Here is a 252,445-nt window from a genome sequence, read left to right as displayed (position 1 = left end):
GCCGAAGGTGAAACTATTCGCCTTTGCAAAGTCCTGCCTACCCAGAAAGCTCTTCCCCGATGCTTCTCACCTCCTCAACCACTGCGGCACATCAATGCCGTAGCCAACTCACTGACGGCAGATGTGACTTGCCAGTGTCAGGGAGAAAGGAGATGACCCAAACGAGCCCACTGGAAGCGTAACAGCATCAGAGCTAAGTGGCTCTGCTGAAAAGAAGCTTTTTACCTGCATTTCGGGTTCATGCTTTCTCCAGTTCATGGAGGAGCAGTAAACTATCACGCGTAATGAGCATCGGGATATTATCTAGAACAGTAAGTGTAGTAATTCCGGAAACTGTAGTGCATGGTGTGAAGTTCAGGATATGAGGATCGCTATCTGGAATTACACTATCTGTTTACACACAGCTTTCTTCCCCGCCTTCCTTCCCTAGCACATTACCAATGCCAGAGAGAGCAGGAATCTTCCTGTGTCATATGTCCCTAGGATCTGCAATAAAGTTTAGAGCCTAGTTAAAAAAAAAAGTCTCAATACATGTTTAAAAAATATATACTAGTAACTTCCCACGCATCAAAAAATAAATGAGATTGGAAGACCTGGCTTTTTGAGTTTTTTCCCTGCGTGGACAGGATTTGATTAATGAAATAATAGGAAATCATCTTCATAGTAACGTATGACATGGGTTCACCGACAAAGGAGAGGGATGTCCTAAGTGCTCGTACCTGGCTTTCCGGGCAGAGGGAAGAGAGCACCGTGGGAGGTGAGGGCCAGCGCACCCGTTACACAGCAGCCCTGCCCCTGGGGGCGGGGAGAGGCAGCGGGCTCCATCCAGGGCAGCGCCCCCCCCGCCCCCCCCCCCCCCCCCCCGCTCCTGGGCTCCTCACACCCTGCTCTCCTTTCCTGAAAGCACCCCCCACCCCCGGCTCACCTCTGGGACCACCTGCTCACGTGGTCTGTGTTGGGGGTCTATTTCCTTTTCCGTTTCCATCTCCCAAAGCAGGTCTGTCTGCCTCCCTGCCGTGGGATCCCCAGACCAGGAAGATGCGGTCATGCGTCCCGTGGCTCCTCTCTAAATTAGAGCATGCTGGCTTCCGCCGTCTGTGCTAGAATCGGTTGTGTGCTCGATGTCTCTGCCCAGCTGGACCCCCGGTCTGACCTGTCTGCCCGACTCCCGGACGCACATCGGGTGACCGAGCAGCTGCCTACACTGTAACTCTTAGTAAAGAACGAGAGAATGCTTACAGATGAAAAAGGGTACGTGTAAAGAACATGAGCTTCCTCCTGTACCCAGCTCGCTCGCTCTCTTCCCCACCAAAGACTCCAGGAGGCCACCATCCAGCCGGGGCCACAGCAGCAGAGGTGAGCAAGCTCCCCATCTGGGTGCTGCCTCACACCCTGCGGGTCCTCGGGAGATACTGCGTGTTTGCCTCTGCCTGTTCCTACCAGGCCGGTCTGGTCCTGCCCGCTGCTCATCCTGTGTGCTGGCTGCACCCCGGCTTTGAGTCGCTTAGAGGCTATTGGCCCCAAGCCAGGTCTTGTTCATCTGCCCCTCCCCAGCCCACACAATAGAGACTGTGACCCACCACCGTGCACCATGCAGGGAATCCTAACGCATGGAATGCAGGAATGGGTCTCACCAGCTCAGCACTCGGAGAGTTTGTGCGTCCTGCTCTGTACTGTCTGGCAGAGTAAGGAGTCAGCCCAACCCTGCATGGTTCGGATGTTGGGTTACCACAAAGCAGCCTTGTGATGTGAAAAGAGGCATGGGATCTCTTAGGGCCTGTGTTTCCCCGTTCCTACCACAGAGATGATACGGTAAAATCCCTCCATAAGGTGACGGGTAGGTTGAAAAGAGGTCAATCTTGTAAAATGCAAGCACACCACTTTGAGAAATGAACGAAATGACTTAGATTCCCAGTGTTCTGGCGATGTGAGCTAAGCCCTTCCCAGTTTCAGCTGTGGTGTGGTGCCACCTGAGTACTGTTTACCCTGGTTTAAGTATTGATGGGGACAAAGATGAGTCCTGAGACTGGCTGGAGTCCCCAGGACAGGAGCAATAATTCCAGGACTCTCCTCATCACCGTGGCACCCCTGGTGTCTTTTGAACCAGGGAAATCTAGCTGGAAGAACGCCGAGGGCACGGGGCTCACTCTCTGCCCGCCCATTTCCCAGAAGGAGCTGCGGCTCTCCCCAGTCTGGTCCGGAAGAACGTGAGCTCATCCAGTTGAGAGCGGAGCCCGGGGGAAGGACAGGAACGGGGAGGCAAGTAACAATTACACAATATCTGATTTTGCTTTATTGAAGAGTTTTACTTTAATGCCTATCCTATTAGTGTCATCGTGATGATTACAGTTAATATAGGAACAGGGATGGCATAGGGCTTGTCACGTAGTATTTGCTCAATAAATCCTGCCTTCATCCCACAACTGTTTATTAAACATCTAGCACGTCTCCAGCCCTATACTGGATCCCACGACTATGGCAGTAACTAAGAAAGATGCATGTCGTTCCCGCCCTTGGGAGCTTATAATTTAGCAGAAATAACAGCTTGGAGACATGCCTTGCAAGCTATGAAGGTACTTTTTTTTTTTCAAGATTTTATTTACTTATTTGACTGAGAGATCACAAGTAGGCAGAGAGGCAGGCAGACGGTGGGGCGGCGGGGAAGGGGGGAGGGTTGGGAAGCAGGTTCCCCGCTGAGCAGAGAGCCTGATGTGGGGCTCCATCCCAGGAGCCTGGGATCATGACCTGAGCCAAAGGTAGACACTTAACCGACTGAGCCATCCAGGTGCCCCCAAAAAACTTGATATCTTATATGTATATTTTGGAACAGAACATTCCATCTTCTCTAAAGAAGTAGTTCTCAACAGGGGTCAGTTTTGCTGCCCAGGGGACATTTGGCAAAGTCTGTAGGCATTTTTTGACATTTCTGTCATAACCTGGTGGGAGGGGGGTGCTCCTGGCCCGTAATGGGTGGAGGTCAGGGAGGCGGCTGCACACACAGCAAGGCACAGGACAGCCGTCTGGCACAGACTCACCTGGCCCCACATGAGGCTGAGAAACCACAGTCTAGAGGGGACCTGCTTATTCCACAATTGGTTACTTTGGATCACAAAGGGAGAGAAACACATTCCACCCATATGAGTCTTAGAAAAACGAGCCCTTCAGTTCTAGGCTCTATGACACTTACCATGTTACAGGAGGCTCTTACGGTTTCTTGAACCAGAAGCTTATTCCTCTCGGGGGCAGAGAGAATGGACCTGGAAGTCTGTCTTCAGCGTACTCAGCACTAGAACTGCATTTGACTGACTCTCTTTTTACAAAAAGTTCCGAGGGCACCTGGGTGACTCCGTTGGTTAACTGTCTGACTCTTGATCTCAGTTCAGGTCTCAATCTCAGGGTCATGAGTTCAAGCCCCACATTGGGCACCATGCCGCGTGTGTAGCCTACTTATAAAAAGAAAAAAAAAAGTTCCTGGAAAAGGCCTTATCTCTTCTACCCTTTGAAAACCCTACCAAGATATGCAAATGAACCAAATTATCTCAAGGCCACTGAACCCAAGTTTTCAGTCCATTTGGTTTTCTTTCTTTTTAAAGTGTTTGAAAAGCTTGTCTGGGCGTAATTAATCCAATTCGGTCTTTAGGGCAGCCCAGACTTCCAGAGTGGCTGGCTTTTGATCTACTGGTTTTCTCGCATCTGTGCAGCAAAGCAATACAAATTTTGGACAATGCAGAGAATGAGGACTAATGAGGCAAAATAACATGAAGCCAGAAGGAAAGGGAGGGGGGAAGGAGGGAGAGAGAGCCCGAGCTCAGGACAGTTAGAGTGAGACAGAAAGAGAGAGAGAGAGACGGAGAAGAGAACCAAAGGACTTGGGGTGGGTGGGGGAGGGGGGTGGAGCTACCAAGCCCCGAAAGAATGGAAACGGCCAGTCTTAACCTTCTTAGCAATAAGAGTCCTGGATCCTCACCTCAGCTTCCTCCTTTGCCTTCTGTAGTGTTTTCTGGAAGCTTTGCATAGGGCTCTAGCTTCCTTCCCTCTCCTCCAGCTTCTGGGGAGCTCCTGTCTCAGAGCGGGGTTCTGCAGCAGAATCCTGTGCTGAAGCCGCATACAGACCGGAAGGGAAGCTAGGTTGTGCACTTGAAATGCAAGACTACTTACCATTTCCGCTCACCTTATCGTAGCGGATTATCGGTACCTTATTGATGAAGCCTGAGTAGCGGCGCGGGAGTGCCCGACACAGGATATGTGAGTCATGTCCCACTCATCTGGGTTAGATGATGATTCAGACCAGGCTGTGAACCCTTTGAACTTTGTATTTCATGTCCCACAGGCTGAACAAGCCATGTTCCTTTTCTAAAAAACGAGATTTGGTTTTAAAATATGCAAACGTGGGATCTGAAACATGCCCTCCGTTTTTTCCAATGCGGTATTTTACTCGAAACCTGTCACAGATGTGTTTACAGATTCTTTGACGAAACAGTTGATCGGAGCCCACCTGCAGACGTTAGGCCTCTAACATAAAGTCAGCCATGACGGCCAGTAACAAGTTGATGAGAACTATTTATAATGCTTGTGCTGAACAGAATTTTGTGTTCTATTAAGCATCGTGCTTCACTTTAAAAATTTTGTTACTGGGGCACCTGGGTGGCTCAGTCGGATAAGCATCTACCTTCCAATTAGATCATTATCCCAGGGACCTGTATCGAGTCCCGCGTAGGGAGCCTGCTTCTCCCCCTCTCCCTCCCTCTGCTCTCTCTCTTGCTCTCTCAATTAGATTAATAAAGTCTTTTTTAAAAAAAGATTTTATTTATTTATTCGACTGAGAGAGACACAGCAAGAGCGGGAACACAAGCGGGGGGAGTGGGAGAGGGAGAAGCAGACTCCCCACCGAGCAGGGAGCCTGATGCGGGGCTCAATCCCAGGACCCAGGGATCACAACCTGAGCCAAAGGTAGACACTTAACCGATTGAGCCATCCAGGCGTCCCTAAATAGAAGCTTTTAAAAAAACAAACAAACAAACAAAAATTTTGTTACTGTCCGATGCCAGGTATTCTATGGCTCTCCCTTAATTTAAACGAGAGCTTAGTAAAGGCTTCCTTGAGACCCCATTTCCTTGCTTAAACTTGCCCCTGACATATGAGCCTTCAGTAAGGAAACTCAGTCCCCAAACTTACTGGTACAAGCGCATGTCTTGACCCAGGTTATTTTTCTCCTCTTGAATTTTTCTAACTTTGGTTTTGCATTCGACGCTTAGGGATCCGGGGCGGGTTTCTTCTGCTCTCCTTCCGGCGCCTTCGTTCATAAACTCCCCACGGGGCTCGCACCTGTGCTCAGGGAGCGTTTGCCGGAGGGAAGAACAAGGAGGACTTTGTGACGCGGGCTGTCGCCGTATCGCGCAACTGCCCGGCCGGCTGCTCTGTCCACGGTCTCTGGTCCGGAAGTCTCCCGGGCGGAGGGCTCTCTCCCCGGGCCAGCTTTCTTGCAGTTCTAAATGCAGTCATTGTGCGGGTGTGGGAAGCTCGGACCTTCCTCAGTGCCCTCCCCAACCCCCACATGTCTTTTCTGTTAACATTTGTCTCCGGGCGGATCCCATGGAAGCTCTAGCTAGGGAGAGGAATGGAAATGATGAGGCCTGAAAATTCCTCACTCTTTGTTCTTCTGATGGGTGACGGGATAATTAGTCCAAACAAGATGCAGCCTCACGCAGACTGTATTTAGTCTAATTGCAGAGCCTCTTCCCCTGGAGGAGCTGGGACTCCTCCCCAGCGGGTAGTAATGCCAGAGAAGGAACAAAATCCAGCAGGCCCGCTGCAGCCACAGCAGGGCAAGTGCTCCCCTTCTCCGAAGGGAGGCAGACGCGCGCTTGGGTCCCGGACTCCGGACATGGGGTTCCACTCCCAATTCTGCTACTGACTCGCTGTGTACTGGCGACCCTTTATCCCCTGGAAGCCTCAGATGTTTACACGTTAAATAAGCATAATAATCTCTACCTAGCAGGAGAGTAACAAGGATGCAATGTGATACCTTTTGGAAAGCAGTCTGTAAACTGTAGGTGTGCGATTGAAATGTAGGCGAGTTGCCGTAAATAACAGAAGTGCCCAGATGTCCCCCTCCACCAAAGGCCAGTGGCCACTGAACATTCCTGTGTGAGGCTTTGGCCTCCTTGTGAAGTATGTCACCATCTTCTGGCCCTTCCTCCCCTCTGGGACCACAGTGTCACCATCCTCGCACTCACGGTGAGTGCTCAATGACTATTTGATGGCTAATATTACTATTTGTAATTAAAGTATTAAACTAGAGGGCGCCTGGGTAGCTCAGTGGGTTAAGCCACTGCCTTAGGCTCAGGTCATGATCTCAGGATCCTGGGATCGAGTCCCGCATCGGGCTCTCTGCTCAGCAGGGAGCCTGCTTCCCTTCCTCTCTGTCTGCCTGCCTCTCTGCCTACTTGTGATCTCTCTCTGTCAAATAAGTAAATAAAATCTTAAAAAAAAATAAAGTATTAAACTAGAGATTTATTGACTCCGCAAACAGAAGAGATAACTGTATGTTTGTCTAAATATACATTTTGCAAATAAATTGAGAGGTGAGCATTTTTTTTTTTTTATTCCCAGGTACACTTCAAGCAGTACATAACATTGATATGTCTTTGCTTATCCCGTCAGTTGTACATTGTGGAATTTTATAATTTTAGTAGAATTTGACATCAAGTTAAATATAATTTGTAATTAGAGAGTTGAATGAACTCTTCCCTCTTTCTGATGGTGCTTCAAAAAACAAAACAAAACAAAAAACCCAAAACTTCCTTCTCCTTGCTTTCTTTTTGTCTTAAAGTTGCAAATGAAGAGTTCTACTTGATTCAGTATACATTCACATATGCAGAACTGAGAAAGATGTCTGAAATCTATGGGCTTTTTTCTCCAACTCACCCAGTCGTAAACCTCCTGTTCCCATCTCCACGTGGGCTTGCTACTCAATACCTTGGATTTCAGTGTTTCAAGCTTTCTCTTCAACCTAATTGGCACCTGCAATCCATAATTATTGGGTAATAATGTACTTTCCCTTCCTGGGAGCTCAACCTCCCTGTGCCCAGGCTCCCCGCCACCCTTTCCCACCCACTGGAGTTTATCGCCTGAAGGAAGAGAAAGGTGAAATGCTGGGGGTGGGGGGGACGGCTAAAACAAAGCAGTTGTGGCTCAACTCTGGGCTACGAATGAGAGTTTTTAAAAAGGTCACCATGAGACAATAGTCTTGAGAGCCAGGGATTTTTGAGAGATAAAAAGGCATTTGTCAGAAATGCTAAAGTTGATTTTCTACACTGCCTTTCAGGGGACTGACCACAGGGGAAGCCATACATTCCTGTCAGAGGTGGAGGAGAAAGCCCTTCCAGCAGGGTGGGAATGAGCTCAGAACGAGGAGAAGGGCAGGTTTATGCTTTATTATTTTTGAAAAACTATTTATTTATTTGAGAGAGAGAGAGAGAGAGCACATGAGCTGGAGGGGCAGAGGGCCAGGGAGAGAGAATCTCAAGCAGACTCTGCGCTGAGCACACAGTCCAACCAGGGGCTCGATCCCACAACCTTAAGATCCTGACCTCAGCTAGAGGCCCCACTGACCACGCCCCACTGACCACGCCTCCCAGAAAGGCGGGGTCTAAATGTAGGTCTCTTGCCTCACCTGAGTGTCAACACTGTGCAGCAGCTAGATGCTAGGTAAGCATGGGTAACATGAAGAATACCGAGACCGGTGTTCTGGTTCCCCCCTGAGCCTGAGGAAACTCTAGGCTTCTCTCAGACTTTGGCTTTGTACTGGAAGAGGTGCCTAAGGTACATGGGCCTGGCGTCCATCTCCTAAGATACCAACCATACCATACCAACTTCAAGGGTCAAGTTGACCCTTGAAGGGGGGAGTGGGAGTGTTAGGAGCGTTGACAGCCCCCGCCAGCCAAACGTATAGGGGTGTTCGGGTGGCTCAGCTGTTAAGCCTCTGCCTTCTGCTGAGGTCATGATCCTGGGCTTCTGGTAATGAGTCCTGCTCCCCCTGCTTGTGTCCCCTCTCTCACTGTCTCTGTCTCTGTCAAATAAATAAATAAGTAAAATCTTTAAAGACAACAACAAGACACTACACACTTACTAGAATGGCTAAAATCCAAAAATACTACCAACATTAAATGCTGGCAAAGATGCAAAGAGACAGGAACTCTCATTCTTTGCTGACGGGAATGCAAAATCGTACAGCCACTTTGGAAGAAAGTTTGACAGTTTCTACAAAACTAAATATACTGTTATCATATAATCCAGCAGTCATGCTTCTTGCTGCTTACCCAAATGAGCTGCAATCTCAGGTCCACACAAAAACCTGCACACTGAAGTTTATAGCAGCTTTATTCATAATTGCCAAAACTTAGGAGCAACCAAGATGTCCTTCAGTAGCTGAATGGACCAAGTAAACTGTGGTTTATCCAGACAGTGGGATATTACCCAGAGCTGTAAAGAAAGGAGCTGTGAAGCCATGAAAATACACGAGGAAACTTAAATGCATTTAACAAAAAGAAGCCAATCGGAAAAGTTTACATACTGTTTGATTCCAACTACAGGATATTCTGGAAAAGGCAAAACAATGGAGACAGTAAACAGATCAGTGGTTAAGGGGAGCGAGGGATGACCAGGTGGAGGCCAGAGGATTTTTACAGCACTGAAGCTGTTCTCTCTGATACTATAATGGTACATGTACGTCCTTACACATTTGTCAAAACCCATAGCAGTTACAACACTAATGTAAACTCTGGACTTTGGGTGATAATAATGGGTCAATGCGGAGTCACGGATTTAAAAAAATACATCACGCTGGTATAGGATGTTAATAACAGGGGATGCATGCGGGCAGAGGGTGTATGTTAACTCTGTCCTTTCCCTTCAGTTTTGCTTTGAACCTAAACCTGCTCTTTAAAAAGTCTATTAAAAAATATATGAAACAAAAACTAATAGAACCTCAAAGAGAGAAATCTACATTGTAATTAAAGATTTCAATATTCGGGGCGCCTGGGTGGCTCAGTGGGTTAGGCCGCTGCCTTCGGCTCAGGTCATGATCTCAGGGTCCTGGGATCGAGTCCCGCGTCGGGCTCTCTGCTCAGCAGGGAGCCTGCTTCCTCCTCTCTCTCTGCCTGCCTCTCTGCCTACTTGTGATCTCTGTCAAATAAATAAATAAAATCTTAAAAAAAAAAAGATTTCAATATTCCACTCTCAATAGATTGATCGAGTATGCAGAAGTTAGCAAAAATATGGACGACACAAACAGTTCTATCAACCAATTTGACCTAATTGACATTTTTGTTACAGCAGCAGAATACACATCTTTCTTCTCAAAAGCATAGAGAATGCGAGCTATAATCATGGGCTGTAAAACAAGCTTCAGGGGGTGTCTGGGTGGTTCATTCGGTTAAGCGTCTGACTCATGGCTTCCACTCAGGTCAGGATTTCAGGGTGATGGGATTAAGCCCCCCATGGGGTTCTGTGCTCAGTGAACAGTCTGCTTGGGATTCTCTTTCTCCCTTTCTGCCTCTCCCCCTGCTTCTGGACTGGCATGTACTAGCTTTCTCTCTCCTTCCCCCTAAATAAATAAATAAAATTTAAAAAAAAAAAAAAAAGGGCAGGGGAGGAGTGCCTGGGTGGCTCAGTCGGTTAAGCATACAGCTCTTGGTTTTGGCTCAGGTCATGACCTGCAAATGGGGAGACGGAGCCTCGTGTTGGGCTCCCTGCTCAGCGGGAAGCCTGCTTCTCCCTCTCCCACTTCCCCTGCTTGTGTTCCTTCTCTTGCTGTGTCTGTCAAATAAATAAACAAAATTTAAAAAGCAGAAAAACCCCACAAGTTTTTAGTTTTTAATGAAACCCTATTTCTGTTTTTTCTTTTGTTGCCTATATTTTTGGCAAATGCCAGGAATCACTGTCAGATCAAATTATGAAGCTTTCCTAATTTTCTTCTAAGGATTTTTATATTTTTAGCTTTCAATGTTTAGGTCTTAGATCAATTTTGAGTTAATTATTGTATGTGGTATAGGGTAAGGGTCCGATTTCATTCTCTTGCATGTGAATATTAAATTTTGCCAACTACATTTTATTGAAAAGACTGCCCTTTTCTCATTGACTGGTCTTGGCACCCTTGTCAGGAATCACTTGATCATACAGGTGAAGGCTTATTTCTGGACTCTCTATTCTACTACTTTGGTCTATATGTCTGTCTTCATGCCATTACCACCCTGCTGGGATTACCATGACTTTGTAGTATAGGTCTCCTTGTTGTGCAGTTTTGCACAACACTTTCTTTTTGGCTCTTTGAGTATTGCTTAGAGACTGGCACTTTCTGTAGGACCCAAATGGAGCCAGGACCCAGGGATAATTGTGCGATCAGGTGCAAGCAAAGGAGCAACAGACAGGTCATTCAACATGGTATCTGGTTTCTTTGGAAAAGAGAAGGCACGGTCGCTAGAGTAAAACTGTATGCCTTTATTCAACTTAAATGAGTCATTAAGAGAAAATACAATTTGCCCATGTGCAGAAACATTATACATTCAATTCTGAGGAAGGTAGTTTTATACAACCAAGACAAGGAACAGTCTAGAAGTGAGAGGAATAAAGACAATAGTGAGAGGGAGCTAAAAGGCAGAGTTTTGTCTGTCAAAGTGCTAAGGCCTGTGTGCACAGATTTTAAAGTGAGCAAGACCAGCCTAAGGTCATGTCTTCCATTCTGACTTCTCTTGGTGCTGGTGAAAGTTTTGGGGTGTGATGCAGTGAGTCACAGGATTACGATGGTTAAAAAAAAAAAAAACAAAAGCAAAAACAAAAACAAAAAAAAGGTCATAGCACTTAGGACTAAGAGAAAGGTTTTAATGTCTAAAGTTTCATTAATCATGTACTCGAGATCTTTCATGGATTCTATGAATTTTGTGAATTTAATAAGAACTTGTCCTTCAATCAGTAGTTTATTATCAAAGAACAAATTATCAGCTTCTTCCCAGCCCAGAGTCTATCTCCTTACAAAACAAGGGGAAACCAAATATGAGACTCTGCGGGAGTTTCATTAATTTTAAGTTGGTGTTAAGTGATTAATGCAGGTTCAGCTGGGGTCCCTACCCGTGTCTTCAAATTGCTATTGCTAGAAAACCTAAAAGGAGAATTGATGACTTAGGGCCAGCCCAACTCTATCATTCCCAAGCTTTAGCTATCTGAAAACATCAGACGCTGGCTTTTGGAAAGCAAGCAAAAAAGTAAAACTTTTTTGTACCACACTTTCCATAGAAAGGAAATAGGCCGTGTAAAATAATAGTTCTAAAGTATCTTCAAATATTTTGATAAAATTTAATGCATTTCTTTCTTATTGGATTAAATTTTAAATATTTAAGAAGAGGATCCATGATTGAAGTTATTAAAATTAAGTGTTGACTCAAGTTGGCTTAATAGTGTTTATGAGCAATGTGGGCATTATTTAACAGAAACCCGTGCCCAACCCTAAATCCTGATCAGCAGCAAAAGCTGCCGCTGGATAATTCAATAGAAAACCATCACTTAACCCATAAAACATCTCAAATCAATGTTCTAATCATGGCAATTTAACATTATGTGAACCTAAAACCTTACAAAATTGTCATAAAAGAGTAAGTTAAGAATAATTGAAAGTTTATTTAAACCTATTTTAAATCCAATCTTGGGTTTACCTTTCTTCTCCCTTAGGCATTTTCTGGGTTTTGTAGTCAAGATGGGAATCAGCAGGTTTTTAATTTCCCTTTAGCCTCTTTTGAGTTAGAAGAACCGGAACATTGAGGTGGGAGTTATTCTTCAGGAGAACTAGCTGTCTGTTCATAGCCCATCTCCACAGCCTGGTCATCTCTGGCTCCCCCCTCCAGACCCAGTCCCTCCTTCCTGTTACAAGGAAGTCTTTCTAGGGATGCCCTTCAACAGGTAAGACTGAAAGCTCCAAGGAGGTATAGAGATTCCTTAAACAGCCTTGATAGAAAAAAAAACAATCTTCTGTGTAAGGTCAACAAGTATTAGGAAAATACAGGATACCCACCGTCCTACTTCCTGGACAAAGCTGAGGCATTTCACGGTGGACTTCGCCAAATACCTCTTTGACTGAAAGGTGAATATGGCTATTTTGGCGTGCAGAATTTGACTTACAAATCCAACAACCTAAGTCAACAATAAATGGTAAGGAAAATTCAAGAATAAGGACTAACAAAATACAACGATTTATCCTTTAAAAACTTTTTTTTTTTTTTTTAACTAGAAAGGGTGGGGGAGCCAATTCTACAGTATTAGAATAAAACTCTGTACACTAATTTTATCCATTATGGAGAAAAAAACAAGGATGCAACATCTCTTGTTTAACAATATAAAATAAAGGGATACACTTCTCACCAGAGTACAAGATAAAAATCAAGGTTAAGTTTCAATTCCCTTTAGTTTCCTTTCAGTTTGAACATCAGTGACAAGCATGCTGCATTATTTACCTAATGGTTATTAGAAAGGGTTAGTTACTATCATCTTTAGTATCTTCCCGGATGCACTGACCAGAATTAATTGAAAGGGATTCTCTTCAACTGAGACGTTACTAAGAAATTTTTCAAGTTTCTATTAAGAATTCTACATCTTCCAGGGGTGTCTGGGTGGCTCAATGGGTTAAAGCCTCTGCCTTGGGCTCGGGTCATGATCTCAGGGTCCTGGGATCGAGCCCAGCATCGGGCTCTTGGCTCTGTGGGAAGCCTGCTTCCTCCTCTCTCTCTCTGCCTGCCTCTCTGCCTACTTGTGATCTCTGTCAAATAAATTAAAAAAAAAAAAAAAAGAAAAAAAAGAATTCTACATCTTCCAGTGATTGTTTTCAGAAAAGGTAAATTTTACTAACACGGATCTTCAGTCCACATTGTTATTTCACTAGGGGCAATGCCTTTCCTTAACTTATTTCATGTTTTGTCAGTGTTTCACCCACTGCCTCAAACGCTTCCCTTCCATAACTCATTTACACTTCAATTTCCTTCAATTTGCTTGGGAAACAGGCAGCACACAGTACCCCTTGAGCCCCAAACTAGACACATGCTGTATGGCCTCTACCTTGTTAGGAATACCTTTTACAATTCACATGGTTGCTTGTTTACCCCTGCAGAACCCGAACCTTAGTACAGTGCTTACCACATAGTAGGTGCTCCCAGAATTATGTGAGCTAGTGAATAACATGATTTGTACACAAGACCAGCTAAAAAACATTATGTAAAAATCCTATTTCTTAAAATACTTGTGGTCAAGTAGTGTCAAATCATCGAACACAGCTCTCTGGACTGTGATGTAAATAACGGATGACTGAGGAGTCCAGTTGAAGTTGTGTTCTAGTAGATCATTCTTTCATTCAACTGCAGATCAACTAACTATACATTTAGGCCCCTAGGTCATTAACCTGAATATGAATTTCACTTCTGATGAGGTAGGAGGCCCATTTAAATAATTACAAATATCTACAAGAAACGTCAAACTGGGGGTGGGGGAGTACATGTCTGGAAACGGCCATAATGGGCTGGTTCACACACATTTAAATATTTCACTTTCACTCCTATTATATATGGGAATTACATGGATGCAGATGTTCCCTGAGACATAAGAATTCTCCTTTAGAAAAAGCATATTTTCAGCAAAGATTTAGAATGCTGTTCTCTTGGACTGGTAAACGATCTTCAATGTCTTTGGACAACAATGTTTGAAATTTCAATTTTTGAAAAATAACAAGGCGATCTTTTGAACAGCATTCTTGTATCCTTATTAATTTCCAAAATATGCTCTTTTTATCAGTGAAAATAATCATAGCTGAGCGATTATGGGGAGAACTAGGGAACTAGAACAAAAAGTCAGTTTCATGGGTCACTAAGATACATTCATGAAATTCTGACATTTTTTATTTCATCCAGTCTATATTCATTTTTAAAGAATGGGCTAGATACCTTTATGACCAAAGACTATCTAGGTACCATTCTGCTCCTTCAATCATATCCTAAAACCAAGTTTTTGCAACCACAAAATTCTCTTGAACAGCAGGATCCAGGCTATCTGTAGGTATGAGGACTAAGGGGAATTAAGCCTTCTTAGTACCTGGCTCAGTCCTTGTTTGCATAAATTCCCTTTATGACACTAGTGAGATCAAAATCCAAGTTCTCCTAGCTCTTCTAGCTTTCCGGATCAATCAGGAAAAGCCCTAAAATTGTTAAGAAACTCCCTCTCTGGACCAATCAGGAAGGATATAGAACTGGTTAAGAAACTCACTTCTAAGAGAAGAACTGGGAAACAGAAAACAAGTTTTCGACTGTCTTCATGACATTGTTTCTTCACATACTCCTACACCTGGAAGCTGGTGGCAGTGAATGTTTGCTAATGAATTATTAACCACTGTTGAGAAAGAAAAACCCATCTTTATCCCTGAGATATTTTCTTAACCATTCTTTGTTTTAGAAGCAAATACTGGGCACATTAAAAAAAAAAAAAAATGCATGCACCATGTTTTTTTTGTATTTGTTTTTGAAGTTCCCAAGAACATCCCATGGTTAAGAGACGGAACAGTTGAAGGGTGAAAACAGAGACAGACAGATTAGGCAGATTTAATATTTTTACTAGAGTTCTGAAAGAAATGTGCTACCCTGAACTGTTTATCACCAAATCTCTCATTTTACTCTTCGGGACAATCTGCAGTAATCTTCCAACGGAAACATAAGGCAACGGCTGAGAGCCCTTCCCGCCCCGCTCTCAGATGGATGTCAGACCTCAAGATTCACCAAAAACTCCAAGGTTTTTATTTTCACTTTAATTATCTTTTACTTAATAATAAAATGAAAAATAAGAATATATGAATACATACAATCTATATACATATATTTATTGCAAATACTTAAAATTCTTATGTAAAATGATTTTTCTATATCTGTGAAAAAATATGACTTTTTAAATGGTGTTGACACCAACTTCTCTGTACATACCCTCAATTCCAATGTTAACAATTCCTTTAAAAAGGCAAAAGACACAAAAGTTTAGCATTTACCAAACCAGTCTGTACAAACCTTATAAGCCAGAAGGAAAAAAAATAGCTTGTGGTAAATAAGTCGATTTTCTTTTAAAATAAAAAATAAACTCCAAAACTATTCCCCTTATTGCATTTTTTTTGGAAATAATCTGAGTGTCTTTAGAGTAACTTCCTTTGTAATAATTTGTGCCTTAACAGTGAGGTCCTACATAAACATACCATATATGAGAAATCGAAGTCTTCCACTGTCACTTTTTACATAGATATTAAAATATATATTACTTAAAATATATTACTGGAAAGCTATTTTTAAAATTGATCTTTAATAGTTGTATCAAATGTAAAGCATTAAAAAAAATAAAGTAACCAAGAATCTATGAAGCTCTTACTTCAACTTTAGGAAATGTTTTACCTATTGTTCCCTTTCAATAGGTACGTAGGTATTGAAACATGGTAGGAAAAGATCCCTGCCCATCATCATGTTTCTCAGTCTCTTTGGACTATTCTATAAATTGAGCTGAAAACTACCGATGGCCAAGTATTTACTTAGCCCGTTGCTGCAATGCAACGGGGACTTCTCCCTCCTTGCTATGAAAAGCAACCTCTAGGTCCCAGAGAAACCCTGGCACTGCTCACTGATAAAGAGTTCTAGAAATAGTGGCGTAATGACCAGAGAAGACCCCCCTCATTATAACAAATCATTTCACCCAAGAGTTTTTTAAGGGCTCTAAGGCGGAGAAAGGCAAGAATAAACGATTAGGATGGTAACTGTCCAGTTATCAATATGTATGAATTTATACACCCTCCCCGGGAAGGCAATGAGGTCTTCCTTTGGCTATTTGAATGAGATAATTCCTAAAACCCCTACAGCTGGGTGCCTTGCCAGCCCATGCAAATATACTTCCCCTTCTCCAAGAAAAATGTCCCATTTGCCAGATCTTATTCTTAGAAATGTTACAGGGGATACCAAGGATAGTCTCGGTGTCTTGAACACGGGGGTTAAGGAATAGTAGGGCAAACCACCCCAGGTTGTTTAACAGGATGGAGAATTTTTATCAAATTTTTCTTTTTTTCAGATTCAGGGAGCCTTCTCTACTAGTAGACAACTCAGAACAGTCATTAAGACTGAGATGACATAGTTATTGTTAATGCTATCTCCCCAGGGTGACCTACAATGGAAGGTAGCGGAAGGCTCAGGCTCGAAAAGCATACCCTGGAGGCATAAGCATCAGGCATAATGCCTGACTAGTCACTGGAAATAGTGCAACTAAATGCCATTAAAAAAAAAAAAAAAAAAAAAGCTCAGCATTTATTAGCAACCTTTCGGATTGAGCTGAAAGGTAAAGCAACTCCGAAAACCTAAGACAAAAAAACTGCTTTAAAGATACCGGTGTACCATGCTCTCAATAATATGAAGATTTTTCTTGTTTCTACTGCTTCATTTTCAAAAGGGCCAGACTGTTAACGTGTTTGGATTGCTGCTGTTGTTTTTCTGCTCAGCTCTGAGAATGAATGACTTTCTACCTGAAACCACTGTTGTGAAACAAACAGGTTGTATTCAATTTACTACCAACCCTAGAGAACCCAGTCTCTCATTCGGTCAAGATTGAGGCAGTGTACCTAGCTGACAAATCCTGTTTTAGGGACATTCACAAATGCAAGTATTTTATTAGCTGAGTATTAGTTGTTAAAAGAATCTGGGGAATAATAATGCTTAGGACCGATCTGCAAGAGCCTGGTCAAGAAGAAGAGGCACGATACGGTTTGCTCTCCCAATGGACGTGAAAATCCCTGATCCCTCTCTTCCTCTCCTGGTTAGTCTGTCCAACCGCAGATTAGGGGAACCGCGGAGAGGCTTCCTATGACAGGAAAGGTGTAAAGAAGAAAGTTCACTTTGATCAATCCAAATTAGTAATTCACATTTAGCACAGCGTCAGTTCTGAAATACTCAGGCACTTCCAGCACAAAGACTAGCCCTCAGGCCTGGCACTGGCGTGGGGAGTGAAGAAGCTGAGCGTGGAGAGTTTTAACCAGCAATAATAGGTCCTTTTCGCCCCTGCCCCTGGATCTACCCCGAGTACTGAAAGTTTGGGGAACCGAACCATGTTTCTTTCTTACTGGATCGTGGCTAAAGAACTTACTCCTTATCCCAGGATCCTTGTAGCCTTCGTATTTTTTAGCTATGTGTGTGCTAGAAGAAAAAGGGAAGTTAGGAGGACATCCTATTGTCTTGGCTAAAACTAGAACAAATAATCTTGTATTTGCCTTGAGCCACAAAAAATAACAGAAGCAAAAACTGAAAACAGTTAAATAGTAGGTTTCTTATGGGGTTCAAAAGTATTAAAAGCATACAGGGGAAGAATGGGGAACAGAACGGGGACGAGCAAAGAGTATTACTGTCTACTTTCTCCTAATCTGGAATGTGATTTAGTAAATTTACACTGTTCTGCACTTGGCAAGTATCACATCCTGAACACTAAGCACAGCCGTAAGTGTACTAGGCTGCAGTAATATTCTTACTTTACACACTTGAAATCAGGAAACTTGAAATCAATATGCAAATGATGCACAATGACAATACCCAATTCTTCAATACCGAATTGTGGTAAACTGTAGATTCATTTTAATGTTCTTTAACCAGGACCTAAATGTATGTTCTCAAAAACTCTTCAGTCACTGGCGACAAGATTTAAAAAACAACAAAGGAAAACCAAAAAGAACCAACAAAAACAAGCAACAAACTTTGGAGTTAATTTCTCTTCCTTTCTAGATGTTCCCTTAACCATTTACTGAAGCCCTTTACATTAGAGATTCCTAGTGCATAGACAGCAGTAATCTAAAACAGAGGATATGTTTTTTAGAACAGGAGAAGTGTCTAACTTTTACTCTGTGTGTGTGTACATACGTGCACACATTGTGTTCAAAGTAGTATCTAGTAAGATCACTCCATACTCCTCAGATGCCTGGGAGGTCAAAACAGGCTTAACAGAACAGGCAAATGTGGCAACAAGGAGCTTTCCCTCCTGCACAACAGTGGACTACAGACCGTGAGGGAACAGGGTTGGGCAAGAAGAGGAAAAAAGAGGCTACCTTGCTTCTAGTGTTAAAATCGTTTTCCGAAATTCTTTATGTTCAGTTTCTGCACTTTTTGAGGCCCTGCCCAACCAAACGCACAGTTCAAATCACCCTGTCACTAACACTCTTTGCTCCTGCTCTCCTAGCATGCCCCCCACCACCCCCGCGTTTGTAAGCGCCCGTGACTGAGTTCCTGGATGTTACTGCTAGAACTGCTGCCCTGCACAGGCCCCGCTAACAGCAGGGGCCAGGGTGTGGGGGCACATACCCATCCTGGGCCACATTCACGTTCTCAGGGCAGGGCAGGGGGCCTTGAGGGCGGGGCGCCCTCAATTCTTGTGGGGGACATGAATTGCAAGCAGAGAGCTTGGCGACAGTACTCGTTTGTGGAAGCCAAGAACCAGGTCAAGAGCTTTCAGAGTCTGAATTACTAACCTGTAAAATTAAAACAGTATCAAAAATTTGAACTTAAGAGGTTCTGTTTAAGGTAAAGGGATGGAGTAAACCCTGAATCCAAATCCCACCAAGGCTGAATAATCTTATGTAAAGCCTGCAGTCAGCCCGACATGACATAATCAGCTTGAATGGTCATTTCTCCAGACCATTCCTTCATTCCTTCCTTTCCCTGGCCTCTTAGGAAAGGGAGAGAAGAGAGACCGCTTCCTTTAACCATGCATGGCATTAAACTTTTCTCAGAGTCACGTGAAGCAGAACATAAATCTGAATTCAAATACATCATTACCTAAATACTTGGGAAAACAATGTTAAAACAAAATGTGACATATTTACATGATTTCGTAAGTGCAAACTTGTCACAAATTCACGAAGTCTTGCTTGACCTAGACTTACTATACAAGGTGCTCTTCCTCTACAATGTAAGATCTGTACTCTGTATTCCTGATTAAGTAACATTTGTCTCTTAAGACAACTGAAACCTACTTATTTATTTCTGTGATTCCGAAAGGACGCAAAAGACCCCACATCTCATCAATCCTTCCCTCCCTGCCTCCTCCCCAAGTATCCTCTTTCTAGTCTTGTTACCGAACGACAAGGCAAGAGACACAAAGTTTCGAGGGGCCAATGCAATCGTCGTGGCAGAACGCTCCACACCCCTTGCACATGATCATGGCTTTCAATCGGCAGTAACATTTCGAAGGTGTGTCCTCTATGCTGTTCTCTTCTGAAAAGGCCTGAACCGGAATGGTCTGGCCGTGGCTGCTGGGATTCATCGCTTGGCTAGCAGGGATGGTAGTGACAGTCACCGAAAAGGACATGACATCGCCTACGTTGCTGGCCACCTGGCTACAGTCCGGCATCCCCGGGACAGCAGAGTTATGGTCCATGTCGGACGAGGTGGAGACATTGATCATGCCTCTGTAGCTTGGCCCGATCTGGCTGGGGCTTCCGTACAGCTTCGGGGTCTGCAGCGGTGGGAGGAGGAGAGGCTGATGGGTAGGACTGTCTGCGGTCGGAGGAAGGGCAGTCGAACTAAAAAGCTCAGGGCTGCTACGCATCGTCTTGCCTCTCACCGCATGGGCCATCTGTTTCTGGGCGGCCTGAATAAAATCTCTGGCTAGCGTCTTTTCATCAAATGTCTGGCCCCTCGTGAACAGGTAACTCTCCTTGCGTAACGTGGTCTGCTCGTGCACAGGTGTCTCCGCCTTCACGTTCTTTTTTGCCAAACAATCACTGGCGGACAGGGCTTCTCTGCTGTGGGTTCCCGAACTTGCTTCACACTTGCCAGGACCCTGGGCAGCCTGGGACTCCTCCTTCACCATGATGGCTTCTTGCTCGTCACCAGAACTTTCCTCGTCGGTATCTTCTTTGCCGCTGCTGCTATCTCCGGTGGCATTTTTACAGTCTGTGTATCCCATTTTCAAGGCCTCTGTGGGGCTACTTAGACACAAACGGTCTTCGGGGTTTACAGAATGGGTCCTCCTCAAGCTCTCTGAACCCCGGCCATAGGTGGAAATGTTAAGTAAGTAGTGACCTGCCATTGCAGGCTTCGATGTCCTTCTGCCAGCAAAACCCAGCATGAACCTCTGGCTTGTGGAGATGTCTTCTAACGGGAAACCTGAGTGAGTGAAGTTGAACTGGGAGGGCTGCACAAATGGGAGAACGTTCTGCCTCCGAACCCTCTGGATGAGAGTCTGAAGGATCTGATCTTGGGTGGCTTTGCTGAGTCCTTCCTGGTACTGGTGTGCGTCGATGCTAGAGTCCCTCAGGTCCTTACCTGAAAAGAGCTGAAGGGGTCTTGGAACCTGGGGGAGCTGCGTACTTGGCAAGGCTTTACCCAGCTGCTGCAGAGCCGGGAGGCACTGCCTCTCGCTACCTTCCTCTCTGCTGCTGTTTTCGGCGGCGCCGCTGCCTGTGAACACTGCTGCCCCCGGCTCCTCTTTCGTGGCCAGTGGAACAGTTTTCATTTCAACTTTGGTGAGAGGTTTAGGCAGAATTTGCTCCATGGGAACATCCTTGCCCTGAAGCAGCTGAGTGACCAAAGGGTTATTCGCGGGGATACTAGAGCTTGGCCTTGACAGGGGTCCATTCAAATTTGAAGACGTTCCTGGAGTTTTAAGGCTAGAAGCTACTGGCAAAGTGCTCGAGGATGGAGCCGATCCCGTCGGTGCTACACTTACACTGACCTGGGGTACAGGAAGCTTTTCTAAAGTGGCTGCGGTCAATAAAGATGTTAAAGGAGAGGGAGGCACAGCTGTTGAAGCGCCAGCAGATGTCTCTGCTGAGGCCGAAGGGTCTGGCACATTCCTACCAGAACCTGCACTGGGCTCGACGGTGCCATCGGCAGCAAAACGAACAGGCGAGGCACCTGAGCGGACAGCAGGCTCTGTGGGCGCAGAGGGCGCGGTCTCCTGCCGGCAGGTCCCGGGAGCTTGCAGGTGGGTGAGAGAGGCCACCACGGCCGCTGCCCCCGGGGGATTCAGCCTTTCGTTCGTCAGCTGCCCTACAGCTGCTGAGGGGGCGTCAGTGCGGGCTGGAGAGGGGACGCTTGCGCGCGCTCCCCCACCGGCAGCTGCTGGAGGCCCTGAGGGGGCTTGCTGTAGTTGTGCTCCAGAGACACGAGGAGGCTGTGCCTGGTCTGGGCTCTTGGTCTCAGACTGGGGCTGAGTCTCTGGACCACAGGGTAAAAGCTCTCTCGTACCTCCCCTGCTTCCAGTTCCTGCCAATTCCAGTGTGGGGCCCTTTCCAGGTTCGCGGCCTCTGTCTGAGTCTGGACTCCCTCCTCCAGCAGTTTTCCTGTCACCTCCCTCTCCTGGACCTTGTCCGCCCCCGGGGCCAGGTCCCGGAATGGTCCCTCCAACGGCGGCGGCAGCAGCGGCAGCGGCAGCGGCGGCGGCGGCGGCAGCCCTCTGTGCTTTGACCAGCTGGGCTTTTGCTTTGATGTCTGCGAGAGTTCTGGCTCCTGTTCTGTTAGGACTAGTGATGGAGACTGGAAAACGAGCCCTGGGAGAGACCTGCGATGTAGGAAAAGGCATGGGGGAGATTCTGGAGACCGGGATCTGAAAGGAGGAGGGAGAGAAAAACCCGGAGCTTAGTTTTCATCGACAAGAAAAACACAACTTCCAGAACACTTAAATTGTGCCAGGAACCACTGCACACCAGTGACACAAATGGGAGGTCCATGGCCGAGAGACCTAAGAGTGGAGACAGCAACGCGACTGTGCCCCTAGGGTCCTTCCACCTCCTCTCCTGGGGCCAAAGCCTCTCGTCCCTTGACACCCTCCCCACCCCGAATCCCTATGCCTCTTTTCTCAACACAACTCCCTTCTCCTGGCATTGCTACTCAACGACAGCTTATTACTTAAGGTTCAGACCTCCCAGGGTATTTGCACTTTCGCATGCGTGCGTGAGAGAAGCAGCATACAGCACTGCACCACTGTCTTTTTCTTCTTAGCTCTCCTGCTAAGCTGCGAGGAAAATTCTTGCTCTCTTCTGCTCTATGCACATCCACACATGCACACTTAACCAGAGAAGCTGAGTTAGCTCAATGACAGAGGTGTCTAGATAGCACTGGAAGGTAGACATGTGGGATCCACAGATGTACCCCACTCCGTCCATCCACACGAAGGGAGTATAGACAGAACGTATATAATGTTCGCCACAGTCATTTTCACCCGTGGCTGCCGTTATACTTACTTGGGGAGCTGTTTAAAAATAAATGTGCTCTGGGTCCTCTCCCAAAACTGACAAATTAGAACTCTAGAGAAAATATACACTTCTGAAACACTTCCTGGAAACTCTGCTACATCACCGAGTTTGAAACCACTGATTTTCACAGCATAAAATACTGTAGCTGAAAGGACTCTGACTCCTGTCTGAAACAATACTTTGGAAGCTATCAGACTTAAATGAGAATGCATCAAAGCCTGGACTCTTCTAGTAAGTTGTCAGAATTTAAAGGAGCAAATAACTGTGACAGATGTTACAGGGCATTTAATTAAAAAACAAAAAGAAATTAAGCCAAAGGGCTCTAAGAAAATGCATGTTATCCTTCCGGAAGTCCTTAAATTAAGAATAATAAAGTCACTAAAAATTTTTCATTATTTGCAATATCCATTTCTCAAAAGGTCAGTAGTCCTGAGAAACAGATTCTCTGTCACGCAGAAGTCAGAGCTATGGGATCATGTCACAGCTGGCACAGTCCACACATCTCACATCAGGACATGTACCTAATCTCTTAGCACTGAATCGCTTTTACATCTAACTGCACAGTATTTCAGAAGCTACCAACAGAGGGAAAGAAGCAAATGTTGCCCCTTGGTAATGTCTCCTGTAGATAGCTCTACAACCTGTTTATGTTGTCTGGGCACTGGTAACAAATAAACAAGAAGCCCTACCCTGGTAAAGCAAGGTCGATTTTCTTCATGTATCCTGAAAAGATGGGGCGCCTGAGTGGCTCAGTTGGTTAAGTCCCTGCCTTCAGCACGGGTCATGATCTCAGAGTCATGGGATGGATCCCCACGTTGGGTTCCCTGCTCCCTGGAGAACCTGCTTCTCCCTCTCCCCCACCACCCCCCACCCGGCTCCCATTCCCACTTGTTAGCTCTCCCTCGCTCTTTCTCTCAAATAAATAAACAAAATCTTAATAAAATAGAACAGATGCATACCAAATAGGAAACACCGTTTTCCATCTCTCTATACGTACTATGGTATAGACATCCATGTTATAACATGTAAGTGCATACATATGCATGTATATAACATATATACACACATATAACATTTATAATAAGATTTTATTTTTCTACTTAAGTTTTGGTTAGAAGATTTTGCTCTGTTATAAATTACATTAAGTTTTGTCTAAGAACATAGTAGGATTTGATGGGGTGCCTGGGTGGCTCAGATGACTAAGCATCTGCCTTTGCCTCAGGTCACCATCCCAGGGTCCTGGGATTGAGCCCTACATTGAGATCCCTGCTCTGCAGGAAGCCTGCTTCTCCCTCTCCCAATCCCCCTGCTTGTGTTCCCTCTCTCGCTGTGTCTCTGTCTAATAAATAAAATCTTTAAAAAGAAAAAAAAAAAGAAACAAAGAAAGTGGAATTTGAGATACAGGTCTAAGGGAAGAGTTATTAAAGCAACTTCTGGTAAAAAGTATTCTGCAGGGGGGAGGAGGGTGTAAGGAAGAAGAAGAAAACAAAAGAAAGGGAAAAAACAGTAACAATAACACGTCATGGTGGACTTTAATTTTCAGTGTGGGGCCTCTCTGGATTAGGGAAGCAGACCAAGCAGGATGTAAGTCAGTCTCTATAAAGATGAGGAAATAGAAATGACACATCTCACAGTATCATCTATATTAAGTAAAACCTAAAATGTAATTCAACTCTCAGGTCTGCACAGAAGTTCTGACTGACACTCATTACAGAAAGGTTTCTAATATTTTTGTAACAGTAAGAGTGGGGGATAAAAGAATTGTAAAGTGATTTTCATTAAAAATCACAATGTCTTCACAGACCTGTACCCCTGGGGATAAAAATATATGTTTATAAAAAATAAAAAATTAAAGAAAAAAAAATCACAATCTCTGGCAAAGCATGCAAAGTATGTTAATGGTGGAAAAGTGGCAAACATTTTTTTTTTTAAAAAGGGAGATTCCTAAGTGCATAAATCTTAAAATTAAAAAGTAATGAGAATGTCATACAGTTAGCAATTAAGAAGCAACACGAGAGAAAAAAAGATAGTAAATTAAATGGGTCAAGTACTAGCAACTGAATGTCTCTAAGGAATATTATCTGATGGAACTAGCTTTGGTTCATCTAAGTTAAATAAAAAAGAGGGAAAAAGTATTTCTATGTGGCTTTTTTTTCTATTTATATTTCTAACGTGAGTGAATACTACCCAATGTCTGGGCTGACAGTAGACACAACAGTATTAATAAACACCACTAATAAAAACTTATTAATATATACTATTTACTAAGTGAAAAAATGAACTGCAAACTGATCTTAAGCACAAGCCCAAGTATTAGTAAACCTTTAGGTCAGAAGTAAAAATGTGTTTGGGCTTTAAAGGGCTCACTACTGGTTAGATGCACTCTTGTATACTTAGATAAGGACACCGCTTTATGAATGTGAAATATTTGCTAAGTAGCAACAGAATGCTAACATGAAAGTCAGGGACAAAGCCTTAGCGGCAGAGCTTAGCAAGGCTAGTCTACCTTACTGATGTCCCTCAAGTAACCAGCAGTGACTCACAGCAGCCACACAGGTTTTCTTTAAGAGGGGGGAACTAAAGGTAGTTCTAGAGCCAAAGAACATCCAATCTGTTATGGCAATAAGAAAAGGACCAAGGTACACTTAAAATGTCATGGCTCTTGCTACAAAGATCTCTTGATCACACCAAGGGCTTCCTTCTGTTTATTATTATATTTCTTGTTTTGTCACATGAGACAGAATAATGTCCACAACTATCTTAAGAGTGGCCAGCCAGGAGGATGGGTGGAGGTGGTCCACGTTAGTTAGATATCCAGGAACTTTCCTTACTACCAAAACACTAATAAAGATCTGTAGGAATGCAGTTCTAAATGCCTGTATAGTCATAATTTTTGTTCATGTAAGAACGCAGTTACGTGCTTATCAAATATATACAACTGCTTCTGTGTTAAAAATACCACGAATGACTTGGTATTAAGTAAGACCAGAAACTTAGTGTTCAGACACTTTCTCTTTTTCAATCCTTCCCTCTCTCTTACCTTGAGAGGTGGTACTCTTCGCACCTGGATCCTGTCCCCTCTACTGAGAAAGGGCTGTGGCGAGACTTGAAATGGCTGCTGGTGCTGGCGATTCTCCGTGACACGTGGCCTCTTCTCCCAGCTCACGGGGCCCTCTTCTTGGATGCAAGACTTCCTCTTGAGGCTTTCTGGGCTGTGATCAACTGGGGCCGATGGAGGGTCTTTTGCTGCGATCTCCTGTGAACCAGTTTCTGCCATGGGCTTCATTACCGGTTTTTCCACCCCGGGACTCTTGGGTTTGTTTGGGGACGTAACTAAAGCTTCTTGGCCTTCATCTTTGTTGTAACTAGGAGCTGTTGTGGTGAGATGATTCTCTTTCTCAGACTCCTGTTCAGCAGAGGCAACTGGCTTCTGCTCCAAGAAACTGTCATCCTTTGGGCACTGGATGGGGAGAATGCTGCTAAGCTCTTGCGTATTGCTTGCTGAGGGAAGCAGGGGCTCTGTGGATTTGGGGTTTGGTTGCACCGTATCTTGGCTTTCATGCTCTTCTTTTCTTACTGGGGATGGCATTTGCACCATTTCTTCTTTTGACCCTAACTGGGGAATTCCTGGGACAACACTGACAGGCGAGGCCTCTGATGGAAGCATGGATTTTGGTTGCTCAGCTGGGGTTTTCTTTACTTTGAGATCGCTGGGTGAGGCTGTCAATTTCTTTGAATCCTCAAGGCTCAAACCAGAACTAAAAGGTGGAAGAAAAAAATATCCTAGTTGAGAAATGGCCCATGTTTAGTATTAGGAGATAATAGTATATGGCAATGCCTGGAAGAAACCCTGACACAGAGTAGCTTTTCCTCCTATATCATCACCATTATTATGATTAGTGAAGCTCTGGATCTCAAGTGTTTGGAGGCAAAACCTGGCTCTGATACACACATGTGACATTAAGTCAGTCACTAGTCTGTTGTATCTCAGTTTCCTCATCATATACGGAGGTTCATTACTTTGTATTATTGGTGTGATTAACTTAATGCATATAAAGTACTTAGAACAGTACCTAGCACATATTAAAGCTTGATACTATTAATTGTCATTATTATTTATCCTTATAAAAGGGGCTAGCACGTCTAGAGGCAAGCATCACAGACTACCCACGAAGGAAGTGAAAGAAGGCCGAGACCCACGCACCCTCATCAACTCTGCTCTGTAGCACCTGCAGAAAGGACGGCCCAAGAAGTCTACGGGCCCCTGAGGAGACAGGAGGAGGTGGCTGTCAATGTTTTCCAGAGGTTGAAAATTAGAACTCTGGAATTTCTGGACGCCCATTTACACTTCACTTAGTATAGTTCCATAATGCTGAGACCAATGACTCTGAGCTGTCCTAGGAGTGATGGTAAAATGGGACTTCCACAGTGTGGCCCCATTAGAATTAGGCTACTCAGCAGAGGTCATCAGAGACCCCTTGTAGTCTTTCAGCACATTGTATAAACAGGCAAAGGCAGGAGACCCTCTTTGGTGACTTCAAATGATCAGTACTGCACCTCTGAGATAGAGTGGCTAACAACAAAAATAGACAAAAACAAACAAACAAACAAAAAAACACAAAAAACAGTCCTCCCGTAAATACTGGCCAAAAAAAGGTACAGATGAAAACAGAAAGACCCCAAAACTGCTACAATGCTCTATCTGCCTACAGAGGGAATGTACAATATCTACGGAGTGACATCTGTGACAAGAGTCTAATGGAAATACCATCATTTCTGTAGAAAGGCTCAAAACTCATACCAAGAGTGTAGAAATATCAATATATGAGACTCTTTTTTAAGACCAACATGGGGTTCAAACACACAATCCAAATATTAAGAGTTGCACACTCAGGGGCGTCCGAGTGGCTCAGTCGTTAAGCGTCTGCCTTTGGGTAAGGTCATGATCCCAGAATCCTGGGATCAAGCCCCGCGTCAGGCTCCCTGCTCAGCAGGAGGCCTGCTTTCTCCCTCTCCCACTCGCCCTGTTTGTGTTGCCCCTCTTACTAAGCCTCCCTCTGTCAAATAAATAAATAAAATCTTAAAAAAAAAAAAAAAAAAAAAGAGTTGCACACTCTACCAACTTAGCCAGCCAGGCGAGCCCATACGAGAGACTCTTAACCACAAAAGGAACCACTTCCTACGTAACCATAAAGAGGATCGATGAACTACTGGGAGATAAGAAAAAGAGTCAGTAGTTGTCAAACTGTGGTTACAGAGTGTCCTTAAAGTCTGCCATTAGGTATGCAGAAGACAAGGGAGACAAACCAGTAACTCTCTGGATGTTCAATTCTACCTCAAACAACGGAGCTCCACTGTCATCTATTTAAATGCCCCCATTAACATTTTAGTTAGATTTTTCTTTAAAGATTTTATTTATTTATTTGACAGACAGAGATCACAAGTAGGCAGAGAAGCAGGCAGAAAAACAGGGGGACGCAGGCTCCCTGCTGAGCAGAGAGCCCGCTGTGGGGCTCGATCCCAGCACCCTGGGATCATGACCTGAGCCAAAGGCAGCAGCTTAACTGACTGAGCAGCCCAGGTGCCCCTACTTAGATTTTTTATTAGGAAAATAAATCCCCTTGAGATTTTATTAGGAAAATCATCTTCTTGAGAACAGAGTTTGTATCTTCATGCAGCTATGAAGACCTGCCAGAGTGCTTTCTAAAGAGAAGAGGCTGTTTATTGATGCCCTGGGTGTAATGATTCATATTACGGGATTCCTAGAACTCCTTGGTGATTCTAGATGAACTACCATCTCGTGGGATAATTAACTATTAGAAAAAACTTCAGTGTTCTTTTAACTTATAAACTTACTGGAAGAACCATTCAGACTATTCAAAGAAAGGGACTCCAATTCGAGATAATAATGTTTAAATGAAACATCCCACCCACAACGGTAACGTGTCAAGAATCAAGTAACCCAATTTTGTACATCCGTGATTCATAAAAAGAAAAAAATATCTTGGTTAAGAAGAATTGGTTAAGAAGAAAAATGCGCAGGTTAAGCATCTGCCTTTGGCTCAGGTCACGATCCCAGGGGATCCCTGGTCCTGGGATCAAGCCCCGTGGCAGGCTCCCTGCTCAGTGTGGAGTCTGCTTCTCCCTCTCCCTCTGCCTCCTCCTCCCTCCTCATGCTCTGTCTCTGTCTCTCATTCTCTCTGTAAGATAAATAAATAAAATCTTTTTTTAAAAAAAGAAAAAGGGGCACCTGGGTGGCTCAGTGGGTTAAGCCTCTGCCTTCGGCTCAGGTCATGATCCCAGGGGCCTGGGATCGAGTCCCGAGTTGGGCTCTCTGCTCAGCAGGGAGCCTGCTTCTCCTCATCTCTCTCTCTGTCTGTCTCTCTGCCTATTTGTGATCTCTCTCTCTGTCAAATAAATAAATAAAATCTTAAAAAAAAAAAGAAAGAAAGAAAGAAAGAAAAAATCTGGTATAATAATAGAAGGAAATTGAGGACTAGAATTTCTGCAAAGGTACTTAAAATGAAACACTGTGTGACACATATGTAGGAATTCACATTTGGTTTATAGAACCTGTCTTGGTATTACCTCTGACCATAGTAGCTTTCAAAGAATTGTTCTTTCCATGGCTCTACTTTTTTCTCCTTCTCAATCTCTTGGCGAATTCTCACCTGCATCTCAGGTGTAAACTCACCTGTAATGTAAAAAAGGGAAAAAAAGGATATTCAACAAAAATATGCTTTTTTAAACTTTTAAATATTTGTAAAAAACTGGTGCAGGAGTCAGAATACTATCATGTGTAAGTTAGAGAAATTTCCCCCAATTCCTCACTGGAAAGAAGCCCCTAGAAGCCACTGGGGGACATCCAGTGCTTACACACCACCGTGAGCAGTTGCCAGTGCTCAGCTGAGGCCACCTGTGCCTTTCCTCTGGGCTCTCTTACAGCACCTCCCTCCTGCTCCAAACATCATACTCCCTACAGATTTATCACTAACCTTGAATTTGTCATTTCTTAAAGAGTCACATGGTTTCAGTAAATAATACCATTGGGCATTCTGTAATTTTAAAGTTCTGCTTCCCTTAGGCAAGTTGTATTTTGTGCCTTTTGTCTCGTACTGCATAATGAACAGCTGTGACCCGGGACCCAGCTTCCAGGCAGCCGAGGTTCCACTAAAACGGCAGGGAGTTATCTGGGAGTGGTCAGTTTTCTAACTGCTCCAGAAACTATACCGTTCTAGCGCCCTGGCATAAGGCACTGAACATGCCAATGACCGCCCCGCTCTGAATATGACATTTATTTGCATACACCACCAACTACCTCCATCCCTGCCACTCCGACAGCAGAGGACACCTGAATCTCTTGGGTAGGCCCTCTTCAAACTGTGGCTCAGAAAGCCTGCTCTTTTTTATACTCTAATACCCAGGACATCAAGGAAAAATAGATAGAAATGGCAGTGTTCAAGTTTAGGTTTCTTCAGGGTAAAAGAATAGAGAGGAAAAGTGTTGAAGGACATAGTCCTGGGCACGGGAGTAGAAAAGAGGACTTTGCCTGTCAGAATCTAACCCAGAACTACTTTTTCAGGGAGTCTACTGTATACGAGAGAATGAGGAATAAAACATACTGACTTCTGTTCACATGTGTACAGTGTTCAAAGTTTTTGCTGCTCATAAAATACGATCATATGACTAGGCACAACAGTGACTGCTCATATGCAAAAAGAGAAAAGAAAAAGAAAAAGAGAAAAAAAAAGAAACACTGATAACAATCAAAGTACCACTGATGACATTACCGACTTTAAAAAACTGGGTAGTGGGGGAGCCGGGGGCGCGAGCGCCTGGGTGAGTCCTGATTTTGGCTAAGGTCATGATCTCAGCGTCCAGAGATCAAGCCCTGCTTCCAGCTCTGCACTGAGCCTAGAGCCTGCTTAAGATTCTTTCTGTCCCTCTGTCTCCCTCCCTCTTACTACTGTTTGGTCTCTCTTTCTCTCAAAAACAAAACAAACGAAACAAACAAACAAACAAACAAAAAATGGGGAGTTAGGCAGGGCAAAAATCCTTCATCAAATTATTCTTAAAGAAAGGTAATAGTAATGCGTATGTTTTAAAGTGTTTATGTGACTGCAGTTCAGGAAAAAAAAAAGGGGTCTTTGCTCAAGGAAATCTTTAAGAGACAGGACCAGAGTAATCAGTGAGAAAGCATCTCTACACAGAATTGCTTCCCCCCACCCTGCCCAAAAACCACAGGAAGGCAAACGTCAACATTGCAGTCAACAACACAGAGGTTAATTAGTTGGTCAAGTAACTCTAAATGCTACTGATCTGACAAAATGTCAGCAAGGAGTAGCATTCCTAATGCTCTCCTTACAAGTGTATTCATTTTAAAGCTTCTCACAGTTGTTTTAGGCTATGTCTTGGTACACCTTCATGTGACCTTCCAAGTGTTAGTTTGTATTCCACGTGTACTGAAAAACAAACATAAGAGAACACTGTAACTCTAATTCTGTACTCTGCTTATTAAAATTTCAATTCCTAGGCATTCACCTAGAATTACTGAATCAAAATCTTTAGGAAGAGGGACTAAAAATCTATTTTTTTAGTTTCCCTAAATTCAAAGGTGACTTTGAATTCTTGAAGAAACATTGCTAGACTCCACTTGGAGCCAGGCCTGGTTACATAGGATCCAGACAAAAGTCAGTATAGGGTTCCACACAAGATAGCTAGTTCTATGCTACGGAAACATCCTATCCTTAGCCTACTAAAATTGCTCAAAAACTCGCCGAGGCACAGAGGTGCCAACATGCCCTCATAGTAGCTCCAAGTACATACACACTCTAGGAGGCACAAAGTTTGAACATTTACCTTCTGAGAGTCTTTCCTTCCAGCCTTGGGCTGCTGAAGTGAAGAACTCATTGTTAAGGGCTGAGCCATTTAACTTCATCAGACCATCTGGACCAACCTGGGACAAAGAACAAGCCAAGAGAAGCTTACAAAGAAAGCCAAATACATCATGTGGAATTGTACTTTCTTTCATTTTAGAGAAGAAAATGTATATACATTTAATTTTATAGAAACCTGACTATATCATCCTGGATACTTAATGTGTCACATTTTCTAATAAATTTCTTTCCTGTTTACCTCTCCTCCCTTCTTTCAATTCCATTCCCCATTAAGTATACTCAAAGAATTGGGGTGCCTGGGTGGCTCAGTTGGTTAAGCAACTGCCTTTGGCTCAGGTCATGATCCTGGAGTCCCGGAATCTAGTCCCGCATCGGTCTGCCTGCTCGGCAGGGAGTCTGCTTCTCCCTCTGACCCTTCCCATTCTCATGCTCTCTCTCTCTCTCTCAAATAAATAAAATCTTAAAAAAAAAAAAAAAAAGTATACTCAAAGAATCATCTGCAAACAAATAAATCTACATGTAAGAAGGTTTCTCCCTGGGAGGTTTATTATTTCTCTTATAAAACTGTGACCAAGCTTTGAATCTTCTTTTTCTCACGTAACACACTGGGGAAGTCTCTCCAAGTCGACCGGCAGAGTGTTCGCTCCTTCGTAGCAGCCGCACATGTTTCACGGCAGGCACGCACCTCAATTCATCCCCCAGTTCCGTAATCATAAACACACACCTTGTTTCCAGTACTTTCCCATAATCAACCAAGCTGCAGTAAGCATTCTGGCAAAGATAAATACACTAGAGCTTTTACTTCTGTGGAATAAACTCTAAAAGCAACGAAATATCTGTGTCTATAACTAGGTATTATTAGATTATTTTCCAAAAAGGCTACAACAATTCATATTTCTATCTGAAATATAAGAGTGTACTCTTTGTCCTGTGAACAATATACATTAACGAGACTATTTAATTTCTGCCATTCTAATGGGTTTAAAAAATGGTAAAAATTTCCTTTATCTTGACTACTGGAGTTTTGTTCACCTTTTTGCATATTTATTAAATATTTAGATTTGCCATCTTGTGAAATGCTTATCATTATGTATATTTTTCCAAAAGGCTACTTATTTTTTTTTTAAGGCTACTTATTTTTATTATCAATTTGTGAGGATCCCTTACATACTATTCATAGTAAAACTGTCACATCTGCAAAAAATACTTTCTCTCATTTATCTGCCTAGGGACTTGATTTGTGGTATCTTGCCAAAAGGTTTTAAGACTCTTTCTATTAAAGATTTTAGATTTCCTATCATGGTTTAGAACCATAAATCTTACTTAAGGACATAAAACACAGATCTAAAAAAGATTTAGACAGAAAAGTTGAGTAAAATTGCCATTCTCCCCACAGGTAATATCGACATTCCAATCAGAACCCCTACGCAGAGCTGTCATTAACAAAATGATTTTCAAGTTCATAAGGAAAAAACAAGAAAAACCACCTTTCCAATTATTAAACATACCACATACGAAGCCACTGCAGTTGAAAGTCTTATTACTAACACTTGAAGGAACAAAGAAACAAGTGGAAGATGAGAGAGTATGATAAACACACACCGCTTATAACTGAACAGAATACATAATGAAGATGGGATTTCGAACTGTGAGAAAAAGATGGCTGTATCAAATACGTAGTGGTGAAACAAGAGGCTATTAATAAGCAGAAAATACAGTTGAACCCCGATTTCAGAGCAATACAAAAAAGAAATCCTAGGTAGATTAAAAATTTAAATGTAACCCGTAAGTCAAAAACAATTTTTTCAGAGAACATTTAAGTAACTACTGGGACATCCTAGCAACTGAGGAACTCTTCCCCACCAGCCTCACTTTCTATACCTATCAGGGCCCACATTATCTGCCCCCACCCCTACTCCCGCCCAGCTCTAGAGCAGAAACTGGTGAACTTTTCCTGTCAAAGGAGCAACTGCAAGTATTTGAGGCTCTGAAAGGCCATAGGCCCTCTGCTGCCACTACTTCACATATGCCACTGCTGTACGAACACAGCTCTATGCCACATGTAAACTAATGCCAGTGACCATATGTCGATAAAACTTTATTCACAAAAACAGGCAGTGGGCTAAAACTGGCCCAAGTTTGCTGACTGTTGACTTGTTCTCTAGAAAGTGGGCAGAGGGGTGACAGTTTCCCCTGTAAAACAGGGGACCTCTGCTTGAATGGTCCAGAAACGAGCAAGTTACTCCATCATAAGTCAGTCCATTTCAACAGCTACAGCTGTTTAAAAAAATGTTATTTTAACTTCACATCTGCTTTCTGGAGAAACAAGTTTAGCTGTTTCCTATGACAGATCTTTAAATATATCTAGATAGGTGCTTTAATCCATTCCCCTCCGTATTCTTTTCTCTGGTCTAAATTATGTCTTTTTACTTCATGGCTGGGCACTCAGACAATGAAAGATGTTTAAGTAAATTTTAAGTAAAGATGTTTAAGTTTTCGATGTTCCATCCTAGTAATAACCAGGATTCTACAAGCATCCTAAATTGCATTGGACAGTGAAGTTGACTGGAGCTCCATACTTCTAGACATAAGGACGTTGTTTCTCAAATTACCATGTGTTCTCACCATACTCAAAAAAGGCCAAGTAATGTCCTATTAAGAACTTGCCACCAGCCTGAACTCCATGGGAAATTGAATAGATAAATTATAAAGTCCCTTTTCATTCTAGAATTTTATGTGGCAATCCTTCCTCTGAGAGAGGATAAGGGCCATTAGTCAAAAGACCATTCTAAGAAACCTACAATAGAGTTCATAGGCCTTTAGTTAGGTCCGAGCATATTCCTAACCTAATAACCTGAGCCTTTAAAAAAAGATGAGAGCAAACCCCAATGAGAAGTTCTTTAAAAACTTTGCAGAAATCTCAGCCTCCTAACTTGTTCAAACCAAAAGGTGGGCATCCCCAAAGCTGTAATTTCCCCCAGGAAGTTTTAAGGAGGGAGAAGCAGTAGCCGGGAAGGAGCAGCTCTACTTTCTTCTTTACCCCACTGCTGGTAGTGTAGCTGACTTACTTGGTCTCCGGGGAAATGGAATCTAACCTGCTTTCCTATGTGCTGACTCACATCATTACGCTACTGAAACTAACATCAGTACAGTTTAATAGAAAGATGATATTCTGAGTTAGAAATATTTTATTTTTGACACAGACAATTAGCTAAGATGAGTTGTATACCTTACTCTTCTTTAATCTCTTACCACAAACCAGGGTATAAATTTCGTTTTCATACTGTTAGCTTGGGAAAATGCCTCTCTTTCATCTTGTTTTTAAAATTAGGAAATGAGGGGAGAGCCCATCAGGTTACTTCGAACAGAGTATGTGTTTGGAAATAATAAAAAAAACCTTTAGAATTAAATAAACCTCAGAAAATCATAATAATTCTATCTTCCTTTTGTAGAGGAGGAAACAGATGATCAGAAGGGGGAGTGACTTGCTAGTCACTCTTTCCTTGATAAAAGCTAAAATCTCAGATCTTGACCTTATTACTAACCACTCTTAATCTCTCTGGTCCCTACCCAGAGATACCAAATACCTTTGGTATTTCTTCTAGCTATCTTTTTTTAAAGAGTATGAACTATATTCAGTTTTGAAAGTTCTCAATTATGAAGGCAATAAATGTTTTTGTTTTTTAAAAAATCTAACAAAAGAATGAAATAATTAACATTCTTACTCTCTTAAAAAAAATCCATTCAAAAAATCCTTGTTCAAGGTCTTAGGCAAGACAACTCTTCCTCTTCGACTGTATTCACTGAATACCTCACTTTCTAATATGATAACTACATGAAGTTTATTCCATGATCTTGACATTCTGATAAGAGTTTTTTTTCTTTCTAAGACTTACAGGGCAAAACTATTACAAATACTTACATAAAAATGTTCTTATTTCTTGTTTTAGCACCTTTGATGCCACTTCTTTATAAGTATATATAAAAAGCTATTTTAAAAGTTTTAAGGAGTGCTAAAGGGGATGTGAAGAAAGCTTCAGAAGGGTTTCTGAGAACTGCTTATGCGTGAAAATAACACACCTGTCGATCCACCTCTGGAAGCAGTAGAAGAAGGCGCTGCTGGCAGTCTCCAGGAAGGACGGAAAAGGTGTGCTTGTTGATCAGCGCCCGAAGGTTTGTATTCACCAGAATGGAGTCTGGGGTCTCAACATCAATTTCAGCACATTTAGTCCTTTTCATTTGCCCTACAAAACAGGGGGAAAGAATCATTTGGGCCTCCTTTACATTCCTTTCTATTTTAAGTATAGCTTACACTGCAGTGCAAAAAAATCACAATTGTAACTACTTTAAATATCACACTGTGAAGAAGGAACACTTAAAAGGGTTTTAGAAATTTCTTCTTCTTTTTTTTTTTTTTAAGATTTTATTTATTTATTTGACAGAGAGAGAGATTACAAGTAGGCAGAGAGGCAGGCAGAGAGAGAGAGGAGGAAGCAGGCTCCCTGCCGAGCAGAGAGCCCGATGCGGGACTCGATCCCAGGACCCTGAGATCATGACCTGAGCCGAAGGCAGCGGCTTAACCCACTGAGCCACCCAGGCGCCCTAGAAATTTCTTCTAAGACGAACAAAAGCAAGGCATGACACATACACAAAATTATCAAAAAAAATCCAGAGGCGCCTGGGTAGCTCAGCGAGTTAGGACCTCTGCCTCCGGCTCAGGTCATGATCTCAGGGTCCTGGGATCCAGTCCAACATCAGGCTCTCTGCTCAGCGGGGAGCCTGCTTCCTCCTCTCTCTCTGCCTGCCTCTCTGCCTACTGGTGATCTCTGTCTGTCAAATAAGTAAATAAAAATATTTAAAAAAAGAAATACAGAAAAATTCAAATCTATATATATCATCCTGAGATCTGTTTTCCTTTGACATCGGAATTTTTTCATCAATTTTAATTCTGATTACCTAAAAATGTTATAACTGTAGAGCTTAGTGGTTTCAAGAAACCTGGTCACTATCAAAAGGTTACAGTCATGACAAAAAATATTATAAACAAAAGACTAACTTGCCAAAAACATTTGCAAATCCTGACAAAACTTTACAATTCTTCATATTAAAAGTGCAACTAAGGGGGCGCCTGGGTGGCTCAGTGGGTTAAGCCACTGCTTTCGGCTCGGGTCGTGATCTCAGGGTCCTGGGATCGAGTCCCGCATTGGGCTCTCTGCTCAGCAGGGAGCTTGCTTCCTTCTCTCTCTCTCTCTGCCTGCCTCTCAGTGTACTTGTGATTTCTCTCTGTCAAATAAATAAATAAAATCTTAAAAAAAAAAAAAAGTGCATCTAGGGGTGCCTGGGTGGTTCAGTGGGTTAAAGCCTCTGCCTTCGGCTCAAGTCATGATCTCAGGGTCCTGGGATCTAGCCCTGCACAGGGCTCTCTGCTCAGCAGGGAGCCTGCTTCCTCCCCTCTCTCTCTCAGCCTGCCTCTCTGCCTACTTGTTATCTGCCAAATAAATAAATAAATAAATAAATAAATCAATGAATAAATGCATGCATGCATGCATCTAGGGGCACCTGGGTGGTTCAGTAGGTTAAGTGTCTGTCTTCAGCTCAGGTGATGATCTCAAAGTCCTGGGACAGAGCCCCACATGCACTCCCTGCTCAGTGGGAGGTCTGCTTCTCCCTCTCCCTCTGTGCTTCCCCCACCCCACCGTGGCTTGTACACTCTCTCTTTCTGCCTCTCTCTCAAATAAATAAATAAAATTTTTAAAAATAAATTAATAAATGTGCATCCACATGGGGTGCCTGGCTGACTCAGTTGGTAGAACATGAGACTCTTCATCTCTGGGTTGTTGAGTTCAAGCCCCACACTAAGCATAAAGCTTACTTTAAATTAATAAACAGACTGGTAGATATTTTTTAAAAAGTTAAAGGGCATCTATAAATCAACATGGAAAAGAAATATTACCATGAGAAAAATGAGCACAGGTAATTAATAGTTGGCTAACCATAAACAAATCCTACAGCATTAGTATTTTTTTTTTTGAGGATTTTATTTATTTATTCAACAGACAGAGATCACAAGTACACAGAAAGGCGGGCGGAGGGGGTAGGGGGAGAAGCAGGCTCCCCACTGTGCAGAGAGCCCGATGCAGGGCTCGATCCCAGGCCCCTAAGATCATGACGTGAGTCGAAGGCAGAGGCTTTAACTCACTGAGCCACCCAAGCCCCCAAAATTTTTTTAAATGCCCATTAAACCAATGAACACTTTTGTCTATCAAAATGGCAGATACTGCAATATAATGATGAAGCTACACACAGAAAAAGCAAAGACAATTATCAAATACTGCTGATGTGTCCCAAATTAATATAATCTTACTGGAAGAAAATTTATAACAGATGGCAAAATTTAATTGCAAGGAATCTAAGATCCAGAAATTTCATGTTTAGAAATACATGCACAAAGCTACACAATCCTGGATGTGGATAACCTCTGCTCCTGGTTGAAGGTGAAACAAAAGTAATCTCTCCTAAGAGGAAAGAATTTCCCTTAAGTTAGGCCCATAGGATCTTACAATTAAAATCCAGCACTATCTCACACAGAGACTGCCCTGACAAACCACCAGACATTCTACCATGGCAGAGTCAATAGAAACCAAAAATAAAAGGTTTAGTCCTAAAAGTACTGCTACCACTGAAACTGTCAAACATAAAATACTGAACAGTGCAGAATGAAATGATTAAAGAAATAAAGCATGTGACTGTAAAAATGGGGATAAAATAATCAGGAATGAAAACAATCAGGTCTCAGTAAATTCCACATAATGATCAGTAACAGCAGCACTAACCACTTCTAGAAGCTTCACTAGTGCCGGGCATTATTCTAAACACTGATAGGTGTTCACTCACTTATTTTTCACATAACCCTAGGAAGTGAGACGCTACTACTGTACATTTCACAGATCAAGAAAATGAGGCTCAGACCTGGTAACTTGCCCAAAATTGTACTGCTAAGTTAGAGTGCAGGAATTCGAACCCAGCACTGGGGCTTCGGACTGTTTTTATCACTGTATAGAGGAAGAGCCATCATAAACAGCATGAACTCTGACTACTAAGTATTTAAGTTAAGGGTTCATAACACAAACATAAAATACATACATATTTTCTAAAGACCTTATTTTTCTTTTAAGATTTTATTTATTTACTTGACAGAGATCACAAGTACGCAGAGAGGCAGGCAGAGAGAGAGGAAGAAGCAGGCTCCCTGCAGAGCAGAGAGGCCAATGCGGGGCTCGATCCCAGGACCCTGGGACCATGACCTGAGCCGAAGGCAGAGGCTTAAACCACTGAGCCACCCAGGTACCCCTAAAGATCTCATTATTAAGTAATCTCTACACCCACTGTGAGGCTTAAACCCACAACCCTGAGACCAAGAATCACATACTCCATACACCGAACCAGTCAGGTGCTCCCAAATCCCAATATGTATCTTTAAATTTTTTATTTAAATTCAATTTAATTAACATACTGGATTATCAGTTTCAGAGGTAGAATTTAGTGATTCATCAATTGCATACAACACCCAGTGCTCATAACATCAAGTGCCCTCTTTAATAGGCAGAGAGAGAGAAGGGGAAGCAGGCTCCCTGCTGAGCAGAGAGCCCGATGCTGGGCTCGATCCCAGTATCCCGTGATCATGACCTGAACCAACGGCAGAGGCTCTAACCCAATGAGCCACCCAGGTGCCCTATCTCTTTCTTTTTAAAAAGCTGCACTATACATGCAGCATGATTCATTTAATTACACACCCACCCATAGGTGGTTATCATTTTTTATTTGCATGAACAATTCTACAAAGGTTCCAGGGAATGAGAATAGCACCCTAGTTCTGCTCTCCCATATGACTGATGAAATGATAGTGTCAGCAATCCTTGAACAGTTTTCACTATTTGTGCATTCATTCTGTATATCCACATCGGAATCAAACTTTAATTAAAAAAAAAGATGAGGGCGCCTGGATGGCTCAGTGGGTTAAGCTGCTGCCTTCAGCTCAGGTCATGATCTCAGGATCCTGGGATCGAGCCCCTGCATCCAGCTCTTTGCTCAGCAGGGAGCCTGCTTCTCTGTCTCTGCCTGACTCTCTGCCTACTTGTGATCTCTTCTCTGTCAACCCCTGAGTTGGTCTGTGAGCTCAGTGGGGAGTCTGCTTGAGATTCTCTTCCTCTTCCTCTGCCCTGCCTTCTTGTGCAGGTTCTTGCTCACTCACTTGCCCCCTCCCACCCTCGCTCCCTCTTCCCCCACCTCTCTCTGAAATAAATAAATAAATACTTAAAAAAAAAAAAAAATAAGGGGACCTGGGTGGCTCAGGGGATTGGGCCTCTGCCTTCGGCTCAGGCCATGATCTCAGGGTCCTGGGATAGAGCCCCGCATCGGACTCCCTGCCTCTCTGCATACTTGTGATCTCTGTCTGCCAAATAAATAAATAAAATATTAAAATAATAAGCAAAATAAAAAATAAGAAAGAATTCTTGAAATCTGGAAGTACATGGCTGGCTCAGTCAGTGGAGCGTGTGACTCTAAATCTCAAGGTTGTGAGTTCAAGACCAAGTTGGGTACAGAAATTGGTTAAAAATAATAAAATCTTAAAAAAAAAACAAAAAGGAGAAATATTTTTTTAATTAATTTATTTATTTCACAGAGAGAGACAGCGAGAGAGGGAACACAGCGGGGCAGTGGGAGAGGGAGAAGCAGACTTCCCGAGGAGCGCGGAGCCCAACACAGGGCTCGATCCTAGGACTCTGGGACCATGACCTGAGCTAAAGGCACATGCCTAACGACCGGGTCACCTAGGCATCCCAAAGAATTCTTGAAATCCAAACTTGCCTTTCTGGGACTGATTTAAATTTTAATTATAGTGCTTTTGGAAAATTATGCTATATTTGTGGATGTAGAGGCATTTCTGGTCCCGCAGGAGCTGTGTGGCTCAGGTACCCTGGCGCCTGCAGAGAGCAGGACCTATTGAATTTGTTCCTGCTCCCCAAGAACATGCTTAAGTGACAGGTAAGGCAGGAAAGGAAATAATTGAAAGATTACCAGGCACAATTAAAGAACCTAGTCTACAACCTGCTGGAGGTACCAGCTTCTTTGCCTTACTGCCCCCTTCCAGCAGCCAGACAACTTCCTTGTAAAAGTTGGTTTGCTTCTGGGTGGATTATAAAATGGTGCATTTTTGTTAGAGGCAGTATCTGCCATAAACTAAGCATACCCTTTGATCATCAATTCCACTACCAAAGATTAAAAATATTAATAAATTACATACTTACAGAATGTATACTAATATGTCAAACCCAGAGTTTGATCTCATGGCCCTGAGACTATGACCTGAACTGAAATCAAGAGTAAGATGCTTAACTTCATTGAGCCACCAGGCGGCTTTTTTTGTTTGTTTGTTTTTTAAGATTTTATTTATTTATTTGACATACAGATCGTAAGTAGGCAGAGACAAGTGGAGAGAGAGGAGGAAGCAGGCTCCCTGCTAAGCAGAGAGCCCGATGCAGGGCTCGATCCCAGGACCCTGAGACCATGACCTGAGCCGAAGGCGGAGGCTTAACCCACTGAGCCACCCCAGGTACCCTCTTATTTTTTAATAAATAATTTCATAAAAACAAACAAAAAAAAGCACAGTCTGAAAATATTATTAATTCTGTTGTCACACTTAACAGCTTGGAAGGGGCTGGAACCTATAAATGGGTCTGGTATAAACTAATCCTATGAATTTTGTCAGCATTGCTGCACATTTTGAGCCTCTATTCTGCTACCGAGATGTTGATCATCCCAATTCTTGCATCTCTGTATATGAAATATTTTCTTTTTCTTTAGTTGCTTTTTTGGAATCTTCTCATTATCCTGGGTGTTTTAAAATTTGAAAGAATTCCCTTGGAACAGGTTTCCTTTTATTCATGTTTCTTTCTTTCTTTCTTTAAGATTTTCTTTATTTGACAGAGAGAAAGAGATCACAGGTAGGCAGAGATAGGCAAAGAGAGAGGGGGTAAACAGGCTCCCCCGCTGAGCAGAGAGCCTGATGCAGGGCTTGATCCCAGGACTCTGAGATCATGATCTGAGCGTAAGGCAGAGGCTTAACCCACTAAGCCACCCAGGCGCCCTTTATTCATGTTTCTTGACACCAATTACGAACTTTCATCTTGGGAATCTGTGGCTTTCAATTCTCTGGAATTTTATTATTTCTCTTATTATCTCAACCCCTCTTTCAATTTCTGTTCTTTCTGATGGTCCTACCATTTTTTTAAATTTTATTTATTTGTCAGAGAGAGAGAGCACAAGGAGGGGGAAAAGCAGACAGAGGGAGAGGGAGAAGCAGGCTCCCCGTGGGCTTGATCCCAGGACCCTGGGATCATGACCTGAGCTGAGCCACCCAGGTGCTCCATCTATTATTACATTTTATTTCGGTTACTTTCTTATTAATACCCTGGAACTCTTTGCTTATTTTTCAGTTTTTAAAACTGCAGTCTGTTCTTTCATGGATGCAGTATCATCTTTTATATCTTTCTGTGGGTATTACAGTTTTTGAAGTTATTTGTTTTAAATCTTCTGGAATTGCCTGTTTCTTCTGAATCTGGACTTCAGATTCTGTGTCTCATGATGGAGGTCTTCTTCAAAGGTAATCATAAATAATCACAATGGAAAGGCATTAAAAGGGCTGACTCAAAATTGTGGGTAGATAGGTGAGTCTTACAGAATTGTGTGCTTCCCAGAAGTGTGACCAAGATGATTTCTATTTAGCTGGGAATCTATAAATTTGCCTTCAGATGTTTTTCTGTAGGCTATTCTTTTTTTTTTTTTTTTTTTTAAAGATCGTATTTATTTATTTGGCAGAGAGAGAGAGCACAAGTAAGGGGAGAAGCAGGGAGACGGAGAAGCAGGCTCCTCGCTGAACGTGGAGTCCAATGCGGGGGCTCAATTCCAGGACCCTGGGATCAAGACCTGAGCCACCCAGATGCCCTAAGGCTATTCAATTTCTTTCTTTTTTTTTTTTTTTTTTTAAGATTTTATTTATTTATTTGACAGAGAGAAATCACAAGTAGATGGAGAGGCAGGCAGAGAGAGAGAGGGAAGCAGGCTCCCCGCTGAGCAGAGAGCCCGATGCGGGACTCGATCCCAGGACCCTGAGATCATGACCTGAGCCGAAGGCAGCGGCCCAACCCACTGAGCCACCCAGGCGCCCAAGGCTATTCAATTTCTTAAGCCACCAATCCACCCGTCTGCTGCTGGAACACAGCTGGGGCTGTAAGGAAGCTGTAGTGAGAGAAATATGCCTTACTACTAGCATTCTGGAAGCCAAGCAGAAAGATCACTATTGGTATTTATATTTTTCTTGATTTCCCTGATTTCAGTACACTGTCTCATTATCTGCCATTAGCCATGAGTGGTATCTCTGAGTTTGAAGTCTGTACGGTTGAATGTCACCTCAAAAATAAACCACTTGGGGCACCTGGGTGGCTCGGTGGGTTAAAGCCTCTGCCTTCGGCTCAGGTCATGATCCCAGGGTCCTGGGATCAAGCCCCACATCGGGCTCTCTGCGCAGCAGGGAGCCTGCTTCCTTCTCTCTCTGCCTGCTTCTCGGCCTACTTGTGATCTCTGTTTGTCAAATAAATAAATAAAGTCTTTAAAAAAATAAAATAAAATAAACCACTTATCTCCTGCCAGGGTGAGGCATCAAACTGCTTCCTATTAACCTTCAAAAAAGGTTCCACTTTTCAAACCTGGACTTCACCCTTCCCCACTACGATATACGAGGTCTCCTATTCTTGACTCTTTCTGGTGTTCTGCAGCCTTAGTTAGCTTGCTTGTTATTGACATCAGCTGCTCGGCATCCAGTTCCCATCAGAGTTTCTTGACACTGCTTGTGCTTCCTGATCTGTTGTCTCCTTGTTTTCTTCACTCTTATGAATCTGATCTTTTGTATTTCCATATTCCCATCTCAGTGGGATTTCAAAGGGAGCAGGAAAAAAGGGTCAGTTTACCATGTTTCATTATGAGTCCTTCTCCTTTTCTGTGCACAGAAGTAAGGCATAAATAATGCCAGACAAAACAACCTACTGCCAGAAAAAGAACCAAACCCCACAAAAGAGCTGATGAATTTCAAACACGGAGTTGACAAATTAAGATGCAGAACCAAAAGTTTGTAAATTAACTTACTTGTGTGGAGCCTGTCAGACCTCTGGAATGACTTCTTCCCCAAGCCTAGCAAGGGATTTTCCACTTGAACGGAACACGAATAGCTGGAGTTGGAGTTCTGAGGGCTGCTTGACTGCCCATCAGACGGCTTTCCTTCCCAGACTGCTAAGAGAAAAGATACATCAGAGACTGGTGACACTGAGGTTATAGATAAAAACCAATCGAACAAATCATTCAACACAAACTGAAAGGAGTTATGTGTGATGCAATGTGACCCTGCAAATGTGTTTTGAGTCTGCAAATTCAGAGTTAAAAAGTAAAATAAAATCACTTCCTTCTCCCAACACATTATTTGCTTCTGGTGTTAAACTTCCCTCCTAACAAAAATGCAAAGTTCTGCAAGATGCCGTTTAAATTTGGCAGGCCCATCTAACCAGCTAGGATAAAAATGCATGGATAATATAATACAAAATCTGGGGGTTAGATGAAAAACAAAACAAAACAACAACAAAAATCCAAAGGCCTGTGTTTCTAGCTAATGGAAACGCAAATGTAGCCTATGTTCTTAGGAAAGCTTTTTATCTTTTTTTTTTTTTTCCCCCAAGAGCTTTATCATTTTCTTTTTAGAGATTACTTGCGTCTTTCCCCCCCGCCCCAAGATTTTATTTATTTATTTATTTATTTGACAGAGAGAGAGAGAGAGAGAGAGAGAGAGAGAGATCACAAGTAGGCAGGGAGGCAGGCAGAGAGAGAAGAAGAAGTAGGCTCCCCGCTGAGCAGAGAGCCCGATGTGAGGCTCGATCCCATGACCCTGGGATCATGAGCTGCGCCGAAGGCAGAGGCTTTAACCCACTGAGCCACCCAGGGGCCCTGAAAGTTTTTTATCTTTAAAGCAGAGAGCTGGTGAAGAGTTTAGTCTGGTTTAGTCTTGGCAACATCACTTTGTAAGGTCACTGTTTAGAGGCATCCAATATCAGTGGGTTACGCATCTTGGAAGTCAGTCATTGATTTCATTTTAATGTGCCTATTTTGCCAATTTATTTTTTCATAACTGCATGATGATTCTGCATAAAATTTTCCCATGTATCCTGAAAGGATTTATATTGATGATCTGGCAATAATAGACTACGTAAAGAAACCCAGTAACTTGAAAACAAATGGTAAGGTATACAAATTAGAAAATTAGCTTAGAAACACTGGAAAAAGACAGACACCCATGTCTGCCTACCAGGTTTGGTGGGTGCAGAGTCATTGGATGCTTTGACAGTCTTCAGAGAGAGAGGCTGGCTGGAGGAGATGGACATGCTCGGCCTGCATTGCTGTTGCTGCTGCTTCTTTTGCTGTTGCTGTTTCAGAGCCTGTAAGAGAAAACTAATTAGAAGCAATAAAATACAATCATTTTTTAGTAATAACAGAAATTGAACGATTGCTGTTTAAGTGATGAGCAACATGATGATCATCCAATTTCTCTGAAATCTTGATATCAAAGTAAACAAGAACCTAAATGAGACCAATTAAATACAAGTCCAAAATGATATTTAAGAGTCGGAATATTTTTTGGCAGTATTACTCTTGTGTATAAATATGAGAATTACTCACAACCATTTTTAGAACTTAAAATCACCAGTAAGGCATGGACTTTCCATACTTGTAGCAGTAAAAAATTAGAGGTTTCCAATCTTTTCTGGAAATAAAATTCTAAGCCCTTCACCAAAAAGAGTACCACTTCCATTAGCTCTATGTAAAAATATAAATATTTAGCTTACATCTATTTCAGAGATGATACACTTGAACAATAGGTGTTAAATAATTACTTGATTCTGATCTCCTGTAAGAGCGGTAAGATTTGGCACAATGACCAAATCCTCAGCAATTTATCGCAACACAGTAAAGAGACGGGAAGGGAAGTCAGAAAATACTAGTTCCAGGAATAGTATAGTTTCTTCTGGCTATTTCAGCATAGTTTCATTTCTATAATGTTTCTAGTTTATGTTTCTAGTTTATATCAAACACAACACTAAACTATTCAGAATGAATAAGAAGACAGTTAGCTTCTTAGAGTTTAGTCATGAAAATATGCAAAGACAACTTTTTAACACAAGGTTTAAAAAAAAAAAAGACACAGAATCTAAGAAAGTAAAGCTACATTTCAGAAAAAGATTGGAAATCTATGACCTTGCTAAATTGCCAGTTTAAGCTTTAACCTTCAAGACAATCATGCAAAAAAGGAAGGAAAAAAAAAGTGTGGAGTAACTGGCTACTCGGTTCTCACTGCCTCTTCAAACTCATTTCCCGCTATGTTCTTTTCTTTTCTTTTTTTTTTTAAAGATTTTATTTATTTATTTGACAGAGATCACAAGTAGGCAGAGAGGCAGGCAGAGGGAAGGGGGAAGCAGGCTCCCCACCAATCAGAAAGCCCGATGTGAGGCTCGATCCCAGGACCCTGGGATCATGACCTGAGCCGAAGGCAGAGGCTTTAACTGAGCCACCCAGGTGCCCCTATGCAAGTATTTTTTAAAGTTAGATGAAATAGACTATTTTTCTAAGAGATATATACAAAATTAAGAAAAAATTTTTTCCAAAATTAGTTTAAAAAGCAGGAATCAAATGAGTAACAGATGAAACTGAAATGTTAAGAAAGCACTTCTTAATTGTTTTCCAAAATCTAGAAAAATAAGCAAGCTACCCAACTTATTTTATTAATAACCACCCTGATTCCAAAATTGTACAAGTATTATACAAGAAAACAGCAAATCCAAGCAAAAATCTTAAATAAGAAAAATTCATAACATATTAAAAAATATGTAAGAAACATGTAATTTATTCCTGAAACCTAAGTATATGTTAACATTAGAAAATTCTAGTCACGAAAGTCTATATATTAGCAAATTTAAAGAGAAAAGCTACCTGATCATCCCAATTAATGCTGAAGAAACAAACCTGAAAAGTTCAACACCTATTCATAATTTAAAAACCACAAACATGCACACAAACCTCTTAGCAAATTAGGAACAAATAAAGAGCTTTTAAAACGCCATAAAAAGACTAGCTACCACAAACCTAAAACACACAAGTACATAAATTATTAAATCCAAATTGGGAAACTGCATGATTTCTCCTTAAAAGGACCTAATGCCCTTTCAAGAAATTTTCAGTGACTTCTAGAATCATGAATTTATAATGTAGGAGATAAGACTCGATATACACAGATTAGCATGATTACCTGCTTCAGTGCCTTCTTGCTGTGCTTCTGTGACGGAGAAATGACTTTACCTGCTGGAATGGTAGGTGATGGGCAGCCTGACTGGGGAGAGGATGGCTGCGACAGTCTAGACGATACTAATGGAGAGAAAAATGACAATAAATAATGTGGTTATCACAGTTGGTATCAAGCACCATTCCTTCCCCAATCATATGCTGCTACCTGTATTAAGAACTGTGACCAAACACTTTTGGGAAGGATCTTCTTTTTGGAGTTCTACTGCAAACAGCCTCCCTTTTCAGATTATTTCCTCAGAAAGCTCTAGTGAAGGATGATAGGATGGGGAAGGGATGGGTGTTAGTATTCATTACTTTTCATTCTTTGATTTTTTCAATAGATTGACTGAAACAGGAAGCAGAATATAAACCATGAGTCATCAAGTTAGATAAAACCTGAGAAGATTCTAGAGCCTGCTGGATAGTATGTAGGTTCTTAACGTAAATCTAAAGACAACATGATATAGTGAAAGAGCCCTGGGCTGACAGAATGGGTCCCGGTCTTCCTTATCTTTAAAATGAAGGCAGTAAAGCCATTCTACCTCAAAAACTCTACTACAACTTTAATTCTTAATATTCCTTCATCTCTTAAACCAACAGTTTCCGGCCCACCAGTGGGAGAGGGTGCTTCGGGACTTCTCTCATGGAAGCAATGCACATCTGCACTGGTGTAATTCCTCTCTCCTTCATCACTACTTGTCTCAGACCTCATCAGAGCTTGCCCAAACCTCAGCCTTATGTGAGTTAGTTTTCCCTTCAGGAGCCTATACCCTACTATACTAAAATAGCAATCAGATTTTTATGTTCTGTAAAGTTCAGCAATGCATTACTCATGGTAAGAGGTGACAAATAAAATGCTGATTCAGACCCCTTAAAAACAGAAATAATAAAACAGTAATCCCTACTGCCAGTGATGACTCTGGAAGACTAGATGCTTCCTAACACCTTCTCCATTCCACAGTAACTGGACTGAAAGGCCCGGATAGGAAAATGGCATCTCATGGCGGAACTACAGAGCTTAACCACACCACATAAAGTGTGTTGGTGGGTAGCTACCTGACGTAACAATGCAGAAGCATGGTTCACTGGACTATACAAGTTTGGGAAAACAGCTTTACAACAGATTCTTTTAAGTCCTAAGAAAGGAATACATAGCAGATAACCTTGAAAGAGGATGCAACAGCAGACGATACTAAGAAGGTGACTTCTCACACCTGGCATACCTGCCTTTGCACTCCCTCCCTTACGATCAGGTTTATATATGGGAAAGAACTGACATAAAGTACAACATCAAGAAAAAATTCAGTGTGATATATTGTACAAAATACAAAAATAAAGATGGATAATTCCTGAGATAACTGAGCAGCAAAAAGAAACCACATCCTTTGTCTACTTATGTTGACCAATTTTAAAAAAACAACGGCTTACTCATAGAAGATTTATGTAAGATACAACTCACCTAAAGTGTAAAATTTCAATGGCTTTGGTTAAAAGTTGTGCAACCATCACCAGAATCAATATCCACGACCCACAAACATCCTGTACTGGTTGGCTATCACCCCCCCTTTCCCTAACTATGCCCCTAGTGCTATGCAATCACTAATCTACTTTATGTCCCTATAAATTTGCCTATTTTAGACCTTTCATATAAATGGAATCAGACAATACAAGCTCTTCTGTGACTGGCTTTTTTTCACTGAGCAGGTTTTAAAGTTTGATCTATACTGAAGCTTCCTTTTTATCATCGAACAATAGACCACTGTATGCGAATGCTGCATTTTGTTCATTCACTAGGTGATGGGACAACTTGGGTTATTTCCCCTTTTGGCCATTCTGAAATATGATATGAAGAAAACTAATTAGCATGATTTTGTGTTGGACATATATTTTCAATTCTTCTGGGTTCAGATCTTAAAGTAGAACTGCTGGGTGGGGCGCCTGGGTGGCTAAGTGGGTTAAGCCGCTGCCTTCGGCTCAGGTCATGATCTCAGGGTCCTGGGATCGAGTCCCGCATAAGGCTCTCTGCTCAGCAGGGAGCCTGCTTCCCTATCTCTCTCTCTCTCTCTGGCTGCCTCTCCGTCTACTTGTGATTTCTCTCTGTCAAATTAATAAATAAAAAAAAAAAATCTTAAAAAAAAAAAAAAAAGTAGAACTGCTGGGTGTCTTACATCAACTTTATGTTTAACTTTTTGAGGCACCGTCAAAATGTTCTCCAAAATGGCTATACCATTTTTGCAATTCCACAGGAATGTAGGAGGGTTCTAATCCTTCTCAACACTTGTTACTTCCTGTCTTTGATTTGACCAATGTTCTTAAAGGGACATAATAAAAATAAAGACTATTAATATTTGACTATGTTCCTTCTTTTTAATGGTTTGCAGAAATCTGAAAATATACATTTCCTAACCCACCTCAAATACTACCCGAGAATAAGCAGAAAACAAACAAAATAATTCTCTTAAAGTATATAAGAATTGCACTTTGCAGCCTGAAAAGTAGACAATAAAGCTATCTCTAAGTACCTGGGCAAACTATTTGGACCGTTCCCCCTTAAGGCAAAAGCCCTTTCTAACAAAAGAACCATAAACATATCTCAAGCCAGCTGAACTAAATGAAAATTTCAGGACCCACCAGTAAGGAACATTTCCCAGAACTAATTCAATGCCAAGTACAGGTCTCGTAACATCTATGAAACTTAAACTCTGTCCTAACTTTTAAATATTAAACGCTTAAAAACATGGTGAGAAACTTCTGTCTCATAATTACTTCCAGTGGCTACACTGTCTTCAAACACAATTTTATTAGGAAGAACAACCAAAAGTAACTATCTCGTATGCCTCTAACAGCATGCTAGGTTCATCTGAACAGGATTTCACTGAACTACCCTCTAAGACGGTACAAGTGGGGGACCTGGGTAGCTCAGTCATCAAGCGTCTGCCTTCAGCTAAGGCCATGACCCCAAGGTCCTGAGATCCTGTCCCATATAGGGCTCCCTGCTCCCTGCTCAGGGCTATCCCTCTCCCATTCATGCTGCTTGTGTTCCCTCTCTCACGGTGCCTCTCTCTGTCAAGTAAGGGCGATCTTTTTTTTTTTAAAGATTTTATTTATTCACTTGACAGAGATCAAAAGTAGGCAGAGAGGTAGGCAGAGAGAGAGGAAGGGAAGCAGGCTCCCTGCTGATCAGAGAGCCCGATGCGGGACTCAATCTCAGGACCCTGGAATCATGACCTAAGTCGAAGGCAGAGGCTTTAACCCACTGAGCCACCCAGGCGCCCCAAGTAAGGGCGCTCTTCCAAAAAAAAAAAAAAAAAAGTAAGATGGGTAAAAGTCCTTTCTATTCCCATCCAAACTCTTCCAATTCTACCCGCAGAAATAACTAAATGATATATTTGGCTTAGCATCCTTACTGACATTTTTCTACACAAATAAAAATATGAAAAGATTTTTAAAGACATATATTAATTTTTTAAAACGTTTTAATTATTGATTTGAGACAGAAAGAAAAAGAAGCACAAGCAGGGGGTACCAGAGGAGAGGGAGAAGCGGACTCTCCACTGAGCAGGGAGCATGACACAGGCTCAAACCAAGGACATATATTCATTCATAAATTTCAAATATATACATTCTTTGTATATTGTAATATCATCTAAATTTTACATATCAGGAAATTTAATTAGTTTACCAGAGGACTCAGACAGGGGCACAGCCAAGATTCAAACTTAGTATATTTTCTTTTTCTTTTTCTTTTTTTTAAGATTTTATTTATTTGTCGGAGAGAAGGAGAGGGAGAGAGTACACCAGTAGGCACAGAGGCAAGCAGAGGCAGAGAGAAAAGCAGGCTCCCTGCCAGGCAAGGAGCCCAAGGCAGAACTTGATCCCAGGACCCTGAGCTCATAACCTGGGCCGAAGGCAGCGGCTTAACCCACTGAGCCACCCAGGCATCCCAAACTCAGTATATTTTCAAAATGAATGGGTAGTTGTTATGGGATGAATAGTGACCACCAAAAAATTATGTCCTAATCCCCAGAATCTGTGCATGTTACACTATTTTGAAAAAGAGTCTTGGCAGGTGTAATTAAGTTAAGGATCTTGAGCTCATCCTGGATTATCTCAGTATCCTAAATCCAATGACACAGAGGGCAGACAGAAAAGAAGGTGAAGACAGGCAGAGATTGCAGTGATGCGGCCACAAGGCAAGCAAGTCAGCAACCACCAGAAACTGAAGGATACGAGAAACCGAGTTCTCCCGTAGAGCCGCCATAGGGAGTGTGGCTGACACCCTGATTTCAAATTTCTGGCCTCCAGAAAGGGAGAAAATAAACTTCTGTTGTTTTAAGGCACCTGGCTTGTGATAATTTGTTTCAGCAGTCTCAGTAAAGTAATGGTATGTAAAACTGATTTGAAGTGTCATCACCAACCCACTGACGTTTATGTATTTGGAATGTTTAAATCAAAAACAATCATTATGAATTTGGCACTCAAACTGTAACCTTTTGGTTTTATGGAAGACCCTTCAAGTTGTGAACCACCTCTGCAACACAGCTTCAGCAGTATCCAGCTTCCTTACTATATGCCACAAGAAATGTCTCAGGCAACCTTGCATATTTTTTTGCCCAACTTGGATCAGCCCCTTCTACAAAGACCCTGGTGTCTTTTAATTGGAAATGTTGTTAAAAAGACCACATGGTGCATGATAGGGAGTGCTCACTGCTACGTGGTTACTGCTGGTTCTAGGACTTTTCAATGGCTGGAACAAGAAAGGCCTTTCTTTTAGAAAGAGAAAAATAAATTCATGGATGGATACCAACCTAAATTAAAGATCACAGGACTGGCACCTAACTTTTCTGATTCTATTATTCTATCACTTCTCTTCTTTCTTGATAATCCTGGTTCCTGATAACATTACTGTAATTATCAATTTGATTTCTACTATAGATCTAATTTCAAAGAAACCATACCTATTACTGAAAATAAGACAACTGAATGAAGTCTAAGATTTATTGGTGTTTGGTCTCCTATAACTAAGATATATTCCAAACAACATACTTATATCATTATGCCACAAATTTGACATATTCTTGAGCTTGTTGTGTTTCATATTTCTAGAAAGTACATTTTAAAAACTTACTTTAATGATGTAAAGTGATAAACAACTTACTTCCATATAAGTCTAGCTCCCTCCCCTGTATATACCTCTTTATTCTCCCATTTAGGAGGTCATTTATATTAATTTATACCCTTCCACTGCTTTCTTAAAAATATTTTTAAAAGATTTTATTTATTTATTAATTTGAGAGAGAGAGAGAGAGAGAGAGAGAGAGAAAGAGAGATCACAAGTAGGTGTTCAGCGGGGAGCCTGATGTGGGGGCTTCCCAGGACCCTGAGATCATGACCCGAGCTGAAGGCAGAGGCTTTAACCCACTGAGCCACCCAGGCGCCCCCCCTTCCATTGTTTTTTAACTAGTGTTTTTGTTTTGGTGAAAACAGTATAGATATTTTAATACTTTAGCTCATTTAAGCAAAGAATCAAATACCATAAGCTGTCCAGAATACTGATTTTTTAAAAACTTAATATATTCAATATATCCTTGGGAACATTCTGGAACAGAATATAGAGATCTTCGACATTCCTTTTCATAGATACACAGAACTCCACTGTGCAGATGTACTATAATTTCTTCAACCAGAATGATGAGTATATTGGTTCTTTCTGGACTTTTGCTCTTATTACTACAATCTTAACCAGTGGCTCTTAAGGTATTACACTAGGAAAAACACAATCAGTATTAAAAAATCTGTTGGAGGCGCCTGGGTGGCTCAGTGGGTTGATGCTTCTGCCTTCAGCTCAGGTCATGATCCCAGGGTCCTTGGGATGGAGCCCCTCATCGGGCTCTCCGCTCCACGGGGAGCCTGCTTCCCTCTCTCTCTGCCTGCCTCTCTGACTACTTGTGATCTCTCAAATAAATAAATAAAATCTTAAAAAAAAAAAAAATCTGTTGGAGGGGCACCTGGGTGGCTCAGTTAAGCATATGCCCATGATCCCAGGGATCTGGGATAGAGCCTCACGTTGGACTCCTTGCTCAGCAGGGAGCCTGCTCCTCCCTCTCCCGCTCTCCCAGGACCCACTTCTCCCTCTCAAATAAATAAAATCTTGGGGTGCCTGAGTGGCTCAGTAAAGTTTCTGCCTTCAGCTCAGGTCATGATCTCAGGGTCCTGGGATCGAGCCCCACATTGGGCTCTCTGCTCAGCAGGGAGCCTGCTTCCCACTCTCTCTGCCTACCTCTCTGCCTACTTGTGATTTCTCTCTCTCTCTCTGTCAAATAAATAAAATCTTTAAAAAAATAATAAATAAATAAATCTTTAAAAATTAAAAATCTGTTGGAAATGGAATTACTAGATCCCAGCCCAGGTCCACCGAATCAGAAACTCTGAAGGTAGGGCCCAGGAATCTGTGTCAAAATAAGCTCCATGGAGGCACCTGGGTGGTTCAGTCCTTAAGTGTCTGCCTTTGGTTCATCAGGCTCCCCGCTCAGCAAAAAGCCTCCTCCCTTTCCCACTTCCCCTGCTTGTGTTCCCTCTTTTACTGTCTCTCTCTGTCAAATATATAAATAAAATCTTAAAAAAAAAAAAAAAAAGCTCCATGTAATTTTCATGCATGCTCAAGTTTGAGAAGCATTAGTTTAAGCTATGTTATTTTGTATTGCTGATGGTGTGTCTGTGGATTGATTCTGAGAAGTGGGTTTGCTGAGTCAGGGCATAAAATCACACACTTCCAGAAACAGTTTAAAGTTTCATTATTCTCAGGTTTTAAAAGGAATTCACACATGCTTTCCCTAAGTACTTCGTTTCATGTTTTACATTATATCCCTCATTTTTTGGGAATTTATTCTAGAGTATGGTATGAAAAATAGACCCATTTCACATATGGTTGAATTTCCCTGAAAAACCATTTAAGTATGGTGTTCATTTGAAGGAGAGCTCTTCTATATCACTATTTGTATGAAAACTTATTCTTTAGATCTTCTATCTCTATTGGGTTCAATTTTTATGCATTCTATTTTCCTACAAAATCATCCCATTTCATCTAAGTTGTTAAAGTACTGTGAAAAAGGTTTTCTTGTTTTGGGCTTACTTCAACCTGAGTTTGTGTATGTAGGTCTTTTTCCTTTTTTAAAAAAGGCAAATCAGTGCTTTCATCACTGCATACCACAAATTTTGATACATTGTTTTCATTTTCATTCAGTTCAAAATATTTTAAAATTTCAAGACTTCTTCTTTGACCCTTGTTGTTTTTTTTTTTTTTAAAGATTTTTTATTTGTTTGTTAGAGAGAGAGAGAGAGAGCGCAAGCACACACAGACAGAGTGGCAGGCTAGAGGCAGAGGGAGAAGCAGGCTCCCTGCCGAGCAAGGAGCCCGTTGTGGGACTCGATCCCAGGACGCTGGGATCATGACCTGAGCCGAAGGCAGCCGCTTAACCAACTGAGCCACCCAGGCGTCCCTTGACCCTTGTTTTTATTCAGAGTGCGTTGTTTAATCTCCATGTATTTTGCTATTTTCCAGTTATCTTTCTTTTTTTAAAGGTTTTATTTATTTATTAAGGAGGAGAGTATGCACACACATAAACCAGGGACTGGGCAGCAGACGCCACGCTGAGCAGGGAGCCTGACGTGGGGCTCCATCCCAGAACCCCAGAAGCACTACCCAAGCCGAAGGCAGACACAACCAACTAAGATACCCAGGAGCCCTCCAGTTATCTTTCTATTACTGATTTCCAGTTTAACTGTGATCTGAGAGCAGACATTAGATAATTTCCATTCCTTTAAATTTGTTAAGGCATGTTTTATGGCCCAGAATAAACTATTTTCATGTCAGTGGGAGAGGAAATTTTCTTAAGGATGTACTGGATTATATTAAAAATTGGGAAATTGTATTCCTCAAAAGATACTTTTTACAGAGTAAAAAAGACGGGCCATAAAGAGGGAGTAGTTACTTATAAGATATATATTCAATAAGGCAATATATGAAGAACTACAATCATTAAGGAAAAGATGACCCACGAAAAACAGAAAAGACTGGAAAAGGCACCCATAAAGAGATATTCAAATGATTCATAATGAAAAGGACTCCAATTCTGTTGGCATTATGAAAATACAACTTAATATGGAACACTATTACTTATTAACCAAAGTCAGAAAGAGCACACAAAAGAAAGAGATACAAAAGCATTCACAATAGAATAGGCAAATACTAAAAATAACCTGATGTTTACCAGTGGTAGAATTGATAAGTAGAGCTCTTGGGGGAAATAGCTAATAAAACAGAATACTACACAGTTTTAAGAATCTGTTGAATATATACAAAAACATGGATGAAAACTTACAAACATTACTGTGCCCCCCCCCCACCACCACCACCAAAGGCATGATTTAAGTTCAAGAACAGCTTCTGGTTCTGTCCCAGACATGTCTTATCTACACTAACAGAAATTATTACAGTGGTTACTTGGGGCAACGGTTATTACCAGAAGGGAGCAGAGAGGACTACCGGAGCACTGACAATGTTTTGTTCTTAGATCTGAACGCTGGTTCTCAGTGCTGTCCCATCTGTGAAAATCCAGCAATCTTTATAAAGTGCGTTTTTCTGAATATTATTTACTTATTTAAAGATTTTATTTATTTATTTGACAGAGAGAGAAATCACAAGTAGGCAGAGACGCAGGCAGAGAGAGGGGGAAGCAGGCCCCCTGCTGAGCAGAGAGCCCAAGGCGAGGCTCAATCTCAGGACCCCGAGATCATGACCTGAGCCGAAGGCCAAGGCTTAACCCACTGAGCTACCCAGGCGCCCCTCTGAATATAATTTAACAAAAATTTTAAATAGGCAAACTAATCTATACTGACAGAGGCCACAACAGTAGCTACTTCTAAGGAAGGATGAGCAATGACTGAGAGCTGGCCTAATGCCTCTGCAGTGCTAGTAAACAATCATTATAGTTCATTATTTGCTCAGGAAGGTGGAGTTATTTTCCACTCTCAATTCAAAGAAGGGGGGGCAAGATCATTTTATGTTTTTCTTCCTTTAAAGGAGAAATACAAGATTTTCCCTCCTTCCTTCTTAAAGAAAAACAGCATTCCCAATAGTTTATAAGACTAACAAATCATTTAAAACCACTGCTGTTTAAATGTGGTCCAGCTAGACTATTACTATTCAAATGTAGTCCAAAGACCGGTCTGTTACACAATAAATACAAAAAGTGAGAACATTTAGGTACTTTCAAAGAAATTTGACACCCCTGGGCCATTTTTACTATATTTTACTTAAGTTTCAGTCCATAACAGACAGAGGAGGGAAGAGAAGAATACTTTGTGATGAAAAGTCTGGAATAAACCAGCTGGCCGGGGAGGGGAGGATGCAGGGTAGGAGGTGTATGGGAAAGGCATGGAGAGTTACAGAGAGTTAGAGTTACATAGAGTTACAAAATAAGGAACTAAGATTTCCTAGAGCTACATTTTAAAAAGGATAAAGATATTAAGAATAGAACATTGTTTGAAAAATGAACATTAATGCTGCATTTTAACTTGATCAAGCACCTATTTATAATCTTTTTAAAAAACAAATGACATTTATTTCTTGACAGTATGTGTGTTGCAGGTTAATTTCAGTGTAAATTCAATTTCAGTGCAAGACACATTATATTTCTTTAGCTCTCAAATCAACACAAAGCAGTGGGAAATCATGATTTTTGCTTTCCCTCCATTCCAATGTTTCCTGGGTTTCACAGATCACTGGTTAGTGCTAGGATACCAGTGTGTTGGCCCACAAAGTCCCACAAGGACTGAAACACTGTTCATAATCCTATCTTACACAGTGGCACTTGGAGAAAAATCATCCCTCACACTTCTATACTATCAGTTTGTTTTTATTCCAAATAAGACCAATTAATGTTACCAATTAATCTCATCCTGTATCAAGGAAATCCACAGAACAAATTATTTTTTCAAGAGTGAAATGGAAATGAACTCTTTTAGCCCAAATACCAGTGATTAGAAATAAACTGAACTAACATAAATGTAGAGGTTGCTTTTAGGCAACAGGCTTGAGCAATGGAATGTAGAACCAGGCAAAAGGGCCCCCTCCTCCCAGCCCCCTGGCATAATACAGAAGGGTCCCCAGTGGACCCTAATCTGACCAATATCCACAAGCCCTAACTGACCAATGGGCGACTTATAATCAGACACAATTACCAAAAAAGGGGAAGATGCCATATATCCCCGTATGTCTTAGCTCTTCCCCTTTAAAAACAGCCCTCACCTATCACTTTGTGCAGACAGTCTCTGTTTTGCTGTCTTGCCTGCTGCTCCTTGTGGTGTGTATTCAATAAACTTCTAGCTCCTTCGTTCTGCCTCAGGTGAATTGACTGCCAGTGCCACCAGCGCCACCAGCTAACACGTGATTGTTGCCCCACATTTGGGGGCCCCCATCCAACTGGGAGAGACACCACAATCAACAATAATCAGTAGAAAAACAAGTCAAAGCTAGTGGATTTAATGAACTGGAATTTAAATGAAAACTTGAAAGAAAAAAATAATAATAAAAATAAATTGAAATTAAAATTTCGAAAAGCTAGTGTAGTAACTCAGATCTTAAGTGGACAAGAGGATGAAACCAACAGAAAAAGGTCTATAAACAAAAATTTTGTTCCTGGGGCACCTGGGTGGCTCAGCTGGTTAAGCGTCTGCCTTAGGCAAAGGGCACGATCCCAGGGTTCTGGGATCGAGTTCTGTGTCAGGCTCCCTACCTGTTTCCCTGCCTGCTGATCCCTCTGCTTGTGCATTCTCTCTCTCTGTCAAATAAAATCTTAAAAATTTTTTTTTGTTCCTCTTGGTATGTGGCTATGAAAACTTGAAGTCAGTGGTGTTGCTATTCTCTGACCCATACATACTACATTTATTAATTCTCCTAAGAAATCACTTTATGCACAGCAATACCCTATAACTAACAGAGACTTAGCACTAAGGATGAACAGACTGATCCCTACACTTCTTTCCACGAATTTCCCCCTCCACCCAAACTTATCTTCATATGGCTTCCTTTCTACCTTCTTGTCTTTATGTATGTTTTCTTTCCATGATACATCCGGTCTTCCTTAGAGGTTATACTCCCAATGGAAGAAAGTATATTAGAATATCCTATAATTCACACAATACTTACTAACCCAGGTAAAGTTAACAACTTCCGACTCTAGTGTTGCCATAACATGATACATAAACACTTGTTACTTATTAAAGCCATTTGCTAACTGTCTGCTTCTTTTTCTGTACCACTAGATATGGACATACCTTATTTATATTTCCCAAGTACTTGACAAACAGTACATACGTACCAGAGAAGGAATGAGTGCGGTGAGCAGTCTAAACAGAGATATTTCTTTGATTTTTTAAGTAATCTAATGAATGGCCTAAATAATACGTCTCAAGATTATATCCTGATCTACTGGTGCTCCAATGTGGACTGCTCAATGCTTAAAAGCTCTCTTACTAGACAACTATCACATGACTTCACCGATATGAGGAATTTGAGAAAGACAAAGGAGCATAGGGGAAGGGAGGGGAAAATGAAACTAGATGAAACCAGCGAAGGAGACAAGGCATGAGACACTCTCAATCTCAGGGAACTGAGGGTTGCTGGAGGGGAGGCGGGTGGGAGGGATGGGGTGTCTGGGTGATGGACACGGGGCGGGGGGGGGGGGGCGGGGAGAATGTGCTATGGAGAGCGCTGTGAATTGTGGCAGGGTGATGATTCACAGACCTGTATCCCTAAAGCAAGAAATCCATTATATGTTAATTTTAAAAAAAAAAAAAAAACCTTATTTAGGAACATATTTAGTATCTAATTAGAAACAAAAATGCTTGCTTTCATATAAATATATAGACATAAAATATTAGCCACTTCTAAAAATATTAACAAACTCTGATCAAAGGACTCACAGTTACTATTTGACTTAAAAATCAACTCCCACCTCCCAGCAACCTAGCACAAAAGTAGTTTTTAAGCTTATTTTCAGAAAATTATTATTATTTAAATATTATTATTATTTAAATTATTTAAAACAAATTTTAGAACTTGAGGCTTGAAATCATGACTCTAAGATCAAGACCTGAGCCAAAATCAAGAGCTGGACGCTTAACCAGCTGAGGCACCCAGACGCCCCTAGAACTTGAGGCACTTAAAGCCAGTTTTACATAGTTGACTGAAGCAGTTTCAGGTTGCTGGACTACTACCCACTGAAAATATATACATTCAGAAGATATTACTTTTCAGATATATTACAGCACTGAGAATTTTCTATTTCAATGTTAATATACTGAACAAGGTCAAAAGGATATAGACTATCCATATTAGATGCCTTTGAATTAAAGACTTTAGTGAATAATCACTATTGTATTTCTTCCTGAAGACATCTAAGGGGCCCCTTCTCAAGTATTAGAAATACTATCAGACATAATGAAGCAGTAACAACAAAACTGAAGCTCATTTTTCTATAGTTGAAGGATTAATAGCTGAAACACTGATTAACAACTAAAGTATCCAAAACTGTTATAATCTTCCTAAACCATAATCCTTCTCCTAAGGGAGAGTTTTTACTTTCACCATAGTCTGTCTTTTGAGGAATTTCATTTCCAGAAGTTAACAGACTGTTTCGGTTTTAAGTATCTTCTTCCCACACCAAGTAGAGAGAGTCTACCTCAAACTCGGCAGGCTGCAGCTACTGATTAACATTCAAACAATCCCCTGATCAAAGATGAAGAGGCCATACCTGGGTACCTTTCCTTGCTTCTGGGTATCCTACCTATCCAAGTCCTAATAGAGCCATGTTTAACACATGACAGAGCTCAAATCTCTTACTCAGCCACCAACCACAAGACATAAAAAAAAAAAATCTCTCTCAAAGATCGCTCTCCACATAAGTTAACTTTGCCCAAAGGAGTTTTTCTCCCAAGTAAAGGAGACATTTCTATGCATAATCATCCCCATTCAGTAAACTTACATATAGAAATGATTATTACAGGGCAGGCAGGTCTTTGGTATGGGAAATTAACTCCAAACACAGTATTTATCAAATTCCTAATTTAAAGTAGCTTTGAACAAGCAATTAAATTAACGTTAGATTATGCCCCTGGAAAGAATTAGTAATTCCTTATAAGTAAAAAGGTGTATTTTATATAATTAACTTGTTTCTTAAGACTCTTTAAAAGCAGGCCAAAATTGAATAAACTTTCTCTACCAGAAGATAAAAATAATACTTCTATCATTGCTTCATGCATCAATACTTATATTTTATTTTGGGGAAGAGACTCTGCTTAGCTATGATTCTACCAAAAAAGCAACAGAAAAAGTTGATTTTAATCTTTTTTTTCCTGGATTTAGTCCACCTTACCTTGGCTTGGAATTCCATAAAGCTCTTCTCTGAACATTGTTTCCTGTCTGACAATTAGGAACCAAAACTATGAACTTATAAGTTCTTCCACTTTACATGGAAATCAATAAACTACTTTTAATATTGGACTGAATTTCAAAGTTCTGTTCTCCGTTCCTATTTGGCTGAAAGGTATACCTATTATCAAGCCAGTTTCTATCGATTTTCAACTAGAAGTATCAGTTTTGCTGTCAGAGCTCTTTATTTTTGTACATAAAAGGAAGTGGGTTTTGATACTATCTCAATGTTCTTCCTGTCTTACAATGCATTTGAAATAAAGTGATGTCAGATTGAGAGTTAAAGCCCTAAATAAGACAAAGGAATAAGCACAATTACTTTTCTCTACCTTTATTAATAAATGCAACTGATTTAGAAATGCTCTGTCGCACACTGCTGCTAACACCACTAAGTACAAGCTTTGCATGTTAATTTGCACCGGAGGCCATGAACATTCACAGATTATATAATATGTACCTAAAAATTCACACATCCATGCCATATGCCGTGGTATGACCCGTGAACAAGAGAAGCACATCCTATGAGAAACAGAATCATTCTTCACTGTTGGTCGCTCAGCAAAGAGTAAACATGAATTCCATATGACATCATGCACACCTCTTACCTTCATCTTCCAAACACCATCTATAGCCCATTCTACTCTCAGTTTAATAGACTACCTATAATCAGAAAAGAGCTTTACAGAACATCTCATCTTAATGTAAACTGAAGATAAATACTCAATAATATGATCATTTCTAGAAGAAGAATGAATAACAACACAGTTCAGTAACATTTTATCTGGACTACAATTCTGAATTTGCTATCATATTGCTATTAAATATCTTCTGTTACAATGCCAAATATAGTACAAGGTTAGGCTATTTAAATCTATTAAACTACTGACAATGGGACTCTGTTGTTATTTCTTAGATCTTCTTATATCACAATACATACAACCTTAATTTCTTAGACATCCCCTGTAACAAATATGTTACAGCCACTACTCAGAACAGCTACTGCAACATATGTGGCTATTGAAAGTGGAAAGGACGGGGCACCTGAGTGGCTCAGTGGGTTAAAGCTTCTGCCTTCAGCTCAGGTCATGATCCCGCATCGGGCTCTGTTCAGTGGGAAGCCTACTTCCCCCTCTCTCGTTGCCTGCCTCTGTGCCTACTTGTGACTTCTGTCTGTCAAATAAATAAATAAAATGTTTCAAAAAACAAAAAAGTAAAAAGGAATGACCTTTGAGACCATGATTCTGTTCCCCAAATCTCTAGTCTGGCCCACTTAGTTATTGATTTTCCTGTCTTTGGACACATCCAGAAATTATGAATCTTACTGTTTCTTTTCTTGATGATTTGGCTTGGTTCCTAATCTTAGATCACCAACTTCAAAAATTTAAACTAGGTGGGGCACCTGGGTGCTGTAGTTGGTTGTGTCTGACTCTTAGTTTGGCTCAGGTTGTGATCTCAAGGTTATGAGACCAAGTCCTGCGAGACTGCCTCCACACCAAGCATGAAGTCTGCTTGGGAATCCCTCTGGCCCTCATGCTTGTACTCTCTCTAAAACAAATAAAAAGAAATCTTAAAAAAAAAAAGTTTAAACTCAGTACAAGCAGGAATGACAGAGCCCTTAACACTTTCGGTTCCACTCTCCCAAAGATCCTTAGTGGACTCTGAGGAATGTAAGGCCATGGACCATACCTCCTTTCACCACTAATCTAAAACATATCTCTATCTCAAGAATACTGGTCATATGAGCTAGCTTTATCTGGACTTTATCCTATTTGTTCCTAACATCTGAGATCTGGGTTACTCTCCAAGTGAATGTGATCTTACAGCTAAAATCCTCTTATTATAAAACGTGCCCGAATTTGTATGTGTGGTAGCTTTACCAGAGAACACAAATGATGCCACCAATTATCTCAGTTCTCTCCAGGAGTATCACACATGTGAATGCAGGGATGGTAAGGAATCAGAGTTTTTTTCTGATACAGCACCAAATCAATAGTTCCAAAGCACTTAAAATTAATGAATCAAGTATTCCCACAAATAAAACTCCAGGTTCTAGATCCAAAGACTGCTCACCTATAACACAAACCAAAGGGGATATCCAAGCTAGGGAAATTCTTGGATGTCATTTTGTTCTAGAATATCACTATATCAGTCCTTGCCAAGGAACCATCATGAGCTGGCTTAAATCTGCCCTGCCGTGTACGGCTAAGTTTATAAATATTGAGGTAAAAACAATGTGCCCTCTTCAAGAAGACTCTGCTAAGAAGCTACAGATAATTACCAAGAATAGATAATAAAGTGTATCCCTAAGTGGAAATTCCATCCCAGGGAAGCTGCAGCAACAGACATTACTCCCTAAAAAATGTTTTTTTGGGTAAGCTATGAAGCAGACACCAAGCAAGGGAGAGCAAAGAACAGACTAAATTTAGTCCTTGCTAGTAGAAATGAAAAGCGTTCGTTCCCTGGTAAGTAGAGGGCTGTTAGAGCAGTAAGTGTTCAGATTTTAGAAGAGAGTTTTAAAGAGGCAAATAAGAGCATCCTTCAAAAAGGCTATGGATGACCAAGAGCTGAATATTCATCCAGGTAAAACCTAGAGAACCGTGCTGTCCAACTGATAGCCACTAGCCACGCGTGACTATTCAAATGAAAATTTAAAAAGAAGAACAAATTCAGGCTCTCAGTCAAACTGCCATATTTCAAGTGCTCACAGACATAACGAGCCACTGGCTGTGTTGGGTTGGACATCACAGACACAGGATATTTCCTCATCGCAAGAAATTCTACTGGACGGTACCAATCTCAAGGGAAAGGAAAGAGACGGACTGTCCCGGGGTCTGAATACAGAGGAGCTACTAACAAGGGCATGTGTCCTATAGCATTCAAGACTTTATCGAGAGATCAGGTGGATTTACCTTTCCTTTTCCACCTGCTCTTTTTTCCCTCCTTGTTGCTGCCACCATCACTGCTGCTGCTGCTGTTCTCAGAACTCTGGGAATCTGACTGACCATCACTGCTTTCTTCTGAACCTTCTGATAGCTCTTTCACCCCATCGGGCACGTCTTTCTGAAAATGCAGGCATCCAATTAGGATTAATCATTACCGTTTCAGCAAACAGGAATTAGATTTCTGATATGCATTGTTGTAACTTAACTGTGCTGATTAATTTTGAGTATTATAGGGTTCAGTAGCAGAACCAGCAATATTTTCTGAATTTCTGTCATCTCCCTTCTGTGGGTCAAATTAGCTCATGTTTCCATCTACATCCAAAGATAAAAATTATACATGACAATCACATGAAAGCACAACACAGAGGCTTAAATTAAAACAAACTGGGTCTATGGAAGTCCAAGTAAATGAGATGTTCAGAATTTAAAAACTACAATAATAATTTTGTGAAAGATAGATATACTCATTATCCAAGGATATGTGCTTGTTTGTGTATGTATTTGTACGTGTTTGTTAAGTAGTGTGAGTTCAGCTGACTCTGGATAGGAAGAAACAGTACATTATCTGAATCTCCTTGATTTCTAAATACTGATTAGTAAGCAGCAAGAGTCAAATACAAAAGGAATAATTCCAATCCTTTTTTTTCTATTTTTAAATAAACTCTTCATGTGGGCCTCACACTTACAAGCCCAGGATTAAGAGTTGCAGGCTCTACTGAATGAGCCAGCCGGGCACCGCAAAAGGAAAAAGTTTTTTAAAAACTCACAGGACTCTTTGTTGTCTACACTGAATAGTGACAATGCTAAACAGAAAAGATGCCTGTGTCAGCAGAGTATATAAGAGATATACAGTAGGATAGGTGCAAGATCAAGAACTAGAAAATTAAGATTTTCTGGAGTTGAATTCTGGCTTTATCGTCTGCTAATTATGCAATCCGGTCAAAATCTTAACCTCTTATGCCTCAGTTTCCTGGTCTAAAACATGGAAATAATAATACCTACCTTATGAGATCATTCTGAAATTAAACGAGTTAAATGTAAAACGCTTAGGATAGTGCCTGGCACAAAATAAATACGAACTACTATGTACACATGTAGTATATAAAAATATACACAGGTAAACATATTAGTGAATTTCTAAGTTAAGAAACTATGGCTAGTTCTTTTTTCCTCTCAATATATTTTTTTATTTTCCCACATTTTATAATCAGATAAAAAATAATTCTGACCGTGTGACCCTCCTTCCTAGAACTGACTCACAACATTATAGCCAAGATAATAACCTCTGATCCAGAAAGGAACTGCTTCTTCCCAATTATATTTATATCCTTTTGCCATTTCTAAGACATTTCTTATATACTTTTTTAAAATACACACCCCATATTTTGCTATCCTTTCCTTCAAAACATGGAAGAGCTCTTACAGAGTTAGTTGCCAGTCAGACCTCCTGACCTGTAGGCGCCATTAAGTATTTTAAGTACAAATGTAACTTCTTAAGCTTAGACTAGTAACCTATCCAGGATCAGCTGGTCAACCGCGTGTGCCGCATATCTCTGAAACATTTCACCCCTCCTTTTCCCCACTCCACAGTATCCAATTTATTTCTCTAATGTCCCTTGCCTCTCTTTTACTGATCTCATAGTTCAGGCCAATTATCTCTTGCAAACAATCCATTTTTACCCTTAAATCTATCTGATTTGAATTATCTTCCTAACACAGATTTGATCATACTATTCTGAAAAACCTCTGCCATCTCTTCAGCTCTCTTTCTCTCTCTCACTCTCAAACTGCAAGTCAGGTTTTCAAAAAGCCTCCAAAATTTGATTTTCACTTAATGTTTACCCCGCCCCCAAACCCTTACCACACTGGCCCACACACAGAGGATGGTAACCACTTCTCTATCTACGCTGGTTTCAAATCCATTCTGAACCCTTCTGTGTGTGCCTCTGCTTCCGCTAGTTCCTTATCCTGGAAGGTCCTCCCCACCAATTACTTATCAGCCAACATTCAATGCAAATCTTAAAAGTTAAAACAAAAACAAAAGCTTTCTATAGCCTCTTATTCAAAATGCATCTTTGTTTCTCTACATTATGATGATGCCTTATAATACAGTACTTTGTATCACAACAGTCTGGCGGTGTGCAATTACTTCAGTAATCATATGCGCCTCAAGAGATAAGGAACCACAGTTTATTCTTCTTTACAGTCTCTACAGTGTTCAGCACAGAACAGACATTTAATTAATGTTATTAACAATATGGAAGGTCTAGAACAGCTAAACCTTAAAAGCAACACAAAAAGCTCCCTGCAGGAGTAGAGCCTTGTATCACAGGAAGTTTAATAAAGTGTATAAGAAGGAGGTACTATAGGCAAATTAGAACTTTCTAATGTTAGTGGGCCATTCACAACCACTGAGCATAGTGATGACTACAGCTCAAAGCTAAAGAGGGGACAGAGCCCACGTACACATGGATAATAGTCGGTGCATGCCAAGTATTAATTCTCCTCCTGCTGATAATTCTTTTGGCAAACAATCCCTTTCCTGAATTCATCTGGCAGAGGGCTTCCCCTCCACCTGATAGCAAGAGTGATCATGAACCTACAAATCGCCAATCAGAAGACTCAGTGCATTTGGCAACAGTAATTATTCAGGCAGAGACACGTGGGCCAAGCCAAACCAATTAAGCCAAATCAGAACTAACTCAAGAGGTCCCACTTCAGCTCCTGAAGCTCTTTTCTCTTCAGACTTACAGCCTACAGAGTGGGGGTTAACAATCAAGTCATGTATGATAGGAGAGAACCTGCCAAGAATAAAGCCAAAAGAAAGCAGAGAGATCAATCCCCAATGACATCATTTGAGCTCCTGGATCCGGGCTGAGTGTTCTTAGAATCTATAGTTACATGAACTAATAAACTCTCTGTTTTAATCAAGCTCATTTGAGTTGGTTTTCCTGTTTGTGACTCAAGGGACACTGATAAGTCAAGGTGTCTTCTCAGCGCCAGAATTAGAAATCAGCAAGACTGTTATAGTAAAAAGAACAGGAGCTCAGAAATTTAGTCAAATCTGGGTCCACATTCCAGTTCTTACACTATCCGTCAAACAAAGTAAGAAAATCTGATCTTCTGAACTCGGGCGTTCTCCATTACAAAAAAAGAAGAACTGCAGCTCTGATTTGTAATGGAGAATTAAATAACAAAGTAATAGAAAGCATCAAGGCTCTATTTGCTGCAAGGTAACACTCGCTACTCAAACGCTATGAGGTCTTTTAAAAAGGCACTGGAAGAAGTCATTTTCACTTCATCCTTTCAAGATAGCATTATCATACAGAACGAAAAATATAGTTAGTTCTCTGGTCTACCTATAGATGCCCACAGATTAGTATAAAAGTACACAGGATACAGAGTTACACATATTACCTCTTCCTGAAAATAAGCTCTTCAAGAACAGAGTTCTGTATTTATGATGCAAGTATCATTTAGATGTAGTCACTTCCTGTTTTTACCTTATAAATGATGCCCTAACAGAAATATTTACCTTTAAAGTATATACTCCCATTCTACCTGGAACTTTATAGAAGATGCCTTCTTCACCTCGGGAGTTTGTATGCAGCATTGCATTCAGGCAAGCAAGAGGGGAAGTCCCGCTGCAAAAAAAAAGAAAAGAAAGAACAAGAGGAATACAATGGTTAGTTTCTGTCTCGGAGTAACGTACGTTACACTGACTAAGATAAAATTAACTGATCAACATCATTTGACAGAAACACATTTTATAGGGTGCCTGGGTGGTTCAGTGGGTTAAGCCACTGCCTTCGGCTCAGGTCATGATCCCAGGGTCCTGGGATCGAGCCCTGCATCAGGCTCTCTGCTCAGCAGAAAGCCTGCTTCCTCCTCTCTCTCTCTGCCTGCCTCTCTGCCTACTGCCTACTTGTGATCTCTCTCTCTGTCAAATAAATAAATAAAATCTTTAAAAAAAAAAAAAGAAAGAAACACATTTTATAAACTATAAAAAGTCTATCCATCTATAGAGAGGCTGCCATGGAGAAAACTGATGTAAAATTCATCCCCATGTATCTAAAGGAAAAAAAAAATTTTTTTTTAAATATTTATTTATTTGACAGACAGAGATCACAAGTAGGCAGAGAGGCAGGCAGAAAGAGAGAGGAGGAAGCAGGCTCCCTGCTGAGCAGAGACCCCCAATGTGGGGCTCGATCCACGAACCCTGGGATCATGACCTGAGCTGAAGGCAGAAGCTTTAACCCACTGAGACACCCAGGCGCCCCCCAAAATTCTTTTTCTTAATCCTGATCCAGTATTTAACATGTAAGAAAACATGGACCTCAGAGAAATCTTACAAATATATTTTGTAAATATTGTATTTCACTTATGATTTTGTCAATTATACCTCAGTTAAGGTGAAATTAAAGAAACAAAACAAATAATCCCCTTCATTTAACACAAACTTTACAGGTCCAGAAGTAAAACACAGAGAGGAAAGAACACATCTACAGATTCCAATAAACAATACTGCTCTCCCCTAAAAAGGTAAAAAAATTAAAATATATATACATACACACACATCCATTCTCTTGCACACTGCGGCAACAGACTGAATCTGAGGTGTGAAATGAACACACTTCTATTGCCTCTTATATTTTAAGTTTTTTATTGATATAACTGACATATATTAGTTTCAACTGTACAACATAGTAATGCCATGCATACACACATGTACACACACACATATAATGCAATGGTCTCTTGTACTTAAACCTACCACGATTTCACTTAAAGAGGTAAGAGGTAAGTTCTGGAATATTTATCATCCATGTAGCACCATGGTTAAATGTTTACTAATTCCAATACACATTTACCATATTTCTAGAATTTTGGGCCTATAATAAATCATCTGTAAAAAAAAAACATATTATTTTCCTTTCTGTTATCACATTATATTTCCTATCTTTTTGTACTTCTCTAACATGACAAATAGCAAAATAACAGAAGATGTGTGGCATCCTATATTTTTAAAAAAAAATCCGTCCTAACACCTGAGGGATAAGGCAGCTTATGTGCACATTTCGAGCTCTTCTCCCTCTCAGTTCTCTGCGGGTACCACTTAATCTATCTCAAATAAGCCTACGGGAAGATGCTGCTAGGTATCTTGGGTATACTTAAACATAGGAGTTCTCTGTGGGGGAGAGCAGGACCATGAGTCCATTGTCCCCTGGTACTTGCGAGAGTGTTGAGGGTCAAAAACTGTAAAGAAGACAGAGGGCAACCAAGAAGATTTTTCAAAGAATTTTTTGTCAAGGAAATACTGAGAGTCTCCAGATTGATTCTCACAGTTATTTTTATATAATTTGGAATTTCCATCTTAAAAATACACATAATGCCATTCTAGTCAGAAACCCAAAGTTTGTATCAAATAAATATGTAAGAAATTTCTGGGGAAAAAATGATGGGAGCCTTAAGAAGATATTAAAATGTACTCTAAGCTACTACTATTGAAGCAATAGGTTTCTAGGACAGGATAAATAGGCAAATGAACACTAGGCTGTTGCCAGAACAAATCAAAATACAGAAACAGATCATAATAAATGTAAAAGGTGCAATCTCTGTACCTTTGTACAATTCTGCACCTTTCTGTAAGAGCTATGATCTGGTCACCTGTGGTCTGATTCCCTAGCATCTACGCAAACACTCTTCAATACCTAAAATTTCCCATAAAATATTATCCCTTTCCTGGGCACCTGGGTGTCTCAGTGGGTTAAGCCGCTGCCTTCGGCTCGGGTCATGATCTCGGGGTCCTGGGATCGAGTCCCACATCGGGCTCTCTGCTCAGCAGGAGGCCTGCTTCCCTTCCTCTCTACCTGCCTGCCTCTGTCTACTTGTGTTCTCTGTCTGTCAAATAAATAAATAAAAAATCTTTAAAAAAAAATATTACCCATTTCCCACCTTCATACAGGGGGTTGAGACTGAATTAATACCCTGCACATCACAGGTATAAGTCCAAACTGTTACAGCACATTTCCTGGTTGAATAAGCCAGTCAGCATCCCTGTATGCACTCTATTCTTCCCCACTCCCACAGTGACAGATTCAGGACCAGACACATTACTCAATCTGGGGCAATAATCTAAGGAGCTATTTTCTTGGGCATTTAAGAAAAGAAACTTTTTCTGCTGAGAAGCCCCAGAAAGAGACTCTTTCTCCTCCCCTGAGCAGTAAGAGGAAGTAATGCCTAAAACTTTCAATATGTGACCATGAGGAAAATATCTGGGATTGGGGTAAACAACAAACAGGACAGACAAGGAAAGGGTTGGGTAAGGATCACAGAGAAAAACACAACACCCAAAAAGGCACTGAACTGCAAAAAAACAAGGAAAACAGCAATAATTTTAGCAATATTACTTTTGTCACTCTATCAAGCCTTGCCTTGAGTCATTCCTACCTTTGGTATTGCTGAGGTTTTACATCATTCACAACCAAAAGAGTCGTAAATAAAATAGTTTATGTTAGGTAGTGCTGGAATAGCATGTTATACATCTGTGGAAAATAATTCTCACAGAATACCTAAAACACATCTTAAATGTATTAAAAAAAAAAAAAAAAGTAAAGAAGGAGAAAGTATAAAGTAGAAGGCATTAAAAGGAAAACAGGGAGTGCTTCCGTGGCTCAGTTGGTTAAGTGTCTGCCTTCTGCTCAGGTCGTGATCTCAGAGTTCTGGGATGGAGCCCGACCTGCTCTGTAGGGAGTCTGTTGCTCCCCTCCCTCTGCTTCTGCTCTCTCTCTTCAATAAATAAAATCTTTAAAAAAAAAAATAAAAAAAGGAAAATAGTATATAACCTGTCAGATGGATAAACCTTACTAAGTAAGAGAGAAAACCTAAGAATCACAAAAGAGAAACCAACTGACTAAATAAAAATAAAAAGCTCTATGTAGGAGGAAAAAAACAACAACAAGATCAACCAAACTACAGAGTGTAAGAACCTGAAATAAATAACTGCAGAACAAATGGCAGACAAAACGATCAATAGTCCTGGGGTGCCCGGGTGGCTCAGTTGTTGGGCCTCTGCCTACGGATCGGGTCATGATCCCAGGCTCCTGGGACTGAGCCCCATATCAGGCTCCCTGCTCTGTGGGAGGCCTGCTTCTCCCTCTCCCACTTCCCCTGCTTGGGTTCCCTCTCTCTCAAATAAATAAATAAATCTGTTAAATAAATCTTTAAAAAGAAAAAACAATGGACAGTCCTAAGAGAGCTGCTTTTAGGAAAACACAAATTTAAAAAAAGGATAAAAGGATATGAATAAATGATCATAAAACATGTAACATAAATGGTCACTGGAACACATGAAGAGAAGCCCAAACTTACTAGTGATCAAAGGAAAAAAAAAAATCAAGATACCACTGATCAGACTGGAAGAAATCAAATGAACCCAAGTTTAGTTATTAACAGGACTGTGCTAACATCAATTGCCTGACTCTGTTATTGTACAACAGTTTTATGATGTTACCACTGGAGCAAGCTGGGTAACATTTGCACGGGACTATCATTCCAATTTTCTGTAAGTCTGTAATTACTTTAAAATAAAAAAAAACAGAGGCTCCTGGGTGGTGCAGTCAGTTAAACATCCAATTTGAGCTCAGGTCACGATTTCAGGGTCTTAGGATGGAGCCCCACATCATGCTCCCCGCTCAGCAGGAAGTCTGCTTGTCCTTCTCCTTCTGCCCCTCCCTGACACTGCTCATGTGTGAGTGTGCACCAATGCTCTCTATATAAAATAAATAATCTTTAAATATAAACAAGTAAACAAAAACCAATAAAAACCATGAACTGATAAAATCCATTGCTAGGATAGTTATGACCAAATGAACACTCTTAACATAAGACTGGCAGAACTAAAAACTGCTACCTTCCCCACCCCATCTCAATTCTGCCTTAGGGAATAACATGGAAATATCCACTGAAATGAAAAATATTACAGCCCAGTGATCCAACAATCCCACTTCTATCTATCCTACAAAAATAAGGCCACAAGGACTTACAGTCATATATGAAAGGATCACATCCAGCATTGTTAAAAATGTCAAAGCACTGAAAATGACTTCAAAGTCCATTAATAAGGGAATGGTTGACCATATGTTAGCAAAGTGAACAACAGGATATGCATGAATCAGTAACAACTACATTAACAACTGAATTCTAGGAAGCATTCTGTTTAGCCCTCACAACAATCCTTAGAGGCAGGCAAAATTGTTGTGCCATTTTTATAAATGAAAAAACTAACAGAGAAGGGTGTTAAGTAGCAAGACCATATGATTAGTAAACAGTGAAGCCAAGATTCTAGTAAGGAGAAAGAAACAGAAGCAGAACAGGAAAAAGACTGCTTAAATAGAAAATTAAGACCAATGAAAAAACATGTTATCTGTAGTTCAATAATCCACCTGGTGAAAGTTTGCCGCATCTAATGGTATTCAATTCCAGTATTAAGTAGCCACTCTGTTTAGCCCTATAAACTAGGGTCTCTGGGTAGGTCCAAAGAGGAAATCATTCTTAGCTCAGAAAAGGGAAGACAGAACCAGAGCACACCATAATCAGTGCTATCAAAAGAGACACAGGTCCACAATCCCTGACCCAAAACACTTAAGGCCAAATGTTTTAGATATAAAAATCTTTTGAATTTTAGAAAAGTAACATGATATGCCATCTATTAGGTAACACCATCAAGACGATTAGAGACAGCATCCCATAACCAAACATACTGAAACATAAATGTTTACACTATATAGGATAAACTAATAATATATATAGTTTTATGTCAGTTTAAGGGAAATGCTATTGTCAAACAAGTTTTGGTATGTATGAAAAAGTTGAAGCATGTGGGGCGCCTGGGTGGCTCAGTGGATTAAAGCCTCTGCCTTGGGCTCAGGTCATGATCCCAGGGTCCTGGGATTGAGCCCGACATCGGGTTCTCTGCTCAGCAGGGAGCCTGCTTCCTTTCCTCTCTCTGCCTGCCTCTCTGCCTACTTGTGATCTCTGTCTGTCAAATAAATAAATAAAATCTTAAAAAAAAAAAAAAGTTAAAGCATGTTGGATTTTAGAATTATGGAATAGAGCCTGCAGATCTGTATATTTAAAGTACTTTGGGGTACCTGCCTGACTCAGGCAGTAGAGCCTATGACTCTTGATCTCTGGGTTGTGGGTTCGAGTCCCATCTTGGATGTAGAGATACTTTAAAAAAAGAAAATCTCAGGCGCCTGGGTGGCTCAGTGGGTTAAGCCGCTGCCTTCGGCTCGGGTCATGATCTCAGGGTTCTGGGATCGAGTCCCGTATCGGGCTCTCTGCTCAGCAGGGAGCCTGCTTCCCTCTCTCTCTCTCTCTCTGCCTGCCTCTCCATCTACTTGTGATTTCTCTCTGTCAAGTAAATAAATAAAATCTTTAAAAAAAAAAAAAAAAAAAGAAAATCTCAGGTTGCCTGGGTGGCTCAGTTGGTTAAGTGGCTGCCTTCGGCTTGGGTCATGATCCCCAGGTCCTGGGATCGAGCCGCACATCGGACTCCCTACTTGACGAGGAGTCTGCTTCTCCCTCTCCCTCTGCCTCTGCCTGCTGCTCTGCCTACTTGTACTCTCTATCTCTCTGTCAAATAAATAAATAAAATCTTTAAAAAATATAAAATAAAAAAATGTATAAATAAATAAAAAAGGAGTTGCCTGAGTGGCTCAGTAGGTTAAGTTTCTGCCTTTGGCTCATGTCATGATCCCAGGGTCCTGGGACTGAGTCCCACAACAGGCTCCCTGCACAGAGGGGAGCCTGCATCTCCCTCTCCTGCTTCTCCCCAACCTGTGCTCACTTTCTGTCTCTCTCTCTGTAAAATAAAATTTAAAAAAAAGAAAGAAAGAAAGAAAGAAAAAATCTTTAAAATTTTTAAAAAAATAATAAAGTACTTTAACTCAAAAAGATACAAATATCACAATCTAGGATCTAATAACTAGAACCCCAAAAAAACAAAAACAAAGAAAATCAAAACAACCTAACCCAAAGCAAAAAACTCTTTAAAGTAAAACCCAAGAAATGAAAGTAAATGACATGCACATCTGGTGAAAAGATGTGGTAAGGTCACGAAAACACCATCATAATACTTTCCATGCAAATCTGGGTATAATTTTCCTTTAAAGGAAATAAGGAAGTTTGGAATAACCCACAAGATATACAGAACACATACTGTTTCCTTTTTTTTTTTTTTTTTTTAAGATTTATTTTTTTATTTGAGAGAGAGAGAGAGAGAGAGAGAGCTTGTAAGCAGGGAAGGGGCAGAGGGAGAGAAAATCTCAAGCAGAACTCAAGGCCTGGATCTTACAACCTGAGGTCATGACCTGAGCCTAAAATGCCTAAAAGAGTCAGATGCTCAACCAACTAAGCCACGCAGGCACCCCCAGAACACTACACCATTCAAAACAAAGTTTTAGATTTGGTTTCAGGAAAATACAAAAAGTCTAAATCCTGACAGAGTTTCTTCTTATGAATAATGAAGCAACGGCAGAGAAGTACGATAAGCTACGGTTCCTGTGATGGCAGGAATAGATCTTCAAGGAAAATAATACCGGAATTATATAATGAAATAAAAATGACTGGATTAACTCCAAGAAATAGGTACCATCTGAACAGGCAGTAACACCCTGGTACTGAGGAGATGAGCGCCAAGGCAAGGTCAAGTACAGTACAGTATGAGGGAAGTCCAGACACCCGAAGCAGCTAAAGCTAGAATGTCTCAAAAGATTACATGATTATCATGAGACAACACAGCTTCTGATTTTTCTTACCCGTGCTCAAGACAGCAGAGCTGGGAAGGAGGGTCAGGAAAGGAACAAGTGCAGAGCTAAAATCTTACGCTGAATCCACCTCACTTACGGAAGTACACCAAGGTGTTTCATACACAAAGCCCCAAAAAAGAAGTTCCTTCAGTTATACTGCCAACAGACCTTACTTAGTTCTCTCTGCAGGGAAAGTGGTTACTTAGCAGTGGCAAGTAGGGCTGAAAGACCTGAGGTTTGCAATTACACTGCTCAGAAGAAGCATTACATACAGTAACTAATGAAAGGAGACATCACCTTGTAGCAAAAAGAGCCCAACTCAGATATTCATGAACACATTCCAATTCAAATCTGACAGTGGCCATGGGCAAGTCACTTTAAGCTTCATTTTCTCCTCCGTAAAATGGATGCAATCCCACCTACTTTGTAATTTGATTGTCCAGATGACAGATAATACACAGAAAGTGTATTGTGAGAGGAGAGATCTGGTGACTGTGGTCACTACCCTAAAAACCTGCTCCTCCAGTCCAGCCTCATAGTGTTCCAGCACTCCAGGTCTCAAGTGAGAGTCGATTCACCTTCACCCCCAACAGCTCTCCACTCCAAAGCCAGGGGAAACTTTTAAAAACAAATATGATCATGCCACCTTGCCAAACTTAAAATTTACCCAAGATATATCATTATGTTCTTAGAATCAAGTCCAAAATAATTACTATGACCTGACCATGATCATCTTCCTACACCCTCTGCTCCAGCCTACTCTAGCACAACCTAAATCTATTAGTGAGAAAATAGCAGACACATCCAATTTGAGGGACAGAAGAGCTGGCCATCTTTAAAAATGCCAAGTCAGGGCTCCTGAGTGGCTCAGTCAGTATAGCATCTGCCTTCGGCTCAGGTTGTGATCTCGGGAACCCGGGATCAAGCCCTGTGTTGGGCTCCCCGCTCAGCTTCTCCCTCCCCCAATCCCCTTCCTTCTGTTCCCTCTCTCGCTGTGTCTCTGTCAAATAAATAAATAAAATCTTCAAGAAAAAATAAAATAAAAATGCCAAAGTCATGAAAGACTAAAGAACAGCTCTGCAATTAAGGAGGCTATGAAGACACATGGAAACTAAATGCAAAGGCAATGTGTGAGCCTGAATTAGGACATCAGAGGAAGAATTAACTAATCTGAATAATGTCTGTTGATTAAATAGTAGTAGTATTATGTCAATGTTAGTATCCTGATTTTGAGACTTACATTGTGGTTATGTGAAAGAATTTACTTTCCTCTAGAAAACACAGTGTGAAGTGTTTAAAGGTGAATGGGGCATCAAGTCTATAACTTATTCAGACATTTAAGAAATACAAAATAGATACAATGATAAAAAAAAGTATAAAACATTGACATTTGGGGAATTGGGGTAAGAGTTACATAAAAATTCTTTGTACCACTCTTGTAACTTTTCTTAGCCTGAAATTAGTAGGCCAAGCAAATAAATAAAAAGCTAAAAGCATGCATTATATGAGAAAAGTCTTCAAAAACAGTATGCGCCAATGAAAAAGTACGAAGTACTGCAAAATGCTACAATATGGATTAACCTCAAAAACCACATATGAGGGGGTGCCTGGGTGGCTCAGTGGGTTAAAGCCTCTGCCTTCAGCTCAGGTCATGATCCCAGGGTCCTGGGATCAAGCCCCACATCCGGCTCTCTGCTCAGCAGGGAGCCTGCTTCCTCCTCTCTCTCTGCCTGCCTCTCTGCTTACTTGTGATCTGTCTGTCAAATAAATAAAATCATTAAAAAAAAAAAACACACACATATGATTCCATTTATATGAAATATCCAGAAATGCTCATTCTATAGACAAAGAAGACTAGGGCCTGGCTGCAGGAACTTCTATTAACTGTATACATGTATTAGGGATCTTACTGGGAGATGGAAATATTCTAAAACTGGATTATGGTGATGGTTTCACAATCCAAGAAACTTAATAAAAATTATTGACTTGTACACTTAAAATGGGTGAAGTTTATAGTATGTATACCATACCTCAATAAGGCTGCTTCGGTTTTTTTTTTGTTGTTGTTGTTGTTGTTGTTTTAAGATTTTATTTATTTATTTTGACAGACAGAGATCACAAGTAGGCAGAGAGGCAGGAAGGGGGGGGGGGGGGAAGCAGGCTCCCCACTGAGCAGAGAGCCCGATGTGGGGCTCTTTCCCAGGACCTTGAGATCATGACCTGAGCAGAAGGCAGAGGCTTAACCCACTGAGCCACCCAGGTGCCCCTGCTTCTGTTTTATATTATTTATTTCAGAGAGAAAGAGAGAGAAAGCATGAGAGAAAGTATGGGCAGAGGGAGATAGAGAATCTCAAGCAGACTCCATGATGAGCACAGAGCCTGATGGAGGGCCTGATCTCATAACCCTGAGATCACAACCTGAGCTGAATCAAGAGTTGGTCATTTTATCAACTGAGCCACCAAGGTGCACCAATAAAGTTGCTTTTCAAAAAGAAACAATGTGGAAAAGAAGTTAATCTAGTTTCTCATTCACTGAAACATTTACAGAGGAGCAATCACATAAGCACAGGGTAGTAAGTGTTGGTGATATAAAAAAGGAAGCAAAGGTTTCCGTAACTACACATTCTTACATTTTAATGTAAAAATAAGAAGCACCTGGGTGGCTCAGTGCAGTAAGCACCTAACTCTTGATCTGGACTCAGGTCATGATCTCTGATTCTGGACCATGCCCAGATTCTCTCTCTCCCTCTCTCTCTATGCCACTCCCCATGCTGCTATGCACTCACACACTCACTCTGTAAACAAATAGTAAGTAATAAAAGTAATGGAACTTGCACTGAGCAGAGCCAGATAGGTTTTTATTTCCTAGTGCGTGCACACACACTATGCACCGTCATTAAGCTGATGATTAACTGGTATTTCCCTCCTACCAGAGAGATGAGGCACGTTGGTGCTGATTTTAAATGTGCAGTAACCAAAAAAACTTGGCCGTATTTGTAACTTTGCTATAAATTTAAGAACTGAACATAATCAGAGGTAATTATATACATAACCATAAACCTAAAATGGACCATCTCAACCTAAGTGTACACTTGACTCACACTTAAGTACCTTCACACTGTTTATACAACCAAGCTCTAGATCTCTTATCTTGAGAAACTCCAATTCTATTCCCATTAAACCCCTGGCAACCACTCTCTACTTTCTGCCTCTATAAATAAGATACATGTAAATGGAATCACAATATTTCCCTTCTTGGGTCTGGTTTATTTCACTTAGTAGAGTATCTTCGAAGTTCATCTATAGTGTAGCATATGTTAGAACTTCCTTCCTTTTTAAGGCTGAATAATAGTCCATTGAATATATATGTCACATTTTGTTCATCCATTCACCCATTAGTGGCCAACTGGGCTGTTTCTGTCTTTTGCCTATTGTGGCTATTGCTACTAGGAATATTGGTGTAAAAAGATCTATTCAAGTCCCTACTCTCAATTCCTTTGTGTATGTACCCAAAAGCAGACTTGCTGGGTCAAATAAAATCCTGTAACTCTTACTCATTCTCTACCTTGCTCTCAGTTTTTGCAACGCCTACAGATAAGAATCGGACAAATCCAACCGTTGACAAGGAGCTTCCCAGGTCATCCAGCCCATTTACTACAGATGCTGATAGCTCCTGCTGAAACATCAGCAGGTTATCGTCCAGTCTTTCACACAAGCATATCAGATGGTGGAGGCTACTATGTCCTCAAGCATTTCCAGTAATTCACAAATTCTTCCTTAAGCAAAAACAAGTGTGTGCATCCTATAACTCCATTTTTAGTCTTGATTTTTGGTGGAAATCAGTGGCTATTGTGGTGGAAAAATCAATGACTTTCTATACTTTGAACTTTCCAAAATGACCCTGCAATAAGTTATCTTTGTGAGTGGAGAGAAAAAAATTTAACACTGTTTCACTATTCCGTAAGACAACTCTTTAAGTACATTAAGACTCATCATAAAATCCTAAGGCCTACTCCTTTTAATATTTTTGGTTCTTTCCTTATTGGCGTCCCCTCCTACAACCAATCCAAAGAAATGTAAGAAATTTTACAGTCCATCTGCAAAATTCACCACAGTGGAACGCCTGGGTTGCTCAGTCAGTTAAGCATCTAACTTTGGCTTAGGTTATGATCCCAGGGTCCTGGAATCGAGTCCCACAACAGGCTTCTTGCTCAGCAGGGAGCCTGCTTCTCCCTTTGCCTGCAGCTCTCCATGCTTGTACTCTCTCTCTCTCTCTCTGACAAATAAAATCTTTAAAAAATAAAGATAAATTGAAAAAATAAAAAGCAGAAAAGCTTTCTTAAAAATAATTAATTAGGGGCAGCTGGGTGGTTCAGTGGGTTAAAGCCTCTGCCTTCAGCTCAGGTCATGATCCCAGGGTCCTAGGATCGAGCCCCACATCGGGCAGCCCACTTCCTCCTCTCTCTGCCTGTCTCTTTGCCTACTTGTGATCTCTGTCTGTCAAATAAAGAAATAAAATCTTTTTCAAAAAAACATTAATTAAAATACAATAAAATTCCCCAATGTCCTCTCGTATTTATTATGCCCATTTCAAAGCACTGATAAAAAAGCTTTAAGGGGCGGGGGGCGTGGGTGGCTCAGTAGGTTAAGTCTTTGCCTTTGGCTCAGGTCATGATCTCAGGGTCCTGGGATTGAGTTCCATGTTGGGCTCTCTACACAGCGGGGAGCCTGCTTCCCCCTCTCTCTCTGCCTGCCTCTCTACTTGCGACCTCTGTCTGTCGAATAAATAAATAAAAATCTTAAAAAAAAAAAGCTTTAAGGGACTTCACCAGTCTAATTTATTTATTCTTACTGACATTTCTCCTTGCAATAAATTACCCAGCCTAATCTCTAATCTCACTCTCTTGTTCATCTTTCTGTACCCCTTCCTACAGAACAGGCTTGTCAAAAGTAGGCCTCAATTAATCAGCTTCCCTATCTCTGACTAAACTATTATATACTCTATATTTATCCTTCAAAGTTCAATCCCTTGAATTTCAATAGGATTAAGTAACACTCAGACTCCCAAGGTTAAAAGAAATGTAAAGGTCATCCCCTTCCCCAAACAGATGCTTGAATGCCCTATTTCAGGTCAATTTTAAATATACAAAGATAATAAACATGTAAGACTCTTTCACTCACATGATATATGTTACCTATACAAACACAGAAATGCATGTACAGTAATTATCCACATATAAACTAAAAATTCAGCACCAATAACTTTAAAACTAAGAACTGATTTTGATGGCATGCCTACCCACACAAAACGAAACAGAACTCAACAGCACCATTATGCTGAAAAATAGGGAGTTTAGGGGCGCCTGGGTGGCTCAGTGGATTAAGCCTCTGCCTTCCTCTCAGGTCATGATCCCAGGGTCTTGGGATGGAGCCCCACATTGGGCTCTCTGCTCAGCAGGGAGCCTGCTTCCCCTCCTCTCTCTCAGCCTGCCTCTCTGCCTACCTGTGATCGCTGTCTGTCAAATAAATAAATAAGATCTTTAAAAAAAAAAAAAAGGGAAAAATAGGGAGTTTAGAAATCACTAAATTAATAAATAATTTTGGTGGGTTTTTAATTCACTGGCAATTGCTATATTCTTAAAAACCCTTTCATTGCAGCGCCTGGGTGGTTTAGTCGTTAAGCGTCTGCCTTCAGCTCAGGTCATGATCCCAGGGTCCTGGGACTAGCCCTCCACAGGGAGCCTGCTTCTCCCTCTCCTCTCTCACTGTGTCTCTGTCAAATAAATGAATAAAATCTTTAAAAAAAAACAAAAACAAGGACGCCTGGGTGGCTCAGTGGGTTGAGGCCTCTGCCTTCAGCTCAAGTCCTGTTCCCAGATGGGATTGCACCCCATGTTGGGTTCTCTGCTGGGGTGGGGGGGCTGCTTTCCCCTCTCTCTCTGCCTACTTGTAATCTCTGTCAAATATATAGATAAAATCTTAAAAACAAAAACAAAAACCCTTACATTAAAGTCCTTTGCTTGCTTTGTCCTGGTCATGTCACCAACAATTCTTCCAACATGAAATTCATTTGGGTAACAACTAACCTACTTTTAAAAAGGAAGTAACTTAAATGTGAGTAGCATCTGAACCATCCATACCTGAATGAATTCATTTCTTCAAACTACTTTCCTCCCCAAACATACCATGAAACAAATGGAAAAGAGTTACTGGAGAGGGAAAGGGTGTGCAGGGAAATTTTTAAACAGACATTTCTGGAGAAGCCCAGTTGGGACACCAAAATGAGAGGTATGGATTAGGAGAGTAATGAAATAAGGGGACAAAATAAGAGTAATCTAGGATTAGCCTGGAGAGGGAGGTCACAGAAATAAATACAGATTCTGAGAAATCTGTCTGTATACTTTATCTTCTCATCTTTATCTTCCCATTATTGTCTTTTCCCCCACTACTGTTTTATCAAAAGCATGCTATGTCCAGTACCAGTAAGGTGTGAGCAAAACCATTTCATCAAGGGGGGGGGGGGGCAGAAAAAATATGGTCCAATGACTGTTTTATTTGACTGATTGATTCTGTTCTATTTTAAAGTAAATAAATGAACAATAAGGTTCAATTGTATTTAGGTTAGAAAATCACAAACCCTCGATAGAGGACTTAGGAAACAGCATAACTTTTCAGCTAATAAGTAATACAAGAGTTCTTTAAGAGTTCTTTAAGGGGCTTACTCTGTCTCCTCATCCCACTCAAAAGTGAGGCAACAGAAGCAGGACTTGTATTTCAATCAGACAGATGTAGATTCCAAGTTTTATCACTAACTCGTTAAATTAACTTCTCATTGCTTCAATTTCTTTATCTAAGAAATAAAGACTTCAGAGGGTTTATTTAAGATTAAATAGATCATACACATGAAGTATGTGTCTCCATTTCCACTACTGATTAACTAAAGCATCACGCTTTTCAATCTTATGAGAAATACATAATAAAAAGAAAATAGAGACTTTGAGAGAAACACAATCCTTCTAAGAAAGGTCATGCTGTAACTACTACATATAAAACAGTATCATCAACTGCCTTTATTTCAGCTGCTCAGGATGCTGACATGTCTTAATTGCCTGGGCCAAGCTCCTGAACAGCACATATCTCTGAACTAAAGAGGTATAGAGGATTGTATACAAGGACATACTATTTAGAGTAAAAGAAGTATTACTGAAAAAAAAGAAACTAAAAATAGGAAACTCTAAGCTATGGACACAGTTCTGAAAGAAATAAGCTATGGAGAGAATAAAATTGAATGGATTTGATTAAGTACTTCAAAAAATAAGAGTTTGTTAGGGCGCCTGGAAGGTTCTGCCGGTTGAGTGACTGACGCGATCTTGGCTCAGGTAGTGATCTCAACGTGAGGCCCAGCTCCCTACTGTACTCCGTGCTTAGCATGGAGTCTGCTTGTCCCTCTCCCTCTGCTCTTCCCCCAAGCAGCACGCACTCACTCACTCACTCTCTCAAAATAAAAAAATAAATAAAATGTTAAAAAAGAAAAACCTAAGGACTAAAAAGAAAGAATTTGTTGTAATTTTGTATCTTTGTCCTATCTGTCATTTTTTCTTCATTTAGCAATATAGTTCATATCTAAAGAGCCAAAGCTACTCCTTACAATTACTTCCTGCTTTTGAACACAAACTCTTGGTCTTGACATAGCCACCTATGTTAAGATTCGGAATCTGACTTTTTTTCTTTCTTTAAATAACCTCTATGTGACAGTGTGAGGCTCAACTCACCACCCCAAGATCCTGACGAGCACACTATACCAAGAGAGCCAGCCAGGCACCCTAAGGTTCAGAATTTTAAAGGAGCCAGTTGATTCATTAATTTTACCAATTCCTAGCATTTTCTAATTCACAGAAGTAACATAGAGTTATGGTAAAGCTTATATAATTAAATAGTTTTTACTGCAAATGAGCTTCCCTTAAGCCTCAAAAATAAATACTGGAGTGCCTCCATGGCTCAGTCGGTTCAGTGTCAGACTCTTGGTTTCAGCTTACATCATGAACTCAGGCTCATCAGACAGAGCCCCACATAAGCTCTGTGCTGGGCGTAGGGCCTGCCTACGATTCTCTCTCTTCCTCTTCCTCTGTCTCCCCCTCTAAAAAAATTAAAATAAAGACTACAAATGGAAAGGCAAAGTGGTACCCACAAGTAGGATCAAACCATAAGGAGCAGCCCAGCCCAGGAAGTCTCTTTATCCTTATGGAACTGGGACTACTACCTCTCTCCCCAGAGATGCTGAGCTGCCCAGTGGCACAAGCAAAAGAGGCCCATCATAAGCATCTGGTCTGGAAAGCCTCTCTGCCCCCACAGGCTGGAGACTCCCTTTACCCCACATTTAGAGTCATCAGGCAGCCTGGTCTGTGGAAACTCCTTCTAGCCCCTCAGAAAAAAGCAGCAGAGATTACTGGGAGGTTCTGTCACCAGATAAAACAAGACCAAAATAGCATAGCAAAGGCTCTGAAAATTGTTACTGAACCACAGTCCACCAAAGGAGTCTAGTTCTCATATGGTAAACCCAAACAATATGAATGCCTGCTTAAATAAAAGATTTGAATTTAATAGGACCCTAACATCTCCTAATGTAACAACTAAAATATCCAGGATCCAAATGTAATAATCATTCATCATACCAAGAACCAGGAAAATTGCAACCTAAATGTGAAAAGAAAATCAAAACTGATACCAACCGTAAAACTGATATTGAAATTGTAAGAGAAGGATTCTTTTGATAAGCCCTTACAAATTTTCTTGAAACAAATGAAAATATAACAAATATCAGCAAAGAAACTGAAGTTGTAAAAAGAAGTGATGTTATAAATCTGGAAAGCACAATAATGTAAAAATGTGCTAGAAAGGTTCGACAGTAGAACAGAGATGAGAGAGGATATAATCAATGACCTTAAGGACAAATCAACAAAATTTACCCAATGTGAACAGAGAGAAAACAGCACTGAAAAAAATTAACAGAACCAGAGGGAGTTGTGGGATAATAACAAAAGATTTAAAGTTCATACCATCAGAGTCCCAGAAAGAAATGCAAGACTTAGTATTCAAAGGACTGACTACTGGCTAAAAACTTACGTGGTGAAAAAGAAACAAAAATATTCAAGAAACTCAATAAAGCTAAATAAAATAAACTCAAAGAAGTCCACACACAAAGACACACAATGAAATTTCTGAGCATTAAATATTAAAAAAAAAATCATGAAAGCAGTCAGACAACACATTACCTACAGAGAAACACTAATTCAATCAACAGCCAATTTCTCACCTGACACCATGGAGACCAGAGGGAAGTGGTATAAAGTCTTACAAAATGCTGTCCAAAATGAATGGTCAATTCTATAATAATTCCTTCTGAATTCTGTATCTGAATAACTATCCTTTAGAAACAAAGGAGAAATAAAGACAGTCTCAGAAACCGTAAAACTAAAGTGAGCTGCTAGCAGACCCACTTTTAAGGAATGGCTAAAGGTGGGGCGCCTGGGTGGCTCAGTGGGTTAAGCCGCTGCCTTCGGCTCAGGTCATGATCTCGGGGTCCTGGGATCGAGTCCCGCATCGGGCTCTCTGCTCAGCAGGGAGCCTGCTTCCCTCCTCTCTCTGCCTGCCTCTCCATCTACTTGTGATTTCTCTCTGTCAAATAAATAAAATCAATCTTAAAAAAAAAAAAAAAAAAAGGAATGGCTAAAGGAAGTTCTTTTAATAGAAAGAAAAAGATAAAAGGGATACTAGAGGGCACCTGGCTGGCTCAGTCAGTTAACCATCTAACTCTGGCTCAGGTCATGATCCTAGGGTCCTGGGATTGAAGCCCACATTGTGCTTCCAGCTCAGTGGAGAGTCTGCTTCTCCCTCTCCCTCTGTCCCTTCCCCTGCTCTTACGGGTTTCCCCCCCACCCTTGCAAATAAATAATTAAAATATTTAAAAAAATATTTTTTAAAAAAGGGATACTAGGGGGCGCCTGGGTGGCTCAGTGGGTTAAAGCCTCTGCCTTCGGCTCAGGTCATGAACCCAGGGTCCTGGGATCGAGGCAAGCATTGAGCTCTCTGCTCAGCGGGGAGCCTGCTTCCTCCTCTCTCTCTGCCTGCCTCTGCCTACTTGTGATCTCTCTGTCAAAATAAAATAAAATCTTAAAAAAAAAAAAAAAAGGGATACTGGAGGGGCACCTGGGTGGCTCAGTGGGTTGAGCCTCTGCCTTCGGCTCAGGTCACGATCCCAGGGTCCTGGAATCAAACCCCACATCGGGCTCTCCGGTCAGCGGGAAGCCTGCTTCCCCCTCAATCTCCCTGCCTCTCTGCCTACTTGAGATCTCTGTCTGTCAAATAAATAAATAAAATCTTTAAAAAAAAAAAGGTGAGGGGGATACTGGAGCATCAGGAAAGAAGGAAGAATAGAAATAAGGGTACATGCAAGAGACTACCCCTCTCATGAATTTTTAACTAATATTTGATGACTGAAACAAAAAACTGTAACATTAAGTGCTAAGACCCTAAATGGAATGGGTTCCACACTTCAAAGTGGTAAAATGTTCATTCCATCAGACTGATAAATCACGTAAGTACACTGTAATACGCAAACACTGAGGAAATTATGCAGATACAAAGAAATACACTATAAATAAACCAATATGGAATCCTAAAAATATAACCCATGAGAAGGCAAGAAAAGAAAAATAGAACAAGGGGGGGCTGGTTGACTTAGTCGGTTAAGCATCTGCCTTTGGCACAGATTATGATCTCAGGGTCCTAGGATCAAGCCCCACATTGGGCTCCCTGCTCAGCAGGGAATCTGCTTCTCTCTCTTCCTCTCCCTCTGTATTCTCTTTCTCTCTCTCTAGCTCTTGCTCTCAAATAAGTAAAATCTTTAAAAAAAAAAAAAAAGTAAAAGAAACAGAGGAAACAAACAGAAAACAAATAATAAAATGGCAGACATAAACTCTTATCAATAATTACCTTAAACATATATGATGTAAATATGCAAATTAAAAGGCAAAGATTAGCAGAGTTGTCCTTAACAACCCCCCAACCCAACTATATGCTATTTACAAAGAATCCATTCCAATATCAGAGAAATTGGATCTCACATATAATGCCAGTGAGAATGTAAAATGTTACAATTACTCTGAAAAACAATGTGAAAATCTCTTTAAAACTAATATGCACTTACCAGACCATCCAACAACTACACTTCTGGCCATTTATGCCAGAGAAAGGAAATTTATGTTTACACAAAAACATGTACACAAATTTTCATAAAAGCTTTATTTGTGGGGCACCTGGGTGGCTCAGTGGGTTAAAGCCTCTGCCTTCGGCTCGGGTCATGATCTCGGGGTCCTGGGATCGAGCCCCGCCATCGGGCTCTCCACTCGGAGGGGAGCCTGCTTCCCCCCTCTCTCTGTCTGCCTCTCTGCCTACTTGTGCTCTCTCTCTCTCTCTGTCAAATAAATAAATAAAATCTTAAAAAAAAAAAAAGCTTTATTTGTAATAGTCAAAAACAGGACAAAGAAAAACTGGAAACAGTTCACATGTCCTACTGTGGGTGAATGATTAAATAACTCCGCTACACGTCACTGAATACTACTCAGCAATAAAATGGAGTGAAATATTGACACATACGACAACCTGGATGTAATCTACAGGGAATGACACTGAATAAAAGCCAAATAATTACATAATTTATATAACTCCAACAATACAAATTCTTAAAATGGCAAAATGACAGAAATACAGAACACATTAGTGGTTTTCTGGGGTTTAGGGGAATGGATGGGCTGGCACTAGGGAGGTGTGGTTGTGAAACCGGCAACACAAGGGACTCTCTTGTTGATGAACCTGTTCTGTATTCTGACAGATAGTAGATCCATGAATCTATACATGTGATTAAAATGCACAATCCAAATATACATCCATACGTCTGTGCACGCGCACACACACACACACACACACACACACGCACAAAGTAGACTGCAGCAAAAACAATATTCTGATCATGATACTGTACTAGAGTACAGCACATGTTACCACTGAGACAATCTGTAAAAGGGTTACTTATTACAACTGCTTGTAGCTTCTACTTTTCTCTTGTAATTTTCTACCATGAGCAACACAGTGGACATCTGTTTTTTCTCTTCTTCTGGAAACAGTGTGTACTTTGCTTTGGGGGAACTATGACCTACCCTATTGGAAAGTCTAAGTATCTCACCATGCCTAGACAGTGAGCCAGCCAGGTTCACCCTTTCTCAAATTTTAACCTTGAACAGAACAGAGACTAACTCATCCCAGCTAGAAGTGTCTTGATGAGTCAATCCATTAGTTCTAGCTACCTTAGTTAGTTAGTTAGTTAGTTCTGAAGCTGCCTTAGTTCTCTCAATTTCAGAGCCTGTTTCTTTCCTCTGAGGTTATGAGCTACCCCACATTCTTTAAAAAAAAAAAAAAAAAAAAAATCCCATTTTGTTTTAATCATTCACATTTGGTTCCTGTTACTTGTCCCTAAAGCATCTAATCAATATTAAGTCCCCCTAAAAACATACACACACGAGGACGCCTGGGTGGCTCATTCATTAAGCGTCTGCCTTCATTTCAGCTCAGGTCATGATCCCAGGCTCCTGGGATCCCACACCAGGTCCCCTCCTTGGTGGGAAGCCTGCTTCTCCCTCTCCAACTCCCCCTGCTTGTGTTCCCTCTCTCTCTATGTGTCTCTCTCTGTCAAATAAATAAATAAAATCTTGGGGCGCCTGGGTGGCTCAGTGGGTTAAGCCGCTGCCTTCAGCTCAGGTCATGATCTCAGGGTCCTGGGATCGAGTCCCGCATCAGGCTCTCTGCTCAGCAGGGAGCCTGCTTCCTCATCTCTCTCTCTCTCTCTGCCTGCCTCTCTGCCTACTTGTGATCTCTCTCCTATGTCAAATAAATAAATAAATCATCTTTTAAAAATAAATAAATAAATAAATGGATGAATGAATAAATAAAATCTTTTTTAAAAAATACACAAAACTTTTCTTATCTAGTTTTTCATATTTTAATTTATTATTTTAACTGTTTGTACAACCTGGATTAAGGTTTCCTCCATAAACTGACACTCAAAAATGAATAAATTCTTGTAAATGAACTTAATGGAATGCAAATGTAGCTGGAGTTAAAGAGATGTACTAAAAAAAAAAGTACTAAGCTCTAACTAAATGTCATGCCATGGCTATTTACATGAAAATATATGGTTGTGATTCGTGTTCTCATGTCTCACAGGCAAGGCAGATAATTATAATATGTAACTATAATATAACAGAGGAGTTGTTAAAATAGAGGTGTGTCTAAAATGCTATGTCAAGCACGCTTGGGTGGCTCAGTCAATCGAGCAACTGCCTTCAGCTCAGGTCATGATCCCAGAGTCCTGGCATCAAGTACAGCTCCTTGCTTGGTGAGGAGTCTGCTTCTCCCTCTCCCTCTGCCTACTTGTGCTCTATCAAATAAATAAATAAAATCTTTTTTAAAAAATTAAAAAAAATAAAAAATAAAATGCTATGTCAACACACACAAAAAAAGCCAATTCAGTAAAGGATCCAAACTATGAATTTTAACCTGTTCTAGCCTGGTTTTAAATAAGTGTTCCCACAGAAGATTTGGCCAATACAGTCTCTAAATCAGAGCATAAACATATATATTTTCAATCCTACAGCCATAAAGCAAATGTTAGCCCACATATTTTCAAACTGAAATAGTTTCTGCAGAACACTAGGTATCCCAATGATAGTATAAGTCAAATGATAATTTTAAAACTAAATGTTGATTCGTTTCTAAAATTATGACCAAATAAAGTTTATTACAAACAGCAAGGACAAAAGAGCACATATAATAAAACATTTACACAGTCATTTCACTCTTATTGTTTCTAGACTAACTGTTTACTTATAAAGTAAAAATCATGCATCCAAAGGTGAGTTCAATTAAACTTGTAGAAGAGACTTTATCATTGTACATACATCCTTAGAATAAAGTAATACTTCTTACCTTCTGGAGTTGGAATGCACCCCAAGAAAATGAAAGAAAGAGAAAAAAACTTTTAATTTTAACAATAAAGTCAAAAAATAAACTCTCCCTTCCCCTCCCAGCAATATCCACAATTCTTCAAATTAGCACCCTCCCCCCACTTTGCTAAGTAAAACATTTATTTCTTCTTTAGAATTCACAAGTTAGCCCAAAATACAACTTTGTCTAAAAATGCAATTAAACTCAGCTAAATAATCTAAATCATTTCAGAAAGCAGGTGCAGTACCTCAATTATATGGCATACTAAAACTATTAAAGCAGTCTGGAGTTAAATGCGGATGAATGAATATTCTTTAATATTCTTCCCATGCATTTCAGTTTCAAGGAGCCATCATAAAGCCATCAGCTATGGACCCTAAGGTTTACTAGCTTCCCTTTGATCCATAATAAACTCACTACCATGAAGCTTAACACAATGGATTAGAATACTCTTTTCTGTCAATATGCAAGCATTAGGGGGTTATTTTTTCATCATTAATCCTTTTTGACATCCCTACAAAGTCTGTGTGTTCGAAAGCAGACTGTAACAGACAGATAAAGAAAACACAGGCCGAACTCAAAGTCAGCTAATTTTTAGTTAATATGGCATCAATTTAATCAATAATGTTCTTCATTCTTAAACTGAGATCTTTTCTAGTGAAACACCTTAAGACAAATCAGTTTGGCAAACAGTCCAATGACCTACTCTGCAGGGATAATGATTTCTGCTGAAAAGCACAGACAATGTTGACTGTACTTCCCTTGCTACCTATTTTACACAAGGACAGACAGGAAAAAAACAGGTGCTAGGATTAGTTTTTGGTATGAGATGAACAAAAACATACTATGATACCATATGAGGGGGATTATTTTGCTCATAAGTAAATGTATTAATACTAATCAAACTCAACCAGGACTCCACTGAAGAGGTACAATTTCAATGTGGCAAATTGTTTACTGAGCATGATCTTTGCTAACTGGTTCCCAGGATTCATTACAATTCCAACTCTAAAGAAGCTTGCTTGGGATTTAAGACTGAGACGTTAAAAAAAAACAAAACAAAACAAAAAACAGAAAAACAACTTTTGTTAGAAAAGAAACTGGAGCAATACAAAACAACAATATAAAGGTCTATTTAGGGGCACCTGGGTGGCTCAGTTGGTTAAGCCTCTGCCTTCGGCTCAGGTCATGATTGCAGGGTCCTGGGATCGAGCCCCAGGAGCCTGCTTCCCCCTCTCTCTCTGCCTGCCTCTCTGCCTACTGATGATCTCTTTCTCTGTCAAATAAACAAATAAAATCTTATTAAAAAAAAAAAAAGATCTGGGCGCCTGGGTGGCTCAGTGGGTTAAGCTGCTGCCTTCGGCTCAGGGCATGATCTCAGGGTCCTGGGATCGAGGCCCACATCGGGCTCTCTGCTCAGCGGGGAGCCTGCTTCCTCCTCTCTCTCTGCCTGCCTGTCTGCCTACTTGTGATCTCTCTCTGTCAAATAAATAAATAAAATCTTTAAAAAAAAAAAAAAAGATCTATTTAAATACCGCATTATTATAAATTCTTAAACTTGTACTGGCCCTTAGGTGGCTCAGTCGGTTAAGCCTCCAACTCCAAATCTCAGCTAAGGTCTTGATCTCAGGGTCATGAGTTCAAGTCCCACACTGGGTCACACACACCCCTCCCCCCAAAAATGTACCAGCCCTTTCAGAATCCAAGTTATTATAATGTCTGAGGTTTTTGTTTCAAATTCTTCCAGAAAGCCATTTACAGTTAGACAGCAACTATCCTAAAGTTATTATATGTCAGCACATAATATAAGTTTGATTTGAAAAAGAGACTAATCAGAAGAGTAGGGAAAACTAGGGATGTAGAGGCAATATGATACACTAGTAAGAACAAAACCCGAAGCAGTAAATCTGGGTTTCTAGTTTCATAGAACTTGTATGACCCTGACCAACCTCCATGGGCCTTAATTATTTAGTAATAAAATGATATTAAATGGTAAATTCCAATTATCTCTGCCAGCTATAATATTTTGTGACTAAAGTAACATAACTGGCTTAGAAAAGGGGTTCAGGAGAGACAAAAGGATGAGGAATGCAAGAAATTGCTCTTTAAATTGGGGCTATGATTTGTAAACAACTAGAGAAACTTCATTTGCAAGAAACCCACAACCACGTCATCTGCTTGTCCCCAAATTTTCCAAAACTACTATATAACTAGCATTTAGTCTTCCTTTGCAGGTCTTTTTCCATCAAGAACCAATGCTTTTAAATACTTCTCAACTTCTTTGAGAGAGGGCAAATAAGTAATGATCAACCTAACTTAAAAGCTAGGTAGTTGGCTACACTCTTACTAGCTACATAACTTATTCTCCCACATCAATTTTATGGAAGATTTAAGATTCAAATTCATGCCTCACCAAAATTATTATATATCAAGAATCCTTCTGACTACTCATAATTGGCCTAACTCAGAAAATACTCAATCTGTGGATGATAAATTCATAAAACCAAGAAATCTTCCTAATTTGTCTTTCCTCTTCTACTTATGAATGTAAAGAAAAAACAGGAAGAGAACAGCATCTCAGAAAATTATTTTGTTATTTTTCTCTCCTCTCCTAAAAACTTTCTCTATTAGCATATATAAGAAGAGTCAAGGTGGGGCGCCTGGGTGGCTCAATGTGTTGAAGCCTCTGCCTTCAGCTCAGGTCATGATCCCAGGGTCCTGGGATTGAGTCCCGCATCGGGCTCTCTGCTCAGCAGGGAGCAAGCTTCCCCTCCTCTCTCTGCCTGCCTCTCTGCCTACTTGTGATCTTTGTCTGTCAAATAAATAAATAAAATCTTTTAAAAAAAAAAAAAAAAGTCAAGGTAATAGACCTAATATGATGAACAAGGCAGGTTAAGAAAACTTGGGGGTGAGGGACAGGCACCAAAAGCAATGGCTACTTTAGAAGGAAGGCTTGAGTCCCACATTTAATGCTATGAAAGTACACTGTAAACATCAATGGTTGCCAAGCCGATGAAGGGGGGAAACCTGTTGTACAGAAGACTAAGGAAAAAAGTAATGAGGGATAACAGCAAGGATTAGCAGGAATGGTCTCACATACATAAAGCATTTGACTTACAGACTAGCCTTTGTATGCTTTACCCACAGTAGGCATACTTAACGTCTGTGCTTAGCTGCTCTCTTTCTGATAAGACACAATATCCAGTTTGCACACAGTCTTTTAACTTCTCAGCTGTTAGATATATACTGCAATGCTGAAGTAATAAAATGCCTAAGGCTAACTTCAATATAGTCTGGGTTGGGAAGACCATTTATAGTTTAGCTGGAGGATATATACCTTTGTTTCAATTTGCAATTTTCTAAAAGTAAACATTTATATTTAAATAACTGACTTCAGTTCCTACCTTACTAACACAGACTTGTAACATAAGTGAAGTATATTATCATTTAAAAAAAAAAAAAAAAAAAAGGAGGGGCACCTGGATGGCTCAGTGGGTTAAGCCTCTGCCTTTGGCTCAGGTCATGGTCTCACAGTCCTGGGATCTCTCTGCCTGCCTCTCTGCCTACTTGTGATCTCGATCTCTCTCTCTGTCCAATAAATAAATAAAATATTAAAAAAAAAAAAAAAGGATATATTCTTGGATTCTGTAACACACCAGGAGAACTCCTTACTCACTGATGTCCAGAACAGGTATTGGGTATTTATCACAGACAACAGATACCTACTCTACAGCTCCAGATCATTCTACCTTTTCACTGCTATCTCAAGACTTATAACCAGGTCCTATACCTGAAGACCTTCGCACCTCTCCAGACATTCTGAGCTTTTCTTTTGAACCCACAAGTACATGCTCAGTGAATCCTTTATCAGTTCCTCACATGACCAGTTTAATTCCTCGGTTCTTTTCTACAGTAAACGGTAGCTACTGAAACCCAGAAATCATTTCTTATCTCCTCCTTCCTTTTCCTTCCCACATCCAATCCAAAAGCAAGTCTTAAAATATGTATCTCAAATCAGTCTATTGCCTCCAGCACTAGTCAGGTAATCCAAACCACCGCATCTCATCTACTCTAATAAAACAGCCCCTTTATTAACCTCCTTAACCCCTTCAGTCCAATTTCATGATTTAAAATTGAGTGGGTGAGACCTGATGAAGACAGAGTAGACCCACAACAGCCTCTTTCCCTCTGGCTGGTTACAACTAAAACCTGTGGACAAAAATACAAAAAGCAATTTCCCATATAAATACATGTACACAGATGTTCACAGTAGCATTATTCCTAATAGCCCAAAAATGAAAATAACCACAATGTCCACCAACTGATGAATGGAGAAACAAAATGCGGCATGTGCATACAATGGAATACTATTTAGCAATAAAGGAACAGAGTACTGATAAATGTTACAGTATGAATGAATTTTCAAATCATCACACTATATGAGAAAGCCAGTCACAAAAGGACATGAATTTCATATAATGATTCCATTATATGAAATACCCAAAACTGCAACTCCATGGAGACAGAAAACCCATTATTGGTTGCCTAGGGCTGGGATACTGGGGCTAAGGCAAGGCAAAGAAGAGGAATGACAGCTAATATTGCAGGGTTTCTCTGGGGATAATGGAAATGTCCTCGGTGAATATATTAAATAAAAAGACTATGGGGCACCTGGGTGGCTCAGTTGATGAAGCATCTGCCTTTGGCTCAGGTCATAATCCCAGGGTCCTGGGATCGAGTCCCACATCAGGCTCTGTGCTCAGCACAGTCTGCTTCTCCCTCAAACCCTCCCCCTGCTTATGCTCTCTCTCTCTCTCATAAATAAAATCTTTTTTAAAAAAAGAAAACACTGAACTGTATGCTTTAAAATGTTTTTAGAGTATGTTCATTATATGTTAATTTTTAAAAAGCAACTATAGGGATGCCCGGGTGGCTCAGTGGGTTAAGCCTCTGCCTTCGCTCAGGTCATGGTCTCAAGAGTCCTGGGATCGAGCCCCGCATCAGCTCTCTGCTCAGCGGGGAGCATGCTTCGCCCTCTCTCTGCCTGCCCCTCTGCCTACTTGTGATCTCTCTATGTCAAATAAATAAATAAAATCTTAAAAAAAAACGAAAAAATTAATAAAAAGCAACCACCTTAAACATTAAAAATTAAGAAAGCTGGCGCATTTGGGAAATCAAAACTTGATTCCTATGGGAGTATGTAAAAAGAATTTACCTTTACCCAATGAGAGGTCTGGTCATTGCGCCTGGAAATAATCACAAGGCCCTATGACAGAGTTGAGCCAGCCAGACAGCAACACTGTAATTTCGGGGAGGGTCTTTTATTTTTTTAAGATTTTATTTATTTACTTGACAGAGAGAGACAGTGAGAGAAGGAACACAAGCAGGGGTAGTAGGAAGCTACCCACTGAGCAGGGAGGCCGATACGGGATTCAATCCCAGAACCCTGGGATCACGACCCAAGTGAAAGGCAGACACTCAGCAACTGAGCCACCCAAGGACCCCATGGGTAGGAGCTTTTAGCCACATCGACAATAAGATTAAGAGTGAGAGCTTGGCCCACACAGTAACAGATTATCTCTAGAGGGGCTAGATACTAGAAACTCAAGATCAGCCACATGGGTCATAAATCATGCCTAGAGGATGAACCACCAATAAAAACTCTAGACACCAAGGCCTGAGTGATACTGGCAGTGTTCCAGGCATATTATCACAAACTGATATTGATATTTAACACTACCCTAAGTCATAGGGCCAGGATGACCGGAAGGTCTGTATTTGGTAATTTACCTTAACTCTGCCCTATACATTTCTTCCCTTGGCTAATCTTCATCTGTATCCTTTCCCTGTATCCTTCCCATAATTGTAAGTTTTCAGTGAGTTATACAATTATGAAAAGTTTATGGATTTAAATTTTAAAATTATGGAGCCTTGAGAGTAGTCTTGGGGTTCCCTGAACTATACAGTTGGAACTAATAAGTGAAGCCAATCATGTGAACTGTTCCCTCTAACGTTGCAGTTGGCTAAATTCACACATTGTGAGTTTTCTGGGGGTTTTCTCACCATTTTATTAAAGAGGCTCCCAGACCCTGGTTGAGGAGATATACCACTGTAGGTGATAGATAAAATTATGAGAAAAGCTCTATCTTTCTGGCTAAGACAGGGAAAAAGAACACCAAAGGCTGGGGGTAGGGGAGATTGTACTCCTGAGAGAAAAGAACAGGACAAGGAATACCCTAATTCTCATAGGAGGCGTGGGCTCATCCTGGAGCTCTGTATACTTGGGACATTCCCAGCCAACACAGGAAAGGCTTTGAGAACTGACCCACAGCTCACATCTCAGACTAATAACCCTGAGTGGCACACGCATGAAACAAATCTCAAACACTAACGCAAAGGCTTTAAAATCAACCTGATTACTGAACCAACACCTACAGAAGAGCAAACATGTAGTCTGATGACAACAGGATTGACTGGAAAGAAGTATGAAAGGAACAAAGCAAGGAATCACCATTCTCCAGAGGTTTATAATAGTAAAGCAGAGCCTAAAATAATATAATATTAAAAACGTCCAGAATACAACCTTAAATTTCTCAGTAAACAATGATCCAGGAAAATGTAAGCAATTCTCAAGGGAAAAGCAATGGACAACTGCCAACCCTGAGATTACCCAGATATTAGACTTATCAGATAAAAATGCATTCAATATTACTATACTCCATGAGGGAAAGAGAAATGAACTAATATATACGTGAAATAAAACATATTATACTGCAAAACTCAAATTATTCAAAAGAAGGCTCAGATGGTTAAGTGTCTACCTTCAGCTCAGGTCCTGGAATCGTACCCCATGTTAGGCTCCCCAGCTCAGCAGGGAGTATACCTCTCCCTCTGCCTCTCCCCCTGCTTGTGCTCTCTCTCTCACGTGAATAACCAAAATCTTTTTCTTTTTTTTTTTTTTTTTTAAAGATTTTTTATTTATTTATTTGACAGAGAACACAAGTAGGCAGAGAGGCAGGCAGAGAGAGAGACACAGAGAGAGAGAGAGAGAAGCAGGCTCTGCACTGAGCAGAGAGCCCGATGCGGGGCTCGATCCCAGGACCCTGGGATCATGACCTGGGCCAAAGGCAGAGGCTTTAACCCGCTGAGCCACCCAGGCGCCCCTCTTTTTCTTTTTTAAGATTTTATTTATTTGACAGAGAGAGAGAGACACAGTGAGAGAAGGAACACAAGCAGGGGGAGTGGGAGAGGGAGAAGCACTCTTCCTGCCAAGCAGGGAGCCCAATGTGGGGCTCAACCCCAGGACTCTGGGATCATGACCTGAGCCAAAGGCAGCCGCTTATCGACTGAACCACCCAGATACCCCCAAATAAATAAATAAATAAACCTTTTTAAAAATCCCTAAAATCCACCAGATAAACAGGCTAAATAAGAAAAAACATAGGAGTTGGTTTTAAAACACTGTCAAGATTTTTCATAAAAAAGTGAAGATAAAAGATTGATCGATGTCCTAAGGTGAGAAATCCTAGATCCCATACAGAAAACAGCCTTGTAACCACTCCGCTTGAGAGCAGATGGAAACAAATCAAGTAAACCAAAGTGGTGTGTGGGGCCAGACAAATGATCTAAGTTATTCCACTGAAAAACCACTGAAGGCTGCTCAGCTACTTATCAATTTACTGATTTTTACCTCCAAATTCAACCTTCTTTATCCTTCTCTGTGGTAGTGGAGCTGGACCCTATAAACACCTCTCCTTTGCCAGCTGGCTCGGTATTAAGTTCTGTCAGCAGAGCGCTGGAAGAACGCTGCAGACTGAAAGGGGGCTTTTCTTCTGGTTTTACTGTGCTCTTGCCTGCCCGCTCTTAAGGCAGGCAGCACCCAGCAACAGGAGGGACATTCAGTGGCACCCAACCTTCATCAAGGTTCAGCAGAATGACTGTGGGTAGCTTCCCAGAAAATTCTGCTGGTGCCTCAGCTGGCTCTGCAGTGAATGTGGGACAACTGCCCAGCAGGAAGCTTTCCAGCAAATTCTACTAATACCCAGTAGGCAGTTTCCTATTTGCCAGGCCAGGCTACAGCACCAGTGATCTTTGTCTCCACTGGCAGAGCCCTACCTACTTCACTAAGAATCACAACCTAGGGACATAGAGGGAGACCTTGAAAGTTACTCTTTCTTAGGGCACACTGCCTCAGCCCTATAGGTACTGGTTGCTCCCCTTAAATAGTTAACTTCTGGTTAAACAACTAATAACTTAACCAGTTAACTGAATAACTTCCCTGTTCACATTACCATGTAGCTTTTGTTTGGTGACCAGACCCTGAGACTTAATAAAACTGTATAACTCCAAGACTGCAGAAAGCATCCTGAAAAACCCTTTTAACTTCTTGAAGAGACTAGTACATCAGTCTTTCTCAGCCAAGAGCCAATCACTTCATGTTTAATACTTTTTTTGTTGGCTGGTTGGCTGGCAAAATATACATAATGTACAAGTTACCATCTAAACCACTTGTAAGTGTAGATTTCAGTGGCACTGAGTACACTCACAATGTTGCACAACCATTATCACTGTCCATTTCCAGAACTTTCGGATCATCCCAAAAGAACCTCTGTACTAATTAAATCAGTAACTCTCCGATCTTCCCTATTCTCAGCCCCTGGAAACCTCTATTCCACTCTGTGTCTCTATCAGTTTGCCTGTTCTAAGTATCTCATATAAATGGAACTGTACAATATTTATCCTTTTTTTCCCCCTGTTATACCACTATTTGTCCTTTTGTGTCTGTCTTATTTCACTTAGCATGTTTTTCAGGTTCACCCACATACATGTATTAGAATTTCAATTCTTCTTCTTTTTTTTAAAGGTTTTATTTATTTATTTGTCAGACAGAGAGAGAGCATAAGCAGGGGAGCAGCAGGCAGAGGGAGAAGAAATCCCTCATGTGGGACTCATCCCAGGATTCTGGCATAATGACCTGAGCTGAAGGCAGCTGCCTAACTGACTGAGCCACCCTGGCGCCCCAGAATTCCAATTCTTCTTAAGGCCAAATAATATTCCATTGAATGTGTATACTACACTTTATTTACACACCCATCTTCTGATGGCCATTTGGGCCGTTTCCACTTGAATATATTTTAAAATAAAACAATATAATATGGACTACTCAAAATTAAGTGAGCTTCCTCAGAATGGGGAACACATGGAAAACTAGAAAGGGAAAAAAGGATTGAAAGCCATGTACTGAGGACTGAAGACTGAAAATTAACTAAAAAGTAGCACATCTTCAATAAAGAAATTATCTATTTCATTCTGTCTAAAATGACCTCTCTAAAAACTTTAAAATTTTAAGACTATCACTTAACATATCACTGCAGCAAGAGGATAAGCTGTGACTACATCAGAGTATAATCTTCCAACGTCTGATACTTCATACACGTATTAACAAGTAGGTTTTCAATGTCTGGTATGTATCAAGCACAAAAGAGGAGGGGGAAGAAGAGATGCCACTGCCCTCACGCAGCTCCCTTAATATAAGCTATAGAAAAGCTGTGTGATTTTTTTTTTAAGATCACGAAAATATGTAATTTCAAGTCTTATGAAGAAATAAACAGAACACTATAATACACTAAAAAAGGAAATTTGCTCTAGCTCGTAAACTCAGCCAAAGTTCTCTGAAAAATACATATTCAAACTGAAACCTGACAAATAAGATGGAACTGAGAGAAAAGCACATTTCCTGCTATGAAGGCAGGATATACAAAGGCTAAGGTGGGAAAAGCTTTCCTACCTCTTTGAGAATTGACAACATATAATACTTAAAGCGATGATAATGGAAAATTGCACTTAAGGTAGAAGGTAAAGAGCAGGGATGCCTGGGTAGTTCAGTCGTTAAGCGTCTGCCTTTGGCTCAGGTCATGATCCCAGGGTCCTGGGATGGAGTTCCACATTGGGCTCCCTGCTTAGTGAGCCTGCTTCTCTCTCTCCCACTGCCTGCTGCTCCCCCTGCTGTGCACACATGCGCTCATTCCTGTCGAATGAATAAGTGAATGAATGAATGAATGAATGAATGAATGAAAGAAAAAGATACTGAGCAAAAAAACTGAGAAGGAAGAAGGAATAATGCCTGTGGTCACTTCAGGTAACAAAAGAGAGTTTCAGGAAGGAAGCAGTATTCAGCTGTGTTAAAAAAATGTTGAGAAGCAAGAGCTAGGTACTAAAAGTCACATGGAGTTAACAAAATGGAAGTCACTGGGGAGTTAGAACCGCTTTGTGGTCCCATAACTGCATCACAACAATATAGTTTAAACAAGAACATCTACTTATAAATTGTTACCACTAAGCGAAGCCAGAAGCTATTTTTGATGACTCTTCCATCTGGTTACTTTTTCTAAATTTCTTCTTTTTATCCTTCTTTGTTTATTTACTATTCTTATTTACTATTCTTGCCTGCTCCCTAGAAATGATAATGACAAGTATAAAGTCATAGAGCCTTAGAAATTTGGAGCTTGGGGCGCCTGGGTGGCTGAGTGGGTTAAAGCCTCTGCCTTCAGCTCAGGTCATGATCCTAGGGTCCTGGGATCGAGCCCCGCATCGGGCTCTCTGCTCGGCGGGGAGCCTGCTTCCTCCTCTCTGCCAGCTTCTCTGCCTACTTGTGATCTCTGTCTGTCAAATAAATAAATAAAATCTTTAAAAAAAAAAAAAAAAAGAAAAAAGAAATTTGGAGCTTGATGACTCTGCACCTGGCATTCAGAGCTAAGGGACTGATGGGAGTCTGGTCTCTATACACCAGATACCCTGGTCAATTTCCCCAGTGTTTCAAAAGTCTAATTTCTAAGGGAAAAAAAAATCTCTTGCTCATTCCTATTCTATAACTTAACACTGTTATGAAACAGTATTAGAATACCTTAGCAGAACTGTTTCTCAGACCACAAAAATTACTGTCTTTTTCTCCTATAACTTTGCACAAATTGGTGGTATTAAATAGACATTATGCGGGGATGGGGTAACTGGGTGATAGACCTTAAGGAGGGCACGTGAGGTAATGAGCACTAGGTATTACATAAGACTGATGAATCACTGAACTCTACCTCTGAAACTAATAATACACTATATGCTAATTAACTCGGTTTAAATTTTTTTAAAAAGTAAAAAAATTAGGGGCGCCTGGGTGGCTCTGTGGGTTAAAGCCTCTGCCTTCGACTCAGGTCATGATCCCAGGGTCCTGGGATCGAGCCCCACATTGGGCTCTCTGCTCAGCGGGGAGCCTACTTCCTCCTCTCTCTGCCTGACTCTTTGCCTACTTGTGATCTCTGTCTGTCAAATAAATAAATAAATCCTTTTTTTTTTTAAAGGTAAAAAAATTAAATAAACAGGCATTATGCTTTAGTCTTAATCTAATAAATCTTATCTAATTCAAATAAATATTTAGATTTGTATCATTGATAAATTAAGAGATTACTTTTTTAATTTACAAAAATGTTTAAAAGCTAATTCCTTGGGGCACCTGGGTGGCTCAGTGGGTTAAGCCTCTGCCTTAGGCTCAGGTCATAACCCCAGGGTCCTGAAATCAAGCCCCACATTGGGCTCTCTGCTCAGCGGGGAGCCTGCTTCCTCCTCTCTCTCTCTCTGCCTGCCTCTCTGCCTCCTTGTGATCTCTGACTGTCAAATAAATAAAAAAGCTAATTCCTCAAATGCATTTTAACGTTTTAATTTACAAATGTTCACACAAATTCTGAGACGCATTATATAAAATGAAATAATACTAATTTATATTTCATTGTTTCATAGTAATAAAACAAACCTAATTTATTCCCGGCCTACTGACATTTGGCCACAAGTCAAAACAAAATTTTTTTAGCTGTGTTAGCAAAGCGCCAAGAAACTCAATTTTGTATTAAAGAAAATGAGAATTAAAATCTAGAACATGCAATAGCTACATATCAAAAAACTTATTATTGTCCATTTACATATATTTCAGCACAGCTCACTATTACTCTGGCATCTGACTGAACTATTCTTTGGAGTGAAGGACTATGTAGCACAATATAAGACATTTAGCCTCCCTGTTTCTTGAACATTACATGCCACAGTTCTCCCCTTCTTTCCAGACACTCTGAAAATCAAAAATAATCCCATAAATTCTGGACACCTTCCCTAAGGGCATTTACACAATGCCACCCCTACTTGAGAACAACTAGCAGCGGCTTTAAAGCACTGCCACCTTTTCCACCTTTTAGCGACAATATCTCAGGCAGACTCCCAGATTTCCACATTAACAACACCAAGTATGTGGACCGTAATTTTAATGTTTCTTGATGGCAGAGGGTCTTGATTATGAAGTGACTATTATGTGCTATTATTAATACAAGGCTCTTAGAAATTAAAGTATGTTTTATCTTTGGTCCTGTATTAATTGACCCTAAGCTGTTTTATTTACTATACATAAAACTATTACTTGAAATATATACTACTTTGTATCTTTTCCACTTTATTCCTCTGGGCCAAGGTTATTTCTTCCTAGACTGTCCACCTCGAAAATTTTCCCTGTACTAGACAGTACTTTTCACCTGCTAATGACAAGCTTACTAAATCAAAAACCTGAACTCATAGATGAAGGCTTGAAGATGGCTCCAGGCCTTCCTAAGAATTAAAGTGCATGGGTTGGACACAGCTAAGAATTTTTTTTAAATTTACTTGTGGTTTGGTGACTGTGCTATTACCAAAAACTTCAAAGATCTGACAACTAAATAAATCAGAAACTAGCAAAGCAATTATTACTAAATAATCAATCTTCAGGAGTAATGTATACTGCTTACATGATGAAATAGTCTAATCGAGTATTATAATTATCACTAATAAAATTTAAATAACTCACCTGATTTCTTTTAGTCCTTCTCTCTGGATAACTTGAAGAATTTCTTTATGACTCATGGGTGTATTGGGGTATTTTTCTAAGACCTGAGAAACAAGTATATAATAATAAATTATTTTTTCTTATTTTAAGTTACAATAATTATATATGTAATTATATTTCTTATTCTTATTAAAACTAAGTATTAATTTCTTCCAGCACATATATATCCACAGACTTTCTATCCTTTTTATTTTGGGACGATAGGAAAAACAGAAAATTAATGGAATATAGACTCTTCTCTTTTTCAGCCACAAACCACATGTCAAGTCCTGAAGTAGAAATACATCAAAAGGATAAGATTATAACTAAATTATTATTGTGTAATATGAAATTGTTTACTTTCTGCCTCTACCCCCCATCACATGCCTAACTGTGGATCTACTTTAAGTACTTTAAGATTATCCATCTTTACATTTCCAGCAAAGATTAGTATGCCAAGAGTGCTCAATAAATTCTTAACCAAAACAAATGAGTAATACAGTTGTAGGAATATTAAAAGGTACCTATGTTCTGGCTCTGGGGGGAAAAAAAAAAAAAGAGGAATAAGCATAGTCTGTCCTGTCTCTCAGGCTGAATATAACTAAAAACCTGGACACAAGGCATGAAGCAGCTATCTAAGGACCCTGGAAATGGTAGTCAGCCTGGAGAAGGAAACCACAAGTCTAAGTCATACTAACCCCAGAGTGAATTTTCTGGTTTTGTTTCCTCTGGGACCACTCAGCCTAGACTCAAAGGCAGTACAAATTCAGAACTGTCAACAAAGTACAGACAGAACTGGCTCCAAAAGAATTCTTTTTGGTCTAAGTATACATAAAGGGGGCCCCTAAGGAGATGGGGTTTTCTAGGTTTTTCCCTCTTCCCCTTGACCTATGCCCCCAAACAAGCCAAGGGCAGCAGCCCTGGCATTGATAATATCAACAGTGGCCAAACAGGGACCTAAAACTCCAATAAAACAGAATCCTTTTGTTCCCGAAAGCGTGAAGGGAATCCACATGGCTTTCTTTCTCTGCCATCTTGTTTGGCATCAAACTCAAATGTGGTTGTGGAAGTATACAGTAAAACAGAGTAATGAAGCCCCAAATGTCCAGCCATGGGACAAGGAAGAGAGTCTCTAGGAGCCAGAAAGTATCAGGGAACTTGTAAAGAGAAAAGAGCTCGAAAAACTGATACCATGAAGATCTAGAAACACTCCTGGGGTCACTCCAGAACTATGCGTATGTGTATCTGACCATAATCGTACTATCACGTCCCCAAATTAGCCACTAGGGGTGCACACATGGAACAGACCCAAAGCCCTCTGCAAAGGCTTTGAAAACTAGACATCGGAATTTTAGTGCAAAGACGACGGGTTGGAAGTTTGTGATCTAAACCTAACAAAGTCAAATGCCTGCTTTTAAAAAAGCATCTTCTCCCCATCTCTCTCCACTGATTTTAAACGTGACTTTCTGAAGCACAGTTTTAACAGCTGCTTTAAAGTCTTTGTCTGGGGACACCTGGGTGGCTCAGTCATTAAGTGTCTGCCTTCAGGTAGGGTCATGATTCCAGAGTCCCGAGATTCTCTGCCTGCCACTCCACCCACTTTTTTGTGTGTGCACACACTCTTGACCCAAAAAAAAATTTTTTTTAATAAATTCTCTGATAATTCCAACATCTTTGTCATCTTGGGTTTATTGTGTGTAGGTTGTCTTTTCCTTACGAGTTCTTGAGGTTTTCCTAGTTCTTCATTTGTCAGGAGATTCTCGATTGTGTATTAGACATTTTGATGTTATGTTATCTTATTGTATATCTCTTTAAGTACAATGGAGAATGATTGGGGGAATGGATTTTTAAGGGAAATCCACAGTATTAATCTGGCTTGTTTCACTTAGTATACAGCTACCACCACACATATGGCAGATCTCCTTCTTTGTTTGTGGCTGAATAATATTCCATTGCATATATATAGTAATTTTTTTTCATATAGTAATTTTCTTTATCCCATCATCTGTTGTTAGACACTAAAGTTGTTTCCAGAGGCACCTGGTGGCTCAGTTGATAGTGGCTGCTTTCAGCTCAGGTCATGATCCCAGAGTCCTGGGATAGAGCCCCATGTTGGCCCCCTGCTCAACGGAGAGCCTACTTTTCCCTCTCCCTCAGCCTGCTGCTCTGCCTAATTGCACTCTTAATCTCTCTGTCAAATAAACAAATTTTTTTTAAATATAAATATATATAAAAATTAAAATAAAGTCATTTCCATTTCTTAGCTATTGTGAATAATGCTGCAATGAATACAAGGGGGCAGATATCTCTCCAAAGATACTGATTTCATTTTCTTTGGATATATACCTAGAAGTAAGATTACTGGTAGTTCTCTTTTAAATTTTTTGAGGAACCTCCATATTGTTTTCCATAATGGCAACTTATGCCCCTTATGTAGCAAAGAACGAGGTTATTTTTTTGTTTTTTGCTTTTTTTTAAGGTTTTATTTAATTTGACAGAGAGAGAGAGATCACAAGTAGGCAGAGAGGCAGGCAGAGACATAGGGGGAAGGAAGCAGGCTCCCCTCTGAGCAGAGCCGGATGCAGGGCGTGATCCCAGGACCCGAGAGCATAACCCGAGCCATAACCCAAGCCAAAGGCAGAGGCCCAACCCCCTGAGCAACCCAGGCACCCTCAAAAAGAGCTTTAATATAGAGATATACACACAAAAGATGCTCAAATAAGAACACAAAAGACCGACATACTTAATAAAAAAACAAAACCTGAACCCACAAAAAACGTTATCTTCCTATAAAGACTATTTTCCTATTGTGCTACCCAGATAGAATTTTTACATTTCTCCCTTAATCTGTAAATATTTCTCACTGCCTCATGGTTTACAAACATTGCATAGCCATTCTACTTCATCTGACCCTCACAACAATGCAAGAAAGAGCAGAAGAAGGTACGTCAATTTCACAGGAAGAAAAGTAAGACTCAGAGAAGTTACAAGCATAGCCTCAACTTAGAAGGTAAATAATGTATATGAAAATAAGAACATCTTTAAAAAAAAAAAAAAGAACATCTTTAACTTATGGAGTAACCATGAGCATCAAAGGAAATATTTTACTTTGAGCTGCTTTGCTTAAAACTGGAAAAAAAAAGCAAATTCTCAGTAATTGTGTTACTGATTCTTTTTTCACTGTAACAAATGCCAAATGTTTCAGATTATTTTTAAGTTTTCAAACAAGGGGAATTGCTGCATAAAGTTATTTTAAATATTACCAAATTGCTATCCACCAGATGTATAGGAGTTTCACTATACCATTAACTAGCATTTGTTTCATTTCAAAAATCCTTGGCGACTATTTTAAATACACAGATACATAATTTTAAAATGTTAGTTACTGATGAGGTTTAATTTTTCACATCATTAGACATTTAGATTTCCTCTGCTGAATGACCCTGATATAAGGTCATGAGCTACTTGATCTAAATAATAAAAATCGGATTAAAAAATAAAATTCTTAGGGCGCCTGGGTGGCTCAGTGGGTTAAGCGTCTGATCATGATCTTAGAGTCCTGGGATAGAGCCCCGCAGTAGGTTCTCTGCTCAGCAGGCATCCTGCTTCCCCCTTTCTCTGCCTGCCTCTCTGCCTGTGATCTCTCTCTCTCTCTTTGTAGCAAATAAACAAATAAAATCTTTAAAAATTTTTTCTTAAATAAAAAAAATAAAAAAACAAAAAATAAAACTATTTTAAAACGTGTAAAATTGAACAACCACGGGGTGCCTGGCTGGTTCAGTCAGTGGAGCATGCATGGGACTCCTGGTCTTGGTGTAAGGAGTTTCTGCTCCATGTTAGGCATAGAGCCTACTTAAAAAACAGATAACAAACAAAAAACTTAGCAATTATATCACAGAAATATCAGAGTTGTCTTAACACTAGAAATACACGGTTTTTATTCCATTACAGAAAGCAAAATAGTCAATGAGTTTGCCAAGTCTACCTAAATGGATTTTCTTTCAACAAGTTAAAAGAGTAAAACTGTACACCATATTTGCCCAAAGCAGAAAACTACATTAAAAGCACTGGTATGAGTATAGCTCCGTATTTAGCTGCTATTCTAGGCAGACTCAGTTTCAACACAGAACTTCCCTTCAAATAATTCATTTGGTTGCTCAAAGGAAACACAAAGCCACTGAAATCTACAAGGAACTGCAAGTTCTTCTTGGGAAAGTGGGAAGATGTAGAGGGTTTTGTAGACCATACTGAAAACCCGGGAGTTGACAAAAGACCACTTTGTGCAACAGACATTATGCTTGCTCTGGTCAAGAACTAGAAGGGATTTCTAGGGAAACTGATACAGTCCTCAACCTGGCGATTAAATTTCACCCTGTTACTAATCATTAGGAAATCCGGAACACTAAAACCACATAATACAAATTTAAATAAGGGCACAAATAAGAGATCTCCTTGATTTTCTTAAATGGTATCAAGTGATTACAATAAATACTCCTCTCCCTACAGACACACAGCAGTGAATAGACTGAGGCTCTGTTTCGGTCTCTGTAAGAGCTACTAACATAAGTAAGGGATTTAGGCTGGAAAAAAAATTTTAATTGATGGAAAACATTCAAATGTTTCAAGGCATAGGTACAGAGGTCAAACAGCCTGCTTATAATAGCTCTAAGAATACATCCTAGGTGACTGAAAGACTCTAAACCCCGATCCTTCATTGCTAGAGTGAGGGTTAGAACATTCTCATAAACAGGAACATGAAATAAAACATTCTGCAGTATTCTTAACTTACCATAAGTGGTTGATAAACAAAAGTGGCTTTTGTTATTATTAATCAACTATAACTATACAACAAAACTGTTTCCCAGTTCACATTTCTGTTACTACCCTCATTTAAAATTTCACCAGTGGGGATCCCTGGGTGGCTCAGATGGTTAGGCATCTATCTTTGGCTCAGGTCATGATCCCAGGGTACTGGGATCGAGCCCCACAGTGGGCTCCCTGCTCACTCACTATCTCCTTCCCCACTGTCCCCCCTACTTGTGCCATCTCGCTCTGTCAAATAAATAAATAAAATCTTTTAAAAAATAAATAAAAAATAATAATCAAGTTTCACCAGTGTTTGTAAGGGAGATGAAAAACACAAAGAAGGGCTCCTGGGTGGCTCAGTCAGTTAAGCAGCTGCCTTCAGCTCAGGTCATGATCCCAGGGTCCTGGGATCCAACCACACATCAGGCTCCCTGCTCAATGGGAAGCCTGCTTCTCCCTATCCCTCTGCCTGCAGCTCCTCCTGCTTGGGCGTTTGTGCTCTCTCTCTCTCAAATAAATATTTTTTTAAAAAGCTGAATATTTAGAAACAACAACAAAAAAGGCTACCTGCCTTTTGATTTTTCCACTATTTTCATCTCAGATAATTAACAATGCCCTACACTAATTCCTACTGGTAGTAACAAACAATTACACAAGAAGCAAAATTTACAATATGAAATAATTTTACATTAAATGGCAAGACCTGGGGCGCCTGGGTGGCTCAGTGAGTTAAGCCTCTGCTCAGGTCATGATCTCAAGGTCCTAGGATCGAGCCCCCAGCCCTCCATGGGGGTGGGGGGGTCCTCTGCTCAGCAGGGAGCCTGCTTTCCCTCTCTCTCTGCCTGTCTCTCTGCCTACTTATGAACTGTCAAATAAATAAATAAAATCTTTAAGAAAAATAAAATAAAATAAATGCCAAGACGTCACAATCATATCATTTCTCTAGACTTTTTTTTTTTAATATTTTATTTATTTAACAGAGAGAGATATCCCAAGTAGGTAGAGAGGCAGGCAGAGAGAGAGGGGGAAGCAGGCTCCATGCTGAGCAGAGAGTCCAATGCAGGGCTTGATACCAGGACCCTGAGATCATGACCAGAGCCGAAGGCAGAGGCTTAACCCACTGAGCCACCCAGGTGCAACTTCTCTAGGCTTTAAATCCTGTCTACATTACAATTATCTAACTATATAGAAGACCAGCTATAAGACTATTCTGCAAGAAAAAAGAGTGAAAAATTACTGAATAAGGCACTTGCATTCATTTGCAAAAATATTTAATTAATGATTATGATTTAATTAATCATAACGAGGCTTTTCTGTCAGCCCGAAGAGCTAGAAAATGGAAATTAATAAAACTTTCTCTGGTGGGGCAGCTAACTGGCTCAGTCAGTACATTTAACTCTTGATCTTGGTGTCATGAGTCTGAACGCTATACTAACTGTAGAGACAACTTTAAAAAAACAAAATAGTTTTTAAAAAGAAATTTAAAAACTTTTAAAAAAATCAAAAATAAAAATTTCTAGGGGCGCCTGGGAGGTTCAGTCACGTAAGCATCCAGCTTGTGATCTTAGCACACGTCATGATCTCAGAGTCATTTCGACGGACCCCTAAGGTCTGGCTCTACATTCAGCAGGAAGTCTGCTCAAAATTCTTTCCCTCTCCCTCTGCCCCTCCCCCACCCCAAGACCTGGGCATGCACTCTCTAAAATAAAAAAAAATTTCTATGGCATATCAGATTTTTTTAAAGATTTACTTATTTGACAGAGATCACAAGTAGGCAGAGAGGCAGGCAGAGAGAGAGGAAGGGAAGCAGGCCCCCTGCTGAGCAGAGAGCCCGGTGCTGGACTTGATCCCAGGACCCTGAGATCATGACCTGAACCGAAAGCAGTGGCTTAACCCACTGAGCCACCCAGATGCCCTAAGATTTTATTAACTTATTTGACAGAGCGAGATCACAAGTAGACAGAGAGGCAAGAAGCAGAGAGAGAGAGAGAGAGAGAGAAGGAAGCAGGCTCTCTGCTGAGCAGAGAGCCCAATGCGGGGCTCGATCCCAGGATCCTGAGATCATGACCTGAGCTGAAGGCAGAGGCTTTAACCCACTGGGCCACCCAGGCGCCCCTGGCATATCATATCTTAACTGGAAAGTCAGTACTAGGGAGCCTAGATGGCTAAGTCAGTTGAGCCTCTACCTTTAGTTCACATCATGATCCCGAAGTTCCAGGATCAGGTCCTACATCAGGCTCCCTGCTCAGCAGAGAGCCTGCTTCTCCCTTGGCCCCATGCTCTATCTCTCTCTCTCTCAAATAAATAAATAAAACCTTTTGGGGAGGCTATGTGTTGTGGTGAACACTGTGTGTTGTGTAAGACTAATGAATCACAGAACTGTAGCCCTGAAATAAATGATACATTGTATGTTAATTTAAAAAATAAATAAATAAAATTACACCCAACTAATAAATAAAATCTTTCAAGAAAAAAAAAGATTGGTGTGCCTGGGTGGCTCAGATGGCTAAGAGTCTGCCTTCGGCTCAGGTCATGGTCTCAGGGTCCTGGGATCGAGCCTGGCATCAGCTCTCTGCCAGTGGGGAGCCTGCTTCCTGCCCCCTGCTTGCCTATCTGCCTACTTATGATCTCTCTCTGTCAAACAGATAAATAAAATCTTAAAAAAAAAAAAAAAAAAAAAACATTATTTGTGGGAATGCCTGGGTGGCTGAGTCAATTATTCATCTGCCTTTCGCTCAGGTCACAATCCCAGCATCCTGGGATCGAGTCTCTCACTGGGCCCCTTGCTCAGCAGGGAGTCTACTTCTCCCACTGACCTCTCTCCTCTCATGCTCGCTCTCTCTCTCTCTCTCTCTCTTGCAAATAAATTAATAAAATCTTTTAAAAAAAAAAAGACTGAAGTACTCTATTTTTAGTTTTTATTATGAAAATTTTAAAATATATACAAAAGTAAAGAGAACACTACAATCAAGAATTACAACACATGGCTTATAGCTTATTTCATCTATACCATCAGCCTCTTTCCTCCACAAAACTGGATTATCTTGAAGCAAATCTCAAATAGTTTATCCCTAAATACTTTAGCTATATCTCAAAAAAAAAAAAAGACTCATTCTCTAAAAAGCAAAAATACCATTTTAAGGGGCACCTGGGTGGCTCAGTGGGTTAAGCCTCTGCCTTCAGCTCAGGTCATGATCCCAGGGTCCTGGGATCGAGCCCCACATCGGGCTCTCTGCTCAGCAGGGAGCCTGCTTCCTCCTCTCCCTCTCTCTCTGCCTGCCTCTCTGCCTACTTGTGATCTCTATCTGTCAAATAAATAAAATGAAATCTTTAAAAAAAAATAAAAATATAAATATATAAAAACTAAAATAAAGTTGTTTAAAATAAAGTTGATCTCAGGGTCCTGGGATCAAGCCCCGCATCAGGCTCTCTGCTTAGATGGGAGCCTGCTTCCCCCTCTCTCTGCCTGCCTCTCTGCCTACCTGTGATCTGTCTTTCTCTATCTCTCTCTCTGTTAAATAAATAAATAAAATCTTTTTAAAAAATACTATTTAAATCTTCAAAAAGTAACTATAATTCTTTAATATCAATTTAGACAATGTCCCCAATTTTCATGGAAAAAAGCGTTTTTCTTTTTTAAAGATTTGAGGAGAGTAAAGAAGCACACACGCGCGCGCGCACACACGAGCAGGGTGGCAGGAGAGGAAGAGAGAATCCCAAGCATACTCTGACGTGAGCTCTGGGCCTGACACAGGGCTCAAGCTCACCACCCTGAGATCAAAACCTGAGCTGAAACCAGCTCAGGTCATGGTCTCAGGGTCCTGGGATTGAGCCCCACATCGGGCTCTCTGCTCAGCAGGGAGCCTGCTTCCCCCTCTCTCTCTGCCTGCCTCTCTGCCTACTTGTGATCTCTCTCTCTCTGTCAAATAAATAAATAAAATTTAAAAACAAAACAAAACAAAATATAGTTGCTTTGCTCAAAACTGTATCCAAAGATCCCTACACATCACATTTGGTTAACACAAGTCTTAAACTCTCTTTGATTTTATGACTTCTTTTTTTCTTCCAATTTATTTACAAAGAAACCAGGTAGACTACACCATATAGTTTCCCACATTGTGTATTTCACTAATTGTATAGGTTTGTGTCCCTCATATTTCCTAAAAATTAGAATTAACACCTAAAGGCCTGCTCAGATTCAGGTTCTATTTTAGGAAAAACACTCGACAGGCAGTATACTTCCTGTCGCACCCTATCAGAACACACAAAATTACCTGTGGTTTCTTTTTCTGAAATGACTATTATAAAGTTTCATATTATAAACTACAAATTATTTTATATTACAAACAACAGTTTCCCACCAGCATTCCAACCTCTTGTCGTAACCACTGTTGATCACCACCTAGACTTGTTATTTTATTTAGGTGTTCACAAATGGTGATAATGTCTACTATGCCTTCTTCATTCATCAGCTAGAATCCTTCTAAAAAAATGTTTTATCTCCATCTACTATTTGGTTACCTGAAGGACACACGGCTCATACAGAAAAAGGGTAAGTGCTTATTTCTTTTAATGATTTTAAGAATAATTAACTGGCTCCCCTGGTATACTCTAAAGGTAACCAGTAAATTTGGGGTTTTTTGGGGAGGTATCATTAGAAATATTTTATGAATAACATTTTATGGAATGTTATTATGAATTTTAATATACTTTTGTAAATTACTGTATTTCCTCCCTTGCAAACTGGTTATACATGACCACCGCCCACTTAGTATATATTACATTTGTAGAGTTCTATCTTCACATTCAATATAGTAAAACTTTAAAATAAATAAGTAATAAAACTTTTACTGTCACATTTCTTACAAATATTTTTTCCAGCTTATTATTCATCTTTTCATTATGTTGCCTTTCCATGGAGGTTTTTATTAACTTCACATATCACAACTGATTGGTCTTTTCTTTTGATTTCTTTTTTTTTTAAATTAACATATAATGTATTATTTCTTTGGATTTCTTTTAGCACTTCTAAATTTATCTTCTCTCCCTTCGATAGCTTAATATTTTTCCATATTTTCAGTTCCATCTAACTTTGAATTCACTTAATTTTTAATAAGAAAATATGCACAGGGGCACCTGGGTGGCTCAGTGGGTTAAAGCCTCTGCCTTTGGCTCGCTCAGGTTGTGGACCCAGGGTCCTGGGATCAAGCCCTGCATCAGACTCTCTGCTCAGTGGGGAGCCTGCCTCCTCCTCTCTCTCTCTCTGCCTGCCTCTCCGCCCACTTGTGATCTCTGTCTGTCAAATAAATAAATAAAATCTTAAAAAAAAAAAAAAAAGAAAAGAAAATATGCACAGGCAGAGTGACAAAAAAATGTACGCATAGTAGAGAAACCCAAGAGTGAGAGACGGAGAAACAAAATGGCCACGTAGATTTCTGAGCAAAAATAGTGTAGTCCATCAAATCAGTATTACATACTATTATATATTGTATTACTAGTCCTATTACATTATTTTACCGCAAGTTTAATGTAAACAAGACAACAGTACCTTTACAAAACATGTAGCTTACTTTAACCACAGGAGGGCAGTGTTTATCAAACAAAAGTATCATTTCTTTGGAATTGTTCAAGGAACTACTTCTAAAACAGTTTTTATTACTACTTCATGACAATCGGAGTAGGTCCTCAAAAGAATTTTTTGTTTTAATGTAAAACCTATGCCCAGCGTGAGGCTACAACTCACAACCAAAGGTCAAAAGTCACCAGCCAGGCGACCGTGCTCAGAATAATTAAAATTAACACCACACTGAATTAAAGCATTATAAAATAGGTTTTTAACGTGTACTTAAAGGGTGCCTGAGTGGCTCAGTAGACTGAACATCTGCCTTTGGCTCAGGCCATGATCCCAGGGTCCTGGGATCAAGACCCACATCTATCTCTGCCTGCCATGCCAACCCCCCTCGCCCCTTGTGCACATTCTCTTTCTCAGACAAACGAATCATTAAAATCTTTAAAAATAAAGTCCACTTAATACATCTGTTTCTTTACTCATAGATTCTTCCATCCAGCTAATAAAAAAGATATTAAAATTATACTTTCAGTACCAGAAGTAATGTAGAGAGCCCCTAAGACTCAAGTTTAACTCTAGCATAAATAACAGCAGTATTTCCATTATTCCTGCACTTAGGAGCTCCTTCCAGATACGCAGAGATATGCAGACCCCAAATTCTACATCATCTAGATGATTTTATTTTGCATTTAAAATGTACAGGTAAAATATTATAATCTTTATAGATTTGTCTCAGTGTTATATGACTTACTATCCAAAAGTTTCAACTGGTGTAACTAATGTCGCAGTAATGAAGGAGGTCACCCAGAGCACATGCAGAATGACGAAAGCCTGTACTACAGAACCAACACACCAATGCCACAGAGTCACGAGAAAAGCCGGCGAATAACTAAGGAGAAGAACAGGAAGAAAATCAGAAGATCATGAGCCCGCAGGAAAGACAGAAGATTTCTAAGAAGGCTGGAATGGTGAACAATGTCAAAAACCGACTAGGAGTTGCGATAACAAACCTCAAAATCCACTGTATTTTGCAACAAGGAGCTCTTTAATTAGCTTTACAAGTTCAGATTCCACTTAAGAGGGAAGAAATCAAACTTGAGAGGGTCTAAACACTCCACAGGAGGTCCAGAGGCAGCAACAGGGAGTTAAAACAACTCTTCCTACAACAGTGAAGGAAATGTGGAATCAAGGAAAAAATCCTTTAGTCAAATGAACCTGATCAAGTTTTAAAGAACCAGGATAAAAGGAAACAAAAGTACCCCTAGCTGCCCAATTCCCCCCATTCCAACATGAGAGGGAAATAGATGACCCAGACCAAGTTCAACAAATCCTTCATTATCCAAACTTGTGCTACTTACGGTTTCACCCTTGGGAACAAGATGAATTCCGAGGATGCAGTACCCCCCACCTACCAAACTATCAAAAACTCTCTAAGTGAGTTTAGAAGCGAAACAGATAACAACACATGGAATTTTGAAGGAATAACTAATAAGAGTCAAATATCTGAAACGCAAAGAGGGAAAAGGACCCTACCTGGCTGCTTAGCGTATCTGTTGATCACTACCTCTGTCCTGAGATGCACTCCTCTGTTCAGCGCCGTGACACCAGACTCTCCCATCCCTCCTGCCTTTCCACCTGCGACTTTTCATTCTCCACAATCCTTTAACATTGATCTTCCTCAGGATTCTCTCTCAATTTCTAATCTCCTTGCACCTTTTCATCCTCACATGGTTTCAAAAACCAATATGCTTCTACAGTAGCATTCTATACACACCCCCCAATAAATACAGCTTACCACACTGTATTTATTATAAATGCATTTTTAAAAGAATTATTTATTTGTTTGACAGAGATCACAAGTAGGCAGAGACAGGGAGAGAGAGAGGTGGAAGCAGACTCCCCGCTGAGCAGAGAGCCCGATGCGGGACTCGATCCCAGGACCCTGAGACCATGACCTGAGCCGAAGGCAGAGGCTTTAACCCACTGAGCCGCCCAGGCGCCCCTATAAACACATTTTAAATCACTGGTCTTGCCCAGTGGTATGTAAGCTTCATAAGGGTTACGCCGTCCTCTCTTGTACATAGAGTATCCCTAGTGCCTATCATATGGCATATCTAAAACGTGGTCGCTGACTGACCAAATTAAGAACACAGGTGGCAAAACTGTCTTTAGACAATAGTAAAAATACTTGTGTGGTTTTCTTTTTTTAAAAAAGAAAGAAGGATGAAAGGTGAATGCAAATGCAAGTAAGTTTATAGATTCAGGGCAGAAACTGAAATATAAGAAGTGGCAGAAAATATTTAAATAAGAGGAGACAGCTACAGATACCAGAGAAGATTACTACATAGGCTGGCTTCGTAAAATCACAAGTATAGGTTTACCTAAAGGTCCCTCAATTCTGAACAGCTCTATCAAGTCATTCTGATCTAGTCCATTCTATTTAGACTCCTTTTACCTGATTATCCAGGAAGTCTGTATGTCATGCACACTCCTTAGGTTTAACCAAGAAGAGTTCACAAAACATAATTCTCCCAAGATCCTTGATTTAATACTTATCTAGCAGTTAAGTGCCAGCAGTTAAGTGTCGGAAGTGCCTAATCATACATCAGCTCATTTAATTTTTATAGTAAACCTATAAGGCAGATATTACAATGGCATTTTTTATTAGATGTGAAAACTATGGCACAGAGAAAATAAGTAACTTGCCCAAGGTCACAACAGCTAGTAAGTGATGGAGGACAAGATTCTTTCATCCTAAGCATTATGCTGTCCTGCCTCTCTCACTCAGTAACACATCCACACTACTACAATTAACCATTACTGGGCGCCTGGGTGGCTCAGTGGGTTAGGCCGCTGCCTCCGGCTCAGGTCGTGATCTCAGGGTCCTGGGATCGAGGCCCGCATCGGGCTCTCTGCTCAGCAGGGAGCCTGCTTCCTCCTCTCTCTCTGCCTGCCTCTCTGCCTGCTTGTGATCTCTCTCTGTCAAATAAATAAATAAAATCTTTAAAAAAAAAAAAAAAACAATTAACCATTACTGTAATATACACAATTACTAAGTGCCAAAACCTGGGGCTGCAAAGACGAGTAACAATCAAGTCCTATAATTCACAACTAGGGTAGAGACAGACTGGTGACACAAAGAGAAAGACAATTATTAGACAAGAAATACTAAAAAGATATAAAGAACTATGGAAACACTGGGCCCCTGGGTAGCTCAGCTGTTAAGATCAGGACCTTCAGCTCAGGTCCTGATCCTGGAGTCCTGGGATCCAGCCCCACATCAGGCTCCGTGCTCAGCAGGAAGCTTGTTCCTCTCCCACTCCTCTTGCTTGTGTTCCCTCTCTCACTGTGCCTCTCTGTCAAAAACATAAATAAAATCTTTAAAAAAAAAAAAAAAACTATGGAAACAAAGATTTTATTTATTTATTTGACAGAGAGAGATCACAAGTAGGCAGAGAGGCAGGCAGAGAGAGAGAGAGGGAAGCAGGCTCCCTGAGCAGAGAGCCCGATATGGGACTCGATCCCAGGACCCTGAGATCATGACCTGAGCCGAAGGCAGCGGCTTAACCCACTGAGCCACAGGCGCTCCAAAAGTTCAGGTTTTAATAAAAAGAGAACTAGAAAAAAAAAATCTCCTGAAGAGGACAGGTAACCAGGTAATTCCAACCTAGAGTTACTGAATTTCGCCTTCTTTTAGAAGAAAACTCAGTTTTGTTTTGTTTTCTCACTGTGATTAATACCACGACCCCTATAGTATCCCCCTAGAGGTACAATTTCTATTTAAAGCTCCATGAAAAAGTGGATTAAAATACCCTTTTTCTGGGCACCTGAGTGGCTCAGTGGGTTAAGCCTCTGCCTTCGGCTCAGGTCATGATCTCAGGATCCTGGGATCGAGTCCCACATCGGGGTCTCAGGGAGCCTGCTTCCCCTTCTCTCTCTCTCTGCCTGCCTCTCTGCCTACTTGTGATCTTTATCTGTCAAATGAATAAATAAATTGTTAAAAAGAAAAAATACCCTTTTTCTGCCCTTGCAAAGTTTAAAAGAAAAAAAAAAACAAAATCGCAGGCACTGTCTAAAGAGAACTTTACTAAATAATGAGGGGAAGTTGCACAATACTAGGAAGGAGAAATAGCATAATTCACACTTTTCTATGAACACATTGCAGAATCTCACCATGATGACCTTCTAATACCAATACTCTCTGCTCTAGTTCCTGCCCTTCCACCTCCTCACCAGCTGACAGGAGGTCCAGCCAACTGCCAGAGTTCAGGCAAGAAGTAAGAGCCATCATTCCTCCACAATTAGTAAGTCCAGTGTTAGCTCAAGGTCAGTGACCAAGCTACATACTAACAATTCTCCACTAACCAAAACAAGATTAAGTTAGGAGGGGGCAAAAAAAAAAAAAAAAAAAATTAAGCTGAAACACCAGTGGTGTTTGCCACTGGGTGGTACATTAGCAGGTGATTTTTTTCCTTTTAACCCTCCCCACATTTTCTATCACATACAAGTATTATTTTGACCCACAAAAGTTTTTTTTCATTTTTATGCAGTCAAATCTTATCCCTTATGGATTCTGCTTTTTGTTAAGTATGCTTTCCACAGGATGACACAACAGCAGGGCAACAGGAAGAAACACAGAACCAAAGGTGGACTACATAAAAATGAAAAACTTGGTACCGTACATATGCATGTGTATGTACATGTACACACACAAACCCATAAACAAAGTCTAAACAAAAACTAGGGAAAAAATTGGAAAATATATCACACACATGGGGCAGCTGGGTGGGCTCAGTTGGTTAAGAAACTGACTTTAGCTCAGGTCGAGATCCTGGAGTCCTGGGACTGAGTCCGTGTCAGGCGTATCAGGCTTCCTGCTCAGCGGGGAGTCTGCTTCTCCCTCTGACCCTCTCATGCTCCTTCTCTCTCTCAAGTAAATAAATAAAGTCTTTAAAAAAAAAAAAAAGGAAAGGAAAGAAAAAAAGAGATGCTTGGATGACTCAGTTGGTTACATGTCTGCCTTCAACTTGGGCCATGATCCCAGGTTCAGAGGGCAGCCTTCTTCACCCTCTCCCTCTGTTGCTCTCTCTCACCCTCTCTCAGATAAATTAAATCTTAGAAAAAGTTGTGTAAGGGAGAAAAGCAATTAAAAAAAAATAGGACGGGCAAAAGATATAAAAGCATAGGTCAGAGAAGAGAAATACAAGCGTTCAGTAAACATCACAAAGATGTTCAGCCACAGCCATACATCCATAAAGATGGAAATCAAAATAATCAAAACCAGGGTGTGGTTTTTTTTTTTCACCTATGAAGCTTGCCAAAGTCAAAAAGACTAAAAAGCTCGTTATTTGCCCAAGTGTGGGGAGCAGATACTGTCTCCATTGCTGCAAAATGGTAGGACCCGTCTGAAACACAATCTGGTACTCTCCAGGGCTGGATAGATAGGTCTTTGACCCATCAATTCCAATATAAAAATGCACTCTATGGCTACATTCTTACAAGAACACAAATATGTACAACACTTACTTAAAGTATTTCTGCAACATCATAAATACCCTAAATGACAATAAGTAATCAGTAAAACAGAATGATAATTAACCAAATAAAAGAGGACTATACCACTATCAAGAAGAGTCACGAGGACATCAAAAGAACAGGTAACAAAAGCCAGACACGGGGGGTGCCTGGGTGGTTCAGTGGGTTGAAGCCTCTGCCTTCTGCTTGGGTCATGATCTCAGGGTCCTGAGATCCCCTTACTTTTCCTTGTGCTCTCACTCTTTCTGAGACAAATAAATGAAAAAGACTTAAAAAGGGGCGCCTGGGTGGCTCAGTGGGTTAAGCCGCTGCCTCCGGCTCAGGTCATGATCTCAGGGTCCTGGGATCGAGTCCCGCATCGGGCTCTCTGCTCAGCAGGGAGACTGCTTCCCTCTCTCTCTCTCTCTCTCTCTCTCTGCCTGCCTCTCTGGCTACTTGTGATCTCTGCCTGTCAAATAAATAAAATCTTTAAAAAAAAAAAATAATCGGGCGCCTGAGTGGCTCAGTGGGTTAAGCCGCTGCCTTCGGCTCAGGTCATGATCGAGTCCCACATCGGGCTCTCTGCTCAGCAGGGAGCCTGCTTCCTTCTCTCTCTCTCTCTGCCTGCCTGCCTCTCTGTCTACTTGTGATCTCTGTCTGTCAAATAAACAAATAAAATCTTTAAAAATAATAATAATAATAATAATCATGTAGCACCACCTATATATAAAGGGGCCCAGAAATAAAATCTTTGGGCAGGTGGGACAAGTACCCACTCTGCATATTGTTTCTCATCTTTGACCTAATGAATTAATAACTTCCTAGTAACAAAAGAACTTTGCATTCTTAGAATAAACTGGTTAATCATGGTGTGGTGTTCTACTATATTGTTATATTTAAAATTTACATATATATATACTTAGTAAGTCTGTTTTCCTTTTCTGTCCTATTTTTAAGCCAAGTTTTTTGTATGAGTTAGCCATTATCACTTTTGCTACACACATGGTAGGTGTTCAATAGTAAAGTAAGGGGCGCCTGGGTGGCTCAGTGGGTTAAAGCCTCTGCCTTCGGCTCAGGTCATGATCCCAGGGTCCTGGGATCGAGCCCTGTATCGGGCTCTCTGCTCAGCGGGGAGCCTGCTTCCTCCTCTCTGTCTGCTTTTCCGTGATCTCTTGTCTGTCAAATAAATAAATAAAATCTTAAAAAAATAGTAAAAGTAAAACTACTATCCTGTCAGAAAGGAAGACAGAAAGAAATTCAACAATCACTGATCAACAGACGTACAGATCCTAGCTGCCACAACATAACAGAAGAATCACTACAGGGGCGCCTGGGTGGCTCAGTGGGTTAAGCCTCTGCCTTCAGCTCAGGTCATGATCTCAGGGTCCTGGGATCGAGCCCCGCATCGGGCTCTCTGCTTAGCAGGGAGACTGCTTCCCTTCCTCTCTCTCTACTTGCCTCTTTGCCTGCTTGTGATCTCTGTCTGTCAAATAAATAAATAAAATCTTAAAAAAAAAAAAAAAGAATCACTACAGAAACACAGCAGTGAACAAACCAAGAAGCTGATATATTCTCAATAATAGTTGTGTTAAAATTTAAAACTAAGGGGTCCCTGGGTGGTTCAGTCACAGTTAAGCATCTGTCTTTGGCTCAGGTCATGATCCCAGGGTCCTGGGACTGAGTCCACACCAGGCTCCTGCTCAGTGGGGAACCTGTTTCTCCCTCAGCCTGCAGCTCGCCCCACTTGTGCGTGCGCAGGTGTTCTCTCTCTCTCTCTCCCTGACAAATTAATAAAATCTTAAAAAAAAAAAAAACCCTTAAAATTAAAATGCCATCATCTTCCTAAACCCCTTAAAGGACTCATAAATTTTTCGATGAAGCCCTGGACACCACATGCCACAAGGAGGAAGGCTGATACCCTATGTAAATAATCTTCGACAGGCCAGTGCCAATTCAGAATCATTCCAGATCTGGAGTTATCTAGCATCTAGGCAGGACATTCAACATGAGAGGAGTTGAGTAAATAGAGACAGGAAGGAAGACCAACCAAGAAACCCAGAGAACACGGTGTGGTCCTAGTCATGACACATCACCTCCATGACTTTAACTTCTACAGCTCTCCTCATCACTGTGCTCTAGCCACACCTGCCTCCTCAGCATTACTAGACCAAGACTGGCACATTGTTGCCTCAGTCTTTATGCTGACTGCTCACTCAGAATAGAACTCTTTCCCTGAATAACTGCAAAGCTTGATCCTTCCACCTCCATCAAATGTTTGGTCAAAAGTCAACTTCTCAGAGAAGGCTTCCTTGATATCCCAATTAAAACTGCAAACCACTCCAGTCCCAGCCCAGCATTCTCCAGCCAGGGCACTTTCCTCTTCCCCTTAGCACTTATCAGTAACATAATACGCATACAATTTATGTATTTACTATGTTGCCTGTCTTCTATTCCACCCACATATTGTAAAGTTTCACGCTGACATGGATTTTTTTTCCCTGATTTGTTCACTCCTCCATCACAGAACGGTACCTGACATATGGTAAGTCCTAAATAAATATTTAAATTAAATATTCCATATACTGAATCTCCAAAGATTTGACAGTGAGATAGAGTGTTTGCAAACTGATCCTAACCTAGACCAACCTAAGATATTCCCCAAAGAACTGATCCTTCCATTAGCTTACAGATCTAAAGACCTGACATTTTAAAATTGACAATATTTAGGGGCACCTGGGTGGCTCAGTCAGTCAAGCATCTATCTTCAGCTCAGGTCATGATCCCAGGGTCCTGGGACTGAGCCCCACATCAGGCTCCCTGCTCAGCGGGGAGTCTGCTTCTCCCTCTCCTTTCTTTGCCCTTCCCCATCCCTGTGCTCTTCACTCTCTCTCTCTCAAGTTAATACATAAAATCTTAGGGGGAAAAAAAGGACAATATTTATAATGATACTGTCATCCTTGGTCTCTGCCTCAATCTCTCACCCTACACGGAGAAACAAGAAAAGGTTTCAGAAGAAAGTCTTCTGGCCACCCCACCCCAGAGTATGTCAATTCGGTGCCTTCCTTCACTTCACAGCAGCCATTATCTTCATCTCCATTTTGTCTACTTCAGGGAAAATTTAAAAAACAAAACAAAACTAGAGTTAAGAGGGGAGCTGGTAAAGGAAGAAAGGGGTCACAATAAAAGAATACAGTTAATGGGTGCCTGGGTAGCTCAGTTGGTTGAGTATCTGCCTTCAGCTCAGGTCATGTTGCCAGGGTCCTGGGATCCAGCCTCAGCTGTGGACTCCTTGCTCAGCAGAGGTTGCTTCTCCCTCTCTCTCTACCCCTCCCCCTTGCTCCTGTGTGCAAGCAAACTAACAAATAAATATTTTTTAAAAACTAAAAAAAAGAAAAAGGGTGCCTGGGTGGCTCAGTCAGTTGAGCATCTGCCTACAGCTCAGGTCATGTGGTCCCAGGGTCCTGGGATCGAGCCCCACATCAGGCTCCCTGCCCGTAGGGAAGCCTGCTTCTCCCCCCTCCCAGTGCTCCCTTCTCTAGCTGTGTCTCTCTCTGTCAAATAAATAAAATCTTAAAAAAAAACAAACAAACCCAACACTGAATTTTATAGAAGAAAACTTCAGGCTGATATATGTTTAACCACTTATATTTTAAGCTTTTCTAGCCATCTGAGGCAATATTATTTAATCTGAACTTCCCAGCTATCTTATAACTTCCAAGAAGCCATAGTATCCAGTATGTGGCAAAACTGGTGATCCCATACATTCCTAGGAGCACTCAATAAAAATTGGCACAATCCTTAAAAAAAAAGCAGAAAGTCAGCAGATTATAACCAACCACATTTCTAATCTCCCCAAAGGAAATATTCCAAAAATAGGGATGCATCCCAATTCCAAGTAAGATCGGGTAAATATATTCCAGCCTGTCACTCCCACTGGAATGTAGCTATAAAACTTGAGCAGAATGGGGCGCCTGGGTGGCTCAGTGGGTTGAGCCTCTGCCTTCGGCTCAGGTCATGATCTCAGGGTCCTGGGATCAAGCCCCACGTCGGGCTCTCTGCTCCGCGGGGAGCCTGCTTCCTCCTCTCTCTCTGCCTGCCTCTCTGCCTACCTGTGATCTCTGTCAGATAAATAAATAAAATCTTTAAAAAAAAAAAAAAAAAAAAAAACTTGCGCAGAATGAAAGGAACAGCTGAGGACTCTGCAAAGAAAATGGCTTCTTCTCATGCTCACATGGAGCGTGCACCAAAATACAGCAAGCCATCAGCCATAAAATACACCTTAATAAATTTAAAAGAACAGGGGCACCTGGGTGGCTCAGTGGGTTGAGGCCTCTGCCTTCAGCTCAAGTCATGATTAAACAACATATATTTTTTAAAGATTTTATTTATTTGAGAGAGAGAGAGAATGAGAGAGAGAGAGCATGAGAGGAGACAGGTCAGCAGGAGAAACAGACTTCCTGACGAGCAGAGCCCCCAATGTGGGACTCGATCCCAGGACTCCAGGATCACGACCTGAGCTCAAGGCAGTCGCTTAACCAACTGAGCCACCCAGGCACCCATAAACAACATGATTTTAAACAATGCGTAGGTTAAAGAAGAAATCTCAGAAGAAATTTTAAAATATTATGAACTAAATGAAAATGAAAATACAAGTAATCAAAATTTCAAAAGGCAGGAAAAGCAGCACTTAGAAATTTACAGCACTGAATGGATACATTCATACATTAGGGAAAAAAGATCTAAAATTAATAATCTAAGCGTCTACCTTAGGAAACCGAAAAAGAGCAAAGTAAATTCAAACCTAAGTAGAACAAATAATAGAAATGAGGTGTGCCTGGGAGGCTCAGTCGGTTAAGAGTCTGCCTTTAGCTCCCCGCCTTAGTCCCAGGGACCTGGGACTGAGGCCCGCTTCTGGCTCCTTCCTCAGTGGGGAGCCTGCTTCTCCCTCTGACTGCTTGGCCTGCTCTACCTGCCACTCCCCCTCCTTGCTCCCTTCTCTCTGTCTGAAATAAATAAATGTCTAAGAAAATAAACAAATGAATAAAATCTTAAAAAAAGAGACAAGAAGTAATAAAAATGAGAGCAATAGGGGCGCCTGGGTGGCTCAGTGGGTTAAAGCCTCTGCCTTCGGCTCAGGTCATGATCCCAGGGTCCTGGGATGGAGCCCCGCATCAGGCTCTCTGCTCAGCCAGGGAGCCTGCTTCCTCCTCTCTCTCTGCCTGCCTCTCTGCCTACTTGTGTTCTTTGTCTGTCAAATAAATAAAAATAAAATCTTAAAAAAAAAAAAATGAGAGCAATAATCTGTGAAACTTAAAAGAGGAAATCATAGAGAAAATCAGTAAAACCAAAAGCTGGTCCTCTGAAAAATCAGTAAATCAATAAACCTACAGCTAAGAAAAAAAAGAAGACACACATTATTAGTATCATAAGTAAAAGAGAGGACATCATTACAGATTCCACGGATGCTGAAACTGTAATAAAAGAACGTAATGAACAACTCAATGGCCACAAATTTGATAACCTTGATGATGAAATGAAACCTGTTCCCTGAAAGGCATAATCTGTCAAAACACAGCAAGAAGAAAAAGACAATCTGAATAGGCCTGTATCTTTTAAAGAAATAGAATAGGGGTCCCTGGGTGGCTCAGTAGGTTAGGTGTCTGCCTTCAGCTGAGGTCATGATCCCAGGCTCCTGGGACAGAGCCACACATTGGGCTCCCTGCTCAGCAGGAGCCTGCTTCTCTCTCTCCTCAATGCTCATGCTCTCTTCTATCTCTGTCTCTCTCTCTCTCTCAAATAAATAAGTAAAATCCTAAAGAATGAATGAATGAATGATCTTCCAAAACAGAAAACACCAGGCAATTCAAGACAGAGAGCAGGAGGGGGAGAGGGAGAGCAAGAATCTTAAGCAGACTCTGCACTCAACACTGAGCTGTACACGGGGCTCAATCTCACAACACTGAGATCAAGACCTGAGCCAAAACCAAGAGGCAGAGCTTAACTAACTGTGCCATCCAGACACCCCACCAAACATGTAAGGCAGAAATTACATCAATTCTCTACAATCCTTTCCAGAAGACAGATGCAGGAGTATTTCCTAACTCATTCTGAGGCCAGCGATACTCTAATACCAAAACCAGAACCAAAAAAAAAAAAAAAAAAAAAAAAACTAAAGATCAATATCTCATTAACATAGATGCAAAAAATCCTTAACAAAATATTAACAAATCAGGGGCCCATGGGTGGCTCAGTGGGTTAAAGCCCCTGAGCCTCTGCTCAGGTCATAATCCCAGGGTACTGGGATCAAGCCCTGCATCGGGCTCTCTGCTCAGTGGGGAGCCTGTTTCCTCCTCTCTCTCTGCCTGCCTCTCTGCCTACTTGTTGATCTCTATCTGTCAAGTAAATAAATAAAATCTTAAGAAAAATAATAATAACAAATCAAATACAACAAAGTGAATGGTAGCAGAAAGCCTAGAGAAGACCAGACTTCAAAATACCACCAACTGGCAATGAGTTTAGCAAATATTTCCCTCCACTGTCTCTCAATCTGAACTCAACAAAGCCCAACACGTGGATACAGGCATCAATGTAGATGGTTCCATTAGGATGGAGTTTCCTAATGCTCAGCAACAAAGTATTTTATGTTTTATGTCTTTCCTTCATTTTTAATTTTCCTTCTTCTCTCATACCCCAAGTAATTCTGTGGCAACAACAGCCACAGAGTTAAGTAGGCGTGTAAAACTCTGAAAGGAGGAAACCTTCCCCTTTTTTTTTTTTTAAAGATTTTATTTATTTATTTGACAGAGAGAAATCACAAGTAGTCAGAGAGGCAGGCAGAGAGAGAGAGAGAGGGAAGCAGGCTCCCTGCTGAGCAGAGAGCCCGATGCGGGACTCAATCCCAGGACCCTGAGATCATGACCTGAGCCAAAGGCAGCGGCTTAACCCACTGAGCCACCCAGGCGCCCAAACCTTCCCCTTCTTACCTAAGGTGTTATGGTATCAAGAGAATGAGACAAACCCCATTGCTCTTTTAATCTCTCATCTCCTGTTCCTTGGCCCAAAGGGGACACAGCTGCAGGAAAAACAGAGTGGAATAAAGAAAATTTCTGGCCAAAGATGAGAAACCGGAGTTCCAAGGAATCAAACAAAAGAACTCAAGAAAGTGACCCCTTAAAGTTGTGAACGAACTCCTCAACTAACACCTGAGTTACATGTGCGTGGACTGGATACTGAAACAGCGGAGAACAGAACTATAGGATAGAATAGGGTTAGCAAAACTTTTCTATGAAGGGCCAAACAATAAATATTTTAGGTTCTGTAGGCCCAACATTCTATGTCACAACTGTGACCACTAAAGTATGAAAGCAGCCACAAAAAATACAAACAAGTGGGCATGGCTGTGTTCCAATAAAATCTTACTTATAAATAGGCAGTGAACTAGATCTGGCCCACAGGCCATAGTTTCACAACCCACCACCCAAATCCCAAATGCTATGATGGTTCACACAAAGGACAAATCCAAATGGCAGTTAAAAGTCTTTGAAGACTTAACTGACATTAAAACAACCCACAGAAGGCTGGTGAAAACTTGAAGCCTCAACACAATTCAGTCAACTGTTCACTAAAACAAAACTATTAACATTCTCCATAAAATTGAAACAAGATAAAGAGTATCAATTACAATCTAAATTGACTTGGTATTGGGGCATCTGAGTGGCTCAGTGGGTTAAGCCACCCCCTTCAGCTCAGATCATAATCTCAGGGTCCTGGGATCAAGCCCCACATGGGGCTCTCAGCTCAGCAGGGAGCCTGCTTCCCGCCCCCCCCCCACCACCTGCCTCTCTGCCTACTTGTGATCTCTGTCAAATAAATAAATAAAATCTTTTTTAAAAAATAAATAAATAAATGTACTTGGTATAGCAAGACCCAGAAAAATCTCAACTTGTTTGGGAAAAGAAAATCAAAAGATAGAAGCAAAAAGATAATGCTGATGAGTAAAATGTTTCAAAGACTTAAAAGCAGGTTTATAAAAATGCTCCAAGTAAAGGTAAAACACTCTTGAAGGAAGAGGAAGATACAAAGTAGAATATAAAGAAGAATCAAATGGAAATTTTAAAACTGAAAAACCACCAAAAACAAACAAACAAACAAAAAAAACACCTCACTGAATTAATCAACAGCAGAAGAGGAAGTGAACATGAAAACAGAAAAACAGAAATTAACTAATGATTGGGGGGAGGGACAAAACCTTTATTCAAAATTTAAATTTTTTTATGTTACAGATCAAGAAAGTAAAAGAAGGGGCGCCTGGGTGGCTCAGTGGGTTGAGCCTCTGCCTTCGGCTCAGGTCATGGTCTCAGGGTCCTGGGATCCAGGCCTGCATTGGGCTCTCTGCTCAGCAGGGAGCCTGCTTCCCTTCCCCTCTCTGCCTGCCTCTCTGCCTGTCAAACAAATAAGGGGCACCTGGGTGGCTCAGTGGGTTAAAGCCTCTGCCTTCAGCTCAAGTTGTGTGCTCCCAGGGGCTTGAGATCGAGCCCAGCATCGGGCTTCCGGCTCAGCGGGGAGCCTGCTTCCTCCTCTCTCTCTCTCTGCCTGCTTCTCTGCCTACTTGTGATCTCCGTCTGTCAAATAAATAAATAAAATCTTTAAAAATAAATAAATTAATTAAATCTTTAAAGAAAAAGAGACTTCTATGCAATATCTACAAATAACTCTTACAAACCAACAAATGACAAATATCCCAATTAAAAAAAGAGAAAAGGGGAAAAAAATTGGCAAAGGATACGCATAGACATTTCTCCAAAGAAGATAGACAGTGGTCAGTAAACAGATAAAAGGATGCTATAAAAAGCACCTTTCAAAAAAGCACATGAGAGGCATGTGGGTGGCTCAGTGGGTTAAAGCCTCTGCCTTCAGGTCAGGTAATGATCCCCACATCCTGGGAATGAGACCCCCATCGGCCTCTCTGCTCAGCAGGGAGCCTGCTTCCCCCACCCGCCTCTGCCTGCCTCTCAGCCTACTTGTGATCTCTGTCAAATAAATAAATGAAATCTAAAAAAAAAAAAAAAACACACACACACACATACATGAATAATGTCATTTATTCATTAGGAAAATACAAATCAAAACCACAATGAGATACCAGCTCACATCCACTAGAATGGCTATGATTATTAAAAGAAAAAAAAAAGAGGAAAACTACAAGGGTTGGCAAGGATGTGAAGATATTAGAATCCTCAAATATTGCTGGTAACAATGTAAACAAATAGATGGCAAACAGTTCGGAAACTCCCCAAAAGTTAAACATAGAGCTAACAACCTAGCAATTCCACTCCTAGATACATAACAAAAAGAATTTAAAAACCAAAAAGAAAAAACTAAAAAGAGGTGTTTTGGTTCTTTTTCAATTTTGCTCCCTCTGCACAAAGTCCTCTCTTCTGCTGGCATTCTCTAGCACACTCTGCAGGGCAGGAGTGTTGTCTCCAGCAACCACACGCAGCAGGGAAATGTGGGCTGAAACAGGGTTAGCACTGCTGATACAAAAAGTTGTACATGAAATGTTCACAGCAGCATTATTCACAATAGCCAAATAGTGGCAACAACCCAAATGGCTATCAACTAATGAATAGATAAAAGGGAGTATATCCATATGATGAAATATTATTCAGCCATAAAAAGGACACGCTACAATACAGATGAACTTTGAAAACATTATCTTACATAAAAGAAGTCAGACACAAAAGGCCACATATTTATTGTATCATTCCATTCAGAAGAATCCAACAGAGGCAAATACTCAGATATAGAAAGTAGATTAGTTATTACCAGAGGCTGAGAGGAGAGAATGGAAAGTGACTGCTAATAGTAACAAAAATAACAGGTAAATATCAATGAGGCTGAAAACAGAAAAACAGAAAAATAAAGAAAAAACAAAAGCTGTTCTTTCAATAGATCTATAAAACTGATAAACCTCTAATAAAAGGAACAAAGAAAAAAAGAAAAGACACAAATTACCAGTATCAGGAATAAAGAGGCGTATCACTACAGACTCCACAAGCAGTAAAGGAATACTACAAAAAAGACTCTAGAGACATAAATTCAACAACTTAAATGAATGGGGTAATTGGTCAAACTCCTAAAACCTACTCAAGAGGACAGAGATAATCTTAATAGTCCTATAACTAGGGGCGCCTGGGTGGCTCAGTGGGTTAAAGCCTCTGCCTTCGGCTCAGGTCATGGTCCCAGGGTCCTGGGATCGAGCCCCGCATCGGGCTCTCTGCTCAGCAGGGAGCCTGCTTTCCCCTCTCTCTCTGCCCGCCTCTCTGCCTACTTCTGATCTCTCTCTCTCTGTCAAATAAATAAATAAAATCTTAAAAAAAAAAAAAGGTCCTGTAACTATATAAGAAATTGAATTCATAGTTACAAAACTGTAAAGAAGTCTCCAGACCCGGAAATTTTCACTGGTGAGGGCTAGCAAGTATTTACAAAAGAAATAACACCAGTTCTACAAACTATCCATTCTCACTATTCACAACAGTAATGTTCCATAAAGTCACTGTAAACACTATTTAACAAATACTGAACCACTGCTCCTGGAGGAAACAGAGGTTCCTGAAAGACTGCTCACATTTTTGTCAACAATCAGTATAACTTTGATCTTATGTGCTTATATTTGAAGATATTTTATTTAATACATGTTAATAATGCATTAACAATGAACTCATGGCCGACAGCACTGTAAAACTCTTGCCTATATAAAGCTTATCTAACACAGGCAATTTCTCCATTAGGAACATCGCAGCTTTTTGCTTTTTTTTTTTTTTTAACAGCTTTCTTCAACTTAAGAATACTAGATAGTGGGGTGCCTGGGTAGCTCAGTGGATTAAGCCTCTGCCTTTGGCTCAGTTCATGATCTCAGGGTCCTGGGATCAAGCCCCGCATCAGGCTCTCTGTTCAGAGGGGAGCCTGCTTCTCCCTCTCTCTCTGCCTGCCTCTCTGCCTACTTGTGATCTCTCTCTCCGTGTCAGATAAATAAATAAAATATTTTTAAAAAACAGGGGCACCTGGGTGGCTCAGTGGGTTGGGCCGCTGCCTTCGGCTCAGGTCATGATCTCTGGGTCCTGGGATCGAGTCCTGCGACGGGCTCTCTGCTCAGCAGGGAGCCAGCTTCCTCCTCCTCTCTCTCTCTCTGCCTGCCTCTCTGCCTGCCTCTCTGCCTACTTGTAATCTCTATCTGTCAAATAAAATAAATAAAATATTTTTTTAAATATTTAAAAAAAACAAATAAATACCAGATAGTACTTCTGCACTACACTTGGGGGCCATTTTAAACAGTAAGAGCACCAACAAAAATGCAAAAGCCAAGGCACTAAATAGGCCACAAAAAGGACACAATTTCACAAAGGTCACAAAGCAGAGACCTCAGGTGGGAATGTCCACATTAGGTGAGTCAAATTTTTTGCCACACCGTCCACATCCATGGATGAACACAAAAATGTCATGAGTACTGTTTCCAGTGTTAGGCATAAACTTTAGGGGGTGTCTGGGGTGGCTTAGTCTCTTAAGCTTCTGACTTTTGACCACAGCTCAGGTCATGATCTTAGGGTCATGAAATCAAGCCCTACATCAGAGCCTACTTAAGACTCGCTCTCCCTCTCCCTCTGTCTCCCTCCCTACCAGGCTGCTCACACTCCCTAAAAATAAAAAATAAGGGGCACCTGGGTGGCTCAGTCAGTTAAGTGTTTGCCTTTGGTTCAGATCATGATCCCAGGGTCCTGGGATCGAGCTCTGCATCAGGCTGCCTGCTCAGCTGGGAGCCTGCTTCTCCCTCTTGCTCTCCCACTTCTCCCTCTCCCGCTCCCTGTTTCAGTGCTCTCACTCTCTCTTTCTCTCAAACAAATAAAATAGGGGCACCTGGGTGGCTCAGTGGGTTAAAGCCTCTGCCTTTGGCTCAGATCATGATCCCAGGGTTCTGGGGTCGATCCCACATAGGGCTCTCTGCTCGGCAGAGAGCCTGTCCCCCCACCTCACCTGCCTCTCTGCCTACTTATCTCTCTCTCTGTCAAATAAATAAATTTTAAAAAAGAAGAAGAAGAAGAAGAAGAAAAAACAAAAGAGTAAATTTTAGCAATAGATGAATCCACAAATACTGATCTAGTAATGATGATAAAAGAATAGGGGAGGGAGACTTCTTAACTGATTTTTATGAGACCAGGATTATCCCGGTATCAAAACCCAGACAAAGATGATAGAAGAGGGGCGCCTGGGTGGCTCAGTGGGTTAAGCCTCTGCCTTCGGCTCAGGTCATGATCCCAGGGTCCTGGGATCGAGTCCCACATCGGGCTCTCTGCTCAGAAAGGAGCCTGCTTCTTCCTCTCTCTCTGCCTGCTTCTCTGCCGACTTGTGATCTCTGTCTGTCAAATAAATAAAAAAAATATTAAAAAAAAAAAAAACGATGATAGAAGAAAACTACAGATGAATATCCCTCATGAACAGAACTGTAAATGTCCTCAAAGAAATACTGGCAAATCCAGCTATATATAAATTATATATAAAAAGCATAATACAGGGGCACCTGGGTGGCTCAGTGGTTTAAGCCTCTGCCTTTGGCTCAGTTCATGATCTCAGGGTCCTGGGATCAAGCCCCGCATCAGGCTCTCTGCTCAGCGGGGAGCCTGCTTCCCTCTCTCTCTCTGCCTGCCTCTCTGCCTACTTGTGATCTCTATCAAATAAATAAATAAAAATCTTAAAAAAAAAAAAGCATAATAAACCACGACCACCAGGTGAATTATTTTTTCCCCAAGGACTGCAGAGCCAATTCAAAATTTGAAAATCAATGTCATCCACCATAATAATAGTCTAAAACTTTAAAGCAAATGATCTTGGCAACTGAGTCAGAAAAAGCATCAGACAAAACCCAACATCCACTCATAACAAAAACTCTTGGTAAACTAAAGATAAAAGGGAGCTTCCTGAACCCGACAGTAAGTGTTTACAAAAATCCTATAGCTAGTACACTTAACAATCGAAGACGGAATGCGTTCCCCTGTAATTAGGAAAAAAAAAAAAATGTATCTACAAATCATATCCAGCGAAGGATTTGTACCCAGAATACATACAGAATTCTAGTACCATCAGAAGAACAATAAACAACCCACTTAAACAGTGGGAAGAAGACTTAAACAGACACTTCACCAAAGATGATACAAATTTGGAAAATAAGCACGTGGAAAGATGTTCGAGAGTGACATGGCCCACAGCAGGCAGTGAGGACACAGCACCCTTGTTTCTTCCTCGTTCATGACTCCCTTTTTACGGTAGCAGCTGCCCTGGCCACAGTTCTCTCTGACATGCAGCTCTTTGTCTGCACCCAGGAGCTACACACCCTCAGGGTGACTGGGCAGGAGACAGTCGCCCAGATCAAGGCTCATGTAGCCTCGCAGGAGGGCACTGTTCCCACAAGATCAAGTACTGTTCCTGGCAGGCATGCCTTAAGACCATGAGACTACCCTGGGTCAGTGTGGAGTAGAGGCTCTGACGACCCTGGAAGTAATTGGTTGCATGCTTGGAGGTGAAGTCCATGGTTCCCTGGCCCATGCTGGGAAAGTAAGAGGGCAGACTCCCAAAGTGGCCAAACAAGAGAAAAAAAAGAAGACAGGCTGAGCCAAGTGGCAGATGCAACACAACCGGCGCTTTGTCAACACTGTGCCCATCTTTGGCAAGAAAACGGGTCCCAATGCCAACTCTTAAGTTGTCCCTTGTAATCCTGGCTTTCCCCAATAAAGATACTTAGTTCAGTTTAAAAAAAAAAAAAGAAAGAAAAGAAAAAAAAAGACACTCTGGTGAGCCTGGGTGGCTCCATCGTTCATTGGCTGCCGTCAGCTCAAGTCATGATCTTGGGGTCCTGGGATCAAGCCCTGCATCAGGCTCCCTGCTCAGCGGGAAGACTGCTTCTCCCTCTCCCACTCCCCCTGCTTGTGTTCCCTCTCTCGCTGTGTCTCTCTTTGTTAAAAAATAAAATTTAAAAAAAAAAAAAAAAAGGATGCTCAACAACATAAGCTATAGGGAAATCAAAATCACTATGATTTACCATTACACATTTCTCAGGATGGCTGAAACAGGGGTGCCAGGGTGGCTCAGTGGGTTAAGTATCTGTCTACCTTTGGCAGCGTCCTCTCAGCGTCCTGGGATCATTTGCGGCATCAGGCTCCCTGCTGGAGGTGGGGGTGTCTGGGGTCTGTTTCCCCTCTTCCTGCTCATGTTCTCTTTCGCTCTCAAATAAAATCTCTTAAAAGGGGCGCCTGGGGCGCCTGGGTGGCTCAGTGGGTTAAGCCGCTGCCTTCGGCTCAGGTCATGATCTCAGGGTCCTGGGATCGAGTCCCGCGTCGGGCTCTCTGCTCAGCGGGGAGCCTGCTTCTCTCTCTCTCTCTCTCTCTGCCTGCCTCTCTGTCTACTTGTGATCTCTGTCAAATAAATAAATAAAATCTTTTAAAAAGGGGGGGGGGCGCCTGGGTGGCTCAGTGGGTTAAGCTGCTGTCTTTGGCTCAGGTCATCATCTCAGGGTCCTGGAACTGAGCCCCACATCAGGCTCTTTGCTCAGCAAGAAGCCTGCTCCTCTCTCTCTCTCTGCCTGCCTCTCTGCCTACTTGTGATCTTTCTCTGTCAAATAAGTAAATAAAATCTTTAAAAAAAAAAATCTCTTAAAAAAAAAAAAGGCTCGGGGCGCCTGGGTGGCTCAGTGGGTTAAGCCGCTGCCTTTGCTCGGGTCATGATCTCAGGGTCCTGGGATCGAGTCCCACATCGGGCTCTCTGCTCCTCGGGAGTCAGCTTCTTCCTCTCTCCCTGCCTGCCTCTCTGCCTACTTGTGATCTCTGTCTCTCAAATAAATAAATAAAATCTTTAAAAAAAAAAAAAAAAAAGGCTGGGGCGCCTGGGTGGCTCAGTGGGTTAAGCCGCTGCCTTCGGCTCAGGTCATGATCCCAGGGTCCTGGGATTGAGCCCCACATCGGGCTCTCTGCTCCTCGGGAGTCAGCTTCTTCCTCTCTCCCTCTGCCTGCCTCTCTGCCTACTTGTGATCTCTGTCTCTCAAATAAATAAATAAAATTAAAAAAAAAAAAGGCTAAAATTAAAAAATGCTGACGGGGTGCCTGGGTGGCTCAGTGGGTTAAAGCCTCTGCCTTCAGCTCAGGTCATGATCCCAGGGTCCCCGGATCGAGCCCCACATCGGGCTCTCTGTGCAGCAGGGAGCTTGCTTACCCCTCTCCCTCTGCCTGCCTTTTCTGCCTACTTGTTATCTCTGTCAAATAAATAAATAAGATCTTAAAAAAAAAAAAATGCTGACAGTACCAAGCACTGGCAAGGGTGAAGACTAACTACATTTCAAACAGACTGCTGGTGAGAATGCAGCCACTCTGAAAGCTTCCCAGTTTCTTACAAAGCTAGACATACACTTACCAATTATGCAGCAATCCAACTTCTGGATATTTACCCTGGAAAAATGAAAACTTAACGTTCAAAGGAGAATCTGCCCACAAATATTTATTGCAACTCCATTCTTATTTGCCAAAAGCACAAACCATTCCTCAACAGTGAATGGGCTAAACCATTACACATTGGCACAATGAAATACCACTCAGCAAGAAAAAGGAATAAACTATTAATACAAAAAACAACACAGATGAACCTCAAAGGCATTAGAGTGAATTAAACAAACCAGTCTCAAAGATCATATGCTATATGATACCATTTATATAACATTCTCAGAAAGATAAAACTAGTGATGAAGAACATATCATTGGTTGCCAAGGGTCAGGGCAAGAGGAGGGTAATTACAGCACAACAGCAAGAGAAGAGTTTCCTAGCTTGTACCTGACTATCGTGGTGGTGGTTACATATGCTAAATTCACACAACTGTGTAACAAAAAGGTTAATTTTTTACTGCATGGGAATTTTTAAAATAAACTTCTAAATGAAAATAATGGAGTGAGGTACCAGGGCTGTGCCTAAGTAGAAAATAAAAAGATAGTCACTACAGCATTAGTGGCCATTTTAAGTTTCTCATTTTAATACTGTTGAGCATTTATGACATAACCACATAATGGAATATTCTTCAGCCATAAAAAAGGGTTACTATTAGCAACACCACAAAATGACACATAAAAGTATTTTTTAACATGAAAAACCAGAATAGAAACTGAGAGACTAATTACAACCAAGCAGAAGAAAACGTATCAAAGACTAGAAGGAGGGGCCCCTGGGTGGCTCAGTGGGTTAAAGCCTCTGCCTTCTGCCCGGGTCATGGTCCAGGTCCTGGGACAGACCTCGAATCGGGCTCTCTACTCAGCAGGGAGCCTGCATCCCTTCCTCTCTCTCTGCCTGCCTCTCTGCCTGCTTGTGATCTCTGTCTGTCAAATAAAGAATAAATAAAATCTTAACCAAAAAAAAAAAAAAAAAAAAGGACTAGATGGAAATATCCCAAAACGTTTACATTGTATCAAACAGCAGAATAAGTAAGGGGCACGTGGGTAGCTCAGTGGGTTAAAGCCTCTGCCTTAGGCTCAGATCATGATCCCAGGGTTGTGGGATCCAGCCCCACATCAGGCTCTCAAAGGGAGCCTGCTTCCTCCTCTCTCTCTGCCTGCCTCTCTGCCTACTTGTGATCTCTCTCTGTCAAATAAATAAAATCTTTTTTTTTTTTAAAGATTTTATTTATTTATTTGACAGAGAGAAATCACAAGTAGTCGGAGAGGCAGGCAGAGAGAGAGAGAGGGAAGCAGGCTCCCTGCTGAGCAGAGAGCCCGACGTGGGACTCGATCCCAGGACCCTGAGATCATGACCCGAGCTGAAGGCAGCGGCTTAACCCACTGAGCCACCCAGGCGCCCCAAATAAATAAAATCTTAAAAAAAAAAAAAAAAAAAAAGTCGAGTAAGTGATTTTTTCCAAATATTACTTCTATAATTTAAACAATTCATAAGACTTTTGCAAAATAAAGGAAACCTGTTACATTTGCTGTAACTAAATACATTTATTTTAAATTTCAGTATGTATGGACCAAAATGGTATTATGCTAAACAGTCAAATCTGTATGATTTCCCAACCAACAAACAGAAACAAACCCACAGATTTAGACAACAAGCTGATGGTTGCCAGCAGGAAAAGTGGGGGGGGGGGGGGGACCAAGTATGTGAAGGAAATACGACGTAAAATCTTCCAGTTGTTAAGTAAATAAGACACAGGGATATAATGTAGAGCATAGAGGATACAGTCAATGATATTGTAAAAACTTTGTATGACAAATTATATGCATTTCAAAATGTATAAATATTGAATCGCAGGGCACCTGGGTAGCTCAGCTGTTAAGCATCTGCCTTCGGCTCAGGTCATGATCTTAGGGTTCTGGGATCAGGCCCCACATCAGGCTCCCTCCTCAGCAGGAAGCCTGCTTCTCCCTCTCCCCCTGCTTGTGTTCCCTCTCTCGCTGTCTGTCTCTGTCAAATAAATAAATAAAATCTTTTTTCAAATTAATAGATAAATAGATGGATAGCTACTGAATCGCTGTCTGATACAACTGAAACTCATACAATACTGTATGTTAACCAATCTCCGATAATAAATCTCAAAAGAGTGAAAAATGATATAGTAATCCTAACTCTGAACCAAGATTCACAAACAATAAAGTGAAGTAGATTTCTGAAATATCAAACCTCATCTAGGTCATTAATCAGAAAAAAGACTGACAAAAAATGTCTAATACAGACTAAGAAAACATCTAAAAGTGATACAAAGTAGAGTAAAACCATTTACAAATAAGTGTTTCAAGGCATACAGAATTCATACCACAAATATGCTCACACCATTTTTAAGATTAGCTTTAAAGCATAAAACTTAACTGTTCTTCATATAGAACTTTCAAAACCCCTTGAATTAGGGGTATCTGGGTGGCTCAGTTGGTTAAGTGTCTACCTTCAGCTTAGGTCATGATCCCAGGGTCCTGAGATGGAGCTGCGCTCGGGGCCCACTGAGAACCTGCTTCTCCCTCTTCCCTCTGCCTTCTGCTCTGCCTACTTGTGCTATCTCTCTGTCAAATAAATAAAACCTTAAAAAAAAAAAAAACTTTAAAATAATCTACAAATTCCTGGTGGGAGGTCCACAGAAAGTTAAACAATCATTTTCATTAAATCTGTGTCATTTGCTACCTCTTGTCAGCTAGAAAACAAACCTAAGAAATAGATATGAACCAAATCCAGTAATAAATGAAAAAATGGGGGCACGAGGGTGGCTCACTGGGTTAAGCCTCTGCCTTCTGCTCAAGTCATGATCTCAGGGTTCTGGGATCAAGCCCTGCATTGGGCTCTCTGCTCAGCAGGGAGCCTGCTTCCTTCTCTCTGCCAGTCTCTCTGCCTACTTGTAATCTCTGTCAAATAAATCTTTTTTTTTTAATTTTTTTAATGAAAAAATGGGAAATAATCGATATTTAATGGTGTTTTCACAAAGAACATCATGCATCCCAGAGCTACCACAGTATCTGACTCCAGGAAACAATTCACTGAAATACAGTATGAATGGCTCCTTCTTAAGAGTTGTGCAACACACAGCCCTGATTCTACACCTGCCCAAACCTGAAGACCAGGGGTACAGAAGACAGCGGTATGGGAAGAACTGTCATCAGGAATCCAGAAATAAGAAAAATCAACATGAGCTAGAACAACTGGGGAAGTTTTGCTTTCTTTTTTCATCTCAAGAGCAGTAACATCTTCTTGTGCTCAACAGCATTCTACAACTTCCTGTCTGTGTGAGAACTTCAGACCAGCAGAACTTTGGTAAAGGCTTCTGTTGGAGAGCTGTAAATGGGATAGGTGTAGGTAGAATAGATAAGAGAAAAAAATTTGAATGGTATGAAGAAAACGTACACCTCCTCCAACCCTTTTAATCCAAGAGAGCCCTCTACAGCCTCATCTCACAAAATGACCCAAACTGCTCAAATACAGATGTGATGTTATCTCCTGCATAAAAAAAAAAAAACTCTCTGTGAGTTTTTAGAATAAAAATTATTGTCAGCCCAACTTCTACAACTCTCCACATTTTGGCCCCAACCCTACCTGTTCTGGCGTTAACTCTCAATATACAATACTCACAGGTAAATTAGCCAGGCATCAAACATGCCCTGCATTTTTTTTATTCTCCCTCTTTTCAGCTCTTCCCTCTGCTTAAAATGCCCTTAAAATCATCATCCATTAATACCGAGGCTAAATATTCTGAGACCAAGCCTGCATAATACCCTCCCCACCAAATTTGAGTATTACTACAGTTTGCTAGTATACGACCTCTGTAACACAAATTTATTTTGCCATTATTTATGAATAATTATGAAACTTAGGTTAAAACAATAAACTATCTCAGTTTTTTAAGCTTATTTATTTTTTTAGTGATCTCTACACCCAGTGTGGGGCTCAAATCCAGGGCCCTCAGATCAACACTTGCAAACTCTTTTGGCTGCACCAGCCAGCTATCTCTGTTTCTGTGTTGTCAGGATTCTGAGCAAGGATTAACTGAGTCTTGCACTTAGGGTCTCACTAGGCTGAAATCAAAGTATCAGCTGGGACTGTGAACTCATCTGAGGCTTTGGGTTTTTTTCCAAACCTCCTAACAAGCTTCCTTGCTGGCAGGTTTCAAGTCTCTTTCTGTTTCCTTGCTGACTCTAGGCCAGGAGTCGCACAGCTCCAGGAGGCTGCCTGTCATTCCTTGCCACATGGCCCTCTTCATGCAGTTCACAACGTCTAAGTCAAGAGCAGGATTTTGTGCAGAATTTCCTGAAGCAGGAGATGGATCTTTCAGTGAGTTCCCAGAGTTGTTCAGAGCTAGTTTAACTCTCTGTGTGATTCCACATTCACCTTGGAAACAATTGGCAAATGGGGTCCGTGAGGTTAAATGGCTTTTCATTTAAATAGTCTCAAACCTGTGCTTATTTTCTAAGAAATAACTTCACAACATTTAGTTTTCCCATTCAAAAAATGTAAAACAAAACATAATTTACAATATGTATTTTGGGGGCACCTGGGTGGCTCAGGTCATGATCCCAGGGTCCTGGGATTGAGCCCCACATTGGGTTCTCAGCGCAGCAGGGAGCCTGCTTCCCCCTCTGCCTCTCTGCCTACTTGTGATCTCTGTCAAATAAATCAATAAAATCTAAAAAAAAAAAAATAGTCTTATTTTGGGAACCTCAGTGGCTCAGTTGTTGAGCATCTGCCTTTGGCTGGGATCATGATCCCAGAGTCCTGGGATCACGCCCCAAGTCAGGCTCTCTGGTCACCAGGAAGCCTGCTTCTCCCTCTCTCACTCCCCGTACTTGTGTTCCTGCTCTTGCTGTCTCTCTGTCAAATAAATAAAAATCTTAAAAATAAATAAATAAATAAATAATGCAGTCCTATTTTGCCTGTCATGTTTTTATTGAGTGATTAATGATATATCTGAAAACTGTTTTCCTATTACCTTTACCTTGTAATCCATCTCTTTTTTATATTATACACACAATACAGAAGAGAAAAACCTTTCATAATACATTAACGTATTTCACAGGTAAAATCCATTTAAATATAAAAATTTGTATGGGGGCACCTGGATGGCTCAGTTGGTTAAGCATCTGACTATTGATTGGGTTCAGGTCATGATATCAGGGTGCTGGGATCAAGCCTTGCACCAGGCTCCACACTTGGTCTGTTTGAGATTTTCTCCCTCTCCCTCTGCCCCTCCTCCCCTTCTGTCTCTAAAATAAATAAATCTTCTTAAAAAAATGTGTCTGAACCACTCAAATCATACAGGAAATTAATCTCTATAAATCAACAGAACACATCACAATTTTTACATTACTATTTAGAAATGTCACTAACACCACTAAGCACTTTACTTGAAACTGAATATAGCTAAACCAGCTACTAAATAATTCAGACACCAGTGGGTTAAAGATTCAAGATGATTTGGGCCATCCCAACCTGTGAACTCCAGTGACAGTCCATTCTAAAGGAAATATCAAGTTTTAAATGTCAGCAGCCAAAGAATTTTCAAATGAAAATTTGACAACATTCAACATTATTTCCACATTATTTTTACCAAAAGATGGATCAAATTACTCAAAAGACACTATAAGATTTTATGAGTGTTCCCTGATGCCTAGTACTAAGTACATGTGCATTTACCATTAGCCAATTTTAGTTTTTTTTAGATTTTATTTATTTGACAGAGAGAGACACAGTGAGAGAGGAAACACAAGCAGGGGGCGTGGGAGAGCAAGAAGCAGACTCCCCTCCGAGCAGGGAGCCTGATGTGGGGCTCAATCCCAGGACCCTGGGACAATGACCTGAGCCAAAGGCAGATGCTTAACGACTGAGCCACCCAAGCGCCCCCAATTTTAACTTTCTTAAGCAAGTAGGCAGAGAGGCAGGCAGAGAGAGAGGAGGAAGCAGGCTTCCCGCTGAGCAGAAAGCCCGATGCAGGGCTCGATCCCAGAACCCTGGGATCATGACCCGAGCCAAAGGTGGAGGCTTTAACCCACTGAGCCACCCAGGCACCCCCAATTTTAGCTTTCTTAAGCAAGGTCAGAAGTAGGAATTATTACAGAAATTTCCCAATGTTGGGATGCCTGGGTGGCTCAGTTTGTTGAGCAGCTGCCTTCGGCTCGGGTCATGATCCCGGGGTCCTGGGATCGAGTCCCGCATCGGGCTCTCTGCTCGGCAGGGAGCCTGCTTCTCCCCCTGCCTCTGCCTGCCTCTCTGTCTGCCTGTGCTCACTCGCTCTCTCTCCCTCTATCTCTGACAAATAAATAAATAAAATCTTAAAAAAAAAAAGAAATTTCGCAATGTCAAGGGGTGCCTGGGAGCTCAGTATGTTAAGAGCCCGAGTCTTGATTTTGGCTCAAGTGGTAATCTCAGGGTAGTCTTAGGGTCATGGAATCAAGCCCCACGTTGGGCTCCATGCCCAGTGGAAAGTCCATTTAAGATTCTCCTTCTCCGGGTGCCTGGGTGGCTCAGTGGGTAAAGCTGCTGCCTTCAGCTCAAGTCGTGATCTCAGGATCCTGGGATCGAGTCCTGCATCAGGCTCTCTGCTCAACAGGGAGCCTGCTTCCCTCTCTCTCTCTCTGCCTGCCTGTCTACTGTGATCTCTGTCAAATAAATAAAATCTTTAAAAAAAAAAAAGGTTCTCCCTCTCTCTTTCTGCTCCCCCAACCCATGTGCATGTGTGCTCGTGCTCTATAACATATATTTTTTTTTTTTAAAGCAAGAAAAAAAAAAACAGCAAAGAAAATTCCCCATGTCCAACCATAACTCTTTTGAGTCTTTGGATACCATGGTGTATCTTGGAATAATTTTCTTTCCCAGAACAAGAGAACTCTGACCAGTTTTTGTAGCAAACAATACTATTAAAGTTGACTAACTTTATTCAATTGGTGCTCTCCTGAAAGTTAGAACAGGATCTTCTTTATCTCCAACTTAAAAAGGTGAAGAGAGGGAAAAAAAAAAAAAGACTTAGCACTCACGCAAAAAAGTGAGTTAGACTTTGCAGATAGAAACATGTAAACCTTTAGGCCCCTCTTGCCTTTAAGGGCATCTGTGTGGCTTAGCTTATACAGCTCCTCTTCTTACTCTAGTTTATACAGCGATTGATTCTTCTTCCCAGGGTCATGAGTCCAAGCCCCACACTGGGCATGGAGCCTACTTAAAAAAAAACAAAGACTGTCTTCCACCAGCACAGTCTTACTAAAATATAAACTAAATTCCCCTTATTTGTTCAGAGTAAAACATATTTTATTTAAGGAAGATATGCCTTTGAAACTAAACATTTTTTAAAATTTACAGGGCACCTGCGTGGCTTAGTCATTAAGCATCTGCCTTCGGCTCAGGTCATGATCCCAGAGTCCTGGGATAGAGTTGCACGTCAGACTCTGATTATCAGGAAGCCTACTTCTTCTCCCTTTCCCTATGCCTGCCCCTCTGCCTACTTGTGTGAGGATGCTCTCTCGCTCTAATAAATACATTAAATCTTAAAAAAAAAAAAAATTCAGAGGGCACCTGGGTGGCTCAATCATTAAGCATCTGCCTTCAGCTCAGGTCATGATCCCAGGGTCCTAGGATCGAGCTCTGCACCCCTGCATCGGACTCCCTGCTCAGCAGGAAGCCTGCTTCTCCCTCTTCCCCTTCTGTTCCCTCTCCTGCTCTGTCAAATAAATAAATCTTTAAAAAAAAAATTCAGAATTCGGTTCCTTACACTAGCCACATTTCAAGTTCTCCATGGCCACATATGACTGGTGGCTACAGTGTCGCACAATACAAATACAGAACATTTCTACTAAGTTCTACGGAATAAAAGAAATGTATATCAAAGTGGCAAAGAGTAAAGATTGAGAAAGTCCTTGGAATAGAGAAAAGTAGGAAAAAACAGTGACCTTCAAAATTTTAGAGGGGAATATAAATTTGCACAAACTCAAAGTTTAAAAACTTTATCCCATTCACACAAATGCACGTGCACATGCACATACAATGTACATGCATACATACATATCTGCCAACTTGCAGACACTGAAGTATTAAAGGAAAAAAACCTATAAATGGCCTATATGTCAAAAAAATCAAGGACTGATTTTTTTTTTTAAGATTTTATTTATTTATTTGACAGAGACACAGCAAGAGAGGGAACACAAGCAGGGGGACTAGGAAAGGGAAAGCAGGCTTCCCACTGACCAGGGACCCCAATGTGGGGCTCTAGGGGCTCGATTTCAAGATGCTGGAATCATGACCTGAGCTGAAGGCAGAGGCTTAAAGACTGAGCCACCCAGATGCCCAAGGACTGATTTTTTAATGATGGTACATCTAAAAAAAATGGAATATTAAAAAAACATTAAAGAGAATGAGGCAGATACGTAAGTCATAACATTAAAACCCATCCATGCTGTCAGTCAAGCTGCTGCCTTAAGTTCAGGTCATGGGATCAAGCCCCTAGTGGGCTCTCTGCTCAGCAGAGAGCCTGCTTCTCCCTCTCCCTGCCACTCCCGCTGCTTGTGCTCTCTCTGTGCAAATAAAGAAATTTTAAAAAAAGGGGCGCCTGGGTGGCTCAGTGGGTTGAAGCCTCTGCCTTCAGCTCGGGTCATGATCCCAGGGTCCTGGGATCGAGCCCCGCATCGGGCTCTCTGTTCAGCAGGGAGCCTGCTTCCTCCTCTCTCTCTGCCTGCTTGTGATCTCTGTCAAATAAATAAATAAAATCTTAAAAAAAAAAAAAAGAAAGAAAGAAAGAAATTAAAAAAAAAAAAAAGATCCATTGATAAGTCATAACCAAAAACAAGTTTTGGAACTGTACATAAAATATAAATAGGTATACATATTTATGTATATCGCCACATTCAGGGTTAAAAGTCCAGAAAGCTATATTTGAACTCTCAACCATACTTAATTACAGTATGGTCCCTCTATTTTCAATATTTCAGTATGCAGACTTTCACTTAATCCCATTTTAATTACAGTGACTCAGCAAAGATTAACTCTTTACAGTCTTCTGTTTGATGAATGAGCCTACACAACTTCAACAGAATCTCATAGCAATTAAAACTGTTGTTTTTAAGTCAGATTTAAAGAGTTCTGGGGTGCCTGGGTGGCTCACTCATTAGTGCCTGCCTTTGGCCCAGGTCATGACCCCGGGGTCCTGGAATCAAGTCCCACATGGGGCTCCCTGCTGGGGGGGTGGCGTGCTTCTCCCTTTCCCACTGTGTTCCCTCTCTTGCTGTCTCTGTCAAGTAAATAAATAAAATCTTGGGGTGCCTGGGTGGCTCAGTGGGTTAAAGCCTCTGCCTTCAGCTCAGGTCATGATCCCAGGGTCCTGGGATCGAGTCCCACATGGAGCTCCTTGCTCGGCGGGGAGCCTGGTTCTCCCTCTGCCTCTGCCTCTGCCTGCCTCTCTGTCTTACGTTCTCCCTCTGCCTCTCTGCCTCTATGACTTACGTATCTGCCTGTGCTCACTCAATCTCTCTCCGTCTCTGACAAATAAATAAATAAAATCTTTAATAAATAAATAAATAAATAAAAGCTTAAAAAATAAAATAAATAAAATCTTTTAAAAAAATAGAATGGGGCGCCTCAGTGGCTCAGTGGGTTAATAAGCCTCTGCCTTAGGCTCAGGGTCCTGGGATCAATCCCCACATTGGGCTCCCAGCTCAGCAGGAAGACTGCTTCCCTCATCTCTCTGCCTGCTTCTCTCCCTACTTGTGATCTCTTTCTGTCAAATAAATAAATAAAATCTTTTTAAAAATACAATAAAATAAAGAGTTCTAAAATTTAGGATTTTAAGTTTAGTATATCTAATAACCTTTAATTTTTTTTTAAGATTTTACTTATTTCTTTATTAGAGAGAGTGAAAAGAGTGAGCAAGCACACAAGTAGCAGGAAGAGGGAGAGGGAGAAGCAAACTCCCCACTGAGCAAGGAACTTCACACAGGGCTTGATCCCAGGACCCTGGGATCATAATCTAAGCCGAAGGCAGATGCTTAACTGACTCAACCACCCAGGTGCCCCCAAACAGCTTTTTGTAGTGAAAACACAATGCCTTTCACCAACAGCAAAACTGCACAGCCAGCCTTTTAAGAGAAAAAAAATCTGTATCGAAGGAAATAGCAAGGAATTCTGCAAATGTGATGCTATTCTCTAAGCTCCTGACAGAATTCTGGGAGAGGCATAGAAATTTTTCTTTTTTTAAGATTTTACTTATTTGACTGAGAGACAGTGAGAGAGGGAACACAAGCAGGCAGAGTGGGAGAGGGAGAAGCAGGCTTCCCACTGAGCAGGGAGCCCCATGTGGGGCTGGATCAAACCCAAGCCCAAGGCAGACACTTAGGAACTGAGCCACCCAGACTCCCTTGTATTTTTAATTTTTAAGAAAAAATTACAATAAAGATCACGGGTCCTGAAAATTTCTAAGACTTTCATTTTTTGTAAAGCATATTTTGTTTAGATGTTTTCCTAAACACCTTTCTATTCATTATATATATATATATATTTTTTTTTTTTTTTTAAGATTTATTTATTTATTTGACAGACACAGATCACAAGTAGGCAGAGAGGCAGGCAGGGAGAGAGAGGAAGAAGCAGGCTCCCTGCTTAGCAGAGAGCCCGATGCGGGGCTCGATCCCAGGACCCTGAGATCATGACCTGAGCAGAGGCTTTAACCCACTGAGCCACCCAGGTGCCCATCATTATATATTTTTATCATTATATTTGGTTCTTTTTAGAGAAAGAGCACATGCCCGCTTGAGCACACAACTGAGGCTGAGGGAAAGGGAGAGAGAGAATCAAGCAGTCTCCGTGACTTAGTGGGAGCCCCTCACACGGCTTGATCTAACTAAACCCTGAGATCATAACCTGAGTGAAATCAAGAGTCAGAGGCTTTAACCCACTGAGCCACCCAGGCACCCCCATTGTATTACCAGTTATTTTTCATTTTTTGTACTTCCTACACAAAGTAATTAAACTCTGATTATTCCTCTAACAGAATTTTTTTTTAATTAAAAAAAATTTTTTTTATTTAATGGACAGAGAGAGAGCACAAGCAGGGGGAGTGGGGAGAGGGAGAAAGAGGCTCCCCACTGATCAGATGCGGGACTGGATCCCAGGATGCTGGGCCACCCACGTGCCCCCAGCAGAAAAAATTTTCTATCTTCCATCTTGTTCCCCATAGTTAAATAACTCTAGGTAAATGACAAAAATAAAAATCTATGTACACTCAAAATAATATTAACCACTAAGGGAACTCTATAGATAGCATCCCCCCCCAAGAAAGCCACCTTTTCTTAAATCAAAAAACCACATGCTAAAGATATACAAGACAGACTGCTGTGCTCCTCACCTCTAACACCCATACTTCACTCCTCATACCTGATCACCTTATTCCCAAGATATCCAAAGGTACTTCTAAGTGTGTAACTCTATGGTCTGTCTCTCTGTCCCCTCCACTTAACAAGCACAACAAACCTGTCCTTTTAGGACAATGCTTCCCTAGTTGTGGTGCATAATAAGGGAAAAGTCAAAAAAGAAAACAGGATCAACAAGATTGTACTATTTCAAAAGCTCTGCTTTATAAAAACAGCTAAATTACTCAGGGATGTCATTAAATATTTAGACGATACAAGGGTTTTGGTTTTTGTTTTGCTTTGTTTTGTTTAAAGAATGAGCGTAACTGGGTGTGCTCACAGTTCAGTGGAATGGTCCTCAAGATCTCTGGCTTACTACAAATTTTTCTATTCAAACTGCACCAAACTCTATACTATAGATCCAAATCATTTCATCACCATCACTGCCACCCTTCAAATTTAAAACATGTGTGGCTGTTAACTAAATGTCTTAGTAATGCTTTTTATAACTAGTGTACTTATATAGGGCAAATATAAGATCAGTCAGATGGTCCTATGTGGTGAATGACATTCAAGTTCTGTGGAATCTCAACTCTATTATCCCACTCTCTGGTGTCCCTAGTTACTGGAACCAGTTTATACACTTTATTTAATCAGCCTCTTGGCATAATTTTACTATTTAACAGTAATTATGAATCTTATTATCTTGTTTTTTCAGACTGTTCATAATAACCTTACATCAATCGGTAGCTCTCACACATCCACACACTACCTTCCACCATACATGGATATATTCATTTATAATTAATTGTATTTATCTGTTGCTATATTATTGGTCAGAAATATAACCCCGTTTTAATGGTGCTCCCAAAACAAGACAGCTCTACAATGCATGTACCAAGAACACAATGAAATAAGATATAACTTGTTTTCATAAATAACTTTATTCTTTCCTTGCTGAAACTGTTCCTAGAACATTTGACCTTAATGCTTATGAAATAAGTTTCTTAAGATATACTTCTCCTAGTCCTCTTAATCTTATAAATATATGCAACATTTCTTAATTTAGGTCAAAGTTACTTCCATTTGCCAGATCACTGATTTTCTGATCTCATTATTTTGAAATATTAAATATTTACTTTTATCTATTCCCTCTACATTTACTTCTAAATAGGACTTCCTACAAATGGAAATCTTTTGAATACAGGGATTTAGTTTAATTCCTCACTTTACAGATGATAAACCAAAACGAGTAAGGTGATTTTTTACATTTTGGCTACTAGGGAAAGACAAGTTTTAGTGTCAGCATTCTCTTTCTAAAATTCATTTTTACTAAGATTGAGGCCTTACATTTGCCAGAACCAAATAATACCAAGCCCCTTCAAGAACTCACTCAGTACTCTACTTAATAAACGAGCCTTTCCATCTTTTAGATATTATTTTTCCGCATAGCTAGCTAGGCATGAAATGTTTATTATGAATTAACAAATATGTTAAGTATAGGAAAATCTAATCAGCAAATGCAAATTTTTCCTACTTGTCACCATCTCCTAATGATTAGACTATTTTATCCAAAGAGATCATAATTCAAAAGTACTCTTAAGATTCTAGAGACTTAATTCACATAATTAGGGTTGTGGTCGGCTTACCTATAATTTAAATCTGCCATCTTTTAAAAAAAAAGAAAAAGTCTTGAGGTACTCATCAAGTAGAAGAGAGCTTAACAGCCTTCTGTGAAGGAGCAATTTCCTCACCTCCAAAAAAAATTATTTCTAGAGTTTATCTTTTAGAAGGAAACTATCAGCACAGTCACAACTATGAAGAGAGACTGTTAAGTGAAAACACTCAATAAATAAAACGTGCTTTTATTAATTCACTAACTTTTCACATTTCCAACTAAAACAAATACAAGCTTAAGACTCATCAATCCCCTATCACATCAAATTTACAAAACAAATGCACAGGGTTTACAAAAATGCACAAGATTGAATAAACAGCAGGATCCAAATGTGGGGAAATATATTAAAAAGACTGAATAGTAATATAACAAAACATTAACAAATATAGCTGAAGGGTAAAATAAGTGATTTCTTATTTTCTTCTTTATACGTTCCTTTAATTTTTCAAAATTTCCCAGTTTACATTTATTACTTTAATAATCAGAAAAAAAAACCCTCATTTAAAAAAACAAGCCGTACATCATATAAAAAAGGTTCATTTGGGAAGGTTCTCCATATTATACAAGTAAAACTGACATGATTCACCATTAAAGATATTATCTCCACACTTTCTCAGTTTTCAATACTAACATGCTGCTGTTTTACGTCCTATTACTTTTCCACTGCATCGCCTAATGTTTCATTTCTACATACATTCACGCTTTTCCTTTTTTTCATACGACACAATAAAAGTCTCACTGAGCACTTAAATCCTACCTCTAAACCCCGTTATGTAAAATTAGGGAGAAAAACAGATGATTTTACCTACTAATTACAACTTCGTGAACCCACCATCACTTTAACTACGGAAAAGTCAAGGCCGGGTAAACTACACGTCCCACCATGCATTGCTGCCTTGTTCAGAGTAGATCTCTACGGAAACTGAAAAAAAAAAAAAAAAAATCTACAAGTCCCACCTGTTACTTCGTTTCTAAACACCTCCTGCACTTTCAGCTTCAAGAGCAAACAAAAACAAGAGCCTCGTGACCTCACGTTGGATCTGGGAGCCCAGACGAGCAGGGGACCCGGGGTCAGGCGGCATGTCTGCTATAGCGGGTAAATTCTACCAAGATCCAGCGCTCCTCTCTTCTTTCCCGGGCTGGGTGCACGCACAAGCCTTCTCCTATCTGCATCCAATGGGGGCTCTTCAGCCGCACAAGGGAGAAGAACCGGTTACTGTGCAAGCACAACAGACTTCCCCATGCCGGGGCGGGAGCTACCACAGAGTGGAGGTGAGAGCGACGTGACCCCGAAAGGCAGCTTCAAAACACCAAGGGGACTCGTTGCAGACGCAGGGAGAAGCACAGCCCCGCGGCGACCCTCTTCCGCTGGGCGCCTCCATTCCCACAGGGATCACAACCCCGACACTAACCGCCGCCCTCTCCGCGCGGTTTTGTGCCCCCTTCAGCCGGGTCGCTGGGCCAATGACCTCCCTTCCCCTGCGACCGGCAGGCGGCGAGGAAACAAAATTCTCCCGGGCTTCCCCTTCGCTCCCTCCCCCTTACCGTCTTGGCGGCCTCCGCCCAGGTCCTGCCCTTCTTCCTACGGCCCTTTTCCCTCATGTCGGGTCTTGAACTGACTGGGAGGCTCCCGTGTCCGGGCTCCGGCCGCCCTCCCTGCCTGCTCTGCCCTGCGATGCTTTTCCCGCGGTGCCGGGAAAGGTGGGAGAAAGGGGAAGTCAGGCCGGAGGAGCACCCAAGCAGAGGAAGCGGCGGGGTGGTGCGCGGGGGGGGCGGGGGGGTCTATGGGGCGGCCGGTCCTCCTGCTGCCGTTGCCACTGCTACCGCCGCTGCCATATTGGGTCCTTACTGTACGGGCAGCCGCTACGGTCACGTGACCGCTCCCGCGCGGCCGTCACTACTGTACGCAGCCGGCCGCGCGAACGTGCGCGCGCGCGCCCCCGCCTCCCGCGCTGGCCTGCAGAGCGAACGAGCCGGCGGCCCGCAGCGTCTCCTCCCTCCCCCGCCCTTCCGCTCGCCGCCTATCCTTTGGAGCATGCGCGGGAGGGAGGTCCGACGCTGATGTGCGTCGGCCCTCCAGCGCTCACGCCTACAGTGAAAATCCGCCTGCGGAAGCGGAACTTGATCCATCCCGGAAGGCTTAGTGAGCGTATTCTGACCGCGTGCTGCACGCCGCCGTGGGTTTAGAACATTGGAAGAGCCGGACTTTTGCCTCAGAGGACGATCTTCCTGGCTGTCACTTTCAATAAGCCTCCTACTTGTGTTTTTTTCTTTGTCCATGTTCATTTTTACAAAGGTTATCTTTTTGAAGATTTGCAACAGTTATCGTCTGCTTACTATCCCCTTTCGATAGATGAGAGATGAGTTTGAGTGACATACGAAGCTCATCTGTCCAGGATGCGGAGAAACCAAGAATCTGTTCCAGCTCGGAGCCCTTTTTCCAGCTCCTACAATGTGTCTGACACTTAGATGATTCCCCACGCGCCCCCTCCACTTTTTTTTAAAGGCCACAAGTAACATCCGGGCTTTTTCAAGTGAAGAGTCACATGAAGGACCCGAATGGTGTCTTTTTTGTCTGGGTGACCTCAGTCACTGGCACAATGCCTGTAAATATCAGGAAACGAATAAATATTTGCTTAACGATTCATCTAGGTCTGTGGTCGGAAATCTTTATTTGTAGAGTCAATAGCATCCTCCTGAAGAATCCAGAATGTGGCATCTTCCATCGTGTTATCCATGTTTTTATACTTTGCAAAGTAAAACGAACTTGTGTACTAACACTTCCTGTTCTCCAAAATACATCTGCTTCCAGAAATTGTTTCCGGTCTAGTAAAAGGCGAAAGATGAATGACATCTGAAGAGAAACCAGAGTAAATCTAGCTCTCTACTATATTTTAAAATAGGACTGAGAGGCTGCTTCTTGGAAGGAAAGAAAGGTGAGAGCAATCGTTAACTTGGAATCCATGGTTTGGTGTCAGAAGTTCATGGACCCCCTAAATCTATGAACAATATTTTGTGTGTAATTGTGCATTTTTGGGAAAAGAGGATTCTGAGGCTCCTGGCTAGCTCAGTTGGTAGAGTGTGTGACCTTTCATGTCAGCTCTGACTTCTCGCCCTGCATTGGTCATGGAGCCTACTTTTTATTTTTATTTTTTTAATAATTTATTTATTCATTTGAGACTGTGAGAGCAGAAATACAAGCAGGGAGATTGGAAAACGGAGAAGCAGACTTCCTGCTGAGCAGGGAGCCTGATGAGGGACTCCAATCCATACCCTGGGATCATGACCCCATCCCAAGGGAGATGTCCAACGACTGAGCCACTCAGGTGCCCCTGGAGACTACTTTAAATAAATAAATTAGGGGCTCCTGGGTGGCTCAGTTGGTTAAGCAACTGCCTTCAGCTCGGGTTATGTCCTGGAGTACTGGATCAAGTCCTTCCCTGCTTAGCAAGTAGCCTGCTAGTCCCTCCCCTTCTCCTGCTGTCTCTCTCTCTCTCAAAAAAATAAATAAAATATTAAAAAAAAATCTCGGGACACCTAGGTGGCTCAGTCGTTAAGCGTCTGCCTTCAGCTCAGGGCATGATCCCCTCGTCTTGGGATGGAGCCCCACATTGGGCTCCCTGCTCAGCAGAGAGCCTGCTTCTCCCTCTCCCTCTGCACACTGCTCTGCCTACTCATACTGTCTCTCTGTGAAATAAATATATTAAAAAAAAAAAACAACAGGGGCACCTGGGTGGCTTAGTGGGTTAAAGCCTCTGCTTTCGGCTCGGGTCATGATCCCAGGGTCCAGGGATCGAGCCCCGCATCAGGCTCTCTGCTCAGCAGGGAGCCTGCTTCCTCCTCTCTCTCTGTCTGCCTCTCTGCCTACTCGTGATCTCTGTCAAATAAATAAATAAATCTTTAAAAAACAACAACAACAACAACAAAAAACTGGGGGGCGCCTGGGTGGCTCAGTGGGTTAAGCCTCTGTCTTGGGCTCAGGTCATGGTCTCAGGGTCCTGAGATCCAGCCTTGCATTGGCATCTGGCTCTCTGCTCAGCAGGAAGCCTGTTTCCTCCTCTCTGCCTGTCTCTCTGCCTACTTGTGATCTCTCTCTCTGTCAAATAAATAAATATAATCTTTTTTTAAAAAATTCTTTTTTTCAAAGGGGGCTGTAATACCAAAAAAAAAGTCTTGTTTTATTTATTTATTTATTTATTTGACAGAGAGAGACACAGTGAGAGAGGGAACACAAGCAGGGGAAGTGAGAGAGGGAGAAGCAGGCTTCCCACCAAGCAAGGGGCTCAATCCCAGGACTATGGGATCATGACCCAAGCCAAAGGCAGACACTTAAGTATTGAGCCACCCACATGCCCCAAAAGACCCAAAACAGTCTTAATGGGAGTTTGAGAAGCCATCTAGATATGTGCTTATAGTTCTCCTTCCGGCACTGATTAAACAGCTCCATAACAGTAATTGAGATGGGTTTATTTTAACAATCCTTTTAGGAACTCATAGCATTATCCATAGCACTCAAGATAGGTACCATCTCCCTCTAAACCGTAAGTCTAGGGGCACCTGGCTGGTTCAGTCAGTAGAGCAATAGAACATGCAACTCTTGGGATCGTGAGTTGAGCCCTACCTCAGATGTAGCAATTACTTAAAAATAAAGTCTTGGGGGACACCTGGGTGTCTCAGTCAATTAAGTGTCTGCTTTTTGCTCAGTTCATGATCCCAGGGTCCTGGGATTGAGTCCCACACTGGGCTTTTTGAAAAGCAGGAAGCCTGCTTCTCCCTCTGCCTGCTGTTCCCCCTGCTTGTCTTTTATCTCTCTTTCTCCAACAAATAAATGAAGTCTTTATTAAATAAATAGACAAATAAATAAAATCTTTATAAATAAATAAAGTAAGTAAGTCTTTGGGGTTGGGATGCCTGGGTGGCTCAGTTGAGTTGAGCATCTGACTTCAGCTTGGGTCATCAGCCCAAAGTCCTACGATCAAGCCCCGCATTGGGCTCCCTACTCAGCAGAAGTCTGCTCCTTCCTCTGTCACTCACCCCACCTGCACTCTCTCTTTCTCTAATAAATAAATAAAATCTTAAAAAAAAAAAAATCTTGGGCACCTGGGTGGCTCAGTTGGTTAGGCTTTGGTTCAGGTCATGATCCTGGAGGCCTGGGATTGAGTTCCATGTTGGGCTCCCAACTCATCGGGGAGTCTGCTTCACCCTCTGACCCTCTCCCCTCTCATGATCTCTCTCACTATCTCTCTCTCAAATAAATAAATAAAATCTTAAAAAAAAAAAAATCTTTGGGTCACCTGGGAGGCTCAGTTGGTTAAGCACTGGACCCTTGATCTCAGCTCAGGTCTTGATCTCAGGGTTGTGAGTTCAAGCCCTACATTGGGTTCCACAATGGACATGGAGCCTGCCTAAAAAATAATAATAATAATAATAATAATAATTCTTGGGGTGCCTGGGTGGCTCAAATGGTTAGGCACCTCCCTTCAGCTCAGGTCATGATCCCTAGGTCCTGGGATCAAGCCCCACATCAGGCTCCCTGCTGATCAGGGAGCCTGCTTCTCCCTCTCCCACTCCTCCGGGTTGTGGTCCCGCTCTCATGGGGTCTCTTTCCATCAAATAAATAAATAAAACCTTTAAAAATATAAAAATAAAAATCTTGGGCATATGGGTAGCTCAGTCGGTTAAATGTCTGACTCTTGGTTTCAGCTCAGTTCATAATCTCAGAATCATGAGATGATCCTCACATCAGGCCCTGAGCTCAGCAGGGAATCTGGTTGAGATTCTCTCTCTCTCCCTCTCTCTCTACCCCTCCCCCCACTTGCACTCACTCTTTCTCACTCTCAAAATAAATTAATATTTTTTTGTTTCTTTTTTATTTTTTAGATATTTATTTATTTGAGAGCAAGCATAAGAGAGAGAGAGAGAGCATATGAACTGGGAAGGGGGCAGATGGAGCTTGAGAAGGAGACTCCCTGCAGAGCAGGGAGACTGACAAGGGGGGGGTCTCAGTCCCAGAACCCCAGGATCATGACCCGAGCCAAAGGCAGACACTTAGCCAACTGAGCCACCCAGGGGCCCCTCAAAATAAATAAATCTTTAAAATATATATTTATTGTAGATAGATAAATAGAAATACTTTGCCTCCTTACATGTTTAAATAGATAATATATATACACAGAAATAGTAGACTGTGGATATAGATAATAGATTCATAGATACATAAATAGAGTAGATAGAGACATCTCCTTGTTGATCAGGCCAGCGTCCAAATGGGCAGTATCTGCTGAGAGCACCTGTGTTGGAAAATAGCTTCCATCATGATGGTCATGGGCCACATGCCAGGCCCATCAGGGGTAGAGATGATCTTTTCAACATCTTTTATGAGGCAGGCATTGTCAGAAATATTGCTAGATCAATTTTGTAAAGAAGCAACTTTTTCATGAAGCTGTTACTAGAAATCTAATCATCATTAAGATTGTTAAGAAAGATGACACTAGTTTTTGCACAACTGTAAGAAATCATTATTGGCCAAGAAATTTGAGTTTCTGGCTTGCCACAGGGTGGAATGAGGGAGGAGTCACTCTGGTTTCACTTCCATGCGCACAAAAGCAAGAAGTCAAGACTAGCAATTCTCAAGGCCTGTTCCTCAGGTGTTCACAATTACAGCCATGGACCCCTACTCTCCCACCCTCTCTACCCTCAGGGCCTGGATTTCTTTTCTTTTTTTTTTTTTTTAAGATTTTATTTATTTATTTGACAGACAGAGATCACAAGTAGGCAGAGAGGCAGGCAGAGAGAGAAGAGGAAGCAGGCTCCCTGCTGAGCAGAGAGCCCAATGCGGGGCTCGATCCCAGGACCCTGGGATCATGACCTGAGCCGAAGACAGAGGCTTTAACCCACTGAGCCACCCAGGCGCCCCAGGGCCTGGATTTCTGATTGTCTTTTCAAAGCAGACTAGGATGTTATTATAAATTGAACAGAATCCTGGACATTAAGCCCCTAGTTCGCACAGCTCCATCATAGAGCTAAGTCTGTCTGACACCAAGACCATTTCCTACTCAGTTTTCCCAGTACCATTTATTAAAGAAACTATCCTTTCCCCAGCATATATTTTTGGCTCCTTTGTCATAAATTAGTCTGTCATACATGTGTGGGTGTCTTTCCGGGCTCTCTATTAGGTTCTGTTGACCTATGTGTCTTACATATCAATACCATACTGTTTTACTACTCTAGCTTTGTAATAGAGCTTGAAATCAAGAAGTATGATGCCTCCAGCTTTGTTCTTCTTTATCAAGATTGCTTTATTTAGGGCCCTTTGTGGTTTCATACAAATTTTAGAATTGTTTTCCATATTTCTGTGAAAAATGCCATTGGCATTTTTTTTTTAAGATTTTATTTATTTATTTGACAGAGAGAGGTCACAAGTAGGCAGAGAGGCAGGCAGAGAGAGAGGAGGAAGGAGGCTCCCTGCTGAGCAGAGAGCCCGATGCGGGACTCGATCCCAGGACCCTGAGATCATGACCTGAGCCGAAGGCAGCGGCTTAACCCACTGATCCACCCAGGCGCCCCGCCATTGGCATTTTGATAGAGATTGTATTCAGTCTAGATAGCTTTGGGTAGTATGGACATTTGTTTTATTTTATTTTTTAAAAAGATTTTATTGGGGCACCTGGGTGGCTCAGTGGGTTAAACTGCTGACTTCAGCTCGGGTCATGATCTCAGAGTCCTGGGATTGAGTCCCGCATCGGGCTCTCTGCTCAGCGGGGAGCCTGCTTCCTCCTCTCTCTCTCTCTCTGCCTCTCTGCCTACTTGTGATCTCTCTCTGTCAAATGAATAAAATAAAATCTTTAAAATATAAAATAAATAAATAAATAAATAAAAATAAAAAGATTTTATTTAGGGGCGCCTGGGTGGTTCAGTGAGTTAAGCCTCTGCCTTCGGCTTGGGTCATGATCTCAGGGTCCTGGGATCAAGCCCTGCATTGAGCTTTCTGCTCAGCAGGGAGCCTGCTTCCCCCTTTCTCTCTGCCTGCTTCTCTGCCTACTTATGAACTCTCTCTGTCAAATAAATAAATAAAATCTTTTTTTTTTTAATTTTTATTTATTTATTTGGCAGAGAGAGAGACAGCGAGAGAGGGAACACAAACTGGGGGAGTGGGAGAGGGAGAACCCGGCTTCCTGCTGAGCAGGGAGCCTGAAGCGGGGCTCCATCCCAGGACCCTGGGATCATGATGTGAGCCAAAGGCAGACACTTAAAGACAGAGCCACCCAGGCTCCCCTAGTACAGACAGTTTAACAAATAACAATCTTTCCGACACATGAACACAGAATATCTTCTCATTTATCTGTGTCTTTTTCAGTCCTTTTTTTTTTTTTTAAAGATTTTGTTTATTTATTTGACAGAGAGAGAGATCACAAAAAGAGAGGCAGAGAGAGGGGGGGAAGCCAACTGTCCACTGAGCAGAGAACCTGATGCAGGGCTCGATCCCAGGACCCTGAAATCATGATCTGAGCCAAAGGCAGAGGCTTAACCCACTGAGCCACCCAGGCTCCCCTTCTTAAGTCTTTTTTATCAGAGTCCTATAATTTTCAATGTTCAGATCTTTCACCTCATTGCTTAGATTTATTTCCAAGTATCTTATTCTTTTTGATGCTATTATGAGTGGTATTGTTTTCTTAATTTCCCTTTCAGATAGGTCATTGTTGTTATGTAGAAACACAAATGTGTGGCTCAGTGGGTTAAAGCCTCATCCCTTCAGCTCAGGTCATGATCCCAGGGTCCTGGGATCGAGCCCCACATCGGGCTCTCTGCTCAGCAGGGAGGCTGCTTCCCCCACCTCTCTCTGCCTACTTCCCCCACCTCTCTCTGCCTACTTGTGATCTCTGTTGGTCAAATAAATAAATAAAATCTTAAAAAAAAAACACACACACACAAATAAGTTTTCTATATTGGTTTTTTTCTGTTTTTTAAAGATTTGTTTATTTATTTGAGAGAGAGAGCGCAAGCAGAGGTAGAGGGAGAAACAAGCTCCACAATGACAGGGAGCCTGACTCTGGGCTTGATCCTAGGAACCTGGGACATGACCTGAGCCGAAGGCAGAACTCTTAACCAACTGAGCCACCCAGGTGCCCCATCTATATTGGTTTTGTATGCTGCAAAATACTAACTCATTTATTCTAACAGTTTTTTGGTGGGATCTTTAGGGTTTTCCACATATAATATGACATCTGCAAATAGTGACAATTTTACTTCTTCCCTTCCATTTTACTTACCTGTTATTTCTTTTTCTTCCTAATTTCTCTGGCTAGGACTTCCAGTACTATGTTGAATGAAAGTGGCAAGAGTGGACATCCTTGGGGCACCTGGGTGGCTCAGTGGGTTAAAGCCTCTGCCTTCGGCTCAGGTCACGATCCCAGGGTTCTGGGATGGAGCCTGACATCAGGCTCTCTGCTCAGCGGGGAGTCTGCTTCCTCTATTCTCTCTGCCTGCCTCTCTGCCTACTTTTGGTCTCTATCAAATAAATAAATTAAAAAAAAAAAAAAGAGAGTGGACATTCTTGGGGCACCTGGCTTGCTCAGTTAATACTGCATATGGTTCTTGATCCAAGGTCATGAGTTTGTGCCCCACATTGGGTGTAAAGATTACTTGGAATGGGGAGAGAGTAAATTAAATTAAAAGAGAGAGAGAGAGAGAGCATCTTTGTCTTATTCCTGACCTTAGAGGAAAAGGTTTCAGCTTTTCACCGTTGACTATGATGTTTGCTGTGGGCTTGTCAGATATGGTCTTTATTATGTTAAGTTATAGTCTCTGTACACCTAGTTTATTGACAGTTTTTATCATGAAAAAATGTTGAATTTTGCCAAATTTTTTGCATCTATTTAGATGATCATATGATTTTTATTTTTCATTTTGTTAATGTGGTATATCACATTGATTTGTAGCTATTGAACATCCTCGGAATAAATCTCAATTAATCAAGGTGTATGACCCTTTTAATATACTGTGGAATTTGGTTTGTTCATTTTTTGAGTCCTCTCTATCTCTTTTGATGAGTATGGTTAGAAGTTTATCAATTTTATTGATTTTTCAAAGAGCCAGCTCTTGATTTCATTGTTCTATGGTTTGCTCATTTTTTGCTTAAGGATTTTTCTACCCATGTTCATCAGGGACATTAGCTTGTAATTTTCTCTTCTTGTAGTATCCTTATCTGGTTTGGTATCAGAGTAATACTAGCCTCATAAAGTGAGTTTGGAAGTGTTTCTTCTCTATTTGAGATCTTGAGAAGAATTGGTGTTAATTTTTCCCAATGTTTGGTAGAATTCACCAGTTAACCCAGCTAGTCTTGGACTTTTCTTTGTTGGGAGGTTGTTCATTTTTTAAGATTTTTATTTATTTACTCGACAGAGAGAGAGCACAACAATGGAGGTGGGGGGAGCATCAGGCAGAGGGAGAGGGAGAAGCAGGCTTCCCACTGAGCAGAGAGCCTGATGCAGGGCTTGATCCTGGGATCCTGAGATCATGATCTGAGCTGAAGGCAGAGGTTTAACCCACTGAGCCACCCAGGTAACCCCATAAGTCTTGATATATTATATTTCCATTTTAATTTGTCTCAAAGACTGTTTTTTCTTTCTCTTCTGATTTCTTTGACCCACTGATTCTTCAGGATCCTGTTGTTTGATTTCTGCATACTTGTGAAGCTTCCAGTTTTCTTCTTGTAACTGATTTCTAGTTTCATACCATTGTGGTCGGAAAAGATGCTTGATAAGGCTTTAATCTTCTTAAATTTATTAAGACTCGTTTTGTGGGACGTTTGGGTGGCTCAGTGGGTTACATCTCTGCCTATGGCTCAGGTCAGGATCCCAGCGTCCTGGGATTGAGCCCCGCATCCAGCTCTCTGCTCAGCGGGGAGCCTGCTTCCTCCTCTCTCTCTGCCAGCCTCTATCTACATGTGATCTCTGTCTGTCTAATAAATAAATAAAATCTTTTAAAATAAATAAATAAATAAATGAAGACTCATTTTGTGACCTAACATACGATCTATCCTGGAGAATGTTCCATGTGCCCTTGAGAAGAGTATATTCTGCTACTTTTGGAGGAAATGTTCTGTGCATGTCTGTTAAGTCCATCTGGTCTAGCTCGTCATTTAAGTCCAATGTTTCCTAATTGATTTTTTGTCTGGATGATCTATCCTTTGTTGCAAGTGGGATATTGAAGTTCCCTCCTATTGTATTGCTGTCCATTTCTCCCTTCAGTGTTAATGATTGCTCTATATATTTAGGTGCTTCCATGGTGAGTGGTAAATATTTACAAATGTTATAGCCTTTTGATGAATTGATCCTTTTACAATTATAGAGGGATTCTACTTGTTTCTTGTTACAGGCTTTGGCTTAAAGTCTTTTCTTTTTTTTTTTTTTTTTTTTGAAGATTTTATTTATTTATTCATGAAAGAGAGAGAGATAGGCCGAGGTTGAGGGAGAAGCAGGCTCCTGCGGAGCATGGAGCCGGATGTGGGATTTGATCCCAGGACTGTGGGATCACGACCCAAGCCGAAGGCAGCCACTCAACCAACTGAGTCACCCAGGCGCTGCCTAAAGTCTATTTTGGGTGATGTAAATATAGCTTACCTCTAGTTCTTTTGGTTTCCATTTGCATGCAATATCTTTTCCCATCCCTTTACTTTCAGTCTATCTGTGCCCTTAAAGCTGAAGTCCGTCTCTTCTAGATAGTGTATAATGGGGTTTTGCTTTTTTTTTTTTTTTAAGATTTTATTTATTTATTTGACAGAGAGAGATCACAAGTAGGCAGAGAGGCGGGAAGAGAGAGAGGGGGAAGCAAGCTCCCTGCCAAGCAGAGAGCCTGACGCAGGGCTCCATCCCAGGACCCTGGGATCATGACCCGAGCTGAAGGCAGAGCTGGGTTTTTGTTTTTGGTTTTGTTTTTTTTTAAGATTTTATTTATTTATTTGACAGACAGAGATCACAAGTAGGCAGAGAGGCAGGCAGAGAGAGAGGAGGAAGCAGGATCCCTGCTGAACAAAGAGCCCGATGTGGGGCTCGATCCCAGGACCCTGATATCATGACCAGACCTGAAGGCAGAGGCTTAACCCACTGAGCCACCCAGGCGCCCCGAAAAACCCATTTTTAAAGTTATTTCTGTCCCTATGTTAAGAGATAGCCAGGTACTCCTTGTATTTTGTTTTACGTTTCAGTTTGGTAAATTAGGTAAATAATGCATTATTTGTATCATTGTATCAGAATGCATTACAATGAACTTAAATAGATACCCCAGTTTGGTAGAATTTATCCAACTCTGTCTAATGACCATGCAAAGAGAATATTTTTTTTAAGAGACTTCTTCCTGTAGTTTCACAGATAGCTAGACCAACATTGCTTCCGGAGGGAAATAGATTGAGCAATTGTTGTAAAAATGCAATATGAGGGGCACCTAGGTGGCTCAGTGGTTTAAAGCCTCTGCTTTCGGCTCAGGTCATGATCTCAGGATCCTGGGATCGAGCACCACATCAGGCTCTCTGCTCAGCAGGTGGCCTGCCTCCCCCTCTCTCTCTGCCTGCCTCTCTGCCTACTTGTGATCTCTGTCTGTCAAATAAATAAATAAAATCTTTAAAAAAAAATGCAATATGGGATAAACAGCATTATATGAATGTGCCAGAAAACAAGGCTGCTGTTAGCTCTGCTCTCATCAAGTCTGCCCTCACCACAGACTTCAGCTTTAACCAGTGGGCCATCTCAAACACGCTTGCCTTGTCTTAGGTCAGGACCAGGAGGAAAGCTGTAGGAGGATCCTGTTCAAAGTCCTCACCTCCGCCCCTATAGCAGTGATAACAATCACTGCTTAGAGGCAGAGGTGCTAGGCTGTAGGCTCGGGTTGCCTGGGGACTGGGATGAGGACTATTGAGTCTGAATGACATTATACACGTCTAGAAGCACCTAGAACAGTGTCTGGTACATTGGAAGCTATCCATAACTGTTAGCTATTGTATCTTATGTGTCATATATGACGAGAAAAAAAGGGCAAAAGCAGACCTTCTCAACTCTTCTTCCCTCCTGCAAAACTTATAAATAACGAGCTAGTCCCATTTCTCTACTAAGCAGCACGATTTAGCTTACCTGCTCACAAGGCCCGCAAGAGCCTAGAGGAAAGGAACAGATCTGGCAATCTATATAGGAGGATACAAAGATTGAGAAACTTCTCAAGAAACATTTTTGTTTTTTAAGATTTTATTTATTTATTTGACAGAGAGAGAGAGAGATCACAAGTAGGCAGGGAGGCAGGCAGAGAGAGGAGGAAGCAGGCTTTCCGTGGAGCAGAGAGCCCGATGTGGGGCTCAATCCCAGGACCCCGGGATCATGACCAGAGCCGAAGGCAGAGGCTTTAACCCACTGAGCCACCCAGGCGCCCCTCAAGAAACAGCTTCTCCCCCTCTCTCTGCCTGCCTCTCTGCCTTATGATCTCTCTCTCTCTCTCTCTGTGTCAAATAAATAAATAAAATTTAACATTGTTTTAGGGACAGTTTCTGCTGACTAGTAATATAATCTTGATACTCAATCCAATTCAATTAAGCAGGTTAATTTAGTGTATTTTGGGTACCTGGCTGGCTCAGCAATTAAGCATCTGAGTTCGGCTCAGGTCATGGTCCCACAGTCCTGGGATCGAGCCCCACATGGGGCTCCCCACTCAGCGGGAAGCCTGCTTCTCCCTCTCCCACTCCCCCTGCTTGTATTCCCTCTCTTGCTGTGTCTCTCTCAAATAAAAAAAAATCTTAAAAAAAAAATTAATATATTTCATTCATGAGCCAAACACTGAGGACCAGAAATGAATGCAACACTGCAAAGCAGTGTGGTCAGGGCCTGAGTCTGTCATGTTTATTATATTTGCAGTGCCCAGAATAGCACCTTGTAACAGGAAGTGCTCAATACATTTTAATTGAATGAATAAGTAGATACAGGAATAAATAAACAAGACACAGTCTTTACTCTCAAATAACTCATATTAAAATATGAAAGACCTGGACACCTGGGTGGCTCAGTGGTTAAGCTGCTGCCTTCAACTCAGGTCATGATCCTGGGGTCCTGGGATGGAGCCACACATCGGGCTCCCTACTCATTGAGGAGCCTGCTTCTCCCTCTCCTACTCCCCCTGCTTGTGTTCTTGTGTTCCCTCTCTCGCTGTGTCTCTCTCTGTTAAACAAATAAATAAAATCTCTTAATAAAATAAAATAAGGACCTATTAACAAATACCATACATTGTTATACTTGCAATCATAAATGTATATATATATGGGTACCTGGGTGGCTCAGTGAGTTAAGCTTCTGTCTTCGGCTCAGGTCATGACCACAGGGTCCTGGGATCGAGCCCTGCATTGGGTTTTCTGCTTGGCAAGAAGTCCGCTTCTCCCCTCTCTCTGCCAGCCTCTCTGCCTCCTTGTGATCTCTCTCTGTCAAATAAAACCTTTAAAAAATAATAAATAAATGTACATATAAGATCCTAAGGTGACATAGAGGAATAGGTGATAAACTCTACATTTTTTTTTTCAATATTTTATTCCTTTATTTCTCAGAGAGAGCAGGAGAGAGCGTGAGAGCACACAAGCAGGGAGAGCCGGAGGGAGAGAGAGAAGCAGGCTTCCCACTCAGCAGGGAGCCTGATTTGGGACTTGATCCCACTACTGAAATCAAGACCTGAGCTGAAGGCAGATGCTTAACCTTCTGAGCCACCCAGGCGCCCCTTATTTATACATTTAAATTACACACAGATTCTGGGGGCGCCTGGGTGGCTCAGTGAGTTAAGCCGCTGTCTTCGGCTCAGGTCATGATCTCAGGGTCCTGGGATCGAGTCCCGCAACGGGCTATCTGCTCAGCAGGGAGCCTGCTTCCCTCTCTCTCTCTCTGCCTGCCTCTACGTCTACTTGTGATTTCTCTCTGTCAAAGAAATAAATAAAATCTTTAAAAAAAAGAAAAAGAAAAAGAAATTACACACAGATTCTGGAGAAGGAGTCTATGGGCTTCCACAAACGATCAAAGGAATCCATAGTAAAAACAAATGAACACAAAAAATGTTAAGAATCCCTGCTCCAGGGACGCCTGGGTGGCTCAGTTGGTTAAGCAGCTGCCTTCAGCTCAGGTCATGATTCCAGCGTCCTGGGATCGAGTCCCACATCCGGCTCCTTGCTCGGCAGGGAGCCTGCTTCTCTCTCTGCCTCTACCTGCCATTCTGTCTGCCTGTGCTCGCTTGCTCACTCTCTCTCTCTCTCTGACAAATAAATAAATAAAATCTTTAAAAAAAAAAAAAAAAAAAGAATCCCTGCTCCAGAGTCAGACTGAGTGAATGAAAACCTGGCTCTACCACGTAAAAGTAGGTGACAAGGCAAATTTTCAAAATATTTTTGGGCCTCAATTTCCTCGTGTGGAAAACGGGTGCAATACTGATATTACCTATTTCATAAGGTATTGTAAAAATAAATACAGAAAGAAATCTGAAAATAACGCAGGTGTATGATAAACATTCAATAAATATCATAACCTGTGCATCTCTTGGTTTCTGAAGAAAATCCAATGAATGATCCCTTAAAGCTAGCATTCCCTTAAGACTTAAGATTTGTGAAGATTCCCCTGAATGGTAGTTAAAATAACAACCAAAAGAGTCCTCATTTTCTTTTCTTTTTTTTTTTTTGTTGTTGTTGTTTTTGTTTTGTTTTGTTTTTAAAGATTTATTTATTTATTTGACGAGAGAGATCACAAGTAGACAGAGAGGCAGGCAGAGAGAGAGAGAAAGGGAGAGAGAGAAGCAGGCTCCTTGCTGAGCAGAGAGCCCAGGACCCTGAGATCATGACCTGAGCCGAAGGCAGCGGCCCAACCCACTGAGCCACCCAGGCGCCCCGAGTCCTCATTTTCTTTTCCTATCTTTTTTTTAAGTGAGCTCTACGTCCCATGTGGGGCTCGACCTCACTACCCGAGATCACTACCGAGAATTGCATGCTCTCCTGACTGAGCCAGCCAGATGCCCCAAAAGGGTCCTCCTTTTCTCTCCTTCACCTTTTATTAGTCATTTTGAGGATCAATGAAGTGTCAACACAAGGTTCTCATTTTCTACAAAGAACTAAAAAGGCAACTTCCTGAGAATGTAGGCTGACATGTAAACCAGACTTAGAGATGAAAGGTCCCCACAGAAACTATCTTAGTCCAGGTTCTTGAAAGCGCAAATCTCAATGCTACTGACAGGCAAGGACCAGCTCACTTCATGGGTATGAGAGCCCAACTTTGACTGCGCGGGACTGCAGGTGGTCAAAGGCTCAGAGATGCAGGAAGCAGGAAGGAAGGCAGAGGAATTGGAGGCCAGCCAGGAACAAGCTAGGAATAGCCAGGATGTGCTGCTCCTTAGTTACCGTGGGTTTTGTCCAGCCAGATGTCCTCAGCATCTCCTTGGTTTTCTGCCTGAGGAATTCGACTATTCATTCTGAAGTTATCTCACATGCTGTCCACACTCACAAATGCTCCTACGAGGCCAAATACATCTTCAAATCTTCATTCTAACGAGAGACTGTTTACATAGATGTGGATACAGCCTGGACCCAAGTAGATTTAGGTTCGAGTCCCAACTTTGTCATTTATCCAAGGGAACATAAGCACTTTATTTAGAATCTCTAATCTTTACCTTCCTCGTCTGTCAAAAAGTTCAGATAGTTTACTCAATAAAGATTCACTTTTGAGGGGCACCTGGGTGGCTCAGTGGGTTAAGCCTCTGTCTTCTAGTCAGGTCATGATCTCAGGGTCTTTGCTCAGCCGGGAGCTTGCTTCTCCCTCTCTCTCTGCCAGCCTCCTCTCTGCCTACTTGTGATTCCTCTCTCTGTCAAATAAATATAATCTTAAAAAAAATTCATTTTTGAGTTCCTATTATGTGACAGGCTCCCATTTGGATATTGAGAGAACAGAAGAAAACCACGTAAGGAAGCATAATTCCTGTGAAGACCAGGGAGAAATAAATAGATAAGACTTCAGTACTGGATGTTGATAAAAGCTTGGAAGACAATCCACCCCAAGCGGATATACAATACAGTGACTGAATTGGAGCATCTTTGGATTACAAAGAAAGGCTCTCTGAGAATTTGACATTTGATCTGAGAAGGAAGAGGAAAAAGACAAGAAGGAACTAGCCCTGTGAAAATTAGGGTGTGGAGCATTCCAATTAGAGGGAAAGACAATTTCAAAAGCCCCAAGGCCTAAGAAGAGTTTGGTGTGTCCTTGGAATATAAAGAAGACCTAGTGGAAAGTGAGGTGGAGAGAGAGGTCTGGGAAGAGGTAGGCGAGGTAGGCAGGGCTGAGGAAGTGGAGGAGGATGTGAGAGCTTTGAGAAGAGCCACGAATGTGTGAAATACTTGTTCGGGAGAATGGGGGAGAGAACATACTGGAGAAGTGTAGTAGGGTTGCCTGGCAGCACTGAGACTCCTTTTGCGGTGTGTGGTCATGAATTTCAACTAGAACTAGTTGGCATAGTGGATGTTGCTCTGAGGATAAGATCAAGTGAATGGAAGTTTCTGACATGTGATAGATGTTCCAAAAAGTTCACTAGCTATTCTGAGGGAGAAAATATTAAGATGAAGGAAACTAAACCAACTCATGTATGTTTTGCCACCATTTGCAATGCAGAGGGAGTGGCAAATGATATGCTATGGATTCTGATACTTGGGTTCAGGCTGAATTTCCCTTCTAAAGGGAGTTTTTTTTCACATTTGGATATCTCAGACGTGCGTGGTTTTGCAAACCTGCTGCAAAATGCTGTGATTTTTGCTCTTGCGGTCTTAATAAACTGGAAGTAGATTTCTTTCATCCGTCTCTTGTAGAACCACTTCCTTATATTCCGAGTATGGGAACACAGCTCATGTCAGTATATGCACAAAATTTGCTTTGCTTCATCTTTTTTTGCACGTTCAGACAAAAGAAAGATTTCTTCTCGTAACTTTCCAAGATGTTTTGAAATGTTAATTCACAACATTTGATAACCTGGGAACAACTGAGCAACCTAGGATACCGCATCTATTGCAAACTTAAATAGAATCTCCCCAGCAATGGCAGACATGGAGAAAAATTACACCTGAGATGTTATGTAATTTCACCTCACGGATGAGATCTTTTTTGACACATCCCTTTTTAAAACTCCTTAAGGTTTGGATGTCCTGATATGGGAAAAGCTGATATGGGTGCATTAGATTTGAAGGACAGGACATGGAGTTGGTGGGGACCTCAAGGATAGAGGCTGAAAGACAGGGACGTGACGAGAGGTGAGAAGGATGGGCGGTTTGCAGGAGGTTAGTGAGGAGTCCAGTCCGGGAGGGAAAGGGGGCTTGCTCACTAGGAAGCAGAGAGTGATGGAGAGGAATCTGAGAGCAGGCAAAACGTGGGATTCTAGGCATGCAGGCTGAGAACAGGCTGGAGAACTGCGGCTCTTAGAGAAGTTGGGAAGAATGAAGGAGACCCCTCCAACCTCCGTTTTGGACAGCCCCCACCTTTGTGTGCTGCAAACTCTTCCCCTACGTGGTGGTGTCTCCCACAGGTATTATCCTGTCTGAGGTCTGCAGTTCGTCAAAGAAACCTCCTCCTCTCCACCTTCTCCCCCACTCCCCATGCAAGTTGGAGAAAAAGAGCATCCGAGGTTGTAGGAAATGCAGCTGGTCTCCGTCACATCCGCCCAATACTCAGTGTTCCCGTATATGCTGACAGCTCCTTCCTGCGAACATCTGGGATTCCCTGCCTGAGAGTTTTCCCAAAATCACTGGTGCACGCTTGGCTCATGAGTAGGGCAAATGAGGAAAGGTAGGGTTTTGATGTCCCCAGAGCCACCATCAAACAATGATTGACTGGAGTTCAAGTAGAAATACATTACTGTTACATATTGCTGTGTAATAAACCACTCCAAAACTGGTGGCTTAAGACAATGATTTGGTATTTCTCATGGTTCTGTGGGTGGACTGAATGGTTCCTCTTCCAGTTTTGCCTGGGCTCGCTTACACAGAGGCATTCAACTGTGGTCAGCTGGGCAGAAAGGTGGCCTTACTTACATGTCTCGCGATTTGCTTTGGCTGTTGACTTGGAACACTTTGGCATTCCTCCACATGGCCTTTCTTCTTTACCGGGCTAGACCAGATTCCTCAAACATAGAGTTCTCAGCATTCAGGAGGGCAGAGGCAGAAGCTGCCAGACACCTGGAGGTCTAGGCTGTGTCTCAGGCACAGTATCACTTCTGCCATTTTTATTGGTCAAAGCCTGTCACAAGATCATCCCAGATTCAAGGGCAATGGCTCATAGACAAGGGTGCACCTAGGAAACAGAAAGAGGAAAGATGGGCAGACAATAGGGGTATTGCTTAATTTACATAACAAAAGATCAAGAATGAATGTGAAAGAGAGGCATTCCACCTAGGGTGAGGCCCCCCTCCCCTCACCAGTCACCCTCCTGTATAATCCCCTCCTCTCAAGAACCCATACCTTGTTTCTAGCCCAGAGAGTATAGTAAAGGTGATGGGATGGTCACTTCCTTAATTGGGTTATGTTATGAAAGACACCATCTTAGCCACTGCCCTGCAAAATCTTCCTGCTGGCCTTGAATGAGGAAGCTGCTAGAAGGTGAAGTGCCTGGAAGAGCTAGGGCCATGATCAAGAGCCCTTGCTTTGTTTGGGCCATGGTCAAGAGCACTTGCTTTATTCTACAACCTCAAGAAACTGAATTGCATCAGCAAGGTCTTCACCTTGAAAGAGTGTTCTGAACTCCAGGAAGGAACTCTCCAGAAAGGAAATAGTCTGCCTGACACTTCCATTCCAGCCTGTGAGACTTCAAATGGAGGATCCAGCAAAGCCACTTGTAGACTTCTGACCCATGGAAACTGTGACTAAAATGGGTGTGTTCTAAACTGCTATGTTTGTGGTCATTTGGTAGGCAGCAACATAAAATGGATACGAGGGAGTAGAAAGCCGAGGTCAGCCACTGTGAGGGAAAATCATAATCTGTCACCCAGTTTCCAGATCTAGAGCCCATGAGTTGAAGGGGATCCCAAGTCCTCTTGAGGAAGGACCCCACAGGGCTGCAACAATTATACACAGTAGTGATGCCATTATTCTTTCCACATGGGGACTGTGGCCATTTACTAGGATAACTGGGCAATGTGGAAAAGGGAATATCTTGACCCTCCAAGAGCTATGAGCTGACACTGAGAGCAAGTAAGGCAAAACCCCAGCACGGTTCCCTACTGGGGGATCTACTGCCTTAGCGCCCTTGGTTCTCAGGCAAGGGCTCCATAACCAAAGAATCAGACACATTTCCCAAGGATGGAGACAAGCAACCAAGACCAGCAAAGATCCGGCTGAGCGGGAGGGAGATCCAGAATAAGTGGAAAAGGAGGGAGATAAGAGATACCAGGACAGCTGCAGGATCCGTGCAAGTGCATGGGCTGAGGCAGTTCTATGAACTCATCTCAATTAATTTTTATTTTATATATGGTTCCTGACTACCACCTTGAAGAGTCAATGACAAAATGGAGTCAATGACAGAATGGAGTTAATGTGGGATAGGAGTAGAGCAGAGGCGGACAAGGTGTACTTGTGCCCTGCGTAATCCCTTGGCCTAAACCTCTCCTCACTCTGATGGCTTTTTCTCGCTGTACCTGCAACCCTTTGCCTGCCAGATTTCTCTGTGCATATTTAACGCACACTTGGAGCAGACTGCCGTGGCCAGAGTGTTAATGGACTCTGAAGCGACTCTCAATCAGTAACTGAAAGGAGTTGGTATACACCCCCGGCTTCTCTGCTTTTCTGGGGGACTGCTCTGAGACACGTTCTGCACAGTTGCCTGGATCTGCCCCAAGACTGAGCTCTGATTGCCCGTGAATGCCTCTGCCTGGCTTCCTCTCTTCTGTTTCCTTCCTCACTCCCTGACCAGGCCTTCCTGAGATCAACTCCTAGCAGATTACTTGCACTGATGGTCCTGTCTCAGAGTCTGTTTTTGAGGACCCCAACCTCAGACGGCAATGATATCAATTTGAGAAACGTGGTACATTTCAGAATCTCTGGATGGGGAGGCCAAGGTGGGAAATTTACATAGCAAGAACGCCTCCTCTACAACCAAGCCTAACAAGATGGATGTAGCTCATAAACGCCATGTTGAGTGAAAGGAGCCAGACACAGAAGAGCACATACTGTATTATTCCATTTCTATAAAGTGCGTCAACAGGCAGGATGAATTGGTGGTTGTGTTTATTTCCCAGGACCCTGGGATCACAACCTGAGCCAAAGACTGCTGCTTAACCAACAGAGCCATCTAGGTGTCCCCAAATGTGGTCTTAAGAGGCATTATGAATTTTAGTATCAAAGAAATTTTAGTATCAAAGAAAATTTTAGTATCAAAGTTCTTTTTAGAGAGTCTACACTGAAGTCTCTAACTGGCCAAGAAAGGGTCGTCTGGTCTACCTATAAAGTAGTTCAGCCCTACCTGGGTATTCCAATTTTCCAATGAAACTTCTTTCAGAGAGAAGTGGTTCTTATATTTTATATCCACCTCTTCCCAAAATCTTTTTAAACTTTGCCTAAATGGTATATCCTAGGCTCATATTATTTTGAAGCAAATTCCAGATACCACATCATTTCATCCAGAAATGTTTCACTGTATCTCCAAAAATAAGTACTCATTTATAACATAACCACAGATTTTTAACATACTTTAAAAATTAATAATTCTGAGGATGCCTGGGTGGCTCAGTGGGTTAAGCCTCTGCCTTTGGCTCAGGTCATGATCTCAGTGTCCTGGGATTGAGCCCTTGCATCTGGCTCTTTGCTCAGCAGGGAGCCTACTTCTCTCTCTCTCTGCCTGACTCTCTGCCTACTTGTGATCTCTTCTCTGTCAAATAAATAAATAAAATCTTAAAAAAAAAAAAAGTTAATAATTCCATAATCCCATTTACTAGCCAGTCAATGTTCAAATTTCCCTAAAGGTGGATGTATATATATATATTTTAACAAATTCAGTCATTTCTGTTCAGTGTTTGAACCCTGCCTGCCCCCATTCATCTCCACTTTTACACTCGTCTCCTTTGCTTAGATCGTGCTTCCTTTCTCACCTCCCGAGCAAGACACCGCCTTCCAAATCTGTTCAAATATCACCTCCTTCAGAAATCTCTCCCCAGCAAAACTAAGCAGTTGGTCACTCCTACAGCACGGACACCCGGCTCCATCTGTGTACACACCTGTCTCTCCCTCAGACTGATTTCCTTGAAGACATGAACTTTATTCTCTGGGTCTTTATAACCCTTCTATCTAGCATGGTGCCAGGCCCATAGTATTTGCTTGAAGCCAGCTTATTATTTCCAAGGACAGGCTCCCAAGGCCCTTCCGTTGTTCTTGGTGTTGATCTAACCTTTTCTAAAGTTCAATGTCTTCTGCACAGATAGTGTTTTTCCTTCCTGATCTGGACTGGGGATTGACCTGGTGTTGGCAATCTGAAAGCTTTTAGAGAGCACTGGAGACAGTATTAATTGGTTTAGAGTCCTCCGCCCCCCTTTTTTAAGATTCCAAGATTGATATAAAGCAGAAGGACTGAGGGAAGAGAAAGCCACTTTGTCAATCAGCAGCCTGCTCTGGGACGAACGCCCTAAGAGCTCTACAGAACTGGAAAGAAAAGGGTATTATCCTTCCCCTCTAATTGAATACCATCTACAGATCTACAGACCTGGCTCTCTGAGAAGGATCTTGCAACACACTCGCAGTTTCTAAACTGTAATGAATAACATTTTGAATCATACTTTTCAAGTGTTTCTTTAGCTCAGAATCCCTTCTTTGGGTTTTTCAAGTCTACAAGATCAATATACTATGCAGATAGAAGCACTGGTAGAAAGGTGGCCAATAGATCTTTGGGGCACCGCTCTATTGGGGTCCCATATTGTCTCTCTCATGTGGTGCCTGAGACAGAACGCAAGGCATCCATCATTCATCCAATCTGTTACCATTCAACAATTTATTTTATCGAGTGCCTGCTGTGAGTTCTGTGCTGCTGACACTATGCAGAACAGGATGTGCTTCTCTTTTCTTGGGGTCTACACGCTAGGCGGGGCACAGGGGAGAGAAGAGGTCATCACTGTAAGCCAGAGTTCTCAAACTTTATTTTTCACTGGACTCACCCAGAGGGTTTGTTAAAGTACAGATCTCTGGCCCCGACCTGCAGAAGGTCTGATGCTCTGATGCCGTAGGTCTGGAGTAAGACCTGAGAACATGCAATTCTAGGAAATTCCCAGTGGATCCTAAAACTGCTAGTCCAGGGGCCACACTTTGCGAACTGACGTCAATAATCACATGCTAAAATACCTTCAGATAATGGTAAGTGCTATGCTTTTAGAAAACAAGAAAAGGAGAACGCAGTAGAGCATTACCTGGGTGGGGAGCCACTTTAGATAGAGTGACCAGGGCACGCCTCTGTGAGGTGATACTTGATTGAGATCAGAATGATGGAAAGGAGCCAGCCGTCTAAAAGTCTGGAGTGTGGGCAATTCCAAGAAAAAGACAAAGCAAGTGCAAAGACCCTGAGCAGGGAACAAACACAGCATATTTGAGGATCAAAATAGGACCTTAAAAGTGCCAGCAGACAGGATTTTTTGAAATGCAACATAAAGAAAGCCATTGGAGACTTTGAAGCAGAGTGCTAGTATGAACTCCTTTTGCATTTTATTTTTTTTAAAGATTTTATTTATTTATTTGACACAGAGAGAGAGAGATCACAAGTAGGCAGAGGCAGGCAGAGAGGGAAGCAGTCTCCCAGCTGAGCAGGGAGCCCAATGCAGGGCTTGATCCCAAGACTCTGAAACCATGACCTGAGATGGAGGCAGAGGCTCAACTCTCCGAGCCACCCAGGCGCCCATCTTTTTGCATTTTGAATATAACTTGTTTGCTATGGGGAAAGGGCAGGAGGGGAGGGGACAGCAAGGCCGAGCAGACAGACTGGTTAGGAGGCTCATGATGGGGGCAGGGAAGTTACTGGGGAATTGGTGACAAATGGGTGAGCTAGAGAGTGGTGAACATCGGTTTTGCACTGCTTGGTTCCAGGTAGGGATCAGCAGATCGTCACCGAACAAATGAGAGAAAAAATGAAGCTACCTTCCTTTCTGAAATGATGATGATCATCTTTAATCCTTCACTGATGAAACGAAGAATTCTGCACATCATCATTCCCCAAACTGGGTTCCGTTGCCTACTTGGTCACAGGGATTTTGTGGAGGTGGGAGGAGTGTAGGTGCGGGCGTTAGCTGAATCTTTTTGGCTCTCCAAGCCCCTTCGCTCTCTGGCTCTCTTTTGAAATATTTCACTGCACCCTCCCCCACTTTTTGCCGGATAGAATGCAAGCTTCCAACAGCTCCCTGAGAATCATTTTCCCTTTGTAAAGCAAATTGAGTGGGGGCGGCTGGGAGCTTTGCGATTCCCCTGGGAGGTGTAAGGCGTTGGTTGGTCTCCCGGGACTCTGGTTGCTGGGAGAGGCTGGGAGTGACGAGCAAATCTTCCCTGCCGCGCTGAGGGCAAAATCAATTTATTCCTCTAAGTCATTTTCGCTGAGCTGTTTTATTACCGTTTTCCACTGCATCTCATCTCGCTAGAACAAAATGCAATCAAAACATAGATTTAATTTGACAAGGGGAAAGGGCCATGAACAACTGTAAATTGTCAGTACTGTGGCAGACGACAGCCCTGATCTCTGCAAGAACAAAGATGAGTCAAGCAGCTTCCGCAGATTAAAGAGCGCTGTCAAACCGCTCCACGGAGGAAGCTTAGGTGTGGGGGAAAGCATCTGAAACACAAGTCACTCCTTGGGATGCTAGCAAAACTTTCAGAATTCCCTGTTAAAACAATTCCATCGTTTTAGCATTAAGCTATTGTTTTAGTATTAGGTTTCAAAAAGTTAAATAATAATAATCATAAAAGGAGAAAGCCTATTTTTTGTTGCAGCGGTGACATTGAAATTCTTGCACCAGTCAAAAGGACTCAAGGGTCAGCTCCCAGGACCCTGGGGGGCCCGGGGGTTGGGGGCAGCAAGAGCACAAACCCCTTCCTGCTGAGCTGTCTCTCCTCTCCCAAGAAGCCCTTATTCGCTGGGCGTCATCCTTTCCAGGTCCTGGGCTTTCTGGATGAGGTCCCTGGAGAGCTCTCTTGCACCTTTCTTTTTTTCTCTTTCCTGCAAATCCATTTCTCTCTCTAATAACGACTCTTAACCAGGCAAATACAAAAGCAGCCAAGGAACAGAACTTCCGTAGGCTTTTTAAAAATATATATTTAACTATTAGTTCTATGTTCTCAGTTCCTGATTACAAATTTACGTAAGTAAAATGTATTAGCATTCTTTCTCAAAAATAAGGAAAAAAATCTGTTTTCTTTTTCTTTTTCTTTTTTAATTTATTTTTGTTTTGTTTTGAAATCACAATTTATCCCCTGTGGGCCACTGATGGGAGAGAGAGAGAAATGGAGAGAGAGAGAAAGAGAGGAGGGGAAGGAAGGAAGCAAGGAAGCAATGAGGTAGGAATGGAAGAAGCTCTATGCTCTTAGATTCCTTTCTGTGGGGGCCGCCTAATTGTGTCATCAGACTTTATGCCTATTTTTAAAGAAAGCTGTTATTTAATCGTCTACGTTCCAGGGTCGGCACTAGCTCAGGAAAGGGAGGTCACACAGACCCGCATCAAGAATGAACATTTGTGTGACTATGTAGAGCTAGAAATTGTTCATCCTCCCCTTTGGAGAGAGACCAAGCAGATGGCTGAGTGAGGAAGCATGTGTTTAAAGGGCATCATGGAGAGAAGAGTGCTAGCCAAACAGAACACACATTCCACATGGTACCAGACGTGTAGCCCAGGTCTCTAAACCTGCGTAGGGGCACAGGAGTGCCTGCGCATGCGCACCCCTCTCCCCAACCACAGCGGGCCCCCCGGGAGCAGCTCCGCCTTCCAGGAATGCAGCCTGTGAACTAGGCACAGCCCCAGAACGGGGTGGGCAGCTCTTAGCTACCTATTCTCAATAGTCCCCAAATACATAGATCAAAACATTAAAATTATTTGTCTAAGTATTGCTTAATTCCTGTGTATATGTGTGCATGTACGTGTATGTTTCTTTCTTTATTTCTACATTTCCGACTTGGGAGATATTGATCTCATAATTAAAAACTAGTTTCTGGGGTGCCTGGGTGGCACAGTGGGTTGGGCCACTGCCTTCGGCTTCGGTCATGATCTCTGGGTCCTGGAATCGAGTCCTGCATCCAGTTCTCTGCTCAGCGGGGAGCCTGCTTCTCTCTCTCTCTCTCTCTCTGCCTGCCTCTCTGCCTGCTTGTGATCTCTGCCTGTCAAATAAATAAATAAATAAATAAAATCTTAAAAAAAAAACAAAAAACAAAAAACAAAACTAGTTTCTGGTGTACCTGGCTGGCTTAGTTAGAAAAGCCTGCAACTCTTGGTCTCAGGGGCATGAGTTTGAGGCCCAGATTGGGTGTAGAGATTACTAAATAAATAAATAAATAAACTTTAAAAAAATACAGTCTCACGGTGCGGGGGGAGTGTCACCTGAGTGGCTCAGTTGGTTAAGCTCTGCCTTGAGCTCTGGTCATGATCCCAGGGTCCTGGGATCCAGTCAGGCTTGGGGCTCCTGGCTCAGTGGGGAGCCCACTTCTCCCTCTGCCTGCTGCTCCCCATGCTTGTGCTCTCTTTCTGCCTCTCCCTGTCTCTGACAAATAAATAAAATCTTAAAAAAAAAAAAAAAGTAAGGAAGGAAGGGAGGGAAAATTTTTTCTATGGGGATACTCGCCTATTTATGTTTTCTTTATCAGAAGGAGAGCAGCCTTTGGGATGGAGGTTGGGGGTGGGGGTGAAGTGCTATGGAGGAGACAGCAGAAAAACCAGAGCTAAGTTGCCAAGGGGGAATTTGAGGTTGGCTTCTAACTTGAATTGCTTTGCCTTGAAAGCTCTGCCCAATGGCTGCAGGGACTAAGGTAAATTTACTCCAAAGCTACTGAAGCTTAGTCCCTAGGATACCCCTGCTTGCAGGGCCCAGTGAGGAGCCTTAACGATGTATTTATATGGTCATATGTTCCTTACAAAATTCTATAAGATATTTCAGGGGCACCTGAGTGGGCTTCAGACTCAGGTTATGATCTTGGGGTCCTGAGATGTAGCCCGTGCTCAGCAGGGAGTCTGCTTCTCCCTTGTCCTCTGCCCCTCCCCTGCTTGTATTCTCTCTTGCTCTCTCTCTCTCTCTCTCTCAATAAATAAAATCTTTTCTTAAAAAATATTTTATTTATTTATTTGACAGAGATCACAAGTAGGCAGAGAGGCAGGCAGTGAGAGAGGAAGGGAAGCAGGCTCCCTGCCGAGCAGAGAGCCGGATGATGCAGGGCTCCATCCCAGGACCCTGGGATTGTGGTCCTGGGATCATGACCTGAGCCAAAGGCAGAGGCTTTAACCCACTGAGCCACCCAGGTGCCCCTCAATAAATAAAATCTTTAAAAAAGGGAAAAAAAAGATATTTTAACTGGAGTTACTTAAAACCACTATCTCTTTCTACTCCCACTTCCTTCATACCTTCATGGCATGGCTGCAGACATTTTTGAATTCTAAAGAGAAGTTGAGTTGGAGACAAATTTAGTTTGGTTTAGTGGGATATATTTATGTGGTTCACAGTCACTTGCATGTATAGCTATATTATTGCTAGCCAGCCTAGTGCGGGAATGGCTGCCAGGAATATGGCCCTCATCCACTCGGCCAACTCACCTGGTAGCAAAATGCAAGGGTGCAAGGCCAGACATTATTAATGGGTAATGAAGAGTCGTGCAGTGCCTGGCACCAGAGATAGTGAAGGAGAGACGAGGCTGACATTTACAGAGCCCAAAGCTAGTCTGCAGAAATCTCTTCCAGCTACCAGATGTGCAAAACAGTGGAACTGGACTGTTCGGTTCTCTGCAATGCCTGATCAACTTGGAAATACCCTCCTGTTAGGAATGTACATGACACAGTGTATATGACCATAAGATACAGGTGCCTGGATGGCTCAGTCAGCTAAGCATATGCCTTCCTGCTCAGGTCATGATCCCTGGGAGGTCCCTGGGCAGGGGTGGGGGGATGGGGGGGGGTGTCTCTGCTCAGCAGGGAGCCTGCTTTTCCCTCTCCCTCTGCCTGCTGTTCCACCTGCTGTGCTCTCTCTAGTAAATAAATAAAATCTTAAAAAAAAAAATAACCAAAATTAAAAAAAAAAAAAGATGAAAACAGAGGGAGGCAAACCATAAGAGACTCAACTATAGAGAACAAACTGAGGGTTGCTGGAGGGGAGGTGGGGGGGGTGGTAACTGGGGGTTGGGCATTAAGGTGGGCATGTGATGTAATGAGCACCGGGTTTTGAATGCAACTGGTGAATCACTAAATTCTACCCCTGAAACTAATAAAAAAAAAAAAGTATACCATCAGAAAAAAATAATAATAACCATAAGCAAAATTTCTTTTTTTTTTTTTGATGGAAATTGTGCATAAGAGAATTTATCAGGATTCTTGTGTTTACAGGCACAATCTTGTGGCCATAATAAAAGAGTTAGTACATCTGTGTTTATGTTTTCTGCATCCCTGCAGATACTGACATGCGAAAATAATACCAAAAATTTAGGGGCGCCTGGGTGGCTCAGGGGGTTAAGCCTCTGCCTTCAGCTCAGGTCATGATCTCAGGGTCCTGGGATGGAGTTTTGCATTCAGTGCTCTTCTCAGCAGGGAGCCTGCTTCCTCCTCTCTCTTTGCCTGCCTCTCTGCCTACTTGTGATCTCTGTCAAATAAATAAATAAAAATCTTTAAAAAAAATTCAAATGAAACCATCACAATTAGAACATTGCCAACAAACTGGTTAATAAGCATTATTATTTCAAACAGTGTTTAAGTTTAGTTATTGGGCACACACAACTTGGAATGTCCTGAAATCTTATAGCTCAGAGATGAAAAAAAATTTGTTAGAGGATTCCCCAAATTTGTTTTTTTTATTTTTATTTTTTATTTATTTTTAAAAAAGATTTTAGGGCACCTGCGTGGCTCAGTTGGTTGAGCGACTGCCTTCCGCTCGGGTCATGATCCTGGAGTCCCGGGATCAGGTCCCGCATTGGGCTCCCTGCTGGGCGAGGAGTCTGCTTCTCCCTCTGACCCTCCCCCTTCTCATATTGTCTCTCTCTCTCTCTCAAATAAATAAATAAAATCTTAAAAAAAAAAGATTTTATTTATTTATTTGAGAGAGAAAGAGAGAGCATGAGAGGAGAGAAGGTCAGAGGGAGAAGCAGACTTCCCATGGAGCTGGAAGCCCCATGTGGGCCTTAATCTCAGGATTCCAGGATCTTGACCTGAGTTGAAGGCAGTCACTTAAGCGACTGAGCCACGTAGGTGCCCCTATTTTTATTTTTTTTATAAAGATTTTATTTATGTATGTATTTGAGATAGAGAGAGAGAGAGAATGAAAGAAAGATAGAGCATGAGAGCTGAGTGAAATAAGTCAAGCAGAGAGAGTCAATAATCATATGCTTTCGATTATTTGCGGAGGATAAGGAATAACATGGAGGACATGGGGAGATGGAGAGAAGGGAGCTGGGGGAAATTGGAGGGGGAGATGAACCATGAGAGACTGCGGACTCAGAAACAATCTGAGGGTTTGGGAGGGGAAGAGGGTGGGAGGTTGGGGGAGCCTGGTGGTGGGTATTATGGAGGACACGTATGGCATGGAGCACTGGGTGTGGTGCATAAACAATGAATTCTGGAACATTGAAAAGAAATTTAAAAAATAAATAAAAATTAGAAAAAAAAAGAGAGAGAGAGAGCATGGGAGGGGAAAGGTCAGAGAGAGAAGCAGACTCCTCGCTGAGCAGAGAGCCCAATGTGGGACTTGATCCCTGGACCCTGGGATCATGACTTGAGCCAAAGGCAGCTACCCAACCAAATGAGACAACCAAGCACCCGGAGGTTTTCCCAAATTTAACCATAGTTCTAAGGATTTACATGACATTAACAAGAAAGAGTTGAAGCAGAAAGAAACTTCTAAACTTTCAGTAAGAGAAAGACTGAATTATTTTTCTATTTTGGGGGAAGAAAACATTACAAAATTGCTGTCAAAGGCAGAGGTATCCAAAAAAATGCACTGTAGAAAAATACAGGGCAAAAAGTCTTAGAGAGTTCTGTCATGTATTTAAAATACCAGTTTTGGGGCGCCTGGGTGGCTCAGTGGGTTAGGCCGCTGCCTTCGGCTCAGGTCATGATCTCAGGGTCCTGGGATCGAGTCCCGCATCGGGATCTCTGCTCGGCAGGGAGCCTGTTTCCCTCCTCTCCGTCTGCCTGCCTCTCTGCCTACTTGTGATCTCTGTCTGTTAAATAAATAAATGAAATCTTTAAAAAAAAATTTCTCTTAAAATACCAGTTTTGTATTATTTTTCCGAATTTTGCAATGTGCTCTTTGTTAACTTTTTAAAAAAGATTTTATTTATTTATTTGACAGACAGAGATCACAAGTAGGCAGAGAGAGAGGAAGGGAAGCAGGCTCCCTGCCGAGCAGAGAGCCCAACGACTTGACTCCAGGACCCAGGCGCCCCTATTTGTTAGCTCTTAAACTCTGTAATATGTTGTGATTTATTTTCTTATTCTAAACAAATATTCACTCTGATGTCTAATTTTGTTTCATAATACCTTTTCTTTTTCTTAATAAGGGCTCTCCTCCCACTCCCCAAAATTGTGTAAGGTCCAAATCCCCCAGACTTTGTCTCTACTGTTCCTGGCATAGACACATCTGGACTTTGCTGAGGCCATAATGAAAAGCCCAAAGAGGGGTGGCTGGATGGCTCAGTGGGCTAAAGCCTCTGCCTTCCACTCAGGTCATAATCCCAGGGTCCTGGGATCAAGCCCCACATCGGTCTCTCCACCCAGCGGGGAGCCTGCTTCCTCCTCCCTCTCTCCGCCTGCCTCTCTGTCTACTTGTGATCTGTCTGTCAAATACATAAATAAAATCTTAAAAAAGAAAGAAAGAAAGAAAGAAAGAAAGAAAGAAAGAAAGAAAGAAAGAAAAGCGCAAAGAACACAGGGCAGGGGCTCCTGCAGAGTTCAGTTGGTGGAGCCCACAACTCTTGATCTCAGGGTTGTGAGTTCGAGGCCCACCTTGGGTGTAGAGATTACTTAAAAATAAAATCTTAGGGTGCCTAGGTGGCTCAGTGGGTAAAGCTACTGCCTTCGGCTCAGGTCATGATCTCAGGGTCCTGGGATCAAGTCCCACATTGGGCTCTCTGCTCAGCAGGGAGCCCACTTCCCTCCTCTCCCTCTGCCTGCCTCTCTGCTTACTCGTGATCTCTCTCTGTCAAATAAATAAATAAAATCTTTAAAAAATAAAAATAAAAATAAGATCTTAAAAAAAGAATAAAGGGCATACCCCGTGAACAGGTAAAGGGCTAATACATGCAATAATACTATAATAAAATCCCCGATAATTCGCCACTTAGAAGAAAAACACAGGTTTCCACTTTGAAAGGAGATGGGGCAAAGTTCTAACCAATAGGAGTATGCAAATTCCAGGTTCCCATAAAGGAATAGGGTGTGTCCTCTACTTCTTCAACACTCTGAAGATGTTCACCAACAATATGCAAGGGGTCTTGGTCTCTACTTCCACGGAACAGCCCTATCAGTCCCCAAAGGAGCCTTGGTCCACTTAGACCCATAAGACTACGTGAGCGAGTAATAAAGTTTGTACCTTGTTTAAGCCCCAATTGTTGTAGATTGCCAATAGGCAGCTGATCTTACATCCTAAGTGATACAACAACCATAATGATAACATAGGGTTCTTTTTTTGTTTTTTAATTTGACAGGCAGAGAGCACAAGTAGGCAGAAAGGCAGGCAGAGAGGGGGAAGCAGGCTCCCCAATGAGCAGGGAGCCCGATGCAGAGGCTTTAACCCACTGAGCCACCCAGGCACCCCTAACATAGGGTTCTTAATTGTTTATAAAATTCTGGTGTCTCTTATCAGTAGCTGCTGCTGAGGGGGTGGGGCAGGGAAAGGTCGTCAGTTTGACCTTTTCTATGAGGATCCTGAAGCCGAGGATGTTGACTGACTTGCCTAGGAGCATGCGGAGGAAGGTCCCAAATACCACTACCTCACCAATGGGGACAAGTGCCAGGTGGAAGCCAAAGTGTGCACATTGGGCATCAGCACGGGTGATGAGTGTGCTGGCTCTTCGCTCTTTTTTTTTTTTTTTTTTTTAAAGATTTTACTTATTTGAGAGGGAAAGAGAGAGAGAGAGAGCACCTGAGCCAAACGTAGGCACTGAGCCAACTAAGCCACGGAGGTGCCCTGAAGTTTTGCTCTTAACATTCACACCTATTCTATTTGTAAACTCCTAGAGTAGGGACAGTTTACATCCTTGCTTTTTTTTTGTCTTCTTGTACTTTTCGAAATTTGTTGTGGCACATGGAAAGGAATATAGAATTGGGGGGAGTTCCTGCTTCAAAAATAATGCGTCTCTCCCCTTGTCCCTCTTTAATTTTCTCCTTTCCTCAGGGATTCAGTTTAAAAAGCCATCAGGTGTGGCTGCAGAGCAGGGCCTGGCAAAGGTCGGTACCCACCGGAGGGCAATTGAGCATGGTGGCAGCGCCAAGAGAGTCAAGAAATTGGCCACATGCAAGGGAATCTGGCAAATAAGTAAATCCGCTGGGGTTAATGGGAACCAGATGTCTCATCTGTCAGGGAAAGGAGTTATAAATATGAAAAAGGGGAACACCAAAACCAACCCTGAGATGCTGGGTCGACAGTGGAGGAATGGGGGCACCTGGGTGGCTCCGTCAGTAATCGTCTGCCTTTGGCTAGGGTCCTGATGCCAGGGTCCTGGGATCGAGTTCTGCGTTATGCTCCTTGCTCAAAGGAGAGCCTGGTTCTCCCTGATGTTCTGCCTGCTCGCACTCTCTCCTTCTGTCAAATAAATAAATAAAATCTTAAAAAAAAATTTATTTATTTGACAGAGACAGATCACAAGTAGGCAGAGAGGCAGGCAAAGAGAGAGCAGGAAGCAGGCTTCCCGCTGAGCAGAGAACCACTCCCCTCCCCATTTGGGGTTTGATCCCAGGATCCTGGGTCATGACCTGAGCTGAAGGCAGAGGTTTAACCCACTGAGTCACCCAGGCGCTCCAATAAAATCTTTTTAAAAAAGATTTTATTTATTTTTTTGACAAAGAGAGAGTAAGAGAGAGCACGCATGGGGGAAGAGGCAGAGGGACAGGCTGGCTTCCCACCAAGCAGGGAGCCCAATGTGGGGCTCAGTTCCAGGACCCTGGGATCATGACCTGAGCCAAAGGCAGCTGCTTAACCAACTGAGCCACCCAGGCATCCCAGTAAAATCTTCAAAAAAAAAAAAAAAAAGAAGAAGAAGAAGAAGAAGAAGAGGGAGTGGGAAATTTACATAGTTCTCAGTCTCTCCTGACAAAATACTATTCATTACGAAAAGTTAAGGAAGAACTACTTTATAATAGAGAAGCCTGGTAGACACCGCCTAAATAAATGATCCAAGTCACTGGTAATAGGATAACACAATGTCATTACCTGCCACCTAATGGCGTACAGTGAGAAGGCCACAGCGTCCGAGTCTGTGCATCACCTGGATCTAATTAGGAGGAAACATCAATCCTTAATTGAGGGACAGCCCACAAATTAACTGGACTAAAAGACTGGAACATGTTAAGGGTGCAAAAGTCAAGAATGGAGTAAAGTGGCGGGGTGCTGGCTGGCTCAGTCGGTGGATCCTGTGACTCCTGATCTCAGAGTTGTGAGTTCAAGGCCCCCGTTGGGTGTAGAGGTTATTTAAAACTAAAATATATATATATATATATTTTAAAGATTTTATTTATTTATTTGTCAGAGAGAGAGCGAGCACAGGCAGACAGAGAGGCAGGCAGAGACAGAGAGAGAAGCAGGCTCCCTGCCGAGCAAGGAGCCAGATGTGGGACTTGATTCCAGGACGCTGGGATTATGACCTGAGCCGAAGGCAGCCGCTTAACCAACTGAACCACCCACGGGACCCTAAAAATAAAATCTTAAAGGAGCACATGAGTGGCTCTATCGGTTGAGCAATGGACTCTTGATCTCCACTCAAGTCTTGATCATGAGTTCGAGCCACGAGTTGGGCCTTACACTAGACACGGAGGACTACCGAAACTAAAAAAAAAAAAAAAAAAAAAAAAAAAAAATTTAATATAAACAAACAAAAAAGAGTCTATGGGTGTTCTTAGTACAATTCTTGCAAGAAATTCTGTGAGTTTCAAATTATTTATTTATTTATTTATTATTATTTTTTAAAGATTTTATTTATTTATTTGACAGACAGAGATCACAAGTAGGCAGAGAGGCAGGCAGAGAGAGAGAGAGGAGGAAGCAGGTTCCCTGAGAGCAGAGAGCCCGATGCGGGGCTCGATCCCAGGACCCTGAGATCATGACCTGAGCCGAAGGCATAGGCTTTAACCCACTGAGCCACGCAGGCACCCGAGTTTCAAATTATTTAAAAAATAAAAATAAAATCCACACACAACAGAAAATATAAACAGTGAGTTAGATGAGTAAATCTTTATGCCTTCCTAGTCCATCTCACCTGCTGACCATTTGTTTGACTTTGGGAAATCACTTTCCATTTCTGGGTCTACTTTTGCTTATTGGCACGTGGGAGATTTGGATGTGAGCAAATAGTCACGTTGGTTTTTCTAGCCCAAAGGGGATAGCACCTTACCTCTCCCTCTGTCCCGTTGTGAAGAAAAAATGAGGCATGACTGAGTACAGGGGCTCCAGGGGCTCTGAGGGTCCTTGAGGGACTTAAGTCTTCCTCCTCTACCATCTTTGAGTGTGTTCCTGGTGTCTACACAACCCCCCCACCCCGCTTCCGCTGGCGGGTTGAAAGGCAGGTCCTCTGGGAGCGTGACTTGGAATTGCAAATGGATTTAAGGAGATTCTCACCCTTCAGTGCGAATTCACGGAGATCACCTGGAGATGTTCATTTCACATGCAAAGTCCTGGCAAATCCCCCTAATACTGGTTTAAACCTGTAGGGATTTGTCTGCCACCATTATTATTCTTTTTTTTAAAGATTTTATTTTTAAGTAATCTCTACACCCAGAGTGGGGCTTGGGTTTAGAACCCCGGGATCAAGTGTCACATGCTCCACTCCAGCGACTGAGCCAGCCAGGTGCCCCGTCTGCCACCCTCATCAAACCAGATGTGAACCGACCCAGGCTGGTGTCCCAGCACAAACTTCAGTTCTCCGTGTCTTCCACTCTGCCAACCTTGACATGTTGTGCTTGCTGCCTCAGGGCTGGAGTATGGCTGCTGCTCCTTGAACAAGCCCCACCTACTCCCACCCATGAAGTTGGTATTTGCTTTTCCTCTCCTGGAGTCAGTGCACTTCTATACCTCCAGAAATCTGCTCAAATGTCACCTGCTTAGTAAAGGCAATTATTAAAAAAAATTTTTTTTTTTTTTTCAATTTCGGTAATCCTCCGTGTCTAGTGTAAGGCCCAACTCGTGGCTCGAACTCATGAACCAAGACTTGAGTGGAGATCAAGAGTCCATTGCTTGAAACTGCAAATCCTCCCACTCCGCCCTAACTATCTGGGAACTCCCTTTCTCCTGTCTATCTCTCTCTCTCCCTTTTTTTTTTTTTTTTTGGTGCTAAAGGTTTTATTTATTTGTTAGACAGAGAAAGACAGGGAAAGATAGAACACAAGCAGGGGGAGTGGTAGAGGGAGAAGCAGGCCTCCCCACTGAGCAGACAGCCCCACAGGGAGATTGATCCCAGAACCCTGAGATCATGACCTGAGCCCAAGGCAGACGCCCAACAACTGAGCCACCCAGGAACCCCCTTCCCCCACCACGTCTCCCTTCTGGGCTTTATTTTTCCCAACAACACTATCACCATCTGACATGCAATGTGTTTTCCTTGTTCAATGTCTTTTTCTCCCTACCCTATAGTGTAATTACCAGGCAGGGGTAGGGGGTGGGGAGGGCAGGGGCTTCTGTTTATTCTGTTCACTACTGTATTCCCAGCACAACGCCTAGAATGAACATGTGGGTAACAGGTGCTCGGTAAATGGTTGTTCAATGAGAGAATGCATTTCCAGGGGGGTGCATGTGATTTTTAGGAAGGAAGAAGAAGGGGAAGAGGAAAACCATTTCCACAAATTCGTAACCAACTTCCATTTATGTCTGCTTAGCCAAAACCATGTTACATGGCCACTTGTTGCTGCAGAAGAGTCTAGCAATATGAATATTTTTAGTTGGATACACTGTTCTTTTTTTTTTTTTTTTAAAGATTTTATTTAATAGAGAGAGAGAGAGCATAAGCAGAGGGAGTAGCAGACAGAGGGGGAGGAATAAGTAGGCTCCCGGCTGAGCAAAGAGCCCCAATGGCTACAGGACTGATCCCAGCACTCTGGGATCATGACCCAAGCCTAAGGCAGCTGGTTAACCAACTGAACCACCCAGGTGCCCTATGCTCATCTCTTTGAGCAATTTTTATGAATAAGGAAGAAGGGAGGAATGGATATTGGAAAGACAACCTATAGGGTCTACCCCATGCATCTGCACTTGACCTAATGGAGTAGAAAGAATCTCTGAGGGTGTTAATTTTGATGCAGGTGAGCCTTGGACCATGTCCTAAGAAAAATAGTCAGAATAATAGGATGGCTGCAGAGCAAACTTTCTTTCCTTTTTTTTTTTTTTTTTCCCAAGATTTTATTTATTTTTTTTGAGAGAGAGTAAGAGTGAGCATGAGAGGGGAGAAGGTCAGAGGGAGAAGCAGACTCCCCACTGAGCTGGGAGTTGGAAGTGGGACACCATCCTGGGACTCCAGGATCAGGAATGGAGCCAAAGGCCACTGCTTAACCAACAGAGCCACCCAGGTGCCCCAGAGCAAACTTTCTTTCTTTCTTTTTTTTTCCCGAAGATTTTATTTATTTGACAGACAGAGATCACAAGCAGGCAGATAGGCAGGCAGAGAGAGAAAGGGAAGCAGGCTCCCTGCTGAGCAGAGCCCGATGCAGGCTCCATCCCTGGACTCTGGGATCATGACCTGAGCAGAGGCAGAGGCTTAACCCACTGAGCCATCCAGGCGCCCCAGAGCAAACTTTCTTAAGCCATCATGGGTGACGGATGCACACGTCATGGATAGCTCACAGTCACAGACAGCTGTGCAGACCACACTCCATCCCCAGAACTACCCCCAGCATCTTCTCTGAGACAATCTTTATTTCCACTCCCCCTCCATACGCATGGTTACAGCCACAGAACTTTCGCACGTCTTGGTCAGATATCGTGTTTCCACCCGCCTGACCCTAACCACTGAACTGGAATCACATTCCCATGAATCTGGCACTGGGAGTGAGATTCTAAGTCTCTCTGGGTGCCTGGATTGTGTCAACAGAGAGCTGCTGCTGGCAGATGTATATTCTACGTCACGAACTGGAGTAGCCGAGGAAAGAACTCGAACCCCGCAAGGAAGAAGTTGGGTGAACTAGAGAGGGTCTTTGTGGCGTTTGAGTCCCCGGGACTCAATTATTCCTGAGCACTGGTTCTGTCCTTGCCCTTGGGGTCCACGGCACACTTTTCTGTGTCCTTATTTCATTCGGGCCATCTTAAATGAATCTTTAATATGCCCAAGAGTTTCCACTAACACACATCCCAGCCTCTGGAGATCAGGGGCTCAGTCTTGGAGGAGGAGGTGGAACATGGCAGCTTCTTTATCAACAAACAGTTAACCAAAGATCCCGGTGCCGAGGGAGAGTTTCTACCCTCTGGCTTTTTTGTGAAGCTCTAGAAAACCACCTGTGTCAGCCATACAGGTGACCCCTGACTGCTAACAGGAGAAAGGAGTGTTTTTTCTTCTTCTTCTTTTTCTTTTCTTCTCTTTCTTTTTCAAAGATTTTATTTATTTGACAGAGAGAGAGAAATCACAAGTAGGCAAAGAGGCAGGCAGAGAGACAGGGGGAAGCAGGCTCCCCGCCGAACAGAGAGCCTGATGCAGGGCTCGATCCCAGGACCCCGGAACCATGACCCCAGCCCAGAGCCAAAGGCAGAGGCCCGACCCTCTGAGCCATGCAGGTGCCCCAAAACAAGTGGTTTTAAAAGAGGACCTCTACGTTCAGGTTCTGAAGATTTGGTTTTAATTCTGACCACTCCCCTTCTATCCCTGGCCTTCGCTACTTATAAAACACACAGGGTACCTATCATTTTCCTGAGGAACAGCTGGGCTCGAGGGGTGGCACAGAAGGGAAAAACAAAACAAAACATGGGCTTTAGAGTGTGGAAATCCAGCCTCGTCACTACCCACATGTCTTGAGCCAAGTTAGTTTGTTTTCCTAAATCCCATCTGTGAATCAGCGACAATACCTTCCATGGGGGAGGCTGAAGTGAGCGTGCACCGGGGTGAAGGACCTAACCCAGCACCTGGCAGAGCTCCAGCAGCAGAGCCATTCCAGCTCTGGCCCTCCAGGCTGGAACAGGGCAGGTGGGCAAGGAGCCCCTCAAGGGGAAGGGTCAGGTTCCCAACCAACTGGTCAACCACAGTGCTCCCCGAGGGCCCTCTCCTCCCCAGAGGTAGGGGCTTTGTGTTTGTTTGTTAGCAGCAATGACTTTTCATTTCCCATAAGGCCTCCGTGCTCCAGGAAACCAACAGCCAGAACCCAGATGGAGGGAGGGAAAGAAGCCCCGGGAAGAGAGCCGAACCGAATATCAGGTTTTATTTATTTTTTTTTTTAAAGATTTTTATTTATTTAGGGATATTAGTCTTTTTTTTTTTTTTAAAGACTTTATTTATTTATTTGACAGACAGAGATCACAAGTAGGCAGAGAGGCAGGCAGAGAGAGAGGAGGAAGCAGGCTCCCCAAGGAGCAGAGAGCCTGATGTAGGGCTTGATTCCAGGAACCTGGGATCATGACCCGAGCCGAAGGCAGAGGCTTTAACCCACTGAGCCACCCAGGCGCCCCGGGATATTAGTCTTTTAAACCATTTTAATTCCATGCCCACGATGTGCCAGCCACATCTATGTGCTTTACACACATTACTACCCGCTTTCATCTCTCCTGACTGATCAATGGAGGGGCAGAGCTGTCACATGGTGATCGACAGCTAATCTGGACATCCAGGCTGTTCAGACACCTGCTAACAGCTCAGAATGAACGGGATCGTGACTGTTCGCCCGGAACACGAACAGCCATTGCCATGGCTCTCACACAGACTTCAGGCTAGAGCTGGGACCTTCCTTCAGGCCCTGTTGGGCACATGAATCCCCTTTAAGCTGCCCATTCTTCCCCAAGGTCCTGATAGCTGCCGCTGAGATCTGAAAACTCCCCAAGCCCTCTTGGAAAAACAAGGAAGAGAAAGGAGAAAGTGCATAAGCAAGTATAAAGAAGTAAAAAGGGAAGAGAAGGCAGGCAACCAATTCTGTGACGATACTCATTCCTTTATTATCGACTGTGTTAATTTGGACAGGGCTGGGCAGCAGGCTGCCGGCAGCACCAAGCTGCAGGTGCGTTTCAGCTCAACAGAGAGGCCTCATCTGAAGCCAAGGAGACAGAGGGTAATGTTTTTTATATATATTTATATATTACATATGTCCCCGTATAGTCATATGTATAGAGTGACAAGAACGGGCCACTGCATTAACTGTTGTCCTAAATAAAGACCATAGCAACAGACACAGAAATATGGTCCTCATCAAGGCCTTCACTTTGTCAATCAAATGTTCGATACATCAAAAGGGAAAGGAGAGAGACAGAGAGACTGAGATCCAACCACCCCGGTGGTCCTGTTCCCAGCATATCTTACACCGAGTGTCGAGTGTCCCCCAAGTGTAGAGCGGAGGTAAACACACACACACACAAGAACACGCACACACACACGTACACAAAGCCGCAGGCAGGAGCTCCTCCTTCGACACACCTCGGGCCCAGCCCTCGGACCGGGGGGTGGTGAAACTGGGTATTTTGTGCTCTAAGACTGTGAGGGTCAAGTGACCAGATGACGCAGAGTCGATGTGTCCAAGTGATGAATGGGGGTGACACGTGCTGTTTCATCCACAAATAGGAAAGGTCAGCGGGAGAGGCTGTTCAGTGTAGGCATGATGTCCCTTGGTGCCCAGGGCGCCTGGGGGATTTCTACACATAATTCCTGTCCCAGACACAGTCAAACCTCTGATCCGAATCCTGAGTCTCAAATAATCTCTTGCGCTCTGATGAAGAATGGTGTTCCCCTGAAGGACGGGAGCAAATGGCAATTGAGTTGTCCAACCATCTAGCTGTTGTCATTTCTGTCATTTTCTATGGCAGAAATGACAGCATCAGTGAAGGAAACCAAACCATAACTTGGTCCCTAGAGCAGAACTTGAACTGTGCAAGAAGGGTTCACTTCCTGATGGAAAAAGAGAAGACCCAGGTAATCAGCCCCCATCCCTGCCCCACCAAATTCAAGCATCTCTGTCAGTTTCATGCTTCTGTCCCAATGACTAAAATCCTTTTATTTCTGGGAACCAGAGATTCCCACTATGAGGGCATTTTGAGATCTTAAATCACTTGTTTCTTTCAGGATTACCTGTTTATTCCTCTACCAAAATATACACTTACAAAGTAAATCAATGAAAATTAATCTTTCTATCTTTTTTTTTGGTCAAAACTTACTTACTACTTGAGATAACTGGAAACATCTTCAGATGTCACAAAAGGAAGTGGGGAGCATTTCCCTAGGGACTAATTTGCACAACGCTGAAGAAAGGATCCTTTTTCAACAAAACAGTGCTTGACAAACGGGATACAGAAACTGGCGTTAATTGGCAAAGCTCGCAGATCGGGCCTGGGTCTCTGTCTCCTGTGCTACGTGAAGGGGGAAGCAACAGATTCCCCTACCTTTGTGTAGCCAGAGGGAGAATGACATTGATTCCTGCCACCCTGAACTGGGCTCCAGGCAGCTGCAGAGGAAAAGGACCACAGCAGGAAGGAGCAGCATCTCAAAAAACGGGGAGTTGGCTTGATCACTTGTTGACCCAAGTTATTTCTCCGCAGGGACAGAAACGAAGGGACTCAGAGACAGGACTTCCTTTGATGACTGTGCGTGTTGTCTCCATTACGGTTTCGTTTTCTGCAGGTCCTGAAGGGGGGCCTCCACCGGTCGGTTCACAATTCCCATCCAGAGGTTGGGACAGTGGCCAGGAAGCAGAGCTGGGTAAGCCATGAGTTTTTGCCGAAGCCGAAGAGCATGGGCTGTGTCGGTGAGGTCATGTAAGTCCTTGAAAAGGAGCCCAAGAGGCCGAAAGAGGTTATCTGAGGTCCGGAGAGGGAAGTGCAGGCCTCTGTTCGCTGGGAGCACAGGCCCAACGCTGTCGGGACATCTCTGGTCCTCTGTGGACATCGAGCGTTTTTCTAGTTCCAGAAAGTGCTTAGGAACTGCTCACGGTCAGCTGGAGGAGATGGATGATGGAGTGAGACAGGTAGAAAGAGTGCTCTCTCCTCAGGCCCTGGCTACCTTCCCTTCTGGGAGCAGCTGACAGAGAGAAGCTTGAGGTCTGACACGGGGGTGGGGGTTTCTAAAGTCAGAAGGAAAGGAGGCTCTGTAGTGACCACGGCAGGCTCAGGCGAGGGCATCTCCCCCCAAACCGAACTCCACAAATAAATAACATTAATTAAATAAAGGAGGCTGAGAAGAGCGGGCCGACGCGCGGTCTGCCAGGGTCTCGCCCCCTCACACATACGCACACGCACATGCACACACACGCACGCACACTGAGTGTCAGGTGAGACGATCCAGGGTTGGCTCCCCGTCCCAGGAGGCTCTTGGCCGGGCAGCCTGACGGAAGGTTGTCACTCATGGTCTAGCACTGTTGTGGGGCGCAGAGCAGCGGAGGCCAGTGAGGTGTGTGGGGTAGAGGCTGGAGGCCGCTGAGGAGCCTGGCACCTGCAGAGGGGAGGGATGAGGTGTGAGAACGGGGAGGCTGAGAAACAGCAGGAAACCGAGAAGTGAGGACTGGCCTTTGCCTCATCCTGTTGCTGTGGGAACTCCTCCCTGAAGACCCCAGTTATCCCCTCCCCCCACCCTTAATGCCTGGCAGGTACAACCAAAACCCTCCTCAGCCTCATCCAGCCTCTGTGGTCTCCGTGCTTCCTAAGTCCCCTGCCCATTCTGAGCACAGGGGTACTGACCAGGACCTGGACTTTCGAACTTTAGATGTGGAAGGTCTTTCCAGAAAGCTGTCCAAGCGCATGAGCCTCTCCATGTGTAGCGCGCGGGGATCTTGTTCTTGGTCATGAGAGAATTCCATCTCAAAGACAGCTGGGGGGGACACATCCAGCTCCAGGAACATGATGTTTTCAGCCTGTGGTGGGAACATCAGAGCAGACGTGAGCAGCGGCCCTGAAGGTTCCATCTCTTCGGCACTCCGTTGATATTGGGGATAGCAGAGGTTGTGAGGTAGGCAGAGCAAGCAGAGATTATGAGCATCACCCCCCTTGGGCTCCCTCTCCTTCCCTCCCTTCTATTTCCCAGCTTCTTACCCTGTACCTGGGGTGGGAACCCATTGCCATAGCAACCCGAGCATACTGGCTGATAGGCCTCTTGTAGCCCACTGCGGACGTTGGACGCTTCTTCATTTGGCTGTTGTTGCTGTGGGGGAAGAGGCTATATTAGAGTGGGTTTCTTTTTTTTTTTTTTAAGATTATTTATTTATTTATTTGACAGAGAGACATCACAAGTAGGGAGAGAGGCAGGCAGAAAGAGCGAGAGAGAGGAGGAAGCAGGCTCCCTGCTGAGCAGAGAGCCCGATGCGGGACTCGATCCCAGGACTCTGAGATCATGACCTGAGCTGAAGGCAGCGGATTAACCCACTGAGCCACCCAGGCGCCCTAGAGTGGGTTTCTTTTGAAATGGGGGAAATGATACGAAGAATTAAGTATCATTCAAAGTAGGCAGGAGGTTCTGCAGATAGTCCACAGGAATGTTCTTCTCTTTGTTTTTTTTTTTTTTTTTTTTTAAGATTTTATTTATTTATTTGACAGAGAGAGAAAGCGAGAGAGAGAACACAAGCAGGGGGAGTGGGAGAGGGAGAAGCTGAGTGGGGAGCCCCACGAGGGGCTTGATCCAAGGATCCTGGGATCATGACCTGAGCCAAAGGCTGATGCTTAAGGACTGAGCCACCCAGATGCCCCTCTTCTCTTTGTTCTAATACAGCTGGACAACTAAAAGCTATCATAACCCAAGAAACCATATATTTCTTTACTCTTGTATTTTTTCTGTCCCCGCCCTGCCCCTCACAGTAAAATGGTTTGACTAAGGACTGAAATGAAGAAAAGAAATCCAATCTTCTTTTAGCTTTCAGATTCATAGGCTGATCTCACAGACTATGCAAAACCATTGATGATGAGTGGCTCTTTTCGGTTTTCTTCTTAAGAGTCCAAAAAAAAAAGATAAAAAAATCAGGCTTGAAATGCAAGGGTCCCAAAATAGCCTAAACAATCCTCAAAAAGAACAAAGTTGGAGGGTTCGCATGTCCCAGTTTCAGAACTTAATACAAAGCCTACAGTAATCAAGGCTCTGTGGTACTAGCATAAGGACAGACATGGAAATCAATGGATTAGAATTGGGAGTCTAGAAATATATCCTTATATCTACAATCAGTTGATTTTCTATAAGAGTACCAAGACCATTCAATGGGGAACAAACAGCCTCTTCAACAATCCGTACTGGGACAACTGGATGTCCAAAGGCAAGAAAAATGAAGTTGGATCGTTACCTTGTATCATCTATAAAATTAACTCAAAATAGATTATAGACTTAAATGTAAGTGCTAAGAAAAAAGTCTGCATTTCCAACAAAATGTTAATAGTTATTGTCTTTGGATGGTTTGATTACAGATGATTTTTATTATCTTTATGCTATTCTGCAAAATCTAAACTTTTTTATAATGAAAATATATCACTTTTTATCTAATTATCTCAGATATTCAGAAAAGTATAAAAATAATTTATGTACGCTTAACATTCAGCTTTGTCAAGTCATCTGTTTCACATTTTGTTATACTTACATCAAATTTTTTTTAAGAGATAAAGTGTAAGTTTTTTTTTTTAAGTGTAAGCTGTTTTTAAATCTCCTGTCTCTCCCTCCCCAGAGTTAATTACTCTCTTGAATTTGTGGTGCTATTCAATGCAGTGCATGTTTTTATAGTTACTTATATATGCGGATATTCATAAACAATATACATGGGTATTTGTATGCCTATTGCAAAAATTTGAACTGTGTGGTATACGTACTGCATTTTCTTTGTGCTCAACAAACTTTTTTAGATTTATCCACGTACCTCTAGATTAGATTATTAAAAGCTTGCTTATATTAACCATTTTAAGGTTGCAATATAACATCGTATATATTTATGTATATGTATAATATTCTCTTGTTGATGGACATCCAGGTTGATTTTTTTTTTTTAATTAAACACAGTGCTGTTGTGAACATTTCTGTATAGATATCTTTGAGTACATATTCAACAGTTTCTCTGGGGTATACCCCTAGGAATGCAATGGTTTCATGGTAGGGTATGTACATTTCAACTTTGCTAGATATTGCCAAATTGTTTTTCAAATTGGTTATGCATTTGAACACTTCCATTGCTTTCTATCCTAGCCATCTCACAGGATAGCAGACTTATTCCTTTCAGCAGTTTGATGAATGTGGCGTATTGCTTTTATTATCCAAATAAGCAAACCAAGATAGGAAAGAAATCCACAAAGTATTTCCATTAAAACAAAGTAACACAGGTTTTGGAGTAAGACCTATCTGAGTTCAAACTTTGGCTCTGCCCCTTAAAGCTGTGTTACCTTTCGAAGTCACCAAATACCTCTGAGACTCAGCTGTGTCACCCCCCCACCCCCCACACCGTCACACAGAACTGCTGAGATGAAGCAAGACAAGCACTCAGCAGAGCACACAGCAAAGGCTCAACCCCCCAGCAGCTGGGAAGATGATTTATTCTCCATTCAACTTGCTAATTTCAGGCAGAGATACAAAGGAGCAATGCAAAAAAAAAAAAAAAAAAAAAAAAAAAAAAAAGCCAAAAGGCAGACAGAAGACAGAAGAGGAGAAGAAACAGGCGGAGTACTTCACAGATAGGACATCCTGTCCTTGAGGAGTGGAACGAGCAGTGCAGGGGCTGAGGGAACGGTGCCTGCCTTCTGCAGCAGAGAGGACCCAACAATGCCATTCTTGTGGTTCATTTTATCAAGCATGTAAGAGAGTGCTGGACCCCTCTGGCCCTACTTTATGGGTAAAAACAGGGAAGGATGGAACTGTAGAAGCCCCAGCTCACTCTGCAGCTGTGTGGTCCCTGGGGCAGGGGGGAAGGGTGCGGGGGGGGGGGGGAGGGGCCAGGGGTGCGGGGGTCTGGGGGGGGGAGGGTAGGGAGGCTGTGCATAAGCACAGCAGCAGCCCTGACAACTCCAGGAGAGAGGGGGAAAATTAGTAACATCACCTCTTATTTCGACGGTGCATCTACACATCCCGTTTGAACTTCGCCACAATCTCCCGAGGTGTACACAGGGCAGAAAAAGAGCCTGAGGCTCAGGACAAGCAAAATGCCTTTGGATTAGGAAGACGTTTGGAACTGGATCTGCCCAGATACTCTTTTTAGGATGCTGCTCTGTGTCTCAGGAGGACACCAGGCCAGGCTGGGGCTGGGAGCGTCTGCAAGCTCTGGGAATAGGACCGGGGGACAGGGCTGGGAGAGCCGAGTGGTGGATCAGTGCAAATTGGCAGCCTGACCCAGTAAAGATGCCAGGGCTATTCTGGGTGGCATGCGGGAAGAAGGGGCTGGGGGAGGGGAGTCTGTAATTGGGACACCAAATTTCCCATCTACTCCCTCTTCTGCCCCAGGCCTACTTTCCATGATTGATCCCTCTCTAGTAAGAGGCAGTGGCTGACTGCCCAGAGCAGGGGCCTGGCTCTGCCTAAAAGCCCCCTCCCAACAGGGACCCACAGTAGTTACATGCTGCGAGGATACTAAGACATGTCCTATGACCCACCCTTGCTGCTTATATGGCTGCTATCACAGTATTTTTTCCCCTTAATAATAATAAAAAGTGATCTCTCAGCTCTTAGGGGCTAACCCCGATGTCATTATCAGATTTCTGATTTCCCCCCTTTTTCTCTTTTGTGCTGCAAACTGGCATCCAACATCATAGGGAGAGTTTTCTTTCCAGGTCATGCCCAATCCTCTGCCACAGCGAGCCTGGTCTCTTCGATCTAGTCCCTGTGTCCCCGCAGGCCAGCAGTCCATCAGGCAGCATTCCCTGGCATGTCTACTGACCCCCCCCTTTTTTTTTTTTTTAAGATTTTAACATTTATTTTAGAGAAAACACGAGCAGGGGGAAGGGCAGAAGAAGAGGGAGAGAGAGAAAAACCCCAAGTAGACTCCCCGAGGAGCGCAGAGCGGGACTGGATCCCAGGACTCTGAGACCATGCCTGGAGCTGAATGCAGCCGCCCAGCCAACTAAGCCACCCAGGCCCCCCTAAGCAGTATAACCTGCTAGAAAGGTAACTTGGCAGTATGTTCTAAGATAAACAAAATGTTTATACTCCTTCATCAGATCCTGAAATTTCCTTCTAAGTAAGTCATCTGGGAGAGCCTGGGTGGCTCAGTTGGTTAAGTCAACTTCACGGGTGAAGCAATTTGGGTTCACAGAGGTTTAAAAACCTTTCCCAGGGGTGCCTGGGTGGCTCAGCTGGGTAAATGGCTGACTGTTGATCTCAGCTTAGGTTGTGATCTCAGAGTCCTGGGATCCAGCCTGAGGCCAGTCTTCACACTCCGCAGGCAGTCTGCGGCCCTTAGCCCGTGCTCAGTCTTGCCCTCTCTCCCTCTCAAGTAAATAAAATCTTTTTTTGGGGGGGGGATTCCATTTACTTATTTGATAGAGCGCGATCGCAAGTAGGTGGAGAGGCAGGCACAGAAGGGGTGGGGAAGCAGGCTCCCTGCTGAGCAGAGAGCCAGATGTGGGTCTCGATCCCAGGACCCCGAGATCATGGCCCAAGGCTGAAGGCAGAGACTTAACCCACTGAGCCACCCAGGTGTCCCAAATAAATAAAATCTTAAAACAAAAACTAAAACGTTTTCCAGGCCACAAGTAAGTGGCAGAACAGGGACTAGAATTCAGAATGTTCTAAACCCCAAGTCCAGTCTCTTCCTACTGCACCATAATGCCTTTGAAAAGATTCTAGGGTAGCTGGGGTTACAAAGGGCCAAGGGCTAAAGTCACAAATAGAATTTTATGAACTATGAACCAATGGCTACAGACATTGCCAAATATAAACCCCTAGAAGACAATTTTGTATAAATCCAATGAAAATTAAAGTCTATAATGAGAGGGGCGCCTGGGAGGCTCAGTGGGTTAAAGCCTCTGCCTTCGGCTTAGGTCATGACCCCAGGGTCCTGGGATCGAGCCCCGCATCGGGCTCTCTGCTGGGCGGGGAGTCTGCTTCCTCCTCTCTCTGCCTGCTTGTGATCTCTGTCTGTCAAATAAATAAAATCTTAAAAAAAAAAAAAGTCTATAATGAGAACCTAACATTCAAGGTCATATTGTACAGTAGTTTTTGCTGGAGCTGGCTGTGAAACTGGTTTCTCAGTTCAAGTTTCTTTCAAAATTGTTTGTGAGGATAGAAGGCACCTTACCTGTGATTCAACCAATGGTGATACAGAGATGTTGGAGAAAAAAGAAAATGGGGTAGATTTCCAAAATAAGTACATATGGGCGTGTTTTAGGAGTTGCCTGGCGGGTGTGCCTGGCTAGCTCAGTTGGTTAAGTGTCTAACTCTTTTCTTTTTAACTTTTTTAAAATTTTAATTTTTTAATAAAGATTATGTATTTATTTAACAGAGAGAGACATATAGTGAGAGAGGAAACAAGCAGGGGGAGCGGCAAAGGGAGAGGGAGAAGCAGGCTCCCAGCTGAGCAGGGAGCCAGATGTGGGGCTCCATCCCAGGACCCTAGAATCATGACCTGGGCTGAAGGCAGATGCTTAACGACTGAGCCACCCAGGCGCCCCGAGTGTCTGATTCCTGATTTTGGCTCAGGTCAGGATCTCAGGGTTGTGAGATGGAGCCCTGCATAGGACTCTGCACTGGGCCTGGAGCCTGCTTGAGATTTTTTTGTTGTTGTTGTTTTAAGATTTTACTTATTTATTTGTCAGAGAGAGAGCACAAGCAGGGGGAGCGGCAGGCAGAGGGAGAAGCAGGCTCTTGGGTGAGCAAGGAGCCCGATGTAGGACTCGATTCCAGGACCCCGAGATCATGACCTGAGCCAAAGGCAGATGCTTAACCGACTGAGCTACCCAGGCGTCCCACTTAAGAGCCTTTCTCTCCTGTTCCCTCTGCCCCTGGCGTGCTGTCCCTCTATTTCTAAAATAAAACTAAACCAAACACCCCCCCCCAAAATACCCCTGCATGCAGTTTGGGGGGCAACTCTGTGCAAGTTGAAGTCAATATGTAGGGCCTGATTCTCCCCAAAGATTTCTGTAAAGAAAACACTACACAGATATGCCCCAGTGGGAAGCTTTTGAGAAATGATCAATTTTCAGGCTTTCTGATGGCAAGGAAAACACCTTTTCTCTCTTTGCACTACTCTCCTCGAGCAAGACAAGACGGATGGTGGGGAAAAGAGGAGAGAGAGAAGAAGGGGGAACAGGGCCTCACAAGCAACTAAGCTCTCCTGTTCTGCCCAGAACTGTTTGGCGTGGGGAGGAGGGGGTTGAGGCACACAAAGAGCAGGTCAGGAGCACAGCTTCACCTTTAAAGCCAAAGAGACGGAGACAATGGGCTAGGAAAGCCAGCAGGCATCCGGGGTATATGGGAATTCTTTGCACTGTTCTTGCAATGCTCAGTTTTCAAAATAAAAAGTTAAAAAACATGCCTTCTCAGAGTCTCTCATCTCATCTCTATCTAATGTAAAGACATTCCTCAACCTGCAAACTTTTTTCTTTTCAAAGCTTTTATTTTGGGGGCTCCTGGGTGGCTCAGTTGGTTAAGCACCTGACTTCAGCTCACGTCATGATCTCAGGGTCTTGGGTTGAGTCCTGCTCGCAGCAGGGAATCTGCTTCCTCTCCCTCTTCCTATGCCCCTTACCCTGCCCCGATCTCTCTCTAATAAATAAATAAAACCTTATTTGTTTGTTTATTTGAGTGATAGAGAGCACAAGAGGGGAGAAGGTCAGTGGGAAAAGCACACTCCCTGTGGAGCTGGAAACCTGATGCAGGACTGGATACTGGTACTCTTCGGGATCATGACCTGAGCCAAAGGCAGTGACTTAACCAACAGAGCCACCCAGCTGCCCAATAAATAAAATCTTTTAAAAAAAATTACTTTTAAGTTATTTCTATACCGAACATGGGGCTTGAATCCACAACCCCAAGGTCAAGAGTTGCATTCTCTACCAGTTGAGCCAGCCAGGCACCCCTGTAAAACTTAAGTTGAGAAACTCAGAATTCTAACTACAAAATCAATAACCCTACAAATCAGAAGCCTCACCAGCATCTCTCTCCAGCAGAGGGCACTAAAGTAGTGGCTTTCAAGCTGGGCTTCCTTTCAGAATCTCCTGGAAGCTTTGCGTCAAGTCCAAAGGGACACCATTGAAAAGTCCTCTATTCATGAACTTGCCACTTACAAAGCTGCAATGTGTAAGCTTGGGTAGGGCCAGCCTTTTAGACAGCAGATCGATTAAATAGGCATCTGATGTTTTGGGGAGAAGCCAGAGACCTTTATAGCTAGATTCCCACCTAGTGTTGGGGAGAATCCTGTGCTATCTTGTCATTAATATTCCTAAGATAAAGAGAGCAAAGAACCCCCAGGAAAGTGCTTTGGTATTCAGCCTCCTAAACAGCCCTGTACAGATTTTCAGTTAAAGGACTGTGGTTGGGCTGAGTGAGGCAGTCAGTCCCTCTGTTGGGTTTGAGGAGCATCTTATTCTTCAAGCCACCAGCAGGGGGAGCGATACACCAAGTCGGCGGATGCAAACTGTCCCTTCCAGCTTGGCTGTAGAGAAACAGGTGGAAATGCTGAATCACCAGGCTGAGCTGCTTGACCAAGCCTGGGTCACACCGCTATCATTTCCTGATCTGATCACTTCCCTGCATTCCGGACCGGGCTGTGAGCTCTGACCGTGTCTGATTTACCTTCAGTCTGGAGAGTCCTGTACACAGTGCCCAACACAGGAAGGCAAATATTAACTATTGTTGCTGTTTTTGGCAGCCGATGAATGAATCTTCTCCAGACTGACCGGATGTTGTCATTCACTGGGACTGCCAAAAGGCTGAGACGCTCTTCCCTTCCTTGGGTCCCTCACGGGGCACCTGAGACATTTTGTTTTGGGCAGAACACCCTTCCTTCGTGAAGACGCCTACGTTGGAGAAATCCATCCTCCACCTGCATCTTTCCTACCCATCTCCAAATCCACAGAAAACCACTGTCACCGCAGACCGCTGGCCGCCCCCAACCTGGGGTGCGCCCAGACCAGGCGGTGAGGGACTCACACTCCGGCGGGCACAAGTGGCTGAAACTTCCACTGTTCCTCCTCACAGTCCAGGAAGAGCCGGTTCATGATCTTGTTCTTCTCCTCAGGGGGTATGAAGTTCTCGATGATCAGGTACCTGGGAGCAGGAATGAGGTAGAGATGGGAAACTGGGGAGGGAGAGACCACAGGGGGCACGCGAGGGTTGGAGCAAGATGTCAAGAGGCAAGTCAAAAGGGAACAGAGGAGACGGAAAATCCGGACAGCTGGAGAAGTGAGGATCCCTACAGCAATCACAGAACTTGAAACCCCTGTTTCTGGGGCAAAGACTGTGGACTCAGGGCCCAAGGGGTCACTCCTGGCCAGTACCCAGCATGCACTTCGGGAGACTCATCGCTGCGGCCGGGCAGAGGAAGGAGAAGGAAACAGGCAGTATAAGCAACTCGTCCTCCCCCCTCAGACACATTTTATTCCTAAGGGATGTGGACTCCTGGGGGAGTAGACGGCTGGAACGAGGCCTTGAGGAAGGAATAAGCCCTCAGAGAGAGGCCAGGTAGTGATGGACAGCGGAGGACCAGCAATGGGAAGAGGAGGGGGCCCTACTTGAGCTTGAGCTCCCGGGTCTGCTCATTCTGCGCCTCCTCCAGGTCCTGCCGAACGCGGATGTACTCGTCGTGCTGGTCCTGGATCTCTGCCTTCACCGCCTGCAGCTTGGCGTAGAGCTGTGCGGGGACAGGCGCCGCTCAGAGGCTGCGCCGTGGGGTGGCGAGGCCCCTGTCTCCCGGCCCAGACCCCGATGCTGCAGGCTCAGGCTCCACCAGCTGAGTCCAGGGCGAGGCCCCTGCCTCCTCCCTCCTGCCCTACCACAGATGAGGGCGGGTTTTTCAAAGGGCCACCCTGTCCCTCCTCCCCTAGGACCTGTTACCTGCTCCCTCTCCGAGGCTGTCACCTTGTGGAAAACTGAAAGGGACCCGAGAGACATTTTAGTCCCAACACCCTCTTTTGGTAGAGGAGGTGACTCAGGGACACAGTTGCTCAAGGTCACACCACTAGTTACAAGAAGAGTCCGGGTCAGGACCCAAGTACAGAACTGCCGTGCCGGAGTCCTGGAGGGAAGGGGGCCTAAGCCAGTTTGGAAGGTGACCTGTCCCACTCCTGCCTCTCCAGGATCATGATCTGGCTTTCCTGGAGCGATCCCGCTCCTAACCCGCCAAGAGGAAGATACGTCCCTGGAAACTGCCACTGCAGCTGGGCCTCCTCCTGGCCTGCTCTGGGCCACTCACATCAGCAACCCAGAGGGTTTTCCAGGTTCTTCCCAGAATCTGGGCTGGAATTTGCCGCTTCCTGTCCCTGTCCACGCCCTTCCCTGGCCCTGGACTTTGCAGGGTTCCGGAGATCAGTTTCATTCCTTCCTGTGTCTACAGAGGCCTGTGGCTCCCCTCCAGAGATCCCCCAGGCTTGCGTCTCCTCAGGCCTCCTTGACACTCCTGTCCTGGGCCTGGCTACCCAACCGTGACTCGCTGGTGACACTGCGCAGGGAAAGTTACCCACCGCTGTCAGGATGGCAGCAGGAGACTGGAGGTGAAGGCCTTCCCAGCCCACCAGGCCCAGCCTGGCCCAGGAGAAGAGGCTCTAGTCTGCCCCAGCCCCGGACCCCCGCCTTCCCCCCACTCCTCAGGCCGGCAGCCCCGGCGAAGTCACTCTGGGCTTCAGCAGTTCCCTAAAGCACAGACCCCCTCAGGTGGGGTCGGTGACTGTCTCGGGCCGAGGCTGCCCCCCCCACCAGCCTCTCACCTTCTTGAGCTTCTTGGTTTTGACCTCCACCTCCTGCTGCAGGGACGTGTAGGTGCCCCGGAGCTCCATGGTCTCCTCGTCGCGGAGCAGCATCTCTTGCTGCATTTCCCGTTCACGGCGTTTCTAGGCCGAGGCAGGGCACAGGGGCTCAGTGGGCCAGCATGTCCCAGGGAGGGCCAAGGGAGCTCAGGGGACAAGCTCACTCTGCCTATCACGGGATCTGGCTCCACTGTGGCCACAGACACCGGGAAGGAGAAGAAAGCGTCCCATGGCCCATGGCCCCTGCTCCTACCCATCGTCAGCGGAGCCTCTCTGAACCTTCTTCTTCTCATGTAGCCATGTCTGTGCCATACATTGCCCCCTGGGGATGGAGACTCCAGCCCAAAAAGCTGGCCCATTCAAGGAGTATCAAGCCAAGATAGATTCGCATCATACTGGCTTCCCAGCTGCCTTGCCCTCTCCCCATATGGCATCACAGATGACTGGTAGGACCAACAAATTGTGGTTCTTGAAGATTCAGGACATTGTCATACGGTTGGCACAGAACTCACACCTTTGTGGAAGGCCTGGAGAACCACCAGCCATGGAGAGCCACCACTTCCTCTCACCCCTCAGCTGGCGGTGCCCTTGACAGAGGCAGCTCCTGGGCTGGGGAACCCATGGGACCCAGGGCCGCGTGTCTGAGGTTCTTAGCACTGTATCCCAGGGATGCTGAGTCCCTGATGGCTCACTGCCCTGTGTCCTCCAGACAAGACCTCAAGGCCGTGAGCGTCCACGAGACCTGAAGCTCCCAGCCCTACCTGCTCCGCAATCTCCTGCCTCTTTAGTTCCAGCATCTTCTGCTGCTCGTTGGTATGATCCATGATGTTCCTGCCCCCGATGAGCAGCTTGCTCTCCATGGCCTGCGGACACAGAGGGGTTAAAGAGATGGGCTTCTCAAAGATGGCCACAGCATCTCCAACTTGAGAGGTTTGCTTCCCTGCTCTGTGGTCTGTCCAGGAGTGGACCAAAGATGTGTCGCTGATGGGGCCTCATGGCCCTCCCTGAGAACAAAGTTGCCCCTCCAGCCTCCTGGGCTCCCGCCCAAGGCTTCCATCATCAATAAGACCATTAAGTGAGGCAAAGAGAGGGCATCCCTCAGGGAAAATAGGCACCTGATCTGTTTGATTTGGATACAGCTGGAAGGTTGGTTCACCATGCCTGGGAGGGGCGTGCAGGAGGCTTTTGAATCCTGGCATTTAGCTCCTAGCTGGTGTTTAAGAGTGGGGAGCAGTGACCAGGCAGCCCAAATCTTTAGTTAACAGGCTCCTGACTCAAGAAGATGGCTCTCAACACAGGTGTAATCTTCAGCTGACACGGAAAGCAGAAGAAGATTCTGCAGCACCAAGGGGCAGTGTGAGGCCCCAGAAGCCGCATGAGCTTTAGGGGCAGCCAGAGAGATGCCACTAAGTGCAAGGCCTAGACCAAGGGTCCCCTTCAGCTCTCACATCTGTAATATCAGAACGGCCTCTGTTCCAGGATGTCTGACAAATATTGCTGAGTCCTATTTTTGAGGGGCTGAATTCAGCCCTTAACAAACATGATCTCCATCCTCAGCCCAAGAGAAAGCTCCTGTTACTCTCCTCACTTAACTGAAGAGATGGAGAGTAACTTGACCAAGGTCATGCCGCTAGTGAACGAAGAGGTAAGATTTGAACCCACCACCTCTGGCCCCACTCCGTGAGCCCCGGTGCTCGGCACAGACCTGCTGTACGGATAATAGATGCGTATAAACTGGGTAAACCGGGGTGACGTGAAACACATTCTCACTCCTGCTCATCAGAGGGTGCCCCTGGGCACCCCAGCTGTCCTCTGATTTCATCGCAGGCTTCCCGGAAGGTTGAAATCACCTTGAGCCACCGGACGATATTGGCTGCGTCCCTACTGGAATTTTTTCCAGTGGGACCAGCTGACCTGCTTCCGGGCTCGCAAGCAGAGGCTGCTGTCACGGTGTGGGGGCAGGGGACCCCTCTGCCACCTGTGGAAGCCCCATCACGGGGGACGGAGCAGGACAGGGGTGGAGGGCTGCTTTTGGGGGGCCAGGGGTGGGGCTCTGTGAGGATGCCATTGGCCCCTGTGTGACAGCGGGCCCATCGGAGTGACCCCACGCAGCCTCCGAGGCCAAGAGAGAGCTCCTGCCGAGCTCGGGGCCCTGGAGAGCTGCCTGTCCTCACTGCCACCCCACCCCCTGCCACCAGCTGTGCTTATACCTCCCCCAGGCCTTGCTCCGGGACGCTGTCTCACCATCTGGCTCACCCCGACAGCACAGGCCTGAACCCACCCCAGACGCTTCCTTCTCACTCAAGCCCAGAACCTGCACGATCTTTTGAGTGAACAAGACCTTCAATTTTGTGCCCTGTGTACCTTACCGCCCTCTCCCCAGGCCCTGCCCCGAGTGCGTCTCTTGCCGCCCCTGTATTGGGCCATCCATCAAATCCCATCAAGTCTGCCTTCTTGTTAGGGCTCCCACCATTCCCCGCTTTCCAACTGCGAGTACACGTGCTGACTTCACCTCGACTCTCCTGACTCGCCTGGGTCGTTGCCCTCAGCTTCCCCGTCCATCCGTCTCCCCGTGACACCCAGGGGCATTCACCAGAAACACAAGTCAGAGGGTGCCTCTCCTCTGCTGCCAAGTACCTCAACAGGCAAAGAACATCCGTTCTTTGCAAGATGAAACCCAGAGTCTGCTGCGGCGCCCTGCCCGGTGGGCTGGCCCGGCCTTCCAGCCTCCTCTTACCACTCACTCCCCAAGTGCGCTCCAGCTCCCAGAAGAATTCCAGCTCCCGGAATGTGCTGGGCCATTTCACAACACTGGGCTTCTCTTGCCACTCCACATCTGCCTAGAAAACCACTGCTTATCCTGCAAGACTCAGCGGGAGCGACTTGGGGTGTGTGCTCCGATTCCCTCACATCGGCTCCTTTCCTCCTTTGGTCCCCCTCAATAACCAGGACACATTCCTCTTCTTTTCCCCGCATGGACCATTATTGCTTACATCCTGTCTCCTCTGTGAGCTTCTTCAGGGCAGGGATCATCCCAGGGCTTAGCACAGAACTTGGCACATAGTAAGTGCTCAATAAATGTTTGAGGCCCTGAAAGGAATCCCTGGGCTTGTGGGGTGGTGGTGGGGGCTAGGGGGAGTTCCAAGTCTTTTCCTGGGCTCTCTCATCTGGAATAGAACTGACCCTTTATCCCAGCTTCTCCTCCTTCAACAGACAAGCCCACACTCGTTGTCGGAGGGCAAAAGGGCAGAGCAGCAGGGTCTGCGCTTCTGGGAAACCTGGCAGGAGGGAGGGGATGGGTGTGAGGAAGGAGGAAGGGGAGACAAGGCAGGAAACCCCCTTCTGCTGGGCCATGGATAGCGGATCCCTCCAACTACCCGGGACACAAGATCTCAGGGACCTGGTGTCTGGCCTGGCTTCCTATTCTGGGGCACTCCAGCCCTGAGTCCTTGCACCGCCCCTTGGTAATTGACGTCATTCCCGTGTTCTTCACTCTTTGCAATCTCATAAAGGCACTACTTCTCAAACTTGGTTGCTGTATTAGAGTCACTGGGGAGTTTTTAAAATTCCCACTGCTGGACCACATCGCGTTATTATCTTGGGCCCCGCCCCTCATGAGTGGCTTTAAGAACTCCCATGCCAGGTGCTCGGGGAGGAGTCTCGAAGCCAAGCGCTGATGCTGGTGCCCTGGTTTTCCTGACTGATTGATGGGCTGGGGACTAGGGCAGAGAGAGAACAGGGCAAGGAACCGGAAAGAAGAAAACCATGGTTTTCTCTGCCTGTCGGGTGTTTCACATTTACTTCTAATAACCCTTTAAGAAGTAGGTCTCAAACTCGATGCATATTAGAATCATCCGGGGAGTTCTTCCAGGCCCAGCGCCCAGACCACATCCCACTGCCAATCAAACTGCAAAGGGGCTGGGGAGTCCGCCATGAGGTCCAGGCATCAGTGGTTTTTAAAGGTTTAAAGGTTTTTAAAGGTTTAAAGGTTTTGGCTCAGGTCGTGATCTCTGAGTCCTGGGATCCAGCCCCGGGGTGGGTTTCCCAGCTCAGCGGGCGGGGGTGGGTGTGTGGGTGGGGGAGTGGGGTGGTCACCTGCTTCTGCCTCTCTCCCTGCTTGTACTCTCTCTGTCTCTCCCTTTCTCAAATGAATACATACAATTTTAAAAACAACAACAACAAAAAGAACCACTGCTTTTTGAGGTCCCCCAGAATCAGTATTACCTGGGCACTTGTTAGAAATGCAGGATCTCAGGGGCGCCGGGGTGGCTCAGTCAGTGACGTGTCTGCCTTTGGCTCAGGTCAGGATCTCCAGGGATGGAGCCCTGCATCCAGCTCCCTGCGCAGTGGGGAGTCTGCTTCCCCCTCTCCCTCTGCCTCCCTCCACCCTCATTTACGCTCTCTCACTCTCTCAAATAAATACAATCTTAAAAAAAGAGAGAGAGAGAGAAAGAGAGACTTGCAGGATCTCAGGCCCTACCAGACCTAGTGAATCAGAATCTGCTTTGTAATGAGATCCCCAGGTGGCCTGTGGGACATGCTTTAAGGGACATAGTAGTAGCAGCAACAGCTTCCTCATACAGGCTCAGACTGGGTAAGTCATCCATCCAAGGTCACATTGCAGCCATTCAATTGAAATGGAAAACCCAGGTCCAGGTCGGCCTGGCTCCACAGCCCGAGCTCTTTCCACTCCAGACATTCTTTCTGTTTAGTTTTTAGGAAGCAGAACCTGCTCAAAGAAAAGCAACACGTTTCCAGCAGGAGGAAATCACATCTGACTCATGTCCACGGTTATTCCGGTACTTAGGGAAGCCAGTAGCCAGCCCTTTAGAGGTTAAAACACTCCCTGCCCCTCATGGTTCTACATCAGAGGGGTGGGGGGCTGTGAGGAGACAGAGAAAGGGAAGTACTTTCTCATAACGCAGGTGGGGGGATGGGGGTGGATCAGGGAAAGGAAACAGAAACAAACAGGCATGTCTCTGGATGGAAAAAGGTGCGGATATGAAAAGACAGGACTGATCGCCAGTAGAAATCATGCAAGAAAGACAGCACCAGGCAGACCCCCAGCCCCACAGATGCCCCCAGATCTTCCTGAGTGCTAACGTTCGAGAGCATTTCTAGGCCGTGTGAGCTGACAAAAAACGTCCTATGAGCTTCAGTTACAGTTTTATGCTCCGGGAAGAAGTACTCCTAGCTCTACTAATTAAATGATAGCTGGGAGCAGTCAGTTATAAGCTGAAAAATAAAAAATAAAAAAATAAGAAAAGAGTAAAAGAACAGCACGGGGTGGGGGGAATAATTCTCTATTGTTCCCAGAAGACATTGGCTTAATATGCCGCCAGAGCTAAAAAAGCCACCAGCATCTGGCCAGCCACCACCATAAAGGCCTTTTGGAAACAAAACAAAAATCATTCCACCCAAATATAAAATGGTGGTGATGCGGCTGAATCTGGGCTACTGTGTGTAGTTCCATCGCTGCGTCTCTGGGGACAGGCAGGAGGGAGAGAGATCCAGAGGACAGCTAAAACCATCCAAGGGCTATTAAAAAATAGGACTCTTCAGTGTGCAAAGACGAAGAAAGGTTAAGAGGATAGACCTGGAAACTGCATGATCAAAACAGGTGTGGGGGTGCCTGGCTGACTCAGTCTGCAGAGCGTGAAACTCTAGATCTCAGGGTTGTGAGTTTGAGCCCCAGGTTGGGTGCTGAGCTCAGGTAATTAAAAAAATAAAATAAAAATAGGTGGGCGCCTGGGTGGCTCAGCTGGTTAAGCGACTGCCTTCGGCTCGGGTCATGATCCCAGGGTCCTGGGATCGAGTCCGGCATCCGGCTCCCTGCTCCATGGGGAGTCTGCTACTTCTTTTTTTTTTAAAGATTTTATTTATTTATTTGACAGAGAGAGATCACAAGTAGACGGAGAGGCAGGCAGAGAGAGAGAGAGGGAAGCAGGCTCCCTGCTGAGCAGAGAGCCCGAAGCGGGACTCAATCCCAGGTCCCTGAGATCATGACCTGAGCCGAAGGCAGCGGCTTAACCCACTGAGCCACCCAGGCGCCCGAGCCTGCTACTTCTGACCTTCTCCCCTCTCATGCTGTCTCTCACTGTCTCTCTCTCAAATAAATAAATAAAATCTTAAAAATAAATAAATAAATAAAATAAAAATAGGTGTGAAAAGGAACGATCTGGACTTTTCCAATCAATCCTGGTACATAGAGGAAGAGCTTATACTTTGGAGTTTAAAGGACAAATAAAGGGAAGTTCTACTGCTTACAGAAGGTAATGCCTTTATGGAATTTGTTATCTCAGGAGGACTGTATTAAATATCTAAGAGTTTATTAAGGGATTCTAGGGCCACATTTTTTGTAAGTGAGCTCTATGCACAATGTGGGGCTTGAACTCAGGGCCCTGAGATAAAGAGTTGTTTTTTTTTTTTTAAGATTTTATTTATTTGACAGAGATCACAAGTAGGCAGAGAGGGAAACAGAGGGAGACAAGGAAGCAGGCTCCCCGCTGAGCAGAGAGACCAATGCGGGGCTCAATCCCAGGACCCTGAATCTGAGCCAAAGGCAGATGCTTTGGCAGATGCTTAAGCGACTGAGCCACTCAGGTGCACCTGGGGACGTATTTTTAATGTTTTATTTTCTTTCCTTTTTAGAAAAAAAAAAAACTAATATCAAATTAAGTACAGAAACAAAATTAGAAAAACTTTCTCATGAGATATTTCTCATCTAATCACCTTTTTAAATTTTCCCTGTTTTTCCAGATTTTTCCAAATGCACACATCATTTTTTCACACCAATAGATATGGTATAAATATAAGTTCATGTCCTGCTATTTCCATTTTATCAAATCTCTCCAGAATTTCCTGTTACATCCATAAGGTTTGTGACTATAAATATAATGGCTGCATAATATTTACAGTAGATAATTTAACTATATCTGAATAGCCCCTATAAGAAGATATTTTGGTTGTGTACAATGTTTACAATAAACACCCTTGTAAAAAAAAAAAAACTTTGTACATATAATTTTTTGTTTTTTTTTCATCTAAAAAAACTTTTTTTTAAAAGATTTTATTTATTTGAGAGAGCATGAGCGAGAGAGCATAAGCAGAGGGAGCAGCAGAGGAAGAGGGAGAAGCAGGCTCCCCGCTGGGCTGATGTGGGGCTCCATCCCAGGACCCTGGGATTGCCACCTGGGCTGAAAGCAGACGCTTAATGAAGGGTTATAAACATTTTGTCTATCTTAGAACATATTGCAAAGTTACCTTTCTTTCTTTCTTCTTCTTCTTTTTTTAAAGATTTTGTTTATTTATTAGAGAGAAAATGAGAGAGAGAAAGCATGAGAGGAGAGAGGTCAGCAGGAGAAGGAGGCTCCCTACTCAGCAGGGAGCCTGATGTGGGACTCCATCCTGGGATTCCAGGATCATGACCTGAGCTGAAGGCAGTTGCTTAACCAACTGAGCCACCCAGGCGCCCCCGAAGTTACCTTTCTAACAGATTATATCACCAAGGGTCATCTGGGTGGCATAGCTGGCTGGGTGGCTGTGTTCTGCTGGGGTCGTGATCTCAGGATCCTGGAACTGAGCCCCACATTGGGCTCCCTGCTCAGTGGGGAGTCTGCTTCTCCCTCTCCCTCTGCTGCTCCCCCTACTTGTGCTCTCTCAAATAAATAAAATCTTAAAAAATTATACCACTTAGGTGCCTGGGTGGCTCAGTGGGTTAAAGCCTTTGCCTTCAGCTCAGGTCATGATCCCAGTGTCCTGGGATCGAGCCCCGCATCGGGCTCTCTGCTCAGCAGGGAGCCTGCTTCCTCCTCTCTCTCTGCCTGTCTCTCTGCCTGTCTCTCTGCCTACTTGTGATCTCTGTCTGTCAAATAAATAAAATCTTAAAAAAAAGTTATACCACTTAAATGACTGCCAGCAATAAATAATGGAACAATTTTTGTTATACCGTCATAGGCATAATTATCATTATTTTTAAAATTTGCTATGATAATAGATATAAAATTGAACCTCCATTGATTTTATTTTATTTTTTAAATATTTTATTTATTTATTTGACAGACGGAGATCACAGAGAAGCAGGCAGAGAGAGAGGAGGAAGCAGGCTCTCTGCTGAGCAGAGAGCCCGATGCGGGGCTCGATCCCAGTACCCTGGGATCATGACCTGAGCCGAAGGCAGAGGCTTTAACCCACTGAGCCACCCAGGCGCCCCAAACCTCCATTGATTTTATATTCTCTAAACCGTTGAGGTGGACTTGTGGAGGTCTGATCTCTCCTTTCACAGCATACCCCTTTATGCATTTTTTTTTAATTATTTTTTTTCTTGGTGATTTTTTTTTTTTTTCCAGATTTGACACTGAACTGACTGAGCCACCCAGGCACCCCTCTTGGTGATTTTTAAGTCAGGAGCCAGACCTCTGATTCAAACAATGCTTTGTTCAGCCTCCACCTTCTCCAACTACCCACACCTAAGTCTCATGCTCTTTTCATTCAAAATTCTGGATTCAAGAAATCCCATGGGCGGGATTCCAATCAGGCCTGGAATCTGATGTATCAGCCAAGACTCCCAGGGCCCCCCAGGTTCTAAGCCCCTCCCCCACCCCCCATGATGTGATTCCCAGGACAAGTTTCTCTCTGTTGGTTCTTGCTCCTCGGCCTTCAGCTTAGATCCCTTCCTTGGACCTGGAACCCTGCTTCAGGATCTCCCCTTTGAGCTGGGTCCTGACCTCCATGAAGAGAATTCTGGATGATGTCTGACTGTCCATCATCACCCAATTCCATTCGTCCACTGCCCCTATGCTTCTCTGCTAGCCCCGCTGAGACCCAGCGCAAACGTGGTCTGAATGACAACTGAATTTGCCTTTCTGGTGACTCGCCAAGGCTTGCCCACTTTCCTAGCCCACACGATCAGCCAAGCCTGCCTGACAGAGCCTGTCTTGTGCTAGAAGAGGGGGCTGGTCCTGGCACAAAATCTGTGGGTGGGCCCCAATCCAGGTGCAAGGTCTCAGCCGCCACCTTCTCCCCAGTCGTAGCCCATGCTGGCTGTTTCCCCCCCACGCTCTGAAATGCATCATGCACGACTTCAGTTCTTTGCTTAGAAACAGGGTTTGGGTTTTTTGGGGGTTTTGCTTGGTTTTTGCTTTTGCTTTTAATTTCCCCCCATTTTTCTGAGGATACCAGTGGCCATCTCCTCATCAGATCTCTGTTCTTACCAGCATCTGTGGAGGGCAGGGAGGGACAGTGTAGTCTCAAATCCCTAGGTCCCCCTTTAGGCTTGGGGATACTAAGCAGAGGGGCTGCGAATACAGGGGTCCTAGTCCCCAGGAAAAGTTCCCTGGGGTTCTTAGCCTCTGGAGTTAATGCTGCCTTTGTGATCCCTCATGGCAAAAGATAGGTGGGTGGAGCCTGCAGACAGGACTGGGTTTGGTCTTACTGGTTCTCAATCAGTCCAGTGTAACTAAAAGGCGAGCAGCAGTTGTGGGGGTGGAAGAGGCAGGGCGGGAAACTCAGGAACATGGGTCTGACTCTTGAGAAACCGCTACAAATCGCGGCATAACTAAGGCAGCCTCAGTGAACCCTCAAGCCCAATCCTCTTTGCTTGACAGATTAGGAAACTGAGGCAAGTCAACTGCCGTGACAGCGAACAGCCAAGCCCATCACAGGGACCATGTGACTCTATGGACTCAGCTGGGGGTACTCAGAGGTTCACCCCTTCCTATTCAAGGAGCAAGCCCGGTGCAAGACCAGGAGCAGGGAGGAGGCCCCAGGACTCATTTTTTTTTTTTACTTTTTTTTTTTTAAGATTTTATTCATTTGTTTGACAGAGATCACAAGTAGGCAGAAAGGCAGGCAGAGAAAGGAGGAAGCAGGCTCCCTGCTGAGCAGAGAGCCCGATGCGGGGCTCGATCCCAGGACCCTGAGATCATGACCTGAGCCGAAGGCAGAGGCTTAACCCACTGAGCCACCCAGGCACTCCCCACCCCCCAGTACTCATTAATGCTGATCTGAAAAGCCAGAGAGGAGACAGCAGGCCCAGCCAGCCTCTCGTCTGAGAAGATACTATCAGGTATGATTTCACAGAGAAGCCAGATAGGCTCCGCTTGGCCACTGCCAGCTCATCTCTCACATGCTGCAGGAGACAGGAGTCTCAGAGGCAACTTGTCATGTGCCTGCCGCTGGGCTAGTTCCCTTTTATTTTTTTTATTTATTTTTTTTTTTTAAAGATTTTATTTATTTTATTTATTTGTCAGAGAGAGAGAGAATGAGAGCGAACACAGGCAGACAGAGTGGCAGGCAGGGTCAGAGGGAGAAGCAGGCTCCCTGCCAAGCAAGGAGCCCGATGTGGGACTCGATCCCAGGATGCTGGGATCATGACCTGAGCTGAAGGCAGCTGCTCAACCAACTGAGCCACCCAGGCGCCCCTACCTTTTAAACGAATCATCCTATTTGGTCATCATAAGAACCATGCGAGATAACGAGTATGATCCCCACTGGACATAAAAGAAAACAGGGATTCAGACAGGTGATGGACTCCCTCCAGCTGACGGAGCCAGCAAATGGTAGAGGTGAGATTTGAACACCAGCCTCTTAACTCCACTGGTATCCCTCTCCCTGGGCCACAGCTTTCTCCCAGGCTCAGGCAGCAAGGTGCCTTGGAGAGCAGCAGCATTTGGTCTCGGTAACATTGCCAGATCAGGAACCATCAGGAAAGCTCAGGGCACCATTTCTTTCTCTGAGAGCTAAGCCAGGCAAGATCTCTGCTGAAGATGCTTCTACCCGAGGTGCCTTATGGGGGCCTCTGAGGTGAGGGGATGAGGGTGTTAATTATGGGATTCGGGGAGGTTGTCAGGATCCCTAGCCTCCCGGAGAGAAGTCAAGTGCTGGGATGCTCGTGGGAAAGGCTGCCTCCTGGGTTCCATGGAGGGACGACAGCCGGAGCACTGGGCAGGTCAGACAGTCTGGATGCTAGTACATGCTCTGCCACCTTTTTTTTTTTTTTTTTTTTTAAGATTTTATTTACTTGACAGAGAGTGAGAGAGATCACAAGTAGGCAGAGAGGCAGGCAGAGAGAGCTGGGGAGGGGGGAAGCAGGCTCCCTGCCAAGCAGAGAGCCTGATGCGGGGCTCAATCCCAGGACCCTGAGATCATGACCTGAGCCGAAGGCAGAGGCTTAACCCACTGAGCCTCCCAGGAGCCCTGGCCACCCTATTTGCTATGACATCTAGGGCATCTGATTTCTCATCTGGAAAACGGAAGAGAGCACCCACTAACCTTGCAGGCTTTGGTAAGTGGTGAGTTGGTTATAGACGTGAAATTACTCGGTAAGTGATAAAGTACAATCCTGTGTCAGTGGTTACTTGTCAATCAGTATCTGATTGACGGGTACTCACGACTCATCACAAAGAGCAAAAAACCCCAATTAGTGGACCATCTTTGCTTTCCCCTGTTATTACAGCCACTCCAAATGCCACAGAACGATTTCTCCTTTTGGGGCTCCCTAGTTATAGACATCGAGAAGCCAGCAGTAAGGGAAAAAGAAACAAAGGAGACAACAGGAAAGGGAAGAACAGTGCTAAGTTCAGTGATTCTCTGCCCTGAGGAACCAAAATCAGGAGACCCAGACCGTTTCCTGCCTTCAGTCTCCTTGGATGGCTTAAGACACAACAGAAATGATGCACGTCTCAAAGGCTGGGAATTCTCTCAAGAAGGAGACAGTTTGGGCTCAGGAAACATATTGGCTGGGGAGTGAGGTAAGCTGGACTCCACCCGCAGCCTTGTCCCGGACGGGGGTGTGGATGCCCAGTAGTACTTTGATGCCCCTCAGAGAAAAGAAGGAATAAAAAAAAAAAAAAAAAATCAGCCCATCTACTTCAGTGAGAAAACCATAAGCATCTCAGACCTGGTCCCTAACTTCCTCCTTCCCCCCTGTTCCCCTCTGGCCAACAATAGAATGCTACAGTGTCAGGACTGGAGGAACCTAAGGAGGCTTCAAGTGCAGACTCAGCATTTGACAGCCGAGGCACGGGCCCAAGGGGCTTTCGCGGGTCATCCAGGGTCACGTGGCCGGTGGCTCCCAGGCAATGGTTGGTCATTCCTCTCCAGTTCCCACTGCCTGTCATTCAGGCTGACCTCTAACCCTGGGCTCCCGACCTGCTGCTTCCCAGGTGAATCAGCAAATAGTACTGAAAGCAAGGAAGCACCTACGGATGATTCCTTAAAGTCCCTGGGAGGGGAAGAGACTTGTCCAAGGTCACAGGATTGCCCATAACTGGGTATCACTGAGAATTATTATCAACACTGGGTCTCCCTCAATTATTCATTTTTAAATTTAAATTTATTATTATTATTTAAGATTTTATTTATTTATTTGATAGAGAGACAGCGAGAGAGGGAACACAAGTAGGGGGAGTGGGAAGGAGGAAGCAGATTTACCACTGAGCAGGGAGCCTGATGTGGGGCTTGATCCCAGGATCCCGGGATCCTGACCTGAGCCAAAGGCAGACACTTAACAACTGAGCCACCCAGGTGCCCCTTTAACTTATTATTTTTAAGATTCTATAGAATTATTTGAGAGAGAGATCAGAGAGGGAGAGTGAGAGGGAGAAGCAGATTCCCCACTGAGTGGAGAGCCCAACGAGCTGGGCTCTGTCCCAGGACCCTGAGACTACGACCCGAGCCTAAGGCAGATGCTTAACCAACTGAGCCACCCAGGGCTCCAATCATTCATTTGTTTAAAAAGGTTTAAAAAACCCACTGGGTGGCTCAGTGGGTTAAACCTCTGCCTTCGGCTCAAGTCATGATCTCAGGGTCCTGGGATCGAGCCCTATGTGGGGCTCTCTGCTCAGCGGGGAGCCTGCTTCCTCCTCTCTCTCTGCTTGTCTCTCTGCCTACTTGTGATCTCTGTCTGTCAAATAAATAAAATAAAATCTTTAAAAAATAATAATAATAAAAAAAAGGTTTTACTTATTTATCCCAGAGAAAGAGAGGGAGGGAGGGGAAAGGGGCAGAGGGAGAGGGACAAGCAGACTCCGTGCTGAGCGCAGAGCCCGACGCAGTGCTCAATCCCACGACCCTGAGATCATAACCTGAGCGGAAATCAGGAGTCCGACGCTCAACCAACTAAACCTTCCCAGCGCCCCAGTTATTCATTATTTTTAAGCCAATCTTCCAAAGAGGTGTTAACACATTTCTTTTATATTTTCTTCTCACTTAAATTTTTAGGTTAGTTTTTATTTAACAAAATATATGTTTGTAGTGAAAGTAAAAAAAGTATAAAGTAAATAAATAATAAATAAAAGCCCCCCCTTCCCCACTAAAATTCCTAGAAATAACTACTGTTGGTGAATTCTCGTGATTCCTTCCAGAAATCTAAATAATTTGAAGACTTCGTTAACTATACCTGCTGACTTATGTTCTTGGTTATGGGTACTTAAAAAGATTTGTTGATTATATGAATGGACGGAGCCAGGTGAGTCGGAGGCTGGGGGTTTGCATCATTAGGAAGGACAGAGATGGGTTGAGCTAAGCATCTCCACAGACAAGAGCTCCCACTGGGGCCTATTAGCTAGGGATCTGGCAGGAATCTTTCATTTCCGAAGCTGGTAGTATAGTGTGTGGGGGGGTACAGATCATGGGTTCTGGAGTCAGGCAGACAGAGGCTCCTATTCTGGCCACAGTACTTCCAAGGCATGTGACCTTGGGTTGTTCCTTCCTTAAGGAGTCTCAGCATCCTCATTTGTCACATGGAGATTAAAATAGTACTACTTCATGGTGTTATTGTGAGGATTAAAGAAAACGAATGCACATGAAAACAGCGGCATGCTTGGTGTTAGACATGCACTGAAGAAACGGTAGCTGTCGGGGCACCTGGGTGGCTCGGTTGGTTAAGCGTCTGCCTTCGGCTCAGGTCATGATCACAGGGTCCTGGGATGGAGCCCCACACTGGGCTCCCTGCTTGGTGGGAAGCCTGTTTCTCCTGCTCCCTCTTCTGCTCCCTCTGGCACTCCCCATACTTGTGCTCTCTCACTCTCACACTTTCTCTCTCTCAAATAAATAAATGTATAAATATATAAATAAATAATCTTTAAAATTAAAAAAATAAAATAAAATAAAAGGGCACCTGGGTGGCTCAGTGGGTTAAGCCTCTGCCTTCAGCTCAGGTCATGATCCCAGGGTCCTGGGATCAAGCCCTGCATTGGGCTCTCTGTTCAGTAGGGAGCCTGCTTCCCCCGACCCCCATCCCCACTCTCAGTCTGCCTCTCTGCCTAATCGTGATCTCTGTCAAATAAATAAAATCTTAAAAAAAAATAAAATAAAAAAATAAAGAAATGGTAGCTGTCATCGTCATTATTATCGTTGCCATTATTATCTTGCCTGCAGGAGAAAGCCTGCAGGCCCATTACCTAGTGCTATAGAAACAGAGCAGCCCAGGTCCTGGTCCTCCTCTGCTGGGGACATCTGGCAGGAAAAGGAGACAACTAAGCAGGAACTCTTTAGTATGACTGGGAGTTAATGCCCAGGAATTTCTCAGGATATTACAAATTCCAGATCCACCAGACTACAAGAGCAAGTGGCCCCTGAACCCTGAGCACAGGTGGGGTGCCTTGCGCAGAGGGCGGGGCTGAAGGGCTGCATCTTTGGGAGGAGGGAACCATCTTCTTATCTTCTCAGGCCACCCGGGTCTGGAGCTCTCAGGCCCAGAAGGCTCCAGAAGTGTGCAAGACTGGCCAGGTAAAACTGGCTAGCACGACATGGCCAGAGAAGGGTGCCCTTCTCCAGCTGCATTCCAGGTCCTTCCCCAAGTCCTCAGAGCACAAAGAGAACATTATCACACCCACTTCATGCAGTCGTGCTCTCTGGGGGCTGGCGGTGACTGAGGGCCGTGCGTAATAGACTCCTCCAGCCAAAGCACATCGGGAGAAACCCAACACTGGACCCGAAGGCCTGCGGAGCCTCCACGTAACTTGAAGCCCCAGACCTCTGATGGGAATATATTAGTCAGTCTTCAGTGCTTCCTGCCAGTCAAGTCTTTATAATTACAAAATGCCCCCAGCTCGCGACAGTTCTGTGAAATGATAACACTGCCAGGGATGAGTAGTTAACTGTCCCCTACAGCACTTTCTCTCCTATGGGGGCTTCTCCCCAGGATCCCTGCTGTTCAGCCCTTTACCCACTATCTCCTCCTGCCCTGTGCCTTTATGACTTCACTTCTCTTTCCCCTCTTCCCCACCCCCTTCTATTTCTTCCCTGTTTTTCTCTTCATTCTCGTCTCTCTCTTTTTATTGTTTAAAGATTTTATTTATTTATTTGACAGACAGAGATCACAAGTAGGCAGAGAGGCAGGTAGAGAGAGAGGGGGAGGCAGGCTCCCCACTGAGCAGAGAGCCCCATGGGGGGCTCAATCCTAGGACCCTGAGATCATGACCTGAGCCAAAGGCAGAGGCTTAACCCACTGAGCCACCAGGTGCCCCCCCAAAAAGAGTATTTTTAACAATCAAGGACTTTTAGGAGGAGGAGACTTTAAAGGCAATCAAGATTAATGGTTTTGTTGATACATGAATCCCTTTAGAGCAACTCTGACACTCCATTTCTCCTTGAGCACTTCCACGGTTTGGAGCCTGCTACCTCTAGGAGCGGTCCATTTCTAGGTGTTAAGAAGTTCTTGGGACGCCTGGGTGGCTCAGTTGGTTAAGCAGCTGCCTTCGGCTCAGGTCATGATCCCAGCGTCCTGGGATCGAGTCCCATGTCGGGCTCCTTGCTCAGCAGGGAGCCTGCTTTGCTTCTGCCTCTGCCTGCCACTCCGTCTGCCTGTGCTTACTCTCTCCCCACCTCTCTCTCTGATAAATAAATAAAATCTTAAAAAAAAAAAAAAAAAAAAGTTCTTTATATTGAGCTTAGTCTGCTCCCCTAATTCCCATCCCCTGGCTACCAGAACAATCCAGGATATAAAAATAGTGCAACAGCAGAAAGGCAGTGAGGTACCTATTAGGTTCAAAAGATTGAGGTAGACCAGCTGGCTGTGAGGTCTCTCCCTGGAGTAGCTTGCTTGTGGGGTCAAGACAGAGGAGACATATGGCAGCCGGTCTCTGCTAGGTCTTGAATGCCAGTCTAAAATGTGGTGTGTTTGACTTATCAAGGCAAAGCCAAGTGAGACTGTCCATTAGGCAGTAATAAAAAGCTGTGCTTACATGCCAGGAAGTGTGCAAAGCACTTTAACATGATCTCATTTAATCCTCTCGAAAACATAAACGTCGGTACTGTTATTATTTCATTTTATAGATGAGGTGACTGAGGTCTTACACGAAACCCAGGCCTGTCTGTGTCTGATGCACATGATCTGAATACAGCACTCTACAAAATAACGTCAGCAGAGACCAGGAGGGGAGGCCCTGATCTGGGAACGCATTTACTAGACAGAGAGAATGTAAAAAACGGAGGGCCTGGGTCCGCTTTGAGCGCTCTTCTACACACAGGCCCCGAATCTCCATTGCTAGTCTCCACAGATCCATTTCCAGCTGCCCACTGGATTTTGTCGCCTCATATTCCATGGCACAAGCTTCTGCCAGTTTTCACCTAGCACCCAGTTCCCAAAACTGATATTCCAAATCTTGAAGCATAAAAGAAGATCACATTTTGTGTTTAACCAACCTGGGCTCAACTAGATTTGCCACATAAAACTATGAGGCCTTGGGCAAGTTACTTAACCTCTATGGGCCTCAGTTTTCTCAGATCTAAAATGGGAAGAGTAACAACACCGTTCTTGGAAGGTGCTTGCGTAGATTAAATTCGATCATGTGTCCATAACCAGTAGTACAGTGCTTGGCACATAGCAGGTGTTACGGAAACAGCATCCTTATTGTGATGACTGCTGTTTCTGGGGCTTGAAACTCCCTCTTGGTAACCTTTTTGTGGTTAATCCCCATGCTGAGAGGTGGGGGGAAGAAGAGGGAGCCACGGAGTGGACAGTGAGCATTCAGTGTGGTTTGCATTCTCTGTGATGACCTCGCCCCTTTGGCTGTGGGCGCCACTTCGGCAGGGTCTGTCTTCTACACTCGCTGCGGACAGAGCCGGGTTCTAGCTCTTCTCTCTCCAGACCTGCTCACGTGGGGATAAACAGACAGTGCCTCTTCCCCCCCTCCTTTTAGCTGAAACCAGCATTTTGTGTCATCTACAACCCTAACGTCCCTTAGCCACCCTTCTTTCTTTCTAAGAATCTAGGATCAGCTACAGAAAGCACCTGGTCCAATCCCTCAAAAACACTGAGTTCAAAAGTCAAGGATCTTGCACAATGAACTGTGAGTAAAGTGGGCCTTCTCTCAACCCATCCACACGCTTTCACGGGTCCTCACTGCAGTCCACACATTGTGCACGAACGTCTGAGCCCCAGCCTGAGTTGTGGGTCTGTGACTCTCTCCCTGCACCCGCTTCCTCACAGGCCTAGCGTGCTATCAAGCCCCCGGGGGGATACTCCGTAAGGAAGGGCTGCGAACGATTAGTGAGAAACCGGGCCGATCACAATCACGAGCCCAAACGCATTTGCACACCCTCACATCCCCTGGGGCCCCCAGTGAATATGGAAGGAGAGATGAAAGGAGACTCCAAGGAGACAGGCTCGGTGTTTGTACACAGTGAGGGGAGAACAAAGGAAACGGGGAGCCCGGAGGTGGCAGGCAGGGGAAGCAGGCGGGCCAGGCTGTAAGAGGAGTCGGAGTGAATGAGGGCAGTAGGTCGTACCAGCTCTGGCTTCGTCGCCCCCAGAGGGTGGTGTGAACTGGGAGAAGGGAATGGGGGGAGGCGGTTAGGGGAGCTGCTGCCGAAACTGAGAAGTGGGACCTGGAGAGAGTGTGCAGCAGATGGGGAGCGAAAGCTCAGTTAAGGGAGCAGGAGCTCCCTCTCTTCTGAGTCCTCCTGGCTCTTTCTTGCCCAGCTCTGCTTCCAGAGCTGTAGGGTTATAGCGAGGCAGCTGGGATCGGCCAGTGGGGGTGTGGGGGGTGGAGAAGAGTCAAGCTAACAGCAAAGATGTCAGTCCTCCAGATCACTGGACCCCAGCTTGATCGACAGAGGCCACCCTGTGGCTGCTAATGCCCCTCCTTTTATTTGGTCCTTTCAACTTATTTCCAACACCCTCCCACTAATGATCTCATTTCATCTTGAGCACAAACCTGTGAAATAGGCAGGCCTGGCATTATCTCTGATGTGCTCCTCCCCTCTAATCTGTGATTCCTCAAGAGCCCTCAAATTGTTTCCTCCATCCTAGGAAGATCCAATGCAGAATCAGGCCGTGCCTTGGGGACAGGAAGAGGCTGGGGTTCTCTGTCCAGGCTCCACTCAAGTTGTCTTGTTCGTGTTTGTCCTGGGCTGGGTGTGACAAGAAGTCACAGGATACGGACTCATTCCCCTCCTGGAATTTCCCAGCCAACCCGCCCCCTTCCCTCATGTCTGAAAGCCTGGCACATAGTGACCATGTCCATCAGTCTCCAGGGAGATATGTCAGACTTCTCTTCATTAGGAGAATAGAAACCTGAGGCCTAGAGAGGCAAAAGCCTTGGCCCTGAGTCACACAGTGAACAGACATGGAGAGATGGTGATGACTTGGGAAGAACAGGGGTCCGGGAGCACGAGGAGACCTGAGTCCCAGTCTTCGCTCCACTATTTTCTCAGCCCAGGGGCACAGAGACAGGCATTCAAGCTCCCCAGTCTTGGTTTTCTTAACTGTCAAATAGGGACAGGAACACCCATCTCTTGGGGTTGCTTGAGATGAAGATGTCAAAGTGTTACATAAAAATGAATTATCCTGATTATCAGGTAGCACAGGTAATGTTAGAACTCGGGCGTAAGGGGAAAAGGCTGGATCAAGCATAAGGAGTCTGGGATCTCATTAACTCACCTATATGGCCCTGGGCAAGGCCAGGCCTCAGTTTCCCAAGGCCTCTGCCACCTCTAAGAAGGAGGGTTCTGTGGACCATACCTCTATTGCAAGAATTCTGGGGCTGGCTGCTCTTGACTGTCCTATTATTTCTGCCCCACATTGCCTTAGATCCAAGAATCTTACTGAGGGAGCTGGTCAGTTGCCAACAGTGGGAGATCCCATTGTTCCCAATGGGAAGGATCTGCTAGATCCTTCACACCAACCCCTCTCCCATTTCCTCAGGGCTGAAGTGTGCTTCTGTACTGACTTAGCCTCCACTGCCTCCCAGCTTTAAGGGGAATGAGGGTTGAGAAGGGAAGTAAGGGGGAAGGGGCTTCCCTTGGTAATGAAACTAATGACAGATTGCCCATGTAAGATTTTCCAGTGGAAAGCACCAGATTGCCTGGATTCCTTTCCTCCTAGGGAGGGCTGAGTCTAACTATTCGGCTATCATCTTGCTTCTCCCCAGATGGCCCCAAAGGTGCCAGGCCTCTGGGCCATTCTTTGAGGAAGCATCTCAGCAGAACCCTTGCTGAGCTCATGGAGGTGAATTAAATATTAAAGACACAAGGCCAGAGCCCCTGTGCAGCAGCACATCCCCATAACCCAGACAATGGCACACAGCTCATCTGCCCACCTTCCCAGCAGCCGCCACTCTCCCTCCCCAGGCTGAGTTCCCTGCTCCCCAGCCCACACTCTTGAGAGGGCATAAAAAATAGCAATGTTTTGTTCTCTCCAGCAAGTGATCGGCTCCTGGTTCCCTGTGTCCTCCCTCCAACCCTCAGCACTGAGGAGTCCAGGGACCTGGAAATGCTTGGAACATTGAGTTGTGGCATCTGCGGCAATGAAACTGAACAGGTCTGTGGCTGGTCTGGCAGAGCCCTCTGTAGCTTAGCCCCACCTTGTGCCTGGAGGCCCCAGCAGGAAGATCTGGATAGCTCTCAGGGCAATGGGAAATTAGATCTTGCTGGGATGAAGCCTGAGTGGTGGGGGGCAGTTTGCTTCTCAGCTTCGAAGAATTTCAGAGATCACCCAGGCCACCTCAGTTTTACAGAAAGGGAAGCTGAGGCTTTAGGAAAGGAGAAAGCAACTTACACAAGGTCACTCGATGAGCGATAAAATAGCTAGGCCCAGACTCCCGTTCTCCAGGGTAGAGCCCAGTGCTCTTGCCTACCCTCCCCATGATCTCTGGATCTCCCTCCTAATTCTAGCAAGCACTGGGCCCTGCATGGGTCCTATGGCTGCTTTCAGGGGCAGGATCCATTCCTAGTCCCTCTGGCTATCCCAGAACCAAAAGAGCACAGCGTTCGTGTGCTCCAGCTCAGCTTTGCCACCTGGTAGGATGGTACCTTGGTCATTGCACCTCTGAGCCTTAGTTCCTCACCCATAAAATGGGGGCTTAAGAACCAGTACCCTGGATGGCTAAGGATCAGATGAGATCGTGTCTGTGGGGCATTTGGTAGACTGGGAAGTGCTATCCAAATGTCAGATATTATTAAAATGGTGTGAGGTGTGAAGGTGCTACAGAGGGAGGAAGTCCCAGGGGAGGAGGCTATGCAAGGGAACCCACCCCCAAATGAGGCTGAGGCCCTGCCTGGTCACCCCAAGGACCTGACTGATCCTGACGGCCACCAACAGAGACTGACAGGCGGTTGGTCAGACCAGCCCAAGCTCCCAGGCTTGAAAGACCACCTGCCTGCTTTGCTTTGCTTTGCGTGTGTGTGTGTGTGTGTGTGTGTGTGTGTGTGTGTATGTGGTTTGTCTGTCCTCCTAGGAGCTCCTGGGATGCTCTGCCCGGCAGCCCAGAATTGTGGGGATTTATTTCCCTGGCTGCTCCAGGGGAGTACTGGGCAGGAAGGCAAGCGTGTTGTGCTGAGGGAGGACACCTCGCTTCAGGTAGGATCAAAGACCCGAAAAGAAAAGCCTGCCAGCCCAGATCCCCTTGGGCACCTCTGGAGTCGCACTGCTGTCTGGGGCCCTTACCTTGTACTTGGCCGCGAGCAGCTCCGTGGCCTGCTGCTCCCGCCTTAGGTCTTCCAGCATCTTCTCCTTTTCCTCCAGCAGCTTCTGCTTCTCCTCGCTCACCAGGCTGCGGTCATCCTGGATGGCCGCCTTCTCCTCCTCCAGGCGCTCCTTCTGCTCCTGCAGGTAATTCTCCATGTTCTTATCCAAGGCTGACTCCAGGATGGGCTGGGGTGGGCGGTGGTTGTTGTTGTTGTCATCCTCCTCTTCGGCCACCCAGGCCTCTATCACCGGCCCCTCGGGGTACCCAGCTGGGGCCGACACGGCCTTCTTCCTGCGGCTGCTCTTCCTCCGGAGCCGCTTTCCCAGCATCCCCTTCTTCTCCAGCTGGGCCTTCAGGCGAGCGATCTCCTCCTGGAATTCCCGCAGCAGCGTGTCCTTGGGGTCCTCGTTCACGCGGGGCTTGTTCTTGATGTTCTTGGCCCTGTTGGCAAAGCGCAGGGTGGAGAGGCTCTCGTCGTAGCTGTGAGAAGCCGGCCCCAGAGTGGCCACCATGATGGTCTTGGCGTTCCCCCCCAGAGAGTCTTGGAGCAGTCGGGTCAGCTTGGAGTCCCGGTAGGGGATGTGGGTGCTCCTGTTGCCTGCCAGAGCAGCGATCACGTTGCCCAGGGCAGACAGCGAGAGGTTGATTTTGGAGGCTTCCTTAGGCCTCTCTCCACCACTACCACCACCACCACCACCACCACCACCACCACCGCCGCCGCCGCCACCACCCCCACCTCCACCGCTGCCGCAGCCCGTAGACTGTGTGGCCGTCCCTCCGGCGGCATTGGGGCCTGCCTTGTTCTGCCTCTCACTGCCAGCCAGGTCCACCAGGTTGAGCTTGCCCACACGGATGTGGTCCTGGCCATCTGAGCCCCGCTCGCTGCACTCCACAGTGATGACGAAGATGGCGTGGGAGCGGGAGCTGACCTCATTCATGTGCGTGCTGCCCACCGCCCGGGTCTGGTTCCCCAGGTTCATCACGTGCTCAATCTCCTTGACGTTCTTGGTGACGAAGGAGGAGAGGTCCTTGATGTAGACACCGGTCTCCGGGTTCTCCTTCAGTTCTAGCCTCTTGCCAGGCTCTTTGGAGAGCAGGTCCCGGATCTCCTCCTGGTAGATCTCCAGGTAGGAGGCCCGAACCAGGTACTGCTGGTTCTGGGAGCGAGAGATGTGGGTGAAGATATGCTCAAAGGCATTGGGGATGACCCCCCGCAGCTCGGGCTCCACCCAGGTCCCCTGCATGGTGTAGGTCTTGCCGGTGCCTGTCTGGCCATAGGCAAACACCGTGCCATTGAAACCCTGAAGTACTGAGTCTACCAGGGGCCTCACGGTTTCATCATATAAGTCTGCCTGCTTGGAGCTGGCATCATACACGGCATCAAAGGTGAAGGACTTGGGCAGTTCCCCTGGGGCAGCGCGGGGGTTCCGCAGGGTCACCTGGCCCAGTTTCACGTCCATGGTCAGGATCTGCTCGTGACCAGCAGCCTCCTCCTTCCGGCTGAGGGGGCGGCACCGGGCCACCACCTTCAGGGCCTCGCTGGCCTTGGTTTTACTGGCCATCTTGATGCTCTGTCCTTCCTGCTCCCCAGGGCCCCTCCGCAGCCTGGGCGGTCCTGCTGGCCTCCCTAGGTTGGGATCAGCGGGGCCAGCCCAGCCCCCAGGCGCCGCTCTTCAATCCGCATGCAGCCTCCTAGGGTGGGGATGCTGGGAGGTGGCCCCGCCGCTGCTGCAGTCCGGGCCTCCACCGCTCTCCGGTCCTCGCTGCACGGGCCGGGCAGGGGGAATTAGGCAGAATCCCCCGGCAGCCGCGGGAGCCGCGCCGGCCGAATGGCAGTGCCCGGAGCCCGCCCCATGCTGGGGCAGAGGGAGCGCTGCCGTAAACAGCTACGGCAACAATGAGATAAAGGAAGAGGAAAATGGGATGGGGGGTGGGCGGCGAAGCTGTCTTCTCCTCCTCCTCCTCCTCCTCCTCTTCTAGGGATCCATGGCGGGGGCTGCCGGTCCTGGGCGGCCGGGGGTCCCGGCCCTCCCGAGGGCAGAGGCTCACCTGGAGTCCTCCCCCCGCGCTGGGGGATCATTCATTGCAGCCCGCGCGGCTGCTGCTGCCCCTGCCTCCACCTTCCCCGCCGCTGCCACCGGAGAATGAGAGAGAAAAACAGAAGGGGATGGGGCGGAGCAGCGGCGGCGAGAGTGATGTTGCCGCCGCGCTGCGGCCCCAGCTAAGCCGCCCGGCTGGGGTGGGGCAAGGGGCGGGGCTGCGGGGCGGGAGGCGCGAGCCCCGCGCGGCCGGCGCGCTGGGAACAAGGGTGCATCGCCTGCTCGCACCCCCGCAGACCCCTCCGGAATTACAGGCTCGGGTGCCGACCCCGGTCCCGCGCCCACCAGGCGGGTGCGGCGCAGACACCGCCCGCCGTCACCCCACCGGGCCCGAGCATGCTGGGAATTGTAGTCCTGCCTTTGTTAACCCGGTTCTGGCAGGTTGCTGATGCCTGCTCCGGTCCGGGAGGCCCCTCCCTCTCTGGCACGCAACCTAAGAGGGACTGCTGAGGTCGCAGCCTACCTGGGACTGGGGTATCCACCACCCACACTTGTTCCCTCCAAAGGCACCATCCTCCATCCCTCCACTGCTCCTGTCTTTCAGCCTGCAGACGTGGACACGTCCCCCCTTCCCTTCGGAGGGTCGCTAGGTACCTTGACTCCTGCATGTTTCTCGATTCTTCCCTTCCCTTCTCCTGAGCCTGGTTTACTTCTGGCCTTCCCCTTGTCTCTTGAAACCACCTTCCAGCTGATTCTCTCTTCACGTCTTCTCTGCACATGTACCCGGGTCCCCTGCCTTCCTCCTCTTCCTCGTCTTCTAGGCTTCCAACACGTATACAAGCCCCACCATCTTCTGACCCCGGCCTAATTTCCCAGCCTCCCCTCCAGGTACTCTCCCACAGAGAACCTGCGGTCCAGAAGTTCATTCCTTCAAGCAGTTCCCCCGGGGCCTGCTGAGCTCCTTGTCCACAAGGACCTCTCATTCTAAGAACCTTGTTTTGACCGTGCTGTGTTGCATCCTTGTGCCTTTGCCCAGAGGGCGCTGTCACCCTTCTACACCTGGCAGCCTGCCACTGGCGCAGTTCAAGTACTTCCTCCTCTGGACATCTTCCCTGATCAATTTCTTTTCTATAGCAGAAAGAGACGCAGAATTTGCATAAAACAAAGCTTGGGTTCAACTCGCACTTCTGATCGCCATCCAGAATGGTGTGACTTTGGGCAATCTCTTATCTTGCTCTAGCCTCAATTTCCTCATCTGTTTAAAACAACTAGAGGGCGCCTGGCTGGCTCAGTCAGTTAAGCCTCCAACTCTTGATTTTGGCTCAGGTCCTGGTCCTGGGATGGAGCCCCCCTCAGCTCTGGGCTCAGCGGGGAGTCTGCTTGTCCCTCTTCCTCTGCTCCTCCCCTCCCTAGGTAAGTAAATAAGTAAGTAAATAAATAAATAAAATCTTAAAAAAAAAAAAACAGTTGGATAGGGGGAGGGGAATAATTTCTATGGAGTGGCCATGAGACTCCGATGAAACAATGAATAAACTCTTCTGCCGATGAGAAGACTTTTTTTTTTAAGATTTTATTTATTTATTTGACAGACAGAGATCACAAGCAGTCAGAGAGGCAGGCAGAGAGAGGAGGAAGCAGGCTCCCCACCGAGCAGAGAGCCCGACTCAGGGCTTGATCCTAGGATCCTGGACCACGACCAGAGCCGAAGGCAGAGGCCTTAACCCACTGAGCCACCCAGGCGCCCCAAGAAGCCTTTTTAAAAAAAGATTTTATTTTTGAGGGGCGCCTGGGTGGCTCAGTGGGTTGGGCCTCTACCTTCGGCTCGGGTCGTGATCCCAGGGGCCTGGGATCGAGTCCCGCGTTGGGCTCTCTGCTCAGCGGGGAGCCTGCTTCTCCTCATCTCTCTCTCTGTCTGTCTCTCTGCCTATTTGTGATCTCTCTCTCTGTCAAATAAATAAATAAAATCTTTAAAAAAAATAAAAATAAATAAAATAAATAAAAAAGATTTTATTTTTGAGTAATTTTTACACCCAGCATGGGATTCAGACTCACTATCGGAGACCAAGAGCCACATGCTTCACCTATTGAGCCAGGCAGGAGCCCCTGAGAAGATTTTTTAAAAAAAGATTTTATTTTATTTATTTGACAGAGAGACAGAGAGGAGAGCATGAGAGCACAGTTAGGGGGAGGGGCAGGCAGAGGGAGAGGGAGAAGCAGGCTCCTGGTGGGCAGGTAGCCTGATGTGCAGCTGGTCGTGGAACTCATCCTTGGAGCCTGGGAACAGAACCTGAGCTAAAGGCAGATGCTTAACCAACTGAGCCACTCAGATGCCCCTGAAAATAAATAAATATTTTTTATTTTATTTTATCTTTAAAAAGATTTTATTTATTTATTTGACAGACAGAGATCACAAGTAGGCAGAGAGGCAGGCAGAGAGAGAGGAGGAAACAGGCTGCTTGTGGAGCAGAGAGCCCGATATGGGGCTCGATCCCAGGACCCCGGGATCAAGAACTGAACCGAGGGCAGAGGCTTTAACCCAGGTGCCCCCCAAGAAGACCTATTTTTAAGCAAGCCCTTAATACATGCTTGTGGCCTTGTTTGGTTTGCCTGACAGCTTTCACTTTCTTGAGTATCCTCGATAGACCAGTCCATGTTTGCTGTTCCTCTTTGCAGGTCTTCGTACTTTTCCTCTAGGATACAAATCAGGTATAATTCCTCAAGTCCAAGGACCGAGCCAGTGTCTTACCCATGTCCTACTCTGTGGAGGGCGGTTGCGTCTGTGGACTGAGTCTGAGTTGTTCTTCCTCTCTGAGATCCAGATCGAAGAGGTAGTATTATTTGAAACCTCAAGGCCCCTCCCCACAGAGACACTGGAAGAATCTTTGCATAAAACATCTCTGATCATGTTATTCTCTGGAGGACCTTTTTGTTTAGTTCTTCACCTTCCAATCTTCACCTTCAAATGCCCTTCAGGACCTGAAGGGCAGCTCGATTGGAATCTTGAGGCTGAGCTGGTGGCTTACTTACTTGTGAACTTTCCTGGCTTTCCTCAACCCTCTCTTTGATCAGGCTGTACAGCTTGTGAGTAACTTGGCTTTTGGACCAATTACTGGGTGGGGTTTTGGCTTTGTAGACTAACCTTTCTTGGCTCTGGCAGCCTGACTTCTGGATGGACCGACCATTTGGCTCTTGGACTATTTTCTTGTTGCATTTGGCTTTAGTTTTTGGACTACCCTTTCTCTCCTTTGCCTAACACCTGATGCCAGGGTGCTGCCGGACGAAAGGGATTCTGGTCTCATTCTCCCCACTTGATACCACCACCTGGCAAGGCACTTGCCCAGATCTTCCTGCGTGGAAGGGAGGCTGGAAGCCGATTGCTCACATGGGCAGATGTATGATCCTCAGTAAAGGAAAACTTCCCTGAATAGCTTATTTTCTCAGAATTAAGGATTCTGCCATCACTCACAGGGTTTACATGAGTATTAAGGGAGATAATGCAGAATCTCCCAGGATGTAGAAGGCATTCAAGAAATCGTAGTTTTCCTGCCTTTTGTCCTTCGTATTCAAAGTTGTTCACATCCTGCATTTCCCTTTTCAGCTTCTTTATCATCCATTCTTTCTTCCCTCTCCCTGTTCCGCACTCAAGTCTCCAACCACTTGGGTTTGCTCGAAGTCCTCCCAACACATCATAATTTTGGGGGTCTCCATATGATTTTGCCCATACTGCATCTCTGTCTGCAGTGTTCCCCTAACTTTGTTTCTGTCTACACAGGCTCACCTCCTATTCATTCTGTACCTTGATATAGTTTCTACTACCACTGCTCAATAAAGATTCCTCTTGCCAAGGGTATCAGTAACCCCACAGTGCCATTTCTAGTGGGCCCTTTTCAATAGAAGCTTTTGACACAACCCACTTCTTCCTTCTTTAGCAAACTCTCCCTCACTTCCTATGGTTTTCATGACCCTATACTTTTCTGGGTTTCTTCCTCCAGCTCTCATGAGTTCTGATTGCTGAGTTTCAGTCTCCCTAATCAATTGACCTCATTCAGCTTCAACATTGAGTGTTCATTAAAGTCCTAAGCCCTCTTCTTCTTTCAATGTCACCCTATAATGATCATTATAGCTCATGGCTTCAATTGATATTTAAATGATTCCTAAATTGGTATTCCAGCCCAGACTTCTCTGAGCTCCAAATCTATATATCCAATTCTCTAATGGATATAGCCACTTGGATGGCTCCCATGTGCTTGAAATTCTACTTGTTTTCACTGAACTCATCATCTTCCCTTCCAAACTTTGTCCTCCAAGAATGGTCCCTAGCTCTGTAAACAACTCTTCCCCCACGCTCCATATATCCCTCCAAATACCAAATCTTATCAATTCAACTTTCTTAATATTTGTCAAATCTATCAACTTTTCTTGGCTTCCACAGCCAATATCATGACCCAAGCCACCATCTTGTCTGGCCTGGCATCCCCACAATGGCCTGTAGTCTGGTCTCACTAGATATGCTTTTGCCTCCACTTATTCATTCTTTACAAAGTAATCTTTTATTTATTTTTTAAAAATTATTTGACAGGCAGAGATTACAAGTAGGCAGAGAGACAGGCAGAGAGAGAAGGAAGCAGGCTCCCTGCAGAGAAGATAGCCTGATGGGAGGCTCGATCCCAGGACCCTGAGATCATGACTGGAGCCGAAGGCAGAGGCTTAACCCACTGAGCCACCCAAGCGCCCCCAAAGTAATCTTTTATTTTATCTTATTTTTTAAAGGTTTTATGTATTTATTTGACAGACAGCGATCACAAGGCTTTATTTATTTTTTTGACAGACAGAGATCATGACCTGAGCCAAAAGCAGAAGCTTTAACCCACTGAGCCACCCAGGTACCCCCCCAAAGTAATCTTTTAAAAACACATGTCTGATCAAGTCACTCCATGCTTAAAACATTTTAATGCTCATCACTCTTCTTAAGTTAAAGTCTAAATCATGAATGTAGCCCCCAAAGACCTATACAGTCTGGTGCCCATCATATCTCCAGTCACATCTCATGCCACTCTTCCCTTGCTCCCTGGGCTCTAGTTACAGTGGCCTTCCTCAGTTCTGTTCCAACTTCCTACCACAGGACCTTTACACAGGGCCTGTCTCTGCTACATAGAACATTTATCTTCACCATCTTTACCTAGATACCTTCTCTTCATCCTTCAGCTCTCAGTTTGAATGTCAATTCCTAAGGGTATATCTCTTGACTTTCCCACCTAGTTTATATTCCTTTGTAATATGTTCTTTTTGTTCCCTGTACTTTCTTTCATGGAACTTAGCATAATTGTAATTAAATTAATTATTTACCTACTTTTGTTGTTCTTTTTTTTTTTTTTTAAAGATTTTATTTATTTAGGGATGCCTGGGTGGCTCATTTGGTTGGACAACTGCCTTCGGCTAAGGTCATGATCCCAGAGTCCCAGGATCGAGTCCTGCATCGGGCTCCCAGCTCCACAGGGAGTCTGCTTCTCTCTCTGCCCTTCTCCTCACTCATGCTCTCTATCACTGTCTTTATTTGACAGAGAGAGATCACAAGGGGGCAGAGAGGCAGGCAGAGAGAGAGGAGGAAGCAGGCTCCCTGCTGAGCAGAGAGCCCGATGCGGGGCTCGATCCCAGGACCCTGGGATCATGACCTGAGCGGAAGGCAGATGCCTTAACCCACTGAGCCACCCAGGTGCCCCATTATTTGCCCACTTTTGTTGTTCTGTGAAGATATAATATGACTGTTTCATTCATTTCCTTTTTTTTTTCCCCCTAAGGAAACTCTATGCCCAATGTGGGCCTCAGACTCACGAATCTGAGATCAAGAATTTCATGCTCTATCAACTGAGCCAGTCAGGCGCCCCTGTTTTGTTCATTCTTGCATCCACAATGACTAGTCCAGTTCCTGGCACACAGCATGTGCTCAGAAATATATTTTTTATAAGTCAATGAAAGCCCTGTATGAATATCACCTCTTCTGGGAAGACTTCCTTGATTCCCCTAATTCTATCTATTCTAATTAATATTTCCTTTCCTCATAATTGTATAGCTCCTTGTTTAACTAGTCTTTTTTTTTTTTTTAGATATTGTTTATTTATTAGACAGAGAGAGAGATCACAAGTAGGCAGAGAGGCAGGCGGGGTGTGGGGGAAGCAGGCTCCCCGCGGAGCAGAGGGCCCAAGTGGGGCTCGATCCCAGGACTCTGAGATCATGACCTGAGCCGAAGGCAGATGTTCAACCCACTGAGCCACCCAGGCGCCCCTTGTTTAACTAGTCTTATACTACTCATACAGTCTATCTCATACTACGGTTACCTGAGTTTGTCTCTCTCCCTATAATACGAAGCCCCTGAAGACAGGAGCTATCCTCTTTGTCTCTGTGTCTCCTTTCCCCATACCTAGCATGATACTGCTATATTCACTTTAGGTAATCAGAATCGATTGTTACACAAATGAATGAATGAATGTTCCAAGACCTTCAGGGCAAGAAAATGGGGAGGGAAGACAAAGAAGCAATGGCAAAAAAAAAAAAAAAAGAAAAGAAAAAAAATTCTTATATCTATAGAATGATTTACAGTTAATAAAGTATTATCACTTATTACCGAGGAGAGGGGCAAATATTAGTATCCCGTTAAAAGGAGGAGTCCAAGCTTCAGGCTAAGGGACTGGGGAAGGACACCCTGCCGTCAAGTGGCACAGTCTTCAGACTCCAAACCTTTAACCCTGGTCGTCTGTCTCCTGTGCCACAAGGCGAGCTTCCTGTGGACACGGCAGGATGGCTGCTTCTCAGTCCTGGTTTGAGTAACGGTTTCGTAGGAGTGGAGACCTATGGTTGGCTCCGTGGGAGGAAGAAATTCCCTTCCCTGTGTCTTCTGTGACAATGACAGTTCCTTTCCCAGAGGATTCCCATAAAATCACCTTCTTCCATTGTGGTCCCAGGAACCAGTCAGGGTGAGATTGTACCAAGAAGGCAGGGTTAGCTGTTTAGTAATCCTGGGGCCTGCAAATTTTTCAGACCCAAGTCATTAAGATTTGGGGTTACCCTGCAAAATCAAGTCCTGCCAGCAGAGGGAGACATGACTATGTGACAGAATCCCTGAAGAAGCTCTAAGTCTCTGGACTAGTCATCACTGTGAGATTTATCTAACTAGAGACCCCAGCTGCGTCCAAGTCTAGATTACTAGCAGCTCTCCTTTTCCTAACAGTTTATTTTCTCCTTTACCTGCTGTATTTTCTGGTAAATGGGAATGGAGTCAACTTCCCATCCCCTCCACTCAAAATATAGAAAAATCTGAAAATTAAAAAAAACCTGAATATTAAAAAAACACTGTCCTTAGTAGCTACCCTTTATTGGGCACCTAATAGGTGGATCACAGAGTGTTGAGCAGAGAGCCTGATGCGGGGCTCGATCCCAGGACCCTGAGATCATGACCTGAGCTGAAGGCAGAGGCTTAACCCACTGAGCCACCCAGGGGCCCCGAGAGGTTTTCTCTTAACTTTCACATTAATCCAGTGGTACCTGGCAGTCCTGAGACTTGAGCTGATTGTCTCTGAGTCCAAAGTAGGTCCTCTCTCTATCACTCTGTACTGGGCCCGAGGCTCTGCTTTCCATCTGACCCCTACCTGGACCAGATCCCCCTCCCTCTTTCAACACGTGTATCAACTCCTACATCCCCAATGAACACTCTTCTGCCTTCTCCAGGCCTGGGGCAGAGTGACGCAGTCGGGGCAGGGGAGTGTCTCTTTCTTTCCTTATCTCCTGTGGCCATCTGTACTATGTGTAATCAACATTGGCTCTTTAAATGGTATTAACCATGTTACCCATTGATGAAATATCAATTTCCATTGATGAAAATATCAATCCCCAACTGGATTTTTTCTACTTCTCCATATTTGAGCTTTTCATGAAAATACTTAAAGAACATGTTGTTGTTTTTTTTTTTAAGATTTTTTCTTTATTTATCTGACAGAGATCACAACTAAGCAGAGAGGCAGGCAGAGAGAGAGGAGGAAGCAGGCTCCCTGCAGAGCAGAGAGCCCGATGTGGGGCTCGATCCCAGGACCCTGGGATCATGACCTGAGCCGAAGGCAGAGGCTTAACCCACTGAGCCACCCAGGTGCCCCAAGAACATGTTTTTTTTTAAAGATTTTATTTTATTTATTTATTTTTAAAGATTTTATTTAGTTGACAGTCAGAGATCACAAATAGGCAGAGAGGCAGGCAGAGAGAGAGAGAGGAAGGAAGCAGGCTCCCTAACCGAATAGAGAGCTTGATGCAGGGCTCAATGCCAGGACCCTGGGATCATGACCTGAGCCAAAGGCAGAGGCTTTAATCCACTGAGCCACCCAGGTGCCCCATTAAGATTTTATTTTTTATTCTTCTTATTTTACTTTATTTGAAGATTTTATTTATTTAGAGAGGGAGAGAGGGCAGGTGCGCAGACAGGGGGAGGGGCTGAGGGAGACAGAGAGAGAGATTCTCAGGTAGACTCTTCGTGGAGTGTGGAGCCGGCTTTGGGGCTCCATCTCACAAGGCTGAGATCATGACCTGAGCCACAATCAAGAATCAGTCGCTTAACTGACTGAGCCCACCCCGGCGCCCCTAAAGATTTTATTTTTAAGTTATCTCTATACCCAATGTGGGGTCCGAACTTGCAACCCCAAGATCAAGAGTTGCACGCTCCTCCAACTGAGCCAGCCAGGTGTTGCAGGAACAGGTTTGGAAGAGTTTTGACCATACCGAATGGTGTATATTAATTTAAAAAATATATATACATTACCAGGGTGCCTGGGTGATGCAGTCAGTTAAGTGTCCAACTCTTGGCTTCAACTCCGGTTGTGGTCTTAGGGTCGCGAGATCAAGCCCCGCGTCAGGGTCCACACGCAGCAGGGGTTCTGCTTGAGATTCTCTCTCCCTCTTCCTCTGCTCCTCCCCCCTCACTCTCTGTCTCTCTCTCTCTCTCTCGTTCACTGAAATATAAATGTAAGTATAAATATATTTATATTTATATAAATATATAATCAACTCTTTTTCTGCTTACTCTCCATGCAGTCCATCAACAGATCCTACCTGGGTTCTACCTATAAAATCTACCAGTCCTGATTCCCACCACTGCCACCGTGGTCCATGCCACCTTCTCTCTCACCGGGACACTGCAGTAGCATTTTTAACAGGCATCCCCGCTTCCTTCTCCTCCTCCATAGAACAGCCAGATTTCCTTCTACTCTATAAATCAAATCATACTACTTCCTGCTCTCAACCTTCCAGTGGCCTCTCATTACTCTCAGAATGAGAGTCCCCTTGCCTGGGCAAGGGGACTGTCTGTGATGGGTCCCGGGTTCCTTCTCCTGTTTCTTGTGTACAGACTCTGCCCTGGCTACGCTCTGATTCAGGAACACTGGTCTCCTTGTTCAGTTCCACCAGCACATTCCAGTCATGCGGCCTGTGCACTTGTTCCTTCTGCCCGCAGGCGTTTCCTCCCGTGGCCTCTCGTGGCCTCTCTCCTCCACTCCGTTCCCTTGTGTTTCCAAATCCATTAGGATGCGAGCATCATGACAGAATCCAATTCTCTGGTCCAGTGTCTAGAAGTGTGCCGGCTTCATAATAAGCCTTCAGGAAACATTTGTTGAATAAATAAATGATGGGCGCTTGGGTGGCTCAGTCAGTTGGGCGTGTGACTCTTGGCTTGGGCTCAGATCGTGATCTCAGGGTGGTGGGATCGAGACCCTGCATCCAGCTCTGCACAGCCAGGAGTGAGAATCCTCTCTCACTCGCTAGCGTGAGGCTTCTCTCCCACTTACTCACGTGCACTCTCTCTTTCTCTCTCTCTCAAATAAATAAATATATCTTTAAGTAAAGTAAGCAAATGTAGTTATTAGTGGCCTTTACAATCATCGTTTTGAATGGCTGGTTATCTTCATGTAAACTGGGTTTTACTGTGGACTATTAAGTTGAACCATCTGAAATTACCATTTTGTTTGTTAAAAATGGTTGACACTGGCAATTTTACATAGTTCAGTTTAAAAAACACACTCAGAATGTTGCATTGCCTGAGTATACTGCTTAAAGAATTATTATAAAACAATATCCTCTCCCCACCGAAAAAATAAAAAATAAAAAAACTCCAAAAAACCCCGCATCCCTGGGCCAGCCACCCAGGCTGAACACAGGACCTTCCCGGCATCCCAGGATCTCCGTGCAGAATCCTCTGGCATCCCATTTCTCTCCTTCCTCTCTAAGGTAACCACTCCTGATTTCATATTATTCACTTGCTCACTTTTCTTTGCTCTTTTACCGTCTAAAGAGTATGGTTTTGTTCTGCTTATTTTTTATTTTATTTTATTATTTATTTATTTATTTTTAATTTTTTTTTTTTAAAGATTCTATTTATTTATTTGAGAGAGAGCATGAGAAGGGGGAGGGCCAGAGGGAGAAGCAGACCCCCACTGAGCAGACAGCCCGATGAGGGACTCCATTCCGGGACTCAAGGATCATGACCTGAGCCTAAGGCAGTTGCTTAACCAACTAAGCCACCCAGGCGCCTTCTGCCTGTTTTTTAAAGTAAACTCTACGCCCAGTGTGGAACTTGAACTCACAACCTGAGATATAGAATCATGTCCTCTACCAACAGAGCCAGCCAGGTGCCTCCATTTTGCCCATTTTTGAGGTTTATATAATTCATACAGTATGTATTCTTTTGTATCTAGTTTTTTTCTTGTTTCTTTTATTTGATAGATTCATCCATGTTGTGTCTGTTGTGTGTAGTGTTATTACTGTATGATATTTCATTGTGTGACTCTATCACCTATTGCCTCCTCTTTTTCTTTTCTTTAAAGATTTATTTATTTATTTTAGAGCAAGAGAACAAGAGAGCATGAGAGGAGGGAGGGGTGAGGGGAGAAGGAGAGAGAATCCTCAAGCAGACTCCCTACCGAGTGTGGAGCCCAATGCGCAGGGACGATCCGAGGATCCTGAGATCATGGCCTGAGCCGAAGCCAAGAGCCAGACGCCTAGCTGGCTGAGCCACCCAGCACCCCCAAATTATCATCTACTCTTGGTGGACATTTGTGTTGTTTCCAATGTGGGGTTATTACAAGTTATGCTGCTGTGAGCATTCTGGTTTATGTCTCCTGTGTGCTTTTTTTTTTTTTAATTTTATTTATTTATTTGACAGACAGAGATTACAAGTAGGCAGAGAGGCAGTCAGAGAGAGGAGGAAGCAGGCTCCCTGCTGAGCAGAGAGCCCGATGCAGGGCTCGACCCCAGGACCCTGGGATCATGACCTGAGCCGAAGGCAGAGGCTTTAACCCACTGAGCCACCCAGGCGCACCCTCCTGTGTGCTTTGAACCCATTTTTGTTGCATGTATCCTGGAATTGCTGGGCCATAGAGAAAGCAACTTTCGACTTCAGTTGGTGAAGTCAAACTGTTTGCCAAAGTGGGTGTAACAGGCTGCACTGATAGCAGTATATGAGCATTCCAGGTGCTTCACATCAGAACCAACACTTAATACTGGCATTCTTCATTTTAGATACTCGGTATCTCATTGTGGTTTTAATCTGGATTTCCCTGATGGCAAACAAAGTTAAACATCTTTCCATATGCCTGCTGACGTTTTATATCTTCTTTTGTGAATTGCCCCTTTCATATCTCTTGCTTCTTTTTCGAAATTATGGATGGGTTTTATTTATTATTTATTTATTTAAAGGTTTTATTTTTTTTATTTTTTTAAAGATTTTATTTATTTATTTGACAGAGAGAGATCACAAGTAGGCAGAGAGGCAGGCAGAGAGAGAGAGAGGAGGAAGCAGGCTCCCTGCTGAGCAGAGAGCCTGATGTGGGACTCGATCCCAGGACCCTGAGATCATGACCCGAGCCGAAGGCAGCGGCTTAACCCACTGAGCCACCCAGGCGCCCTAAAGGTTTTATTATTTGACAGAGAGAGAGAGACAGCGAGACAAGGAATACAAGCAGGAGGAGTGAGAGAGGGAGAAGCAGGCTTCCCGTGGAGCAGGGAACCCGATGCAGGACTTGATCCTAGGACCCTGGGATCATGACCTGAGCCAAAGGCAGACGAGTAGCAACTGAGCCACCCAGGCAACCCTTTTGCTCATTTTTAAAAGATTTTACTTTTAAGTAATCTCTGTGCCCAACATGGGGCTCAAACTCACACCCCCAAGATCAAGAGTCTCATGTTCTTCTGACTGAGCCAGCCAGGCACTCCTCATGCTCATTCTTCTGCTGAGTCACGTGTCTTGTTCTTTTTTTTTTCCTTTCTTTTTTTAAAGATTTATTTATTTATTTACTTGCCAGAGAGATCACAAGTAGGCAGAGAGGCAAGCAGATAGAGAAGGGGAAGCAGGCTCCCTACTGAGCAGAGAACCCCTTTGGGGGCTTGATCCCAGGACCTTGAGATCATGACCTGAGCCGAAGGCAGAGGCTTAACCCACTGAGCCACCCAGGCACCCCACCTGTTTTGTTCGTATTGTTTTATAGGAGTTCTTTTATATTTCGGCTTTGAACTTTCTGTAGTTTATATATGTTGCAACCATCTTCTCTGTGGCTGTTTTCTTCTTTTCATGACGCCCTTTTCTATCCAGGATTCCTTAAATTGAATGCAGACATATTTCTCAATCTTTTTCTTTGATTAGCGCTTTTCATGTTTTGCTTTGAAACTCTTCCTCTGGGGCGCCAGAGTGGCTCAGTGGGGTAAAGCCTCTGCTTTTGGCTCAGGTTATGATCTCAGAATCCTGGGATCGAGCCCCACATCAGACTCTCTGCTCAGCGGGGAGCCTGTTTCCCCCTCTCTCTCTACCTGCCTCTCTGCCTACTTATGATCTCTATCTGTCAAATTAAAAAAAAAATCTTTAAAATTCTTCCTCTACCCAAGGTCACAAAGATATTTTCCTGTATTATTTTCTAAAACCGTTGTTTTATTTTTTTACACCAAAAATTTTGACAATTTTATACAGAACCTGCCAAGTTTGGGTGTTTAATATTAAGCAGCATAACTGACCAAGGTCCAAGATGTGAAGTTACCATGTTCAAGAAACTGGGGGGAATCACTGTATAAACTCACTAGACAGTGTATGATAGAAGAATGCACACTTTATCATAGAAAACCTGTTTACCCATAGCAGTTGCTTCAAAAAGCCTTTCAGCCTTCTCTTGGATTATAAAAATGGTGTTTAGGATTTCAGTGTAAATTAGCAACCTTCAACTCTTTGGTGTGCCAGGTATCTTGTCTTCATCTTCCGTTTCTTCCACCCCAGCCTGTGTCACGAGGTTCTCACTATTTTCCTCTAGGTCGTCAACGGGACTACTCATGCCAACAATTCTTCCCATGATCTGGTTGGACATAGTCCGATGTTTATCTTGCAACTGTTGCGGGAGTGTCTGCATGACCAAGGTGAGATCCAGCAGGTGCTGGGGTCAGTCTTGGCTATCTGTCCCATTCTCAGCTTGCCAGTGAAGTCTCAACCATCACCTAGACTCTAAAAGCACCACTGTTGGGGTGCCTGGGTGGCTTAGTTGGTTAAATGTCTGCCTTCGGCTCAGGTTATGATCCCAGGGTCCTGGGATCGAGCCCCGCATCAGGCTCTCTGCTCAGTTATTGTTTTAGATGGCAGCCACTTTATAATTTATTTCAGAATATTCTATCTATTGTTTGCTCATTGAAGGTGACCCTTTTTTCTCTTTTCAAACACTATTTTAAATGTGGGAACAACCTCATCCAAGCCCTCTGGGACTCAGGCAAAGGAAGCGAGGGTGAGGTGGGGTGAGAGGTATTGCCCCCTAACATTCTAGCTTTGCTCTGTTCCTGAATTCCACATGGTTCTTCCCTTGCCTGTCAGCCAAGCTTGCCGTCATCACCTAAGTTGGGAGGGGCCTACAGGAGAAAGTCAAGAGACCTGAGCTGAGGCGAAACTCTGGCCACTCTGGCATTTGACCTTGACAGGAAAAGCACCCGACTTTCTCTGCCTCATCTGACCCGTGCTGATGAAGGCACAGACTCCTGCATCTGCAGACTGCCGGGTCTGGTGCCCTTTGCCCCGGTCTACCACCGCCAATCGGCAGTCAGACCAAGGACTTGGCTTCTGCATCCTGGAATGTTGCAGGGGCGGTTTCCTGGTGTGATTCACAAAGTGCAGGAATGTTTCAGTCTGACACAGGGACTGCCATGGGGGAGGGGGATGCGGGTGTCCTCAGCCAGGAAGCTTCCTCAGTGTCTCCCCACGTCCTCAGGGATCTCTGCCTTTCTGAGCTCCTCATTGTGTCTCTCATCCTGGAGGGTCATCCTGTTACCCTCCCCCGCACCCCAGGGCACTACACCATACTCTTTGCTGCTTTTCATGCGATGCTGTTTCTCCCACTGTGAGTCAGGGAGCATGTGTGTGATTCTCTGCCTCTGCCCGCCCAGCGGCTGGACACGGAATACACTCTCTAGCTGTGAGAGGGAGACATCAAATAGTGTTGGGAGGAAGGATTGCACAGTGGTCCAAATGCACACCTCTGGCCTGAGTGGTGGCTGACTGCTGTCCCAGAGGAGTGACAAAGAAGCTGGAACAAATGCCCACAGGCCAGGGCAAGAAGGTTTTCAAAACCCAAGTCTGTGTCTCCGGTAAAAGTTCTGGGGTTCTCTGCAATAGTTCCACCCAAAGGCCATGCTAAATGCCAAGGGGAAGTTAATGCCCTAAGAAGATCCTGTCTGTACCCTCTGAAGGTTTAGAAGTGAAAGAGAACAACAGCTGTTATGAGTGCAGAGTGGCGTGGCTCCAGGAGCTGGGAGCAGGCTCTGAGTTGGAATCAGGAAACCTGAGCTCTGGCCTGGCTCGGCCACCGTGTGCCCCGTGACACTGGGCCTCCTGGTGACTTCACCCCTCTGAGCCTGTGCCTGGGTAGGCCCAGCAAGGGGCAGCCCTGCCCAGCTCCTGCACTGTGACAGAGTCAGAACAAGGGACACATGTATATAGAAGTACTTGGAAAAGCTTAAAGTGTTGTCATGACATAAGGGTTATTAGAAAAGCGCTGATATAGGAAAGGGGTAGGCCGCTGACACTTCTCGAGGTACTTCACTCGGTAGTAGGAACAATCCTTTATTTGTTCAGTACTTGAGAATTCACAAAGGGTTTCCAGGCTTTTTATCTCACCTGAGCCCCACAATACCCAGCGAAGCAGGGCAGGGATCATTCGCCCTGACCACTGAGCAGGTGAAGAAAAGGAATCTTAGAGACCACAATTTTCCCATGGTCCTAGGGTTGCAGAGCCAGGACTAAAACCCCCTTTCTGTAGTGCTATGCTCCTTAGGATGGGCCCATTATGGCGCTCCCTGTTTCAGTTGCTGCAACCCCATGGGGCAATTTCCCACAGATATGTGAACACACCCGAGCAGGCCCCAGAACCCCCATATGAGTGGAAGTGGTGGGGAAGTCAGGGAGAGAGTAAAGAAGGCTGTAGTTACCTCATGAGCATGGGAAGTTACTAAAAGTGGGGGAAATACTGTGATCAGAGCTGTGTTTTTTTAAGAAATGTTTTTCTTCTCTACCTCTTCCTTCCTCATCTGCTCATTCTTTTCTCCTTCTCCCTTCTTTCTCTTTCTCCTCTTTACTCTTCATTTACTTTGTATAATTCTTTTTTTTTTTTTTTTTTAAGATTTCCTTTATTTATTTGACAAAGACAAGTAGGCAGAGAGACAGGCAGAGGGAGAGGGGGATGCAGGCTCCCTGCTAAGCAGAGAGCCTCATTCAGGGCTCCACTCCAAGACCCTGAGACCTGAAAGCAGAGGCTTAAACCACTGAGCCACCCAGGTGCTCCTACTTTGTATAATTATCCATTATACAATGTGAGAAAGAAAGGAAGTAAGAGAAAGAAATAAGAAAGAAATAATAAGAGATTTCTCTTGAAATCTTGAGATTTCTCTCAATAAGAGAAAGAAAGGAAAATTCTGGGATCTTTCATGACCAAAACCCTTGCGTGTTCAACCAGCTGGAGCCCTAAGTCGCTGGCACCTTGCATATATATAGGACGTCAGGGTCCTGCCCAGAGACTCCCCTCTCCAGGCGGGGAGCTTCATGCTCCAGGAGAACGCCAGGATTCAGTGAAGGGATACGACTTAGCAGGCATGTACAAGTTGGAACCAGGTCCCTGGGTCCCTCCCTGGCCTTCTGGAAAGAGGCTTGCCCCCCAGAACTACCTGAAGTGGCCCAGAACCTGAGATCCTGGCAGGATGCTCTTCTCCACGGGGTGCCTTCAGAGTTAAGTACTTCCAAGGCCACTAGCAAATGGCCAGGTGGCTGATGTGTACATCTGGGGTGCCCCCTGCGGGATGCCTGACCCTTCTTCCTCCCCAGCTGCCTCTTATAAGTTACAGGCTGGCCTTCCTCTCCATCTGTGTCCCACAGAGACCACACACAGGGCAGCCGGGGTCCCGGTCCCACGCTTTGGGGAGGCTCTGCCCCGGAAATCAAGCACGGACGTCTGCGCATGTGCGCACGTGCCCAGGTGCGCATGTGCATGCGCGACGAGCGCGTGGCGTCTCGGGAACGAGAGGTTCCCGCTGTTCCTACAGAGACCCTCTGCCTCGTTCATCTCTCTCAACATCACATCCCCACCACCAGGCAAGTAGTTGGCACCGAACGAATATTCTCTGCAGGAATGAATGAATGAAGGATGAGTGAACTGGAGGATATGTAGGGCCTGGCTAGCGCCAGCCAGAAAGTTGGGGGCCTCGCTAGCACTTTAAGGCGTCCCAGCAGAGCAAGCTGCGAGGCACTGGAGCAGCTTTTAAAGAGCCTGGAGTGAAGCAAGGGAGGCTGCAGGGCAGTGGGAGGGGGTGGGGGTGGTGTGGGGATGGGAAAGCAAGAATCCTGGGGAGAATGTCACTGGCCACAGGCCCTCTCGCGCCCTCATCCACAGCAGCGCTGCTGGGCTCAGGTCTTCTCTTCCCCTGCCTCTCCTTCCCAGACTAAAACCAGCCTCTCTTTTCTCCTGCTTTCTTCGAACACAGACCTTAGAGCTTGCCCCCATCAGGACCTGTTTGTCACCCAGTTGGTCACCTCTAGACACTTTAGTCTTTCCTGCTGGCGCTTCTCTCAGCTGCTTTGAGAGTAACCTTGCCTCCCTGTGGGGTTCCCAGGGCGCTCCAGCTTCTTCTGCCAGGTGTGCCTTCCCTCCTGGAAAACGGAAGAAAGTGGACTGCAGAGGCAGAGAAGAGCAGGGGGAAGATCCCACGGACCCAGAGATACAGAGGGAAGAGCCTCTTTGACTTTCCAGTTCCCCAACTGAGCTGGCGGGAGGAGGCTTCCATTCCTTCCAACCAAATGATACCATGACAGTTTGGGCATTCCCACCTGGGTGGATTCCAAATGAAACCAACCTTCCCCTCACCCCCCCAAATTACCATCCCCAGCTAGGTCTTTCACTCTCAGCTGCCCTGTCTCCACCGTCATTGCCAGTATTTGGAGTTCATTTTTCTCATGCTCTCGTTCACTCAGGAAGTACCTCTTACTTTTCCCATCCCCCTCCATCTCTATTCCTCTCCACCTTCTACTCCATACCTTCCTTATCCCAAGCCTCCGCCTCAGAACCAAGCTTCCTTTCTGTGTCTCTGATGCCAGGGTCTCTCTCTTCCACCCCATTCTATAGACCAGACCTGCCACATTATTTATTTTCTTTTTCATTTAAATAAATTATTGGGGCGGAGGCGCCTGGGTGGCTCAGTGGGTTAAGCCTCTGCCTTCGGCTCAGGTCATGATCTCAGGGTCCTGGGATAGAGCCCCGCATTGGGCTCTCTGCGCAGCAGAGTGCCTACTCTGCAACCCCCCCCAGCCTCTCTGCCTACTTGTGTTCTCTGTCAAATAAATAAATAAATAAATAAAATCTTTAAAAAAAATTATTGTGGGGAGGTGTGCCTGGGTGGCTCAGTCTGTTCAGTGTCTGACGTCAGCTCAGGTCATGATTTTGGGGTCCTGGGATCTGGCCCTGCCTTGGGCTCCTTGCTCACTGTAGAGTCTGCTTCCTCCTCTCCATCTGTCCCTTCCCCAACTCATGTGCATGTGTATGCTCTCTCTATCTCTCAAATAAATGAGTAAATAAATCTTTTTTTTTAAAATTTTTTTATTTTTTAAAGATTTTATTTATTTATTTGACAGAGAGAGATCACAAGTAGGCAGAGAGGCAGGCAGAGAAAGAGAAAGGAGGAAACAGGCTCCCTGCTGAGCAGAGAGCCCGATGCGGGACTCGATCCCAGGACCCTGAGATCATGACCTGAGCCGAAGGCAGCGGCTTAACCCACTGAGCCACCCAGGCGCCCCAGTAAATAAATCTTTAAAAAAATTATTCAGGGGGCGCCTGGGCAGTTCAGTGGGTTAAGTCTCTGCCTTCGGCTCAGGTCATGGTCTCAGGGTCCTGGGATCAAGCCCCTCATTGGGCTCTCTGCTCAGCAGGAAGCCTGCTTGCCCCTCTCTCTCTGCTTGCCTCTCCACCTATTTGTGATCTCTCTGTGTCAAATAAATAAATCTTAAAAAAAAAAAAAAGGAAAAGTTTGAACTACATTATTTAAAAAAAATTATTTAGTATACCTTGTATTGAGAAAAACTTGCCAGGGTCAAGAAAAACAGAAAACATATATGCCTAATTTAGCATGAATGATTATGGGCTCTAACCATCCCCATGTTAGGAAACAGAACTCTGTCTGTGCCATTATTTTCTTTCTTTCTTTTTTTTTTTTAAAGATTTTATTTATTTATTTGACACAGAGAGATCACAAGTAGGCAGAGAGGCAGGCAGAGAGAGAGAGAGAGAGAGAAGGAAGCAGGCTCCCTGCTGAGCAGAGAGCCCGATGTGGGACTCGATCCCAGGACCCTGAGATCATGACCCGAGCCGAAGGCAATGGCTTAACCCACTGAGCCACCCAGGCACCCCCATTATTTTCTTTAAATATCTCCTTTAAGTTGTTCCAGAACATTATCGGGCTTCCTACACTTTTTTTTTTTTTTAAGATTTTATCCATCCATTTGATACAGAGAGATCACAAGTAGGCAGAGAGGCAGGCAGAGAGAGAGAGAGGGAAGCAGGCTCCCTGCGAGCAGACTTGGACTTGAACCCAGGACGCTGAGACCATGACCCGAACCGAAAGCAGCAGCCCAACCCACTGAGCCACCCCGGTGCCCCAGGCTTCCTACTCTTTGTCCAGCTTCCCTAGCATTTCTTTTGGCCTGGCCCCACAGGCTTAATAATTGTTTGCCACACTAATTGACTCTAAGCATTACACTTTGTCTAAGAGCACAGGATCAGAAACAAAAAAACCTATATTCTAGTTCCCTGTTGTTAATTGACTCTCTAAATTTAAATATACTTCTAAGCATGTGGGGCTTGGTCTCACAACCCTGAGATCATAACCTGAGCGGGAACCAAGAGTTGGATGCTTAACCAACTGAGCCACCCAGGTGCCCTCGAATCAGGACTCTTTCAATAGCAAGTAACAAAAACTAAATTCAAACTAGCTTACATCAAGGGAATGTAATGACTCACTTCTCTGTGTTGGCTTTTTTTTTCTTCTTCTTCAGGTGTTCCAGCAAAGGTTCTGGATGTTTCTCATTGGCGGGCTTGGATCATGTTCCCCTCCCTGAAGTACTGTGGTAAGTGGTGGGCCAGTTCTGGTTGGGAGTCTGAGAGTGGAGAAAGCGCTTTCCCAGGGAAAAATGGGGTCCCTGTTGCAGAAGATGGGAGACAGCAAGCAAGAGCAACAGGTACTCTCCAGTTCTCACTTCCCTTATGAGTGGGAATCTCTGTTCTGCCAAATGCTTAAAGCTACTGGGAAAATAAAAAATACATCAAGGCTAGGAAGATGCTCTGAAAAAGTTAAAATTCAAGAGAAATGGGAGTGATTTTGAAGGTGATGGTTTCTTTGCCTGTTCCCCATACTGTTCCCCTGTCCAGAATGCCCTTTGCTTGGCTATCCAAAGCCTGCCCTCCCTTCTGCCCTCAGCCCAGTGACAAGCGGAAATTTTCAGCACCTAGAACCTCCTGGGAGCCTTTGGACCACTCAATATTTAACTAGACATGGTCTTCATTGTCTTGTTTATTTATTTTTTTGGGATTATTATAGTTTACTTGACAGTTCACACAAGGATCATCCACATTTATGGATGAGCAGGAAACAGTTTTGGGTCCCAGGATAGCTCCTCCTCTCTGCCTGGGATGCTTAACTCTTTTACTGTTGCCCAGCTGGTGTCTGCTCAGGGAGTTATGATAATTTTAATTTTGGCTAAAAGAGAAACAAAAAAATCCTAGCAGTTGCACTTCCTTAGGGGTTTCCCAGGCCTTATTCTCCTCTCTCCAGTTACTTAGTAGCCTCTGTGAAGGGAGAAACTGTATCTTTGTTCTCTACTTCTCCTCCTAAGACCATGCCACAGTGAGCACATTTTAAGTGTGCTGTATATTTCTGTTAGTTGATGTAAAAGTTGATCTTGGGGTGCCTGCGTGGCTTAATTGGTTAAGCCTTTGCCTTTGGCTCAGGTCATGATCCCAGGGTTCTGGGATCAATATCCTTCCAAGTCAGGATCCCTGTGCAGTGGGGAGCCGGCTTTTCCCTCTCCCTCCTGCTCCTGGTCTTTCTCCTGTACTCTCTCTCTTCCAAATAAATGAGTAAAATCTTAAAAAAAAAAAAAAAAAAAAAGTCTGATCTTGTGGATACCTGGCTGGCTCATTCAGTGGAGCATGGAACTCTTGTTCTCCGGGTTGTTGAGTTCAAGTCCCATGCTAGGTGTAGAGATTACCTAAAAATTAAAAAAAAAAAAAAAAAACAACAACTTTAGAACATTAAATAAAAAAAATTTTTTTTATTTAAATAAAAATCTTTTATTTATTTGACAGACAGATCACAAGTAGGCAGAGAGGTAGGCAGAGAGAGAGAGGAGGAGGAGGCAGGCTCCCTGCTGAGCCGAGAGCCAGATGTGAGGCTCGATCCCAGGACCCTGGGATCATGAGCTGAGCCGAAGGCAGAGGCTTTAACCACTGAGCCGCCCAGGCGCCCCAAATAAAAAAATTTTTAAAAAAAGTTGATCTTGTGGGGGCGCCTGGGCGGCTCAGTGGGTTAAAGCCTCTGCCTTCGGCTCAGGCCATGATCCCAGGGTCCTGGAATCGAGCTCTGCATCGGGCTCTCTGCTCAGTGGGGAGCCTGCTTCCCTTCCTCTCTCTCTGCCTGCCTTCCCACCTACTTGTGATCTCTGTATGTCAAATAAATAAATAAAATCTTTAAAAAAAAAAAGTTGATCTTGTGAAGCAGCAGAAAAATAGGCCCAAAAAACCTAGATTGGAAAGGTTTCTACTATATCATAGTTAACTTAAGTCTCAGGGCCTGCAAATCTCCCACTGACCTCTGGTCTCATGATATTTCTGCTAGTCTCAGAATCCTGGTGTCACTCTGGGCACTTTTCCTGGGTTTCATGTCCTGGCTTTTGTCTCCTCCTTGGGGATGTGCCATCTTTCCACTTACTTCTCCAGAGCTACTCCCTTTGTAACCAGAGCCAAGAAAGTCTTCTTCCATTCCTTGGAACTCTTCCAACAGTCTGGGTTTCTACTTTATGGAATACACTTTGTTCAGGTAACTGGAAGGAAGGCAGAGCTCGACCATGAACCTCACCTTCCAGAAGAGACCCTGCCTTCTCTGGTCTACCGTGGATAGTCCCTTCCTTCTAGCCTGACGGGGGTCTATTGCAATCATCTAATGCCCCGAACAAGTGTACAAGACACACATACATACAAAGTGGCATGAGGACTTAGGGACAAAGAATGTCAACCCAAAGGATCTCATTCTCTTAGAGGGATACCCTTCATTCTGGCAGGCCATGGGGAAGATATGTGGGGACCCTGGGGTTTTCCTTTCACTTTTTTGGGCTCCCAGAAACCACCTCTGGTGACTCAGTAACATGAGCCTAAGGGTCAAGAAGGTGGGGCACAACTTCCCATCCAGGTTTACCCAGTTTTACCAGGCAGAGGAGTGTGCTGAGGCTGCAAGAGAGGAAACCCAAAATAGAGGAAGGAGAGGGTGTTGGTTCCTCGGCTTGTTGAGACCAGAGTTGTGTAGCAAGACAAACTGGAGTGTGTTCAGCATTTCTCCTTCCTGACTTGGGTTTCATCTTAGCCCCAGTTCAGTGGTGGCTCTGGTAGTTCAGGGCGCTGACAGATCCAAGAGGAAGAAGCCTGCACAATCCTTCATCTAGTGGGGGTGGGGGTGGACATGGGGCGACTTTTAAAGTAAGCCACTGGCAAAATCCAAGTCGGTTACATTGCCCCACCTCTGGATACATCTTCTTCTGCTTCTCTACCCTACCCGTTCTGCCCTCCAGCCATGACAAATTTCTTATCATTCCTAAGCATGACAGACATGGCTGCTGTGTAAAGATTCACGGGTTGTGCACTGCGTAATTCTTAGAGGTGCCATTTCTATAGACAAAGGAAAGAATCATGTACAATTTTACCAGGTAGTCTTGAGCCAGGTCCTTTTATGACTTCTTTTCCATATATTACTTTCGCTGCCAAGGATACCCCTGTTGGCTTTTCCTCTCACTATGTATTCACCTGGTGAATCATCTAACACTTAGTTTTCAAATTCTGCTCAAATAATGTTGATGAACACAAATGTAACTACTGAATGCTTTGGGAAAGGCTCCCAGGCGTCTCAAACTGGCACACTGTTCACTCATTCCGCCTGGTAGTTTTGTTATGCCCATGGGGTGTTCTGAAAGGCAATGTAATGTAAAATCCACCGGAATGATTAAAATGAAAAAAACATAATGACAAGTGTTGGTGAGGATTTGGAGCAACTCAAACACGCATACAATGCTAGTAGGAGTGTAAATTTGGGAAGACTGTTTGGTGGTGTCTGCTAACGTGGAAGAGAAGCCTAGCCTATGACTCAGCAGTTCTGGTAGAAATGCGTACATATGTACACACACACAAATGTGCAAACGTGATCACAGCAGCACTATTCATAATAGGTCCAAGTGAGAAATAGCTCAAATGCCCACTAATGGAAGAATAGAAGACTAATGTGATATATTCATAAAATAGAATATTGACACAGCAATTAAAATGAATTAATTATTGCTTCACATAACAACATGAATCTGGCAAACACAATGTTGAGCAAAGGAAGCCAGACATTAAAGAATATACATGCTGCAAAATTCCATTTCTATAAAACAAGTACTGTGGTGCTAGAAGTGAGAATAATGTTTGTTCTGGGAGGACCGGTAATGACTGGAAAAGCACATGAACTTTCAGTGGTGTTAGCCACGTTCTATTCATGGACACAGGATTGTCCCATAGATGTGTTTATTTTGTGAGTTTGTTGAGCTGTACATTTAGGATTTGGACACTTCCATGTGTGTATGCTACGCTTCAAAAGAAAAGATTACTTTTTTTTTTTTTTAAAGATTTTATGTATTTATTTGCCAGAGAGAGGAGAGAGAACATAAGCAGGGAGAGCAGCAGGCAGAGGGAGAAGTAGGCTCCCCGCTGAGTGGGGAGCCATTTCAGGACTCGATCCCAGGACCCTGGGATCATGACCTGAGCAGAAGGTAGATACTTAACTGACTGAGTCACCCAGGCACCCCTAAAAAAAGATGACTTAAAAGAATAAAAGTAATGTCTGTTTTTGGCAGTGATGAAGTCTCAGAATCTAGATGTATCCTCTGCTTTAGTCAATTATAAGACTGAACAAAATATATGAAATGATGGTTTGAAGACATTGGATAACAGGCACCTCAGGACAGTGATCCCTGAGAGAAGAGAAACAGATGGGATGAGTCCTACAAGTGTCGCCTAGAGAGAGCTTCCGGGCTGCTGCAGAGACAGACAGAGGCAGAGAGAGGAAACTCTTGGAGACCTGCAGAGGAGTCTCCTTGAATTGTTGCTTGGGTACCAATCAGTATATGTGTGTATAGAAATGGCCACCACGGGGAAAGAAGCTGGGTAGAGGACTAGGAGATGGAACAGCCAGCAGAGCTTATGCAAGGCTGGGAAGAGTTGGTGTTCCCACCAGCAGGAGCAGAAAGACCTCCCAGCACAGCGGGCATAGAGCCCTCAGAAAAAAATTACCCCCATAGTCATGCCAGATTAGTCCCATTCTAGGAATTGTTCTGGATCCCACCTAACAAAGCTGAAAAACAAGCCTTGAAAGGGTCAGTTTGTTAAGCTTCTGACTCTTAACATCAGCTCCGGTCTTGATCTCAAGGTCGTGAGTTCAAGCCTCATGTTTAAAAACAAAATATGATAAAATACGCAGAACATCAGTGAGTGGAGGCAGCATTGAGCAGCCTTACATGCATGTAGCCGGAGTCTCAAAAAGAGGCTATGAGGTCAGGAGAGGACAAAAAACATATTGGAAGAAATAATGGCTGAAAGTTGCTTAAATTTGGTAAAAACTATAAACCCACAGATCAGAGAAACTCAACAAACCCCATACATAGAAAATGTGAAGAAAAACTGCATCAAGGCACATCATAGTCAAATTGCTAAAACACAATGATAAAGAGAAAATGTTAAAAGCAGCCAGAGGGAGGGGCGCCTGGGTGGCTCAGTGGGTTAAGCCTCTGCTTTCAGCTCAGGTCATGATCTCAGGGTCCTGGGCTCGAGCCCCGCATCAGACTCTCTGCTTGGCAGGGAGCCTGCTTCCACCTCTCTTTGCCTGCCTGTGATATCTCTCTCTCTCTCTCTCTCTCTCTCTATCAAATAAATAAATAAAATCTATTTAAAAAAAAAAAAAGGCAGCCAGAGGGAGAAACCCATCATGTGCAGAGGAACAAAGATAAGGATAGTAGCAGACCTCTTGCTGGCCACATGCAGGCCAGAAGATAATGGAGAGACATCTCTAAGGCACTGAAAGAAAAAACCTCTCACCAAGAACAGAAATACCTTTCAATAAGAAAGGTGAAATAGGGTGCCTGGGTGGCTCAGTGGGTTAAACCACTGCCTTCGGCTCAGGTCATGATCTCAGGGTCCTGGGATCGAGTCCCACATCAGGCTCTCTGCTCAGCAGGGAGTCTGCTTCCTCCTCTCTCTCTGCCTGCCTCTCTGCCTACTTGTGATCTCTCTGTCAAATAAATAAATAAAATCTTTAAAAAAAAAAAAAAAAGAAAGGAAAGAAAGGTGAAATAAACTTTTTCAGAAATACAAAAGCTGAGACTCTGCTTCTGAGTGTCATAAAAATTTTTACCCTGTGAGGGGCTCCTGGGTGGCTCAGTGGGTTGAGGACTCTGCCTTTGGCTCGGGTCATGGTCTCAGGGTCCTGGGATGGAGCCCCACATCGGTCTCTCTCCTCGGCAGGGAGCCTGCTTCCCCCCTCTCTCTCTGCCTACTTGTGATCTCTCTCTCTGTCCATTAAATAAATCTTTAAAAAAGAAAGAATTTTACCATGTGAAAAAAACAGAAAACAGTGACCACTGCAGAAAGCAGTGACCACTCTTGGGCTTACTATAAAAAGGAACTGTGTGAAGATGCTGGAGAGAACGGAATCCGATCCACTCTCTCCCTGCGTCTCTGACCCACCTCGCTGACTCATGCCCGGGGCACACACAATGCAGCTCAGCCAAAGGCAGACAGGGCTGAGGCTGGGGCTGGAGCCCGCAGGTGTCGACCAGGGAACAGAAGGAGGGAACAGAAGCAGACGGGCAGAGCCAGACCGAGAAGTCCTCGTTCTCTTAACCCGGGGTGCAGTGCATCCTTGTTGCACACGAAGGGCGCTTGGCTTCACAGGAAAAGCACACAGTCCTTCTGATGTGGGAAACTGGAAGAAAAAAGGAGCCAGGGAAACAGTAAAGACCGAGAAGAGTGGAACCTTGGAGAGGAAAGAAGTGGGGGCATCTGGCTGGTTCTTGATCTCTTCCAGCACCACCTTCGGTGTAGAGATCACTCACACAAACAAATAATCTTAAAAAAGAAAAGAAAGCACCAGAGAAGGAGATCTCCAAGCTGTCGACCCATATTTTGAGGTTCCCAGTAGGGTCGTAGCCGGAAGCATCCGGAAGCGTGAGTGGTGAAAGAATTCACACAGAGAGAACAAAGGAGGTAGGGGTCTATTGAATATACCAGAAGGGGGTGGTGGGCAGGACAGCACAGGAGAGACTGTCATGTGTCAGGTGGTGGTGAGGGGCCATAGTTACAGGGCTCTAGGGCAGAGTGAGGGAGTACAGGGACACATGGAATTTTCCCTTTTTTGATAATCTTAGGGACAGTACCTGGTTATGATGGGTCAGTTAGGGCCTATGGCTGTCTTAAGGTGGGTTGCTTAATGAACCTATTTGCCTTCAGCTGGGTGGTCTCTGTGGGATCTTTTGCCTAATTAAGTTTCCAATGCTCGAGCCTGTTGCCGAAAGCAGCCTCTACACATATTTCTGACTGATGCATGAATCACACATGCATGGAAAAGACAGAAATGAAGAGGCTGCAAAAGAAGTGGGATTTGCCATTCCAGCCTAGCCAAGAAAATTTGTTGCTAAAACAAAGGAAATAATACTCATTGGTGAAAAATAGCTGTATTAGGGTTCTCCAGGGAAACAGAGCCAAATTTGTGTGTCTGCGTGTGGACACGGGGAGAGAGGAAGAAAGAAATTGATTTTAAGGAAGTAACTCTGCTGGCAAAATTCCTTTTTGCTCAGGGGAGGTCAGTCTGTTTTATTAAGACCTTCAACTGATTACATAAGGCCCACCCACATTGTAGAGGATAACCTACTTTACCCAAAGTCCACCGATTTGAATGTTAATCTTTTTTTTTTTTTAAAGATTTTATTTATTTATTTGACAGAGAGTGGGCACAAGGAGGAGGAGTGGGCAGAGGGAAAGGGAGGGCCAGGCTCCCCACTAAACAGGGAGCCTGGGGTGCCTGGGTGGCTCAGTGGGTTAAAGCCTCTGCCTTCAGCTCAGGTCATGATCTCAGGGTCCTGGGATCGAGCCTTGCATCGGGCTCTCTGCTCGGCAGGGAGCCTGCTTCCTCCTCTCTCTCTACCTGCCTCTCTGCCTAGTTGTGATCTCTCTCTGTCAAATAAATTTTAAAAATCTTAAAAAAAAACAAAAAAACAAAAAAACAGGGAGCCCAGTGCAGGGCTTAATCCCAGGACCCCAGGATCATGACCTGAGCTGAAAGCAGAGGCCCAAATGACCCAGCCCCTCAGTGTCAATCTTATAAAAACAAAAACCAATAACAATCTCCACAGAAACATCCAGAACAATGTTTGAGCAAATATCTAAGCACAGTGACCCAGCCAGGCTGACACATAAAAGTGACCATCACAATAATTGTCTCCAGCATCTCCACAAATTCATATTCTTAATGATGATAAAAACAGCAATCCAAAATTACTTCTGAATAAAAGACCAAGAAAATAAAACATTCTCAAGAGAAAAATAAAAATTGAAGCAAAATTGATAGAGTTAAAGGGAGAAACATAAAAGCCCATAACCATAGCGGAAGTTTAAACTCTCTCTTTTGGTAATTGATAAAACGACTAAAGACACAGATAGCTCAAATAGTTCTGTTTTTGGTAAAACTGTCTTTATTTGTAGATGACCTGTTGTGTATGGAAAAAAAAAATACCCTTAAGAATCTACCAGAAAGGGGCACCTGGGTGGCTCAGTGGGTTAAGCCTCTGCCTTTGGCTCAGGTCGTGATCTCAGGGTTTTGGAATCGAGCCTTGCATCAGGCTTTCTGCTCCACAGGGAGCCTGCTTTCTCCTCTCTCTCTGTCTGCCTTTCTGGCTACTCATGATCTCACTCTCTCTCTCTGTCAAATAAATAAATAAATCTTTAAAAAAAAACTTTATTTAAAAAAATAGGGGTCGGAGGGATATAGATCAAAGGAAAGTAGAGAGTACTACTCTCTGTACTCGCAGAGTCCAGAAATAAACACTAATTCATCAAATCAAGTATTTTTTTTGTTTTTGTTTTTATAAGAGTGTCATCATAATTCAATTACATTGAAAGAATACTCTTTCAAACATATGATGCTGTAGTGACAGGATATCTGTATGGAAAAAAAACGAACTTGACACATACCTCATACCAGGTATAAGACTGAACTCAAAATGGATCATAGACCTAAAACTGTTAACCTTCTAGAAGAACACATAAGGAGAACATTTTGTGACATTTGATTAGGCAAAGAATGTGATAACAAAATCACAAATTATAAAAATTTGAAAAAAAGAATTTGGTAACAAGTGACAAGAGACCACAGCCGAGCATGGCCTTTTCCCAGGACTGTCTCTTTTCCTGTTTTTTAAAGATCTTATTTATTTATTTAACAGACGGAGATCACAAGTAGGCAGAGAAGCAGGCAGAGAGAGGAGGAAGCAGGCTCCCTGCTGGGCAGAGAGCCCGATGTGGGGGCTCTATCCTGGGACCCTGGGATCATGTCCTGAGCCGAAGGCAGAGGCTTTAACCCACTGAGCCACCCAGGCGCCCCTCTTTTCCTTTTTTTTTTAATTAAAAATTAAAAAAAATTTTTAAATGTATTTTTATTATTTATTTATTTTGAAAGGGGGAGGAGAGACAGAAAAAGAATCTTAAGTGGGCTTCCCACCCAACGTGGAGCCTAATGTGGGGCTTGATCTCACAACCCCGAGATCATGACCTGAGTCAAAATCAAGAGTCAGATGCTTAACAGGCCGAGCCATCCAGGTGCCCCTAATTTTTTTTTTTTTAAATTTTTAAGTAATCTCTATGCCCGATGTGGGGCTGGAACTTACAACTCTGAGATCAAGAGTCATAGGCTCTATTGAGTGAACCAGCCGGGTGCCCCAGGACCCTCTTTTTCACTTTTGCAGATGATGGGCCTCAGAGAAGGAAATACATTCTTTTTTGTATTTTTTTAATAATTTATTAATTTATTTGTTAGAGAGAGCAAGCACAAATCCAAGCAGGGGGAGCAACAGGCAGACAGAGAAGTAGGCTCCCCGGTGAACAAGGAGTTTGATGTGGGGCTCAATCCTAGGACTCTGGCAGACACTTAATAATGATTGAGCCACCCAGGCAACCCAAAGGAAGTACATTCTTATGCTTTAATATTCAAAGGCTCGTCTTTTCATTACATCTTGTTCCTTTTTTTTTTTAAACTGAACAATATATGTTGAGCAACTGCTCTCTGCCCTGTGCTGGCTAGGTGCCAACAATATTTAAGTGAACAAAGCAAATATATATATTTCTTTCCTTTATCTATTACATCTGGTTCTTAGAGGCAACCTAAAGACAATTGCCTTTACCATATACTTTCTCCTCCCTGCCTTCAAAGTTTTGTACTTCCAAACTAAGCTCAAATACAGGCCGACTGGGTGGCTCAGTTAGTTGAGCATCTGACTCTTGATTTTGGCTCAGGTTGTGATCTCAGGATCGTGAGATTGAGCCTGGCATCAGGCTCCACGCTCAGTAGAGAATTTGCTCACTAGGGAGTCTGCTTGAGATTCTCTCTCTCTCCCTCTGTCCCTCCTCCTCATGCATGCACTCTCTCTCTCAAAATAAATAAATACATCTTTAAAAATGAAACAAAACAGGGGTGCCTGAGTGGCTCAGTGGGTTAAAGCCTCTGCCTTCGGCTTGGGTCATGATCCCAGGGACCTGGGATCAAACCCCACATCGGGCTCTCTGCTCAGTGGGGAACCTTCTTCTTCTTCTCCTGCTCCCCCTGATTATAAGCTCTCTCTGTCAAATAGATAAAATCTTTAAAAAAAAAATAAAAACAAAACAAAACAGAAAACAAGGCTCAAATAGTGAAGAGACTCTTAGGTCCATGCCACCAGAGTATTATCAAAGGTGGCTTTATGGGTGACTTTAAATGCTCTTTGTTTTCTGTATTTTCTGAAGTTTCAACATCTGTTTTTTATAAATAAAACAAAAGTTACTTAGGAAAAATCCTCCAAAATCTCAAAGTAAAGCTCTTTTCCTCAGGGAAACTTTCCCTGGCCACACCACTTTCAAGTGTGACTCCGTGATCCCTCTTCTGTCCACGCAGTCACCCTGCATTTCCGTCCTTCCTAGCCCAGAGGAGAAGTAGGGGAACCATTACAGTGTATCTCTTTACTTGCACTGTGAGCTAGAGGGCGGGGACCATATCTTACTCATTTCTGAATCTCCAGCCCTAAGCACAATGCTTGGTGTTCGTCAAGAGCTCAGGAATTGTCTGTTGAATGAACAAATAGATGAGGTTATCAAGTCATGGGTAGGAAACAAGATGGAGGCCCAGGGCCTAGAGCTATGGTGGTGAGGAATGCCGTGGGTCTTAGGTGTTGTTGTTACTGAAACAGATTCTCAGGGTGCAGACCAGACCAGAGGGGAAATTTCATGCTGAGTCCTCTGAGATTGGGCTAAAACTTCTTAAGTCATCCTGGGGAAATGAGAGGGGGAGGGTTGCAGAACCTGGGATATAGCCCAGCCTGTTGGAAGGAATTCAATAATCATAGGTGTGGAAGTATCCCAGTTTGAAATTATCTATTGATTTGTTTGTTTTGTTACTTGTCACCGCTCAGTAGCGGGTGCACTCCATGAGGAGAGGTCCTTATCTTGATCACAAGGGCATAGACCAATGCCCGTCACATAGATGGCACTCAATAAATATTTGTTGAATTAATGTTGAATGAATAACTCTGTCTCCACCAGGCCCATGAGAGAGAGCCCCGAAGCAGCATTATTCATTCATCCTGTAAAACATAATTGACAATAGGCCTGAAGAAACCCCAGTCAGCACATTCTTCCCTCTGTGGGAAGGCGTGCTGCGGAAGCCAAAAGTAGATCTGAGAGTTGCTTGGTAAATACAGAGTTGGACTAAGGGGACTTGGAAGATCTTGAGAGACCGTGTCACTGAGCTGGGGCACCCTGATGAGTCATGCTTTCCTACATGAGGACAGATGTTCCTTGCCAAACAGGATCCTGTCTTGCCCAATGCTGCCTTCTCTTTCCTGTCACTGTGGGAGAAACACTGACCGTCTATCCCCATTCTTCTTTCTCGGTGTGCTCTATCAGCCCTAACACTCTGGAGTTTTTAGGCTTTCCCTCACGTTACTGTGCCCAGGATTACAGTGTCCCTTCCTGGTTACATTTCCCACTCTGGCTTCAAAAGAAGATTTCAGCTGTCATTCCCATATCCTGCTAAAGATGAACAATCCTAGACCTCAGTTTGAGACCTACGATCTGAGTTGCAAAGTCACTCATTGTCGCTCTACCTCAATTTCTTTATCTTTAGAAAATGAAGTAATGACACCTTTCCATGTGTCCCACAGGATATTAAGCAAAAGAAACTGAAGATGATGTGTATGCGTGGTTCAGAGCTTGTGCTTCAGCCCTTATAATGAAGTTCCATATCCAGTTGCCACTAATGAGCTACAAGGACATTAAGTCATTTTGTCTGATACTTAGGCCAGCATCTTATTCTTAGTAAGCAGGAAGTCTTGATATGGCCCTATGACCATAGAATGACCCGAGACAACTCCCCACTTTCCCAAAGGAGCATACTTAAGGAAAGAGAGTTGCTTTTTGGGTAACTAGTGTGCTTTTACTTTGTTGAGTGTCATATATAAACTTGAGACCGGGGTGTCTGCCTGGCTTCTTTGCAAGAACATGTGACTCTTAACCTCAGGGTTGTGAGTTGGAGCCCTATGTTGAGTGTAGAGATTACTGTAAACAAACAGATCAACCTAAAAAAAACCCAACTTGATACCATAGTTAAATAGTTTAGGAGAAAAAGGGAATTTCAGAAGTTACGTAGTAGGAGGGATGGAGAGAAAAGATCTCGCAATGGAGAGAACTTTTTCTTC

The 252,445-nt window shown here is 43.6% G+C and overlaps 2 protein-coding genes, 1 long non-coding RNA gene and 1 pseudogene across 9 annotated transcripts; 1 reads left to right on the top strand and 3 right to left on the bottom strand.

The window, feature by feature from the left end:
- Positions 1–16,604: 16,604 nt before the first annotated feature.
- Positions 16,605–147,257, bottom strand: ASXL2 (ASXL transcriptional regulator 2). Of its 6 annotated transcripts, none has more exons than XM_032353110.1 (13): positions 146,813–147,257; positions 100,801–100,883; positions 95,630–95,632; positions 66,593–66,701; positions 63,025–63,175; positions 46,589–46,704; positions 44,594–44,723; positions 43,387–43,530; positions 35,266–35,429; positions 31,148–31,244; positions 28,877–28,982; positions 25,329–26,046; positions 16,605–21,639 (listed from the first exon to the last, which is right to left on the bottom strand). In XM_032353110.1, exons 1-13 carry the CDS (start codon positions 146,867–146,869, stop codon positions 19,162–19,164), a joined length of 4,356 nt encoding a protein of 1,451 aa, XP_032209001.1. In that variant the 5' UTR covers positions 146,870–147,257; the 3' UTR covers positions 16,605–19,161. The 6 variants fall into 6 exon arrangements, with proteins under 6 accessions (XP_032209001.1, XP_032209002.1, XP_032209003.1 ...); XM_032353111.1 differs by having other exon boundaries at positions 43,387–43,527; positions 146,813–147,256; XM_032353112.1 differs by lacking the exon at positions 95,630–95,632.
- On the bottom strand, positions 51,178–58,350 carry LOC116596094. The gene is made up of 4 exons (XR_004287997.1): positions 57,756–58,350; positions 52,750–52,755; positions 51,338–51,344; positions 51,178–51,189 (listed from the first exon to the last, which is right to left on the bottom strand). It is a non-coding gene; the product is annotated as an uncharacterized LOC116596094 (long non-coding RNA).
- On the top strand, positions 130,028–130,471 carry LOC116596093 (annotated as a pseudogene).
- A 38,705-nt stretch (positions 147,258–185,962) lies between the features above and the next one.
- On the bottom strand, positions 185,963–221,013 carry KIF3C (kinesin family member 3C). Of its 2 annotated transcripts, none has more exons than XM_032353109.1 (8): positions 218,563–221,013; positions 198,434–198,535; positions 197,634–197,756; positions 196,443–196,561; positions 195,862–195,978; positions 187,851–187,959; positions 187,506–187,672; positions 185,963–187,254 (listed from the first exon to the last, which is right to left on the bottom strand). In XM_032353109.1, exons 1-8 carry the CDS (start codon positions 220,144–220,146, stop codon positions 187,161–187,163), a joined length of 2,415 nt encoding a protein of 804 aa, XP_032209000.1. In that variant the 5' UTR covers positions 220,147–221,013; the 3' UTR covers positions 185,963–187,160. The 2 variants fall into 2 exon arrangements, with proteins under 2 accessions (XP_032209000.1, XP_032208999.1); XM_032353108.1 differs by having other exon boundaries at positions 187,500–187,672; positions 218,563–221,012.
- Positions 221,014–252,445: the final 31,432 nt, after the last annotated feature.

Source organism: Mustela erminea, chromosome 7 (assembly GCF_009829155.1).
Source record: "Mustela erminea isolate mMusErm1 chromosome 7, mMusErm1.Pri, whole genome shotgun sequence".
NCBI classification, from domain to species: domain Eukaryota; kingdom Metazoa; phylum Chordata; class Mammalia; order Carnivora; family Mustelidae; genus Mustela; species Mustela erminea.
Note: the sequence above shows the minus strand (reverse complement) of the source record. Positions and strands in the feature narration are given on the sequence as shown.

Coding starts and splice junctions, on each gene's coding strand:
- ASXL2 (XM_032353110.1), bottom strand. CDS start 146,869: ATGAGGGAAAAGGGCCGTAGGAAGAAGGGCAGGACCTGGGCGGAGGCC. Junction 26,047..28,876: donor GAAAGCTACTATGGTCAGAG/GTAATACCAAGA, acceptor TCCACCTTTTAG/TTCTGGTTTGAGCCTTGAGG. Junction 21,640..25,328: donor GAAGAGTACCACCTCTCAAG/GTAAGAGAGAGG, acceptor TCCTCCTTTCAG/ATCCCGGTCTCCAGAATCTC.
- KIF3C (XM_032353108.1), bottom strand. CDS start 220,146: ATGGCCAGTAAAACCAAGGCCAGCGAGGCCCTGAAGGTGGTGGCCCGG. Junction 198,536..218,562: donor TGCTCGCGGCCAAGTACAAG/GTAAGGGCCCCA, acceptor CTGTGTCCGCAG/GCCATGGAGAGCAAGCTGCT. Junction 187,255..187,499: donor GTTCGAAAGTCCAGGTCCTG/GTCAGTACCCCT, acceptor TCCCCTCTGCAG/GTGCCAGGCTCCTCAGCGGC.